Genomic DNA, 253,363 nt, shown 5'->3' with positions numbered 1-253,363 from the left:
TTAATGTATTAAACTCTTCTTACCAGTAATTTTCTTGACATAAATACATTATATATATATGTCAGCTTAACTGTATTTCTTCCGAAATATAAATTTAATATAGAAGGAAGGGCCGGTGTTCTGTGTGCATGTATCAATCTGTCGTCTGCTGTAGCCGGGCACCCATCGCATGCGCTTTATAGGTCAATATTTTGAACTCTGGCACTCCCAAAGAAGACTGTCAATTTGGGAATCATAAATGATAATTTATCCAAATAAATAGTTACCGTTATGAACGGAAGTTCCCGAAGTCTTTTTATTTAAACATCCTTAGCAATTAGACGCCCTTTTAGATTTTACTTCATTTTCATAGGACAGTACGCTCATTCCAGTAGATGAATAAACCACGAACATTGCCATTTGCAGATTCATTGTGCGAAATTAAACAGCGGTATGAAGATACATCACTGGTTTTATTTAAAGAGCGACAAAATAAACCTCGCCCACTTAGTTATCTTAGCACTGGAGAAAGCCATAAGAGTTATGCTTATACATGTCATGGGGACTCTGCTGTTATTATACAGCAGATCGGGAATGACATAATCAAATCCGATGAAAAGGCTATCGAAAGTCAGATCTGCATAATTTTATAGCAGTAGTAAAATGCTTATTTTCATAAAAGTAATTCATTTTGTAACAATTCAAAAAAATACAAATACCCTGTTCTAGCTGCCTTTTTTTGGAGCCTTTAATATTAAATTCAATTGTTATATATGTATATACAGGAATATTTTTAACAGTATTCAGAACAGATGTTCCAGCATTTATTATTTTATAAAGTAAATTATTTTATAATAAAAGCCCCTTCTTTTTATTTTGAAAGTGTTTTGTATTCTAGTCGTTAACTAGTATTATGTGTGAATGTGTTTCTTTTGTCATTTAATTAACGTGAAAAAAATGGATACAGTTACTTTTGCCCACCTTTGTGATGCTCAGCCTCATAAATTTTATTTTGTTCCTCCTCTTCAAAATCAGCCAGCTTCTCTAGTTGGTCATGTATCTTTTTATGTTAAACCTGGGAACTTAGAAAGTTTGGGTAGACTATATGTTGTTGGAGGAGCTGAGCCTGCAGGTCCTTTTCAAGACATTTATTATTTGGATCTTCACGATACAAAATGGATTCATGTGCATCCTTCTGTATTTAATAGCCGATATGAACATGTTGCTTTTGTTTTACCAGATCATTCAGACGAAGTGTTTATCTTTGGAGGAGCTGATTCTAAAGGATGTCGTAATGATATTCAAAAGTTGGATGTAAATGCCGCAACATGCCAGACATCTAAGGTAATTTTTTTTTAACATTTATATGTATAAGCATTATGCTTTATAAGTTTGCTTTCTTGCATTGTTTGCTGCTACTAATCTTTCATATATATCTAGGTATGAAATTTATAGAATCGTGAAATAAATGCTGCATTTCTGATGGGAAAAGGACAGTTAGTGATATTCTCATATTTCATATATAGGGAAATTTTAATACTTAATAGCCGGGTGGGTAAAGTGCCTGCCTGGCAACCCAAAGGTCGCGGGTTCGAATCCCGCCTTGGGCTTGGATTAAACATATAATATTCCAATATTTTGGAATATAGTATTTCCAATTTGGAAATAAGCATACTAATACGTTTTGAGTGGTTTATTATCTTCAAATGACACAGCTTACCTATGCATCATGCCACTCAAGGAAAGGATTACATTTGAACTGACTATTTTTTTTCCAGCCATTTGATTTATGTAACAGGCATGTGAATTGTAATGTTTTTATAAGTAGAGTGATATTTCAGTCATATGTTCTTCAAAAAAATAAAGATTTAATTTTTGAGAACACTGAATCTTCCTTTTGAAAATTTGCGATAATTTTCCTCATGTTTTATTTGATCCCCTTTTGTTTTTTGTATTCTATATAGGACAGGGTGCCATCAAAATTTTTCTGAATTGTATTTATATATATATATGTATATAAAAAAAAGTCACTTGACAAGGTATTCTATGTGTCACCCTTGGATTAGTCCCATTGTGACTTGATTTGGAAAATTCAGCAATTTTGCCACTGATTAGTGTACATTTGAGTTCCAATTTTTTCAGCCCCATCATTGCTTCAAGTGATTTTTAACATATTTTTAAATTGTCAAGAAATATCTGCCATTTTCTAAAGAATATAAAGGGTGAGGGAACATGGACATGTTTCCCTTGTTCAGAAATTGTTGCACATTTCAAGCTGGCATGACCAGGGTGTACTTGAATGTCATCAGTTGTTTTAATTGTTTTTTGACATAAATCGGATCTTGCAGCAAGAATATGTACCACTGAGCCAAACTATTAATCCTGCTCAGATAGCAAACAAACTGAATGAGTATTTTGCATCTACATTCACACATGAGGAGTTATTAAGGTTTGAAAATGGCAGAAGGTTATCAAATTGTAGTACGGTGCTTAATGATTTTGTAATAACTGAGAGCAAGGTGAAGGAGAAATTGTTGAAGTTAAACATAAGAAAGGCATCTGGGGTGGATGGGATCTATCCAGTTATATTAAAGGAGGCGGCAAAGCAACTAAGCAAACCCTTAGCCATAATTACGAGAGCATCGTTGGACTCAGGGGAGGTTCCCACGGACTGGAGATGTGCAAATGTATCCCCAGTTCACAAAGGGGGATCGAAGGGTGACACGAGTAATTACAGGCCAGTTAGTTTAACTTCTGTTCCGGGTAAAATAATGGAGTCGGTGGTTAAAGATGCATTGCAGGATCATCTAGACAAGACTGCAGCAATAATTCAGACACAGCATGGGTTTGTTAAAGGAAAGTCTTGTCTGACAAATTTGATAGGATATTATGATGTGGTTACAAAGGAACTGGATGCAAAAAATAATTTTGATATCATATATTTGGATTTCAGGAAAGCTTTTGACACTGTTGCGCATGGAAGACTATTGTACAAATTGCAGCAGAATGGTATTAAGGGTAAGTTGCTACAATCGATAAAAGGATGGTTAAGTGCAAGAAGACAGAGGGTGGTAATCAATGGGTGCTGCTCTTCTTGGACTAATGTTATTAGTGGAGTCCCACAGGGTTCGGTGTTAGGTCCACTGTTGTTTTGTATATTTATCAATGATATTGATGAAAGTATATCAGGCTTAATGTCGAAGTTTGCAGATGATACAAAGTTGGCAGGGTTGTTAATGACAGTAATGGCAGTGTGCTACTGCAACAGGATCTAGATAATTTGGGCAGATGGGCTAAGAAGTGGCAACTGAAGTTTAACCTTGACAAATGCAAAGTACTGCATATGGGTAGAAGTAACCCCAGAGAAACGTACCAACTGTGTGGTACTACACTTAACGTGGTAGAAAATGAAAAAGACCTGGGAGTAATTGTGCAGTCAGATATGAAGTTCTCTGAGCAATGCAGACAGGCTGCCAGGGCAGGTCATGGGGTTTTGTCAATGATATATAGGAATTTTGCTAGCAGGGAAAAGGAGGTGATTATCCCTCTGTATAAGGCAATGGTCAGGCCACGCCTTGAGTACTGTGTACAGGTCTGGAGGCCTCATTTTAGAAAGGATGTGGATTTACTTGAGCGTGTACAGAGAAGAGTAACAAGATTGGTGAGGGGAATGAAGGGATCCTCTTACCAAGAGAGGCTTAAGTTCTGCAAATTGCAGTGGCTGGAGACTAGTCACCTGCATGGTGATCTGATTGAGGTATATAAGGCCTTGAATGGGTTGAGCACGCTGAATTCTGATGGGATCCTTCCACTTGTTCAGATTACGAACCTAAGGGGGCATAAATTCAAATTAAGAAAAGACAGATGTAGAATAGATGTGCGGAAATTTGCCTTTAGCCAGTGGGTGGTTAATTGCTGGAACAAACTTCCATCTGTCGTTGTGGAAGTTGATAGGTTGAATAAATTTAAGGAGGAACTGGACAGGCATTTGGAGGGAATGGTGTGATTTTTTTTTTTTTTTTTTTTGGCTGATGCTGCATAAGCTCATACATTTGCTTTCTTGCATCACATGCCACTACTACTACTACTACCACCACCACTACTACTACTACAGTATTTTTACAAAGAAGATTTAGTGGATACTAGGATATGTGCTGTGAAAATGCCTAAAAAATTTAATTTTGAAGGTTTTTGTCTGCACAGGCTGCCTTATTATGTGAGAAGCATGTACTGTGAAAATATTTTAGTAGAGAGCAGATTAGAATGGTTTATTTAAAAGGCATCTGGAATCTATCTCACTTATTTTTAAGTTATATTGTTGTTGGAACCTTTTCATTATATTTGGGCTAAAATTTTTGAAGTCGATGTTAAAATTGCACCAATTATGATTATTTGATTATAAAATTTATGTATTTAAATTTTGTCTAATCAGCTATTCTCTCATTATTTATTTTTTTCCATGGTCTTCCTTTGGTTGAAACAACAGGTGTACATCCTGAAATTAATGTAAATTAATTTTATTTAAATAAATAAAAAAAAAAGCAATGGTTGTAGCATAAGGATGTACAATGCATAATTAAGGAAACATTAAACCAGTGGTTTTCAACCGGGGTGCCGCAACAACATTCCAGGGGTGCCACGTAATTTGGGTTTAAGTTACTTAAACTTATTATTTTTTAATTTATATGTTTATTTCATTATAAAAAGGTGTACAGTATCTTTTTAATTTTGTGGTGATCTATAATTGATGTTTACTAGTACCTCTATATAAAGAATAAAATTATATACTGTATATATATGTATAATTTGTATTATGAAATATAATTTTTATAATTATATTATTGTAATAAATATCATGTAGCATATATATATTTTTTAATATTTTATATATATATATATTGAGAAAATTGAGTAGGGGTGCCGCAAAATAAAATAAATTACTTAGGGGTGCCGTTATTAAAAAAAGGTTGAAAACCACTGCATTAAACCATTGAAGTTAATTATGAGGGCATCTTTGGACTCAGGAGAATCCTTGGATTGGAGAAGTGTCAACGTATATCACTGGTACATAAACGCTGTTCTAAGAGTGAAGTTGGTAACTCCAGACCAGATAGTCTGACTTCATTGGTGGGAAAAATCTTAGAGGCAATGATTGAGTACAATCCAGGGATATTTAGAGAGATATGGCATTCAGAAGAACATGCAACATGACTTTGTTAAGAGAAAATCATGTTTAACTAACTTAGTAAGCTATTTTTACACAGTTACTCATGAACTGAATGTAGGGAACAATTTTAACATAATTTATTTGGATTTTTGCAAAGCATTTGGCTCAGTCCCTCATAAGATGTTACTGTATAACCTTCAACAGGTTAGTATTACTGGTATGATTCTAAGATGGATTTTTGGGTGGCTGCAGGGCAGAAGGTTGTCAAACATAGGAAAAGTTAATGGATATTCTTCAGATTGGTGTAATGTTAGGAGTGGGGTTCCTCAAGGGTGGTTCTTGGACCACTGTCGTTTCTCATTTTCATAAATGACATCGAAGGGATAGAAGGCATGATTTCAAAATTCGCAGATGACGTAAAGATTGGTAGGGTCATTAATGATCAGTGCCCCTTCAAGATGATTTGAACAGACTTCAAAAATGGTTAGAAATGTTTTAATTCAGCTAAATGTAAGGTTTACACTTGGGGTATAGCAGGCCCCAAATAAATTATACACTTGGGGTTGAATTAAAAACAGTGGAGGAGGAAAGGGATCTGGGAGTTACAATACAGGCAGATATCAAGTTTTCTGAACAGTGTAAACAGTTAGCCAGGAAAGCAAACGGTATCCTATTGATTATCGGTATCCTATTATTGAATGCTTTTCTGTAGAGATAGGGAGGTCATAATCCCACTGTATAAGGCAATTGTAAGACCACATTTAGAATACTGTGTTCAAGTATAGAGACCTCATCTGAAAAAAGATATTGAGCTCCTTGAAAGGATCCAAAGATGGACAACTCAAATGGTGAGATTGGCAAAGGGACGACCATACAAGAAAAGATTCTGATTATGTAGGCTACAGAGCTTGGCAACCAGGAACCTCAGAGGTGACCTTATTGAGGTTTATAAGACTCTGAGAGGGATTAGTAAAATGAATGAAGGTGGAATTCGTTATAAAGAACTCCCAGAACTAGGGGCCATAAATTCAAATTGCACATAAGTTGAGCTTTAGATTAGATTATAGGAAGTTTTCTTTTAGCCAGTGAGTCGTTGATTAGTGGAACCAGTTTTCTCACAGGTAGTGACAGTTTGAATAAATTCAAAGGTCAACTGGATAGTTACTTGTGTGAGGAGGGAAGCATATAATTTGTGTTTTCTTATCTGCTTGGTGTTTTTTTTTGCCAGTGTAGCAAAAGCCTGTTTCTTCCTTGCCATATATGGCAAACGCTATTGCTATTAATCACATACAGTTAACTTTTCTGTACAACTGAAGAGTAAACATGGCATACAGCTTTTTTTTTTTTTTTTTAATTCAGATAAAATTCATTTCAAAAGGGATATGGAACAATGTCCCCCACTGAGAAAAAATCAGTTGATTCAGCAGAATTCAAATTAAGAAATTATAAATTAAATTAAGAATTTAAATTCAAAAATTTCATTTCACATATGCTAAAAAAAAGTCCAAATAACAAAAAGTCTAAACCTAAACACAAGTGCTTACTATAGACACTAGTGTTTTTAATTAGATAGACACTAGTGCTTTCAATTAAAAAACCCTGTATATATAATAGAACACAGACATCTCTCGTAAGCATTCTTATATTATTTGGAATTAAATCTTATGAATTTTGAATAACATTTGAAGCTTGATGATCCTTGGATTATTTAGTATTAGTAGTGGCAAATTATGCAAGCAAGCAAGGTTATACAGCATCGGCCTAAAATCTTACCCACCTCATCTGTCCATCCCCTCTAATAATTAATCTAATTCTTCCTTAAATTTATTCAAACTACCAACGTCCGGAAAACCAGATAGAAATTTATTCCAATGGTAAAATACCCTATGGCTGCAAGCAAAATTTCACATATCTATACTGCAGCCATCATTTTTCAGTTATGTTCCCTTGTGTGTGTGTGTGTGTGTTGTCAAGAAAGAGCCTCAGTCCATTCAAAGCCTTAAACACTTCAATCAGGTCTCTTTACAAGTGTCTAGTTTCCAGCACTGCAATTTGCAGAACCAGTCTTTTGTGGTAAGAGTTACCCCTTTGTGTCCTTGACTAATCTGATTGCCCTTTTATGCACTCATTTCAACACATCTATGAGGCATCCAGACCTGTATCCTTGAGGTTGTCACAGACATTCTCTCAGATATGCCAGACAAGCTGTTCTTGCTACCTGGGAGTCTAAAACGCTGATGGAACTGATATTCGGGTGACACTCGAGTCAAGTGGACCCAATTTCGGCGAAGTCCGGACGGTCTATGACAGCCAAATCCTCTGCTTGCACCTTAACGATGGTGGGACTGTTAGTAATCCTGGGTATAACCTTCATGCACAAGTACATGGTGGGTGACCACCCAGGTGTCAACCAACGTAAGCAGGGGTCGAGGTGTGGCGCCCACACCACATGGAGGAACGCCGCCCCTCTATGTTACCAGGCAGTACTAGGTGGTAGATGACTCTCATCAACCGGTGAAATACCACCACTTTGCTTATTGGAGGTTTGAAGTGGTGGAACCCATGTTTAGTCTCTAGAGCTAAGTTCCGGCCAACCCTTCCCTATCTCTTCCATCATGCAGTATGATTGATGATTTTTGAGGTTATGATGAATGTCGTGGCGAGATCCAATATTCCTTACATTTCGAGGGTACAGCTCTAAAACGGTGTTTGCAGGCCGGCCGCTAGATAGTACACCGGACCAAACCTATTGGTAACTCTCTAGGAGGCTTCCGGATCAGCTAGTGTATAATCTTGCTACCTCTACTCTGCCAGATAGTGACTGGAGGGAGTCCGAGTAGTGTGTATGCGGGGAGCATTGTCGAGGCCACGTTATGTCAAGGATCTGGGTATATTCTTACCACATGTACGCCATATCCAAAAATTTCATTACTTCATACAGCATGTCCCACCCACTTTTTCTTACTATTGAATACACCATGAATTGTCAAAATAATAGAGCAAGCTTATCTGCGAAAAGATCTAAACCTCCAAAGGACTTCCTAATTCATTTCACAAATATACGTGGTCTCAATTCCAATCTCAACGATGTTCATTTCCACTTGCAGTCTTCCAAACCCCATGTACTTTTTCTGACTGAATCTCAGTTATCAGTTGATTCAACTACTGCTCATCTCAGATGTCCAAATTATTTGCTGTATGATTCCTTTCGCCTCAAAGGTGGTACTTGTGCATATGTCCGTTCTGATATTCCCTGTCAGAGACTTGGCAATTTGGAATCTCCTCTCTTTGATCTTCTCTGGCTTAAAATCTCTCTACCTCATTGTGTAAAATTCATCTGTTGTCTCTACCGTTCTCCCAACTCCACTAATCACTTGGAGCTCTTTGACTTCCTCTCTTTGCAACTTGACTTTCTCCAGTCCAACTTTCCCAACAGTGAGGTAATTTTCCTTGTTGATTTTAATGTTCACAACTCCAGCTGGCTTCCATTTTCTAGTCACACCGACCCAGCAGGTCGAGATGCTGAGGCTTTTGCAATTACTAATGACCTAGCACAGATTGTTCATTTACCTACAAGAATACCGGACAATCCTAATCATACAGCCAATACGCTTGATCTTTTTCTCACAAACAACCCTTCTAAGTACAAGGTTGAAGTGAGAGGTCCTTTAGGCACTTCAGATCACAACTTGGTGATTGTCTCTTCTCCAATGGAACCTTTATCTCATGGCTATTCCCAACCTCGTATTGTTTGGCATTACAAGAATGCAAAATGGGATGACCTGCGAGACTTCTTTTCTTCTTTTCCTTGGTCTGATTACTGTTTCAAAACTTCTGATGTCAACGTTTGCTCAGATCGTGTCAGTGAAATTATTCTTGCAGGAATGGAATCCTTTATCCCACACTCCACTTTAAAATCTCGTCCTCTATCTAAACCTTGGTTTTCCAATAAATGTGCTAAGGCTGCCCAAGAGAAGAATGTTGCATATCGTAATTGGCTTGTTTCTAATTCTTCAGTTTCATTTTCTGCCTACACCAAAGCCCGCAACAATTGTAAAGCAGTTATTAATCAGTCCAAACTAGAGTTTGAACAGGCTAAGAGTAGAAAACTTGCTTCTTGCCCTAATGGTGCAGTGATCACAGTGTGCTGAAGTGGGATTTACTCAAAGAGGTAACTACCATTAGGGGTAAAGGGAAGGGTTATTGCTTCCGTAAAGGCGACTACGATGGACTGAGACAGTATTTAAATTCTATACAGTGGGACCAACTGATGATGTTACCAACAGCAAATTCAAAATGGGAAGCATTCAAAGAATTAATCTTGGAAGCTACTAGGCTTTACATACCAACTAAGAAATATTGTTCAAGGTTTAGGCCAAAATGGATGTCAGATGAACTAATGAGGCATATGGCAGAGAAGAAAAATGCATGGGATACTTACAAATTAACACATGACACAGAAGCCTATGATAGATACAAGTTGATATGCAACCAAGTTACAAAGGAGGTTAGGCAGGCGAAGGCAGATTACGAGAAATCCTTGGCAAGGGATGCAAAGAAAAACAGCAAAGAGTTCTTTACTTATGTAAACTCTAGAAGGAAGGGGATGAATCAGATTGGTCCACTTGATATTGATGGGTCAACTGTTGATGATTCTACTCAGGTAGCTAACAAACTAAATGAATATTTTGCATCGACATTCACACATGAGGAGTTATTCAGCAAGGGGAATGCCAGAGGTGTATTCAACTCTAGCAGTAAGCTACAGAATCTTGAAATAACTGGAAGTAAAGTGGAGGAGAAACTGTTGAAGATAAACACAAGAAAGGCACCCGGGGTGGATGGGATCTATCCAGTTATATTAAAGGAGGCAGCAAAGGAAGTAAGCAAACCCTTAGCCATAATTATGAGAGCTTCCTTGGACTCAGGGGAGGTACCCATAGACTGGAAATGTGCAAATGTGACCCCAATTCACAAAGGAGGATCAAAGGCTGACACAAGTAATTATAGACCTGTGAGCTTAACTTCTGTTCCAGGAAAATTAATGGAGGCACTGGTTAAAGAAGCACTGCAGGATCATTTAGACAAGACTTCAGTTATAGCTCAGACACAGCATGGTTTTGTTAAGGGGAAGTCTTGCCTGACCAACTTGATTGGATACTATGATGCAGTCACAAAAGAACTGGATGCAGGGAATAACTTTGATATTATATACTTGGATCTTAGAAAGGCTTTTGATACTGTTGCACATGGAAGACTGCTACACAGTTGAGGGGGAGAAGACAGAGAGTGGTAATCAATGGACACTGCTCATCGTGGACTAATGTTATTAGTGGAGTCTCTCAGGGCTCAGTGTTGGGTCCATTATTGTTTTCTGTATTTATAAATGATATTGATGATGGTATATCAAGCTTAATGTCCAAGTTTGCAGACGATACAAAGGTTGGCAGGGTTGTCATGGACACTACTGACACTATGCTGCTGCAACAGGATCTGGAAAGGTTGAGCAGATGGGCTGAGAGGTGGCAAATGAAGTTTAACATTGACAAATGTAAAGTACTACACATGGGAAACAGCAACCCCAGAGCAACGTATCAACTCTGTGGTACTACACTGACAGTGGTAGAGAATGAAAGGGACTTGGGTGGTGGTTGTGCAGGCAGATATGAAGTTCTCTGAGCAGTGCAGACGGGCTGCAAGAGTAGCTCATGGAGTATTGTCAATGATATACAGGAATTTTTCCAGCAGGGATAAGGAGGTGATTATTCCATTGTATAAGGCAATGGTCAGGCCACACCTAGAGTACTGTATACAGGTCTGGAGGCCTCATTTCAAGAAGGATGTAGAGCTGCTGGAACGAGTACAGAGAAAGGCAACAATATTAGTGAATGGAACAAAGGGGTGCTCTTACGAAGAAAGGCTTAAGTTTTGCAAATTACAGTGTCTGGAGACTAGCCACCAGCGAGGTGATCTGATAGAGGTGTATAAAGCCTTGAATGGTTTAAGCATGCTCAATGCTGATGGGATTCTTCCTCTAGCTCAGAAAAATCACCTGAGAGGGCATAAATTCAAATTGAGGAAAGACAGATGTAGGATAGACGTGCGGAAATTTGCCTTTAGCCAGCGGGTGGTTGGTTGGTGGAACAGACTTCCATCCCTTGTGGTGGAGGTTGATAGCCTAAATAAGTTTAAGGCTCAGCTGGACAGGTATTTTGAACGAACAGAGGGGTGAAGTGGAAGTGGGTTTTTTTTTTTTTTTTTTGGCTGATGCTGCATAAGCTTGCTTTCTTGCATCAAATGCCTCTACTAATGCTAAATGCTAAATACTAATGGTATAAAAAGCATAGTTTCTTCCTTCTATAATTACTATCCTGAATTCTTCCATTTAAACTTTGCTGTTGTGAACATCATTAATTGGTCCCAATGCATAGAATTTCAGAACTGCCTGAGGCCTTTGTAGTCATATTTATGAAAGCAAAAGCCCTTCCCTTTGACCTTGACAATAGTTACATCTTCAAGTAAATCCCACATCAGTACATTGTGATTACTGCCACCTAGTGGTTCTTTTATTTGCAGATTCTTAATGAATGAAGCATTGCTGCTGATAATCAGATCAAGAGTATTGCTTTCTCTTGTTTCCTCTCTAACATGCTGGTGTAGAAAACAGTCATCAAATAAATCCACAAAAGTCTTACTACTGTGTGAATGACCAACTCACAAGTTCTAGTCAATATCTGGAAAGTTTAAAATCCCTTATTACAAGACATTCTGATTTACTGGCCTACTGTATTAGTTGTTCATTATACTCATCACAGTCATTTGGCTTATAACATTTTCATTCACATTTTCATTTTTGTTTTCTCAGTCACACCAAACTGACTCAACGTTGCACTGGCATCTATGTCAACTGGATGCATGCATTGCCTTAGATCTAAGGCACTGCATGGTTGAATTGTCTTAGATTTTAGGTGCTTCTTAATTAAGAGCATGGCTCCTCTTCTCCCTCTTGTTCTCTCTGTCCTTTCTGTACGTTGCGGAGTTGTTTTTGCTTTTATTAATCCTAACACAACCCATGTATTTACTTGTCCATGATGATGATGGTGCCTCCATAGCCAGGTGGGCAGGAGCAGAAGTGTGTAGCACACGCTTCTTGATTAGACCGGGGTTCGAGCCCGTGCCCACCAAATACGAAGGATGTGGAGAGGTCAGGGAATGACCACCGCATATCCCCGGAGCAATATGGCCTTAGTTGCTAATGCTCCTAAAAACCAAATAACAACAACTTGTCCATGATGACCCCCTGCAGGCTCCAACACCTCACTTTTCAAGCTACTGCATGTTCCAATAGAAGCAATGCAAGGATCGCTTACACCTCTACATGTGACTGCTATTAATCTATTATTATGTGTGTCCCCCTTCCCCCAGTTAGCAGTTTTCGTGACCCACTTTTCACTGCCTTGATATCATCAGCAAATATTCTCACCCTTCCTTCTGTTTAAGTGTAGCTCATCCCTGTAAATATGGTCTCTCCTGTTAACAAGCACAGACCGTGCTGAGAAAACTTCTACCCCACAAGTCTTACACAAGTCTCTCTAGGGCTGAATTTATTGACAAGGCTCTCATCATATACTCCCTTCTCTCATGTATGGGTAGAATTGCAGACACTTTCAAATTTAACCTAATTTGCAACTTTTCCTCAACGTTGTCTTGTACTTAATAAATACTGAGATCTACTCTTAATATCTTTAGTATCAGTTTGTACAATGGTATCACCCTTAAAAATGTGTGCCCTTAAAAAATTATGCTGCTCTTCAAAGTCATCAGCTTTTGCTTGTGGCAGTCATACCCTGGCCCTGTTCCACCTATCCTTTTTGCAAAATATATTTCCAGTTTCTCTGACAATATGCTGATCTCTGTGATTAGAACCTTAGAATTAAACAATATAATTACCACTATGGTGCACTGATTTACTAATTTTGAGAATACAGTATTTGCACTGAAATCATCAATAACAAAGTCTCATTGAATATTAAATTGTAATATTCAGAGCAAAATCCCTAGGTAAATTTAATAATAAGCTAAGAGACTTGACTAGGATTATTAAAACTATTTATTGAACATCATTTAGTATGTTAAGTAAAAAAAGGCCAATTTTTTCAAAAAAACTTATCCATTTCCAAGAATTCAGTATTCTTTTACTGCACTATTTGTAGATATGCAAAATGTTTTTTTTTTTTTTGTTTTTTTTCCAGAGTGATTGTTAAAACAAACTTTCATTTGGTGCTATATGGAAAGGGATTGTTTGAATAAATTGAAAGGAGGTTTGGACAAATTATTAGAAGGGATAAGCAAATTGAAATGGGCAGTTTTATTTAATTTTTGTCTGATGTTGCGATATTCCTTGCCATGGAATGTTGTTCCCATATCTGGGGGGGTAATGTATACCCCTGAAACATCTTTTAAACTCTTAGACCCTTCAAGTAGAGGACAGGCATGTTAATTAATGATCTCCTCCCTCTCATACATACACACACACACACAACAACAACTAGTCAATATCCATGTACAGTTTACCTACCTTTAAACCTGTTGGACTAACTTTTTCTCTTTCTCTTCTTTGGAACAGCTTTTCATTCTGTGTATTTCTTGAAAATTACAAACTATAGAAACTGAAGTCCAACATCAAGAACAATCCGTACACTGTGCCAGGATACAATAGGTTTCAGTATCTTTTTTGTGTTTGGGATCACCATAAAAAAAAAATTTCTGGTTTAGTATTTTTATAATGTCGATGTTAAGAACAAAGTGCCTAGATAATCAGTACCATCTTTTCAATTTAATAAAATTATAAAGTTGTTTTAACAGGTTAAGAAATTTTTAGTAACCAACTTTTTTTTGTTCTTCATTGTTTTGCTCATTTAGGTTAGTGGTAATGTACCAAGTCCCAGAACTCATCACTCCTCTGCGGTAATTGGAAATAATTTAATTATATTTGGAGGGGGATTCAATGAAAAAACACCAGTGGCAGATAGGTAAGGATAATGAAAGCAAACAGGTGAAGGATGTATAGCCATTTTGATATGTGAGCTATACTGTAAATGTAAAAATGGAATAATATAAAAAATGGGTTTTTCAAAAATATACCTTAATTCTGATAAAAATATAAAGTGGCCTTTACCATTTATTAAAATGAAGCATTTATGTTGCAGGGGTAAAGGCCATCCCTTATATTTTATCGGAATTAAGGTATATTTTTTTAAAATTCGTTTTTTATATTATTTTTTATTTTTATTATTTTTATGAATAGAAATTTATTATTTTATTATTTTTTATGATTGTAAATTATGCAAAAAGATTTTCACCAACAAAAAATCTTTACACAATGTAAGGATAGACAATAAAATCTTGCATGCTTTATATGTACAAATAATACATTTGTATGTATTAAAAAAAATGCTTTATATGTATGTATTACGTGCATACAACCATGTAAAGCAGGTAGCTGATATGAGGCATGTAATAGCTGCACAGTGGACCATGCAGTTGATTAGCTCAAATTTAATTGGAAACATTATTACTTCAAAAGAGATTGTTTACAAATTTACACCCTTCTAACCAGATAAGAAGTGGGGAAAAAGGTCCGAAATCCGGGTCAGGTATAAATTCATGTAGTCGATATATGACATTCAGTGGCTGCATGGTGCACCGCTTGATAGATTTAGCTCAAATTTTGATAGAATGCATTGTCACACGAATTAGGAATATTTACAAAGTTTCAGCCTTCTATCTCTATTAGAAGTGACTGAAAAAGCAATTGGCAGATTTGATGACAGAGGCAATGACTTAATATAAGGTATATAAAAAATGTAACTCTGCTTTAGCTGCAATTAAAGCTGTTGGTAGTTTTATGGTTAAACCAAAGCTAAAATACCTCAACAAAACTAAGCTAGATAAACTCATAATCAAGCTTTAAAAATTAATCCTTCCTGGTCTTTTTTTTTTTTTTTTTTTTGTGTCATATTGATATCTACAGAAACTTGTTGCTGATTCTCCTGTATTTCTATATCACATAAACTATTCTGGTTCAGTTTGGATTTGCTCATGTGCAGGGAGCCCTGGGCTAACGGTGTGCATTGGTTGCAATTTGTGTTCTCCTTCTTGCAAATAAGTCTTGTGCAAATTTGGTGAATGCACTAAACTCATTGAAGATGTCCAGGAGATGGTGTTCCTGGTCCTGAGATAAGTAAGTTAGTCTGGTGATTAGGATTCCATGTAGGTTGTCGTACAGCGGACATTGGTGCATCAAATGTTGCCAGCTCTCGCGTTCCCTGCATGGACAGTGTGGGTCCTCCACGTGCCCAAAGGCTGCAAGTTTTTCATTGAAAGGTCAGTGACCCATCAGGAGGTAAGTGGAGTGCATTCCTGGGTGGAGCCAAGTTGGTGATTTAGGGTAAACTTTGTGTCTCCGTAGCCGAGTGGTCAGGAGCTGGAGTGCAATAGCTCACGCTCTTTGAGTAGACCGGGGTTCAAGCCCCTGACTGCTGAATACGGTTGATCTGCCAACCCGCACTGGACCAGCGTGGCAGATTATGGTCCATTTCCCTCAGCATGAATTGTTGAGGAGGCTTCCATCCTGCAGTGGGTTGATAATGGCTGCACTTTACCTTTTTGTGTATGTCCGGAAGAAATTTCCTTGTCACTTCTCCTTTGATACTGTTTGTCTAACGGGTTTGCCATTCTTGCTTCATATGCTCCTTGAGGTTGTCACAGACATTCTCTCAGATATGGGTGCCTCCGTAGCCAGGTGGGCAGGACCGGCAGTGCGTAGCACACGCTTCTTGATTAGACCGCGGTTCGAGCCCGTGACCACCAAATACGGAGGATGTGGAAAGGTCAGGGAATGACCACTGCATATCCCCGGAGCAATATGGCTTTAGTTGCTAATGCTCCTAAAAACCAAATAACAACAACAACAACTCAAAGATATGCCAGACAAGCTGTACTTGCTACCTGGGAGTCTAAAATGCTGATGGAACTGATATTCGGGTGACACTCAAGTCAAGTGGACCCAATTTCGGTGAAGTCCAGACGGTCCATGACAGCCAAATCCTCTGCTTGCACCTTCACGATGGTAGGACTGTAGTAATCCTGGGTATAACATCCATGCACAAATACATGGTGGGTGACCACACAGGTGTGAACCAACATAAACAGGGATCGAGGTGTGGCACCCACACCACATGGAGCAATTCCGCCCCCTCTGTGTTACCAGGCAGTGCTAGGTGGTAGATGACTCTCATCAACCGGTGCAATACCACCACTTTGCTTATTGGAGGCTTGAAGTGGTGGAACCCATGTTTAGTCTCTAGAGCTAAGTTCCTGTCAACCCTTCGCTACCTCTTCCATCATGCAGTATGATTGATGACTTTTGAGGTTATGATGAACATCCTGGCAAGATCCAATATTCCTTACATTTCGCGGGTACAGCTCTAAAACGGTGTTCGCAGGCCGGCCGCTAGTTAGTACACCGGACTGAACCTATTGGTAACTCTCTAGGATGCTTCCAGATCAGCTAGTGTATAATCTTGCTATCTTTACTCTGCCAGATAGTGACTGGAGGGAGTCTGAGTAGTGTGTATGTGGGGAGCATTGTCGAGGCCACGTTATGTCAAGGTTTTGGGTATATTCTTACCATGTGTATGCCCTATCCAAAAATGTCATTACTTCATACAGCATGTCCCACCCACTTTTTTCTTACTATATAATACACCATGAATTGTCAAACTAATAGAGCAAGCTTATCTGCGAAAAGATCTAAACTCCCAAGCACTTCCTAATTCATTTCACAAATATACGGGTGCCTCCGTAGCCAGGTGGGAAGGAGCAGCAGTGCGTAGCACACGCTTCTTGATTAGACCAGGGTTCGAGCCCGTCACCACCAAATACGGAGGATGCGGAAAGGTCAGGAATGACCACCGCATATTCACAGAGCAATATGGCCTTAGTTGCTAATGCTCCTAAAAACCAAATAACAACAACATAACAACAACAAATATACATAGTCTCAATTCTAATCTCAACGAGGTCCATTTCAACTTGCAGTCTGCCAAACCTCATGTACTTTTTCTGACAGAATCTCAGTTATTGGTTGATTCAGCTACTGCTCATTTCAGATGCCCAAATTATTCGTTGTATGATTCCTTTCGCCTCAAAGGTGGTACTTGTGCATATGTCCGTTCTGACATTCCATGTCAGAGACTTGGCAATTTGGAATCTCCTCTCTTTAATCTTCTCTGGCTTAAAATCTCTCTACCTCATTGTGTCAAATTCATCTGTTGTCTCTACCGTTCTCCCAACTCCACTAATCACTTTCAGCTCTTTGACTTCCTCTCTTTGCAACTTGACTTTCTCCAGTCCTACTTTCTTAACAGTGAGGTAATTTTCCTTGGTGATTTTAATGTAAACAACTCCAGGTGGCTTCCATTTTCTAGGCACACCGACCCAGCTGGTCGAGATGCTGAGGCTTTTGCAATTATTAATGACCTTGCACAGATTGTTCATTTACCTACAAGAATATGGGACAATCCTAATCATACAGCCAACACGCTTGATCTTTTTCTCACAAACAACCCTTCTAAGTACACGGTCGAAGTGAGAGGTCCTTTAGGCACTTCAGATCACAACTTGGTGATTGTCTCTTCTCCAATGGAGCCTTTATCTCATGACTATTCCCAACCTCATGTTGTTTGGCATTACACAAATGCAAAATGGGATGACCTGCGAGGTTTCTTTTCTTCTTTTCCTTGGTCGGATTACTGTTTCAAAACTTCTGATGTCAACGTTTGCTCAGATCGTGTCAGTGAAATTATTCTTGCAGGAATGGAATCCTTTATTCCACGCTCCACTTTAAAATCTCATCCTTTATCTAAACCTTGGTTTTCCAATAAATGTGCTAAAGCTGTTCAAGGGAAGAACGTTGCATATCGTAATTGGCTTGTTTCTAATTCTTCAATTTCATTTTCTGCCTACACCAAAGCTCGCAACAATTGTAAAGCAGTTATTAATCAGTCCAAACTAGAGTTTGAACAGGCTAAGAGTAGAAAACTTGCTTCTTGCGCTAATGGTAGCCGAGCATTCTGGTCTCTTGCCAAAGCTATTGGCCGCAACTTTTGCCCATCTCTGCTCCCACCTCTGTCCAAACCAGATGGTTCTGTTGTCACTTCAGCCAAGGATAAAGCTGACCTGCTAGCATCCCATTTTTCTTCGAGCTCCTGTATTAATGATCTTGGTAAAACACCTCCCACCATTCCCAAAATGCTCCATTCAATGCCTCCTGTGGTCTTCCGTCAAAAGGATGTCAGAAGGATTTTGACGAATCTTGATGCTAAGAAAGCTCCAGGTCCCGATGGTATTTCTCCACTTGTTCTCAAAATCTGTGCTCCTGAACTTACTCCTATTCTTTGCCACCTTTTTTCACTTTCTTATTCCAAAGGTGTTTTTCCTTCTGCTTGGAAATTTGCTCATATCCAGCCAGTTCCTAAAAAGGGTGACAAATCCCTCCCATCCAATTATCGTCCCATTGCAATTACTTCTACTCTTTCTAAAGTAAAGGAGAAATCAATTAACCACCAACTCTTAAACTACCTAGAAACCTTCCGTCTGATCAACGATCGCCAGTATGGATTCCGTCAGTGTCGATCCACTGGTGATATTCTGGCTTATGTTACCCATTTGTGGACTAATTCAATGGAAAGGTTCGGTGAAACTCAAGTAGTTGCTCTTGACATCTCAAAAGCTTTCGATTGTGTTTGGCTTAAAGGTCTTCTAAACAAGTTTCCATCTTATGGTTTGCCAACTGTTTTTAATAGTTGGTTACCAAGTTTTCTCTCTGATTGCTCACTGAGGGTGATGGTAGATGGCTCTCTGTCTTCTAACTTCTCCACTAATGCCAGTGTCCCCCAAGGTTCAGTTCTTTCCCCCACTCTTTTCCTCTTGTATATCAATGACTTTCTTCCATTGACTGGAAATCCTATCCATAGTTTTGCTGATGATAGCACATTGCATTCCACTTTCCATTTCGAGAAACCTTGCCCTGCTCAATCAGCTTCAACTTCTCGAAAATCTGCTACCAATTCCTTAAATGTCGATCTTCGGTTAATTTTCCAGTAGGGCAAAGACAACTTAGTTGATTTCAACCCTTCTAAAACTCAGTCTTGCCTTATATCTCGAAAGAAGGATTCTTCTCCTATGCTTATCTTTAGTGACACTCCGATTTCTAGGCAAAATGATATATCTCTTTTGGGGATTAGCCTGATTTCTAATCTCTCTTGCACAAGCACATTACAAATATTGTTTCCTCTGCATCTAAAAAATTTGGTTTTCTCTTTCGCTCTCGGCATTACTTTTCTTCCAAACAGCTGCTCACTCTGTATAAATCGCAAATCCGCCCTGCCATGGAATATTGTTCCCACAACTGGGGTGGTGCCCCCAAAACCTCTCTCAGGCTTCTTGATTCCATTCAGAAGAGGCCAGTTAGGTTAATTAATGATTCATCTCTAACAGAATCTCTCCACTGCCTGTCTCATAGATGTACTGTTTCTGCTGCATGCATCTTCTACATATACTTCCATGGGCACTGTTCTTCTGAATTGGCTTCTATAATTCCCGCTCTCTCCTTCAAAATAATCCGAACACGTGCTGCCACCAGCCAACATCCATTTACTGTCCAACTTCAAACTCATAAAACCAACTTTTCATCTTCCTCATTTATTTATTCAACTGCCATTTTCTGGAACAACCTTCCTTCATATGTATTTCTTGAAAATTACAATCTACAGAAGTTCAAGTCCAATGTCAACAAATATCTTCTTTCGTTTTCTCAACCTCCAACCCAGCACAGTACTAAGTACTGTAGGTTCCAATACCTCTCGTATTTGGGGTTTACATAAAACAAAAAAAAAAAAAAAAAAGATGCCCCAATAATTGGGTCTTTTCGGTCTTTCTATCATTTGTAAGTTTGATGGTGTACTCCATTATTGTGACAGGCATCCCTTTAGATAGGTAGTATGACAGGCCACACCAGACAATCTCCAGATCCAGTGGGAAAAACCCTGCCAGCACCTAGAGTGCCTGCGTACTGACAGCCCTGTATGCGCGGGTTATTGTTAGAAGGATTGATCTCTGGATTGAATCAAGAATTCTTTTATTTACGGCCATGGCCATCTTGTGGAACCAGATTTCAGCAGCTTATGAGATTGCTGGGATAAATGTAGCCTTACAGTAGAGAGAGAGTGTTCGCTTTTTCAGGCCACAGTCACGCCTTGTAATACGAGCTACCATTGCAGAGTAGTTTCTAATTTTTATTCTTAGTTGCTTGAGGTGAGGTTGGAAGGAGAGATTGTTGTCAAGGGTGACACCTAGATATTTCATTTGGGTGGTATTTCAATTTTAATTTGCGGAGGCCTTCTGATATTTAATGATTCTTTGAGAAGGATCGATGTTTTTTTTGTCAGTTCAATTTGTAGGAAGTTTTTTTCCACCCATTGTTGTAGGATCTCTAGAGCATGGTTTGCCTGTATCTCCCGTTGGGCCCTGGAGTCTGCTGCCACCATCAGTGCAAGATCATCTGCGAAGGCTTAACACTTTACTTCCCCCAAGTTGGTGTCAAGGAAGTAGTCAAAAACTATATTCCAAAACAGGGGGCCAAGAACAGACCCCTGCGGGCATCCTCTATGGATATTTCTTGTTATTCTTTGGAAGGATGCTATGACTTCAATTCTTCTTTTGGACAGGTATGCTTTGATAGTATTGTAAAGGTTTATGGGAGCATGCACTTTGCGGAGTCAGCCAAGGATGTTCAGCCAGCAGAGGGAGTCAAATTCCCCAGCAAAATCCACAGCGACCACCAGAAAGTATTTATTTTGGCATGCACTGGCAGTATTTATAAGGTTCCTGATGGCTTTGATTGTTGACAGTCCCGGCCTGAAGCCATATTGGTTTTCTGTGGAGTAGTACTGTTGAATCCGCTTGTACAAAAGTCTTTCATAGAGCTTGCTCAAGACTGACAACAAAGCAATGGGCTGTCAGGAGGTCGGAAGAGTTGAGTTCCTGTTAGGATTTTTTAGGATTAATTTAATATTGGCAATTTTTCAGTCCTCGGGGAAGTACCCCTGTTTCAGACAACAGTTATAGAGTCGAAGTAGGAGTCCTGGTGTTAAATCCACAACCCGTTTTATGATTTCTGGTTCAAGCATATCCTTGACCGGGCATTTCCTAGTTTTTATCTGTGCTCTGAAGCTCTTCCTGAGTGAACAGCTGTTCCTTGTTGTCAGTGGTGTAGTCGTTGTTTTCTTTACAAAGCCTGCATTGTGCTTGGGACTGCAGGTAAACCTGTTCCTTGAAGATGGAGTTGAGGATGTTTTCAATCGACATCTCCTGCAGTGTTCTGGTAGTAGTAAGGACTTCCCCCCTGGGGAGTTTGTTGGTAGTAAGTTTATATACCACCAACAAACACAGACCCCCCAGGGGTCTGTGTTTCCCATGTTGGAGACGAATTGCCCCCAGAAGTTTCGTTTACTTCTTCTGATCGAGTCCGCATACAGGTTTCTGGCAGCCTTATAATACTGTCTCATGGCTTCTACTTCAGCTTCCGGCCAAGAGTGCTGGGCTCTTTGAAATTCTTTCCTGCACATGATTACCTCCTTCTGCAGTGACTGCAGATCCCGATTCCACCAAGGCACTGCCCCTGGGGATGGAATTTTCTTCTTATTGCTATCTTGCTAACTTTGGTGATGAGTTCCGTAATCTTTCGTTGAAGGAGGTCCGGGTCCTCTTCCAGCACCAGGTCCTGCTGTCCAGCATTTACTGCTGTGAGGAGCTTCTCAGCAAACAGATTCCAGTCTGCCTTGTTTATTGCATATCGGTTGCCCAGTTGTCTTGGGATCGGAGTTCTGGTTAGTGTCCTAGAGATTTTCAGCGTAATGACACGGTGATTGGAGGTTGTCCAGGAGTTTTCCACCCTCCAGTTGGAGACGTTGGTGGATGCAAGTGAGATGTCAATTGTTGCCTCCCACAGCGTATTGCAAAAGGTGGGGAGTTGGTGCAGCTGGTTGAGTATGGCTAGGGGTGACCTCGCAAGGAAGTTTTCCAAGAGCTGGTTGTCATTATTTGTTCTTCTCCTGTCTTCGGTTGCACTATGCCAGGCAGGCGAGCGGCAATTGACATCTGCCCCGATGATGATTTTCTGGTTTGGAAGGACATCCAAGAGATGTTAAAGATAGTTTATGGCAAAAGTGATTTCTACTCCCGGTCTATAATATAAGGAGACCACATAGAAGGATCCTACGGGTGTGATTACGTGGGCGCAAGCCAGCCAGATCGCACATAACTGCATCTTTGGTGGCTGTTATATTAGGATTCCTGATGAGCACCGCCACCCAGGGGGTGTCTTTATCACATTGAATGCTCTTGTAAGCCAAAGGGTACCCCTTTACCTGTTTTGCGTTGGAATGTGACTCTTGGACAATAATTATATTGACATTTTCCTCGTCAGCCATCACTCTGAGCTGGTCAGCTACTGCTCCGGCCCACTGTGCATTGTGCTGAAAAATTTTGATTTCCATGGTGTTGAACTGTTTTGGCCTAGTTCCCATAATCAGTCTTACTCTGGTACATACTCTTGGCTTTTGTATATGATGGGCACTTAGGATCTCTTATGGAGTGATTGCTATTCATTTTCGCTGCCTTGCAGTTTGCATAGACGGTTCTTTGGACTTGTTTGTGCAGTTATTAAAGTTGTGCCCTTTGTCGGAGCAGTGGCCGCATGTTGTTGTTTGAACACAGGTGTGTGAAGTGTGGCTGAACCTGCAGGATTTAAAGCATTTGGGAATGATCACATGTTCCTTGAAGTGGTGACAGCTACACTCGATGCATATTCTCATTTGGGTTTTTATCGCTCGCCAGGCTTCAGGGGAGAATTCCACAATCCAGTTATTGGTGTTTCTGTCTTTAGGCTTGGTCACATATTTTGGAATTACTAACTTTTGCGGGTTTTGGTCAGGGAGCAGATCCCGAAGGTTCCTTGTATAGATCTCCTCTGTTAGTTGTTGTGGGGTAATATCCTTTCCAACATCAAAAATAATGGCAGTTGGCCCCCTTCTCTTTGGCAGCTCTGCAGTTAAGCCTAAAGTCGCGATTTTTGGATTCCCTATTATTCCTTGTATTTCTTCTCTCATCTCAGTTTCTATCGCTATTCCCGTAATTCTTATCTTCCTTATTGACTTGATTCGTGTTGTCTTGAAGTTGGCTTTCATTGATTCCATTATTTTAGTTTTAGTTTCCTCACTGGTGGTTGCTGGTTCACTCTCCTTCGGTCTTAGGATGACTAAATTTGGTCACGCCACTCCCTCTCCCTTGGCAGATGTAGTACAAACAAAAAAGAAACCACAGGTGGTTTCTTTTTTGTTTATGCTACATCTGCCAAGGGAGAGGGAGTGGTGGGTGTCCTCAGTGCAGCAGAGTGAGAGAGAGAGAGAGAGAGAGAGAGCACTATGGCATTTGCTTTTCTCTCCCATCCATGAAGGCTTCAAGCTTAGCTTTCGTATTTTCTTGTTGAGGGTGTTCATTCATTAAGATGGTTTCTAGTTTGTTCCAAAAGATTACTATGCCTCCTCTGACGGCCATAGTGATCTTATTGTTGTTTGTCTTTCATTATATTTTCCAGCTTGGTTCAAAGTACCGAGACCTGATCCAACACAGCATTTTTGTCAGTAGTGGGAGCTGGAGTAGCAGGGGAGGCTTGAACATATTTGTCCAAGGATTCATTTGCTGCAGATGGCACACGCTGGACTGGAGTGGCAGTGTTTTAGCTAGAGGAGATAACTGCAGTAGCTGAGGGAGCTGGTGTTGTGGGTGGGGGCTGAAAAACTGGAGTTGATTCAGGTGGAGCATTAGCAAGGGACTCCAGGATGGAAGCAGCCACTGGTGTGGACACGATAAAGTCCAGTTCACCTGTGATGGACTGGTACGGTTGAGTAGCACAAGGGCTGCTGTTTCTCTGTCTTGTCAAGGGATTATTAGTAAGCTCTCCTAGGTTAGTAACATCTTCAGCTTGGCTTTGTTTATCAAACTGGGTGGAATACACCTAGCTGTCACTGACATGCCGCCTTCTACTACGCTGCAGTGGGCAAGGCGGCGTCAAGTGGGAGTCAAGCAGCAGTTTGGGAGGGGAACCCATGGCTGAGCAGGAAGGGCTCCCTTGCCCATTTGCCGGCTTTTTTCGGCAGCAGCATGCAATGAATTTCGCACCGGCTGCACTTGATAATTTTTTCAGGCTCATGTAGGAAAGGCCTGAGCAGCTCTGGCATTTGGAATATGCATTTGGAGCATTTAATGTATGCAGCTCCAAATGTGTACGGGACCTCCTGCTGTAGAGTGTTGCTGCAGGCAGGGAGGTGATATGAAACAGAGAGAGAGAGCAAGGGGAATTGTTATTGGTCAGTGAAGCTAGTGTCCACTAACTGCAATTATGCTATACAAGAATAACTATAAGCTAGCATCCATCTTGGTTTGAGAAGAGCATTGTCCCAAGCCAAAAGGAGAAATATACAAAATACTTAACTTTTGCTGGAGCAGCGCAGCTGAAACTTCATGAACGAGTAGACAGGCATTTACCAATGGCTACTGGATCACTTGAATGGTCGAGCATTTAGTATAATTCACTTAAGTTACTTTTGATTGAGAGCATTAAACCTGCTGCTCTGGATAACGGGATGGCTAAGTGGATGAAGACAGAGTGGTTGTAAATGAAGACTTCTCTTCGTGAACTAATGTTATTAGTGGAGTTCCACAGGCTTGGTACTGGGCCCATTGTTTTTTATATTTATTAAGGATATTGATGAAGGTATATCAGTCTGAATGTCTAAGTTTGCTGATGATAGAAAGGTTGGGATGGTGGTTAATGACAGTAATCAGAGTGAGCTACTGCAACAAGATCTAGAAAAATTATGCAGATGGGCTGAGAAATGGTGGCTGAAGTTTAACATTGACAAATGCAAAGTACTGCATATGGGTAGCAGTAATACAGTAATCCCAGATTAACATACCAGCTGTGTGGTACTACACTTGGGATAGAGGAAAATAGTAATAGTATTTGCAAGTATAGTGCAAGGAAGCCACAGGCTTTTGCTGCACTCGCAAAAAAAAACAAACCCAAGTTATAAGAAAATACAAATTATATGCTTTCCTCCTCACACAAACTATCCAGTTGACCTTTAAATTTATTCAAACTGTCGGCCACAACTACCTGCAAGGGCAACTTGTTCCAACAATCAACTAAAAGAAAATGAAAAAAAAACTGGATAAGTTTGCAGTCAGATATGAAGTTCTCTGATCAGTGCAGACAGGCTGCGAGAGTAGCTAATGGGGTCTTGTCAATGATATACAGGAATTTTGCTAGCAGGGATTGGTACAATGGGAGGTGATTATCCCATTGTACCATTCAGTGGTTAGGCCATTTTAGGAAGGATGTAGATCAGTTGGAACAAGTGCAGAGAAGGGAACAAAAGGCTTTGGTTCTGAAAATTGCACCAGCGAGGTGATCTGTTTGAGGTGTTTAAGGCTTTAAATGGATTGAGCAAGCTCAATTCTGATGGCATTTTTCATCTTGTGCAGACTACACATATGAGGGGACATAAATTCAAATTGAGGAAGAATGGTTGTATGATAGATATACAGATGTTTGCCTTCAGCCAGTGTGTGGTTGATTGTTGGAACACATTTCCATCTTTTTTTAGTGGAAGTGGGTAGTTTGAATGAATTCAAGGAAGAAGTACAGGCTAGCCTCGATTAAAGTGATTAATTTGTCTCGGGAGCGCATCGAGCAAAACGGAAATGCATTAATCAAATATAATAATCAATAGGGAAAAATTATAATTGGTCCTTGACCTTCTGGAATGTCCATAAAGAATTTTAAAAATACCTTTTAAATAACTTTTGAACTGTATACAATGTAAAAGATAATGAAAATAATTATGGAATTAAATGTTTATTGCATAAAACAGCGGTTCCCAAACTGTGCGCCGTGGAATATTTTAAATTTTCGAGGGAAACACAGCGATACTTGACATCTGTCGGACACCGCGCGAACTACTAGCTCGGGGTAGTTCACAGTTTCAGCATTTCTTATTAAGTTGTTTGGACCTAACTACTAAATGGAACTGTTAGGTATTTCTTTTGGTCTGGGTGCGCCTTGAAAAAATTACTGAGACACTAAGGGCGCTGTGAACCGAGAAAGTTTGGGAACCTCTGACATGAAATACACAATGAAGAAATTACTGTTGCGGAAATATTTGAACAGTGTTGACTTTCTCTTTTCATCAATCAATTTCCGATAGCCGACAACAATCTTCTCTGAGCCCTGGTGAAATAAATATCACAGAGAACATCGAACCTTTTGTTTGAGGTTCTATGCGATACAAAAGATTTCATCTAATTCTTTTACCGTTATCTCCTTCGTGGTAACATTTTCATCTGGCTCATTTAAAAATTTGAATTTTTAAATGCAAGTCTGCATTGACTTTATTAGCAGGAGACAAACACGTCTTCTTCCGATCGTTGATGGAACACACCGAGGCGGGCAGCAGGCAAACGTTTGTTTATTGCCTGTATGACTCGCGGTAAGCTTAACGCGCAATTCAAATCTTTTTCAACTATCGCATAAAAAAAAAAGGTCTCGTTAACTGGAAATTTGCATCATGTAAAGTTAAAAGTGGTATAATTTTTCAAATAGCGCTAACTAAAAATTGCGTTAATCAAACTCACGTTATGCGAGGCCTGGCTGTACACAAACTGTTTGTGGTTATGGAGTTGTGATGTGGGAAGTTTTTTTTAGGCTGCTGCATGCTTGCTTTCTTGCATCATTTGCCACTGTTAATACTAGATATCCCTGGATTGCACTCTTAATCATTGCCTCCAATATTTTCCCTACTACTGAGGTCAGACTAAGTCATCTGCATTTACTGATTTACTCTTAGAACTTCCTTTATGTATTGGTGATACACTGGCACTTCTCCATTCCAAATAAATTTCTCCCTAATTCATTGATAACCTCATAATTAATCTCAATGGTTCAGTGCACACTCTGGCTGCTTTCCTCAAAATTGCTGGGTGTATGTCATAAACTCCAGGAACCTTACTTGCCTTTAAGTTGAAAAGTTTTATCTAATAAATAATTTGAAATTTCAGTATCACTAATTTATGCTTTCAAGCTTCACTTGCACAGCCTCTCATAAAGGGCCATTTGTCAGTAAAGATTGATGTGAAGTACTTATTCAATTCATTGGAAACATCATATGGGCTGTCTATGAGATGCCCACATCCAAGTACACAAGATCTGATCTGGTTTGTTTTCTTCCTCTTCGCATTCACAAATGTGAAAACTTCCTTGTCCCCATTGTTTACTATTTTGGCCAGTGTTTTCTCATACTTGACCTTGGCTGCCCATTTCTTTGAAGTGGCATTATTACAGATCAGCTAGTAGCTATTGTGTAAGCTTCAATATTTTTTATTGCTTTTTACCTTTCCTGCCAACTTTTTCTGCTCTATTAGACTGGCCAGCTCCACATTCATCTTAGTGTCCTTCTTGTGCTATATTTTCTTAATGGTATACATGCATGGCTTCCGTGATTATTACTTTAAAGGTATCAGAATACCTTTAAAGTAATAATCACAGAAGCCATGCATGTATACCATTAAGAAAATATTCTGATATTCTAATATTCTAATTCTGATATATTTGCTCTGCAATCTGCCCAATTCATAGATGCCATGTAGCATATTAAACTCACATGGCTCCCTTTTATTTCAGAAAAACCCATGCCCTTACCTTTAACTACTGGATATTTCTTTATCTTCCAGCTAATTACTACCTACACGCTACTACAGCTAATCACAGCCTGCAATCACTACCTACTAATGGTGTAAGCCCTGTAATGTCATCTGATCAGAATTTCTTAATGTGCTGGTGCAAATAATAATCATCTAGTTTATTTGAAAATTTTGTTTCTCTGATACTGATATTGCTGGTTTTTTTTGTATTTTTTTAACTTAATTTTTTACTTTCTTTTACTTAATTAAATCATTTTTTAAACATTCGATTTTTTCATTGTTCTTATTTTAGTATTTATATAAAAAAAATTGTGAAATTTTAATGTCATGCATGTTTTGCTCATACTTCAGCATGACTGATGCTTATACACAATTTGTTTATACTTCAGCATACAAAATGTTGTTATAAAAATGACATTACAATTCAGTTGTGTTCATTGCTGGCTCAGAGAACCAGCAATGAACACAACTGAATGAAACAACAGCAATGAAACAAATGAACCAGCAATGAACACATACAGTACAGGTAATTGACAATGTGCTCATTGCTGGTTCAGAGAACCAGCAATGAGCACATTGTCAATTACCTGTACTCTCTAAGTCCAGCTTTGCCAGGAACTGATAATTCAAGATGTTTTCATGAAGTAGCAACTGAACTCTGAGTGCTTCGTTTATGACACAACTGAATCTTTCACAAAGTGTAACAACTGCTCTGACACTAGGGGACAAAGGAATTATGTGCTGCATCCCATCATCGCAACAGCAATATCAACAAGGTCTTCCAAAACTGGCAACTTTCTTCTGCTAGAATAAAAACAGGTAAAATTTCACAAAACTATCCTCAAACTTCTGTATCATGTTGCAAATCCATTTTTTGACAGTCCCACATCTCAGTCTTTTTTTATTGTTGGTATTTCTGAAATAAAGATAAAGAATTGTTATTGTTTTATTAATAGAACTCAACCAGCAGAGTTCAGTCCTTTAATAGAAGTCTTAAGGTGAATTTCTCTGTTCTGTTATTACCTATTCTTATAGCTTTTTCATGGCTATAAGATTAGGATATAATTTTCACAATTCTTATATGCAACAGCATTTACCACCTGACAACACTTTATAAAACTGTTTTTTTTCCCATGTCATTTCTTTTCACATTTCCTGATTACTGTCCATTTTTAATTTTTATATGAAACCCCCCAAACATGAAAAGTTATTATAACCTATGATAGTTAGTTGAAGACTGAGAAGACAGAAGATATTTGTTAACATTGAACTTAAATTTCTGTAGATATTAATTTTTGGGAAATACATAAGAAGTAAGATTGTTCTGGAAAAACAGAAGTAGAAGGGATAAATGAATAAGAGGAGAAGTTGGTTCTGCGAGTTTGAAGTTGGATGGACAGCAAATGGATGTTGAGTGGTTGAGGTACTTGTTCAGACTGGTTTTGAAAAGAGAGAGAGAGAGAGAGAAAAATTACAGATGACATTACTTGAAATGAAAGCACTTCACCCGTGTAGGGTTTAGAATCTATTTATTACTAATAGGTTGTAACAAATATGTTTCACTGATGTTTTTCCTTCTCTCTTTGTTGATTGTAATCCTGCAGTAGTGACAGGGTGGGTGCAGGATTACAGTCACTGAGAAAGCACAAAAAAAAAAAACAGCCTTGAAACATATGATTGTTAGATTTTACTAGTAATGAATAGATTCTAAACCCTACACAGGTGAAGTGCATTCATTTTAAGTGATTTGATCAAGATAAACTGCAACATTCACTTAAATATTATATTGGAATTACAAGTGCCAGTTCACAAGAACACTGTCCACGGAAATATTTATAGAAAAAGCATGCAGTGGAAACTGAACATCTATGAGATAGAAATACAGAGACTTTGTAAGAAATGCATCATTAATTAACACTATTATTTGCCTTCTTTTGAATGAAGTCAAGCAGCTTGAGAGACGTTTTGGGGATACTATTCCAAATGTGGGAACAATATTCCATGTTAGGACTGATTTCAGCTTTGAACAGAATGACAGTGTTTAGAAGAAAAGTAATGCAGAGGAAACAATTTTTGTGATGTGTTTATGCCATGAAAGAATAGAAGTCAGAGTAACCAAATGGTATTAAGGGCAAGTTGCTACAATGGATAAAAGGATGGTTAAGTGGGAGAAGACAGAGGGTGGTAATCAGTGGGTGCTGCTCTTAATGGACTAATGTTATTAGTGGAGTCCCACAGGGTTCAGTGTTGGGTCCACTTGTTTTGTATATTTATCAATGATATTGATGAAGGTATATCAGGCTTAGTGTCGAAGTTTGCAGATGATACAAAGGTTGGCAAGGTTGTTAATGACAGTAATGGCAGTGTGCTACTGCAACAGGATCTAGATAATTTGGGCAGATGAGCTAAGAAGTGGCAACTGAAGTTTAACCTTGACAAATGCAAAGTAGTGCATATGGGTAGAAGTAACCCGAGAGAAAAGTACCAATTGTGTGGTACCACACTTAAGGTGGTAGAAAATGAAAAAGACCTGGGAGTAATTGTGCAGTCAGATATGAAGTTTTCTGAGCAATGCAGACAGGCTGCCAGGGCAGGTCATGGGGTTTTGTCAATGATATATAGAATTTTTCTAGCAGGGAAAAGGAGGTGAGTGTCTCTCTGTATAAGGCAATGGTCAGGCCATGCCTTGAGTACTGCATACAGGTCCAGAGGCCTCATTTTAGGAAGGATGTAGATTTGCTTGAGCGTGTACAGAGAAGGGCAACAAGATTGGTGAGGGGAATGAAGGGATCCTCTTACTAAGGGAGGCTAAAGTCTGCAAATTGCAGTGGCTGGAGACTAGGCACGGTGATCTCATTGAGGTGTATAAGGCCTTGAATGGGTTGAGTATGCTGAATTCTGATGGGATCCTTCCACTTGTTCAGATTATGAACTTAAGGGGGCATAAATTCAAATTAAGAAAAGACAGATGTAGAATAGATGTGCGGAAATTTGCCTTTAGCCAGCGGGTGGTTAATTGCTGGAACAAACTTCCATCTGTCGTTGTGGAAGTTGATAGGTTGAATAAATTTAAGGAGGAACTGGACAGGAATTTGGAGGGAATGGTGTGATTTTTTTTTTTTGGCTGATGCTGCATAAGCTCATACACTTGCTTTCTTGCATCACATGCCACTACTACTACCACTACCCCAAAGATAGCATATTTCTAGAAAGATGAACACAGGAGCAATAGACTCTTTCTTGGGAGAAATAACACAGGACTGAGTTTTAAAAGAATGAAGTTAACTAAGTTTTTCTTCATTAGAGAATTAACCAGAGATCTGCATTTTAAGTTACCGATGTTGGATATTCGAGATATTGTGCCATGCAAGGTTTCTGAAACTGGGAGATGGATTGTAATTCATTGTCATCAGCAAGATGACAATGAACTACAAGATGGATAGAATTTCCAATCAATAAAGGGTTATATAACAAAGAGTGGGAGAAAGAACTAAACCTTGGAGAATCCCGGCATTAGTGAAGTTAGAAGACAGAGTACTGTCTAGCATTAGCCACAGTGAGTGGTCATAGAGAAAACTGGATACCCAATTATTGCACACCTTTAAAAAAAAAAACAGTTGGCAATCCATAAGATGGGAGCTTGTTTAGAAGACCTATATGCCAAGCATGATCAAAAGTTTGGTGATTTTCATCAAAGTTTGCCCTTGAATTTTTCTTAACAACCAGCGGGTGGTTGATTGTTAGAACAAACTTCCATCTGTTTTTGTGGAATTGGGGAATTTGAATTCAATGAAGAGCTAGACAAACTACTATTGGAGAGGATGAACAGGTGTGTGAAGTTTTTTTTTTTTTTTTTGGCTGCTGCTTTATTAGCTTGCTTTCTTGTACTAATACCAACATAAGCCAGTATATCACAGGTGTCAATATGGAAGATTGAGATAGTTTGTGTTGGTGGTCAATGGATTTCCCCCATTTCTTTGAAAAGAGTAGATGTAAGTGCAGTGGAGTGATAATTGGATAGGACGGATTTGTCACCTATTTTTAAGAACTAGCTGAATATGAAGAAATTTTCAAGCAGAAGGAAAGACACTAGTGGAATAAGAAAGTATAAAAATGTGACACAGAAGAGGAGCTAGCTCAGGAGCATAGGTTTTGAGAGAAAGTGAAGAAATTACCTGGAGGCTAACAGGACCTCTAGTTTTTTTGGAGCCAACCAGGCTAGCCAGGTGGGTAAAGTGCCTGCCCGGTAACCCAAAGGTCGCGGGTTCGAATCCGCCTCGGGCTTGGATCAAAGTACTGCAAAAACCTTGGGAGGTGCATTATGGCCACAGAAGCCGATGCACCAACAACTACCAAAAAAAAAAAGTTTTTTTGGAAATCATAGTTCAGAATTTTTTAACATTCTTCTTTTGGTAGGCACTGGTGTGCATTGGGTGTAGTAGGAGCTGGTTTGCCAAGATTGTTGATACAAGAGTTAGCAAAAAAAAAGTAGGTTGCTAGTAAGTCAGCTTTATCTTTAGCTGAGAATGCAATAAAATCATCAGATTATAACAGAGGTGGGAGTATTTACAGACAGACAGACAAGTAGCAATAGCTTTGGCAAGAGACCAGAATGGTTGACTACCATTTGGACAAGAAGCAAATTTCTACTCTTAGCCTGTTCACAATTGAGTTCAGATTAATAATTAACTGTTTTATAATTGTTGCAAGCTTTAGTGTAGGAGAAATTAAGCTGAAGATCTAGATAAATGCCAACAGCCTTAGTACATTTATTGGAAAACCAAGGCTTGGAGGGCTGAGATTTTAGGGTGGAATGTTAACTAAAGGAATCCCTACAAGAATAATTTCATAGACATGATCTGAACAAACATTTCAACCAGAAAATTTAAAACAGTAATCCAACTAAGGAAAAGAAGAATACAGATCTTGCAGATCATCTCAGTTTGTATTCCTTTAATGCCAAACAACACGAGACTTGAGAATGACCGTGAGAGAGCCACTAACATTGACCATGTACTTTGAAGGGTTTTGGTGAGAAAATGATTTAAGGATGTTGGATGTGTGGTTAGAATTGTCTGGTATTCTGGCAGGAAAATGAATATGCTGTGTAATTTCATTGTGATAATTGCAAAAGTCTCACATCTTTACCAGTTAGGCTCATTCAACCAAAAAATTTAAGTCAGCTACAGTTGTGAAGGTTAAAATCAGTGTAGACCTTGCTTAGGAAAGATAGACTGGAGAGAGTACAGTTTTAAATAAAAGAAGTCAGAGTTTCAAGTGATAGATAAGTGGAGTTGGGAGAAAAAGATGAGAGATTACAAATTAGGTTTCTGAAAAGGAATATCAGAGCAAACATGTGCACAAGTACTACCTTTGAAGCAAAAGGAATCATAGTGATATGAGTAGTGGTTCGAGGCAACCAATAATTGCAACTCTGTCAAAAAAAAAAAAAAAAAACTAAGTAGGGACTTGCAGATTTAAGGTGTAAAGACATCACTGAGGTCACTCTTATTGCATTTTCTTAATGAATGAAGGAGATTTAGATCTTTTCATAGATATGCTTGTGTTGGTTTGACTATTCATGATACATTAAATAAATAAGGAGGGGAGAGAACATGTATGAATTAATCAAATTTTTAGATATGGTGTAGACACAGCAAGATTATACCCATCTCTTCACATAATGTAGCGTCAACCGTGACACCCACGTACACACTACTTGGACTCCCTCCAATCATTACCTGGCAGAATAGAGGGAGTGAAATTGTGCACTAGCTGATCCAGATGCCTTCTAGAGAATGTTTCATTTTGCCATGGCACCCATCATAACCTCAAAAAACAGTAATAGTGCATGACGGAAGAGGTGGGGGGCTGCTGGAGCTTTGATCTGGAGACTAAACATTCTTCAAGCTCCAAAATGTATGGATTTTCCACTGTATGATGAGCATTATCTACCACATAGTATTTCCTGGTGACACAGAGGAGATGCATTCCTCTGTATGATGTGGACACTACATATTGAACTCTTACATTGGTTTCCACATGCATGGTCATTTTTCAGGGTAATTAATTAGCATTAGCATTAGTAGAGGCATTTGATGCAAGCTTATGCAGCATCAGCCAAAAAAAAAAAATAAATAAATAAAAAAATAACCACTTCCACTTCACCCCTCTGTTCGTTCGAAATACCTGTCCAGCTGAGCCTTAAACTTATTTAGGTTATCAACTTCCACGACAAGGGATGGAAGTCTATTCCACCAACCAACCACCCGCTGGCTAAAGGCAAATTTCCTCACGTCTATCCTACATCTGTCCTTTCTCAATTTGAATTTATGCTCTCTGAGGTGATTATTCTGAGCAAGAGGAAGAATCCCATCAGCATTGAGCATGCTCAAACCATTCAAGCCTTTATACACCTCTATCAGATCACCTCGCCGGTGCCTAGTCTCCAGACACTGTAATTTGCAAAACTTAAGCCTTTCTTCGTAAGAGCACCCCTTTGTTCCATTCACTAATCTTGTTGCCCTTCTCTGTACTCGTTTCAGCATCTCTACATCCTTCTTGAAATGCCTCCAGACCTGTATACAGTACTCTAGGTGTGGTCTGACCATTGCCTTATACAAGGGAATAATCACCTCCTTATCCCTGCTAGAAAAATTCCTATATATCATCGACAATACACCATGAGCTACTCTTGCAGCCCGTCTGCACTGCTCAGAAAACTTCATATCTGCCTGCACAACCACCCCCAGGTCCCTTTCATTCTCTACCACTGTCAGTGTAGTACCACAGAGTTGATACGTTGCTCTGGGGTTGCTGTTTCCCATATGCAATACTTTACATTTGTCAATGTTAAACTTCATTTGCCACCTCTCAGCCCATCTGCTCAACCTTTCCAGATCCTGTTGCAGTAGCATAGTGTCAGTAGTATCCTTGACAACCCTGCCAACCTTCGTATTGTCTGCAAACTTGGACATTAAGCTTGATATACCATCATCAATATCATTTATAAATACAGAAAACAGTAATGGACCCAATACTGAACCTTGAGGGACTAGGCATGGTGTTTCAGTCCTTTCATAATGCGAGGTAACCCTACATTAAAATGACCAAACTTCATTGAAAATTTCCACTTCACTTACAAATAGGACTTGAATGTCAGTTCCATCAGCATTTTAGACACTTTGGTAGTAAGCCCTAGCCTGTCATACATAAAGCATTAGTCTTTTTCTATCTACAAACCTTCAAAGTGATGCAGTTTAATTATCACCACTCTATAGATGATTTCAATTTTAATAATATTATTTTATATAAGTAACTGGGTTTCTATATATATCAAAATTTTGTTTGTTTGTTTGTTTTAGAGAAGTCCATATGTTCAACACAGAAGATAAGACTTGGAGCATATTTCCAACTTTGGGAAAGTCACCATCCTCAAGACATGGTCATGTAATGGTACCTATACAAAATTCTTTATATCTTCATGGTGGGATGGATGAAACAAGATTTTTTGATGATTTATTTATGCTCAATATGTCTAGTGCTGAGTGGATACACGTGTCACCAAAAAATGGGACAAATCCATCTGCACGTGCTCATCATGGAGCAGTTGCTGTGAGAGATGAACTTTATATTTTTGGAGGGCTAGATTCTTCAGGTGCACTTGATGAACTTTATAGTTTTGACACAGGTAAGATTTCAATAAACTGTTATTAACTAGTGCGTTTTAGTTTGGTTCGTCATAGATTTCCTGTGCAGTTCTGTTTCATTTGTTCCATATTTACGAGATTCCACTTCTAAGATAGTAGTGCCCTTGATACTGTAAGCGTTCCTGAAAATTAATTATTAAACCTAGTTTAATTGAATTGTATATTCATAAACTCCTCTGACCGTTTGGTCGTCCCGGAGTATAAACAGAAAATTTATTATTATTTATTTATATTCCATACTTGTATTAGTATTTAGTATTAGGCAATGGCCACATGGTGCAAGGAAGCCTATGGCTTATGCTGCACCAGCCAAAAAAATAAAATAATAAAATAAAATAATAAGAACATGTAAAAAAAATAAATAATTAATAAGAGAAAAGGAAATAGACCACCTATGTATTTCCCTCCTCCTAAAGGTAATTATCCAGCTGACTTTGAATTTCCCGAACTGTCAGCCTCTACCACCCATGTAGGTAACTTATTCCAGTAATTTATAACTCTCTAGCTAAAATAAAACTTCCTGCAATTCAATCTAAACATCTCCCCCCAATAACTTGAACTTATGGCCCCTTGTTCTAAAATCATTTATAACTGTAAAAATTTTGCTCTCATTCATTCAAGTCTCCTCTGAGGTGCCTAGTTTCCAGGCTCTGCATTCTGCATATTTGAAGTCTTTTTTCATATGGATGCCCTTTTGTCAATCTCACCAGGCGAGTTACCCTTCTTTGGACCCTTTCAAGAAGCACAATGGCTTTCTTTAGGTGCAGTTTCCATATATCCTTATCTCTTGTTTAACTCTTTCATGAGTATGTAAATCTACTTTTTTTACAGTAATTTTAAATACATTTCAAATAATTGTTGGTTTTTGTGTGAAAGTTTTTTTAAAATTTTTCCAGTACATACTGCCATCTCTTATGTTTCCAACTATTAGTAGACACAGTTTTAATAAATAACATACGTATAAATTATAAATCCAGTTTAATATAAAAATACAAATATATACTAACAGGCAGTAGCTTTCGAGACTGGCGTGTCTCTTCATCAACTGAAATTCAAATACAAAAATACAACGGATAAGTGCAATGAGCTGAGTGAGGCACGTTAATCATGTGCCATTGTTGTTGCACGGACGTGCGCTGCTTTTACTCCACTGATCATCTAGCATTAAAACAGTTGTCTCTAGGATGGGGTGTAGACGTATGCCTTTGTGGCGGTTTATTGCCTTTGGATTGTTTAATATGTTAAGTGACTCTAGCCATAGGTGGTGGCGAAAGTGTCGTGAGTGGTCTACTACTTCAAAGTCACGTTTGGGATCAAGATCGTGGTTGGTGGCCCAAAAATGTTCTGCGACTGCGGACTGGTCAGTTTCGGCAAGCCGGATAGCTCTGTCATGTTCCATAAAGCGATCTTGGAGACGCCTTGATGTTTCTCCTATGTAGCAACTGTCACAGTCTCTACAGGTGATGCGATATACTACATTGCTGCTTAAGACAGGTGTGACAGGGGTTTTCACACTGGAGACAAGTCAACGTAGGTTCCTGCAGGGTAACTGCACGCATTTGATGTTGTAATTTCTAAGGACCTTCGAGATCCGTCCTGACACGCCTGGATAATAGGGAATGTAGGCGGACGATATACCATCTTGGTTCGGTGGTCTTGGGTGGGATGTAAGTTCTTGTGCCTGTAATAGGCACCTGCCTATTATAGGCACAAGGACATGGGATGGATAACCACATTTGGTTAGGTCCGCCTTCACACGGGAGATCTCGTTACGCTTAATTGTATCAGTGCTGGAATGGCTCCAAGCCCTGGAGAATAGGGTGCGGGCAGTGCTATTGAGATGACTTGGTGCGTGGCTGGATCTGTAGTTAGTGAATTGACCACACCACATAGGTTTGCGGTATACTGAAGTCTCTAGATGTGGGCCTACGCGATGCACTAGGACATCCAGGAACGGGAGCGCATCGTTGACCTCTAACTCTATAGTAAACTTGATGAAATTAGATAGGGAGTTGAGGTATTCCAGTAGTGCTGTTTCAGAGCCACGTGGTATTACAGTAAAAATATCGTCAACGTATCTACACCATGTTGTAATAGGTGTAGGTGGGTTCCGGTGTGTCTGCTCCTCCAGATCTTCCATGGCGATGTTGGCTACTACGGAACTAACAGGGGCACCCATAGCAGTGCCATGTACCTGCTGATAGACTGAATCCTCAAAAGTGAAGATGCTGCTTGATAAGCATATGTTGAGGGCGGTACCATCATCAGTGGATAGTGATGTCCTGGATTGGAGGCTTAAGTCGTTCTCGAGGAGCCTTCTGGCGCAGTGCATGGCCTGTTGGACGGGAATTGAAGTGAATAAAGAAATCACATCAAATGATGCCATGACGGTGTTGTCAGGGATTGAAAGGTCCTTAATGAGGTGGATGAATTCACTGCTAATTTTAACGGTGTGTGAGGTATTTCCTACAAGAGGTGAGAGGAGGCACACGATATGCTTGGACAGTTCATACGTTGGGGCACTGCAGCACGACACTATTGGTCTGAGGGGAATACCCGGTTTGTGGATCTTTGGTAATCCATAGAATTGCGGTAGTTGGCAGCCAGTAGCACGTAGAAGACGCTGAGTTGTAGTCGAGATCTTCTTATCTTTAAACCATGTGTGAACGAGTTTATTGACATGTGTCTCTAGATGTTTCAAGACCTTAATGGTGGATCAGATAGAGGTTCATATACGTTTGGGTCTAGTAGTAGGGTCAGGGCTTTCTCTCGGTAGGTTGATCGGTCTAATACAACGGTCTGGCGCCCTTTATCAGCAGGAAGTACGACGATGGAGTTGTCTTTCCTTATAGATGATAGGGCGGCATGTTGACAATGGTTAAGGTTTAGATAAGTTTTTCGAGTGCTGCGGAGGATTGCGGCAGTCCTGAAACGGATCTCGTTGGCAGTTTCTTCTGGAAGGTTGGTAATACTGGCTTCTATACCCATAGGAAGCTGTGTGAATGTAGGTTTGGATGGTATGACGGCAAATTTCATGCCGTTGGATAAGACACTCAGCTGTTCAATGGATAGTTGTTTGCTGCTTAGGTTCAAGATGAAGGAAGTTGTATCACTTGAACGTGTGCTCGCCTTTAAGGAGTTAGCTTCTATGCTTAAGTTTATGAATTTGCACTGTTGGCGTAAACGGTAGGTATCAGAGATCTGATTAGCCCAATGACAGATGATATGTATAAGGTTCGTAAATATGATAGGCAAGACCTTACCTTGTAGATGTTGTAACAGTCTGGACTTGTTGTAGTCAGCGCTCTTGATTTCACGGTGGAGATGGGTTATCCACAATTTTAATGTGCGTAGACTGAAGTAAAACAGGCATGATCCATGTGAGACTTGTGGAACGGGGCTTTGTAGCGGAACCCTTTACGTATGATTCGATTGCTTTTGCATCTATGTGCAAAGCGTAGATGTTGTCTGTTGCGGGCTATTGAAAGTAAGGCCCAAAAGAATTTTCTCCAAGAGAGAAGGAGAGATTGGTGTTCTGTAAATTGCAGTCCCTGGAAACTATACGTCTGCATAGTGACCTAATTGAAGTGTATAAGACTTTAAAAGGGTTAATAAACTAAGTGCTGATATCATCTTTATCCTATCTGAGACGAAACACATAAGGGGTCATAAATGGAAAAGAAAAGTTGTAGAAGAGAAGCTACTAAGCTTTTCATACCAACTAAGAAATATTCTTTAAGGTTTAGGTCTAAATGGAGGTCAGAAGAAGTGAACAGAGAGAAGAAAAATGCATTGGATGTATATAAATTATCAGACAACACAGGAGCCTATGATAGATGTAAACTAGTCTGTTATCAAGTCACAAAAAAGGTTAGGCAAGGAAAGGCAGATTACGAGAAATCTTTGGCAAACATTGTAATCTATGTAAACATTGGAAGGAAGGGGACGAATCAAATTGGTCCACTTGATATTGGTAGTTCAACAGTTGATGATCCCGCTCGGGTAGCTGACATTCTGAATGAATATTTTACATCTACATTCACACAAGAGGAAGTGGATGCCAGAGATTTATCAATTTACACGAACAGAGAGCTAAATGATTTTGTAATAACAGAGTAAAGTGAAAGAGAAAAATTGTTCAAGTTAAACATAACAAGGCACCTGGGGTGGATGGGATCTCTCCAATTATATTAAGGGAGGCAATGAAGGAAGTAAGCAACCCTTAGCCATAATTATGAGAGCATCCTTGGATTTAGTGGAAGTCCTCATGGACTGGAGATATGCAAATGCTAATTCACAAAGGGGATCAAAGGGTGGCAAAAGTAATTACAGACCTATTAGTTTAACTTCTGTTCCAGGGAAAATAATGGAGTCACTGGTAAAAGAAGTAATGCCGGATCATATAGACAAGGCTGCAATTATACATAAGACACAGCATGGGTTTGTTAAGGGGAAATCTTATCTGACCAATTTGATTGGATACTACGATGTGGTCACAAAAGAATTGGGTGCAAAAAATCATTTTGATATCATATACTTGGATTTCAGGAAAGCTTTTGATATTGTTGTACATAAAAGACTGCTGTACAAAAAATTGGGAAAGTTGCTGCTGTGAATAAAGGGATGGTTCAGTAGAAACACAACTGGCTCCCACTAGCCTCGTCAGTAGATGAGGCTAGTTGGAGCCGGTCATATTCACAAGCTGCTGTCGACTTTTTTATTTATTGATTTTAAATTATTGTTTTTGTATAACTTTTGATTTAAATATATTAGTATAGTATTTTTTGTGATTTTCCGATTAATTTGGTGCATTTATTTGTTACTCGGCCTTGTAATTGCATAGAAAACCACAGTCAATTCTGCTGATATTGTATTGACAGTAGCAAGAAACCACTGCCATTGTTTTTTTTTTTTTTCTTTTATCAGTATAGCAGATACAGGGTTTCTGCCTAACTTGTAGCAGTGTTAAACTGTGTCAGCAGAGTATTATAAACTATAAATTATAACACTTCTTATGTGTTTTAATAATTTAACTTGTCACGTAGACGTAACGTACGACAATAATAATAGAGCTTTCAGAATCAGTTATTTGGCATAGATAGATGGTGTGAGAGTTCAAACCACGTGGGTGGTAATAGATAGTTAGATTTATTATTTATTATAAATACTTTGATTTTACAAACGTAACGTTTTAACTTAGTACATAAAACTTAAACGTGATATGAGGCACAAAATTAATATAGCGTAATTCGGAAGTAGATAAAACGTGATACTGAAATATATATATATTGGGATAGAAGTTTAATGTAATATTTTTAATTGTACTAAATTTATATTGAATTGTATTAAAATTGAATCGAAATCATGCCAAAGGCCAGAGCAGCAAAGCAAAAGGCTCAAAGTACTGGGAGTGCTGTGGCTCAGGGGCAAACTGAGGAGGGTGGTTGTCCTCTGAATCACAGCCTTTTGAAATGTACTGCTTGTTTGATGTTTTTGGAGTAATCAGAAACGAGACATGATATTACTAAGGGGAATGTCATGTCTCAAATATCATTCTTGGAACAACCAAGAATGTCTTTGTTTGTGCTCGATGTAAGGAGTGTGAAGAAATGAGGCACAAACTCAGCATTGTTATGGGCCTTTATGAGCTTGAAGGACTTAAATTGAGGGGGCCCATCAAGCTCTCAGCTGCCTGCATCAACACCAGAACTTGCACTTAAACATCAGGCAACACAGCGACAAGGCAGAATGCGCTGGTCCCACAGGAACTAGTTGTTGTTGTTGACTCTATTGTCAGGAAAACGGGGAATATATTGTGCAAAAAGGATAGGTGGAACAGGACTGGTATGGCATTGAGGGCAAAATGCTGCTACGGATAAAGGGATGGTTTGAGTGGGAGAAAACGGAGAGTGGTAATCAGTGGACACTAGTCTTCATGGACTAATGTTATTAGTGGAGTTCCCCAGGGTTCAGTGTGTTGTTTTCTGTATTTATTAAAGATATTGATGAAAGTATATCAAGCTTAATCTCTAAGTTTGCAGACGTTACAAAGGTTGGAAGGGTTGTTAATGACACTAATGACAGTACGCTACTGCAGGAGGATCTAGAAACAGTGAGCAGATGGGCTGAGAGATGGCAGCTGAAGTTTAACATTGACAAATGTAAAGTAATGCATATGGGCAGCAGTAACCCCAGAGTAACATATCAACTGTGTTGTACTACACTCAAGGTGGAAGAGAATGAAAAGGACCTGGGGGTAATTGTGCAGTCAGATATGAAGTTTTCTGAGCAGTGCAGACAGTCTGCTGGAGTAGCTCATGGTGTTTTATATATGATACACAGGAATTTTTCTAGCAGCGATAAGGAGGTGATTATCCCCTTCTATAAAGCAATTTTTCAGGCCACACCTCGAGTACTGTAAAGCTTTGCAAATTACAATGTCTGGTGACTAGGCATTTGCGAGGTGATCTGATTGAGGTGTATAAGGCCTTGAATGGTATGAGCAAGCTCAATGCTGATGGGATTCTGCCTCTTGCCCAGATTAATCACCTGAGGGAACATAAATTCAAATTGAGGTAAGACAGTTGCAGAATAGATGTGTGGAATTTGCCTTTAGCCAGTGCGTGGTTGATTGCTGGAACAAACTTCCATCTGTTGTTGTAGATGTTGACAGCTTAAATAAATTCAAGGCAGAACTAGACAAACATTTGGAGCAAATGGATGGGTGAAATCGGAAGGTCTTTTTTTTTTTTTTTTTTTGTGGCTGATGCTGTATAAGTCTGCTTTCTTGCATCATATGCTTCTACTAATGCTAATGCTAATGCTAAAAGGAGAAGACAGAGAGTGGTAATCAATGGATACTGCACTTCGTGGACTAATGTTATTAGTGGAGTCCCCCAGTTTAGTGTTGGGCGTATTGTTGTTTTCTGTATTTATTAATAATATCAATGAAGGCATATTAGGCTTAATGGCCAAGTTTATAGATGATACAAAGGTTGGGAGGGTGGTTAGTAATAGAAATAATGATATGCTATTGCAACAGTATCTAGAAAACTTAAGCAGATGGGCTGGGAAATTGTAATTGAAGTTTAACACTGATAAATGCAACTGCATATAGGTAACAGTAACCCCAGAATGACGTACCAACTGTGTGGTACTGTACTCATGGTAGTGTTTAATGAAAAAGACTGGGGTTAATTGTGCAGTTGGATTATGAAGTACTCTGAGTAATGCAGACAGGCTGCCAGTACAGCTCATGGGGTTTTGTGAGTGATATAAGGAATTTTTCTCTTGACATCTTGAGTACTGCATACTCATTTTAGGAAAGGTGTAGAAGTGCTGTAACGAGCACAGAGGAGGGCGAGATTGGTGAAGAGAACAAAGGAAGGCTTCAGTTCTGCAAATTGCAGCATCTGGAAACCAGGCATCTGCGAGGCGATCTGATTGAGGTGGTTAAGGCTTTGAATAGATTGAGCAAACTCAGTGTTGATGGGATTCTACCTCTTTCTTAGCCTACACACGAGGGAACACAAATTCAAATTGAAGAAGAATGATTGCAGTTAGATACGTGGAAGTTTTCCTTTAGAACAAACTTTCATATGTTGTTGTGGAAGGTGATAGATAAAGAAGTTCAGGAGAAACTCCACAAACTCTTGGAGGGAATAAATATGTGAAATAGGTGTCTTTTTTTTTTTTTTTTTTTTTTGGCTGATGCTGCATAAGCTTGCTTTCTTGCATCATTTGCCAGTGCTAATTCTAATAGATGTATAGAAACTAGTATCATCCAATGAGTAGTCAATTGTTTTAATAAACTTCCACTTAATATGTGGAGATGAATAGTTTGAATAAATTTGAGGAAGATTTGGGCAAATTATTGTAAGGAATGGGTCTTTTTTTTTTTCTTTTTTTTTTTTTTTTAATGCTGCTGTTTAAGGTTTGCTTCTGTGCATCATGTTTCCTATACAAATATGTGAGTATATACTGTGTACAGGAATAAGTAGTTTATTTTTATTGATTGTGCATGTTTTATCTGTGTTTTTAATACCTCACAGATTAAACTATTGATTGCAATACTAACACACGCACACACACATATATATATATATATATATATATATATATATATATATATACATACATACAGTTGATTCCGGTTATTTGGAACACATCGGGACTAGTGCATTTTGGCCCGATTAAGTGGCTGCCCCAATTATCCGAAGTTTCACGTAAATAATTAAAAATACAATGTACCCCCCCCTTTACAGTTGGTTCACTGTACAATCAAATCACGTTACGATGGAGTCACCATAGTAAAATACCATTCACTATACGATGTGCAGTAAGCGCCAGTCATTGTGATCACGTTTGTGAATTGAATTTTAATTCTATTAAACCACGATTCTAATTAGCAAAAATAGGAGGAATATTATCCACAGGCTATAAAAGCAAAGATATATTAAGCACAAATTTACCCTTTATTACCTTACCAATTAACAAAATTAAATGATACATGAAAATTGGAAGAATATACGTGATAATCGGAATAATTAATTCGTACTGTAATATGTACATACTAACTAAACTAGTTGGCATTTCTGTTCAATGTCATTTGTGGGTGGGAGTTAATATTTAAAACAGTAAAAAGATAAGCAATCAATAACAAAAAACACAGCACACGCAAATTGCAAGTAACACGATACGCGCAAGTGTGAACGGAGTAACAAATAACGAAGCTTTAAAAATAGGAATGAAGAGAAGATTCTGAAAATTATTTGTTTTTATATGATTGAAGATTCCATGGAAGTGTAAACTCATTTCACCATAATAACCCACAGAATTCCAGCTGTTAGTATTATCGCAAATTCAGTAAGATCAAGTTTACTGTCCATTTATGATAGATTTCACTAACAGAAAAGCCCAATAAACAGGTGACTGCTAATTGTTTTTATTGTTTTATGGTTATGACCTCCAGAATTTCGACTGAACCACGTGGTACCATCAGAGACAATCGTAGGGTAATCTTCAGTGCTGCGGTCTCCTGCCCCGATTAAATGGCATGCTGTCCCAATTAAGCGAAGTAAACCCTGGCTATTTTCTCGATTGGGTTGTTTTTTAGGATTTGCCCCAAATAAACGGCTGCCCCAATTAACCGGTGGCCCAAATAACCGGAATCCACTGTATATATATATATATTTTTTTTTCTTTTTAACTTTTCCACTTTCATTAAAGCTTAATTACTAAATAATATGTCAAGTTTGTATGTAATACAAACATGCTTTTACTTATTTCAGTGAATAAAATATGGAAGAAGCATGATACTAATAATATTGCACCTTCTCCACGATTTGATTTTGCAATGTGTGTAATAGAAATCAGTGAAAATGTTGCTACAATTAGTGGTCAGTCATCCTTAAGCTCATGTCCAGCCAAAGGTTTGTTAATTTCTGTGTGCTACTTTTTTTTTAATATATATATATAGTTTGGATCTAAATTTGAATATTTTTTGAAAATCATACTGAAAATATTACATGGGTAAATTTTATTAAATTTGTGTGAATTTGTGTAAATTCACACAAATTTATTTTCTCCTGTGAATAATTATTACCAATTTTTTTAATTGGGTTTTTTTCATATCAGTTATATATATGTAAATTAACTACTGAGCAGATAATGATCTGCTCATTAACTATTATGTATGTAATTGGATATGAAAAAAACACATGCACTTAACATATTGGCCTATTCTGTTGATTATGCACTTAACATATTTAAGTGCATAATTAACCATTGATTATGCACTTAACATATTGGCCATTGTAAATCTTGAATTGCATAGCTTCCAGATTTACAGTGCAGACAGTTTTTTGACCCATTCCCCTTCTTACCATACTGACAGTGTTTCCTCCATGTTTTTCACAAAAAAAAAAAAAAAAAAAACACAACCAATGGCTTTACGATTAAATTCAGAATTTTTTTAACAAACTTTGGTTTGTTCAAAAAATTTTACATTCAATTAAACTTAGTAATTCTGCTTGAAATTTCATTATTCCCCTCTAGTTGTAATTAGCTGTCTGATGATGCATGAAATGAATTGTTACATTTTATGATAGACATCATGTTAATCTTTTTTTTTTTTATGTATGGTGAAAAGATAAATATGATTTAAAAGTGTCCTTGAGTAATATGCCAAAGAAATACAATGTAGTATTTATGTTCCCAGACTGGTGCTGTTGCTGTCATGCTTGATGAATTTGAAAATAAACAGAAATGGTATGTTGTAGTTCAAACTTTCTCAAAAAGATGGTGGTGGTAGTACAGAGGTGGTCCAGTAGGCCGACAGGATTCATGTAACAATCAGTTTCATTAGTAGCGGTAAGGTTCTGTGTCATGATTTTGCAGTGGAGCAATAAACTTATCAGAATTTGCTTTAAACGGAAAACTGAGGCTGCTAGGGCAGCTCATGCGGTTTTGTAATGATATACAGGAATTTTGCTAGCAGCGACAAGGAGGTGATTATCCTATTGTATATGGCAATGGGTAAATTTTAAGGCCTCATTTTAAGAAGGATGTAGAACAGAAAATTGCAGCTGGGGGCACAAATTAAAATTGAGGAAGGATGGTTGCAGAAAAGATATGAGGAAGTTTGCTTGATGGAAGTTTGGTGGTTGATTCAATCTACCATCTGGAACAAACTTCCATCTGTTGTTGTGGAAGTTGATAGCTTGAATAAATTCAAGGAAGAACTAAACTATTGGAGGGGATGAATAGGTGAAATGAGAGGGGTCTTTTTTTTTTTTTTTGGCTGATGAGAAAGCTTGCTTTCTTACATCATTTGCTGCTACTAATTCTGAATTCTGCAACAGAAACATATGAAATGTTAAAAACTGTATAGTAATGAAACATTTGGTTATACTAGTGTGTTTGAATTTAATGGTATAAGAAGTTCAAAGATGGGCATGAGGATGTTTATGATGACCCAAGAAATGGTCATCTGTCAACCTCTGAAATTGAGGACCGAGTTAGTATTAGTATTAGTATTAGTAACGGCCGCATGATGCAAGAAAGCCTATGGCTTATGCTGCACCAGCCAAAAAAAAAAAATAATAAAAAAAATAAATAAATAATAAAAAAAAATAAAAAAAAAGAGTTGCAAAGGTTTGGGAAATTGTGGCAGGAGGTGGTTGTTTGACCCTAAGAATGATGGCTGATGAGGTGTATAAGGAGACAGTTTGTCAAATTCTACATGAAAATTTAAGGAAAAGGCAAGTCTATGCAAAATTTGTGCTTCACAGCCTCATGGATGAGCAGAAACAACAAAGTGTCATCATGCAAAGACTTGTTGAAACAATCCTAATTTTCTGGACTGTATGTCAGTGCAATTCAGAGACAAAGTGTCAAAGCATCATCAAGGCTCAAATTTTGTTTACAGAAGCAAAGTCCTGGATAAAGATAATGCTTTTAAACAAACAGGGCGTGATTCACAAGGAATTTGTACCTGGGGGGGGGGAGTCAGTGGTGCAATCCAATAATAGGTGCTTCAAAGACTATCGAATCACATTTCCCTGGTGAGGCTACTGTTTCAAGAGAAAGGCAGCTGATCCTTGTTGCACAACAATTTCCCCCACCCATTCTGCCCTTGTTATGAAGGGCACCACCACCAACCCTATTCTCGCAATTTAGCATCAGAAGACTTCTTTTCCAAGGTGAAAACTGTCCTCAATGGAAATATTTCAGAATGTTGAGAACATAAAAAGAAAAACTTCATTGCCAAACTGAACATCTTTTTAGATGCTTTTGCTGACTCTTTTCAAAAACTTTTAGAAATGGTGCTATATCTACATTCAATCTAGTAATTACCCTGAATAAAAATAAAACCATTTTTGAGCTCGTTCACTTTGTGTTCTTTTTATCACACCAGTCCAGGAGCTTTATTGCTACACCTAATATATACAAGTTTTTTTTCACATACTAAAAAAAATAAATAAATAACCATTTGCAAGCAAATAATCTTAAGAACAATATGCATTACATAGAAAGAAATGCAAAAATAGATTTTGCATTTCAAAGTGAAGATGATCACATCATATTAGTTGAAATTTTTGTTACTGATTATAGAACATATTCCTCTGAGTAGTGCTAATCATGTAGGTGCATTGTTCAGAAATATTTTAGTATTAGTGGTGGCAAATGATGTAGAAAGCAAGCTTATACAGGTGCAATATTGCCTAATTAGCCCTTGTGCTGAAAACACCCAATAACAACAAAAAGCTTTTACAGCATCATCTGGGGGGGGGGAACCTATTTCACCAATCCATCCAGACTATCCATGCAATCAACCACCCGTTGGCTGAAGGCAAATTTTACACATCTATTTTGCAACCATCTGTCAGTTTGAACTTATGTCCCGTCATGTGCATAGTCTGAACAAAAGGATCCATCAGTATTGAGTTTGCCAAGCCTTAAACACTTAAATCAGATCACTTTGCAGATACCTAGTCTCCAGAGACACTACAATTTGCAGAATTGAAGCCTATCTTGGTAAGAGCACTCCTTTCACCAACCTTGCCCTTCTCTGTGCCCATTTCAACAGCTCTACATCCTTCCTAAAATGAGGCCTGTTGTAGGCACCTCCGTAGCCAGGAGCAGCAGTGCGTAGCACACGCTTCTTGATTAGACTGGGGTTTGAGCCCGTGCCCACCAAATACAGAGGATGTGGAAAGGTCAGGGAATGACCGCATATCCCCGGAGCAATATGGCCTTAGTTGCTAATGCTCCTAAAAAAACCAAATAACGAGGCCTATTGTCTTAAAGAATGGGATAATCACCTCTTATCCTTGCTAGAAAAATTCAGAATTCCTGTATATCACTGACAAAACCCTGTGAGCTGGCCTGGCCTGGCAGCCTGCCCGCACTGCACAACGACCCCAGGTCCTTTTCATTTTCCACTACCCTGTAGTATATGGTTGTTTCATTACCGTGGGATTACTGCTCACATATGCAGTACCTTGCATTTGTCAATGTTAAACTTCAATTGCCATTTCTCAGACCATCCCTCTAATATTTCTAGATATTGCTGCAGCAGCATACCTTAATTATTGTCATTAACCACCATGGCAACCTTTGTATCATCTGCAAACTTAAGACATTAAGCCTGATATACCTTCATAAGGATTGTTAATAAATACAGACGGCAACAATGAGTCCAGCACAGAACCCTGTGGAACTCTGATAACATTAGTCCATAAAGATCAGTGTCCATTGAGAACTACTCTTTGTGTTTTCCCACTCAAAAATCCCTTTATGCAGAGCAGTAGCTTGTCTTTAATGCCACATCATGACTCAAATTTCTTACCTCCTTTGTCTTTTATGTGTGACTGTATTAAAGTTGTCCTGAAATCCAAGTACAGGAACGCCCCAACTTAACTTACGGAATTTGACTTTACGGTAGTTTTTGCCAGGTGGTGCAAACTTAAAAAAATCATGGAAGCGTATTTTGCATCCCGTAGGAATAAATGGGGGTATTGTGAAAATATTGCAATGTGAACCCAATACCACATTTTTTTTTTTCTTTTTTTTTTTTTAGCATTAGCATTAGTAGAGGCATATGTTGCAAGAAAGCAAGCTTATGCAGCATCAGCAAAAAAAAAAAAAAAAAACCCGCTCCTATTTCATCCCTCCATTAGTTCGAAGTACCTGTCCAGCTCAGCCTTAAATTTATTTAGGCTATCAACTTCCACAACAAAGGATGGAAGTCTGTTCCACCAACCAACTACCCGCCGACTAAAGACAAAAACTTCCGCACATCTATCCTACATCTGTCTTTTCTCAATTTGAATTTATGCCCTCTCAAATGATTATTTTGAGCAAGAGGAAGAATTCCATCAGCATTGAGCATGCTGAAACCATTCAAGGCTTTATACACCTCAATCAGATCACCTCGCAGGTGCCTAGTCTCCAGACACTGTAATTTGCAAAATTTAAGCCTTTCTTCGTAAGAGCAACCCTTTGTTCCATTCGCTAATCTTGTTGCCCTTCTCTGTACTCGTTCCAACAGCTCTACATCCTTCTTAAAATGAGGCCTCCAGACCTGCATACAGTACTCAAGGTGTGGCCTGACCATTGCCTTATACAAGGGAATCATCACCTCCTTATCCCTGCTAGAAAAATTCCTGTATATCATTGACAAGACACCATGAGCTAGCTACTCTTACAGACCATCTGCACTGCTCAGAAAACTTCATATCTGCCTACATAATTACCCCCAGATCCTTTTCGCTCTCTACCACTGTCAGTGTAGTACCACAGAGTTGATACATCACTCTGGGGTTGCTGCTTCCCATATGTAGTACTTTACATTTGTCAATGTTAACTTCTCGGCCCATTTGCTCAACTTTACTAGATCCTGTTGCCGCAGCATACTGTCATTAACCTTGCCAACCTTCGTATCATCTGCAAACTTGGACATTAAGCTTGATATACCATCATCAATATCATTTATAAATACAGAAAACAACAATGGACCAATACTGAACCTTGAGGGACTCCACTAATAACATTAGTCCATGATGAGTAGTGTCCATTGATTACCACTCTCTGTCTTCTCCCACTCAACCATCCCTTTATCCATAGCCACAATTTGCCTCCAATGCCACACTGCTCCAATTTGTGCAGCAGTCTTCCATGTGCAACAGTATCAAAAGCCTTTCTAAGATCCAAATATATATCAAAGTTATTCCCTGCATCCAGTTCCTTTGTGACCACATCATAGTATCCAATCAAATTGGTCAAGCACGACTTTCCCTTAACAAAACCATACTGTGTTCGAGCTATAACTAGTCTTGTCTAGATGATCCTGCAGTGCTTCTTTAACCAGTGCCTCCATTAATTTTCCTGGAACAGAAAAACTAACAGGTCTATAATTACTTGTGTTGCCCTTTGATCCTCCTTTGCGAATTGGGATCACATTTGCACATCTCCAGTCCATGGGTACCTCCCTTGAGTCCAAAAAGCTCTCATAATTATGGCTAAGGGTTTGCTTAATTCCTTTGCTGCCTTCTTTAATATAACTGGATAGATCCCGTCCATCCTGGGTGCCCTTTTTATGTTTATCTTCAACAATTTCTCCTCCGTTTTCCTCTGTTATTACAAAATCATCCAGCTCACTGCCAAAGTTTAACTCACCTCTGGCATTCCCCTCCATGAATAACTTCTCATGGGTGAATGTAGATGCAAAATACTCATTTAGTTTGTTAGCCACCTGAGCAGGATCATCAACAGTTGAACCATCAATATCCAGCGGAAAAATCTGATTAATCCCTTTCCTTCTAGAGTTACATAGGTAAAGAACTCTTTTTCTTTGCATCCTTTGCCAAGGATTTCTCATAAGCTGCCTTTGCCTGCCTAATCTCCTTTGTGACTTAGTTATGGACTAACTAGCTTATATCTATCATAGGCTTCCATATCACCCATTAATTTATATGTATCCCATGCATTATTCTTCTCTGCCACGTCTCAATTATTTCATCTGACATTTAGCATTTAGTGGCCGACCGGGCTAGCCGGGTGGGTAAAGTGCCTGCCTGGTAACCCAAAGGTCATGGGTTCAAATCCTGCCTCGGGCTTGGATCAAAGTACTGCAAAAACCTTGGGAGGTGCATTATGGCCCCAGAAGCCGATGCTCCAACTACCAAAAAAAAAAAAAAAAAAAAAATCCATTTAGGCCTAAACCTTGAACAATATTTCTTAGTTGGTATGTAAAGTTGGTATAAAAAATGGTAGTAGCTTCCAAGATAAATTCTTTGAATGCTTCCCATTTTGAATTTGCTGTTGGTAACATCATCAGTTGGTCCCACCATATAGAATTTAAATACCATCTCAGACCACCGTAGTCACCTTTACGAAAGCAAAAACCCTTCCCTTTACCCCTGATGGTAGTTACCTCTTTGAGTAAATCCCACTTCAGCACACTGTGATCACTGCCATCTAGTGGGTCCTTTATCTGCAGATTCTTAATGCATTAAGAATCACTACTGATAATCAGATCAAGAGTATTACTCCCTCTAGTTGCCTCCTGCACATGCTGATGTAGAAAACAATCATCCAATAAATCCACAAAAGCCTTGCTAGTGTGTGAGTGACCAACCCACAAGTTTTTTTTTTTTTTGGTTTTTTTTTTGGTAATTCGTTCCAAGACCTCAGAAGTTGAAATTTTGACTATATAACTAAGCTATTTATCTCTCTAAAAGGCCATTTTTATAATAGAAATTGCACTACCCTTTCATTGTTATCATATGTTCCGTTATAAGAATAAATTTTGAAGGCCATTGTGTTATTTTTCTAAAACACATTTCTGGAGGTCACTCTCATAAAACAATAAAAACGATTTGCACTTTCCGGTTTATTGGACTTTTCTGTTAGTGCATCTAATTATAAATTAGTAGTAAGTAAACTCGATCTTATTGCATTTGTAATAATCTTTATAACTGGAATTGTGTGGATTTTTACATTATTATGGTGAAATGTGTTCCCCTTTCACTGAAATCTTCAATCATATAAAAAAAATAAATAAATTTTCAGAATCTTCTCTTCATTCCTATTTACTTATTGAAGGGAAAGGGACCAACAGAAAGTGCAAGTGCTAGGAAACGAAACAAAATTGATTTAGAAATGAAGATGATTAATTAAGAAGTACGAAGCAGGACAAAGTTTGTCATCTATTGTATGGAATTAGTCTTGCTGCTTCAACAATGAATACTATTTTAAGGGACAGTGCACGTATAAAAGAACATGTTTAAGGACCAACATATTTCACACCAGGGCCAGTCTGCCCCCAACAGTGATCACAAAATAGTGTTCATCATAGTATCCAATCAAAGATGGAAAAGCTATTAATAATATGGATGGAAAATCAGATTCAGAAGCGAGTGCTCCTGAGACCACTGGCCATTCAAGCAAAAGAACAAGTATTTATGAAGATATTAATGATAGGTATGGCGAACCCCACTTCTGCAGCGGTGTGCTTATCAGCTGAAGAGTTAATCCTGGTAACGATGCTCGAAAGGTAAAACTTGCTGACATTATGCCTGTCTCCTCTCTTTTTGTAATTTTATAATTTTGAAATTTTTGTACTCTTGTAATTTTTCCTGCGTATGAGATAAAAAAAATTGTATAATTCTATTTACCTGTTCATCGAACATTTCTTTTTTGCTTTTATCATATTCAGCACACCTAGTTGCAAGTGCGGAATTTCCCTAAATGCTTATTTAGGGAAATTCCAACTTACGTAGCGTTCTGCTGAACGCAACCCTTACGTTAATCGGGGAGTGGCTGTATATGATATCAAAATTATTTTTTGCATCCAGTTCCTTTGTCACTTCATCATAGTATCCAATCAAATTGGTCAGACAGGATCTTTGCTTGATGAACCCATGCTGTAACTGAAGTATAACTGCACTCCTGTCTAGATAGTCCTGCATCACTTTAACCAGTGACTCCATTATTTTCCCCTGGAACAGAAGTTAAGCTAACAGGTCTGTAAACTTAACGCACTTTCTGAATTGGGGTTACATTCACACAACTGCAGTCCACAAGGAGCTCCACTGAATCCAAAGATGCTCTCATAATTATGACTAAGGGTTTTCTTACCGCCTTTGCTGCCTCTCTTAATATAATTGGATAGATCCTATCCATCCCCGGTGTCTTTTTTTTTTGGTTAACTTTAACATTCCTCTCAGTTATCACAAAATTGTTTAGCTACTTATTGGTTTGATAAACGTTTGGCATCCCCTCCCTAAAGAATTCCTCATGTGTGAATTTAAATGCAAAATACTTATTCCATTTGTTAGCAACTTGAGCAGGGTCATTAAAAGTTATGGCATCGATATCAAGTGGATCAATGTGATTCACCCCCCTTCCTTAAATAAGTAATGAAGTCTTTGCCAGAGATTTCTCATAATCTACCTTGGCTTGCCTAACCTCCTTTGTAACTTGATTGCAGACTAGTTTATATCTACTATTGGCTTCTTGTAGCACCTGATAATTTATATGCTTACCATGAATTTTTCTTTTCTGCCACATATCTCATCAGTTTTATCTGACACCTATTTACATGTGTCTTGAACAGTATTTCTTAGTTGATATGAAAAGCCTATTGATTTCTATGATTATTTCCCTGAATGCTTCCCACTTAGAATTTGTTGTTGGCAACATCATTAGTTGGGCCTATTAGGTAGAATTTAAAACTGTCTGAGACCACTGATAGTGAAATTGCGCTGATAGAGAAAGAAGAGCTAGTGATGGACTTGAAAAATTTTCAATTGCTACAGAACAGTAAACAAAGTTATTCTAAGTTATATCTGATTGTGGTAACCTTTACTAATAAAAGAAAATTGTAAAATCAAAAGCAGCTTGCTCTTAGTGCTAGCATTGGAAGATGACTCTACAGGGTATGACGTTGGATATTTAAATTTTGTTTGAGCAGATGGTGCTTAGAGCTAATGTAGATATATTAAAACAAGGAATAAAGTATAAACTATGTGAAATTTAAATATGTTTATTTCTAATTGAAAATTATACACAGATGGAAATTGGATGTTTCTAGTTGCCACTTCGTCAATATTGGAAAAGACAGCAAATGAATAGAAATTAATTTATATATATATATTATGAAGAAAGTGTAAAGAAGGTTTTGTTTAATCATATCGAATCTATGGTATACACCAGAAGTGAATTCTACGAAATGGATAAAGCGTATAGTGATATATGGTAGGATAACCAGGTAAGAGACGAAAAAGGAACAGATAGTTGGTAAGAAATTAAAATAAGAAATGAAAAGGCGACCAGAAAGATTACATTGCAGTGTTTTTCACAATTTCAGTGTCTTTGTCAGAGGCCATCCATCGAAATTATGAGAATGACGGCAATGCTCTTACTTCTGTTTCCGACATGTTCTGTATGCTACGGAGCCGAGTGCAGTATACACATGTTAAGAAAGAAATTTGAAATTTTGCGGTAAGAATAAGGCCAAATAAAGTCTAATAAATGTAATACATACAGACCATGGATGACCTTACAGAAGCAAGTAAAAAGAATTGTAAAAATGAAGTCTGAATAGGTACAAGGAGAGGAACAGCCGCGGTTGCAACCTTACATAGTAATCGAAAGTTCCTTTCCTTGTACCTATTCAAATTTCATTGGTTCACACCTGGTGGTCACATCCGGTGCACTATTGAAGGACTTGCACACAGGGGCTATACCTAGGGCTACTAACAGTTCCACCAGTATGAAGATACAAGCAGAGGGTTTGGTTGTTGCAGAAAACCTGAATTCTATCAGCATTTTAGACTCCCAGGGAGAAAGCCCTAGCTTGTCATGTCTGTAACAAGCATCAAGAACTATGGATTATATTCTTAATATTATCCCAAAAAGCTTGTACTAAAATATTACTAGTTACTGAATAATTTAGAAACTATATATGTTTAATTTTTCTCTTCCTCTGATTTAGGTTCTGCAGAAATAGATACTGGAAACAGTTGTGAGGAATGCAACTTACAGAGTAGATTTTTTATTTTCATTCACGGTGGAATGAATACGGAATGTGAAATATTTGGTGATACTTATGTATATGCTGTTTAATACTTTAAAAGGAACAAGTTGTAATTCCCATTGTAAATTTTTTGTTTTTCAGTGTAGAATTCCTTATATTTATTTCCTTATTATATAGAGTAAAGTAAAAAGCACTTACTTCAGGCAATTTAAAAAATACTTGATATTTAAGAGACACTTAAATTGAATGTTAAGCTGTGTGGTTTGTTCTCTGTTTTTATGTTCAGGTTTCTTTTAAATGAGTTTTAAAATTTAATGCAAGTAATTCTTTTATTATTGTCACATTATAAAATAATAGAAACTTGATTTTACTGAACGAAAGGAGCAGAACAATCATTTGAAAAAAGCTGGTATATCATTTACCTAAAATATATTTACTAAATGTATATATGTGAGGTGATATAGCATGTAGAACACTTCCATTCAATAACAGTTTTAAAAAATGAATTAGATAGTATGAACCAAAGTTGTACTGCTCAATACGTTCTACGTTAATATCAATATTTGTAAAAATAATATTCTACATTGAGGTAAATCTCTCTTATTATTTTTACAAATATTGATATCAACGTAGAATGTATTGAGCATTACAGCTCTGATTCATAATATATGAGGTGAATACAGTGGCATATATCAAATGAATTATCAGTATATCCTTTCAGCTTTAAATAGTCTCAGGATAAGCTGAATTATTGTTTACTTATTCATGTACTGAAATGTATCGCAATGTTTGTGATACGTGCAAAAATATTTCAAGTAAAATTATCCCCTCGATCTCCAAATAGTGAGATCTTTGCATAGCTGTTATCACGTCTTCGTTTGTCATTAAGGAGGTGCATGCTTCTATTCTGATTCTCTCCGATGATTACATACTGTAAATCACAAAATTGATTCATACTGCATTGCACAAGATTGGGTGAATATCTTTTAAATGAGACATTTTCTTTGTGGGTGTTACAGTCCAGAAATAAACTATTCACACATGCTGTACACCAAGATAAATAATTTTAATAAACAAATATTATGTTACAAACCCTTTTACCAATTTCTTGTTCACATTTACGAGCCAGAATAAGGATTGCAAAATTTTCCTTTCTGTAACTGCTGACATCATATATGAGGCATCTCCAATCCAGTGTCCTCACAACTGCCTCATGTTTCCCAGCATATACTCCATACTTTAATTTTATTGTTGAAAAGCTCATTCCACAGTTCCCCTTGTTTTTGTTTAAAGTTGTCCCGGCTAAATTTCTTAAATGTAAAAAGGTTTCTTTTATTTTTATTTTTTGGAAAGCCTCTTTCCCCACCTATTGTTGTAAAGTTCATCACTGAGTGCCTGAATGCATTCCAATGCAATATCAGATGAAAATTTCAAATGCAACAAATATTGTAGTCAAAGGAACAGTAAAATAAGTAGGGACTAATGGAGCGTGGTTGGTTGGGGGGGGGGAGTGTTGGGAAACGTGAGAACACACTGGATTGGAGGTGCCTCATACAATATGAAGTCAGCAATTAAAGAAAGACCAATTTGTAATCCTTGTTTATTAAAATTATTTATCATGGTATGCAGAGTGTATGAATAGCTTATTTATGGATGGAGTGCATAGCTGTAAATGAAAATATAGTGTAGCATGATTGTTAAAAAAATATGCTTTCAAATACTGCATACCAAATAACTAATAGTTATAGATTTACTGAGAATTATTATGGAGAAACCAGATGCTGTATAAATTATTTTACAAATTGAATATTCTGCCGAACAATTAGATCTTTATTATATATGAAAATGAGTTTTTCTGGGTTTTTTTTTTTTTTTTTTAAATTCAGAATAGGATGTTAAAAAAAAAACCAAACAACTTGTTTAATTGGCATTTAAATAATTTAAAATCAAAGCTGTGTTCATTACTAGTTATGATGATCAGAAATTTTCTCTTGTTAAAGTGAACACATCCTCTTATTATAATACAAGAGTGATATCAAAAGGTAATATACACATTTGTTATAGTAAAACAAACTCGGTGTAAGCTGGACATTTCCTATTACTTTTGTACAAAATAGTCGTAACTATTTGTATATTTCTGCCAGTGGTGTCTAAGCTTTAAAAATTCTGCTGGGTAAAAGTCATTCAAGTTTCTGGACTGCCTTGCCATTCTTCACTCTCTAATGATCCATTCAGGGGCTATTTAGTCCTTTGATAGTCTCTCACTATCCATCAAGGGCCTGAGCCGGTGATAATAGTCTGGGGAGAACAAGTCTGGACTTGTTCTCTCCGAATTATAATATGAAAGAAAGAGAAATACTTTTTCTGTGATTGTTGTAGTAGTAGCATGTGATGCAAGAAAGCAAGTGTATAAGCTTATGCAGCATCAGCCAAAAAAAAAAAAAAAAAAACACACCATTCCCTCCAAATGCCGGTCCAGTTCCTCCTTAAATTTATTCAACCTATCAACTTCCACAACGACAGATGGAAGTTGGTTCCAGCAATTAACCACCCGCTGGCTAAAGGCAAATTTCCGCACATCTATTCTACATCTGTCCTTTCTTAATTTGAATTTATGTCCCCTTAGGTTCGTAATCTGAACAAGTGGAAGGATCCCATCAGAATTCAGCTTGCTCAACCCATTCAAGGCCATTTAAGATTTTGGTAAAAGGATCCCTTCATTCCCCTCACCAATCTTGTTGCCCTTCTCTGTACATGCTCAAGCAAATCTACATCCTTCCTAAAATGAGGCCTCCAGACCTGTACGCAGTACTCAAGGCGTGACCTGACCATTGCCTTATACAGAGGGACAGTCACCTCCTTTTCCCTGCTAGCAGAATTCCTATATATCAAAATTCCTATAATATTGTTCTGGGATGATGAGGAATGAATAATACTCAATTTCTTGACCAAAGGAAGAACCATGACATGACTTACTACATTCGTATTCTGAAGAAACTGCAAATGTGCACCTTGTGAAAAGTGCAAAATGAAAAAGATATAGAAAAGTGGTGGAACATGTCCCGTTACTATTGGCAATATTTGTTTGTATACTGCTTACCTTTATTTTATTATACAATAAATGTGTTCATTACTTGTAATATATCTCTAATAGTCTATCTCAATTCCTACTGCCACAGTACAACCTCAAAATAATGCTTATGTTAGGAGAAGAGAATAACACCTACATTACGTCAAGCATTAAGAACTATAAAGTGTTGCTGAACTTTTCCCTAATTACGATATAGCTTCAGTTGCCACATTAGAGAAGCACAACATAAATTTGGTTTCTCCATAAGGTGTCTGGTATCTTCGTAGGAATTCATTTAAAAGGGAGTTGTTTATTTATAGTAAATAAATTAAGGAATATATTTTTATATGTGCTAAGTACAATCTGACTTGATCTTTGAGGCTTATGTGGTTCACTTTGGTTGTGCACCTCTTGTAGAAACTTGCACCTAAGTTTTATAATGATAGTTTGCATTGCTTTATAGAATATTTCTACTTGGATGACCAACAAAAAAAAGAATAAAAAAAAAAACTTCATGTGTAAATTTAGCTATTTATAATGCATTTTTTCTTTTCTTTTTTCAGTTCAACTGGAACTAGCTGTATCTGATTTACATGATTTTAAACATCACTTTTTGCAAAGTTATATTTATGCAACTCCTTCATTGCAGTGCTTTGTGTTAGTATGTATCCAATTTAGCCATGCCAGTCTAGTCAAAATGTTTCAGTAAAGTTATTTATTGCATGTGGTATTTCAGCACTATAACCCATTTTTTTGTAATTTGTATACTGTTAGTGAACAAGTATGATGCCCACAATATATGAAGCAATACTGTTTTATGCTTGCCAGTATTGATGTATGTACATTTCTATTTTAATAAAACAAAATTTTTTTATTAAAAGCTTTCACGGCCTTTGCTGAACATGTTTATATATCATTATATATGTATATCTTTCGAGTGCCTTATCAAATCCTTTAAATGCAATAGCTTTGCTCATCTTTTCTGTAAGGGTTTAAAAATTATAAGTGGAAAAATTGCCAGCCTTTGACTACTTTAAAAGATTACTTGAGAAGTGGCATTCCTGAGAAAATCGTATAAGGGAAAGAAATGCTTACGTAAGGGCCACTAACAATGTTTAGTTATCCACACAAACAGATTACATTACAGAGAAAGAAAAATAGATAAATATAATGATGTTGCATTGCATATTATGAATCTCTCTCTCTCTCCCCCTCCATCATAATGACATCAAATCCTAAGCTTTCAGATTGTTACTAATCAGCAATGTCCACTGCATGTAAGCTACTACATAACAAATCTATGATGTTGCTCAAGTTTTAGTGTAGGAATTATTATTTTTTTTAAATTTTATTTTTATAATTTATTTTATTTTTGTAATCTTGAATTAAATTGTATGTAGCATGAATGGATTTTAAATAAACTGGCTTAAAGGTTGATTAATTAAATTTTTTATAACTGACAATTCCCATGAATATTTTAAGATTGTGTCAGATAATTGAATGATTTGTATAATTTCTTAAGATACCGATTTAGATTGACTCAAGTTGATAGCGTAGCTTAATTTTACTGATTGTGTCAGAATAATAAAATTATTATGAAATGCTCACTGAGCATTATAGAATAATTGATATGGAAGCTTGCATTCCTGTATAGTGCAGCTCATACTACTATAACATGCAATCATACAATGTGTACTTAAGTTCAGTTACATGCATAAAACTCACATGCTGCCATTTTACTCTTTCTTGGCAGCATTATTTCAGTTTCTGTGAGTGCACTTGCATATTTCTATATTTTGCTTTATACAATCATTTAATCGTTTAATTTGCAGACCCGTGCAAGATATCTTAATTATCATCTGAATCTTTTGTGGATTTCTTTGCACCGTTTGTTGTACCCACACATTATATGCTTCTTACAAGCCATTTTTCAAGACTGCAAAGTGTTTCCGTTGTGGCTCTGCAAGCATCATTGTGTCTGATGTGAAATGCTTGCCTCTCAGAGCTTTCTTCAAACAAGGAAACAGGAAGAAATCACATGGGGCAAAGTCTGGTGAATAAGAGGGATGTGGCAGAACCTTAGCACCTATGCCAGTGATCACTGCCTGCACAATACGAGCAGCTGCACGGCACCTGGCTTTGTCTTGGTGGAGAAACCACTTCACACTGGAATGTGACCATCCTACCAAGACACTCATTACCATATGCTTCATTCATCTCTTTCCAGTGCATTTAAGCCCTGTCCAACATGATACTTGCTTAAAAATGATTGTCAGTGACATGCAGCTAAAAAAACTTCATGCAACATTATCTCTACAAGTACTGGCATGTGCACACAGTCTGCCAAGTAGCAATCAGGGAGAGTGCTTGAAGCGGCAGTTATGGAAAGTTCACACAGTAAATATAAAATCTTGCACAATCCACAAATTAAATAATCACCCATTGTATATCACAATGTAATTTTTTAATGAACACCACAAACACAAAACAGATTAGAACCTATAGTACTCAGTACTGAGTGGGGGAAAGTTGAGAAGAAGAAAGAAAATAGTTGTTGACATTACACTTGAAGTTCTGTAGATTGTAATTTTCAGGAAAAATGTGTGATTGGAACAAACTCCGATAAATAAGGGGAAAAAAAAAAAAAAAATTGGTTCTGTGAATTTGGACTGTAAAAGAATGCTGACTGGTTGGGGCATGTGTTTGAAAGGTGAATTATAGACATCAATTCAGAAGAACAGTTAAATATCTCTGGAAAAGGCATGCAGCAGAAACAGAACATCTCTGAGACAGAGTGGAGAGACTAAGAGACCAGTCATTAACAATCTAATTGCCCAATTTTGAATGGAATCTAGAAGCCTAAGAGGTTATGGGACACACCAAGATAAGGGAAGGGAACAGTATCCATGGTAGGGCTGTTTCAGATTTGCAGAGAGCGATAGCTGTTTAAAGAAAAGTAATGCTGAGAGTGAAAGAGAAATTCAGGTTTTTTAGAAGCGGAAGAAGAAATATTTGTGATGTGCTTATGCCAAGAGATTTGATCTTGTCTGGAAATCTGAGTGTCACCGAAAATAAGCATAGGACAGAAGAATAATTTTTGTGAAATATAAGACGACTGTGTTTTAGAAGGATTGAAATTAAGTTACGTGTATTGATTTTGTCAGTGACCTCAGTATGACCAATGTGTACTATGCATTATATAAATTTCTGTTACATTTTATATAATCCTAAATTCTATTATTTGTTATATAACAAATTGATTTTGGCATAGTACATACTGATCACTGCAGAACCCCCTGTATTATTGTTTTCACTTTCAATTTGGGTGGTCGACCCCAGAAGAAGTCATCCAAATTATAAGTATACAGCAATAAGTTTTTGTATATTAACCTATATATCTGCGTAACATACTTTACCCTCATGTTTTCTCCACAGAATTATCTATACTATCTAAACAAATAATACTATATATATATAGTGAAAAAATGTTTTCCGTACATGGTCTTAAATTTCAAATGAGTATATATTTCTTAAATAAAAAGACTGAAATATTAATATTGGTGGCTGGATTTCTCCAGTCCTTTTTATTTCCTAATACTCATTTTAAATAAATATACTGTAACAAATGTATGCAAAGATCAGATATTTTGCATACTACTTATCATCCTACCAAGTCCTGTACATCATTAAAAGTAATAATAAAATAACGGCTGTGAAATATGAAACCTCTATGGTTGATGAGGCATTTATTTTGCACAATAATTTGGCAAGCATGATTTATGAGATGAGTTTTACAAAGATCAACTTATGAGGTAATGCAATCACTGTGAACCTCCATATATAGTATAAAGGAAGAAACAATAGGAGTAATCTGAGGCTGTCTCTCTGATTTTTTTTCTAGTTTCACCTCTAGAATTAAGTACACAATACACTTTAAGCCATCCGATCAAGGCACCCATCTCCCCGAAGCTAATCTTCAGCTTGGCATCTGAGCAAGTACCTCACATCTTGACAAACTTCTGGCAGTTAAGATTTATTAATCATCAAACTAGCTCCAACACCTAAAACAAAAGTAAGTGTTATAATTGGTATAACACTTTATGAATTTTCTACATTATATTTGCTTTGAATTAAAAAGATATGTTCTACCTTGAATTTTATTGAAGTATGACATTCCTAGACCCAGCAACCCTGAGGCAGCCAAAATCAATACTAGTTTATAAAACCTTAGATATTATCTTTAAGTCAAAAAGTGAAGAAAATTAATTTGTATACAGTAAAGTCTAAGTGATTTTCCAAAAAAAAAAAAAAATTTTTTATTTCTGGATATCAAGAAATTGCTTTTTTAATTTTTCTTTAAGAATCCATGCTCAAAATATGCTAGCAGGACTATTTTGTCCTTAATTTTTATTTATTTCAACAAATTAAAAATGCACAGCAGAAAAACCTTGCCTTTGCAATCTTACTACTGCACTACTTAAAAAAAAAAAGTCTCTCCAAAAGGTTAACAACCATTTTAAAGGAAGAGGAATTTTTGAAAGGAAGTACAACCAGCCTGTTTCAGAACTAAATAATCCCTCATCAGACAACACAAGTTGTTCAATGTGAGATTTCATGTGGTATACAAAATCAGAGTAGTCAGTCCTCGTATAGCACGATAGTTATGTTCCTAGAAACCCTCGTGCAATGCAAAATCGTGCAATATAAACAACAGGGAAAAATAGGGTTAGGTGCCGACCACCCAAGATTGAACACACATTTGTAACCAAAACATTACCAAACACAATAAATAATCGTAATAAAATACGTAAGTATTGTATTACGACTATTACGTAATAAAATATTGCTAATGCTTTTGCTTCTATAGTAAGCAAACTTGTTTTTTGTTTGGTTTTCTATCCAAACAGATGACAGCCGTTCCATCTCTTCCAATTCTTTGTGTCTTAATCTAATGGATTTTAATTACACTTTGAGTTGTTCCTGCTATGAAAGTTTTTATTTTCTCTGCATTCTTTGTAATTCTCGGCGTTGCCTCATTTAGGTCTGTAGCACGTGCAATATCATACGGTCTTTCATTTCGCTCAAAGCGTTTCACAATTTCATATTTTTTCTCCATCGACAGAGGCGGACTGGCCATAAGCCTTACCGGGGAAACCCCGGTGGGCCGCCGGAGGCCGGTGTGATTTTGGCCATAAACCATAGTATGAGGCCATTACAAATTTTCCCGGGTAAGAATTTTTGACCCAGTCCGCCTCCGTTTATCAATATTGCTTTTCTTTTTCTCTCCGAATCTGCAGTGTCTTCACACCAGGACGCTTCCTTTTCACACCTTTTAAGTATTTTACTCATTTTTAGGGAATAAAGCACAATTGCAAAACGAGGAGGCACACTTGATACACATAAACAAAGCTGCATGCGTGTAGAAACTGAATAAACAACACCGTAAAGGCAGAGAAACACTATTAATACCTCACATTTTACTAAAGCATTTCTAGGGGTTACTACCATAAAACAATTTCTAGTTGCATTTCTGCTAGTGGAATCTGTTATAAACTGGTAGTAAACTAGATCTAATTGCATTTGCGATTATACCAATAGCTGGAATTGTGTTGGTTTTTACGTTATTATGGTGAAATGTGTTTCCCCTTCATTGATATAAAAAACAAATACATTTTCAGAATCTTCTCTTCATTCCTATCGTGTTGCGTTCATTTGGGGTGATTCCGCGTTCGACTGCCATTTCTTGTAAACACAAAGGCAAATCGTGCATAAGCGAATTCGGTTCGTGTTATATAAGATATCGTTCCCCTATTTATAAATCGTGTATGATCGAATTCGTGTAGTGTAAACACGTGTTATACGAGGACTGACTGTATTCAAAGTTTTAATAGTACAAACCAGAGCTGTAATGCTCAATAAGTTCTACGTTGATATCAATATTTGTAAAATAATAAGAGAAGTTTACTTCATAAGTACAACACTTCCATATGATACCCTCCAGAAATTAAAACAAAAAAAATCTAAAGTCTTACATTAGAGTAACAAATAATTAAAAATAAGAAAATTAAAAGAATTTAACAAAAAAATTAACCATCATTTTGCAATTTTTTCGTTAAATTCTTTTAATTTTCTTATTTTTGTGTTAAACTGATTTTTAATTATTTGTTACTCTAATGTAAGATTTTCGATTTTTTTCATTTTTGAAAAATCAAAAGAGTATCATATGGAAGTGTTCTATGTACTATATTGAGGTAAACTTCTCTTATTTTTCAAAGTTTTAATATAAATAAAGCTATCTGTTGAAAGTAGTACAATACCAGGTAACATGCAAAGCCAAGTTTGGTCTGCCGTGGGAGTTAAGACCATTGCATTATCCATGCAGTTTAAATCCTGGTGGCAAAAATTGAAGAACAGACAAAAGACAAGTCATTATAAATGTGTACAGACAGATAAGTGTTCAGTTGTGTGTGCTTAATATTTATTGAGATGTGTTCCTCAAAAACTACTCAACCACTACATAAACTTCCTAAAACCTGAAAGATTTTAAAATCCAGCTCCTCTAAGATGTTGGATTTTAAACAATTTACTATATTATAAAAGTTAATGATGTTTATAGTACATCATGTTTTTAAAGAGTGCAGGTGAGTGGTCAGGAGCATGAGTGCAATAGCACGTGCTCTTTGAATGGACCAGGGTTCAAGCCAGTGATTATTGAATATAATTAACATTTGTACTGATGATTTATTGTAAACTCTAATGATCAGGAGTGCGAGTGCTGTGGCACATGCTCTTTGAGTGGACCATGGTTCAACCCCGTGACTGCTAAATGCAGTTAACGTTTGTATTGATTGATTTATTGTGAACTCCACTGACCTGGTGGTTGTGCCGGAGTATAAACAAGAACATTTTTAACCTCTGGCATGGTGCTGTGAAGGGTATTGTAGAGTCATGGTACCTGTGTGTACCGGTGAACCTTACAATAAAGATCTTATTTATTTCAAACAAGTAGGACCAATATCAAATCACCTAAAGTTGAAGTTTGTATTTTTTTTTTTTTTAGTATTTGCTATTTGATGCCAGGTACAACATGTTAACATTTGGACACATGCAGATATGTGATACTGAAGTGCTGGTTAAAACATCAAATGTGGACACTGTTGGGGTAATCAGAGACATGTGTCACTCAGATATGAGGGATGCAGAATTTGAATAAGGGGAGTGCAGTGCATACAGAAAGGAGAGAGAGAGAAGATAGGGGAGGAGGCTATGCACTTTGTTAATAAGCACATAAATCTAACAGGAAGCTATACGATTTTGTAATAACTGAGAGGAGGAAAGTTGAAGAGAAACTGAAGTTACACCTAAGGAAGGCACCTCAGGTGGATGGGATCTATCCAATTATATTAAAGGAGTAAGCAAACCATTAGTCATAATTATGAGAGCACTGGACTCAGGGGAGGTCCCCACACAAATGGAGAAGTGCAAATGCATCCCCAATTCGCAAATAGGGATCAAAGGGTAATGAGTAATTACAGACCTGTTTGTTTAACTTCTGCTCCAGGGAAAAGTAATAGTCGTTATTTTCTCTGGAAGTTAATGCCCCTTCAGAACCAGTTATGAAGAACTTAAAGAAGAGGATATAAAGATCATGTTTTTACTACTGAATGTAACATCCCTGATCCATCCTATGGATCAAGGAGTTCTAGAATGTTTAAAGAAATGACATAAGCAAAAGGTTTCAAGTTCAATTTTGGAAAAAACAAAAAGACACAAATATAGGTTCAACATTCACTACTTTAGCCAATTAATGTCCAGTCCTGATCACACTGGATAAGAGGACTCCTATAATAATGAACAGACCTACAAATTCAAGCCAACTCTGTGAATATCACTACTATGGAGGTCAAGCTTGGAAGGACAACAGAGTAGCACAGAAGAGAAAACAAGCATCGAATTTCACTAATACCTCTTGTTTCTTTGTTCCCTTTGACATGCAGTGTGTGACAAAATACAAATGAAATGCCAAGTACGGCTGCTTTTTCTGGTTACTATGACATTAAAGACCACTGATGATATGTGCTGAATGGCATGATAACACAAAATCTGTTTTTCAGATAATATATGGAAATCAGATAAAATGAAATGAAAACAATCTCTCTCTCTCTCTCTCTCTCTCAGAAATTCCTATTAGTTTACAATGGATAATTGTAACATGATACTCCAGTCGAAAACTAACAGGAATTTCTAACATTGGGGTATTATTTGTCGTGAGACTGTTTCTTATACTCACAATATTATTTTATATCATTTTATTATTACTTATATATAAAATTCTTTTATATCATTACTCACTAGATAATTACCAAATGACATTTATAATATACCCATTCAACCATAATTATTAATCAAATACTATTTTCTCTATTACTAATTGTTTTATGTACTTACCTTTATAGTTCCTTGACTATTTGCAGCTACTACAACATTGGAGCCCTAGAAGAATTAAATTTTATTCAAATTAACAAAAATCTGATTAACTGCATAAAGTTCCTGTATACAGATTGTATCATCAAATACTGGAAATCAAAAATTTTTAATATTATTTATTAACATCAGAATTGGGTGTCCTTTTGGTACCAAAATTTTTCCCCATCTAATTTTAAATGGAAAATACGATGAAAGGAAAAATGACTATTTTATTTTAATTTGTGCAAAATATTTTTCATCTACTGGTTAATGGAATGTAGTATTCAGATGGGGAAGGGGGGGGGTTATAAAGAATTATAAAGAATTTGTGTACAAACCATGTATTCTTTAATTAAAGAATACATGGTTTGTACACAAGCCCAACATTTGGAACAGTGTTGGAAAACAAATGACCCTGCACATGAAAATATATTAGCATGCAGCCACATCTAGCAGTAAAAAGTGTAATTAATTGTGAGTGGGCGGATCCTACATGAACTTTGGAAAGTAGAAGACTATAAAAGTCTTAAAAAACCAAATCTTCAAGTATTGTCATACCTTTTCCCATATTGAAGATGCTCTTGTTTGAGGAAAGCACCTCAGATAGATGCTTTTGATCTAATTAAGTGGTCCAAAGTGGACCTGTTTCTTCAGAAGCCACACTGCGTGTTGGAAATGAGGTTGTTTCTAAATAAATACCATATAAGATAAGCATTGACCATTCTCTCCAAAATTCTGCACAAACATCTAGCCAGAGCAATAGGGCAATAGTTAGCTAGGAACTTTAGGATCCTTCCCTGACTTAGGAAAGGCAAGAACTGTTGTCTTGCACCAAGAGTCTGAAAACTTCTCTTTAATAAAGATTCTGTTATACAGAATGAGAATATGATTCACAGATTTTGGTGGAAGGTGTTTAATCACAGCATACCAGATATCATCTGTTTCAACAGCTGTTTTTTAAGTACTGTATAATCCTGTGTGTCTTTCAAAGTACAGTACTCAACTGTGAACAGAATTTTTTGTATTTCGATCTGGATTAGTGAGGGTTTACTATATAATTGCAATTGCAGTTGCATGGACAAAATTTCTGATAGCCTCCAGACTAACTGCAGTGATGTCAAACTCTGCCAAATGTTGGAAGGCATTCCACTCAGCCTGATCTAAAAACTAAATAACAACAACCACCAATTAAGAGAAATGGATCGGATAGAAAGATCAATGGAAAAATTGTAGAAAACACCTGGATAAGCATATGGAAAAAATTGTTAGCCCATACTTATTTTCAGTGAACATAGGTTCTATCACATGTCCCCTTCCATTAATGTCACAATAAAGGTCTCCGTAGCCGAGTGGAAGTGCAGTAGCATCTTTGAGTAGGCTGGAGTTCGAGCCCCTGACTGCCCAATACGGTCAATCTGCCAACCTGCACTGGACCAGCGTGGCAGATTATGGTCCAGTTCCCTCAACATGAATTGCTGAGGAGGCATCCATCCTGCAGTTTACCTTTTTTTTTTTTTTTGCCTCAATGTGTTATGGTCGCTGAAATACCAAAGAAGTAAGATGTAAAATCCCAGAGATGCCAGTCCCAGGTGGCAAACAGATGGAGCAGACTGTTGCCCCTACTGCCTCCATGTTGGCTGTAAGTAGCAAAATCTGAAATGGGGTCTTGCTGCCCACAAGGACAGTAACTCCTCAATGAGTGGGACCATCCCCATGTCTTTTGTGGGGATGGTCATTTGCCTTCAGATATATCTATCTTCTGCAAGTAAAAGCAAACTGTTCATGCCTTTGCAGGAGTGCTTTGATGTCTTCAGTATTTCACTGGAATTCGCAATTCCACTGTAGAAATTTAGCCACTATTTGGGGTTGGCAGATCCATCAGTCAGCTTCCAGTGCTGAGGATTTATTTTTCCCAGTCTTGGTTTTATCTTTTTTTTTTTGGGGGGGGGGGGGGGTATGGATACTGTCCTGTGTCCATTTCTTCCTCTACAAACACAAGTGTAAACTTGTTTTTTTTTTTTTTTTACACTTGGTTTTGCTGCACTTATTTTACTGCTTGATTTCTGCAATGATGGAGCACTAGGAAGTACAGAGGATCCCCAATATCTGAGTATTCATTATCCAAGTCCCTGCAGTTACGAGGTTGCAAATAACACATAAAAAAATATAATACAGTACACCCTTGTTATAACGCAGTTCACTCTACACTAAATCGCTATAATGCTGTTCTTATAATATACCCATATCTAACGCTGTCACAACTCACTATAACAAATTAAATTAAATCTGTAATCACTATACAGATTAAATTTTTGGCATGTTTAACGAAAACGTTTCATCTGATGTAGTCGACAGCTTGAAAATGAATAGCAAAACAGCATTAAAAAGTTTCCCATGCCGACTTGTGAAACTTTCTTCCACGCTAATTTAATTGCAGTACAGTGGCTTGTTACATAGTTCCGAGATCAACATTTTAAAAAATGATAAAATATATTGCTTGTAATATTTGCGTTATATGCATTTATCCGAAGTCTAGTCATCACTCAGTACAGTGTTAGGTAATGGACAGTTTACTCGAACATTGTATAATTCCACGCAGTTACATTTTTGAAGATGAATAAGAGTGGATAACAATTAAAAAGCAACATCTGGACGCGGTAGGAAACACTGAATTTGAAAATTAAATTATACATTTTGAAGCAAATCGATTCCGTTCAATGACAAGTGGATGTGTGAAATCATTTAAGACTGGCAGATTCAACTGTAAGAACAATTATAAAAAATTAAAGAATTAATGTTAGCAGTGGGAAAGACAGCTGTTCCACTGCAAGCAACTAAATTGGTTATGGCTAGGCTGGCTATTATAATTGAAAAGGAGAGACTTCTAAATAATTTTATTGAAGATATTATATTCCATTAAGTTAAATATTATTAAATAAACAGTGATTAGCCTATATGATGATCTGAAGAAAACTCACCTTAAAAAAAAAAAAAAAAAAAATATGGAACCATTTAAAGCTAGTAAGGGCTGGTTCCATAGATTTAAAATTCAGGGAGAAACCGTTAAGTGCAGATAGGGAGAAACCGTTAAGTGCAGATTAAGGAGCCAAAACTTTCAAAAAAGAACTTAAAATTATTGAAGAGAGGTGTTATACTTCTCAACAAGTTTTAACAGATGAAACAGGACTTTTCTGGAAATGAATGCCTAAAAGAAGTTTCATATCGAAAGAATAAAAAAACATGTCAGACTTCAAAGTGGCGAAAGATCGGTTGACTTTATTGTTGAGTGGCAACACTGCGGGGGATTTTAAAGTAAAACCCCTTTTAGTTTACTAGGAAGAGGACCAAAGCACAACCCAAAATTGACCAAAAATATGAAAACTCGATAGCCCAGGGCCATCAGATTAATAGATTCATGATTTTAATTGGCATTTTAAGTTTAATTTTGATACGTAATGTAGTTACTTACCATATAATTATATACGTATGTAACGGAGAATATTTTATTTGTACAGATTTTTAATATTAAATATTTTGACCGACATTTGGCATCTTCTCACTGCTGTTTTATTATTTGTGAGTTGCGGTGGTACAGACCACAATACATATGTTACATTACGGGAATACGGCACTCGTTTAGCAGTGATTCACTTAGTATGCTGTTTTTCCGGAACGAATTATCAGCGTTAAGTGGGGGTCACCTGTAGTATCTATTTACTTTGTTTTGACTTATGTTGAAGCACCCCAATACACACTTGACTATTTCTGTCCTGTTCTTCCCGCATGCATCCTGTTGATTCAACTTCCCTCTACCTATGGTCAGTTTTTCATTTACTATTGCTTGTAGTAGATGCACCTGATTTTTTGGTAATTTTTACATTAGGTGAATTAGTTTCTTATTTTTATTAACCATGTGTTCAAAGCGAAGTGCTGATGATAAAATATCATGGGGAAAGAAAAAAAAAAAAAAAGCCCACAAAAGTTGTGGTTTAGATGTTAAATTAAAAGTTATATGTCATAAAAGAAGTGGAGAATGAGTAATTGATGTTACATGTTCCCTTGGGATATCAGAAACAACAATTCACACCATCCTAAATAATGAAGGAGATAGCAAAAGCAGAGCAAAGAATACGATTCGGCATTCTGAGGTTAAATCAATGACAAAAAGGAGTAGTGTACTATTAGAGATTATAGAAAGATGACTAGTGACCCGGATAGAAGACCTTTATCAACAAGACACCCCTGTAAACTTAGCACTCTTATAAGAAAAGGTCTTAAGCTTATGCAAGGATATATGGAAAGAAATGCAGCTGAAAATCTCAAAAACTATGTAGCATCTAAGGGTTGGTTTCGTCGATTCTAAAAGTGGTACGGATTGAAAAAATTCAAGGAGTAGCTGCAAGCACAGATTTAAAAGCTGCAGAATCCTATCCTTTCGAATTTAAAAGATATTGAGGAGGGAAAATATAGTCCTACACAAATTTTTAATGTTGATGAAGCCAGATTAAATTGGAAGCGAATGCCATCGAGGACGTACATATCAAATAAAAAGGCAACACTTGCGAAACCAGGTGCTGGTTTCATAGCCAAAAAATCACATAACAAGGCATAAAAAAAAAAATCACATAACTTTTTTTTTCTGCACAATTGCAGAAATGCAAATGGCAACAAAAAACTAGTCTTTACTTGTCTACAGGAGTGATAATCTGAGAGCTTTAAAAACACACCAAAAATTATGCTACCAGTGATATGGAAGTCCCAACAAGAAGCATGGATTACAAAAGAAATATTCCATGACTGGTTTATTAATTTTTTTGTACCTGAAGTGAAAAAATATTGCAAGGATTCAAATATAGAGTTCAAAGTCCTTCTTATTGTAGACAATGCCACAGCTCATAACATTGACTCGTGCCCTAATGTTAAGAATATATTTTTACCAAGGAGTTATTGCTGTTTTGAAGGCTTATTACCTTCGACTTACATTTAGAAAATTAATTTCTGAAACCGATACAAGCAATGAAAATAACATGGAGAATTTCTGGAAAAGTTTTAATATTCTGCACAGCATAAAAATGATTGGAGAAGCCTGGAAAGAAATTGTGTAGATTAATGAAAAGCTCATGGAAAAAGTTATACCCTGATGCTGTTCGCGAATACGAAAAATTCAATGTGGTCGGGTTACAAAATAAAATTTTAAGTCTTGCAAAAGAAACGGAATTCCATGAAGTTTATGGGGATATTGCACAATTGCTTGAATAAAGTGCAAAACCACTTACAAATGAGGAGCTAGCAGAATTAAACCAACTACCCTCAGAAAAAGAGGAAGCCAAAAATGATGATGCGATGGAATCACCAAAGGATAACTGTTTAAAAATTAAAGGAAACCCTTGAGAAAATTGACCAAGCACTTTAATATTTTTGTGAGAATAACACTCTTCATGATTGAGCAGCAAATGTTAAGTGCAAAGTTAAAGACATAAATAAATGCTAAGACACAATTTTTTCTGAAAAAATACACAAAAAAAAAAAAAAATCAGTTCTGGATTGATTCTTTATTTGTAAAACTAAAAAATGTGTAACTTCAATAAAATAATTGTCTCCTTTTTCAGTTCCTTCGATCCATTTTTTTACTACGTACAAGTCAATAATTTGATAGTGTGAACCAGAGCAGTAATGCTCAATATGTTCTACACTAATATCAATATTTGTAAAATAATTAGAGAAGTTTACCTCAATATAATACGTAGAACACTTCCGTATGATACTATCAAGCAATTAAAATGAAAAAATTGAAAATCTTACATTACAATAAAATAGTACTTTTTTTTTTTTTTTTTTTTATTTACTGTAATGTAAGATTTTTGTTTTAATTGCTGGAGAGTATCATACGGAAGTGTTCTACATATTATATTGATGTAAACTTCTCTTATTATTTTACAAGTACATAATACACATTACGAAAATTTGGTCCCTGTTTTAAGTGGAATTTCTGGAACCAATTATTCTCAGGTAACAACATACGGTCTTCTTGAACGGTCCAAAGACTACCAATATTTGGGTGGCAGCTGAGTTTTCTGTGCGGGTTTATAAAAATCAGGCCATAATGACACTTTCAGTGGTATAGTCATTTCTGTTTGAATCCTGATAGAGCATTTCTTTGCAACTTTTCCAGCATATGTTGCTTATTGCTATTTACTGGTTTCACTGCTTTTCTTGCCTTGCCGGATGTAAAATGTCCAGCTCTGCCTAAGTCTTCACATTTCTTTCCACCTCTGGCACAATCATGAGTATGAAGGGTACTGTCCTTCGCAATCAATACACTGAACACAATGTAATTTCATGGTCCTTTACACCCGACTGAGCACATTCAAGGAACACCATGGTAGGCCATGGTGTTCCTTGGTTTCCATATTTTTTACACTTAAAGAATTTAGGATATATGGTTGTACTGGGCAGTACAAGTATTCTGCAGTGATAGAATTAGGAGATGCTGGTGTATCTGAAAGTAAGGATGAAGTTTCTTGTTGCGATTAGATTACCATCTCCACATACAAACATTTGTTTTGTACATGAATAATGACCGCGTCTTCAGGGGAGATCCGATGCTGCTTCTCCCTAAAATGCTCTGCCACAGACCTCGCATAAATACTCAGAAATTCTTCTCCCTGCATTTCTGGGAGAAGCAGCATCGGATCTCCCCTGAAGACGTGGTCATTACGGACCGTGCCCATGGATTTTGGGAACGTAAGTGGCTCGAGAGCTTGTGAATCGGTTCATCCAGTCGTAATACTATTAACAGGGACAGGGGGATACGTTTACACCCCCTGTTTGAGGCGGTTGTCCTCAGACGGGATGACCGGTTCTGTTTGACACGCTCCCGAGCCACTTCCATTTCCGATGCGCAGGTGGGGAATGCCGACCACGTGTCTGATGGACCACGTGCATGAGTGCCATGGGCTTGCTACTTAAGGATGTGTCATTGTAGTAATAATACACTGTTGAAGAAGGAGACAGCAGTCTCTGAAAGCTTCAGGTTTTATCGCTTTTAATCCAGTTTATTTTAGATAATTTTATTGCTTCGGTATATTTTTAACCATTTTTTTAACGTTTTATCGTAGTTTATTTTATTGTAATTTATTGTAATATTTTAGTCTTCCAATAGTGTATCACAGTATTTCATTATATTATGTATATTTTATTTTTATAGTAAAAATTTTTAATTCCTTGACTGGTTTGTTGTTTGTTATTTTGGTTTTTAGGAGCATTAGCAACTAAGGCCATATTGCTCCGGGATATGCGGTGGTCATTCTCCGACCTGCCCGCATCCTCCATATTTTGTGGTCCTTGACTGGTGTTGGTCTAATTATTGCAGTATGGAATTTCCCAGCCCCATAGGCCTGTTTGAAGATGTCCAAAGAGCTCTCATAATTATGGCTTAGGGTTTGCTTACTTCCTTTGCTGCCTCCTTTAATATAATTGGATAGATCCAATCTACCCGGGTGCCTTTTTTATGTTTATCTTCAACAATTTCTCCTCCACTTTCCCTCTCAGTTATTACAAAATCATCTAGCTCACTGCCAGAGTTTAACTCACCTCTGGCATTCCCCTCCCTGAATATCTCCTCATGTGTGAATGTAGATGCAAATACTCATTTAGTTTGTTAGCCACCTGAGCAGGATCATCAACAGTTGAACCAGCAATATCCAGTGAACCAATCTGATTCATCCCTTTCCTTCTAGAGTTTACATATTTAAAGAGCGCTTTGCTGTTTTTCTTTGCATCCTTTGCCAAAGATTTCTCATAATCTGCCTTTGCCTGCCTAATCTCCTTTGTGACTTGGTTACAGACCAGCTTATATCTATCATAGGTTTCCATTTCACCCATTAATTTATATGTATCCCATTCATTTTTCTTCTCTGCCATATGTCTCATTAGTTCATCTGACATCCATTTAGGCCTAAACCTTGAGCAATATTTCTTAGTTGTTATGTAAAGCCTAGTAGCTTCCAAGATAAATTCTTTGAATGCTTCCCATTTTGAATTTGCTGTTGGTAACATCATCAGTTGGTCCCACCGTATAGAATTTAAATACTGTCTCAGACCATCGTAGTCGCCTTTACGAAAGCAATAACCCTTCCCTTTACCCCTAATGGTAGTTACCTCTTTGAGTAAATCCCACTTCAGCACACTGTGATCACTGCCACCTAGTGGTTCATTTATCTGCAGATTCTTAATGCATGAAGAATCACTGCTGATAATCAAATCAAGAGTATTCCTCCCTCTAGTTGCTTCCCGAACATGCTGATGTAGAAAACAATCATCCATTAAATCCACTAAAGCCTTGCTAGTGTGCGAGTGACCAACCCACAAATTCCAGTCAATATCTGGAAAATTAAAATCCCCCATTATAAGACTCTCTGATTTAACGGCCTACTCTATTTCCCTGTACAGTTTCTTATTATACTCATCAGAGTCATTAGGCCTATAACACACTTCTACTCTCAATTTTGATCTCCCAATGCTTATGTCACACCAAACTGACTCAACACTGCACTGCACTGTCCAGCCATGTCGACTGGCTTCACTTCCTTGGATTTTATGTGTTTCTTAGCTAATAGCATAACCACTTCTCCCTTCCTATCCTGTCTATCCTTCCTGTACACACTGTACTCCCCAAATTCCAGTTCTGCATTCCTTATATCTGTATGACACCATGTCTCTGATATTCCAACAATATCTGCCTTTGATATTTTGAGCAATACCTCAAATTCATCAAATTTATTTACCACAATCCTAGCATTGGTGTACACGCAAGTATACATGCACCTGTTCCTATTCTTAGCTACCCTAACACAACCCATGTGTTTACTTGTACCGCTGTGACTCCCACAGTCTCTGAAATACCCTGCATCTTGTTTTCCAGGCTGCTGCTAATTCCAATAGAAGCAGTGCAAGAACCACTTTCACCTCTGCCAGTGGCTACTGTTAATCTATTAGTCCTTGTATTTACCCCCCCCCCCCCACAAGTGCCAATATCGTTGGCACTTCGTCATAGGAAGTTCTATGGGTGAAGTTAGTAACTATAGATCAATACTTCAGTGGTAGGGAAAAATTTTAGAAGCAATTACTGAGTGCAACCAGGGATTTTTAGATAGATATGCACTCTGAATAACACACAATACATGGATTTGTTAAGGGAAAACCATGTTTAACTAACTTAATAAGCTATTTTGACAGTTACTAATGAGCTGGATGTGGGGAACAATTTCAACGTAGCCTATTTGGAGTTTAGTAAGGCATTAGACTCAGTCACTCATGACAGGTTATTGTATAAGCTGGAACATGTTGGGGTTACTGGAAAAAATTCTAAGATGGATTGCTGGGTGGCTGCAGGGCAGAGGGTTGTGATTAATGATATTCTTCAGATTGGTGTAAAGTCAGAGGTGGGTCGCCCAAGGATCAGTACTTGGAACATTGTCATTTCTGATTTTCATAAATGATACCAATTATGGGATAGAAGGCTTGATGTCAAAATTTTCAGAAGACAAAGTTTGGTAGAGCAGCTAATGAGTATCCTAAGCAGCACTACTTCAGGATGACTTTAATAGGCTACAAGAATGGTTAGAAAAGTGGCAGCTATGTTTTTATGCAGCATAATGCAAGGTGTTACAATTGGGGGAACAGCAACCCAAAATAAATTATACACTTGGTGGGGTTGAATTAAAAACAGCAGAGGAAGAAAGGGATCTGGGAGTTATAATACAGGCAGATTATGTAAACAGGCAGTCAGGAAAGCTCTTGGTGTCCTATCAATGATTTATTGAACATTATCCTGTAAAGATATGGAGATCATTGTTCCACTGTATAAGGCAATTGCAAGACCATATCTGGGATACTTTCAAGTATGGAGACCTCATCTGAAAAAAGACAGTTTCTTGAAACAGCCCAAAGACAAGCAACTCATGTGGTGAGATCGGCAAAAGGGCAACAGCAGTCTTTTCCCATATGTGGGCTACACCCGCTTGCAACCAGGCACCTCAGAGGTGACCTGATTGAGGTTTATAAGGCTCTGAGAGGGGTTAGTAAAATGAATGAAGCTGGAATTTTCACTGTTATAGAGATTTAGACTAGATTGTAGCAAGTTTTCTTTTGGAGATCACTGATTGCTGGAACAGGTTGCCTTCACAGGTGGTTAAGGCTGACAGTTTGAATAAATTCAAAGGTTAACTGGATAGTTACCTGTGTAAGGAGGGAAGACAAGCAACTTGTGTGATGAAATCAGCAAAAGGGCAACAGCAGTCTTTCCCCATATGTGGGCTACACAGCTTGGCAACAAAGCACCTCAGAGATGAAAATAATTTGTATTTTCTTATCTAATCGTTTTTCTTTTCTTTGGCCAGTGCATCAAAAGCCCATGGCTTCCTTGCACTATATGGCTATGATTGTTACTATATCAGTGTCATTATTTTCTGTTAGGGATGGTGTTGGGGGTCCCAGAAAAAAAGTTTAGATTATCAGGATTAATATTAGTTTTTAATTTGGTTTAGTTCATATTTGGGAGTGGGACGCCAGTCGAGTCAGACACCACACCTGCACTGCCACTAGCCTGAATCCTGTCCCTTGGACCATGAGGGTAGGGGCATGGTATGGACAGGGTTGACAAAGAAGCAATTCAGTCTTTTTCTATATGAGAGTATCCTTGGAGCAAGTGTAAGTGCCTAGAGTCTCAAAATTTTCATAGGGAAAATTCATGTTTCAAAAGAAAAGATCTTGCTATTGTTTCCCAAATTGTAACAGTATTTCAAGATACCTTCCTTTGCTTGTTGTTAATACCATAATTCTAGTTTGGGACAATAAGTACTCCATTTCTGGATACCCCCCCCCCACCTCTCATTAGTAGCTGATGTGCAAAGCAAGCAATGGTCTGCCAGTAATGGCGAAAACCTACCACAGTAATCTCAAACCTATATTTCCTATAACCCAATAGCAAATTTTCAACTTTGAAGTGTATTTATTTACTTATAATCTCTGTATATATTAATGAACTAAAGTTATTACTAAATAAACATACCATCCTCCAGCAGACAGCACTGACAAATTCATTAGTATCCTCTTCTCTTTTATCTTTTTCCTGAAAGATGAATGGAATTATAATTTGATATCAGTAGTCTTTTTAACATTATAGACATTACAAAGGGATATTTGATATTAAATTTCCACTAAAATTAATACTTACCAAGACACTTCGAACTGTGTCAAACCGAAAAGTAAGCACCTGTTTTGATAACCCTTTGTAGTAAACATAAAGACCATTATTTTCACTGCCTATAATGAGAAAAAAAAGAAATTTCTATAAGTTGATCATTTAATAGCTTTCTAATTCACTTCCAGAACAAGATTTAGGTACAACGTTAGCAAAACTAAGGGTGAATACCAACATGAGATAGTAGGAAAGTTGGAGAATGTTTTTTGAAGACACAAGATATTTGATCCATTTGGAAATATACTTGCATACTGTGAATTTAAGTTTTCCTACTTAAAAAGTTCAAACTGGTCCTGAGAAATGCTAAATGAGCATAAAGTATTTCCCCACCTCCTCATTTAAAATAAAAGGATTTCCTGCTTAAGAACTTCATTTTAGTCATGAAGATTCTATGCCAATAAAATATTTTAACCAATATTTTATTGGCATAGTTTTCATAAAATGGCAAATCTGCAGTGAAGGAAAGATAATAATTTAAAGTTAAAATTGGAGTGAAGCAGGACTACACATTATCACTTCTTTTTATAATTTTCATGGACCATTTAAGACATTTGTGACAAAGTTTGGCAGAGGAAATATAAATATAAGGTCATAAAGTCACACAGAGAAGTATGGACTCTAAGGCTTCTGATATTATGCTGTTAATCCTTTACATGATAAAAGTGTAACAGTGTATGCTGTTAATCCTGGCATGATAAAAGTGTAACATCAGCAGACAAAATGGCTGACTTTTTTTCAGCACTGTTATGCTTAGAATTTAGACATTAAATAATTCACATTTGTTCACTTTTTTGAAACCACCTTTATTTTCAATCTATTATGAATGCAAATGTGAAAAATCCATTTTTCATATTGAAAACATATATTTTAAATTAATTTTTTAAAATCCCCCCCCCCAAAACAGGCTTTGCATTTTGTAAATTTTTTAATGCTTGCATTTGTGCCATCCTTGTTGGTGAGTGAAACTTGAAACAAAAACCTGCATGCCTCAGAAGTAAACAACCCCTAACACCAGCAAGTTTTTCCATTTGCTTATTTCAGACTGAATGTTACGCTATCTCTCGTCTTTTACTGGATACTACAGATGGCACTAATTTTAAATTCTTGCTTAAGAGTGTTTATACGTGCAAGAATAGTCTTCATGAAGTTTATCGAAAACTTATTTTTTAAGGCCAAACTTCTATAGCAAAAGAATTAATGATACTAATTGAAAGTCAAACCTTTTATTCCAATGGCATTTCTCCTTTCATGGCAATTTGTTCATATCTGGCCACTTTCTAAAACAGGTGATAAATCCCTCCCTTCCAATTATACATATCTATACTCTTTTCAAAGTAATAGAGAAATCCATCAACTACTAAGTCTTAACTTATCTCAAAATTTTCCATCTGATCAATGATCATCAATATGAATTTCACCAGTTCAATCCAGTGGTGATATACTACCTTACGTTAATCATCTTTGGACAAATTCAATGGAAAACACCATTTTTCAATGGTGTTTTCCATTGAATTTGTCCATAAATAAAAAAAACAAGAAAGTATGATGAAACTCAATGAGTTGCTCTTTCAAAAACTTTTGATCACATCTGGAAAAAAAATCTTTTAAACAAGCTACCATCTTACAGTCTGCCTTTGCACTTTGAACTGGGTAGCCAGTTTTCTCTCTAACCACTCACTACAGTCAAGGGTAGATGGGTCTCTCAAGCTAACTTCAACTAATTCTGGAATTCCAAAAGGTTCAGTTCTGTTTTTCCTACTCTTTTATGCTTGCATATTAACGATTTAGGAGTCTTCTTCCACTGACTGCAAATCATATCCAAGATTTTGAAAATGATAGTACGCTACATTTTACTTCCAGTTTGAGAAACCTTGCTCTGCACAAAGAGCTTCAAACCCACTATCCACTGCCAATTCCTTAAACACTGATATCCAGATAATTCTTCAGTGGGGCAAAGTAAACTTAGTTAACTTCAAATCTTTTAAAACTCACTCGTGGTTTATCTCGCAAAAAAAGAATATATCTTTTTTACCCTGATTCTAATTTTTCTTGGCATAAGCACATCACAAATACAGTCCAGCAAAAACATTATGACCACCTACCTAATAGCGGGTATATTCTCCCTTCTGCTGCTACACAGAGAAGCATGGATTCTAAAGCTTCTGAACGTTGCAGGAGGTATGGTGTGTCATGTTGCCAGATTGTGTCCCATAGATCAGCAATAGGCCATGGCAGAGGATCCAAACAAATTCTAGATCTGTGGATCTGTAAATCCATGTAATCCCAGAGATGTTCTATGTGGCTAATATCTGACGAATTTGGTGGCTGAAGTAGCACCTGGAAGTAACATTCATATTCAGTGAACCACTCTAACAATATTAGCAATATGGCAGGGCGAATTATCCTGCTGGAACACGCCTATATCATCCAGGAAGACAGTCACAATGAAGGGGCATACCTGATCGGCCACAATGGATAGGTAGTTTTTAACATTCAGAATGCAATCTAGGGATAAGAAGGCTCTAAGAGATTACAAGGAGAAGATCCCCTTACCAAAACATTGTCACATCTGCCTATTTCTGTTGGACCAGAACACTGGAGTGATTCCTCTTGGAAGTTTGTAACCCCCCCCCCCCCAATCTGACATCCACATGGTATAGCAGGAAATGTGATTCAACAGAAAGCAACTTTTTTCCAGTCATCAATGGTCCAACAACACTGTTCAGATGCAAGCTGTAAGCATTGTTGGCAATGGATGATCATAAACATAGATACCTACTCTTGGAGTCCATACAGAAGTGAATTCATTGGATTAATCATCAACTGGTGAAATACCACCACTTTGCTTATTGGAGGCTTGAAGTGGTGAAACCCATGTTTAGTCTCTAGAGCAAAGTTTCCGGCATTCCCCTCCCCCCATACTTCTCCTTCAACCCATGCACGGTACTAAGTACTATAGGTTTTGATACTTTTCATGTTTGGGGTTTTCATAAAAAAAAAAAAAAAAAAATCTTGGAAATACTGCTGGTTGTCTCCCCCCCCAGTTAAAGTCTACAGCCAGCCAGCCATTCCACCATTTTTTGTCTATTGGCTTCCATGGTTGTGGTGAACGTTGGCAGAGCAGCCTATATTCACACCATTGATAAAACGTGGGCAGCCACCATTGCCCAGCAACTGCTGCTGTCTACTATTCTTCCACTCTTAGACCACCTTAACTACAGCACTCTATTTCCATAATGCTGCCAAATTTCAACTAGCACCAGACAATCATTCCAGTTTCACAGTCCGCCAGATCATGTCCCTTGCCCATGTTGATCGAGTACTTTGTATGGATCACGCGCCACAAACCTGCAGTATAACATTTACCAGTTCTCAACACGACACAACTGTGCTAACAGCAGATTGCTAAAACATGGAGGTGGTGGGTGTCATAATGCTGTGACTGGACAGTATATAGCTTAGTACTGTGTAAAAAAAAGAAAAAAAAGGGTTTTCCACTACTCTTCTTCTAAACAACTACCGAGTCTGAATATATCTCAAACTAACCCCACCAATACTGTTCCTGCATCTGATGAGATGTTGCCCCAAAACCTTTCTCAAGCTCCTAGATTTAATTCAAGAGGGAAATCGGGTGAATTAATAACTGTGCTTGTAAATTCCCTCCACTCATACAAACGTTCAGTTTCTGCTTCATGCCTCTTCTGTAGATATTTCCACAGGCAATGTTCTTCCAAACTTGAATCTGCAATTCCATCACTTTTTCCAGATTAGTCTAAACACATGCCTCAAGTAGTCAACACCCGTTCACTATCCAAGTACAAATTCACAGAACTAACTTTTCTTCTTCCTCATTTATCCCTTCTACTTCTGTTCTTCGAAACAACTTTCCTTTGCACATACTGGAGTGGTCACTTTATTAGGCACACCTACTCTTTTTATGAAATAGAGGACTCCTTCAGTGACAGCATTGAGTTCATAACATTATTATTATTATTAGCTGTATGGTGCAAGGAAGCCTGAGGCTTATGCTGCACCAGCCAAAAAAAAAAAAAAAAAAAAATTCCCGAGTTACCCTGATAAGAGAGAGAGAGAGAGGTGAGGTAGAAGGGAATCACCAGGAAAGAGAAGAATGATGATATCCAGCTCAGGACCCTGGGTGTGCCAAAGCCCATACTCACCAGATATGAGCCCCATGCGAGAAACCTGGTGAGCAGATATGTACAGATGCTGTATGTGTGAAATTCAGTGCATAAATGGGCAAGACAAAAGATTTAAGTGACTTTCAATATGGTGTGGGAGTTGGCACTAAACATACCAGTATATAAGCATATTGAAAATGCAAACTCTGCTGGGTTTTCAGGTCAAGAATAGTCAAATGAGTTAAGAATAGTCAAATAGCCAGTGGAAGCTAATGAGACTTGTGCAAGGTAACAAAAGCTATAGTCAATCAAATAGCAACCCAAATAACAGTGATAACTAAAGAGGCATTTTGGCATGCAAAACTCATTTTACCTTGTCACGGATAGGGTACAGCAGCTCACATCAAACCAGGTTCAACTCCTGTCATCAAAAAAACAAGTATGGTTATAGTGAGCTCAGGAATACCAACACCAGATGGTGGAGAACTGAAAAAATATTTCCTGATCTAACAAACCTCATTCCTGTTGTTTCAAGCTGATGGAGTGCCAGAAAACAGCACAAGTGTATAGATTCATTCTGCCAGTGTCAACGATACAAGATTCCAAGCTGTTGTTGGTGGTGTAATGGTGCAGGAAATGTTTTCATGATGCATATTGGGCTCCTGGTTTTTTCCAGTGAAGCAACATATGGATGGCACAGGTTATGTGTAAACTGCTTTCAGCCAGGCACACCCATTCGTAGCTGCAGCGTATCCATCTGTAAATGGGTACTTCCAAGGCAATGTGCTATGTCACAAGGCCAGAATTGCACAGAATTAGTTCCTGGAACATGAGAGTGAATTCAGCCTATGGTGGCTTTCCAAGTCGCCAAATTTTAATCTAACTGAGCACCTATGAGATGAGGTGGAATAATTAATGGCAGAAACCCTACTCTCTCTGCTTGAGATGCTAACTACAGCCTCACTTTAAGAGAACTTTAGGAATTGCTCTGTGGATGTGAATTGAACCCAGACTTCCCCAAGTGAGTGACAAGTGGTGAAATAACTATACTGTCATGGAGGACAATAATATATAAGTTATAAAAATATGCATTTCTGTGTAATGGATTGAGAGGGAACAGGCTACTTTAGTGGCATGTAAGGAATTATATAGTAACTAATTATAATATACATTTAAGGGTTGACTATAGATTCTCCTTTAAAATTTAATAACAGTTACAGTTTTAATTTTAAGTGATTATATTCATTGCGAAATTTACATACCACAAGCTATATAATCTCCATCAGTAGCTAATCCCACAAAATTCTTTTCATTAAGATGACCCTTGAACGAACGAACACAATGGGATTTACTAACATTCCAAAGTTTTAACTGGCTATCTGTAGATCTATATATATAAAAAAATAAATAAATAAATAAAAAATAAAATAAAAACAGAATGTATAATATATCTGTGTATTTCATTCATTCACAGAAATATATACTAAAAGCAGATATGTTTTATATATATATCAATGGTTCCCAAGTTGGTATATATAAATAGTGCAAAAGAAGCAATTTAAAAAGATTTTTTTAAAAATTGGAAAACCTCATAAGACAGGGCAGATATTAAGCCATTTCTGATTATATTCCACAAATAAATAATTGCTTCATAATTCTTATACAGTCAGTAAAGAAAATCTGACTCACCCAAAGAAGAAAAGACTAAGAAATTATCAAAATGGCAGGACAAAAATATCTTTATTCAATATAGAAAATCAGTATACATCAATATACAATCATGACCACCCACCAGTGATGCAAGCTGTTATGTATAAAAAAATTCAGATGCTATGAACCTGAATTTTTTTTTTATTTATTGAGGTTTTTTTTATTTTTTTTGAAATTTGCTCTGTGTAGTTACAGGGAGAGCAAATTTGGTGTGTAAGTACTTGATTACATGCAGTAATCAAGTACTTACACACCAAACAAAAGAATAAAATCTTTTCACTTTTTTAGATTCTTTCATGGCAGCAAAGTTGTCTATGATTGTCAGAAGCCTGCTTCTGATTTAGTCTGAAGTTTCAAAAATCAAGTTTCAAAAGGAAGTAAATTTTTAGCAACTGTTGATCTGCAAGCCCTCCTCATAGTGGTTATAATCACCATCCTCTTACGCCATGTGGAAAAGACCTGGGTTTAAATCCTATCAATGATGCAAGGAACTTTTATGCCCCCCACCCCAAGATATTTGGTTTTTTGTCCAGAAAAACAGGAAAGCCAACCAGAGAATACGCACTTTACAGACATGAGTCACATGCTTGGAGTAACCCAAAATGAAAAATGTTTGTTGGTGTTGCAGATTTACACACTGCATTCTTCAGCACACTGAAAATTAATAAAATCTGTAAATGGACACTTAAAAACTTAATTACCAAAACAGACTAAATCAGAAGTGTGATTCTGACAATCATAGACAACTTTGCTGCCAAGAAAGAATCTAAAAAAGCAAAAAGATTCTTTGGTACTTTATTGTACTAAAGAATCTTTAAAGTACTTTACTGCTGCATGTAACTTTTCTTTTCCTTTTTATTTTTTTTTGTTAGTTGGCACATCAGCTTCTGTGGCCATAATGCACCTCCCAAAGTTTTTGCATTTTACTCTGATCCAAGCCCGAGACGGGATTCAAACCTGTGACCTTTGGGTTGCCAGGCAGGCACTTTACCCACCTGGCTAGCCCGGTCGGCAATGTAAGTAACTACTGAAATTTGCTCTCCATGTAACTACATGGGGAACAAATCTCATTAATTAGTAGTGCATTATTTTCAAATCTGAAATTTTTGTGGACAAGTTTCCAGTACTTCTCATTACCACTAATGACGTGGAAAGTTGGTTATAGATGTTTTGAAGAATTAATTCTGTCTATTTCAGTGTGAAAACCTACCAGAAGCTATTACGAGACAAGTTATTTATTGTAAGCAGTAGCCTAATAATTCACAAATAATAATTCCAGGTGCATTAGCAAATAGTAATAATTCACAATTTATAACAAAAAAATCAGCAAAAAGCAACAACCTTATGTGTAAACTGAGAACATTTCATTATGTGATACCTTATGTGATATGTATAAAAAAAAATTAAAGAAAGAAAGAAATAATAACTGCCAGATTTCTACTGGTCTGATTTTAATAAAATTTAGGAAGCCTTGATAATTGTTCTAAAATAGTTGAATATAAAATTTCGTGAGAATCCATACACAGAGTCAAGTTATTACATGCAGATGAACAGATGAAGAAATAATAACTGCCGAATTTCTATTGGTCTGATTTTAATGAAATCTGGATGACTCGACAAATCTTTCTACAAGAGCCAAAAATAAAATTTAATGTAAATCCATCCAGTAGGAGTCAAATTATTACATGTGGATGGATATGGCCAAAAGGTGCTTGATGCATATATGCTAACATGCCTAAAAAGAAAGAAGTGTGCAGTGGTCCATTGTTGGGGAACTGACAAGAGCAAAAGGATTCTTGAAATAAATAAATTTATTGGTCAACATTACCAACTAATCCTGGAAGGCCCATACATCAGAAGGATTTACATTATAGAGCTAAAAAGTACATACTAGATAGGATTAAAGAGTTCATGATCAACTAATATTGAGAAATGAAGTTAACCGGCTATTTCGATGTATCTATTTCAAATTAGTTTCTCCTGACATTATAAAACAATTCAACATTTCGGCAACTTCTGGAAGTATTCTTAATAGGCTTCTTTTGGAATTGCTTATAGTTCCTCTGTTGAAATCTGAATTTCCTCACTCATTGCAAATCTGTGACCTTTTCGGGCAGGTGGGAGAAATCAAAAGGAGCCAAGTCAGATGATTACAGAGGATGTGGAATTACAGTAATGGACTGTTCACAAAAATTCTCATATAGAGAATGCCGAGTGTGCAGCGGCACTGTCATGTGCAAGTGCAAATTCTCCAAAGTTCACTTTTCCAAATGTTTTCTCCAAACAGCATCGCAGTGTTGTAGAACTGTGATGCTTAGAATTTCAGTATTGTGGCACTGTTGCAAACTCACTGCTCAATAAATTCACTAATCTTAAAAAATTAGATGAAACACATTAAAACACCTTATTCAATATGCACTAATTCAGACTGACTATAGATAAATCAGTTATTCATGCAATACTGTCTAGCTGAGTCACTGAACATGTTGGAATGAGTCATAACTCACTATTCTGAGATACAAAATAAGCCTCTGAACATTTCAATTATACCACATACATAGAGAAAAATAGCAAACTAATCAATCGTATAAAGAAACATAAGCAAACCAACATCTCAAAGGAAATAATAATAACAAAAGTACATTTAACTTAAAGATAATACAGTTGAAAAATTATAATTCAGGAAAGTAGATAAACATATTGTGATTTTAAATTTTTCTCAAGCAAGTGGCTCAAGAGTTTGAGGATTAATTCGACAGAGAACATCAATAGAGACAAAGGTTTGTAGATTCATCCCCTCTTTGAGGCTACGATCCTCAGAAGGGATGAACGTTTTCATATGACGCACTCCCGAGCCGCTTCCGGTCCCAGTACACAGGAGAACAGAACACATGACAATGAAACACGTGATTTAGACCATTAACCTGCTGGTACTTAAGATGCACCGCAGTACAAGGAAGCTACCGCTGAAGAAGAAGGCAGGAGCCTTTGAAAGCTACGGTCGGTTTTATCGCTCTTAACCCGGTATTTTAATCTATTTTATTCGATGTATATATATATTTTATGTATTTTATCCTTTTTAGTTGTAAAGTTATTTTAATTGTAAATATATAGTAGTAAACACACAGTTTTTAAAATTCCAGTTTCCGTGTCTTATTTTAATACGTGGTTGGTGAGAAACATTTAAAATCACAATATGAATTTACCCAACCCCAGAGGCCTGTTTGAAGAAATAGATAAACAATTAATTTTTAGAAAGACAAGAGAAGCTTTATTATTATTCTTATAATTCTTTTGAGACACACATAAATATATGTCAATTTAGCTTATTTATGAGAATAATAAAAGAATAAAGGAAGAATCTATCCAAGAAAATCTGAATTCTGTTATTTAACAGAATTAATTTTGGTTTGCTATTGTATTACGTGGAGGAGAGAATATGCCATGCAATTTTGTTCCAGAGTAAAGGGAGGTTTCTAGTTTAGCTGTATAATTTAATAAAAGATTCCTTTACTCTATCTTGACAGAGCTTGTTTACAGAAGCAGTTGAACTTTTCCAAAAAAATGTGCATTATGGTGCAGCTGTTTGCATTCAAATGGAGATTTCACAGTAACCCACTTAATAAATATACAGTATTCTACTGGAAGATGCCATTACAATTAGTATTAACAGCAGTCCAAATCAGCACCATATAAGATATAATTTCAAGTCATGCTTGGTATTTTAACAATTTCTCATTGTAATGCTGAGTGTGAAAGGTACCCCTCCTAGGTGGGGGTGGGAGTCATTAGGTCTCTTTCTTGTAAAACTCGGGAAATGCTCTTCACAGACAAATCTAGACTCAACATTTTTGAAGAGGGCAAAATCGACAATGGTATTTTCTTGAAGAAATCAGTTGGTGTCTAACACACAATCCAAACAAAAAGTATGACTATCATAACATCATAACATTTACTTTATTTTGGAAAGCATCAATTAAAAGATGTGAAATATTCCAGAAAAAGAATGACTATTTTTTAATTCTTCATCCCTCTCCCCAACCTCATCACAAAAATAGCAATCAACAACAGTGGTAGCACGGCAAAATTTCCAAGTCAAAAAAACATCGCTAAAATACCCAACAAAAAGTTTTATATTATTAAAATAAGCAATATACTTACGCTGAAACTACTTCATTAGGACTTAAAAATTTTACATATGATACAGCTTTTTTGTGTCCCTTAAATACTCCTAATGGCTGTTTAGGATTCCGTAAATCATAATAATGAACACAATGATCTGAAAATATAAATGAACAAATCAATTTCATTCAATAATTGTTTTTAATTTACAAGATATGGATATATTTAAAAATAAAAAGAAAAATTTCCAAAAGTCAACAAAAAAATTTTTTATAATGGCAAGCAGCAAATACTGAAATGTATGTCAGCAACTACTACTTCTGAAATTACAAACTGGTGATTTGTGTAATTAAAAACAGTGACCTTAGTATAAGTTTTTGAAACAGTAATTAATGGTTAGTGTACCTTATAAATATTGACTAAACCCATCTTTTAACAGGTCTGTTTCGAGATGGAGTTTAATCAACAGCACTATATTTGCAGTGTTTCTATCTACATATAAAAAGGCTGCAGAAGTTTCACCAAAGTGGTTCCACTGAATCAAACCTACTGGTTGGTAACTCTCTAGGGAGCATGATAATCTCACTGTCACTACTCTGTCAACTGGCAACTCGTTGCCATATTATGTCAAAGAGCATGGTATATTCTTGCTGTGGGCATACCATATATCCAAAAATTTTATTAATTTATACACGTCCCCCTCCCTCTACTTTTACCATGTCTATGGAACACATCATGAATAACACTACACTGCATGGTTTTCGATGTTTGTAAACTAATAGCTGTTTTTTAAGCTGATTTCAGAAATGTTATTCATTTTTTTTTTCTATCATGTACCGCTTTTTCACAAATCATTACTTAAGATGTCATGAGTTGTATTATTGAATATATTAAGCTAGGAATAAATGCTGGGAATTTGTAAATTAAATCTTCACATGTTGGCAACACTGCCTTCGGTCATTTGTTTCTTGACCTTGAGAGATCCATACAGAAGTTTTATTAGTGTGAGCTCAGTTTATTTTTGAGGTCACTGTGTCAACCTTGTGCTGAAAAGTGAGCAAAATGTCTTCAAGCAAGTGTTTGAACAATCAGAACTTATTTTGTTATATTTGTGGAAGTTATGTAGCCCTCAAGCAAGGACAAGACATTACAGAATTTGTAAACAATGTGTAAACAAGATAAACAATGTGCTCCACACAAAGTTTGCCAAACCTGTATTGAACCATTGAGATTGTGGAAAAATTGTAAAAAGGAGGGTATGATATTTGCAATCCCCATGATTTGGCAGGAGCCTACAAACCACTGCGACAGCTTATTTTTGCTTAGTTAATATAGAGAGATACAATGCAAGAAGGGCATTGTGTAGCCTAATATTACATCTGCCATTAGACCAGTCCCACATGCAGATAACCCACCAATTCCGTGCTTTCCATTTATACTGGAGACTATAGCAGCAGAGTGCTGAAAGTGAAGCATCTGAAAATGAAACTGAAGCCTACATGCCTGGTGACATTGAGTCCAGCCCTCAACTGTTTTCGCATGTTTCAGCATGAATTCAATGATCTGGTAAGAGATTTAAATTTACCAAAGGAATCTGCAGAACTCCTTGGTTCTAGACTTAAGTCAAAAAATCTTCTAGCACATGGAATGTTTTTCTTATAGTGCAGACACAAGAACTAGTCCCCTACTTTTCTGAGGATGATTCTATGGATTTTTGCAGTTAATATAAATGACTTAATGAAATATTTAGGAATTAGTTATAATCCTATACAGTGGCAATTTTTTTTTTTTTTTTTTTTTACTGACTCATCAAAGAAGAGTTGATGTGTTGATCCACAATGGAAATAAATATGGGTCAATTCCAATAGCTCACTCTGTGCATTTTAAAGAAACATAATAAAAATTTCAAGAAGAAGCTGTTGACAAATATTAAGTATGAGGAACATGATTGGTTGATCTGTGCTGACTATAAAGTGATAGGCATGTTACTTGGACAGCATTCTGGCTACACAAAAATTACTTGTGTAGATTTACACATGATTTGCAGAGTAACGTTAGGAGCACTGTTAATAAAATGGATTAATTTAGGCTACTGGTTATGTCTACAGATGTTGATATAATAGGGAAAGACAATGCTACCTTGATACAGGGGATGAGTTCATTTTGGAAATATACTATGTGTATAGGTAGGATAGAGAAGAACAGAAGGGAGGGGAAGTTATGATATGGTTAAATAGCTGTCTGAATGCAATATGAGTGTAACCACAATTCAGAGAAGCATAGATTGTGTGTTTGGTTTGGTTTTTTTTTTTTTTTTTTTTTTTTTTTAGGAGCATTAGCAACTAAGGCCATATTGCTCCGGGAATATGCTTATAGATTGTGTGTGTGTGTGTGTGTGTGTGTGTGTGTGTGTGTGTGTGTGTGTGTGTGTGTGTGTGTGTGTGTGTGCGCGCGCGCGTGTGTGTGCGTGTGTGTGCGTGTGTGCGCGCGCGCGCGCGCGTGTGTGTGCGTGCGTTCTACAAAAAACTTAAGCTGATGATTTGCAACAAGATGAAGGGAGAAGGAATGCAGGTGAAGTCAGAGTATCAGGAAAGCATTTGTCAAGAGAGCCAAGAAAATAGTGACAAGGAGTTTTATTCATATGCAAACATGAAGTGGAAAAAAATATTAGCCAGAGAGGCTTTTGCTTACCTTCATGTAAACAACAAAACTGTAAACACTTTGTATTGACTTTCACAGCAAAATAGTTCCTTTTTGGCAAAAAAAAAAAAAAACAAGTGAGCATGAAAATGGGTAAGGCCCCACATACAGATGGTATTTACTCTATCATACTGGAAGAGGTTGCAAAGTAAAAATTTGAATAAAGGTCCTGTTGCAGTACTGTAAATGAGGAAAGAGAATATGTTACAACATTGACATTGATTGCATTTGTATTTATTTAATTGAATGTACTTGCACATAAGAAATTCTCTTTTCTTCCTCTGGATATCAATCAATAAACCATTTAACTTGAAAATATACATTGAATCTGTGCGATTTTTACCTTTTTAAATTTAATTATTAAAGGTCCTGTTGCAGTACTGTAAATGAGGAAAGAGATTATGTTACAACATTGACATTGATTGCATTTGTATTTATTTAATTGAATGTACTTTCACGTAAGAAATTCTCTTTTCTTCCTCTGGATATCAATCAATAAACCATTTAACTTGAAAATATACATTGAATCTGTGCGATTTTTACCTTTTTAAATTTAATTATTAATTTCTATGTAATACCTTTCACAGAATATATACATAAAGAAATCCCTGCTGTTTTTCTTTTCATTCTTTGACTTCTCACAGTCTGCCTTATCATGCCTGACCACCTTTAGCAACTTTGGTTGTACACTAGTTTATACTTACTGTAGACTTCTGTATCACCTGATGATTTCTAATCATCCAGTGCTTTTTTCCTCTGCCACTGCTCTCATCGATTCATCTGACATCGATTTGGACCTAAACCCTGAATGAATATCTTTTAAAAAACGTAACTTAGCAAAAAAAATACATCCCTGACCATTTGCAGTTGTTAAAACATTAGATTTTTCTACTGAAAAGAATTTAAAAACTGTCTAAAACTATTGTAATCACCTATGCAGAAGTAAAAAATCCCATCACTTTAATTTTGCTAGTAGTTATCTTTAAATAAAACCCACACAATACACTGTCGTCGCTGCTACCTTTTACCCTAGTTCCAAAGGTACAGTAAATCACTGGCAAAGCACTGCTTCTTCCTGACCATCAGCTTATATTGCATTCTAACATAATCTCTTTCCTCATTTACACTACTGCAACAGGATCTGGAAAAGTTAAGCAGATGGGCTGAGGGATGGGAACTGAAGTACATTCTCACGAGAAGCTATTATTCTATAGAAGTCACTGGGCTCTTATTATGAGACAGGATGTAAACAAAATCTCAGATTTAGTGTGAAAACATAACAATGTTTGAATTCATATCTTCATTCAAATAAATAATAAAATAAAATAATTGTTAATACACTTACCAGCTGAGCCAAAAGTGAGATGGTATCTACTTTCTGGATTAAATTTTACACAACAGACATTAGCCTTAGCCTCTAAACTAGTTATGGAATGGTCATTGGATGTAGACCACAGTTTTACTAAAAGAAAAAATTTTAAATGATAAACCTATAAACAAAGAGGGTTCTTAATTTTCAACCTTAACATGCCACAAAGTGCATTAATTTTTTAAATACTAATGGGTATATGAGGATTTTAGCTATCCTTCAAATTTAAAGTTATAGTAAACATAATAATAATCATATTTATTTATAAATAATAAAAAATAAATAAATGAAGTTTTTATTAAATAAATAATATAAAAAACAGCGGTGATACAAAAGTACAGATGAAATAACATAAACATTCATACTACAGTTATCCCACTATTAACTTGAAGGACTTTGCAGTCACAAGTTTTAATTTTATGGGCCAAATGGCTCATCAAATTAACACACACACACAATACAGGGTGTCTCAAAAATATTGGTACAAACGTTTAGGGGAAGTAGATAACATCTAAAGAAATGTGAATCGCATAGGAACCCATAACCAGAAACATCACGGGAAAGTAGTAGCAGAGGCACAAGAAGTAGAAATGACACAAGACAGTAATTAGTGGCAAACATTTATTTGACATAATATTAACAATGGAGTACGAGATGGATGCATTTCATGATGTTACAACAGATGCTCGAAGGTTCCACCATGAGACGCCATGCATGCGTGACACCAACGCAGCGTGGATTGGCGGACACAGTCAAACACACATGGAGTTTCTTTGACAGTAGCAGCAGTGCAGACGAGTCTCGCCACGAGATCCATTTCCATCTCCACAGGCGATTCATACATGATAGATTTGAGGGCCCCCCCACAGAAAGAAATCAAGGTGCGATAAATCAGGTGAGCATGCGGGTCAGGCAACGGGTCCACCATGGCCAATCCATCGATGCCCAAAACGCCCATTCAAATGGTCACGAACCCTGTCATGTTGAAACCAAATGTTGCATCTCACATTTGCTGGGACATCGTCAAGTAACCCTGGTAGAACTTGTTCAAGAAAGATCCGATATTTAGCGGAGTTCATGTGAGATGATAACAGGTATGGGCCGACTTAGCAGTCACCGACCATACCTGCCCACACATGAGCAGATTGAATAAGCCTTCCCGAGTGAAATAAGCCTCATCCATGACCAAAACATAGGCTGGAAAATTCAAGTCTTTAACACTTTCTTGGAGAAACCACTGCGCAAAAGTCACACATGCAGGATGATCTTGGGGAGCAGTAACTGAACCCTTTGGAGATGAAAGGGGTGTAAGGAATCGTCGTGCCAGACACGCTGTACACTGCAACGAGACAATCCTAAGGCAGAGGCAATGGCACGTGTTCTGGTAGTAGGATTATTCTGGACGGCATGGCAGGTTTGCGTCGAACGTGGTCTGCCCGCACTACTCCTGTTACCTCTAAATGACCCATAATTGCACAAATTTTGATGCAAACGTGCAAACAAACGGTGGTCTGGTACATATCTGTCTGGGAAGCATTCTCCATAAATTCGTTGAGTGGCTCGTCCATTGCTCTCTGCTAATCCATACACTAGTTGCATGTCTGCCAGCTCACAGTTCGTATAGCGAAGCATGCTCTTCGTGCAGTGACTACTGCTTAAATAAGTAAACCAGAAATTTTCCCTCTCGGGAACTGACGAACAGCGCCCGTCTACCGACTTATGGTGACGTTTCCAGTTATGGGTTCCTATGCGATTCACATTCCTTTAGATGTTACCTATCTCCCCTAAACGTTTGTACCAATATTTTTGAGACACCCTGTATATGTATATATATACAGTAGATTCTTGATTTTCCGGGATAGATGGTAAAAAAGAAATCCCGGATAATCGATTTCCAGGTTAATCCAAAAATACAGAAGTCCCCGACATACATAAGAGATATGTTCCAGGACTTCTTACTTCGTAGAGTTTTGCGTAACTTGGGAATGACTAATAACATATTGCTACTATATTATTATTGACAAATCTGAATTCGGCACGATACTTGATTATTAGTTTAATTTTCTGATCCAAATCGATCGTTTTTCTTTTCTTGGTAGATTTACCAGTACCGTTGTCACTTATTCTCTTAGTTGGCACCATGATAACGGTCAAAATGAATTTTCTGTAAAGAACTTCACAGGGTTAAGGCAAAAACTCACTATTATCAACCCCGTGCAAGCTCACATTTTATTAAAGCACATTTCTGGAGGTCACTACCAAAAAACAATAAAAATAATTTGCACTTTCCGTGTTATTGGGCTTTTCTGTTTGTGCATCTAATTATAAACGGTAGTAAACTTATCTTATTGCATTTACGAAAATACCGATAACTGCAGTTCTGTGTATTTTTACGTTTTTGTGGTGAAATGTGTCCCCCCCTCCTCTTTTGTTGTTGTTGTTGTTATTTGGTTTTTAGGAGCATTAGCAACTAAGGCCACAATGCTCCGGGATATGCGGTGGTCATTCCCTGACCTTTCCGCATCCTCCGTATTTGGTGGTGACGGGCTTGAACCCCGGTCTAATCAAGAAGTGTGTGCTGCGCACTGCTGCTCCTGGCTACGGAGGTGCCCCTATGTGTCCCCTTCACTGAAATCTTCAGTCATATATAAAAAAAAAACAAATAGATTGTAAGAATCTTCGCTTCTTTCCTATTTTTTTGGTTGTTACTCTGTATTTCACTTGTGGAATTTGTGCGTGCCATGATCATCATTATTGATTGCTTATTTTATTTATTTATTTTTTTTGTTTTAAATTTTACAATCCTAAAAAAAAAAAAAAAAGTTAAAAAAAAATTTAAATTAAGTCCGAAGTTGCATGTCGGGGACTTACTGTATTGAAAACTGTTCAGCAACCTACGTAAAAAATGTGCCGATAGATAAACAACGAAAAAACTTACCTTGTACTACTCGCCCGTTCAGTACTATACTTCCCTTTATTTTTTGCGATGTCGATATTAAATCTAATAGCATCCCTTTATTTTTTACGATGTTGCGTATAGTTTGGTCACCAACATTATAAGGGTTCATCATTAAAGATTTAACGGATGCACTGTTTTCAAACTTTTCAATAATTTCAAGTTTTTGTTTAACTGAAAGCGCAACTCCTTTGCGTTTGCCCATAATTTTTGCGATTTCTAAAAAAAAAAAACATTTACTATAAAAAAAATTGAGATCCCTCAGATAAATAACGAAACAAAATTTGTCTTTTTGCGGTGGAACAGAACACAACAATCGACGCGATGCACTAAATAAAACTAAACATTTGTCTCTTTTTTTTTCTTTTTCTTTTTTTTTTGAGCGGCGGTTGTGAAGACAGCAGAGGTTGCAAGGTAATAGGGACATTAATCTCCCAATGACGACTTATAATGCCGCTTCTTGTCGCTTATTTACAACTTGAAAAACATCTGTTTGCACCTATTCTTGTTATTACTTGAATTAACCGAGTGTCTCGGTTAATCTGAACCCGGTAAATCGAGAGTCTGCTATATATATATCTTCAAAGGGATTATTTGCTTAAGTAATTTTTTAAAAATAAAAATATATTTGTTCGAAAATACTTGCCTATCTTGTGCTGGCTGCAAAGATAGAGCTAGTAAGTATATATTTTGTACTGATTTATCTAAATGTATGTTGTTTCCATAAGCAGTCCATGTCTGGCTATACAGCTAATGGGAGGTCAAGTTAGGAAAGTACTTAGGATAGCAACAGACATTCCTGCCCTCGTATTGCACTAATAGCTCAGAGTGTTGAAGATTTTTAGGGGAAGGACAGTGAAAAGAATATGATTGAAGAAAATACAGTTGGTGCTCAGGTAATCCAGGGGGGTACAAGTTCCAGTCCGTATTAGTAATGGCACTGGATTGGGTAGGTTTTTGCAATTTGGAAGGAGATGTCTTGGTATCTCTGTATATCCGAAATGTTATGTTAATGTCTACTCTAATGCTTAAATTAACTCCAAAGCTATTAACTATTATAATTAGAAATATATAAACCAACTAACAATAAGAACTCAAAATTAAAATTTTTTTTAAACATATTATTTAAAAATTAAAATTTAGAAGGTAACTGGGCAGATATATGTGAAATGGTATCCCTTCAGGATGCCACACCGTTTCACTATTTCAGTAAATTGTACCAAAATAGTCCATATATGCTGCCATTAACATTTCAATAGGTTCGTGTACATATAATTTTGTGTTGGGGGCCAAAAAGTTTTTTTAAAAGAAAGGAATTTATCTAATGTACAGGAAACTGTAGCATATACATTAAGTTACCTAAACTTTTAAGCTGTTGACGATTACTGCTAGTTAGATTTTAACAATATATAAAATATATATATATATATATATATATATATATATATATATTATATAAAGTTGCTGCTAGGACTTACCCACACGTAGCAGCCAGAATCAAAAAGTGAGAACGATTGTTTAAATTTGCCACCCTAGTCATGGGCATAGGTGGCGACCTCTTACGGTCCAAGATAAACCAATGTGATGAGGGCATACTACTGTCTTCATCACATTGGTTCTTGGCTCATGGAAAAAAAACTAGCTAACGTAGCTAAAATAATACTAAGACAAAACTAAATTATACTAAGATATAAGCCAATCATAAAGCTGCCCACCCGTATTACACACTACAGGTAGTCTTTACACACTACAGGGAGTGAACAGCCCATGTAGGCAAAAATTAAATTTATTTACAAAAATATATACAAACTATATACAAAATGGTTCTGTCGATGTTTGCCATTCTTCCTCTATCATATAATTTTTTGATTCATTTTTTATTACCTTACTTAAGTATTTATCGATGAATCTGTCCGGAATTTTATTCTTAGTAAGCTTGTCTTTTAATGTCCCAAGTGCTTCAAATTTAAGATTACTGTTATTGCATATTCTTATTGCTTGTGAAGTTATTAGGTTTCTTTGTATTTTAATTGGTATGTTTGAACTCCAAATGGCTAAGGTGTATTATTTCAAAATTATACTCTTCTCTTTTATCGTAAATTCCTATTTCTATTTGATTAATCATCTTGATATTTATATTTAGGTCTAGAAACATTACCTTTGTGCTGACTCTGTTTGTTTTTGTTAAGGTTAGATCATTGGGATAGATATCCTTTTTGACCTCTTCTAAGTTGCTGTCAAAGGAAATCGTGTCGTAGATATATCTATATGTTTTAATTTGGTTTTTATTCTTTTTGTTGCATTCCTTTTCGTAGTAATGTAGGAAAAGGTTCGCTGCCAGTACTGAGAATTTGGATCCCACTGGCACGCCTAACACTTGTTTATATATGTATTTTCCGTCGTATATGTAGTTGTTGAATAGGCAAAAATCTGTATACACTGCCCATTGGCTATCATTTATTATTAATTTTTCTTCATGATCTCTGAAGTATGTGTCCAGTATTACTTTGAGTTTTTCTTATGGTATGGCAGTGAATAGGTTGGAGAAGTCATGTGTTTCTATTTGGTTGTATTATGATGTTCTTTGATATATTGTATCACTTCGGCATTACTATTTATTGTCCAAGTTTCTTCTACGTTCACGTATATTTGTTTTAGTATTTTTTCGAACTTATTGGCTATGACACTGGTGTAGCAATTTCTTCTGCTGGTAATAAATCTGAAACTAACTGGTGTTTTATGGAATTTGGGTATCATATATAAGAACGGTAAATTAGTATTGTCAATTCTTGCTTTTAATTTTTTGTGTACTGCCAGTATTTTGTTCATTGTGCTTCTCATGTTGTTACTGATTTTCTTGTATGTGTTGCTTTTAGTAATTTCATCTTCCAGTGTCTCAGCATAGAATTTTTTACATATAAAGGCAGCAAAGTTATTGGTGGCTTTATCTATGCTCGTAATTATGAATTTATTTTGTAATTCTTTAATCTGCCTATTTATGTTTGCATAATTAACTATTGCCGTTTGTTCAATGTTTTTGATATGGTTTGTGCTGTCATCCAGTACACCTCTATTCCAACCGTTGAATTCTTCGATTGGTATTTCATATTTAACATATTCTTACTTGATTCCAATTATTCTAGTAGTTGGGCCTAAATTTAAAACCCTGTTTCATAAGGTTCCTTAAATCTTTATCTTCTATTATTTCTAAATTGCCTGTAAGAACATGTTGATGGTCTGTATTTATAAACCTTTTGTACTTGGTTTGGTTGCAGTAACAGTTTTGTGCTGTATCTAAATCTTTCGCTATGGCTTTATAATTACAAATTCTTAATCCAATGGGAGGGTGGAGGCTATATCTAGGAATAATGGCTATACTCGACTTTAGTGGTGGTAATAATCTTTAGTATTTTTGTAAAATATTTATCCATCTTACTTGGTCAGATCTTTTGTATACAAATTTAATTCTACAGTATTCTGTGTTTTCCTATATCCATAATGAGGCCGGTTAGATGTAGATTCTTCACTTTAACTGTGTTGGTAAATCTAATTAGGGCTTTTAATTTACTGTGTTTTAGGCTAAATACTTGTAATTTTATTGATCTGATGTGAATCGCTTCTTGGTCCAGTCTGATAACATTTTTCTAAGATCCACAAATCTGTTTTTAGTTTTCCCATTGCCTCTTGTTTTTCTCTGAGATTGGTTCTGTGCTTTCTTTAATATGTCCACACTGTTAAAGATATTTGCAATACATCTGGGTGTAGTCATGTGGTCACTAGTCACTAAATGTGTGTTGTGGAACCGGTTATTCAGTCCATATGGATAAAGGGTTTTTTTGTGTTATACTGTGTTATATGAATATTTCTTGTAATGTTTCTCTTTGCAAGGCTGATTCGATGATTGCTAAAATCTTTATGCTCACATTGTCAAATCCGTGCTTGTTGAAATGTATGAGCTCTATGTCTGTTTCATATTTTTTACTGTTGTTGCAATGTAATCTACATCCATTCATTCTTAAGTGTAATGGATTCTGTGTTTGTCCAACGTATTGCACCTCACACACACATTGCATGTTAATAGACATATTGTTAATTAATAAGTTTCATTCTGTTTTGCAGAATGGAATATATTCATGGCTGTCTTCCGTTTTTGCTGGCTCATTGGCCATAGCTGGACACATCATGCATCTTTTATTGGTACATTTATTAATTTTAAATCCTTCATCAATATGTGGCAAAGGTTAGGGATATTACAATATTCCTAGCATGCAAATTACAACAGAGACTGTAGGATTATTGAAAATCCAATACTCTCTTGTACTGGATTTTCTACAGCCCCCCCCCCCCACCCAAATGGAGTGTACGGTTCTTTTTATCCTGCATGAAGACCGATGCAGTATTTGCTCCCTGTTGTCTACCATATATCATGTAAATCCAAAGCGTGCAGTTACACTAGGTTTCCTCAACCACAATGGAAGGCCTTGGAATTTAAATATATAGGGTTTTTTTTTTTTTTTTTAATGTACCCAAACACGAGAGGTATTAGAACCTATACTACTTAGTACCGTGCTTGGGTTGGAGGTTGAGAAGATGAAAGAAGATATTTGTTGATATTGGACTTGAACTTCTGTAGACCGTAATTTATAGGAAATGCATACGAAGGAGGGCTGTTCCAGAAAATGGCAGTTGAATGAATAAACGAGGAAGATGAAAAGTTGGTTCTGTGAGTTTGAAATTGGACAGTAAATGGATGTTGGCTGGTGGCTGCACGTGTTCGGACTGTTTTGAAAGAGAGAGCAGGAATTATAGCAGCCAATTCAGAAGAACAGTGCCCACAGAAATATCTGTAGAAGAGGCATGCAGCAGAACGTCTATGAGACAGACAGACAGTGGAGAGACTCTGTTAGAGATGAATCATTAATTAATCTAACTGCCCTCTTCTGAATGGAATCAAGAAGCCTGAGAGAGGTTTTGGGGACACCACCCCAGATGTGGGAACAATATTCCATGGTAGGGCGGATTTGCAATTTGTACAGAGTGAACAGTTGTTTGGAAGAAAAGAAATGCCAAAAGCGAAAGAGAAAACCAAGTTTTTTAGATGCAGAGGAAGCAATATTTGTAATGTGCTTGTGCCAAGAGAGATTAGAAGTCAGAGTAATCCCCAAAACAGATATCATTTTGCCTAGAAATCGGAGTGTCACCAAAGATAAATAGGAGCAGAAGAATCCTTTTTGCAAAATATAAGACAAGACTGAGTTTTAGAAGGATTGAAATCAACTAAGTTGTCTTTGCTCCACTAGAGAATTACCTGAAGATCCGCATTTAAGGAATTGGCAGCAGATTTTCGAGAAGTTTAAGCTGATTGGGCAGGACAAGGTTTCTCAAAATGGAAAGTGGAATGCAATGTGCTATCATCGGCAAAACTATGGATAGGATTTCCAGTCAATGGAAGAAGGTCATTAATATACAAGAGGAAAAGAGTGGGGGAAAGAACTGAACCTTGGGGGGGGGGGACACTGGCATTAGTGGAGAAGTTAGAAGACAGAGAGCCATCTACCATCACCCTCAGTGAGCGATCAGAGAGAAAACTGGATAACCAATTACAAAAAACAGATGGCAAACCATAAGATGAAAGTTTGTATAGAAGACTTTATGCCAAACATGATCGAAAAGCCTTGGAGATATCAAGAACAACTACTTGGGTTTCACCGAACCTTTCCATTGAATTAGTCCATAAATGGGTAACATAAGCCAGAATATCACCAGTGGATCGACACTGACGGAATCAATACTGGCGATCGTTGATCAGACAGGTTTCTAGGTAGTTTAAGAGTTGGCGGTTAATTGATTTCTCCATTATTTTAGAAAGAGTAGAAGTAATTGCAATGGGACAATAATTGGATGGGAGGGATTTGTCACCCTTTTTAGGAACTGGCTGGATATGAGCAAATTTCCAAGCAGAAGGAAAAATACCTTTGGAATAAGAAAGTGAAAAAAGGCGACAAAGAATAGGAGTAAGTTCAGGTGCACAGGTTTTGAGAAGAAGTAGAGAAATACCATCGAGACCTGGGGCTTTCTTAGCATCAAGATTCATCAAAACCCTTCTGACATCCTTTTGACAAAAGACCAGAGGAGGCATTGAATGGAGTGTGTTGGGAATGGAGGGAGGTGTTTTACCAAGATCATTAATACATCAGTTGAAAGAAAAATGGAATGCTAGCAGGTCAGCTTTATCCTTGGCTGAAGTGACAACAGAACCATCTGGTTTGGACAGAGGTGGATGCAGAGATGGGCAAAAGTTGCAGCCAATAGCTTTGGCAAGAGGCCAGAATGCTCGGCTGCCATTAGGGCAAGAAGCAAGTTTTCTACTCTTAGCCTGTTCAAACTCTAGTTTGGACTGATTAATAACTGCTTTACAATTGTTGCGAACTTTGGTGTAGGCAGAAAATCAAACTGAAGAATTAAAAACAAGCCAATGACGATATGCAACATTCTTCTCTTGAACAGCCTTAGCACATTTATTGGAAAACCAAGGTTTAGATAAAAGGACGAAATTTTAAAGTGGAGTGTGGGATAAAGGATTCCATTCCTGCAAGAATAATTTCACTGACATGATCTGAGCAAACCATTGACATCAGAAGTTTTGAAACAGTAATCCGACAAGGAAAAGAAGAAAAGAAATCTCGCAGGTCATCCCATTTTGCATTCTTGTAATGCCAAACGAGGTTGGGAATAGCCATGACATAAAGGCTCCATTGGAGAAGAGAATCACCAAGTTGTGATCTGACGTGCCTAAAGGATCTCTCACTTTGACAGTGTACTTAGAAAGGTTGTTTGTGAGAAAAAGATCAAGCGTGTTGGCTGTATGATTAGGATTGTCCCATATTCTAGTAGGTAAATGAACAATCTGTGCAAGGTCATTAGTAATTGCAAAAGCCTCAGCATCTTGACCAGCTGGGTCGGTGTGACTAGAAAACGGAAGCCAGCTGGAGTTGTGAACATTAAAATCACTAAGGAAAATTTGGTCACTGTTAGGAAAGTTGGATTGGAGAGAGTCAAGTTGCAAAGAGAGGAAGTCAAAGAGCTCCAAGTGATTAGTGGAGTTGGGAGAACGGTAGAGACAACAGATGAATTTGACACAATGAGGTAGAGAGATTTTAAGACAGAGAAGATCAAAGAGAGGAGATTCCAAAATACCAAGTCTCTGACAGGGAATATCAGAACGGACATATTCACAAGTACCACCTTTGAGGCGAAAGGAATCATACAGCGAATAATGTTGTTATTTGGTTTTTAGGAGCATTAGCAACGAAGGCCATATTGCTCAGGGATATGCGGTGGTCATTCCTTGACCTTTCCGCATACTCCGTATTTGGTGGTGATGGGCTCGAACCCCGGTCTAATCAAGAAGCATGTGCTACGCACTGCTGCTCCTTCCCACCTGGCTACAGAGGCGCACACACACAGCGAATAATTTGGGCATCTGAGATGAGCAGTAGTTGAATCAACCGATAACTGAGATTCTGTCAGAAAAAGTATATGGGGTTTGGCAGACTGTAAGTGGAAATGGACATCGTTGAGATTAGAATTGAGACCACGTATATTTGTGAAATGAATTAGGAAGTGTTTGGGAGGTTTAGATCTTTTCGCAGATAAGCTTGCTCTATTAGTTTGACAATTCATGGTGTATTCAATAGAAAGAAAAAGTGAGTGGGACAGGTTGTATGAAGTAATTAAATTTTTGGATATGGCATACACATGGTAAGAATATACCCAGATCCTTGACATAACGTGGCCTCGACAATGCCCCGCATACACACTACTCTGATTCCCTCCAGTCACTATCTGGCGGAGTAGAGGTAGCAGGATTATACACTAGCTGATCCGGAAGCCTCCTAGAGAGCTACCAATAGGTTCGGTCTGGTGTACTAACTAGCGGCTAGCCTGCGAACATCGTTTTAGAGCTGTACCCTCGAAATGTAAGGAATAATGGATCTCGCCACAAAGTTCATCATAACCTCAAAAGTCATCAATCATACTGCATGATGGAAGAGATGGGGAAGGAGTGATCGGAACTTAGCTCTAGAGACTAAAGATGGGTTCCACCACTTCAAGCCTCCAATAAGCAAAGTGGTGGTATTGCACTGGTTGATGAGAGTCATCTATCACCTAGTACTGCCTGGTAACATAGAGGGGCAGCATTCTGCCACACCTCAACCACTGTTTACGTTGGTTCACACCTGGTGGTCACCCACCATGCACTTGTGCACGGAGGTTATACCCAGGATTACTAACAGTTCCAACATCGTGAAGTTGCAAGCAGAGGATTTGGCTGTCACAGACCGTTCGGACTTCGCCAAAATTGGGTCCAGTTGACTTGAGCGTCACCCAAATATTAGTTCCATCAGCGTAGACTACCAAGTAGCAAGTACAGCTTGTCTGGCATATCTGAGAGAATGTCTGTGACAACCTCAAGGACCAGATGTTGTTTCCATAAGCAGTCCATGTCTGGCTATACAGCTAATGGGAGGCAAAATGTATGTTGTTTTATATAGTATATTTTTTTTTTACTATCCCAAGTAACCTGTGCTAGTTGCTCCTACTACTGGCTAATATAATGTTAGGAGTGTCTATTGCTATCCTAAGTACTTTCCTAACTTTGCCTCCCATTAACTGTATAGCCAGACATGGACTGCTTATGGAAACAACATACATTTAGATAAATCAATACAAAAAAAAAAAAAAAATATATATATATATATATATGTATATATGCAAACTATTATTCATGTCCATTATCAAAATGTATTTTATTTCTGGTGCATTTCACAGCACATGAAATTTTAAATTATATATGCTGCCTTCCCACAAAGTAGTGACCATCATGAGAGAATATCAGGTTTTGTGTTCTCACCTTTACTGTGGGAAAATAAATCATCTTTCAAATACAACTGTAGATGTTTACTTAAATAGTGGGAGAGCAAAAATAACCTGAAGCTATAAAGAATCATGTAATTCAAAACTTCATGGCAGACTCTTGCACCCAATTACTCTGTAATAACCATAAAAAAATCACTTCAGAGATGACTTGAAGTAAAAGTTAGACTATATTTAAGAAGGTAGAAAAAATTTCCGATTTTTAATTGGTAATCAATGGCTAACAACACATGATAGTTATTTTCAAGGGTCACCTGTCAGGTGACCTGCCAACAACACAATCACTAGGATAATATCCTTTTATTAAAGAGATGCTCAGTTTTCATCTATTTTATAGATCATGTAAACATATATTATGAATATGTTACACCATTTGCTAAACTCATTATTAAAAATTACTTCTTACATTTCAATCAGCTGCTTCCAGATGAAACTCACAATAACTTTCAGGAATGGTCCATTCTAAGGTTTATTAAAAATCAGACTAATATAAGAATTGAAACTACAAATGAAGTTTTGGTGTCAAATTAAATATAAGATTATTTGAAACCATTTACAGCCACTCCCAAACTTATGTAAGGGTTGCATTCTGTGGAACTCTATGTAAGTCGGAAAACTGATTGAAGTCACTCACAAATTTGATTGAAGCAAAAAAGAAATGTTCGACGAACATGTAAATAGAATTATTTATTCAATTTTTTTATCTCATGCACAGGAAAAATTACAAAAGTGTACAAAATCATAAAATTACAAAACGAGAGAGGAGACAGGAATAATGTCAGCAAGTTTTACCTTTAGAGCATCGTTGCCAGAATTAACTCTCCAGCTGATAAGCACACCGCTGCAGAAGTTGAGGGCTGTGGAAATTTAGAAGGGTTTTCTCCAACACATCTCAAAATTTCTCTGCAGCTGCAGAATCGGCACTGGCAACTTCACCACATACTTTAATGTTTTGGAAACCAGAGCGATGCTTGAGCCTATTAAACCACACTTTGCTTGCCACGAACTTGGCTTGGGGTTCACCACACGTATCCTTAATGTCTTCACGAATACTTCTTGCTTTTGCTTGAATGGCCATTAGACTCGGGGGCACTTGCTTCTAAATCTGATTTTCCATCTTCGATATAGCACCTGAACACTGTTGATCTTAAATGCATTGATCCGATAACATGTTCTTTTATATGGGAACTGTCCCTTAAAATAGTATTCACTGTTAAAGCAGTGAGACCTAACCCGTGCAATAGATGACAAACTTTTCCTGCTTCGTACTTCTTAATTAATAATCGTCATTTCTAAATCAATTTTGTTTCATTTCCATGCCATGCTTGCTCTTTTTCTTCACCATTGTAATAAGTAAATAGGAATGAAGAGAAGATTCTGAAAATTTATTTGTTTTTTACATGACTGAAGATTTCAATGAAAGGGACTCATTTCATCATAATACAATAATGTAAAAATCCACAGAATTCCAGTTATCAGTATTATCACAAACGCAATAAGATCAACTTGACTACCTGTTTATAACAGGTTGCACTAACAGAAAAGCCCAATCAACTGGAAAGTGAAAAAATTGTTTTTATTGTTTTATGATAATGACCTCCAGAAATGTGTTTTTGAAAAATATCACAAAGGCATTCAAATTGATTCTTATAATAGAACATATGATAACAATGAACGTGTAGTGTAATTTCCATCATAAAAATGACCTTTTAGAGAGATAACTTAGTTATATAGCAAAAATTAACTCCAAGATCTTGAAACGAATTATCAAAAAAAAAAACAAAAAAAAAACAATGTGTGTTATTGGGTTTACATTATGATATTTTGATGATACCTCCATTTATTCCTACGGGATGCAAAATACGTTTCCATGATTTTTTTAAGTTTGCACTGGCCGGCAAAAATTTACATAAAGTCGAATTTCCGTAAGTTGGGGAGTGGCTGTAATTTGAATCTAATTACATTCTGGCCCCTTGTCTTGAATTAACAAAGCTTTCTTGGAAAGAGTCAACACTGTTCTCTCTCCCTCCATTTCCTGATTCAATTGGGTTTCAATTACTTACACTGTTATTAAATACACTTAAGGTGGCAAATGCATTAGCATAAGAAAACAGTGTTCTTACCTTTGGCATCATCTGAACCAGATGCTATTAACTTTGTATCTACTCGATTGAAATCCACACTCCAACATCTCTTTTCATGTTCCTATAAGCATTGAACAAAAATATATTTTACTATATAATCTTCTAAGAAATTCTAAAGATGTATCAACAAAATTAGTTTTTGAATAACTACAAGTCTACAGAGCAATTCTGATACAAAACTGATATATCAGTTTCAACTATCAGAGTAGAATGATTCTTTTTACTATACAAATGGATAAGCTAAAGAGGTTTACACCAGAGTCTGCTGTTTTTTCATCATAATGGTTGGGGACCAGGAGTTAAGTGATTTGTGCAGATACTTTGGGTGTTGCATCTCTGCCCACCAATAAAGGTGTAGACAAAAGGAATTCATAGTTGGGATCTAAATTAAAAAATACTGTTTATCTGAATGAAAAATTCTGCTAGCATTTTGTTGTAGGCAGAAATGTTGATTATATGAAAGTACTATTGGTTTCAGGAGTACAATTTCATTCAAATTCTATAAACCTTAAAAGCTAACAAAGTGGGGGCCATGTATTTGTTTTAGCCGAACCAGAAATAGGTTATGTGTCAGCTATTGTGCCATATTTTGAAAAGAATACTACTGACAACATAAGACCAGACCTGACTTTCATTTTTAAGGATTATGCTTCATCTCACCCAAAAGCTGCTTCAAAGTATTGAAGATAGTGGATTTCATTTATTCACTGATCAATTTTACATTAGTATTCAACTAGCAGCAGAACTTTATAAACTAAATATACAAAAAATAATCCTTTCCTGTTTTCCATAACAGTGCCTGTTCATGGAAACAGGAAAGGATCGGTATAATAAATGAAGACTACAAAGAAAAACACAAAAATCATTGGTTTTCGAAAAGAGATAAAGTTCAAGTGTTTGCATGGAAAGGCAAAATAACTGAACTTATGCTTTCTACAATAACAAAAACTGAGGTGACAAAAAAAAGTAAAAGGAGGGAAAACTTTTGAACTGAAAAGCCAGTCACTATATGTGAATACAAAAGAAATATGGGTGAGAAATACAGGGCTGGTCAATACTGTGCCAGTAATTCACTCAGAAATCAATGAAATGGTGAGAATGTTGTTTTTCTGGCTTTTAGGAATCTCAATTGTGAACAAAACACGGATTGCAACCTGGTGAATGTTTCAAGAAATACCACACACTAAAATCATATGAATAATTAATATTTAAAATGTTCTATCATGCAGATTTATATATCAGCTCATCCCAAAAATAAATAATTTTGAACAGCACATTTTCAGTAGTAATTTTCATGGTAGGGCGGATTTGTCATTTGTACAGAGTGAACAGCTGTTTGAAAGAAAAGTAACGCTGAGAGAGAAAGAGAAAACCCAGTTTTTTAGATGCAGAGGAAAAAAGTAGGCAAACAGTATTATATCACACTGTTGGCAAATATACCTAGGGAACCAAAAGATGTGAATTAAGAGAAGACGCCAAATACAACTGTAAAAGTTAATAATGACTGGTAACATAGGAAATGAAACAATCAAGAAACGTAAATACAATATCCAAGCCAAGGCACAAAAGGACAAGACTGTGGGGTTTACACAAGAATAAGCACAATGGGACATATATGAAAAACGTGGTAACAAACTTGGAGACAGAATCAATATAATTAGCCCAAAGAAAATACTTTCTACCTGCAATGACTTGTGGTTCAGAAACATAGATATTAACCAAAATATGCAGATGGACAAGTTTTTAGTAATTCAGAGAAAAACAGAAAGCTAGAAAAAATATAATGCTAAGGATCACCACTAAACATAAGTGGATGCCGAGAGAGAGAGAGAGAGAGAGAGAGAGAGAGAGAGAGAGAGAGAGAATAAAGACATTTATACCTGTATGTTTGAACCAAAAGAAGAATGGAACTCTCGAATGGATGGATGGATGAGAAAGAAGCAAAACAGAGCATACTGGAGAGGTCTAAATCCTGAAGTGTATACAAACAGCTGTTGATGACAATGAAATAAAATCTTCAATAAAATTTTTAAGACAATCTTCAATAAAATTTAAGGAAACAATATTCAGATAGTATTAGTATTGGCAACATGATGCAAGGAAGCAAAACTTATCCAGCACGAGCCAAAATTAAAAAAAAAAAATAAAAAACCACTTAATTTGATTGTTCCTGCCAACAATTTGTTCTGACCTTTAAATTTTTTAAAACTAACTTCTAAAATACTAGCAAGTTTATTCCAACAATCAATTACTCTTTGACTGAATGCAAATTTCGATACATCTATTCTGAAATCATCTTTTTCCAATTTAAATTTATGTCCACTTGTGAGTGCATGTGCGTGTTATCTGAGAATGAGTAGAGATGCCATCAGCATTTAGTTTGCTTACCCTTTTAATGCCTTATGCATTTCAGTTAGGTCGTTATGCAGAGTCCTAGTTTCCAGAGCCTGCAATTTATAGAACTAGTAAAAAAATATCCTTTTGTGCCCCAACTAATCTTGTTGCTCTTCTCTGCACCCTTTCCAAGAGATCCTTCATAAAATGAGGTTGTCAAACCTATATGCAGTATTCCAGATATGGTCTAACCATTAAATCTGTATTACATCTTCCTCTCTATTCTTGTAATAGTCTGTACAGGTGTGGAAACCTCAATTTTAGGAAAGACATCGTTGCAGCCAGTCAAATGATTGTGACACACGTTGCTCAGATTAGAAAAAGAAAATTACTGAACAGAGTTGGGAAAATAAAAGGACCACATCCAAAAAAGCCATGGATATGTACAGTTTTCATGGTTACTTTTTTTTATCTTGTTTTATCATATCTAACTTCTGAACGCTCATCATTTCATCTTATAACATATAATCTAAAAATTAATGATTTCGAGTTGTAATTACTTCTGATTAATTGTCTATTAATTTATTTCACTTAGTTGTTACATGTTTTATTACCCCACTTCCCATAGCATCTATAGTTTGATGATGAGGTTTGGTAAAAATCCTGAAACATCACCTACAAACAATCTAGTGTAGAAATTGAACTTGTATTCTATATGAGTTTAATAAAACCTATTTTCACACGTTACAATAATATCATGTTATTAGTATTATATATACAGTGATGGACAAAAAAATAAACTGCATCACTTGTGAATTTGAAAATAATGTGTTTTGAGCTGCATTGTGGGCTGCAGAAATGTTCGAAATGCATTTGTTAGATGGGATATATATCTCTGCGAATGAAATCAATAAAAGGACTCCACCTGATATATCTAACTGCCATAAATATCTTCCCAAAGGGTAAAATATGTAATTAACGGAAATATGAGAAATCATGAAAATGGCAATCATGACAACCAAACATACATTTTACTGCATTTACAGGTACAAACTGAAATGACAAGTTAACGTAATAGTATTATGTACTGTAAATCAGCAAAATAAGTCCTCAATATTTTGTTGTTCCTCCTCGAGCTGCAATTACACCCTTGCAATGAACTGGCATAAAGTAATCAACTTCTGGTATACGGTTGCCCAACTGAGCAACCATATGTGAAGAGAATGATGAGTGAAGAGTATGTGAAAACCTGGAACCATAAAGGGTGTGGTACCACCACACCCTTACAATGCTCTCCTGCAGCTGAATCTTACTTGTTGGCTTCTGAGCAATTTTAGACAACATAATGTACCAGCAATTTTCAATAGGGTTCAAATGTGGACTGTTGCCGGGCCAGTCCAACACTGTAATGCCAGCATTTCAGAGGTATAGCATTAGCATTAATAGAGGCATACAATGCAAGAAAGCAAGCTTATAGAGCATCAGCCAAAAAAAAAAAAAAAAAACCCTCCCATTTCACCCCTCCATTCGTTTCAAATGCCTGTCCAACTCAGCCTTAAATTTATTTAGGCTATTAACTTCCAAAACAAAAGATGGAAGTCTGTTCCACCAATCAACCACCCGCTGTCTAAAGGCAAATTTCCACACATCTATTCAACAACTGTCTTTCAAATTGAGGAAAGACAGTTGTAGAATAGATGTGCAGAAATTTGCCTTTAGATAAAAACAAGAGAAAACATTTGTGTATGTTTTAAGCCTTGTGACACAAGAACAACAAAACACATCATTAAATCTAAACAGCATAAAACCTACCAATTTTGCTGTGTGGCAAGGTGCTGAGTCCTGTTGATAAATGCAGTTTTGGACATCTGTGTGGTGATCCCTAATAATGGGTTTCAGGCACTCCTCCAAGATAGCAGTGTAGGTTTCTGCATTCACTGTTCTGTTAATAAACTTAATTCACCCCATCCCTTTGCTTGTTATGCATTCCCAAACCATCTGACTGGCGGGGAACTTTACAGTCAGTGTTACGCAGCCAAGATGGTATGCCTCCAATTTTCGTCTTCTAATATACTTCTTTATATGACACTGTCATATAAAGATGATGGTGTCTCAGACCACATTCCAAAAGCCATCTTTGGGATAGTTCATGCACTTGTTTCAACACCAGAGGCCATCTCAAAGTCCAGTTTTAGATCAGGAGCACTAGCATGGCAATTACAAAGGCATAGCTGTTTCAAATATCGATCTTGGGAAGGCATAATCACTCTCTTATGGTCTGATCCAGGTCTTCTCTTCACATCACCGGTTTCATGCTTTAATTTATCAGCGATAGCATGCAATTACTTGCTTAATTAAAAACCTGGGACAGAGCAACAGCTACACTTTTTTTTCTTGGTTTCAACTGAAAATATAGAGCCATGCTTACACCTCTGCAAAGCAGGATACTAATCAGCGTGTATACTCTTCCAATGCCGTATTTATAGAAAAGGCTGATGCAGTACCGTGCAGTTACTGTCTGATGCAACAGAAGTGTTATCTGAAGCAATATCTTTGCTTTGCGACAAACAGTGGTAGATGACTTTCATCAACCAGTGAAATACCACCACTTTGCTTATTGGAGGCTTGAAGTGGTGAAACCCATGTTTAGTCTCTAGAGCAAAGTTTCCAGCATCCCCCTCCCCCCATACTTCTCCTTCAACCCATGCACGGTACTAAGTACTATAGGTTTTGATACCTTTCGTGTTTGGGGTTTTCATAAAAAAAAAAAAATGACTGTAATCAAACAATATACGTTAAGTTACAAACGTTACTTTTTTAAGGTGATGTAGTTGTTTTTTTGTCTGCCACTGTATATATTATTATATATACAGTAAGACCCCTGTATCCACGGGGGATACATTCCAAGACCTACCGTGGATGGCTGAAACCACGGATATAAGCAACACCTGCTGACCCTGTACATAACGTTATTTTCTTGTAGATACATACGTATAATAAAGTTTAGTTGATAAATTAAACACACGGTAAGACATTACCAACATTAAATACGGTAATAATAAAGTATAGCAGGCTCTCTATTTACTGGGATTGGATTAACTGGGACACTTCAAGACTCCAAATTAAAAAAAAAAAAAAAAATCAGAAATCATAAAATTCAAGTATTAACTAGAATAGATATAAACAGATATTTTGCAAGTCGTAAATAAGCGACAAGAACCGGCATTATAAGTCATCATTGGGAGATTAATGTACCTATTATCTTGAACCCCCACTTACCGCTCAAAACAAACAAACAAACAAACAAAAAAAACGAATGTTTAGTTTGATTTAGTGTATCGCGTTGATCGTTGTGTTCCACCACATCACAAAAGGACAAATTTTGTTTTGTTATTTATGTCAGGGATGTTGGAATTTTTTTTTTTTTTTTGTTTAGAAATCATGAAAATGATGGGCAAATGCAAGGGTTGTGCTTTCAAATTAAACAAAAACTTTAAATTATTCAAAAGTTTGAAAACGATGCATCTGTTAAATCTCTAAAGAACCATTATAATGTTTGTGACCAAACCATACACAACGTTGTTGCGTATGGTTTTTATTTGGTTTTTAGGAGCATTAGCAACTAAGGCCATATTCCTCTGGGGATATGCGGTGGTCATTTCCTGACCCTTCCACGTCCTCCATATTTGGTGGTTCACGGGCTTGAACCCTGGGCTAATCAAGAAGAATGTGCTACGCACTGCTGCTCCTGCCCACTCGGCTATGGAGGCACCACACGGCATTGTAAAAAATAAAGGGAAGCATCGTGTTGGACACACGAGTAGTAAGTGTTAAGTTTTTTCGTTTTTCTTTTTTTTTCGTGGTTAACTGCGGGTAGCTGAATCAACGGATACAGGTGACACAACTGTAGTATATAATTTATTGAATGAAAATTATTGAAATTATTGCAGGATCCCAAATTTCTGGTATTTTCAATGCTATGAAATTTTACTGACATTTGTCTATGAAAAGCCTCAATTTTGATGGAGAAACACATAACTGATAAAAATTAAAATCTATTTTTATTAGAAAACAGGCAAACCTCAGAATCTTCAAATAAATGGAAGCAAAGCCTGCTCTCTGTAAAGTATATTAATATTAACACAAGAAAACTTTGTAAGTAATGCGATTTTTACACAGCTGTTCAATCAACTAAATAAAAAGAAACAACTTGTTTTTTGAATGGATATTTGGCATATATTACTAGGATAATGGTGTGTCAGTTCACATGGTATGCTAGTCTTGTAGGTTTAGCAGATGTAATATCTCCACAAGTGCATGCTCACTGATTTAAATGCTTGTTGTGTGGGCCAAAAAACACAGACTAACTTGTGGGGGAGGAATTTCACTTGATTCATCTGAGATTGGCTAACTATAGTCCAGAGTGCAGTAAAATGCAAAAAAATTTTATCACAGAAAACTTTGTTACAAATGTAAACTCACTAGAGTTAAAAATAAATTACCGCTCTTAACAAAACTTGATGATATTACCTTGGAATAAAGTTTATAACAGGAAAGCCACCAAGTGTTTTCTTAAAGCTGATTTCCCAATAAGGAATTCAGATGAAGCAGATTGTGATCACTGAGACCACTACCTTGCCTTGGCCTTTTGTCATATGATGCTACAAGCAAACCAGAAATTGAGTTAGTTGTCTACAGGGAACTAGAACAGTATCCCACAACCTAAGTTCTACCATGATCTCCCAGGTGTGATAAAACAGTTATTAATGAGAGGGAGATTTAGGTACCTCCTCCATAAAACTCACAATATACAATGTACTTTGAAATACTTGACAATGTATGCACTGTACTACAAACTTAAAAAAAAAAAAAAAAGGTTGCAGAATGCGGAATTACAAGGTAAGTCACATCAGATGTCCTAGAGTGTAAAAGCATCTCAAATGAAATGGTAAGTGACTGTGAATCACAAAACTTCACAAGCTTTAAGCAAATGTAGAAATATAAAATCCATATCTAATCATAACAGCTTATGCACATTTCACCTATAACAAATACATTAGCAGAACAACACAAATTATTAAAAACAAAGCAAATATGCTTTTAATGATTTTTTTAAAAAATAAGCTTAATATCAATTAAGTATTAAATGAGTGAAAAATGCATCCAGTATTATCACTGTGCAGTATAGCATTGTTATCTTGACCCACTGGCATAATGGGCATCGAAGTTGCAGAGCTTCCATTGTAGTTGTACTTAATGATTTTTTTAATAATATAATAATAATGGGGAATTTTTTAAATCAACTTCTTAGAATTAATGGAAAATAACTCTTTAACAAAATGATGGATACAAAAATAAAAAACTTTGTTAAGATCTAATAAAATAAAAATAATAAAAGCAACAAATATACACAAGTTCCAAGATAAAAATAAATAAAATTAGTTAAGGTTAGATAAAATAAAAATAATAAAAATTACAAAAACACAAGCTGTGCCTTTTTATCAATTTTACAGAGTGGCACAGATCAGCTTAATTAGCACTGGTACCATGTGTTAAATGGAAGTGGGGAGAAAAGAAAATAGAAAAGGAAAGAGAAGAACCAGACAGTAGGAGATGACATTTATTAGAAACAATGTATGCTGTCTCCTGCTGCACTGGTGCTTCTTATATCACAGGATTGCAGACTTCATTATGGGATGATATTTGATTTTTTTTTTAGGAGCATTAGCAACTAAGGCCATATTGCTCCGGGAAATGCGATGGTCATTCCCTGACCTTTCCGCACCCTCCGTATTTGGTGGTGACAGGCTCGAACCCCGGTCTAATCAAGAAGCGTGTGCTACGCACTGCTGCTCCTTCCCACCTGGCTACAGAGGCGCCTTTATGGATGCACGTAAGTCCTTTATTACTTAATATTAAGGCCCAAAACAAAAAAACAAGTAGCATCTCAAGCTATGTGCATAGGCAGAAATTGTGTGAATGGTGAATGGCTCGACACTATTATAATTATGAGGGTTAAGTTTATCAGGGGACAAAATGAGTGACACTGGTAGTACTAATATCCCACCCCCCAATGCAATGTGATATGGTCTTCCAGTCTCCTTGCCCACATGAGAGCATCCAGGCACACCTTGTACGATAAACAAAACCACCCGGCATTAGTATAGGTGTCTTCATGTTAGCAATAAGGAACTGCTGCTGCTGCAAGGTTCCATAAAACCCCGGCAAGGCACTCAGAAACATCCAAATAGTGAGAGATAGGTAGTGGACAAAAACCTAAGGCTCTAGCCTATCCAGAATATGAACAGTATTTTAAACTACAATACAGCACCAGAAATCTGAACATCAATAATCTGAATGAGTCAGTATTTATTTATTTTTTTATGCTGGTGCCCTAAAATAACTGCAGTAAGTGCCAGTTATTGTGATCACATTTGTGAATTGAATTTTTTATTCTATTAAACAGCAATTGTAATAAGCAAAAATTGAAGGAATATTCTCAAGAGGCTATAAAAATGAAGATGTAAAGCACAGATTTTTACTTTTATTTTACCTTACCAATTAACAAAATTAAACGATACATTAAAATCAGAAGAATCCACAGGTTAGCAAAATAAAAATATATTTACGCTTACGTACATAGCTTAATTAATATATATATACAGTACTGACTAAACATTAACACTTTGTAATCTGATATTTCTGTTCGCTGCCTTTTTTTTTTTTTTTTTTTTTTTTTTGGGTTCTAAAATCTAAAAAATTAAAAAAAAAAAAAAAAAAAAAAAAGATAAGCATCAATTGATAAAGAACACGGCATTCAGAAATTTCAACTGACATGATAAATGCAAGTGAGATACGGACTAAAATGTTTACGAAGTTTAGATATAGGAATGGCGAGATTCTGAACATTTACAGTTTTATTTTACCGTACTTAAGTTATGGTCATCTTCTTTCAAAAGGAAGCAGAAATTTTAAACAATTAAATCGAAGATGGAGGAGATTTTAAACAGACTTTAAAAGGGGAAAGAGGGTCTTTGTTAACTAGATATTAAGAGGTTGGAAAGTTAACCACAATAAAAATTAAAAACAAGGAAAAAATTTTAAAGTTCCATTGAAACTTTAAAAAAAAAAAAAAAAGAAAAGAAAAGAAAAGAAAAGAACTATGAGAACAGCTAATGACCCATTCCCAAAAGATATGGTTTGCTGTTGATGTAATGCGTTCTAGGAGCATCAGCAACTAAGGGTATAAATTGCATCTGTAAATTACGTGTGTTCTGATGTGGATTTCCTGTTTCCTGGATGAAAAATCAGAGTTTTGGGGAGCAAATCATGCTACCCTCACCTGAGACCGACTAATTCAGCCATGTTGTGAAAAAGGCCTATAAAAATTCCTCCCATCATTGACAGGACTCGAACTCAAGTGGGGAGGATGGTGATTCTACCAAGTGAGGGATAGGTACGAGCAACAAGTTGAATACTGTCCAACTCAACTACTCTTACTGAAAAGCGTGAGAGATCTGGCAACAAAGAAATGAAGTTCGAAAATGGTGCAGCAAATGCACATATTTATAGTCCTTTAATGAAAATAATTATTTTCATTAAAGGACTATAAATATGTGCTATTGTGGCCAAAAGTTCCATTTGTTTTGTTACCTCTGAATAAAAATAAGTAAGTACAGCAATACCTCGTTTAGCATGGCTTCAAACAGCACAGGTTTCACTATAATGCACACTAAACAGCACAGGTTTCACTATAATGCACACTAAACAGCACAGGTTTCACTATAATGCACACTAAACAGCAAAGGTTTCACGGTTTTCAATTAAGTTTAAGTCGAAAATTTATTGTACATATTAAAACTCATTCAATAGCCTAGACAGGTACTATACATATATGCTGTGGTGCCAACTCTAATGTCTACCATGCACATGGTACTTTAAGCTCCCTTCAGGCAGTCAGCTGCAACGTGCAACAGTGTTCAGTATTCTTAATTCCATCCTGACAAGACGACATGATGGTTTTTCAAACTTTTCATTTCAAAATTTATTTTTTACCCCTTTAAATACAACCGAAAATATATCTGCATCTTGGCTAGAAATCACTGCCAACAACATGCATTCTGTTTGGCAGCATGTTTTGCCCCATTTGGTAAATAATTTCACTGGTTTTGAATCGCAAGTTCAGATAATTTCCGAAGATGTTGTGAAGGTCGGAAAAGACTTGGGATTTGAAACTTTCGACACTGCCAATGTACGTGACTGCATTGAGTCACATGCAAATGAATTAGATGATGTAACTGTCCTTGAAATTGACGAGCAAACTGCATATGCAGAAGAGGAAAATGATTCTGAAGTGGATAGCAGTGAAGTGCCATCAAAACAATTTTCAGCAGAAGAACTGAAGAAAGTTTTTTTTTTTGGGGGGGGGGGGGTTGACATGGCTTGCGAGGCGATTAAGAATGGAGATCCAAATGTTGAACGTAGCATCGAGATATGGCAAATTTTACAAGACAGGATTCGATGCTACAAAGACGTGAAAAAGAAGAGACAGCTTCACCAGACTTCATTATTGAAATACCTAAATAAACAATAAAGCTTTTTTCTCATCTCTCATGTGTTACCTTTTCATTAATAAAATTTTTGCAATATGTTTTTAAATTTCAAATCCTTTTAATTGGCTATCAAGTGCAAATTGTTTATAGATTTATTATAATTTGTTTGTAAGCTGTTTCTCTGGTATGCATTCAGTTAAAACCCATTATAATTATACCTCAATCAGCACGGTTTCACATAACACGGAATAGTTTTGGTACCAATTATCAGTGCTATGTGGGGTACTGCTGTACAACTTAAGTGTTTTTATTTCTAAACTTACTAAACCTTTTTTTTTTTTAGTGTCCAGAACTGTATTTTTGATAAGTTTGAACAAAATGAAGTCTGAATTATCCCCGGTCTCAATTAGTTCGGATTATCGACGCTTTACTGTATGTTACATTTAACCTTGCCCAAGAAACCCTCCTATTCTCTCTCTCTCTCTAAGCATTATACTACTTCAGCCACTTTTGTCGTGTGATACCAATGCTATTAAATCTGATGTTCTGCTCACTGTAGAACCCATAAAGATGCACAAGGCTTGGAAGCTGCACAGAACCTTGTATTTTCATTGCTTTTATTATTTTTATCTCACCAATCCTTATTTATTTTTAGCTGTGTGCTTTTATCACTTTTATTTTTATCAGCTCAACTGACTTTATATATTTTTATTTTTGTATCCATCACATATTAGTTATTTAACATTTATGTCAGTTTTCACAAGAAATCTTCACTGATATGATTACCAACATTCAAGGCCATTTTTATAAAAAACAGCCACTCTGTACATTATATTAAGTGGCTACTTGAATAGTTCAACTACCTAATAGGAAGTAGGGGAGACCTCCACAACACTTAGAACAGCTTGGATTTGTTGTGGCATGAATTCAACGAAGTTTCAAAAGTCAGGAATGCTAGTCCATGCTAAGCCAACATGCACTAACATGTTTACAAATTTGGTGATTTCAGATCTATAATTCTATCACATCCCACACATGCTCTGAGATCGTGGATTGAGATCTGGTGAATGGAGAAACCACTACAATAAGTCAAATTCACTCATATTCCAGGAACCAGTTCTGGTCTTGTGATATGGTGTTTTATTCTGTTAGGACTCATTTGCAGATGGAGATAGATTGCAGCCACGAAAGGATGCACCTGGTCAGAAGCAATTTCCAGATAACTGACATAAATGACTCTTCAAGAGGACCCCCGATATGCACCACAAAAATTACACCACTACACCACCACTTACTTGCACTGTTGACAACTAACAGGATGTGTCCATGGGCTCATGCTTACAACAGGAACCAAGATTCACCAGATCAGGCAACATTTTTCCAGTCTTCCACTGTCTAGTGCTCATGTTCCTGAGCCCACTGTAACTGTACCTTCTAGTTTTTTGCTGATGAAAGGAGTGGAACCTGGTTCAACTGTTGGACTCAATACCCCCATCCATAACAAGGTAGTGTATTCTTTATTTACCACTGTTGTATTGGATTGTTACTTGACTGACTGTAGCCTTTTGTTGACTCAGTACAAATCTTGTCAGCATTTTGTATCAATAAGCTATTTCTGACTAGTTATTGATTATTGGACTAATCTTGATACACCCAAGACATAGTTATACATGGAAACCTATTAAGATACTCATGATGGTGCATTAGTGCTGACTACCACAACACATTCAGTCACTTAAATCTTTCATCTTGCCCATTCTCACGCTGAATTGCACATGTGCATGTGTGCACTTGCGCACATACACACACAACCCAACATACAGTATCTGTCCAACTATTTTAGGTCATACGTTGTGAACATGTGATGCTGTTATTGAAGGAGTTCTCCATTTCATGAAAAGGGAAGATGAACCTATTAAAGTGGCCACTCAGTATATAATATAACATGTTAATACTGCTTATCCATACCTGATAAACCTTGATTTTTTGGCTTGTGAAAGCATCCCAGACCGTAACAGTACCTTCATAGTCACTACTGGCTAGCATACCTTTAAAATAGGAACTCCAGCTGATACAGCTAAAACAAAAAACACCAAATAATACCAAAAGATTCTTAGCCAATCAGAAATAGGCTCAGAATCTTATAGCAGATATTCATTATGTCTTATAAAATACTTATTACATTTCATAAAATATATATTTAAATTTGCACAGCAATTTTCATTCTCTTTACATATTAAGTGAATACTAGTAATAGCTGGGCATTTGCATTTCACAATGCTAATATTTAAGGCCTGTAGGAGGAAGAAGATTATCCTCAGTCAAATTTTAATTTTGTTATTCCCACCTATTTGTCTGGGATAGACGTGAATGGCACTTTATTTTGCTCCAAAGATTAAACATCTAAATAATAAACCCAGAAAGTTCAAGCCATCATCCTTTGGAACTAACAACCAACACAGGAGTTGGTTGGTCACATGTACCAAACAGGATACCCTTTGCAGAGTGAACAGCAGGACTGACCAGGTCATTTATGGTACATGATTCTGAACCAAAAATCTTATATTTGCATTATATAATGACTGAACCTGCAATATGCAAGAACTCCTAAAACTACAGTTTGCAAGGGCCCCCCCGCCCAAGCTGTGAAATTGAAAGGGTTACTTCTTGAACTGATAAAACTGACACATATACAACATTAATAATAATCAAGCAATCACAAAAAGAAACCATAAAAAAATTTAAAGCTCAATTAAAGAATTATTTATGAAATGAAAACAGAAATGAAGTATCCAAAGCATACAAAGCACTACATATATCCCCACCCCTATTTAAAACTTTGCCAAAACTGAATTTTTAAAAAAATATATATTTAACAAACTAAGTTGAGCATTTTTCTGCCTTTAAAATTTAATATTTAATTATTTCATTCCTTATACAAGATACAAAATTTACATTTTTCAAAGATTATCAATACTGGATAGAATAATAATGATAAAACCAAGCATCTTAAAAGCAAAACATGGTAACTGAAAACTATAATATTGTTCATTTGGTTCAAAAAGCTAGAATACAGTTTTAATTTCATGAAAGCTTCATTTTTTTTCCCCCTTCAAGGAACAAAACACCCAAGTTATTGTTTTCTCCTCTAGTTCATCCATGAAAGATTTATTAACCAAAGGTTTATTAACATGCAAAAAAACACAAAAATTCCTAATTCTTGTAACGAATTCCAGTTCAAAACCAATACAATATACAGAATCCACCAAGGGGGTCACGTAAAATTGGATGTAATACTTGGTGCATGACAGTTTAGTGTATGAGACAATTTGGTGGATGACATTATGCTGTATGTGACAGATTTGGTAGCCACAGCAATTTGGTGTATGACAATTCAGTGAATCCCACTTACAGACCAGAAATTAAGAAAATAAATGAAGTAAAAGGTTTTGGAAATCAATTGAAATTTATAAAATAAAAGAAAACGAAAAGAATATTTTTTTCAATCAATTTATTTTGTGTTAAAAGTATTCAGCCTGATCAGACTCATAGGCAGGTTGGAAAGTTAGAATGTGCCTATTATCTTTGGCACAACTGTCTATCTATATTGTAACAACTCTAAATATGAGTAGATAGTAAAACCGAAGATAATACATATGTGCATACCCAACCAATCCCTGTTGCTATTCAAGGACTGTGTAATGCTATCTGGGGGCCTAGGTGCATGGATGGTTTGGGGGAGGTGCAGATTTCTATCTGTCCGATTTTTACTGAAATTTGGGAGTCATGACAAATCTTTTTAAATGACCCAAATATAAAATTTCATGAAAATCCATCCACATAATATGTGGATCAATAGACAAAGAAATAATTTGCTGGATTTCTATTGCTCCAATTTTAACAAAATTTATAAGGGTCCGACAAACCTTTCTGAAAGAGTCAAATAGGAGTCAAGTTATTACATGCAGATAGACAGACAGATATGAAGGCAATAGGTGCTTTATGCATATATGTTCTTCTAGTCACATAGCTCCCTGAGGGGCTGTTGTGGCCACCAACAAATTCCTCCAAACTGCATCGATTGTGTGCTATACGAGCAGCATTGCAAAGTGTCATGCCCAGAAGTTCACTGATCATATCCTTCTACCCAGTTGCAGGTCTTCCTCTGCACCTCTTCCTCTCGGTTTTTCCTTTCATTATATTCTTCAACAGAAAGTTTTCCCTTCTTACTATATGACCAAAAAACTTGAGTTTTCTTTTGTTGATGCCATGAAGAAGAATTTTAGGCCTGCCAATTTTATTCAATGCCCAATCATTTGTTCTTCAATCCAAGTAAGAAATACACAGTATTCTCCTGTAACACCACATTTCAAATGTCTCAATTTTCTTCCTGTCAACTCTTTTCAGATTCCATCCTTCACATCCCTAAGTGGCAACTGGAAAAATTAATGAATCCATGATTCTCAGTTTCGTCTTTAGGGGCAAATCATGATCTCTCCATATATCAGATCAGTGACCAACGTTTTAGCAATTGCCTGTCGTTTCTTTACATCGTTTGCACAGTCACTATTTTTTTTTTTTTTTTATTCTTGACCCTAAGTAATCAAATTCATCAACTTCTTTGATATCTTGCCCATTAACCTTCACTTTACTGAAACCGAGATTATCACCAATCACCATAATTTTAGTTTTACACCCATTCAGAAACAATCCTTTTTTCTTAGTTGCTTCACATACTCTCCTGAGTTTCTTTAAGATGATCCTTAAAATTGCAAATTAGCACAGTATCATCTGCTTAACAAAGGTTGTTTATCTTCAGTCCTCCAATTTTGATGCCAGTCTCTAAAACTTCCAAAGCTTCATGCATGATATCTTCGGCATAAAGATTAAAAAGGTGAGGTGACAAAATACAGCCCTGCCTGACACCATTACCTATTGTGAAAAAGTCAGTGTTTCCCGTGTTCGTTCTCACAGTTCCTTCCTATTCCTGGTACAGTAGCTTAATCAGCTGAATTATGTCGATTGGGAAACCCATAATAGTCATCATTTCCTATAGTTTCTCGTGTTAAACACAATCAAATGCTTTTGCATAATCTACAAAACACAAAACGACTGGAACATTGAATTGTCTGCATTTTTCAATAATCAGTCATAGGCTTAAGATCTGATCTCTGGTTCCTCTACCCCTTCTGAAACCTGCTTGTTCTTCTGGCATTTCTTCTTCAAGTTTTCTTGAGATTCTGTTCAATATGATTTTAAGAAGAATCTTGCTAGTGTGGGAAATTAGGCTAATAGTCCTGTAATTTGAGCAAATTTTCAGATTTTTTTTGGTAAGGGGATGAAAATTGATTTCTTCCAATCTGATGGCCACCATCCCATTTCCCAAATTTTTACAATCGTTTTATGAAAAAACTCTGCGCCCTTCACACCTGTAGCTTTAATCACACCTGTGGCTTTTTTAGACTTCTTCCTTCAGTGGAACTGGTTCATGATCACACCTATGAAAAGGGGGTGGCAGATCATTAGTGCCAGCAAGTGCTCGGAAGAGCTGCCGACAGTATTCTTTCCACCTTCCTTTGATTGTGTTCTCCTCTGTTAAAATTTCCCCTTTGGAGTCCTTAATTACATTAAGTTTTGGTCGGAACTTTTGTCTTAAGGACTTAATTACATCATACATATTTTTAGTGTTGTTTAGTTTGTTGTGGTATTCGATTTCTTTACACTTTTGATTGATATAATTCTGTTTGTCCTAGCTTAAACAGTGCTTGATGACTTTGCTTAGTTCCTGATACTCTTCGTTTCCTTGTACACCCTGAACTTTTGCAGTTCTCTGTTCAATAAGTTTAAAAGTGGCTTCTGTAATCCAAGGATTCCTAATCTTTGACCTTTTTTCTAATTTGTCTATTTGCTGATTCCTTAATAATGCTTTTTGTATTTTCCCACATTTCCTCAGGCAGCATATCGTCACCTAGTTCTAAAAGAGCTTGAAAATGATTGCCTGTTTCAAGCATATAATTGTTTGGAATATTTTCTACCTCCAATCATCTAGGGAAAACCTTATTCATGATCTTTTTCAGCTTCAGCTTGAGAACGATGTGGAGTAGCTGATGATCACTGCCACAATCTGCTCCAGGAAGTGTTTGTGCTGTGATTACATTGGAATGCCACCTTTGCTGCATAAGGATATAATCAATCTGATTCCTTGTTTTATGATCAGGTGATTTCCATGTGTAAAGCCTTCTCGGGTGCTGATGAAAGCAGGTGTTACATATGACAAGACTGGTCAGATGACAAAATTCAATTAAACTTTCACCCCGCTCATATATGTTAACATGCTAAAAACAAAGATGGCATTGGTGCACTCTATCAAAACTTCGTACTGTGATGTTAACAGTTTGCATTTTCAGTCTTTCTTTATCATATAACACACAGAATTCAGTGAATTGTCATACTCACCAAATTGTAGTCCCCAATATATTAACAACAAAAATACAACTATAATGCAGAACAATGCACTAAACTCCACTTTGATCGTTACATGGGTTATGTGGTAAAAGACGAAGAGTAATTATAATTAGCTACTGTTCTTCATGAATTAAAAAGCAGAATATCAGAGGTTTCAGTGTTAACCCTCTTTATTGTTTTTAAGATTTATTATTCTGATACAGGAATTTAAAGTTTGATGTATAAGTTTGCTGATGATACAAAAATAAAGTAAACTTAAAGTAGCATACCTTGGTGGTACCCACCAAGGTATGCTACTTTAAGAAGATCTAAATAAACTAGATGGGCTGAAAAATGGCAATCAAGGTTTAACATTGATAAATGCAAGGTATTGCATTTGGATAGAAGGATTCCTAGAGTAACATACCAGTTGATAATACCAAACTCAAGATAGTTGATAAGGTAAAAGACCCTAGGAATAGTCAGACATGAAGTTCTCTGAGCAGTGTATCAAGGCTATTAGTAACAGCTTATGGAAAGGTTCTGGACATTTCTGAAACTATGCTAGCAGGGACAAAGAAGTAATCACCTAGTTGTATAAGGCAATGATTAGGACACACACTGCATACAGATTTGGCAACCTAATTTTAAGGAGGACACATATTTGTTGAAAAGGGTACAGAAAAGAGCAATAAGATTAGTTTCGCAAAAGGATATTTTTGGCATTTGTTTATGATCTCCTCCTGCCAGTAGTTAAGCCATCACCACTCTAGTGATGCATCCTTTGTCAGCATTAAACTTATGTACAATCATAAAAGGTAAATATACATAAATTTATATGACTAGGAGATAGTTAAGTACTGTATCATGGTGGGAGGATAACAGACAAATACCAGATACTGTTAACAAGAAAGACTAGTGGGGTTCTGTAAATTTCATTTGAAAACTAGGCATCTGCATGGTGACCTAACTAATGCATATAAGACTTTAAAAGAGTTAAGTAAACTAAATGCTGATAGCATTATTACTTTCTCAGGCAAAACACACACACTGGAACATAAAGTTAACTGAGAAAGATAGCTATAGAATGTATAGAAATGTATAGATGTATAGAAATCTGTATTCAGCCAGAGAGCAACTGACTGTTGAAACAAATGTTCACCTAGCATTGTGGAAGTGGGTAGTTTCAATAAATTTAAAAAGGTTTAGACAAATTATTATAAGGAATGGTCAATAAAGTGGGTTAAAGGCTTTTTTTTTGCTTGTACCATCTATCATTATTAATAATACTAACACAAACTATCTAATAATCAGTAATGTAATGATGTACTAAACTGTGTTGCCAATAAAAAAAATAAAATAAAAGCACTGAAATAGTATAATATATTTGCAGAAAACTAAACTCAATTATTGGAACACATCTCATAATCAGGTGCCTTTTAGTTTTCACTTAATTTAGTTTTCTTCCAATTCTTCACACTAAATCAGAAGCACGTTCTTCTGATTTAGTGTTCTTCATTCTCAAGACAAGAAGTAATTATTTTCTAAAATGAAAAATGGAAAATTGAAAGATTTTCCATTTTTCATTTTAGGAATGTTTTTCCATTTTTCATTTTAGAAACTAAGTCATGTATAGTCACATGACTTAGTTTCATTTTATCCTCTGTGTGCTACACAGAGAATAAAATGTTATATTATAAATGAAAAGAATATAGTAATATTGAAAAATTAAAAAAAAAAAAAAAAAAATTATGTACCAGGTACATAATAGCTGCTGTCACTTTACTTTGAGACTGACAGTGTCACTGATAATGTCACAGTGGCAGCCGTTAAAAACGGCTTTACTGCAGGAACTCATTATGAAAATGGTACAGTAATATAAATAAAAAAAGTACTGCTGCATTATTTTAACTCCCGAGTGAATACCCCATCGACTGTTGTTCCATTACGTGTAGTATTTACTAAGGTATTTGACTTAATATCTAAATTGAAGCAATATCTTTCATAAATTTACAAAACTTCTTTCCAGCGTCAGAATTTAATTCTAGATTTAAATCACTAGTGAGAACTATAGGTATATGATCCAGTGGCTCTTCCAATAATTTTGCACCTTCAATGGAATACAGCATTAAATTCTTGTTTATGAATTTTTTAATTATATCTAACGACATCCCTGGAGTGATGTATATGGCAACAACGAAAATAGATTCACTACTGAATTTGTACAAAGATCCACAAATGTCTCCAATTTCATCTGATGCCGCTGTTGCATTGCTGCTATTACATTGTGCAAAGATAGGGTGTACTGATGACAGTTGAACCTTCATGTGATATATCACAACACCACCACTACGAACATCTGACCTTTTAAATTGAATCACACACATTGCAATGGTTTAAGTAATATATGTTCATCATTATCGAAACAAGTTTCACTTAATATCAATATTTTGGATTGCTGTAAGATTGTGTCCGTTTCGACATCTCGAACATGGGCCCGTAAACTTTGTATGTTCATTGACAATATAGATATACTACTTTGTATAAAATCTTGCAGTTCATCCTGTAGAGACGGTAGCTTATTATTTTTCAAGCGATATAGTTCAGCACGAAGTTCTATATTACTAGTAGCTTTGGCGTGGTGAAATGTGAACTCGTTGTGGGGATTTGTAATATATAAACCTTGCAATGAGGTCACTCAAGATAACACCACGTTGCTGTTGATGATCTTTCTCATAATTAAACAACCTTGTCGAAGTCCCTCCTTGAGATTTATGTATAGTCAAAGCACAAGCACATACTAAAGGAAATTGTGTACATCTACATGTTAATTTCTTATTGTTCTTGAATGGAATCACAGCTGATCGTTTTATAATAGGTAAATAGGTACGAATTGATTAGGTAAATGTTTATCTTTCACATGTTGTTTATAACGAGATTGAAGGTTATCTCCTATTTTTGACTCAGGAAATTTCATCCATACTCATTTAACTGTTTCATCGTCCTCCAATTCGAAATATACTAAAGTACCGATTGCACCATTTACCAATCCATCGATCACATCTATATTTGTAGTAATCATGTATGGTTTTCCTTTCAATAATGGTAGAATGTATGGAAGTCCTGCAGTTTCAGTCACTGGCATTTTATGAATTTTATTTCGAATACCATGCGGACATAAATTAGTAGCATCTTTGGTAACAAATTTCGATTCTATAAGTTCATCTGGTAATAACGCTTCTCCATTGCCTAGTTTTGTAAGAATTTTATAAAATGTACTATCAGACTGTTGAACACTTGTACTAAATTCATGAAATTGTAGTGAATGCTATAATTTTGGAGCAATCTCTAATGACTTGTTTATAAATTCTTTCGATTCCAATATAGAATGAGTAACGTTAACTGTTATTCCTACTGATTTAAATGTAATTTGCAAATTTTCTGTGGTATGCATTCACATAATTTTCGTTGCCATATATAGCAAATGTTGGGGAGTTACCCCACGACGATCAGATCTACGAATTTCACTCAATGCCATCATAAAGGGAGTAATTTTCAATCCATTTTTAAATTTTCGTGCATGCCCCAAATATATAGCTGGAAAAGAAAGTTCTTCTGCATGTATATCAAATATGAAACTTGTTGGAGATGATTTCTGACCCAGTGCTATACATAAATATTTATCTTCAGACCATAATAATGTTTCTTGTTGAATTAACAATAGTTCATCATCATTGTTGGCAGGTTCCACAATTTCATCTGAATGTTCCTGTTCACTATCATTATTTGTTGTTTGTTGTTTGTTATTTGGTTTTTAGGAGCATTAGCAACTAAGGCCATATTGCTCCGGGAATATGCGGTGGTCATTCCCTGACCTTTCCGCATCCTCCGTATTTGGTGGTGACGGGCTCGAACCCCGGTCTATCAAGAAGCGTGTGCTACACACTGCTGCTCCTTCCCACCTGGCATCATTATTTGTCCCCAAGAAATCGTCACTCACTTTTATGCCATAGAATTTATGCAAAGGTGAATTTATCAAATACCGTAACCATATTTTCACTATTTTCTTCTGCACATATTCTTGTAGATATGATTTCTGTATGAGTCTTCATTTTATATGTACATTTATGGCATAATCGTCATCTAATTCTCTAGGTGAACCATCATATGAACCATATGAACTGATGAACCATCATATTTATGTTAACTGGTACATTTATTACTTGTCCAATAATCCCATATTGTTCATGTTCATAATGTAAATGAAGAATCTGCATAAAGAGTAATCGTGACGATATCAAACGCTCATTACAACACCCAGTGGAGGCAAATGAGTAGGATACGTTGGATATATAAATCCATTTGATGTGGCAATAGTTGGTATCCGTCCCTCTTTTAATGAAGTATGACATGTATTAAACATCATGGAAGTACTCACTTCTTGTAAATGAAATTCATTTTGAAGTAATTCATATGAAGTTGTTGGAAATGGTTTCAAATCTAATTGAAACCATAAACGATCACAAACATTACAACTAAATCCAAATGGGTTTTTGTACACTAGTTTTCAAACTCACTGTCAGCTCATGTAGACACTATAGGGATGTAATCAGGAATCTCATTATTAGCCATTTCTAATTTCGCTTTTTTTCATGCATATTCCTTCATTCGTTCTGCTGGAGTTTTAGATTCCTGATAAGTATCAGGCATAGTAGAATTCTGTGGTTGAATTTCATTATTATTTGGAATAGCTGGAATTTCTATTTCTTTTGTTTCCGTTCACGATATTCCTTCACTATTTCGGCTCGAGGTTTTTTTGGGTGCAGTTTGAGAACTCCCAGGCATAACGAAAAAGTTGAATTTTATCTGGATTCATGTTTCTGTCCAACTTCCCTTTCTTTCTTTCATGATATTCCTTCGAACGCTGGGCTGTAGATTTTGGTACAGTCACTCGTGTATTAATCATTATGCTGATATAACGGTATAACGTAGCGCATCACTGCTCAATTGCACTTGTTGTGTCGCTGCAATTGTTACAACTGAGTTTTCTTGGGTGCATGCGTTGTACTTGTTGCACCACTGCAGCAACAAGTACAATGCATGCGCATCGGGTTTCGTGACGATTACTTGGTAACATAACATTTTTTTTCCAAATAATGCCAGTAAAAACATTTTTAACGTCAAAATAACGTAAAAAAAAATTAAACCTGAGACATAAAGACAGAAAAAAGCCAATGACCAAACTTCCTTCTTCATCAGGGAGAGAGAGAGGGGGAGGAATTGATCAGTGATATTAAAGGGTTGTTAATAGAACCTATCACATTTTATAATGTACACAGTATGTATCAGCATCCAAAACAATGCATACCAAAATCATCTTTGAATTTTCTTTATACAAAGTAATTGGAAATGGTCTGGCCAAAATGTGCTACTATTTTTAGTGGTTATCCCACAGAGCACTGTTGTAGCAGCAGCTTCCACATCACAGATTGCTTTATCAGTGTGTGATAAAGGTGTCGACATTTATTGTCAAACATGCTTGAAATTACCAGGAATATTCTCAATGAAGCAATGTAGAAAGTCTTCACTGCTGACCATGACTGACAACTTTAACTTTCAACTTTCAACTGTCTCCACACATAAAAATCCAGGGATTCAAATATGGTAATTGTGTAGGCCGACTGTGCAGCCTACACATTCACCAGATGTGTAGGTGAGGGTATAAGGCAACAACACACTCACCTACATAAAACAGGTGCTTGATACTTGCAAGTGATCAGCTGAACTGTGGGGAGAAGCCCAGACATGCATAAATACCAGTAATTTTGTTTGTAATCATCATCTTCAAGCAATGCAGATAGATAATTTTCCAAAATATCTCTGTAAATGTTGCCATACCTGAGGCTCATTAAGAGAGTTACCAATGATGCCTAAACTGAAAGATCCCACGAGGATTTTCCTCTGCATACAGGTAATGATTATGAAAATTGATAATACCATTTCTGGTAAATTGCACCTCATCTATAGATGAGGTGCAATTTACCAGGTTAAAATGTATTTCATTAAAACCTGTACAGTAAATTAAAATATGCTGAATGGATAAGTGTCAACAGGACTCACACATAGGAAATCATTGGCCCTCAAAAAAAAAAAAAAGTGTTTATAACTGTGTCCTATGTGAAGCAGAGCAAGAACAACTTCCTCTTTATAATTCCTGTGCACACTAGCCTGCCATAGTTTGATTACAGGCTTTAATTTAAGTCTGTCCATTCCATGAATGGCTCATTGGGAGAATTCATGGAATGGACAGACTTGTGTATCATTTGCCTGTAGTCTGTATAGGGGACTGACAGGCCATGGTGATCACTATAAATTGCTGATTTGGCTGTAGTACACCATATCATTTCCCATAATACCAATGTGGCTAGGAATCCAGCAGAGATTGATATACAAATTATGTTTATAGACAGAATAAATCTTCCACTGAACCCAAGACAACTGGATCAGAACTGTTATCTCAATGCCAATAAAGCCTATAATAATACACTCAGAGAATTGAAATAGATAATAAACTATTAGTATTGGCTAGTCCTGACATAATCCAAGGCTAACGCTATAGAATGCAGTTCTGCAATGTATATGCTGCATTCAGGAATAATCTGCTGGAATATAGTAGTATCTGGAAAGGCAACTGCAGCTCCTACATGATTCTGACTTCAAGCCATCTGTGTAAACTGGCAAGAAATTGGAATGTTCAGCTGAGTGTGCTGAACAGAGCTTCAAGGAAACATATGATGGAGTATTGGACTTTACTCAGCTCTTAAGGGAAAAGTCACATGCTGGAACGTGAGCATGCCAAGGTGGAAGGGTTTGTCTACCTTGTCTACCATGAGTGTTTCTCACCAACCATTGAAGTAAAAACGAAAGACGAAAAACAAAATTCTTAAAATTTTAATATTTACAATAAATTTATTTACAAACAAAACAAAAGACCATATTACTGATGATAGCAATTTTAAAATAAGACAACTGTGATATACAGTAAATATACAAGGTGATAATACAGATACCGAATTTAAAATACAATAAAATATACTAGGTTAAAAGCGCTAAAATACTAACTGAAGCTTTCAAAGGCTTCTGCCTTCTTTCTCAACAGTGTACTTCTATTCTGCGGTGCATCATTAAATACCAGCAGGTTCACGGTGCATCTCACGTAAACGTATACTGTTCCCGTCGGAACCGGAATTTACATTAAATAAATTTATTGTAAATATTAAAATTTTAAGAATTTGGTTTTTCGTCTTACGTTTTTACTTCAATGGTTGGTGAGAAACACTAAAAAATCATAGTATGAATATACCCAACCCCAGAGGCCTATTTGAAGAAATGATATCCAAATCTTGGAGTAACACTTAGACATGAATACTGAAAGGATGATTGGTAGCCTGACTGGCATTATACAAATTTTCTCTTCATGCTCAACAATGGATGTCCATGGAGGATGGTTTGGCAGGGATTTGAGATTTAAAACATACTTGAGAGACAACTGTTTAGTGGTGAAGCAATAATGTTGGTTCATTTGTTTCCACATATAAGCTCTGGACAGGAGATGTTTGCAATGATCCAATAGCAACATGGTTTGTTTGTTTGTTATTTGGTTTTTAGGAGCATTAGCAACTAAGGCCATATTGCTCCGGGGATATGCAGTGGTCATTCCCTGACCTTTCTGCATCCTCTGTATTTAGTGGTGACGGGCTCGAACCCCGGTCTAATCAAGAAGTGTGTGCTACGCACTGCTGCTCCTTCCCACCTGGCTACGGAGACGCTGTAGCAACATGGACAGTCTCATGATGGATGGGATCCAGCCATTGAAGTACACTGTTTCTGGCATAAGCAAATACTTGGAACCCATAATGTAGTTGAGATAGCATAAGCACATAGTAAATGCACAGTAAAGTGCATTGGTTCACACCACAAGAAGTAGAGGAGAGAGCACGGAGAATATTCAGTCCTCTCATGCACTTTATAAGGAGTTGACAGATATGTTCTAGAAAGGTCAACTTTTTACAAAATACGAGTCACAGGAATTAATGTCTAAAACTACTGGAATAGCATTTTTTCCAAACCTCAATTCAGGTTCAGGAAGAAGAAGAGACAAAAATGTACACAATAGTATTTTGTGACAAGAACCTGAATCCATTAGCCAGTGGCTAGGAGTTAAAGCGATCAATGGCTTGTCGCAGTTGTCTTTCAATAACCCTCATGTTGCATGACAGAGAAAATATGCTGAAGTCATCAATGTAGAGGGCACTACAGTTGGAGAAAGTTGTTCCATAATTTACTTTGATGAATGTTTCAGTCTAATTAAATGGTCCAGAGTGAACTTGGTTTTTTTTTTTTTTGGAAGCCGCATTGTGTGCTGGAGAGAATTAATTTGATTCTATTAGATGAGCATTGCCCATTCTCTCCAGGATTCTGCACAAACAGTGAGAGCAGTAGGTCAGCACTTTGTAGGAATTTTAGAATCCTTCCCGGGCTTAGTAAAAAAGAATGGTTTCCTTCACAAGGCATCCAGAAACTGTTTTTCAATAAACATTCTGTTATACAGAAAGAACAAGTGATTTTCAGATTTTTGAGAAAAGTGTTTAATCATTTCATAATGAATGCCATCCGGTCCAACAGCACTTGCCTTAGAAAGGGTTAGAGCTCTTTTTAGCTCCTGTATGGTGAATGGCTCATTGTAGGGAAAAAGGCACTTTCATGTGAAATTAAATGCTGCTTTTCAATTTTATGTTTCAGGACAAAAAACTTTGGGGAGTAGGACAATATTGCAGATCACTGAAAATTGTTTCTCCAAGAGCAGCAGTTGCAGTCAGCTCTACAACAGTGCATCCATTATACTCTAGAATGAACATTATCCAGAGTTACCAGGAGTTTTGGACTGATGCCTGATTCTGCTTGTGAAGAAATATTCCCAAAGCTACCCAATTTCCCCCCCCCACCACACACAATCAGAACAAGTACGAAGGATCCATTTTTGTCTTCCTGTTGGAACACTCATCCTGGGAAAGATTATTAGTATTAGTATTAGTATTTTAGTATTAGTAACGGCCGCATGGTGCAAGAAAGCCCACGGCTTATGCTGCACCAGCCAAAAAAAAAAAAAAAAATCCGAACAAAACAATGATAAAAACAAAAAAAAAATAATAATAATAAATAAATAACTAAATAATAATAATTAATAAATAAAAAAATAAAATAAAAAGGAAATTAAACCTATAATCCTATGTGCTTCCCTTACCCGAAAGTACTATCCAGATGACCTTTGAATTTCCCCAAACTGTCGGCCTCTACCACCCATGAAGGCAACTTATTCCAGTAATTTATAACTCGCTGGCTAAAATAGAACTTCCTGCAATCCAATCTAAACATTTCCCCCCGTAACTTGAATTTATGTCCCCTAGTTCTAGCATCATCTATAATCTTGAAAATTTTGTCCTCATTCATTTTACTGATGCCTCTCAGAGCCTTAAACACCTCAATCAAATCTCCTCTAAGGTGTCTAGTTTCCAAACTCTGCAACCCACATATTCGAAGTCTTTCTTCATAAGGACGCCCTTTTGCCGATCTCACCAGGCGAGTTACCCTTCTTTGCACCCTTTCAAGAAGCTCGATGTCTTTCTTCAGGTGCGGTCTCCATACTTGAACACAGTATTCCAAGTGTGGTCTAACATAAGCCTTATATAATGGGATTATCACGTCCCTATCCCTACTTGCAAAAGTTCGATAGATCATCGATAGGACACCATGGGCCTTCCTTGCAACCTGTTTACAATGCTCAGAGAATTTCATGTCTGACCGTATCGTAACACCCAAGTCCCTTTCCTCCAGTACTGGCTTTAGTTGAACTCCACCAAGTGAATAAGTTTTTTTGGGATTACTGTTTCCCAGGTGTAATACCTTACACTTTGTTGGATTAAAGCACAGCTGCCATTTTTCTGACCATTCCTGAAGTCTATCTAGGTCTCTCTGAAGAAGCTCAGCTTGACAGTGATCATTAACTACTCTCCCAATTTTAACATCATCTGCAAATTTAGACATCACGCCCTCTATCCCTTCATCAATGTCGTTTATGAAAATTAAAAACAACAGTGGTCCTAATACTGATCCTTGGGGAACCCCACTTCTTACATCAACCCAATCTGAGGAATAGCCATTTATCACAACCCTCTGCCTCCTGCCCTGAAGCCATCCTTCTATCCATCTAAGGATTTTCCCAGTGATTCCAACCTGTTCCAGCTTATAAAGCAACCGCTCATGTGGGACTGAGTCAAAAGCTTTGCTGAAATCTAAATAAACAATGTCGAAATTATTCCCTAAATCCAGCTCGTGAGTGACCCTTTCGAAATAGTGAACCAGATTTGTTAAACATGATTTTCCCTTTACGAAACCATGCTGAGTATCCTCGAGAATTTCAATTCGATCCAAATGATCCTGAATTCCACCCTTGATCATTGCCTCCATGATTTTCCCTACTACTGAAGTCAGACTGACAGGTCAATAATTTCCAACTTCACTTTTAGAGCCACCCTTATGTATGGGAGATACATTTGCACTTTTCCAATCCAAGGGAATTTCCCCAGAGTCTAGTGATGCTCGCATAATTAGCCTCAATGGTTCAATGCACTCGCTTGCTGCCTCTCTTAAGATTATAGGGTATATTCCATCAACTCCAGGAGCCTTACTGGTCTGTAGGCTCGAAAGTTTTTTCATTAAATAATCTTGCGAAATTTCAATATCATTAATTACATATTTTTTAACTTCGCTCCCACAATTTCCCTTTGCCACAAAAGGCTTTTCATTTGTAAATATTGATGCAAAATAACTGTTGAGTTCATCTGCAACGGCAGCTGGTGTATTTATTACTATCCCCTTTCCCTTACATAAAGGACCGATCTGGTTTGTCCTGCTCTTCTTGGCATTTATATATGTGAAGAATTCTTTATCCCCCCCTCTTTGCTCTGTTTGCTAGTGATTTCTCATAAACTGCCTTTGCCTGTCGAACCTTTTCTGTGGCTCTATTACACATCACCTTGTAGCTGTTATAGGCTTCAGTACTTTTTATTGTTCTGTAACCTTTCCATGCCACCTTTTTCTGCTCAAGTAATGCGGCAACTTCACTAGTCATCCAACTTGGAACCCTCCTCGTGGAGATACCTGGCTTCCTTGCCATTACCATTTGCATGGCTACACATTAAATGCACATATACCATTTCAACATTTAAATAACAATTCATGTACACAAGAATATGATCAGTTGAATAGTACTGCTGACAATATATCACTACTAGGAGTAGCAACATGGCTATATCTCAGCAAGGACGGATTTTCAGATCTAGGTTCATATGAACTTTTCATCATCATTTTGGTGAGTGAATAGAACTTACTCCCCAACTCGGGCCAGAGCTTCAGAATACACTGTATATGTGACAATTTCCTTTAGTTATCAACTCAGTAAACTCTACTCATGATTCTTACACTGATATGGAGCATATCATAATATCCTGGACTTAAAATTATTAAGTCCAGGATAATATCCTGGACTTAATAATAATGTTTCATCCTGCCTGACTTTCATTGCACATATCTGAAAATGAAGTGGTTCAGAAACATTCTTATACCATATGCTAATGCAAATTAAGGTCATACTTGGAAAGGCGCAAATATTGCTGCCCCAAGCTCCCTAAAATTAAAATAAAATTACAAAAAAGAAGGTGATCAAAAACAATCATAAATACCAACATCTACCACTAGTTTTGAGAACACAACACCCTGCCCAAGAAGACGCATCCTCATTAACAACAGAGAAATATCAGCACTCCAATGAAAGAGTTAAATTAACATAAAAGAAAAATAATGAAATCAAATAAAGACATGGAACCTACAAGGATAATCCCCTTAGGTATATAATCTGAATAGAGAAAAGAAACTAAACTCAGGAGGCATAAACTATATGCCATAGCCCTTACCCTCTGCAGTTAAAATAGACATACAGCAAAATGCAAATCCTGACACAGACTACATGCAATCAACAAATTTAAACTAAACACAAATATGAAAATCAGTCATATAACAAATCATAAACAGAATTAACATAAATTAACTGATTGTAATGAAACTTATTAAGACAGATAAATTAAGTCAAAGTATAAAATAAAATATTTTATTTCATTTTATACTGTCAGTTTATCTAGCCATTTTACCTGAACATTACTTTATGTTGGTCAAGAAGACTAAGTAATTAGATGATAATAGTTCAGGTTTTGCCATTCTTAAATAAACCAATGACTGTAGCTTTCTACTGGCAGTCAGATAATGGTACCCACCATGTGTCCAGTTCTACAATTCAAATAGCAGGGGTAGGCAGTTAGTGTTAAAATGTACCCACTGGCTGCAACACTATGAAGTTGTTGATAACCAAGTGACAGAAAGTAAATAACAACAAAAAATATATGCTTAAAATATTTACCTGATTTTGGAATTGCACAACATTTCATTTACAGGATAATGAATGTCAACAGTATCTCTTATCACAGTTCCATATTCAAAAACCTATGAAGAATACGAAGAAAAATAAGAATAAAAAATTTGTCATAATGTAAACAAAACAGAGTATATTCCATTTACTTATATTTCATAACTTTAAGAATGGTAATATAAAATATTACCTAACTATACGTCATAATTTTTTTACAGCTTGTCAACTGCGCAAGGGCAGAGGGAAAACAGGCTGTCTGGGCTTAAAAAAAAAAAAAAAAAAACACGGCAGGGGGCAGAGACTTATGTCATTGTTAACATATACTGCACAGTTGTGGGAAACCACAGGTGGCACCTCATCCCCAAAACACTATGTTATTATATACTTCCAATGTGTAAAGCCGTTCAGTTTGCAAAATATTTAATACTAGTTTACAGTACAGTATAGTACTTAATAGTACAGTAGTATTTATTTAGTTTTTAAGTCGATTCAATTGCTGAAATCATATCACAGTATTTGTACCTCATACTAAAAAAATATTACGCAATCCCAACACCCATATCGTAGGCTGCATTTAAACATGCAACCTTTATTTCTTTGACAAGCATGTTATCCTAGACCAATGCAGTATGGATTAACTGGCTTGATGCTGGTGGCTATCATTCCATGGGGATTAAAGAGATCAGAGCTATTGTATTATCTAATAAAAATAACAAAATACCTCAGAATACTTAGGCTATGGGCATAACCTTCAAAAAACTAGAATTTCCAGAGAATGCAAGATATATTAGGTTCTACTGTATTATACTAACATGACGAATTTATTATATACTTAATACACTTTGGGCCATGAGAGGCAATACTGTGGAAATTAAAAAAATAAATAAATAAAAAAATGTAAACCCTAATCATTACAAATTAACTCATATAAATTCAAGTGGAGAGATGATCATATCAAGTTATTATTTCCACTATGGACTAAGAGGAAAACTCATGACATATGACAGTGCAGACGGGCTGCAAGAGTAGCTCATGGTGTCTTGTCAATGATATACAGGAATTTTTCTAGCAGGGATAAGGAGGTGATTATTCCCTTGTATAAGGCAATGGTCAGGCCACACCTTTGAGTACTGTATACAGGTCTGGAGGCCTCATTTAAAGAAGGATGTAGAGCTGCTGGAACGAGTACAGAGAAGGGCAAAAAGATTAGTGAATGGAACAAAGGGTTGCTCCATTCACTTAAGGCTTAAGTTTTGCAAATTACAGTGTCTGGAGACTAGGCACTGGCGAGGTGATCTGATAGAGGTGTATAAAGCCTTGAATGGTTTCAGCATGCTCAATGCCGATGGGATTCTTCCTCTTGCTCAGAATAATCACCTGAGAGGGCATAAATTCAAATTGAGGAAAGACAGATGTAGGATAGATGTGCGGAAATTGCCTTTAGCCAGCGGGTAGTTGATTGGTGGAACAGACTTCCATCCTTTGTTGTGGAAATTGATAGCCTAAATAAATTTAAGGCTCAGCTAGACAGGTATTTTGAACGAACGGAGGGATGAAATGGGAGGGGATTTTTTTTTTTTTTTTTTGCTGATGCTGCATAAGCTTGCTTTCTTGCATCATATGCCTATACTAATGCTAATATGTAAGCCTTATAAAAATAAGTTAAATCACATATTTTCATTGGCTTACTGACAGTTGTTATTCACAATACTTGTCTAATTTTTAATTAGTAAATTCTCTACTACATAAAGCTTCTTCAGAGAATAATTCACTAATTCCAATGTAATTCTGAACTTTTTTTACAAGGGATTAGGTATGAGTAACATGTCTCATTTGTAACCATGAAATACATTCCCTGTAACATGTCTCATTTGGAAGCATGAAATAGTTATAAGGAATTGACAATTTACAGGAATAATAGATGCAGAATTAAAGTGCAATCAGCTTTATCACCTGAATTCCACACTTAAAAAGGCTTATTGCAAGGCTGTTGCACGTCACCAACACTTTTCAAAATTTATATTGACATCTGCCTAAGATAATGGTAAAAAAAAAATAGGATTGTGGATCAATAAGAACATCTATATTCACAATTTACTTTTTTTTTTTTGCAGATGTTCAGGTGGTGATAGTAAAAGACTCGGAAGATGCAGACTATGCATGTCGTAAATTGTTTGAGGAATATAAACGATAGGGTCTAAAAATCAATTTTAGCAAAACTGAAAAAGACTGTCTTCAGGATTAGGACACATTCTAAATACTGAAGGTTTTAAAATCAAACAAGTCAATAAATTCAAATATTTGGGATCAATCTTATTGATCTCTGCTTGATCATCCCAAGCAGAGATCAATAAAAGAATTGCAGATGGCAGAAAAGTTAACGTGCTAAATTCTGTTCTATGGAGCAGAAATATGCTAAATAAAGCAAAGAAACTTATATTTCAAATGATTGTACAGTCTTTTATTGTATGGAGTGGAAACTTGGACGTTGAACAGGCGAAGGGAAAACAAATTGCTCTCCACAGAAATGGATTTTTGGAGTCGTTCAGCAAGAACTTCTAGAAGAGACAGAAAACGGAATGAAGACATAAGAGAGAAAATGGAAGTGAAAAAGAATATTATTGATACTATCGAAGAAAAGCATTTAACGTGGTACGAACATAGAAAAAATGGATGCAAGAAACCAGATACCCAAAGGCTATCCTGGAATGGATACCTCCAGGAAGAAGAGGAAGACCTAGGAGGACATGGATGGAGGGAGTACGGGAGTGCATGACAAGTGCATGCCCGAGTTTTAACCAACAAAAGACATCCTGAACCGCACTTTATGGCGAAAAAAAATTCCTACCAAAAAGTAACTTGTAGGTTGAGGAAACCCATTGTAAATAGAAACATTCCTCTTGAAGAAGAAGATATGAAGAATTCCTATTTAACAGTATTATTTTAAAATACAGTAATGTTCTAAAACCTACAGTAATGGTGCTTTTGCCATTTAAAATGTTTTACCCATTTCAAAACTGAGGGCAAAACTAAAAGGGAAGGAAGAGGGAAAATTTACTTTCATAATAGGTTATCTTTTAGTCACTGTGTATTCATATTAGAAATTGTTTGTAAAACACTGGATAAGTTTTATTTTCGGCTATAGTCAAAATGCTTTGCATATAATGCAGGTTTTAAAGTCGTCCCACTATAGCAACATTATATCAAAATGGTTCCAACAAATCACCAGGGAATACTCTAGGTTTCCCTGGTCTCAATAGTGGGCTCATTCATGTGAAACATGGTCTTGGATGAGTGGCTGAGTAGCACCTCCACAGGACCTTGTTCTCACATGCTAACAATCTGGTCCTCCTGTTCGAAGCCTCCCTGGAACATCAGGCAAACAGAGTTCTCTCTTTATGACCTACTAGGCTGCTGTGCTCATAGTTCTTTCCCTATGTTAACCATATTGACTCCTTTTCCTCAAAAAGTAGAATTCTCTTGTTTAACACTGATCCTACTTCACATCTGAGTTGCCACCCAGCTTGACTCATGCATTTGCTCTTAGTAACTTTATCTGTCCAATACTCGCACTTCTTTAGAGTTTTCTCCTACTTTAGGATTCTTGCCTTGCCTTGGGGATGCCTTTTCTAAAATTCCCCCTTTGCCTTCACGTTTTCTTCCAAACTCTCCTTCTAGTCCCTCCCTTCATCTCCATATGGGCTGTCTGCACTCACTACACAAGAGTGTAGGGTCATATCCATATGTTTTGGGAGCAAAAAAATCATGGGTATCACAATGGTTTGTGGCCCTCAAGTTCAACCCTACCTGACGACATCTTATTCCTTAATATTTAATTTGTCTCATTGGGTTTTCTTTTCTCCTTGAGACAACTGATTTTTAACATATAGGTATACACCGATAAGCCAAAACATTATGACCACCTACCTAATATGATGTTGGTCCTCCATCTGCAGCCAAAACAACTCATACCCGGCGAGGCAGGGACACTATAAAATTTTTAAATGTGTCCTGTGGTATCTGGTACTAACAAATAACCAGCAGATCCTTTAACTCCTGTAAGATCCATGGTTCAGATGCCACAGATCGGAGTTGCTGTTCCAACACAAACCAAAGATGCTTGATGGGATTGATGTCTGTGGAATTTGGAGGCCAGGGCAATACCTGGAAGTCTTCCTCATGTTCTGCAAACCAGTCTCGAACAATCCGGGTGGTGTGGCATGGTGCATTATTCTGCTGAAAGACGGCACCGCCAGAGGGGAAGACCGTTGGCATGAAAGGGTGTACCTGGTCAGCAATGATGTTTAAGTAGGTGGTAGACGTCAGAGTGCCTGGCACATGGATGACTGGACCCAGGATATCCCAGCAGAACATCACCCAAAACATGACACTGTCGGCACCGGCTTGTTTTTGTCCCACGGTGCATCCAGGTGCCATCACTTCCCCAGTTAAACGAGGCACACTTACTCAGCGATCCACATGGTACAACAGGAAAAGTGATTCATCGGACCAGACGACCTTCTTCAAATCACTCAAAGTCCAGTTTCTATGCTTGCGTGCCCATTGTAGGCCCTGTCACTGGTGAACCGTGGTTAGCATGGACACTCGGAGCAGCCTGCAGCTGCGCAGCCCCATTTTCAGAAGAGTTCGATCTACTGTGTGCTGCGGCACATTACTCCTGTCACCGGCATTCCAATTACTGGCAAGTTGCACCACAGTCGCTCTTCTGTTGTCACGTATCATCTGGGAGAGCCTTCACTCACCTCGAGCATCGGTGAGCCGTGGTCGTCCAACACCTTGCTGGCAGTTCATGAGTTCCCCCTTCTTGGACCACTTTCGGTAGATACTAACAACGGCTGACCGTGAGCATCCCACCAGCCATGCTGTTTCGGATATGCTCTGACCCAGTCGTCTGATCATTACAATTTGGCCTTTATCAAACTCGCTTAAGTCCGCTGCCTTTTCCATCTGAAGAACAAGAGTAACACTGATTAACGGAACTCGGTATCAGGTGTTTTTTATACCATGTCCCGACCCGCACACGTGCCGTAGCTCACTTGCAGTTACTTCAATTTGCATAATGACTCGCTGGTCAATGTTTTGGCTTATCGGTGTATTATATTAGGAGTGAGTGAGGAATTTTGATAAAAAGAAGATAGTGGGCTTGATTTAATTCAACCACCTTTACTCTTTGCTTTTCATAGGCATTAAATTCCTAATTGCTTTCAGAGGTAACGTCTCCGAAATTCTTGCTGTCTGCACCATTCCGACAGCTGCGACCTTGGCAGTGGCATAGTGGGTGTGATTTATTTATTTACTCTTTTATTTCATTGGTCAATATATGAGGTATGGCTGGGATGAGGAAGTGTTTGAGTCTATTCTTTTACTTTCTAAGCGATAATTAGTATTGATTTATTGTTTCCTTGTAGAAGTTGTTTATTTTTGATCCACAGTGCTTTTGTGAGTGAAATGGGCTATGAGAGCTAAATAAAAATTGTTTATATTTTATTATTTAATTCTTTATAGTTATTCAACCCATCATCAATCACATCAAGCACTGGAAAGAAAAAGTGTCAACAGTATCTGGATGAATATCTAGCTTATGGTTTTATTGAAAGCCCATTCAACTCAAGACAGTCTATGCATCTTATGTATAATAGCTCTTTTTCAAATGAGGCTATGAAACGATAAAGTCTTTTAGATCACTTAAAAAAGAAACATCCTAATATAATTGGTAAACATATCGAATATTTTAAAATTTTAAAACAGAACTTTGAGCAACGTAACACTGTTACTTCCTTATTTAAGAAGAACAAACAAACAAATGACGATGGAATGATTGTCTTATAAAATTGCAGAAATCATTGCAAAAACTAGTAGTGCTCATACAGTTTCTGAGACTGTTATACAACCAGTATTAGAGACTGTAATTGAAACAGTGATGCATCAAAATCCTTCCAGTATTTTAGAAGCATTGCCATTGCACAACAATTCAGTTCAAAGACTAATCGATGAGATGTCAGTTAACATTGAAGAGCAGCGAATTGACAAACTAAAAACGAGAAAAATTTTTATTCAGATTGATGAATCCAGTTACTGATAATAAGGCCCTTCTAATGGCATATGTTTGTTATTTTGATGATTGTAAATTGCAAGAAAAGATGTTTGTAAAATCTATAGAAACTGACTGTACTGCAGCATCAATTTTTGCTTCTGTATAAACACGGTTTGACGAAAAACAAGTTCCATTGGAAAATTTGATATCCTGTTCCACTGACGGTGCTACCTCCATGGTTGAACGACATAAAGGTTTTATAGCCCACCTAAAGGAAGTATGTCCCGAAGTTCTTACAATACACTGCACTGTGCACTGACATAATCTGGTTGCAAAAAATATTAGTTCAGTTCTTTATCAATCTCTCAATATAGTTTAAAAAACCATCAATAAAATGAAGTCACATAGCAAATATGATCCCCTTTTCAGAAAAATTTGTGTTGATAATGAACAGTATGTGAGGCTTCTTTTACATACAGAAGTCAGATGGCTTTATAAAGGAAACTGTCTAACAAGATTTGTAAACCTTTTTGATACGATAATTAGTTTTTTAGAAAGCTAAGAAGACACAGATTTAGCAAAGGTGATCACCAAACACAAAAACAACTTATACTATATGGCTTGGATTTTTCAAAAACTTAATGAAGTATCACTTCAACTTCAGGGGAAATTAATTACGCTGATAGACTGCAAATGCATATTAAAAGCCTTCACTGAAAATATTTGAAAGCAATTTAATGAGAAAACAATTTCATGGTATGCAAGAGTTAGCTGAAGTCAATGAATCTCTCACGGAGAATGAGCTTAAGAATTATTCAGATCATTTGTGTTCTTTAAAAGGGGAAATGAAAAATAGATTTTCAGCTTTATTTTCTTTTGAAGTGAAGCCATGAACGTTAGATTCAAATGGATGTGATTTTGGGTCTGCTAGTGAAGAAATTCAAGAATAACTCATTGAATTAAAATGTAACGAAAAATGCAAATATAAATTCGAAAAAGGTGGAATGACTCAGTTGTGGGGATCAAAAACAACTAAACTTCTTTATCCAACAAGGTGGTGTTAGTTCAGTAAATAAAATATTAACAAAGGAAAGTAACAGAATTGATATGTGTTCAAGAGGAGACAGAATTAAAATTACTAACATCATACCAAACATTGAACTTTTAGCAAAGAAACATCAAGCTCAGGGATCCCATTGAATAAAAGAAGCATAAAGTATTTTCTTGTTTAATATTTCATGGGGGGAGGTGATTAGGAAAAAAATTGTCTAAAAAAGCCCTTTAGGAGGGCAATAATTAAAAAAAAGGTTGAGAAACACTGCTCTAAGTCATAACATCATTCTGAAAGAATGAATTACTGTCACTGATTACCTTTGATGTTCTAAGTGACCAGGTTCATCCTATGGTGCAAACATTGTTTCCCACAAATGATGCCATGTTTCAAGATAACAATGCTCCAATACACACAGTCAGATGTGCCCAATCTTGGTTTGAAGAGCATGGAACTAAGGTTAAGCATCTTCCATAGCTTGCACAATCACCAGACAAACATTACTGAGCCATTGCGGGCATATTTTGAGAGGAAAGTGAGAAGCAGATTTCCTCCACCTTCATGACTCAAAAGCCTTGAAATGCAATTTATTTATTTAATCAGGTAAAGAAAAGTTACATTCATCCATAGACAGCAATCAAATGCTAGGAGGGTACATGTAACTATAAAAAATTAATACAATATTAATATTGGGTAAAATAAAGTATACAGAGATCAAGTCAATAATTAATTAAAGTTAAGACAGATTATGTTCAACATAATACTCTAAATACATTCAGCATCTCTCCAAGAAGAGTGTGGGGATGCTGGCAAGATGCTGCAGGCTGTCCGGAACAGGAGGAGCACATATGATCCTCTAATATAGAAGCCACATAAAGCAATGGTGAAACAAAAGATCTAAAACTGCAAGATTATGTAGGTATCAGCAAAACTTTTGATCTGTAGGCTTTGTCCAAATTGTTTCAGGGTTGATATTTAAGTTGCTGAGGGGTCCAATCATTTTTGCTGGGAACATATGGCTGAGTGAACTGGGTAAGATTTATCCAAATCTATTCCACGTAAATACAAGTTTTTTTAAAAGCAAAGGGTGTCCCAACACCATATTAGTGTATACCTGTAACTCTTATCACAGGTGTTTCCATTATTTTAACCACCCCTTGTACATCCAACAAATGTTTCTATCCTGCAACCACCACTTTAGCACAAAGAGTGCTACAGGATCAGTAGTAAGTGATTATGTTCAATGTGTATATTTTTGGTAATAGTCATTGATAAATCTGATCCTTAATGAAGCCTCAGAGGAAATAATCCAATGGCATGATATTAGCATTAGCAGAGGCATATGATGCAAGAAGGCAAGCATATATAGCATCAGCCAAAAAAAAAAAAAAAAAAAAAAAAACACCTTCCCATTTCACCTACCCATCCATTCACTCCAAATGGTTGTCTAGTTAAGGCTTGAACTTAAAGTTGTTGAACTCAACTACAACGGCTCCAACTATCAACCACATGCTGGCTAAAGGCAAATTTCCGCACATCTATTCTACAATTGTCTTTCCTCAATTTGAATTTATGTCAACTCAGGTGAGTAATCTGAACAAGAGGAAGAATCCCATCAGAATTGAGCATGCTCAAACCATTCAAGGCCTTATACACCTCAATTAGATCACCTTGAAGGTGCCTAGTCTCCAGCCAATGCAATTTGCAGAACTTAAGCCTTTCTTGGTAACAGCAACACTGTACCATTCACCAACTTTGTAACCCAAGCACAGTACTAAGTACTATAGGTTCTAATACCTCCCGTGTTTGGGGGTTCACATAAAAAAAAAAAAAAAAAACACCAATCTCGTTGCCCTTCTCTGCACTCTTTGCAGCAGCTCTACATCTTTTCTAAAATGAGGCCTCCAGACCTGTATGAAGTACTCAAGGTGTGGCCTGACCATTGCCTTATACAAGAGGACAATCACCTCGTTATCCCTGCTAACAAAATTCCTGTATATCATTGACAAGACACCATGAGCTACTCTTGCAGCCTGTCTGCACTGCTCAGAAAACTTCATATTTGACTGCACAATTATCTATATCTATGGATTATGCTGGCAGGATAACTGGATTACCTTGTTTCACCCACCGATTTGAAAATTCACATCAGAAAATCCTGGGAATGCAAGTTTGTTGTTCATTGGGCTGATGAGCTTGGTCATCTCCAGTGATATGTATGGAAGAAGGTGGTCTGGCACATCAAGATACCAACTCCAGTGACTGTTTTTCTCATGGAGCCAAATGGATGAAAAAGCTTCCTGTAAATGAGAGAAGAAAATACACTCACTTTGGGCTGTCACCCTACATAAGCATGTGGTTTCTCACTTCCTCAGATTCTAACATTTTGTTTATTCATTAGTTTATTCATATAAAAAGTGCACTCATCACTGATGAAGAAACAAAATAAGAGTTGCTACTGATCACATGACAACTTACATATTAGCATGGACGTTGAATAAAAATGACTTTCACTGGGATGTACACTCAATGATCACTGAATTATGCCCACCTACCTAATACTGTTCAAACGAGCTATTCAGCCACCATTTGCCTAGGTAGTGACTCCATAGATATCTGAAGATGTCTTAGGGACTTGCAGCCATGCTGCCTGCAAAGCTTTCCAGTGTTGGAATGGATGATGGTTAAGTGTCCATATGCCTCACTTCCCTTTCCAAAACATCCCATAGTTGTTCAATTGGACTGAGGTCAGGCGAATTTGAGGCCAAACAAGATGGATGATATCTGCACTGTGCGTCTCGAACCACTTGTGCACAGTGTGAGCCCCATGCCATGGTGTATTATTGTCTAGAAAGATCCATTTCTGTCTGGGAAAATATGTCACATAGCAGGGTGCACAAGGTCTCCTAAGAGCTGCCAGTAGCTTTTGGCAGTGAAACACTGGTCCATACACAATGGGGGGGGGGGGGGTCTTAGTTCTTGCCAGCAAAACATGCCTCATATTAAGTAACCATTGCCACTTGCCTGGATAGTGGGCCCCATGCATGATAGGTCCACGGACTCGTGTTGTTTTGTGTGAGTCGCCACACAAAGTCATCCATCGCCATGTTGCACCAGATATTTTGATTCATCCATGAGCACATTTGTACCCAGTCCTCCAGTGTTCAACCTACATGTTGCTAACACCATGGCATTCACCATCGATGTTGATCAGTGGTGAGGAGAGAGTGTCTCTTGTGGAGTCCCATATGTCTGAGTGTGCAGTGCATTGTCATTTGGGATATTGTTCTTTCATTCCCCATATTGTGTTGCGATGTCAACTGTTGCACAGTGACCTGCCTTTGAGCATGTACAATGCGCTGCACCCTTTGCTCACCATGAACATCCACCTTGCATAATCCTTTACAGTTTTACACCTTAGTCACAGTGGGCCACGAGCAACCAATAAGACGTGCCATTTCCAATATAGAAACAGATGCACAGGTTCCCACAACCATTTCAACCTTTTGAAACTCTGATATGTTTACTATGTCCCACAACTGCTAGTTCACTTTGACATGCACGACAGATGCAAATTACCTAATGTACAAAGCTGTTCGGATTTTTTATACTGCGAGCAATTCAATCTTATACCATACGTTATGAAACTAGAAGGTGTGGCACATACCATCACAGAGGAATACAAATGACAGGAATATCACCATTCCCCAAAATATTCATAGTGGGAGCTGCACTGTCAAGTATTTTCAGCTAGTATTTTTGCCTATTTGTAATAAAACTGTGTCAGCACAAAGGAATGGAAATTGTGACCTTCACTGGCGTGCAAGGAGCACACACTTTTTGTGGAGGATGTCTTGGATAGTAGCACAGTCAAATAATAGCAATTTCAGGTCCAGTGCAGAGTTTCAGCTTTATCCTCATTTACCTGACCATGTCAGGTGAATAGGGATAAAGTGGTAGAGTGGTATCATTTCACGATAACACGGGCATCGTGGTGAACGCAAACATCACATCCCTTCTGGATATTCAATCTCATAAACAATATTCATCTATCATCTACCACTCTGTAGTATCCTGATTATTCTATTGTTCCATATTTAGACAGCAACCTTAGTGTTGATAGATACTCTAAATTATCCAGAGTGGACTACTCCTGCATAATATTATTTCAACATCATAATGGGTGAAGGCTATGTTACTACTATGGTCTCTATGCAGATTCCTATACATGGCTTTTTCTTGTTTTTGAAAATATTCCTAGATGTTTATAATGTTTTAATGTTGTTACACTATCAAGGGCAACTAAGTAGTATAAAATATTTCTTACCTTTATTTTTTTTGTCACTCCTGCAATGGCAAAAAATTCGTTGTCTTTGTCAAACTCAATGCTAAACAAATTTTAGAGAAAAAAAAATTCTTAAGAACACAACACAAATGAATGATACTATAAAAAATATTCTAGTTAAGCTTATTAAATTCTTTACCCAGATGTAATACTGAAGTCATTATTTTACCATTTAATTATTAACTTTAAAATAAACCAAATGCAACAAAGATTCAATATATGAAGAGGATAACACATTATGATTCTTCGTTATAATGTAACCATTATAATGAAGCATTAAGCCAGCCACCGGTGGGGGCAAGCCAGCCTCAGTAGGTGCCGGTCCCAAGCCCGGATAAATGGTGAGGGTTGGCGTCAGGAAGGGCACCGGTCGTAAAAAACTATGCCAAAACAAAAGAAAATGATAGAATGATGGAAAATAGATGCGGAATGGCAAGCGCGTACCCCATAAGCGATGTGCAGTCATGTCGCCCGGAAACTGTGAGAAAAGGGGTCAGGGCTACTGAACAAAGGACGGGTTCAGTTAAAGAAGTTAGTCCAGCTAGAGAAGAAGAAGAAGAAGAGGATGAAAAGTGTTAGAATAGGAACATTGAACATTGGGACGATGAATGGAAAGAGTAGCAAGATTGTGGATTTGATGCAAAGAAGAGTGAAGATCCTATGCCTACAAGAGACAAAGTGGAAAGGAAATAAAGCAAAAGAGCTTGGGGAAAGGGTACAAGTTGTTCTTTAGGGGAGCGGATGAGAGAGGAAGAAATGGAGTAGGTATTGTAGTCGATAAGGAGTTAAAATATGGAGTGTGTGAGGGAGTGATGGGATTATGAGCATCAAACTGGAAGTGGATGGACACTTGACCACAATAGTATGTGCATATGCCCCGCAAGTAGGATGCGGGGAAGAAGAAAAGGACAGTTTCTGGATGGAAATGGATCAAGTGGTCATGGCAATACCTGAGAAAGAGAGGTTGATTGTTAGGGGAAATTTAAATGGACATTTAGGAAGAAGCAAGAGAGAGGAAGGAAGAGTGTATGGAAAGTGGAGTATTGGGGAAAGAAATAGAGAAGGGGAGAGAATAGTAGAACAGTGGCATTCAACCTGCGATAGTTAACACCTACTTCGAAAAGAAAGAAAGCCAATTGATAACATACAAGAGTGGGGAAAGGACAGATTGACTATATCATGTGCTGTAGGAGGCATCTAAAGGAAATGAGGAACAGCAAGCTGATAAATGGAGAAAGTGTGTCTGCACAACATAGATTGCTTGTGGTCGATTGGGAAGTTGCAGTGGACAAAAGTAGGAAATATTCAAGACAGAGGGAGAAAAGGATAAAATGGTGGAGATTGAAAGAGAGGGTTTGAGGAAGGAGTTTAGGAAAAAGGTGCTAAAAGGAATAAAGTTACCGGAAGACGTGCAAGAGTGGTGGAAATTAAATAGTTGTATATCATAAGGAAAGTTGGAGAAGTTGTTGGGGAAACATCAGGAAAGGGGGTTCCGGAGGCTTGGTGGCAGAATGAAGTGCAATCAGTGATAAAACAAAAGAAGGAGATGAAGAAAAGATGGGATTTAACAGGTAGCCAGGAAGATAAAGAAGCATATAAATTAGCAAACAAGGAGGCAAAAAGGGCTGTGGTGATAGCAAAGGCGAGGGCAATGGATAAGGCCTATGGGGAACTGGAAAGGAAAGATGGAGATAGGCAATTGATGAGAATAGCCAAAACGAGAGACAAGGCATCAAAGGACTTCTCATCAATAAAACAGATAAAAGATGAGAGGGGAGTGGTTATACAGGACCAAGAGAAGGTTAAGGAAAGGTGGAAAGACTATTTTAAGAAGTTATTAAATGAGGAAAACCCAAGAGCATTATGCGAGGATGGAGTGCCAAATGAAAGAGTAGTGGAAGGCATAAGCAGGAAAGAAGTGGAAAGCGCACTCAGAAAAATGAAGAGGGGGAAAGCAGTAGGTGGCGATCAGATACCAGTATAGGTATGGAGAAGAACAGATCGATATCCTATGGGACTTTATGGAAAAACTGTGGCAGCAGGAGAGGATATCCGATGAATGGAGGGAAAGTATACTTGTGCCAATCTATAAAGGAAGGGTGATGTGCAGGAATATGGGGACTACAGGGGAATAAAGTTAATGTCTCAGTCGATGAAGATCTGGGAAAGAATTGTGGAAGGAAGGATAAGGCAGGAGACGGAAATAGGAGAGGAACAGTTTGGTTTCATGCCGGGAAGAGGAACAACAGATGCGGTCTTTGCTTTAAGACAGGTGATGGAAAGATACAGAGAGATGCAAGTAGAGTTGCACATGGTGTTCATAGACCTGGAAAAAGCATATGATAGAGTGCCCAGACAAGAGGTATGGAGATGCATGAGGGAGAAGGGTGCATCAGAAAAGTACATAAGGCTTGTGAAAGAAATGTACGAGGGAGCGGTGACTCAGGTTAAGAGTAGTGTAGGTATGATTGAGGGGTTCTCTGTAGAAGTTGGACTGCACCAAGGATCAGTTCTTAGCCCATATCTGTTTGATCTGGTAATGGATGTGTTGGTGAGAGAAGTGAAGAGTAGAGCACCATGGAGCATGCTGTTCTTTTTTTTTTTTTTTTTTTGATTTGGTAGTTGTTGGCGCATCGGCTTCTGTGGCCATATTGCACCTCCCAAGGTTTTTGCAGTACTTTGATCCAAGCCCGAGGCGGGAATCGAACCCGCGACCTTTGGGTTGCCGGGCAGGTACTTTACCCACTCGGCTAGCCCGGTCGGCAGCATGCTGTTCGCGGATGATATTGTACTGTGTGAACCATCCCAAGGAAAGGTAGAGAAGAAATTGGAGGAATGGAGGAAAGCGTCGGAAGAGAGAGGCATGAGAATAAGTAGAACAAAGACAATATATATGGTATTGAATGGAGAAGATGGGAGTTCTATAAAACTGCAGGAGGAAAAGCTACCATCAGTTTCGAAATTTAAGTATCTGGGATCGAACGTTGAGAGGGACGGAGGATTGAGTGCAGAAATACAGCATAGAGTGCAATGTGGATGGTTGAACTGGAGAAAGATTAGTGGGGTGCTGTGTGATAAGAAAGTAAATTGTAGAATGAAGGGAAGAATGTATAAAACCGTGGTTAGACCCGCATTGATGTATGGTGCGGAGACATGGGCGATTACAAGGGCTCAGTAAAAGAAGATGGAAGTGGCTTGTTTGTTTGTTATTTGGTTTTTAGGAGCATTAGCAACTAAGGCCATATTGCTCTGGGATATGCGGTGGTCATTCCCTGACCTTTCCCCATCCTCCGTATTTGGTGGTGACGGGCTCGAACCCCGGTTGAATCAAGAAGCACGTGGTACGCACTGCTGCTCCTTCCCACCTGGCTATGGAGGCGCCTGATGGAAGTGGCGGAGATGAGGATACTAAGATGGATGTGTGGTGTGACGAGGAAGGACAGGATAAGAAATGACTACATTAGAGGTACGGTCAAGGTGGGGCCTCTGAGTAAAAAAATGCAGGAATCTAGGTTGAGGTGGCTTGGACATGTGGAATGAAGAAGTGAGGAGTATGTGGGGAAGAGGTGTGAAAAGTTGGAGGTTACAGGGAAGAGGGGGAGACCTAAGCTGAGATGGAAGGACAGGGTGGCAGAGGATTTAAAAGAGAGAGGATGGAGGAGAGAGGAAGCCCAGGATAGGGAGGAATGGAGGAAAAGAATTAAGGACGGAAATGCCGACCCCACATAAACGTGGGAAGAAGGCGAAGATAAAGAAAAAGATAATGAAGCATTATGGCTACAGTAGTATAATACAGCCAGTTTAAACTGGTTGTTTCATGCCATTCAAAGAGAAAACCTTAAAAATATATAAAACAGGCCATATTCACAGCAGGTGCTTATTCTCATATTTTGATCTCTATCTAGAAAGTAACGTTAGCAAAAAATACTTAGTAGTCTAATTACAACCAGAACTGGCATACGTTTTTCAACATATATTAAGTCTTTACATATGCTGTTATGCAGCTATGCCAATTTTTCATTTTGTCTTCTACACAGATCTAAAGATCTCTAAAGTTGCAAGAATGACATGATTGACATTATTAATATTATTTATTTATTTTTTTTATATGAAAACCTTTCAAGCACAAAAAGTATTATATCAGAACCTATAGTACTTAATACAGTGTTTGGGTTGAAGGTTAAGATGAAAGAAGATTAGTTGAAACCAGACTTAAATTTCTGTAGATAGTAATTATCAGGAAATACATATGAAGGGAGATTTTTCCAGAAAACAGAAATCAAAAAAAAAAATAAATGAGGAAGAAGAAAAATTGGTTCTGTGAATTTGAAGTTAGACAGGGAATGAAAGAAGCCAATTCAGAAGAATAGTGCCCATGGAAGTATTTATAGAAAAGGCATGCAGCAGATACAGAACATCTATGAGACAGAGAGTAGAGTGGAGAGACTTTGTTAGAGATGGATCATTAATTAATTTTACTGCCCTCTTTTGAATGGAGTCTAGAAGCATGAGAGAGGTTTTAAAGGCACCACCCCAGATGTGGGAACAATATTCCATACAGGGTGAATTTGATATTGGTACAGGGTGAATAACTGTTTGGAAGAAAAGTAATGCCAAGAGAAAAAGAGAAAAACCCAATTTTTTAGATGTAGAGGAAGCGATATTTGTGATCAAGATTTGATTTTTGCCAAGAGAGATTAGAAACCAGTGTGATCCCGAAAAGAGATATGTGATCTTGCCTAGGAATTTGAGTGTCATCAAAGATAAACATAGGAGTAAAAGAATCCTTTTTGTGAGATAAGACAGGACTGAGTTTTAGAAGGATTGAAATCAACTAGGTTATCTTTGTTCCCCACAGGAGAATTACCTGAAGATCAGCATTTAAGGAATTGGTAGCAGATATTTGAGAAACTGAAGCTGTTTGTGTAGGGCACCGGTCTCAAAAATATGTTATTATCAGGAAAACTATGGATAGGATTTCTGGTTAATGGAAGAAGGTGATTAATATACAAGATAAAAAGAGTGGGAGAAAGCTTGAACCTTGAGGAACATCAGCATTAGTAAACAAGTAAGAAGATAGAACAGCCATCTACCATCACCTGCCGGAAGGCATCAGAGAGAAAAATGGATAGCCAATTACAAAAGCAGTTGGAAAACCATAAGATCGAAGATTATATAGAAAATCTTTTTATGCCAAACAATCACAAGTTTTTGAAATGTCAAGAGCAAATGCTTGAGTTTCACTAAACTTTTCCATAGATGGTAACATGAGCCTGATGGATCGACACTGACAGAATCCATACTGGCAATCATTGATCAGATGGAAGGTTTCTAGATAGTTCAGGAGCTGGCAGTTGATGGATTTCTCCATTACTTTAGAAAGAGTAGAAGTGCAATGGGATGACAGCTGGATGGAAGGGATTTGTCACCTTTTCTTTTAGGAACTGACTGATTATGAGCAAATTTCCAAGCAGAAAAGAAAACAACCAGTGGAATAAGAAAGTATAGAAAGGCAACACAGAACAAGAGTAAGCTCTGAAGCACAGGTTTTGAGAACAAGTGGAGAACTACCATCAGGACCTGGAACTTTCTTGGCATAAAGTCCTGGTATATACATATCAAGCAGATTCACGATTTTACCTTCGGGTTGAAGCATAGCAAACTCAGAGCACTCACCAAAATCAACTCTACATATAAGCATAATAATATACACCTCAACCACCTACTTAAGGATATTTTTAAATTTATGTTAAATAATAAAACTATGGTTACTAATGAATACATTAATATTAAATTCAGCAACGCTATATTGGATCATATATGCTTAGATAAGATTATCAATATATAAAAACATGAATTACCTATTACAAATGCACACATCTACACCATTACTTTAGAAAGTTACTACACCATTACTTTATAATAAACCATTTGGACTTACAGTCTGTAATTACAAAAAACTGCAAGCAACCTAGTCAATAGTAATATTGAGACTAAATGCTATTTCCATCTACCTCAATATCAGGACTATGTGGACAAACACCATAAACATATCATCACCGGAGATCTGAGTATCACAGACTACCTTGATCTGCGCGAAATCCTTTCTTTTGGTTTTAAATTTCATCCAAAAACTAATATCAATACCAAAACGATTATCAAACAACTACACTTAGATCTAATGCAGTTCTGCCTAAAACTATCATACAAACACAACATACCTTTAGAAGCTTTCCACATTTGGCTTACACTTACATACTAGGCTATCAAAAAGCAGATAAGGTTCATATACAACAAATTACCACCCACTAAGGTTTTCAATCTAGCCAACATTAAACAGAATCTTAAAAAGATACAAAACAGGTTTATTATTACTACTATTGACAAAGCCTCTAATAATTACAGCATAATATGTAAAAAATTTTACACTACTATACTATTAAATGAACTAAACAATAGTCCTACATACAAATTAGTAACCGACAAATGCAACTCCATTACTAAGAAAATACTGGCCCTGCATAAAAAGTTAAAGTTAACTAACCATAACACAATGTATCCTTACATATACTGCATACCTAAATTTCATAAAACACCCACTGGTTTTAGATTTATCACTTCGTGTAGAGACAGCTACGCCAAGATTCCGCATCATAAGCTCGTTCACCGAATATTATACTCAATAATAGCCTGATATTAAATTACCTAAATACTAATAAAGACAATAATACTATAGAACATATTAATACGTACGACTTTAATAACTTGTTTACCAGTATCCCTCATAACAGCCTAAAAACCGTGTTTAGCGATTATTACAACAAATATAAAAATATATTACCATGTTAGAAATACTACTGGGACGACCTCATTAACCTTTGTATTTTCAACAACTACATATTTAGACAACACATAGGCATTGCTATGGGAATCTGTAGCTCTTGCCTAGTAGCCAACTTATACCTTCACCATTTTGAAAATAGCTTTAAACAGGACATTATTCTATACAGATACATAGATGATTTGATTGTTATTAACATGCCTAACTTCCTCAGAGAAGCTATTAAACACTACCCACCTGAATTAATATTAGAATGTACTAACACAAACAGTTCTAAATCAGCTACCTTCCTAGACTTAGACATACACATAGTTAATAATACTATACACACCAAACTGTATGACAAATGTAAAGAATTTCAATTTAATTCCATAGACCTCACCAATTGGAACTCTAACATCTCCAAATGGATTCATAGAAATATAATAGTCGCACAAGGTATCAGAAGAACATGCGTATGTAACAAGGTAGATTACATTATAGATACGCTTATAGATTTCAGATCTAAGTTAACAAAAAACGGATTCCTACACCATATTATTGCACGATGCCTACATAAAGCTATTTTGATAGCTATTAACAAAAGGCACAATAACCTTAACCCACATCTTATTATGGATAAAATCTTGAGCCGCACTTATACAGCATAGAATATGTAGGTGTATTTTGTTGAAGTTACTGCTGGCATAGGTAGCTTTTGGCTGGATATGTATATATGTACATAGTAGGCACTGCCCATGGAGTAAGCTATATATAGCTTACACTCATTGAAAAAGTCGTACCTATATTTACTCTATGAGTAGGAACCAATTCTATTATCCTCTACGATGTCTCCTAGAACTATCTATTTGTTAAAATTACCATATGCTAGTTCCATATTTATATACAAAATTGCAGAGGGCACTATAGATTTTAGAATTAATTTTGGCTATTTAGTGAAATTAACTACAGTTACCAGGAGGAGATTCGATCGGTTAGGTACGCATATATGCTACACGTGCAGACTTATTCTGTCTTTCTTACATTTTCTTTGCAGTGGTAAGCATTTTATATATAAATTTATCTTATACTTATTGACTCTTATTGTTATATCTAATAACCAGGATCCCTTACTATAAGGGACGGGAAGTTACGCTCCCGGTTTTATCCTAAGTAAAATTATGCTTCACCTTTTCTATGCTTTTTACCTTTTACTGTAATAATTCTACTTTTTATACCTCATGAACTATTAGAGTAATTCGAGGGGGATTGAGGCACTATATCTATACTTTACTCTGCTTATGCTACTATTGCTTCATGTTACTTTTAGCGTATGCTACTAATACTTATGCTACCTATACGATATATAATATACCACATATGTATATGTTTAACAAAGGATGGATCTCTTTCTATTAGCTACGTATTATTATCTTTTTGTAAATTAGCTATCCGTCGGACTAACAGTCATCTAGCCAGCTAACTACTAAATTGGGATATATTAATTTTAGTTAACTGTAATATATTTTGGTTTTGTGATCTAATACTACATTTCCTTCATTTGGTATTGCTATCTCATACTACATAGCTATATTCTGGACACCGTTAAGCTGGACGATGACTACAAAAACGGATAGGCTGTTAATTATGGTTGATACATTAAGAGGGTTAGCACTCGAAAAAGTCCCTTTCAATGTATCTATATACCTATAATTAACATAATTTTATTTTATAATATAATTTTGATATGTAAGATTTTGCCTTATGTTATATTGCATATATATATATTTTTTCCCAGGTTGCCGTAGGCACGTACATAGGTTCTTGTTTCTTGGGCCATTATATTACCGGTTTGTTTCTCGGTATACACTATAACCTGCTAAATTTTGATTATAAATACAACATTAGACTCAACCACTAAAACTACTATCTTAAATAATAATAATATATATATATACACACACATACAGGGTGTCTCAAAAATATTGGTACAAACATTTAGGGGAGGTAGGTAACATGTAAAGGAATGTGAATCGCATAGGAACCCATAACCGGAAACATCACTGTAAGTCGGTACACGGCGCTGTTCATCAGTTCGCAAGAGGGAAAATTTCTGGTTTACTCATTCAAGCAGTAGTCGCCACACGAAGAGCATGCATCGATATACTAACTGTGAGCTGGCAGACATGCACCTAGTGTATGTCTGCCAGCTTCCCAGAAAGACATGTACCGTACCACCGTTTGATTGTGCGTGTGCATCAAAATTTGTGCGATTATGGGTCATTTAGGTGGTGCCGTTGTGTTAGGTGGTGATTAGGATTATGGGTGCCGTTGCCTCTGCCTTAGGAGTGTCTCATTGCAGTGTACAGCATCTGGCACGACGATTCCCTACACCCATTTCATCTCCAAAGGGTTCAGTTACTGCTCCCCCACGATCATCCTGCCCGTGGCTTTTGCACAGTGGTTTTTCCAAGATTGAATTTTCCAGCCTATCTTTTGGTCATGGATGAGGCTTATTTCACTCGGAGAGGCTTATTCAATCAGCACAATGCTCATGTGTGGGCTCATGACAACCCACACGGTGTATGCTCCCCCCATGCGACACAACATCGCTTTGCAATAAATGTGTGGGCAGGTATGGTCTGTGACAGCTTAATCGGCCCATACCTGTTACCATCGCGCACAAACTCCGCTAAATATCAGATATTTCTTGAAGAAGTTCTACCAGGGTTACTTGACGATGTTCCAGCAAATGTGAGACGCAACATTTGGTTTCAACATGACGGGGCGCCTGCCCATTATGGAAGGTGTGTTCGTGACCATTTGAACAGGCATTTTGGGCGTCAATGGATTGACCGTGGTGGACCCGTTGATTGGCCACCAGGCTCACCTGATTTATCCAGCCTTGATTTCTTTCTGTAGGGGGCCCTCAAATCTATCGTGTATGAATCGCCTGGAGATGGAAATGGATCTCGTGGTGAGACTCGTCTGCGCTGCTGCTACTGTCAAAAAACTCCAGGTGTGTTCGACTGTGTCCGCCAATCCATGCTGTGTCGGTGTCAAGCATGCATCGCGTCTCATGGTGGAACCTTCAAGCATCTGTGTAACATCACGAAATGCATCCATCTCATACTCCATTGTTAATATTATGTCAAATAAATGTTTGGCACTAATCACTATCTTGTGTCATTTCTGCTTCTTGTGCCTCTGCTGCTACTACTTTCTCGGGATGTTTCTGGTTATTTGTTCCAATGCGATTCACATTCCTTTAGATGTTACCTACCTCCCCTAAACGTTTGTACCAATATTTTTGAGACACCCTGTATATATAGTAAGCTGTACACAGACACAGCATGGGTTTGTTAAGGGAAAGTCTTGTCTGATAAATTTGATAGGATATTATGATGTGGTTACAAAGGAACTGGATGCAAAAAATAATTTTGATATCATATATTTGGATTTCAGGAAAGCTTTTGACACTGTTGCGCATGGAAGACTATTGTACAAATTGAAGCAGAATGGTATTAAGGGTAAGTTGCTACAATGGATAAAAGGATGGTTAAGTGGGAGAAGACAGAGGGTGGTAATCAATGAGTGCTGCTCTTCGTGGACTAATGTTATTAGTGGAGTTCCACAGGGTTCGGTGTTGGGTCCACTGTTGTTTTGTATATTTATCAAATGATATTGATGAAGGTATATCAGGCTTAATGTTGAAGTTTGCAGATGATACAAAGGTTGGCAGGGTTATTAATGACAGTAATGGCTGTGTGCTACTGCAACAGGATCTAGATAATTTGGGCAGTTGGGCTAAGAAGTGGCAACTGAAGTTTAATCTTGACAAATGCAAAGTACTGCATATGGGTAGAAGTAACCCCAGAGAAACGTACCAACTGTGTGGTACTACACTTAAGGTGGTAGAAGATGAAAAAGACCTGGGAGTAATTGTGCAGTCAGATATGAAGTTTTCTGAGAAATGCAGACAGGCTGCCAGGGCAGGTCATGGGGTTTTGTCAATGATATATAGGAATTTTCCTAGCAGGGAGAAGGGGGTGGTTGTCCCTCTGTATAAGGCAATGGTCAGGCCGCGCCTTGAGTACTGCGTACAGGTCTGGAGGCTTAATTTTAGGAAGGATGAAGATTTGCTTGAGCGTGTACAGAGAAGGGCAACAAAATTGGTGAGGAGAATGAAGGGACCCTCTTACCAAGAGAGGCTTAAGTTCTGCAAATTGCAATGGCTGGAGACTAGGCACCTGTGCGGTGATCTGATTGAGGTGTATAAGGCCTTGAATGGGTTGAGTACGTTGAATTCTGATGGATCCTTCCACTTGTTCAGATTACAAACCTAAGGGGGCATAAATTCAAATTAAGAAAAGACAGATGCAGAATAGATGTGCGGAAATTTGTCTTTAGTCAGCGGGTGGTTAATTGCTGGAACAAACTTCCATCTGTCATTGTGGAAGTTGATAGGTTAAATAAATTTAAGGAGGAACTGGACAGGCATTTTGAGGAGTGGTGTGATTTTTTTTTTTTTTTCTTTTGTTGTGTTCATATACATGTTCAGCATCTGTATAGTACTTATTGTGCTTTTACTATAATAACTATATATATATATATATAGTAGTAATATACAACTGTTAAGAAGCAAAATAAGTAGGGAAAGGAAAATAACAAAAGTAATTGTATGTCTAATGCTCCAAAACTTGCAGAGCAGCAGTAAGGTAGCAAAGGATATAAATAATGTGTGGTTTGTAAAATATATCAAGTGTCTGTCAAAATGGAAATGAAAAGTACACAAGGTGCCTGAACTAAGAGAAGTTTAAGGGATAGTCGAAAGTGGAAGTGAAGTAGTGGTTAAACAGGTGAAAGAATTTGAAAAACCTAGAACAAATATGAACTGGGACTAAGGAAAAAAAAGAAAACTAATAATAAATAACACTATATTCAGATATGGAAGGGCAATTTTAGTAAGTGGTCGAATCAGGGGATGGCAAATATGCAAAATCTGAATATAGTAGATGAAAAAATGATATATAGTAAGGAAATTCATCAGGGGACTACTCCTGAACATGTACCAGGCACTGCATTTCCAAACTTATCTGTAATAGTAATCGTGGCATGTGATGCATGAAAGCAAGCGTGTGAGCTTACGTAGCATCAGTCAAAAAAAAAAAAAAAATTCGCACAACCATTCCCTTTAAATGTTTGTCCAGTTCCTCCTTAAATTTATTTAACTTATCAACTTCCACAACGACAGATGGAAGTTTGTTCCAACAATTAACCACCCACTGGCTAAAGGCAAATTTCCGCAAATCTATTCTACAGCTGTTATTTGTTATTAATATTTGGTTTTTTTTAGGAGCATTAGCAACTAAGGCCATATTGCTCCGTGAATATGCGGTGGTCATTCCTGACCTTTCCGCATCCTCCGTATTTGGTGGTGATGGGTTTGAACCCCGGTCTAATCAAGAAGCGTGTGCTATGCACTGCTGCTCCTTCCCACCTGCCTATGGAGGCGCATTCTACAGCTGTCTTTCCTCAATTTGAATTTCATCATCATCATCATCAGCCATTTTCAATCCACTGCAGGATGAAGGCCTCTCCAGCAACTTTCCAGTTGCTTCTGTTTTGAGCACTGGACATCCATTTACTACCCACAAACTCATGAATTTCATCTATCCATCTCCGCCTTTGTCTTCCAGGTTTTCTTCTAGCTCCTCTTGGATACCATTCTGTTATTTTCTTAGTCCATCTGTCATCATGTCTTCGAGCTATGTGTCCTGCCCAAGACCATTTTAGTTCTTTAGTTTTGATAAGAATGTCCTTTACTTGAGTTTGTTGCCTAATCCATGTGTTTCTCTTCTTATCTAACAGTCTTATTCCCAATATGATTCGTTCCATTCTTCGCTGTGTGGTTCTCAGCTTCTCTTCCATTCTTTTGGTGAGTGCCCAAGTTTCACTTCCATAAGTCATGGTGGGGAGTATACATTGGTCCATTATTTTACGTTTCAGACAAACTGGGATATTGCTCTTCAGTATGTGACTATATTTCCTGAATACTATCCATCCAAAATTTATTCTTCTCTTGACTTCCAGCCATTTATCATTATTACAGCTAATAACTTGTCCCAGATAAGTATATGACTCCACCTTTTCAATTACTGCTCCTTCAATCATTATGTCTCTTTCTGTGGCATACTTGTTCATCATTACTTTTGTTTTAGCCATATTCATCTTTAGTCCAAAATCCTTACTAACTGTGCATAACTGATTAAGATTTTCCTCTAATTCTTTGGGATCATGGCTTATGACCACAATGTCATCTGCAAATCGCAAATGGTTTAGGTACTCTCCGTTCACATTGACTCCTTTCTGCGACCAGTCTAATCTTCTGAAAGCTTCCTCAAGGGCAGCAGTAAACAGCTTAGGAGATATTGTGTCTCCTTGTCGAACTCCTTTCTCAATTTTAAATTTCCAACTGTCTTTGTCTAGTCTAATAAAGGAGGTAGCACTCTCGTATATTTTCTTCAAAATCATAATATATGGGGTATCAATGCCTTGTCTTTCCAGTGCCCGAAACATTGCCTTATGCTGTATGGAGTCAAATGCCTTTTCATAATCCACAAATGCCAGGCATAATGGTGTTTTATATTCATTTGCTTTCTCCATTAGCTGTGATATTACATGAAGGTGATCCATAGTTGAGAATCCTGTCCTAAAGCCAGCTTGCTCTTTCGGTTGATTCTCATCCAGTATTCTTTCTAATCTGTTAGTAATGACCCTTGTGAACAACTTGTAGATGTGGGATAACAAGCTAATTGGTCTATAATTTCCAATTTCTGATTTATCTCCTTTCTTATGCAGCAAAACTATGATTGCATTATTCCACCGCTTAGGCGTCACACCTTTTCTAATGCACTTTGTGAAGAGCCTTGCCAGTTTTTGTGTTATGTCTCTTCCTCCCAATTTTAACAACTCTACAGTAACTTCATCTTCCCCCGGGGCTTTCTGATTCTTCATTTTCTTCAATGCATGTTCTACCTCATCAGGAAGAATATTGGGTATGTCGTATGTGTTGCTACTTTGCAATCCATCTTCCCCACTGCTGGCATCATTCCCCTGCTCTTTGTATAATTCTCTATAGTAGTCTTCTGCTATTTGAATTATGCCTTCTCTGCTGTTTATAAGTACACCATCGCTATTCTTCAGTTTCAGTATCATTTGTCTTTCTGTATTACTGCTCATGGCTGCTGATTTAAATCCTTTGTTTTCCCTTAATGCTTGTTCTACTTTTCTTGTGTTAAATCTTCTTATGTCCTCTCTGAGTCTCTTTCTAATGGCTTTGCATAACTCAGTATACCCAATTTTCTCCCTGTCAGTGTTTTTCTTGATTTTCATTTGTCGTCTTCGGTTCATCATGACAAGTGTTTCTTGACTAATTTTTTCTTCTTTGGATTTCTTTTTCCCTATAGGTTTCTTGGGCTTTATCACTTTCAAAAAGTTGTAATATTCCTCGTTGATATCTTGGTCCTCAGCAGTCTGCAGAAGCTCATACTTGTTCTTAAGTTCCAGTACATACTGCTTTTTCTCCTCTTCTGTTATCTCAAAGACCTTTGTATTATTTACTCGAGTCAGTTTTTTCCTTTCCTTTCCTACATCTATATCAAGTGTACATCTTACCATTCTGTGATCACTTCCAACATTTACCTTATTTAGGACGGTGACATCATTCACAATATATCTTCTATTAGTGAGGATGAAGTCGATTTCATTAGTAGTTAATCCATTTGGACTCTTCCATGTCCACTTTCTGTTCACCCTTTTCTTGAAAAAAGTGTTCATTACTGACAGTCCTTGAGATTCTGCAAATTCCACAAGTCTTTCACCTCTTTCATTTCTTTCACCAATTCCAAAATTTCCTATAGTTCTCCTTTCTGTGCTGTTTTGTCTCTTTCCAACCTTAGCATTGAAGTCTCCCATAATAATAGTGTAGTGGGTTTTCTGCTCATCTAGAAGACTCTCAATTTCAGTGTACATTTCTTCAACCTCTTCATCATCATGGCTCGATGTTGGTGCATAAATCATTATAATCTTTAGCTTGTATCTCTTAGAAATCTTTAGTATTAGTCTTGACACTCGTGGTGATGTACTTTTGAATTCCAAAATGTTGTTTTTAAAATCTTTATGGACCAGAAACCCAATTCCACCTTCACTCCTTTCACTCTTTCCATTGGTGTACAGCAGATTTCCACTTGATAAACTTATAAGTGATTCATTTCTTCTTCTTGTTTCAGCCAAACCGATGATATTCCAATTCACATTTTCTAATTCCTTTTCCAGCTCTAATATCCTGTCTTCACCGATGAGTGTTCTTACGTTATAACAGGCCAAGTTCAGTTTCCGTGCATGGCAGCCTGGTCGTACCCAGAGATTCTTAGCACCCTCTGCTTCCACTCTAATCCTCTCGCTGCCGTAAGAGGGAGAGTGAAAGCTGCTGGGGACTGAGGGCCATTTGTTTCGTCGTGCTTTCATATTGCTGGAGGGGTTGGTCTTTTCCTCTTCATGCTGACCAGGCATCTTGAAGAGAACCACTCTACACGTTCGTTGCCACCTAAGTGACGTAACAGGGCTTACCATCGAGAAGGTGTGCATGAGTGGATTTTAGGGAGGCAGGCCAACCGGACTTCTCCTAAATCTTCTGTAATAGAGAGATATTGGATCCATCAGTGTTTTAGGCTGAGTGTCTGATAACACACAGGATACCTGTTCCCCTCTAATTTGAATTTATGCCCCCTTAAGTCCGTAATCTGAACAAGTGGAAGAATCCCATCAGAATTCAGCATGCTCAACCCATTCAAGGCCTTAACACCACAATCAGATCACCTGTGAGGTGATCTGATTGTGGTGGATCGATAGCCAGATCCGCTCAAAGTCCCAGATGAAGTAGCGGGTAGATGACCAGGTAAAAGAATGTTAATTGACATTGATTTGATGTTTATTTAATGTTTGTTTGAAATATATATAATATTAACTTCATTTATTATTATTATTATCATTACATGTACAGATCCTCCAGGAAGAAGTTAGACTACACATGCTAACTGGTTTCCCTATTCCCTACACACCTAAATACCTATATAGATAATAAATAAATACCAGAAAATAGATTAAATAGACCAAATTGAAGCAATTTATTCAATTAACCAGTAATATATCAAGCACGTATAATGTCAAATTGCCACATGACAATAGCATTAACGTAGCAAGTGATAAAGAAGAAATAATCACATAGGCTTTAATAATAAAAAACACAATACACACACACACACACACACACACACACACACACACACACACACACACACACACACACACACACATGTGACAGTACCATTTTCCATGTATACTCAAGATTTGACATCTGAGTGATGTCAAAATAAAATAAAAATAATGCTTACCTAGAAACAATACTACTTGAACCACTAAACATGTCAGTGGCATAACTAAGAGTAGCTAAAGCTCTCATTCCATTGAACCTAGTAAATTTTGATAAACTTTCAGTAAACTCATCTAATCCTTCTTTGGACACATCTGTAATGGAAACACAGAAATAATAAAATGATATACCCAGCACATATTAAGTATTATGTATAATAAGTTAAAAGAATGTAAGACAAATAAACAGAATGATTTTAAACTTAAGAAGTGGGTGAAAAGCATATTAGTAAGAGTAAAATAAAGACTAATTTGTAGAAACCACCTGACAGAAAAGCAATTAAGTTTTATTGAGATCTAGACACATTTTGCATATTTTAATGAATTAAAAAGAAAACTAAATTATGTAAGTTAATAACAAGATACCCAATTACTCAACAATCCTTCCAACTTCTGATGCTTTGATTCCTCTCTGAGAATAATTTCAAGTCTAGGAGACTGGAGACTTGATAACAATTCCCAAAGAGCAACTGAAACATCATCAGAAGTTAAATAATTCTGATTTATTTTAAATTTGTAAAATATATCTAACTTCAAGAGTTAATAATTTTGATATTGCATAGTATGTCTTTAATTTAACCTAATTTAATAATTAGTGCATATTATCATTTTTGTACTTAGCCATACAAATAATCAAAATAAAGTTTGCATTATATTACACCTCAAATGAATCATAACAACTGCCCTATTCTTAAACTTAAAATAAGTGACCCTTTTCCTAGGAGAAATATATTGCCACTTATTCTCAGTGAAGTGATATCCCTCAGTGGCACCATTATTACACATTGCAACAGTCTACACCAGTGGTCTCCGAAGGTGGGTGTGCACAAGATGATCTATCAGGTGCACGAAATAATCCACAATAAATCAACATTTATTAATTATGAAAACTTTAGTTTTTCGAAATGTAATTGAAAATAAAAATTATAAATAAATGTTTTTTAATACTTCACTATGCGGATTTGTTTGATCGCGCAGCTTTATATGATCATGCCATAGGTTTCGCCCATATCCGAAACGATACAACCACGTGCTCGCTTCGAGCTCAAAGTATATCTTCCATCCTTGTTTAATTTAACTGAATGTAGATTAAGAAAGGATGGATTGTGCTTGCGGCTATCATTGAGCTGTACCGAATTTTTGCATCGAATTAGATTGTGATCTTTTCAAATTATGATTCTAGATATAATGCCTTCCATGTGAATGATTTATAAATTAAAAAAAATATATATATATATATATATATTAAACTTATATATTTAATTTTTTATTCTGGAGTGTGCAACCAAAAAAGTTTGGAGATCACTGGTCTACACCTTTTAATATATCTCATGTTGCCAGTTCTTGGGGAGTAACAAAGGGCTGATCTCGTTAAGTTTACCTTCAAACTATGTGTTATAGATCACTACAACAAATTACCTGCCATGGTGGACAAAGCGGAGGTTTGAAAAAGTTTAAAAGTGGAATTGGATAGCCACTTTGTGATGGGAAAAGTATGAATGAGCGGAGAAATTTTTTCTTTTTTGATAAATCTGCTTTCCTGCATCATTTACCCATTATAATAATAACAGAAGTTATAGAATAATATTAATTACAGAAAACTTAAGTAAATAATTAGACTTAATTTGAATGCACAATATTATTATTTAAGAAGCCAAATTAATTTTATGTAGTTGTGTAAAATTCATTAAACTGAGCTTTCACAATGTAAATTCATTAAAATGATATAAATATATTATTTATATATTTACATTTATATAGTAATAACCAGATTATTACTATATAACCCTTTGGAGTGCAGCATTAGTTGCACAGTCTTCCTCATGCAGTCCACTCTACTCCCATCATAAAAAAAAAAAAAAAAAGAGTCGAAATGTGATTTTCAAAAATTATTAATTTTTTGGTAGTTAACATGAGCTAATACATAAAACAGACTGGCAAAACAGTTTAAAACTTCTAAAGCAATATTTCTTCTTGGAGGAAAATACTCCAAAACTTTCCACCCATATAATAGAAAATAGTGTTTTTATTAGAGCACCTACTTTTAATTCTTTTTGTTTGTCCTTTTGTGGGTGGGGAGAGATGCAATCTTAAAAAGAGTAATAGTATTCACCATATAGTGCAAGGAAGCCACAGGCTTTTGCTGCAAGTGCGCAATCCACAGGGATTGCACTCTTAATTACTGCCTCTAAGATTTTTCCTACCACTGAAGCCAGACTAACCAGTCTGTAGTTACCATCTTCACTCTTAGATTTTATGTATTGGCGATAACATCGGCACTTCTCCAATCCAAAGGAATCCCCGAGTTCAAAGATGCCCTCTTAATTAACCTCAATGGTTTTATACACTCCAGAATATCTGCAGAAATCCTTTCCTGCTAGATACATTCTCGAAAAACAGAATTCTGCCTGGCCATTCCTCAGACCAATATTAATTAATTAATTATTTAAATTTTACTCTAATGTAAGTTGTCGATTTTTTCATTTTAATTTCTGGAGAGTATCATACGGAAGTGTTCTACATACAATATTGAGGTAAACTCCTCTTATTATTTTACAAAAATGATTACTCTTATGAAAACCATAAAAAATCACTTTAAAAACTATTGCAGTAAAAGTTTGATTATAATTAGGAAGCTAGAAAAAACTTCATATTTTTAATTATTGATTAACTATTAACATGGGATTGTTACTTTGGAAAGGTAACTGTCAGGTTCCCCATCACCACCACTGGATTAATACTAATTATACTAAAATGCTAATACAATTTTTTTTTAGATAGAACCACTTCTATATATATATACACACAGTGGATTCTGGTTATTTGGGCCACCGGTTAATCGGGACAGCCATTTATTTGGGGCAAATCTTAAAAAACAGAACCCAATCAAGAAAATAGCCAGGGTTTACTTCACTTAATTGGGACAACATGCCATTTAATCAGGGCAGGAGACCGAAGAACTGGAGATTACCCTACGATTGTCTCCGACCGTACCACGTGGTTCAGTTGGATTTCTGGAGGTCAAAACCATAAAACAATTAGCAGTCACCTGTTTATTGGGCTTTTCTGTTAGTGCAATCTATCATAAACGGATAGCAAACTTGATGTTATTGAATTTGTGATAATACCGACAGCTGGAATTCTGTGGGTTATGGTGAAATGTGTTCACACTTCCATGGAATCTTCAATCATATAAAAAAAATAAATTTTCAGAATCTTCTCTTCATTCCAATTTTTAAAGCTTCGTAACTTGTTACTCTGTTCTCACTTGCGCGTAACAAGCTTCGTAACTTGTTACTCTGTTTTCACTTGCGCGTACTGTGTTACTTGCACTTTGTGTGTGTATGCCATGTTCTTTGTTAGTGATTGCTTATCTTTTTACTGTTTTAAATTTTAACTCCCACCCACAAACGTCAGTGAACAGAAATGTCAACTAGTAAGTATGTACATATTACAGTACGTATTAATTATTCCGATTATCACGTATATTCTTCCGATTTTCATGTATCATTTAATTTTTTAATTGGTAATAAAGGGTAAATTTGTGCTTAATATACCTTTACTTTTATAGCCTGTGGTAATATTCCTCCTATTTTCGCTAATTAGAATCGCTGTTTAATAGAATTAAAATTCAATTCACAAACATGATCACAATGACTGATGCTTACTACACATTATATAATGAACGGTACTTTACTATGGTGAGTCCATCGTAACGTGATTTGATTGTGTACAGTGAACCAATTGTAAAGTGGGGATTCATTGTATTTTTAACTATTTACGTGAAATTTCAGATAAGTGGGGCAGCCGCTTAATCGGGCCAAAATGCACTAGTCCCAATGTGTCCCAAATAACCGGAATCGACTGTGTATACATATACACAAATATTAATTATTTTTTATTTCAAACGTTATAGCTTAAGATAGAGGTGAATAACCATAATCTACAAAGGACCCTAACAGTCTATATATATAGCGAAGTCTTACCAAATCCAATAATTCAATATTTACAAAAAACCAAATCCAATAATTCAATATTTACAAAAAACCAAATCCAATAATTCAATATTTACAAAAAACCAAATCCAATAATTCAATATTTACATAAAACCAAATCAAAAGTACCATAATGTCATTACTGAATAAGGCTTACATCGAAAGGCACGTCGACATATATACTTATAAATACTTAAAGCTTAGTAAAGATGGTTTCCCTCTTAAATTTATATTTAAGTATTTATGTAGAGTGAAAATATTTGCCCTCAAAGTATTGTTAGGAAGTTGGGAATATACTAATGAGATGTCTTATTTTGAGTTTATGTATATAAATACATATTAGGCACTTCCCATAGAGCTGTTGATCTGTGTCTTACGCTCTGAAAAAGTTGTACCCATAGTTGTTCTATGGGAAGGAATAAATTTTTTCCCCCCACATTTGATCTTGTTCAGAGGTCGCTTATGTCCACAACACTTTTAATCAGTGGATACGTTATCCGCAATCATATCTGACAGTAGAGAGAGCTTTGAACTTTCTTTCACTTCAAGCAGAAGCTTGGGTCTATCCATGTTTTTTTGTAAGCTCTGATGTATCGGTAAATTTTGCTTTGTTCTTTAAGATTGTCTTGCTGTACTTGATACAAGCATTTTCACTTATTATGGCTGTTAATTTTAACCTTAATTCTATATTTAAGGCTTTAAATCTTAGTTATATTAGTACAAGCTTCTTTACACAATGAATTACCAGGAACCCTGCTAAGGGATGGGGATTTACACTCCCGGTAATTTTCCCGAAGTTGTTTGCTGTCTTTGTTTTTATCTATATGCTATCTGACTCTTACATCTTATGCCTCAAAATCTATTAGAGCAATTCAAGGGGAGATTGAGGTGCTATTTCTATACTTGTTGCCTATTCCTTTCGCCTAGTTTTTGGGTCTATGCCTTTACTATGCTTTTCACTTGTGCATTTTGTTAAAGAAACAGAAACGCTTGAGTAAATATTCTAATAAGGTTTAAGTTTTTGGCTATCTGTAGGGGCTAGCAGTTATATTTTGCCAGTCTGCCATTGTTATTTTTATTTATTTTTTAATATAACATGTTTCATATTTTGCTCTATAAGCTAATTTAACTAATTTTATTTTAACATAAATTTAAACTTAAAGCTATTATGTATACTATATTTAGTATATAATAATATGGTGAGGCTGGCATATAACTAGCAGAAACAGATAGCGTATGTTGTTATTGATGGCATATTGAGAGGCACTAGCCCCTGTTGATGTGCCTTTCGATGTAAGTCTTATTCAGTAATGATATTATGGTACTTTTGATTGGGTTTTTTTGTAAATACTGAATTATTGGATTTGGTAAGACTTCACTATATACAGTGACTGTTAGGGTCCTTTGTAGATTATGGTTATTCACCTCTATCTTAAGCTATAATGTTTGAAATAAAAATTAATTAATATCTTGTATTTTCTCAGGTTATTTCTCAGGTTTATGTAATGTCCAATTATTTCTAATGGCATTAATTTGTCCTGACTTGTATTTTATCAGTTTTTTTAAAATATTTGGATATTAGTGAAATTACTGCCTTTCATATATACAACTTCCCTATAACGAATTCGATAAATCCAACGAAAAAATTTGTTATACAGAAATTTCGTTATACACAGAATATCTTTTTTATTAGAAATTGTTATTTAATTAGAAAATGAATCTACATTTATTTTTAATGTATTTTATTTCAAAAACACTTATTTAAATTACGTTCACACAATTTTCGCCGGTAAGTATCACAAATTTAAAAAATCTGTAATTTTCGTTTGCACAGTACAATTAAAAAATGTCTGATTCTCAAAGAAAACCTCACATTTGTTCAGAGCATTAAAAACATTATCAGGAACATTTTCACAAAACCGTAGACCCATACGAACCGTTTTAAAAGCGTTAATCATTTCTTCGCGAGTTGGCTTTTCTACGGGTTTTTCTGATGTGTCTTCAGCGTCATCGTTAATTTTTTCGTGATCATGGTCGTGTCTAACACTGTTCAGCAGTATTTCATCCTCATTTGGATGTTCTGTTGTAGTGAGATCTTGATCTATATAAACATAACTATCCAGTGTTATTTCATTTTTGATGTTTCCAGACAATTATAATAACGTCCAAACGTTTTTCAGTTGTGAAAGGGGCGGTTCGTCCAGTTGTTGTTCGACTTCTGCATTCAATGCAAATCCCGCTTTTGAAAAAAAATTTTGAATAGTGTATTCAGTGACATCGTTTGTCACTGAATACTTTTGCCAGTTCAGAGATGCAATCTCTAAGGTTAATTGTAACCTCCAAGTTTCTATTTTCTGATAATGCATTGACAATCTTCATTATTATTCTCTTTTGATAATGAAATTAAAATTTTTAATAATGCCTTGGTCCATTGGATGGAGTTTTGACGTCACATTTGGTGGTAAAAACAACAACTTTACATTTTTAAGTTTGGGATTCTCGATTTTTTAAAATCTTAGATAAACTGCTTGCAGGTATGCCATATTTCTCCGCAATATCTTTTTTCTTAAAACTTTGGTCAATATCATGAACAATCTTTACTTTATCATTAATACTTAAACACTTTCTCTTCGACATTGTTTCCACAACTGTAAAAATTACTGGACTGCAGCTCTTGCTGATACATACACCGCAAACTTCGCTGCATTGGCCATATAGTGAATTGTTAGTACCGCCTACTCAATGACATTCGCTTGCCAATTCAACAGTATCACGTGACCTTTCCTATCAATCACTTTGAAGAAACATACGACTTTGTGAATTTCTTTTATTCTGCTTTCATTCATATATACACGAAAGAAATTTTACGGTTAATGTATGCTGTATGTTACTTTTCAGGAAAAAAAAAAAAAAAAAAAAAAATACAAGAGCATATAGCTTATGTGATTGATGACAAATTGTTCTAAAAGAACGAAATAAAAAAAAAAAAAAATCATGAAAACCATCTACTGGGAGTCCAGTTAGATGAGAACGGACATATCATATAATGACTGACAGGAAGGTCACATGGTACAGTTGAGGTGAGAAGCAAATGTCACTCAGTAGGCGTTAATAAAAACCGGATATGGTAGCATTCTATGTATTGCCACTGCAGCATGCTAAAGGTTTACCACAGCGAATTTCGTTTTCCCCTGAGCCAACATCAATTTAGATGAGAACGGACATATCATATAATGACTGACAGGAAGTTTTATGAATCTACCCTATTTATTGTAAAAAATTTTACAAATCTACCCTATTTATTGTAAAGTTTGTGACCACTTTTAAGAAAGCCCATTTGGTTTTATAACTGTAACAAAAATGAAACAAAGACCCTCCTACGGGCATCAATGGCCACAAGTATTCACTAAAAGGATGATTAATTCCAGATGCTAATGCGCAATTTTGGAGGGAAGGAGGCCGTATATTTGAGCAGCTGTTTAGCAGTAAATGCTTGAAAATCTTCAAAAATGCTTTTACTAATTTTTTTTAAAATTTGTTATAGAGAGACTAACACTTCGCTATATGGGGTTAATTTTACATGTAATTTCATTTCAAGGTGCAATGTTTTGTGAAAAAATTCATAATATAGAGAAATTCATTAAATAGAAGTTCCACTGTACATATATATATATATATATATATATATATATATAAAATGTAGGGTAAAAATAATAAAATGTATGCCAGTAGAGTGGCCAACCAGTGAAGAGAAAAAGATTTTGACAAATAAAACAGCAATAAATACAAGAATAATGAGGAATAGAGTACTGTTGGAGAAACAATCCTAATTAATTTAAAAAAAAAAAAAAGGTTTCAATTAAAAGAAATTTAGTGGCGCCCACTCAGCAAGGCACCAGTTTCTGAATTACGTGAAATATCACTATATGCAATCGTAATCTGCCAACATTACAAACAGATAAGTAGAAAAAACTGAAAATAATATCGAATTGGACAGAAAAGACTGACAATTATGCCCCATCTTGTCGGAGGACCACGAGGTCATTAATAGTAAGGGAAACGCTGCATTTCGAACATTAAACAAATAAATGCAACAACAGAATGATGCCAGCATCAATCGCCAGCATTTATTTGTTTAGCGTTCAAAATGCAGTGTTTCCCTATTATGGCCTCGTGGTCCTCCAAGGAGATGGGGCATAATTGCCAGTCTTTTCTGTCCAATTCGATATTATTTTCAATTTTTTCTATTTATCTGTTTGCAATGTTGGCAGATTACGATTGCATATAGTGATATTTCATGTAATTCGGAAACTGGTGCCTTGCTGAATGGGCACCACTAAATTTCTTTTAATTGGAACCTTTTTTCTAAATTAATTAGGATTGTTTCTTCAACAGTACTCTATTCCTCATTATTCTTGTATTTATTGCTGTTTTATTCATCAAAATCTTTTTCTCTTCACTCGTCGACCACTCTACTGGCATACATTTCATTATTTTTACCCTACATTTTATAGTTAAATACTCGCAACATGTTGTGGTTTTTGCATGTTTGCTCTACTATTTTCTTTTTATTTACATTTCATTTTTACTGGCTATTTTTTGATTTAATTGGATTTAATTTGAATATATATATATATATCCTTAATTATAATCCTTTAAAAAAAGAAAACGACCTACTCACCAGATATAGTTGGCTCCAGACTTTTGGCACGAACAGTCAAGTAGCACTGTTCCAAATCATGGAAATGAATATACATTCTTTTTCTACGGCTGGCCAAAGTATTGTTAAGCCACTGCAGACGGCCACCCTTTTGATAAAAATAAATAAATAACAATAAAGCATTTGAATAGATCAACTCAGTTAGTTTAAAAGGGAGCTACTTTTTATATTTAGAAATGCAAAAAATAAATGGAAATACTTAAAAAAAATTTCAACACAAATATAAAACTTATTTAGTGCAGTAAATATTTCAGGCTATACTGTTACTTTTTTTTTCTTATATTTGATATGATATTATATTATATTATATACTTGGTAGAGAATTCAAATTTAAATAATTTAATCAAAACAAAATTAATTTAGAAATGCAGCTGAATTGCTTAACCTTATCAGTGCTTTAGTTGCTTTTGATTATTTCTTTTCACAATGGCAACAAAGGTTATATGTATAATGTATAAGAAATATTTCAGATGTCAGCTTATGAAATGAAATCCTCTTACATTACTGTATAAAGTTCAATCAGTTAATGTAAAAGATCAGTGATGTGCACTAAATTGGATTATTAATGACTAACCATAACTACAGTGATTATATAAATAAAGTGATTTAGAATTTAATGATGCATGCATGGCTAAGACCATATTGTATTAGTTTCTGAAAATTAGTAACCTCTAACAGTGGAAAAAGATTCGACCTTTAGAAGTGTTTCCCAATTTTTTTTTAGATATAGACCACTTTTTTCACATATATACATACATATATATATATATATACATACATATACAGGTAGCATTTTGGACTGGTCTGATTTGCAATAGCGGCATTTTTATTTTTATGCAATAGCGGCATTTTTATTTTTATTTTTATTTATTTATTTTTTTGCAATTTATTTATAAATTGAAAGTTTAAAATCGTCAGACAAAATTTATCGGCATCATATTGTGCTATGTATCATGCACTGTTCATGTGATTTAGGACAATCTGAGCCAATCAGCAATTAGCGCATCCGTATCAGAGACGAGAAAGATTCCCGCCCACTTGTGGATGCAGGTGGTAAAGGTCAACGAGGTGAAGCATTCGGTTGGTTGTTGTTTACACTATTTACACGTGTTGGAAATTTATTACACTAACATTTTTTTTATAATTGTGCTATTAATAAATTAAATAATAATAGTAATAGTCGTGTGCAGTTTTTGCCATCATGTTATAAAGTTTTTAATTTAATAGAATAAAGAGACGCCACGTCTGGTAAAAGTAGTTAACTGAATCCTAGTGCAATATTCGGAGGGTGGAATCTGAAAGCCGCCCTAATTTGTGTAGGACTATGAATATGCCCCCATCAACTATTACTACTTCTACGAAGAATGCTAATAAAATAAAACAATTGATGCAAAGTGGTAGGTAAAATTTTTGGTGTCCGGAACCTAACCCTGTGATTTCCGATTGATTCCATTATATAAAGGGTTCCATTTGCGCCACTCCCCCCAGGAACCTAACCCAGACGTAAATCAAGGGCTACCTGTATATATATTATTTTTATGAAACCCCCAAGCACAAAATGTATAAGAACAGACTAAGTACCATGCATAGGTTGAAGGTTGAGAGATGAAAGAAGATGCCTTTGACATTAGACTTGAATTTCTGTAAATTATAATTTTCAGAAAATACCTATGAAGGAAGGTTGTTCCAGAAAACAGGAGTTGAAGAAATAAATGAGGAAGAAGAAGAAAAGTTGTTTTTGTGAGTTTGAAGTTGGACAGTAAAAGGGTGCTAACTGGTTCGGACTGTTTCAAAGATTTGCACTTATTTGTCTACCATTTAGACATAGATAAGTGCAATGGGAAATTATAGAAGCCAATTTAGAAGGGAGTGATCATGGCACTGTCCTTCTGAATTGGACATCTAGTAACTATAAAAGGTAGTCACCAGAAACAAACATCTATGAGACAGAGAGTGGAGATACTTTGTAAGAGATTGGTCATTTATTAACCTAACTGCCCTCTTTTGAATGGAGTCTGAAAGAGGTTATGGGAGCACTGCTCCAATTGTGGGAATATTCCACAGTAGAGTGGATTTTAGATTTGTACAGAGTGAATAGCTGTTTGGAAGAAAAGTAATCCAAGAGTGAAAGAGAAAACCAGTTTTTTAGACATAGAGGAAGCAATATTTGTGATGTGCTTATGCCAAGATAGAATAGAAGTCAGGGTAATCCTTAGCAGAGATATATCATCTTGTCTAGAAATCTGAGTCTCATTGAATATAAGCATAGGAGCAGAAAAATCCTTTTTTTGCAAGATATAAGACAAGACTGAGTTTTAGAACGATCGAAATCAAATATGTTATCTTCGCCCTATTGAAGTATTATCTGGAGCTCAACATTCAAGGATTTGAAAGTGGATATTCAAGAAGTTGAAGCTGTTTGTGCAGGGCTCAAACCGGAAGGTGGAATGCAATGTACTATATCAGCAAAACTACGCATAGAACTTCCAACCAATGAAAGGAGGTCATTAATATACAACAGCAAAAGAATGGGAGAAAGAACTGAAACTTGAGGAATACCAGCATTAGTAAAGAAGTTAAAAAAAAAACAAAGAGCTGTCTACAATCACCTGCAGTGAGCAGTCAGAGAGAAAAACTGGATACCCACTTACAAAAAACAGTCGACCAACCATAAGATGGAAGCATATTTAGAAAACTTTTATGGCAAACATGATCAAAATCCATTGAAATGTCAAGAGCATCTGCTCGAGTTTCACCAAACTTTTCCACTGAATTTCTCCAGAGATTAGTAACATAATTCAGTATATTACCAGTGGACCGACACTGATGGAATCCATACTGACAATCACTGCTCAGGTTTCTAGATAGTTTAGGAATTGGTGGTTAATGGATTTCTCAATACTTTAGAAAGATTAGAAGTAAGTGCAACAGGACAATAACTGAATGGGAGTTTTTTTTTTTCATCTTTTTAGGAACTGGCTGAATATAATAAAATTTCCAAGCAGAATGGAAGACACCAGTTGAATAAGAAAACTGTAAAAAGGCAACAACAGTGGAATAAGAAGAGTGTAAAAAGGCAACAACAGAATAAGAGTAAGCTCAGGAGCCCAGGTTTTCAGAACAAGTGGAGATTTACCACCAGGACTTGGGTCTTGGCACCAAGACTGCTTAAAATTCTTCTGACAGAAGATCACAGGATGCACTGAATGGAATGTACTGAGAATTGTAGGAAAGTTTTGATAGAGGTGGGAACAGAGATGGGCAAAAGTTGTGGCTAATAACTTTGGCAGGAGACCAGAATGCTAGACTACCACTTAGACAAGAAGCAAGTTTTCTACTCTTAGCCTGTTCAAAAAACTAGTTTGGACCAATTAATAACTGTTTTACATTACAAGAGATTGTGAGCTTTGATGGGATGATGATTTAGGAATAAAATGATCCTGGAGATTTGGATGCAAGCCAATTGTGATATGCAACATTCTTTTAGGTGGAATATGGAATAAAGGATTTCATCCTTACAAGAATAATTTCATTGACAAGATCTGAGCAACATTGATATCAGAAGATTTAAAACAGTAATCCAACCAAGGAAAAGAAATCTTCCCAGACCATTCCATTTTGCATTCTTGTAATGCCAAGTAACGCAAGGTTGAGAATGGCTATAAGAGAAAGGCTGCATTGGAGAAGAGATCATCATCAAGTTGTGATCTGAGGTGCCTAGAGGATCACTCACCTCAACCATGTACTTGGAAGGATTGTTTGTGAGAAAAAGATCAAGAGCGTTAGCTGTGTAGTTAGGTTTGTCTCGTATTCTAGGAGGTAAATGAACAATTTTTGTGAGTTCATTATTAATTGCAAAAGCCTCAGCATTTCAACCAGCTGGGTCCGTGTGACTAGAAAACAAAAGCCAGCTGGAGTTGTGAACATTAAAATTGCCACGTTACCTCTCTTAGGAAAGCTGGACTGGAGAAAGCCAAGTTTCAAAGGGAGGAAGTCAAAGAGTTTGAAGTGATTAGTGGAGTTGGGAGAATGACACAGGCAACAGATGAACTTGAGAGAATGGGATGTTTTTACATGTAAATGGCAACGATATTGAACTCTACAATTATAATTTGTATTATAATCACATATTGATTATAATAAAATCTGTATGTGTGAGCCCTTGCATGTCAACTGGAGACAAAATTGCTTCCTGTGTGTAGACCGGGGTTCGAGCCCGTGCCCACCAAATACGGAAATGTCAGGGAATGACCACCGCATATCCCTTCCCCCCCCCCCGGAGCAATATGGCCTTAGTTGCTAATGCTTCTAAAAACCAAATAACAATAACAAGCTTCCTGTGTTAGAAGCGTTACTTGGGCAGCTTGTCAAATAAGAACGGAAGACAGCCTCTCAAGTGAGAATAACAATCAGTAGTTGTCAGGCAATCATAATTAATATTTTCATTATGATTTAATTTAATTAAATTAAAGAAGAAAGGATTATGCAACTTCAAGTTTTTAGCAGAGTCCAGATGGAAACAAGAATTTATTTGCGATTGTGACCAGAATTTCTATTTAAAAAAAGTGACAGGGGATGGAACATGCTGTAATTTTCATGATCAACAGACAAAATGCCACTCCTCTAAATCAAGTTGCCCATGGAAAAAGTTAGGATTGATAGATGTCTAATAATAAAGTTATGCTACAATTATTTTTTTACTTATAAAGATATAATTCATAAAAAGGAAGTCATACTATTAACAGGACTGTTAATATGTGCTCAAAAATAAACTGGGAGATGCATTCAAGAGAAATTTATCTGTGGACAAGGAAAAATTGGTAATTACTCCACTACAATACTCTTATTCTTTATGTACAATAATTTCTATATACCATACAAAACACTCAATCTTCCTCCTTATTCACTTGAATCACATAGTGATTTTTATTTTTCCCCCCTTTCCCAAACTTGTAAATGTGTAAATAGCCAAGGTCATTATTTTGAAAAATTCAATGTGTTAATTATCTGTGAATAATATATTTAGTGTAAACACCATTTCATATTTCCAGCATCTATATTTGTCACTGTGTATCGACTTTTTTTTTTTTTTTAATAAATAATAATTAACCAGATTAAATTAACATTTTTATATCTCATATGAAAATTGCTACTAAATGCACCAAGTTATGATCATGCTACCTACAACCAACTAAACAGGAGGAACATTCTACTGATTACAATTAAAACAAATAAAAACATGTAAAAAGTTTAAAAAAAAAAAAAAAAAAAGTACGTACATGTCTACTACCATTAAATCCATCCTGCATAGTCATGGGTGAAAAGGAGGTACCACCATTGCTACTTTGATCACTGCCACTACTGATAAATGATTGTTCAGAAGTTGGCCATACTCCTATTTGTCCATCAAATAAATTTGTCTAATACAGAAGAAAACATTGCACATTTTAAAAATTAAATATCACATAATCACTTCAACATGTCTTCAGCACCAGTCCAAACTGAATTGCACAATATTTAAATGATTACACATCAGTTACTAAATATTATATTTAAGAAGGCTGTCTAGATGAAAAGTTTTTAATTTATGGAATAATATGCAAATTATAAGAATAGTGATATATTTTTGAATGGCATTTTGCACAAGTTATCTTTGATCAAAGTACTAAAATAAGAAAGCGCATCAACAACGTAAATTTTAGACTCTATACACCATATGCTTTTTTTGGGGAAATTTATTCTCTAACCCCTTCTTCAGTGATTGTTATCTTGCTCCAACATTGCCAAAAATATAACAAAAGAGCAATCTAACAGTCATGATGAAATGTTACTTTTTTTTTGTTGTTGTAATTTTGTGATGGTTCAGCAAAAATAAACAATAAAGAGGTGCAAGAGAATAAACCCACTTGTATGATTACATTAAGAATAAAGAGAATCTCAAATTTAAATAGGTGCTTTCAAATTTCAAGGATTTGGAAACCTGAAATAATATGATCTGCTTATTTAAGGTATCCAAATCCTTGTTAAATCTTTCTATGATGTACATCTGTATAATCACTCAAATCCTTCTATAACGAACATCTGTATAACAAAATTCTCTCCATAGCAAAACATTTGATTTCAAAGAAATTTACATGTCATTTTCTTTCAATATAATGAAATGATATCTCTCTATAAAGAAGTTTTTAGTTGGAGGCTTGTTTAATGTTTTCTGTTTACTGCAGAAAACATTAAACATGTTTTATTAGTAATTTCCTTAATCTTTTCATTTCTATTCTTTCATTTGTTTTATTTTTGCTTTTGTACTTTCTGGCTGAGATGCATAAGCCATTATAGACGTTACTATAGTTTTATATATTTTAATTTTAGCATCCTGATTAATGTTTGGATTGTCCCAAATTGTATTATTTGATTGTTCTTTCACTTCTTGAATTATTCCTAAAAAATGTATTTCTAGATAATTTAAATGTTTAAAAGTATTAAAAAAGAAAGAAAAAAAAAATCTACTTACATTGCTAGTATCTGGATATGAGAGCCGATGATTTCTAATCATATCCTAAAAAAAGGCACAAATATTTATTAAAAAATGCATGGTTATTATGAAAATGATAGTTTATATTATCAAAAATTCCATTACACAAAATAAGCAAGCTTATGTTATTCTTTCATAGTATTCCCCTTTCCTCAAATGATTCTAAGTGAAGTTAGATTAGTATCAAATTTTATTCGATAGTAAAATTTGAAAATTATGTTAAGAATACAAGGAAAATTACATACAAGGGATGGTCAGAAAGTTCTGAGAACAGGATACTAAAATATTAAATAATTTATTAATACATTTTAATATTAAAATGTATTAATAAATTATAGAGTAGGTTACAGTTGAATTAAGTTATAATGAGACCAGATAGTTTTGCTAGATATAGCCATTATTCACAAAACTCATGAAAGTAAAAACATGAATGTATTAAGTATTGATGTAATAAGAAAAAGTAAGTAAATAAATATACATATATCATCAAAGTTTCTTGCGACATTCTAAAGCATATAGATATTTAACATAACAAGAAAAAATACATATAAATAAAAAAAACTTAAATAAGTAAATAAAACAGGTATTACAGATGCACATGAATCACTCCCTCTTTTACAAAGATAATTTAGAAATTGGCCTGCTTCACTGATTTCGATTTGAGATCTCTTACGTTTCTTTTTTGACACATTTTCAATTCCCTTAAAATGGAATTGAAAATGTGTCACTGTTTTCAAAAAGATCAACTACCTTCTTTGTTTAGTAGAGTACCACCATAAAGTACCAAACTATTCTCATGTGTGGTTACAGTAATATATACAATGAAAGGACAGAATTCATGGGATATCTGATTCCTGGGCAATGCAATGCTGTCACCCCCTCTTGCTAGTGGACAAACCCACCGCTTGGTAGGAATATAGGTACACTGCATTCATATAGACGGTAATTCGATGTCAGGATAGATAAACATCGTGAGTTAACCGACTTTGAAAGAGGGATGATAGTGGGTGCCCAATGCATAGGTCACTCTATCGCAGAGGTGGTAGAAAAATTGCCCTATCCCTGTTTGACAGTATCGGGAATACACCTTTTCTGACCAGATATGAGAAATAGTTTGTCAATTTGGTACTCTGGTTTTGTAACACTATAATACAAAGTTATCAAAAGTATTAATATCAATATCAATTTTAATTATATTATTACTTTTATTAATTTTGTTGATAACTTTGGTTAGATTAGTTTATATTAAAGATTAATTAAAAGTGAAAATAAAATTAAAAATTAAGGTAATTAAAAACCAAAAATGAATAGGTAAAATGCCTTATTTTAATTTTTTAGTTACTGAAGAAATGGAGAAGAAAATACTGGTAAAATGTACAATTAGCAGCTTCTGTTAGTAATAAATACATTCTAAACCCTAGAGGTGAAGTGCTTTATTTCAAGTAAATTGATTGAGATAAACTTTGCAACATGCCATTTAAACTTCATATAGTGGTACTAACTTGCATCACCACAAAGCACAATCAGGTGGAAAAGTTACTTCTATGAGTCTGAAGTAGGACTGTGAGGGGATGTTGACTGGTTGTGGGACAGGTCTGAACTGGCTTGAAAGACAGTGGAATTATAAAAGCCAGTTCAGAAGGACAGTGCCCATGGAAGTACTTACAGAAAAGGAATCTAGAAGAAACCAAAAGTTTAACAGAGAGAGAGAGAGAGAGAGAGAGAGAGAGAGAGAGAGAGAGAGAGAGAGAGAGAGAGAGAGAGAGAGAGGACTTTGTAAGAGACGGCTTAATGAGACGAATGAAGACAGACCTTCATTCTAAATAATGAAAAGCCTTAATGTCAAAAGCAACCTGAATTTTTTTTTGAGTTTGGTAAATCTCAAAAGGTTTGATTTTTTGTTTGTAACTGAATTTGCTCAAAGATGTAACACAAGTCAATATATCACCAGTTCTTGGACACTGACAGACTCCATATATACTGACAAAATATATTGATGGATTTCTTCATTATTTTGGATAATAGAACAGATACTAACTTTTAGACAGTAGTCGAAGTGAAATAGGATAAATGGAAGGAAAGGAGGATTTGTCACCCATTTTAGGAACTGGCTGGATATTTGCAAACTTGCAGTGACATTCTTTCCTTGCAAAAGGAAAAATGCCACTAGAATAAGATGTAAAAAAGGCAACACAGAACTAGGGAAAGCTCAGGAGAACATGTTTTGAGAAAAAGTCTCTTGCACAGTAGAATAAATTCTTTTTAAATTCCAAAATACAGCAGTTTTTGGCATTTTGGTTTTTTAGCATAAGATAGTAGTTTTCTAGTTAATGCAAAACAGTAACTTTTTTTTTTAATGAGAAACCCAAGCACAAGAGTTATTAGAACCTATAGTACCAAGTACTGTACATGGGTTGAGAAGTTGAAAGAAGATATTTGTTGACATTAGACTTGAACTTCTGTAGATTGTAATTTTCAGGAATATGTATGAAGAAAGGTTGATTCAGAAAATGGAAGTTGAATGAATAAATGAGGAAGGAGAACAGTTGGTTCTGCGAATTTCAAATTGGATAGTAAAAGGGTGTTGACTGGTTGCAGCACGTGTTCAGACTGCTTTGGAAGAGAGAGAGCAGGAATTATAGAAGCCAATTCAGAAGAACAGTGACCAAGGAACTATCTATAGAAAAGGCATGCGGCAGAAACAATGTTCTATGAGACAGAGTAGAGAGACTCTGTTAGAGAACTCATTAATTAGCCTAACTGCCCTCTTTTCAATGGAATCTAGAAGCTCGGGAGGTTTTGGGGGCAGCAGCCCAGATGCAGGAACAATATTCCATGGTAGGGCAGATTTGCGATTTGTACAGAGTGAACAGCTGTTTGGAAGAAAAGTAATGCTGAGAGCGAGAGAGAAAATAGTTTTTTAGATGCAGAGGAAGCAATATTTGTAACATGCTTATGCCAAGAGAGATTAGAAGTCAGGGTAATCCCCAATAGAGAAATATGATCTTGTCTAGAAATTGGAGTGTCACTGAAGATAAGCACAGGGGAAAAAGAATCCTTTTTGCAAGATATGACAGGACTGAGTTTTAGAAGGATTGAAATCAACTAAGTTACCTTTACCTCAGCGGAGAATTACCTGGAGAAGTTGAAGCTGTTTGAGTAGAGCAAGGTTTCTCAAACTGGAAGGTGGAATGTGCTATTGTCAGCAAAACTATAGATAGGATTTCCGGTCAATGGAAGAAGGTCAATATACAAGAGGAACAGAGTGGGAGAAAGAACTGAAACACCAGCATTAGTGACAAAGTTAGAAGATAGAGAACCATCAACCATCACCCACGGTGAGCAGTCAGAGAGAAAACTGGATACCCAATTACAAAAAACAGTTGGCAAACCACAAGATGGAAGCTTATTTAAAAGATCTTATTACCAAACATGACCAAAAGCCTTTGAAATGTCAAGGGCAACTGGTTCAGTTTCAACAAACTTTTCCATTGAATTTCTCTATAGATAGGTAACATAAGCCAGAATATCACCAGTGGATCGACACTGAAAGAATCCATATTGGCAATTGTTGATCAGAAGGAATGAAATCAACTTGGAAGGTTTCTAAATAGTTTAAGAGTTAGTGGTTAATTGATTTCTCCATAACTTTAAGAAGTAATTGCAAAGGGACGATAATTGGATGGAAGGGATTTGGCACCCTTTTTAAGAATTGGCTGGATATGTGCAAATTTCCAAGCAAAGGAAAAACACCTTTGGAATAAGGAAGTGAAAAAAGGTGGCAAAGAACAGAAGTAACTTCAGGAGCACAGGTTTTGAGAATAAGTGGAGAAATACCATCAGGACCTGGAGCTTTCTTAGCATCAAGATTCGTCAAAATCCTTCTGACGGAAGACCACAGGAGACATTGAATGGAGCATGTTGGGAATGGTGGGAGGTGTTTTACCAAGATCATTAATACGTGAGTTGGAAGAAAAATGGGATGCTAGCAAGTCAGCTTTATCCTTGGCTGAAGTGAAAACAGAACCATCTGGTTTTGACAGAGACGGGCAAAAGTTGCAGCCAATAGTTCTGGCAAAAGACCAGAATGCTCGACTACCATTAAGGTAAGAAGCAAGTTTTCTACTCTTAGCCTTTTAAAAATCTAGTTTGGACTGATTAATAACTGCTTTAGAATTGTTGCAAGCTTTGGTGTAGGCAGATAATGAAAGTGAAGAATTGGAAACAAGCCAATTACGATATGCAACATTCTTCTCTTGAACAGCCTTAGCATATTTATTGCAAAACCAAGGTTTAGATAAAGGACGAGATTTTAAAGTGGAGTGTGGAATAAAGAATTCCATTCCTACAAAAATAATTTCAGAACAGGATACAGAACAGGAGTAAGTTCAGGGGCACAGATTTTGAGAACAAGTGGGGAAATGCCACCAGGACCTGGAGCTTTCTTAGCATCAATATTCATTAAAATCCTTCTGACATCCTTTTGACAGAAGACTGCAGGAGGCATTCAATGGAGTGTCTGGGAATAGTGTGAGGTGATTTACCAAGATCATCAATACAAGAGTTGGAAGAAATATACTATGCTAGCAGGTCAGCTTTATCTTTGGCTGAAGTGGCAATTGAACCTTCTCGTTTTGACAAAGATGGGCAAAAGTTCCAGCCAATAGCTTTGGCAAGCAACCAGAATGCTAAGCTGCCATTTGGACAAATAGCAAATTTTCTACTCTTAGCCTGTTCAAAAACAGTAAATGATATAAAAGAAGAATAGAGTATGTGAAAGAATGAAATCTTTAGTTACTCTGAAGTTGGTTGATAGCAATCTACCAACACATACAGGGAGTGTTCAATGAATTATAACAACTTATCTAATACTGTGTTGGGCCACCATTCACATGGGTAGCAGCTACTATTAATGTAGGCATTGACTCCAACAGATGTCTGAATAAGTCCACAGGCATCTGCAGCCATGCTTTCCCCAGTGCTAGAATAGAGTTGTGTGTCCATTCACTTCACTTCATTTCACTTCCTGTTCCAAAACATTGAGGTCAGGCAGATTTAGAGGTCAATCAAGATGGGTAATACTTCGCTCACCACAATCACTGAGTTCCTCAAACCACTCGTGCACAGTGTGAGCCCAATGACACAGCACATTATCATCTTGGAAGATCCCATTTTTGTCTGGAAAAAAAAAAAAAAAAAACATGGTAGGATGCACATGGTCTCCTAAGAGCTGCCAGTGAGGTTCATTGGCCCATACACACCAGGATCCTAGTTCTTAGCAGGTGCACATAGTCCCCTAGGAGCTCCCGGTAAATCTCAGCAGTGAACCAGTCCATGTGCACCAAGGGTCCTAGTTCTTGACAGAAAAACATGCCCCATATTAAACAACTGTCACCAACCTGCCTGGATAATAGGCACTATGCACAATGGGTCCATGGACTCGTTGCTCGCACCACACATGAAAGCATCTGTCGGCATGTTACACAAGATATTTGGGCTCATCTGACCAGCACACTCATTTCCAGTCCTCCAGTGTCCAACCAGCATATTGATACCACAGCATTCGCCATCGACGATGATCAGCAGTGAGGAGAGGGTCATTTGCTGTGGAACCCAATATGTCTGAGTATGTGGTGCACTGCCATTTGGGATATTGTTCTTGCATTTCTCATATTGTATTGCGAGGTCAACTGTTACACGGTGACTTGCAGTTGAGCCTGTACAATGTGTTGCACTCTTCGCTCACCACAATCATCCATCTTGTGTAATCCTGTACACTTCTGTTGGGAGGTTTGACCCGTTTGACACCATCTTTGTACACCTTAACCACAGTGAGCTGTGAGCAACTGACAAGACATGCTGTTTCCAATATGGAAGCACCTAACGCATGAGCTTCCACAGTCATGCCCATTTGAAACTCCCTGATATCTTTACTATGTCTCATAACTGCTATTTACTTTGACTTGCACAACCAGATGCAAATTACCACTGCTCTAGCATACGAAGCAGTTCTGCTTTTTATACTGCGAGCTATGTGGCATAGTCCATTATGGATAGGGTGGTCATAATCATAGATTAGATTTGTTTATTAAATCAGATTTGCTGAATGAAATTAAACAGTTCTAGATTTGCAGTCATTTATAATCTGTTTAAGGAGGTACATTCTGATTATTAAATAAACACATAGTAATGTGGAATTTCTAAGAGATCAGGTAAGTGCGTAGAGGAAGACAGTCGTGTGAGGCAGTCTTTGGAAGTGCGTAGAGGAAGACAGTCGTGTGGCAGAGTCGTTGCTGAGTTTTGGGGAGATGGTTTAGTAATGGGAAGGAAATTTTCCTTGTGAGACATTTCGTAAGTCTAAAGTTGGGGAAAGAATGTGTCCATGTGGAAGAAAGAATATACTGCAGTAGCTAACGTATACAACAACAGTGTGAAAAGCCGATGCAATTCATAGTGAGGGAAGGAGAGAGCCCAAGGAAAATTCTAGAGAATGCCGTAAGAAAAGGATCCTTATTCAACTCAACAGAGCAGTGCCTATGGGAGAGCGCACCTCAAGTAAATTGATGCATTCCAAGGATGAACAACTGCCCGCCTCCTAGTCTACACCGCTACGCTGATGGTTATGGCACCCCTGAATAGGAAAATCACTTGGAAACTGAGTAAGTGATAGTTCAGTAAGAAAAAAAAAAACTTAAGTTTATAAAGGAAGGACTCTAGGAGAAATACCTAATCTATAAGAGAAAGTTAAATGTAATTGTAACCATACCCACAGAACTGTAGTGAAATACAGTCTCTCTATCGAAGACAACTTTAAAAATTCCTATAGTCACCAGACCTGCTCAAACAAGTTGTTATTGTTATTTTGGTTTTCAGGAGCATAAGCAACTAAGGCCATATTGCTCCGAGGATATGCGGTGGTCATTCCCTGACCTTTCCGCATCCTCCGTATTTGGTGGTCAAGGGTTTGAACCCCAGTCTAATCAAGAAGCGTCCAGCCCTTCATGACAATATAATGGTTTTGTTACTTGTCACTGCTGCTCCTGCCCAACTGGCTACGGAGACGCCTCTCAAACAAGTGACAAGTAACAAAACCATTATATTGTCATGAAGGGCTGGATGCTTTGGAGGAGATCTGAGTGAGATTTATAAGACTCGGAGAGGGTAGAGTACAATGAATAAAGGTGGAATTTCCACAGTATTAAATTCCATGGCACTACAACCAAAGGGTATAATATCTAACTAAGGAGTTAAGAGTTTCACATTAAATTCTAAAAATACTGATAATAAAATACTGAAAGATTTATCCTACAAATATTCTTTCAAGAAATAGCTGTGGATTAAAACTGAAAACTATCAATCTTAGCATACTAAGAATACCTATTCTCTCAAGATTTCATCCTACAAATATTCTCTCAAGAAATAGCTGTGGATTAAAACTGAATACAATCAATCCAAGCTCACCAAGAATAGCAGCAAATGTGGAGTATGAAAAGTTTTTGGCATCTCTTTGATTACATTGCTTTACAATGAAGTTTTTTTTCTCTCACACTGTAGTAACTATACTCCCAATATTCATAGATCCTTCACACTTTCCAGAGTATTTGTAATGGTCCAAAGCATAAAAAAAGAAAAAAAAAAGTATTTGCATATTACAAAATTTTTAAATGTTTAATTTCATCCGCTTACCTCAACTATTTTGGAGTCTTCATCAATAACACCAATCTCTTGGTTAAGTTTGTCTAGTTGCTGCAAAAGAAAAGAATTGTTAATATAAATTATATGTATTTGAAACTGCTATTGTGCAAACTAACAAACAAAGTTTAGAGATAACGAGAGTCTGATGTTACATGTCAATGCAATATTAATTACGAAGGAGATAAATAAAATCCTTACATTTAAATGTTTTAAGAAAATATCACAAAAACCCTATCAGATAGAGCACATTATTTAGAACTTAAAGCATTATAGTGTATCATGATAGAAATCTGGTTCGAATGATCTTATGTTTGCCCTAATGTATATTCATCAATCCCAAATCACTATCAAATTGAACAAGTTAAGTGATTATGCACTGTTATTTACAATTATCAAATTGAAAGAAGAGGAAAAAAACAAACCCTTCTGTACCATACTCAAATTGTTCCTAAATGTGCTAGGTAGCCTTTTGTGGGGGAAGTTGCAAAGGGAGATATGGGTTAACCTACTGGCATTATTAAAAAGTCCTGAAATTCTAACATGGACTGGAGCTGCTGTTCCAAACTAATTGCAATGAATGTTACTGTGTGTGTGTGTGTGTGTGTGTGTGTGTGTGTGTGTGTGTGCGCGCGCGCGCGCGCGCTGGGGGAGAAATTTTGTTCTGGACAAACAGCAACAACTTCAATTCTTCTAAAACTTAAGTTTTGTCCTATTTCTCGAGTCTGCTGCTCTCTTACACTTACCTTTGATGATACAGATTTCTAGACAAGATCAAATGGATTACTCTGATTTCTAATCTTTCTTGGCATACGCAAAACAAACTTATATGGGTACTGTTCTTCTAAATTGGCATCTAATTCCATCACTGTCTTATAAACCAGTCCAAATATGTGCTTCAAACATTCACTGTCCAACTCCAAATTCACAGCACTAACGTTTCATCTTCCTGATTTTTTATCCCTTCTACTTCTTGTACTCTTAAAAAAAAACTACCCCTAGACGTATTGCCCAAAAATTACAATTTACAGGAACTGAAGTCTAATGTGAACAGGTGTTTTCTGTCTTCCAAACCTTTAACTTGTGCACAGTACTAAGTACTATAGGTTCTAATATCTTTCATGTTTGGGGTTTTTATAGGAAAAAAATAAAAATCCTACTCCAAATAGCAGTTATCACTGATTACTGTTATCAACCACTTTTTTTACACATATAGTGACCCTTCTGCACATGAGTTCCTAAATGCTCGTGGGCCTGCAGTGGTCCGTTCTTGGAATGCATACAACTTGCAATAGTGAGTTTTTCAAATGTATGCATTTCTGATGGTGACAAGCTCTGTGAAGGGGGAGAAATTCTTTTGAGGAATTTTGAAGTTTTGTAAAAATAAATACTTTTAAATGTTGATTTTCTCTTATCAAATATTAGAGTGCAATTGCATTCTAATATTTGAGTGTGATTGTTTGCAATTTGAGTGTCGTATTGTTTTTTTAAATTCTGATTTCATTTTTGACAATAATTATTATCAAAAATGAAATCAGAAGTTAAAAAAAAAAACAATATGACAAAAAAATGTAAAAAAAAAACGAGCAAAAATAAAAAGCTGTTACTTTTTTTTTGGTGCAGTAATAATAATTTATGATTCAGTAATAGACTGCATCTATTTATGTATCACGTTATTATATTTCATCTATTTCTATATCAGAAATCCAGAGACTTCATTTAATTTTGCCTTATGCAAGCCTAAATCACAAAACTAAAGTTGGTGAAGGTTTCTTTTCCTATTTTCAAAGCTTTTTTTCAGACTGCCACCTTGTTGTTGTTGTTGTTATTTGGTTTTTAGGAGCATTAGCAACTAAGGCCATATTGCTCCGGGATATGCGGTGGTCATTTCCTGACCTTTCCGCATCCTCCGTATTTGGTGGTGACGGGCTCGAACCCCGGTCTAATCAAGAAACATGTGCTACGCACTGCTGCTCCTTCCCACCTGGCTACGGAGGCGCCTCCACCTTGTAAACTGTCTACTATTACTTGGAAGCTCAGATAAGATGTGACAGAACTTACTTATATAATTCTAGACAATTTGTACATAAACAAACACGTTTTGAAGCAAATAATAGATACTTCAAACAGGTCTGAAGTATCTATAAAGGTACAGAACATGTTAGTTTTAATTAATCAAGAGAAATTTCTAATACAACAAAATTTTCATAATTCTCATGTAAAATATTAATAGACTTTTAGTTGCACCGAGGACACATATTCACGAGATGATTAATATGTTAATTTAGTCATTACAAGAAAGGTAACAATTGCGCTGTGGAGAATTTCAATAAATTTCTCATGTGATAACAAGATTGCTAAGTTTTGGTTTTGCCACCATCACTAGCCACACAGTTCAATGTATTCAGCTATATGTTAATACAATAAAATAAGCATTACATTGTTTATTACTTGTTCTCTTCAGTGATGTTTGAAAAAACATTATTCTGAAAAAAATAATGATTAGAATCATTTATTTTTGCAGAAAGTTCAACAAGGAATCCAAAAAACAGATTTCCCAATATGTTCTGTTATTTTTTCTTTGTTGGTTAGCTTTTCACTTTCTCCTTAATTCTGGAAAAATTAATCTTCCCTTTAATTTATTTTTTAATGCTGGGTTTTTCCTATTGGGCAGTTAATCAAATTTCATTAACATGATAATGCACTCATATCAGACACAGGAAAGCGTGACTGACTTTCTGGATGAAAACCCACCTCTGATTAGAATGTCAGGCTAATGCACTGCTTAATTTTTCCCAACAGCACAAGGGAATAAAATTTTTTCCTCTGTACAGAGGAAAAAAGTTAAAAGCTTAAGTTTCCTCTTTTATCACTGGAAAAATTTGGCACTGTTAATTTAATCTCTTTGCTATTGCTGATCCAGAGGGAAGCAAATATTTGTAGTGAAATCTGGCCATAACACATGAGGAAGAACCAGCTCCAAGTATACCTGACTTTCACATATGAAATAGCTCCGATTGAAATTAAAGTTGCTGCGTGAAATTTTTTAACAACAGCCCAAATGGATATCCCACACAGACGAACAAAAAGTTAAACCTAAGGATCCTCTTATGTCATTGATAAAAAAGTGCGACACATCACTGCTGTTGCCACATGAACTGCAAAAAAATTATATGAAAAATAGCGTAACAAACATGGAAGACGAATCAGCTATGGTTGCAAGAATTTGTACAATGAACCTGGCAGTATGCTATTACAGATCATTGATGGAAACAGCAATTGAGGAGAATAAGCTGATGGCATATGAATTCAATTCCATTTGGTAATTTACACATTTATTGAATTAGCAAACTAGATTATAAAATTACATGAAATTATTGTTTATCACTCAACTATGATTTTATAGGTAGGTAGGTGGCCCTCATTGGAGGGCCACCTACCTACTGGGAAACTAAGTTATCATGTGTTTAGTAGAATCACATATTTGAATTTTACCAAATTTTTATCTTTTTTTCATTTAACCTGGCTTGCCAAAGTAGTATTGAATATGAGAGAAAACCTCCTCCTCATGGTTAATCTTTTCCTTAAATAGCAACTTAAAACTAGGTTTAATTTCCACACAATCAAGGTAGGTTAAAGATTCGCAAATGCATAACCGAATGAAGATTTTTACATCTGTATTCCACACACAACATTCTCTCTCTCTCTCTCTCTCATACTTCTCTAAAGTAGCATCAAACTGTTCACTAGTTCACATAAGCATCCAACGACAGTCCATGTAGCAGTAATTAGCAAGAATTACTGCTATATTATAAAGTTTATTGAATGAGTGGCAGCACCAGAAGAGAGAATGTCTTTTTTTTTTTTTTTTTTTGCCTGGATTACAGCAAATTAAACAGCAAATAACATCTCAAAATATATTTTTTCAATCTGGCTTCCGACACTACTACATTGCTAGACAAAATTAACAGAACAAAATGTTTTTCATGAATATTTTATTGTGAACAGCCTTGCCCAAGGCGAATATCTGATATAATGAGCATCCTGGTATGCAAATTCTGAGTATCCAATAGAAATCAATCCTATAGGCATGAATAATTTGCACATTACACAAATTATTGATGCCATAAAAAAACACAGATTGCGACCACATCACTTCATTCCTGTTTTTGGCTTGCTAAATGGGATAGCTTCATCTCCAGTACAGAATGCAAGTCACTGTCGTTTAAATGATTCTTTGAAATGACAGGTCATTGAACAATTTTAAACTAGGCAGTCACAGGCAGAGGTAGTATGTTGTCTTAATGTGTCATGCTGTATCATCCTGGCACTATGGAAGCAGTTTCTGGAGACAAAACATTACAAGAAGGGTTGGCCAAGGTCGTATGAGGGCTACATCAACTAGAACAGACGTAGCCCTCAAGACCCCTACAATGTATTGTCAACAACTGTCTCTTGAGGTTGCTGCAGCCACAAGTGAAAACATTTCCAAATGGACTGTGTTAAGAAGGTTCAATTCAAGTGGACTCTATGCAAGGAAGACAGTGGTTTGTATCCCATTAATCCTGTCTGTGCAGGTAGTTCAGTGGTATCATCATTGTCCTCCACACACTGGGTAGAAAAGGCATGGGTTCGAATCTCGTTGATGACGCAAGGAACTTTAATGGGTGTTTTTCACTCCATGGCTGAGTCAGTCAGTCTCAGGCATAGATAGTAAGATTTTTCTCCAGAAATTGGAGTTTTTCATCCAGCAAAACAGGCAAATTGACCAGAGAACACACACAATTTACAGACATAACACATATACAGGTATATGTAAGAAATTACAGGTGGGTGGCTCTAATATAATAATTTGTATTTTTGAATCCCATTAATCCCAAACCACCACAGAGTTCACTAAAACTGGTGCCTCCAAGTCACATTCATGTGACTTGGAGCCCTGACTTATGGGGTAGAGTTCTGTGCTCTGATGAGTCCCATTTTAGCTTACAGATAGATGGTATTTCATCTAGAGACAATGGGGAATGCAGTACCATCTCTTCAACATTAGAGAATCGGAAACTTACAGTGGAGATGGAAATGATCAACGGCTGCACCCCTCTTCATGTTTTCAATAGGAGTACCGTAACTGTGCAGGGATATCGAGAACAAATCCTCAAACTGTATGTTCAACTTTTTATGGGTACAGTTAGCCCAGATTTTCTTTTCATGCATGACAATGTCACTGCAAATAAGAGCTCAAATGGTGGAGGAATATCTTGAAACTGAAGATATCCAATGACTGCCACGGACAGCACAACCACCAAACTTAAATCCACTCGAACTTGTGTGGGATGCCCTTGGGTGTCACACTCCACACCAACAGTCAACTCCTTGGTCACTTTGTGAGCTAAGATCTACACTGGTGGAAGAATGGGATTTGCCACATAATCTTATAAACACCCTTATATCGAGCATGGTTCACTGTCAGGCTTGTTTAACCATTGGAGGGTATCATACGCCTTTTTATGTGACCATATTTTTGAGCATCTTATATCGACTTCTGTAATGTGACCTTTTGGTAATTCTTATAGAACTCTATAATGTCCCTTATACCTGTCTGAAGTTTCTCACTGTCTCCTCATTTTATTGTTCTATGGTACACCATCACACCAAATTTTGTCCTGCTTCAATCACAAACTGCATAAGTTACATCACATTTCCTATGTTCTGTTAATTTTGTCGAGCAATGTATATTGTAACGCTTGCATTAAACTGCATCTGAGGCTGCTGTGATCATACACGCCAAATTTGAGGTGATGGCAAATCTGATCTTTTTGCATATCCAACATCTTCAAGGTTGTGGACTGAAACTTTCAAATAGTTTGACAAGATCAGGCACTTTTCTTAACCCTTTTGCAAAAACAATTTGATTCTTTTTTATTTTTTTGCAGTTCGGCTATTAAATCTTTAATAAGATTTAATGGCCTAACTGCAGTTTTAAAATTCTACTAGAAAAAAAAAAAAAATGAAAATTTAAAAAAATGCAAATTACTTGCCCAAATTGCAAGGGTTTGTAAGCCTATAATTATACCAACAAATTTAAAAAATAAATTATAAATGCAAGCACATTACCTCTTGCTTATTCCTGCGCACCTGTTGAAGGAATTCTCGAAGAAGTTGAATTTCAGCTGCTTTACAACCCTGTTTAAATAATTCTTACTGTTATTATGAAATGCAATAAAGTTTTCAGAAACAAATATACAATTTTGTATAATATGGTATATGTAAACTTAAAATTCAAAAGAAAGTGCTTACATATACCATATTATAAAAAAATCGTATATCAAAACAATTAAAATCAGCGTATCATATGCCTTTAGCTTTTATGTTAATTACTTATTGGATTATTGCACAACTGAATAATTAGATGACATAAAAATATTTCAATTTACTATTATAATCCTAATAAAAAGCTCTTTAATATTTAAAATGAAGTAACCCAAAAATATATTTATCCCATTAATTCAATCTAAACCATAAAAGATAAGTATATTATCCAAAGTAAAATCTTAAATAATGATTTCAGATAGTCAACAAATTTACACATCCTATTCTTCCACATATCCAAGAGTAAGTAAGTGAGATGTAAATGGATATGAGACACATTTCATTGAAGATTTATGTTCAGATTTTCAAATATTGATATAACATTCACAAAGAATAAGAAAACCACTTTATTCAAGCCAGAAGTGACTTTCTATGTATGAAGATAACCTGCCTAGAATTATCAGCTTTCTTGGACTGTTTAAGACTCTTGTGCCAGAAGTTTACAATTCAGAAGTTCTTTTCCTTGAGACCTTCTTTTGGAATATGAACTGAATCTATACATGAGTCAGTGCTACTCACTAGCAACTACATGTCATACTTTTCAATTTGGTAACTTTGAAATGGCATGAATAGCTTATACAGCTTTTCATGCCACTTCTTTAAATACACTTGTCAAAAGCTGCCACTGTTCTACTAGTCTGGTTAAACATTTATTGAAAGACAGCCAGTGCACGCATACATACATGCTCCAAAATGTTAAGTGGCATGCATTAATTGAAATTGTTTCAATCTGTCTTTCCCTTGGACACTTCTTTCTAGATATTAGTAAATGTCTACCAAATACTCATTCATTATCCACAAGTGGAAGTGAAAACAGGCACAAGGTATTAAAAAAGGAAAGTAAGCACCATGTGCTCAATCTCCTCTTTTAATATGCTTCTTGTGCCTGTTTTCACTTTTAATATACTGTTTTTTCTTTTAATATCCTTGCTGTCTGTATGATTAGCACAGGTCAGAAGCTGAAGTATGATAAACAATGCCAACTGTTTTCACTTTTAATATATTGTTTTTTCTTTTAATATCCTTGCTGTCTATGATTAGCACAGGTCAGACGCTGAAGTATGATAAACAATGCAATTCAGCACATATGACATTATCATCTTCACTTTGAAATAGAAATTTATTTTTGCATTTCTCTCTGCTATTTATTTGCAAATGTCTGATTACATTTTGTTTCCCACCACTTGCAAGTGAAAAATCTTTTCTATGCAGATTACACAAAGCAAAGTGTTCATTTTTCCATATTTTATAGTACATAGAAAACCTTGTGAATATATGTTCTTAAATATTGTTGCATTTCTTTGTAATCTTATTGAAGGGCATTGAAAATTAACTTCTCACTGTGCAAAAAAAAAAAAAAAAAAAAACAGTAAATGCTAAACCTAACAAGTGTTTTGTGCATTACACATACTTTATACCACACATAAAAACAACCCTCAGCCAATTTTTTAATGAAAATAAGAAAAAAATTGAAGAATTTAAAATTTCTTCAAATGGCTTCATTGTTAAATTAAATTTTTATTTTAACAATGAAGCGTAGTGTCACATTTTTTTCAAAAAAGACAGAGGAAAAACTGTTATGATGGTAAGACAGAGAAGGCATTAAAAAAAGAATCAAAGACAGAGTCTCCATCATAAATCCAGGTAGTTGGCAGGCAGATTTTCTTTTTCATTTCTCTCTGCTATTGTAACAATGCTGATGTCAAATTTGAGTTTGCAAGTTATTCACCACCAGGTGGATTCTTACAATCAGGTAAAAAATGGATCACCATTACGTAAAAGTGGTAAATATATTTAACAAATATATTCTTGTAAAATACAGATATATACATACTGCTTCTAATTGCTGCTTCTTTTGATAGAGAATTTCCAGCATATAGTTAACATCAGCCAAACCCAAATTATCAGTTTCTTGAGCTAAAAATTCTTGCAGTTCTGATACACCTTGATTTTTCTGAAAATCATAAAAAAATAAAAATAATCTATCAATTAAGTAAGATTAAAAGATTATATAACCAACTCAAACAAATGATAAGAAATAAAAATAAAACATAATGCCACAATAATATAATTTTCATATAATCAAATTCAGCAGACTTACGTTACACAGTGACATGAGTAATTATAGACCTGTTAGTTTAACTTCTGTTCTGGGTAAAATAATGGAGTCACTGGTTAAAGAACCACTGCAGGTTCACCTAGACAAGACTGCAGTTATAGTTCAGACACAGCATGGGTTTGTTAAGGGGAAGTCTTGTCTGACCAATCTGATTGGATACTGTGATGTGGTCACAAAGGAATTGGATGTAAAAAATAATTTCGATATCATACTTGGATTTCAGAAATTCTTTTGATACTGTTGCACATGGAAGACTACTGTAAAGATTGGAGCAGTAGTATGGCATTAAGGGCAAGTTAGTGCCATGGATAAGGAGATGGGTGAGTGGGAGAAGACAGAGTGGTAATTAATGGACACTGCTCTTCGTGGACTAATGTTATTAGTGAAGTCCCCAAGGGTTCGATGTTGGGCCCATTGTTTTCTGCATTTATCAATAATACTGATGAAGGTATATCAAGCTTAATGTTGGTAGGGTTGTTAATGACAGTATGCTATTGCAACAGGCTCTAGAAAAGTTGAGCAGATGGGCTGAGAGATGGCAACTGAAGTTTAAGTACAAAGTACTGCATATAGGTAGCAATAACCGCAGAGTAATGTATCAACTGTGCGGTACTACACTCAGGTAGTGGAGAATGAAAAAGACCTGGGGGCAATTGGGCAGTCAGATATGAAGTTTTCTGAGCAGTGCAGAGGGGCTGCAAGAGTAGCTCATGGGGTCTTGTCAATGATATACAGGAACTTTGCTAGCAGAGATAAGTAGGTGATTATTCTCTTGTATAAGGCAATGTTCAGGCTACACCTTGAGTACTGCATACAGGTCTGGAGGCCTCATTTTAGGTAGGATGTAGAGCTGCTGGAATGAGTACAGAAAAGGACAAAGAGATTGGTGAGTGGAATAAAAGGTTGCTCTTGCCAAGTAAGGCTAAAGTTCTGCAAACTGCAGCACCTGGAGACTAGGCACTAGCAAGGTGATCCGACTGAGGTATAAGATTACACACATTAGACTGTCTTATCACAGGGATTTTTAACTTTTCAATTGGAACTTGTGGGCTTGCAGCTCACTCAGTAGAAAAACATCTCTTGACTTTTTAAGAAAAAAGTAACAAGGTTAAGTGAGGGAATATTATTGACATGGCTATCAGCAGTGACCACAACATATTGATGTAAGATTTATTCAATGCAATAACTACTGTCAAGGGTAAAGGCAAGGGAAGGGATTTTGTTTTCACAAAGGTGATTATAACAGACACGGACATTTTTTAAAATTCTTTTGAGATCAGCTGATTGTTGAAGAATATAAATGGGAAGTGCTCTGAAAAGTAATCATAGAGGCCACTAAGTATTTTATACCAACTAAGAGATATCATTTAAGGTTTAGACCAAAATGGACGTTTAGATGAACTGATGGGCTTAGTGGCAGAGAATGCATGGGGCGATTATAAATTGCCAGGGAACAGAGAGCTCTACAACAAGCACAAATCAGTGTGTAATCAAGTTATTCGGGAGATTAGGCGGGCTAAAGAAGATTATGAGAGGTCCTTGCTAAGAATGCAAAGGAAAGCAAGTAATTCTTTGCATATTTTAACACTAGAAGGAAAGGAATGAATTGCAGTCCACTAGATATGAACAGCACAACTACTGATGATCCTGTATAGATTGCTGATAAACTGAATAAATATTCTGCATCTATTTACACATGAAGCCATATTTAGAGATCAGGTTAGCAGAGGTCTATCTAATACTGATTGGGAGTTAAAGGATTTTACAATAACAAAAAATAAGGTGTAAGGGAACATCTGGGGATAATGGAATATATTAAAAGAAGCTATAAAAGAGGTAGTTAAGAGGTAGTTAAGCTTTGAACCATAGTAATGAGAGCATACTTACATTTAGGAGATGTACTTACAGATTGGAGATGTGCAAACATGTCTCCTATTTACTAGAGTGGTTCAAAGGGTGAAGTGGGTAACTACAGACCTGTAAATTAAACCTCTGTGCTAGGGAAAAATAATGGAATCTGTAGTTAAAGTAAAGTAATATATAAAGTATTATAAGGTAAGACCAGATTTCAGAAAGGTGTTATTATAGGAGTACATTTAGCAGGAGTCACAACTGAGAAAACAAAGGAAATCACTGGTGTGTCAAAAGCAACCATCTCAAAAGTATACAATATGGGAAGCTGGAAGAAGAAAGGAAAATGCAACTCTAAATGCAATAAGTTGGGCAGTAAGTTGGTATTTCAAGAAAGGAACCAGAGGAATTTAAAGAAATCTGTTCATCAGAATAGAAGATCCTGTGTGCATCAAATGACTGAAAAATTCAACCTAGGCAAAGAACAATCAATTTCTAATCAAACTGTGTGGTTGGAGTGAAGAATCTTGAGATTAGGTGGGCATGTGCATATATGAAAGATATACTTTATGTAAAAACCAAAAGGTTTGACTGGAGTAGTGCCACCAATGCCAAGACTGGATTTGGCATTGGAAAAAGATTATGTGGCCTGATGAGTCTCAATTTACACTATTTAAGTGGTAGGGTGAAAGTATGGCATGAGCCTCATGAAGTTATACATCCACTATCTCATATTCACTGCTCAAAAAAGCTGGAGGAGGTATGATGGTAAGAAGTATGTTCTGTTGGTAAGGGCTGGGTCTGCTTATACCATTAAAAGGTCATTTTACCTCCAATGAATACCTTTCTGTCAGTGTGGACCAACTTCACAATTGTGATGGATGCTTTCAAAATGACAATGTTACTATTCACTATGTAAATTTGTAATTGAGTGGATGAGGAACATTACCAAGGTTTTCAACATCTACACTGGTCACTTAATTCTCTATATCTCAATACAACTGAGAATGTCTGGGATATAATGATATGCTAGAAAGGACAGTTCAGCTTCACAGTTCTCAACTGACCTCAACAAAATATGGAGGCTAGACTCCCTCAGACACCTACTGCAATCCATGCCACAATGTGTGTGGGCTGTAATTCAGGCAAAAGGTGGAACTACTGGCACCGAATAAAGTTTCTAATTTTTTGGCCAAGGAGTAAATAAATTAAGAAAATGGGCTGTAAAATGGCAGCTGAGGTGTAACAGTGAGAAATGCAAGGTACTGCATTTGGGTAGCAGTAATTCCAGAATAACATGCCACTTAGATTTTACCAAAGTCAATGGTAGTGGGATATGAAAAAGATCTATGGGTAACTGTACAGTGTAACATGAAATTGAGCAGTGCAGACCAGCTGTTACAACAGCTCATGGGGGTTCTGCTAATGATATAGAGAAATTTTCCAATAAAAACAAAGAGGTGATCATCCTGAAGTGTTAGGTACATCTGGAATACAATATATAGGCTTGGAAACTTCATTTTATGAAGGGTCTAGCTCTGCTGGAAAGGGTGCAAAGAAAAAAGTAACAAGGTTAAGTGGGGGCAAAAAAAGGGATATTCCTACCAAGAAAGAAAAGGAGCTCTTTCCTTCCTTGTAAATTGCAGTCTCTGGAAACAAGGTATTTGAATGGAGACTAATTGAAGTGTAAGGTTTTAAAAGAGTTAATTAAACTAAATATTAAGGCATCTTTACACTTTCTCAGCTGTAATCAATCACTGAAATAAACTTCCACCTAATGTTGTGGAGGTTGGTATTTGAATAAATTTAATGAAGATTTGGAATAGGCAATTGAAGTTTTTTTTTTCTTTTTTTTGCTGGTTCTATACAAGGTTTGCTTCCTTGCATTATTCTGCCAATGCTAATACTAAAAATGGTGGAATATAACATACACTGTTTAAGCGGTGGAATATTTTAACTGAAGGAGGATAAGAGATGAGAACAAAGATAATTATACAAAAAGATCTTTATTGTATATAAATAATTTTTATATGCCCACTCATTTACATGTTATTAATAAATTGGAATTTTACAGAATGGCAAAGATGTTTTTCAATAGACATGAAAAAAGTACTCTCATATAAAAATATACAAGCATGCCACTACTATATTTTCAATTCTGTTTATAAGCAAATTATAATTTCATATTAATCATACATTAAGTTTTACTATACTCACAATGTGATCCATCTTAACTTTCTTTTCTTGGTGATGCTTTGTAATCAACTCATTTACTAAGGGAAAATATATAAACACAAATTAACTGATGATTAAAACAAGTAATATATAATATGAATTAATCATATTGGGTGTTTATATAAGTGGTACACATGAAGGTTGAGGAAAAAGTAGGCATTTACAATAAAGTACAATTTATTATCACATTCTTAAATCTAGCAATCTTCAGAAATGGGAAAATGGAAAATTTTTAATATGGATACTATTTCAGCCGAAGGAAATCAGAATGTTCAAAAGAGTTCATTTTAATTTTAATACAATTTAGGCCTAATCATCAGATTGTATTAACCAGTTGGCAGTCACATAAAATCATATACAAAATAACGCTAAGTTTATAATCCATTTTCACCCTGTTCAATAGATACTTCTCAAAGCATTAATAAAAAAAAAAAAAAAACATTACTTTGGAAAGCACTGTGAGTTAGTCTTCCTCTGACTTCCACCCAGAGATCATCGGAAGTCAAAGTGGGAAAGGGAAGTGATTCCCATGTGAATATCAGTGGATTAATTATAATGATAAAAAAATTAAAACAATTAAAATATAGACAATTTAACTGCTGCTACTTATCTATATTATTTAAATAAATTCAAACTTAATTTTATAAAATATGGTAATGCTAATATTAATATTACTATGGCTTATACCATACCCAAAAAAAAAAAAAAAAAAACTACAATGTACACACACTTCAATTTAATACAGACATATTTGACAAATCAAGTGAGACTTCTAGGAAACATTTCTGAATTTTAGAAAAAGAATATCAGCAGATTATATATGTCCCTCCCCTGCAACCTGACCAAATCCTGAGAAAAGAAGAAATTGTGTTATCACACAAAAAAAATCACGACTACTATTAAATATCACTATCATTTTACAAATTGGTGAACTAATCGAAATAACTAACTTTCTAACAATAAAGAAATCTCAGTGTATTTAAAATAAATTCCTATCCATCAACTAAGTTAGGGAGTGCTGGATAGCACTACCTAGGCATAGGACTCATTTCAAAGGAAACTATAATATTAAAAATCTATTTTACTTTAGCACAGAGTATGCACAACCATCATCATCATCAGCCATTTTCAATCCACTGCAGGATGAAGGCCTCTCCAGCAACTTTCCAGTTCCTTCTGTTTTGAGCACTGGCCATCCATTTACTACCCACAAACTCATGAATTTCATCTATCCAACTCCGACTTTGTCTTCCAGGTTTTCTTCTAGCTCCCCTTGGGTACCATTCTGTTATTTTCTTAGTCCATCTGTCATCATGTCTCCGAGCTATGTGTCCTGCCCAAAACCATTTTAGTTCTTTAGTTTTGATAAGAATGTCCTTTACTTGAGTTTGCTGCCTAATCCATGTGTTTCTCTTCTTATCTAACAGTCTGATACCCAATATAATTTGTTCCATTCTTCGCTGTGTAGTTCTCAGCTTCTCTTCCATTCTTTTGGTGAGTGCCCAAGTTTCACTTCCATAAGTCATGGTGGGGAGTATACATTGGTTCATTATTTTACGTTTCAGACAAACTGGGATATTGCTCTTCAGTATGTGACTATATTTCCTGAATGCTATCCATCCAAAATTTATTCTTCTCTTGACTTCCAGCCATTTATCATTATTACAGCTAATAACTTGTCCCAGAAAGTATATGACTCTACCTTTTCAATTACTGCTCCTTCAAGCATTATTTCCCTTTCTGTGGCATACTTGTTCATCATTACTTTTGTTTTAGTCATATTCATCTTTAGTCCAAAATCCTTAATAACTGTGTATAACTGATTAAGATTTTCCTCTAATTCTTTGGGATCGTGGCTTATGACCACAATGTCATCTGCAAATCGTAAATGGTTTAGGTACTCTCCGTTCACATTGACTCCTTTCTGCGACCAGTCTAATCTTCTGAAAGCTTCCTCAAGGGCAGCAGCAAACAGCTTCGGAGATATTGTGTCTCTTTGTTGAACTCCTTTCTCGATTTTAAATTTCCAATTGTCTTTGTCTAGTCTAATAAAGGAGGTAGCACTCTCATATATTTTCTTCAAAATCATAATATATGGGGTATCTATGCCTTGTCTTTCCAGTGCCCGAAACATTGCCTTATGCTGTATGGAGTCAAATGCCTTTTCATAATCCACAAATGCCAGGCATAATGGTGTTTTATATTCATTTGCTTTCTCCATTAGCTGTGATATTACGTGAAGGTGATCCATAGTTGAGAATCCTGTCCTAAAGCCAGCTTGCTCTTTCGGTTGATTCTCATCAAGTATTCTTTCTAATCTGTTAGTAATGACCCTTGTGAACAACTTGTAGATGTGGGATAACAAGCTAATTGGTCTATAATTTCCAATTTCTGATTTATCTCCTTTCTTATGCAGCAAAACTATGATTGCATTATTCCACTGCTTAGGGGTCACACCTTTTCTAATGCACTTTGTGAAGAGCCTTGCCAGTTTTTGTGTTGTCTCTTCCTCCCAATTTTAACAACTCTACAGTAACTTCATCTTCCCCCGGGGCTTTCTGATTCTTCATTTTCTTCAATGCATGTTCTACCTCATCAGGAAGAATATCGGGTATGTTGTATCTGTTGCTACTTTGCAATCCATCTTCCCCACTGCTGGCATCATTCCCCTGCTCCTTGTATAATTCTCTATAGTAGTCTTCTGCTATTTGAATTATGCCTTCTCTGCTGTTTATAAGTACACCATCGCTATTCTTCAGTTTCAGTATCATTTGTCTTTCTGTATTACTGCTCATGGCTACTGATTTAAATCCTTTGTTTTCCCTTAATGCTTGTTCTACTTTTCTTGTGTTAAATCTTCTTATGTCCTCTCTGAGTCTCTTTCTAATGGCTTTGCATAACTCAGTATACTCAATTTTCTCCCTGTCAGTGTTTTTCTTGCTTTTCATTTGTCGTCTTCAGTTCATCATGACAAGTGTTTCTTGACTAATTTTTTCTTCTTTGGATTTCATTTTCCCTATAGGTCTCTTGGGCTTTATCACTTTCAGAAAGTTGTAATATTCCTTGTCGATATGTTGGTCCTGAGCAGTCTGCAGAAGCTCAAACTTGTTCTTAAGTTCCAGTACATACTGCTTTTTCTCCTCTTCTGTTATCTCAAAGACCTTTGTATTATTTACTTGAGTCAGTTTTTTCCCTTCCTTTCCTACATCTATATCAAGCATACATCTTACCATTCTGTGATCACTTCCAACATTTACCTTATTCAGGACGGTAACATCATTCACAATATATCTTCTGTTAGTGAGGATGAAGTCGATTTCATTAGTAGTTAATCCATTTGGACTCTTCCATATCCACTTTCTGTTCACCCTTTTCTGGAAAAAAAGTGTTCATTACTGACAGTCCTTGAGATTCTGCAAATTCCACAAGTCTTTCACCTCTTTCATTTCTTTCACCAATTCCAAAATTTCCTATAGTTCTCCTTTCTGCGCTGTTTTGTCTTTTTCCAACCTTAGCATTGAAGTCCCCTATAATAATAGTGTAGTGGGTTTTTTGCTCATCTAGAAGACTCTCAATTTCGGTGTACATTTCTTCAACCTCTTCATCATCATGGCTCGATGTTGGTGCATAAATCATTATAATCTTTAGCTTGTACCTCTTAGAAATCTTGAGTATTAGTCTTGACACCCTTGGTGATGTATTTTTGAATTCCAAAAATGTTGTTTTTAAAATCTTTATGGACCAGAAACCCAACTCCACCTTCACTCCTTTCACTGTTTCCATTGGTGCACAACCGTATAACACTTTAAAAATACTTCCATATAAACATTTACACATGTAAATGTTTATATGGAATGTGTGAAGAGCAGTATAAAATGATGCAGGTGCAGAAATGGTTTAAAAGAAAACACGACTAGAGAATTGGGTGAGAATTTTTATTATTAAAAACTAAGGATTTTACACCAAATATGACTTAGGAAAGGAGTGGGAGATTGTAAATAATCTGATGCTTTGGCAGCTACTGTGCTCCCTTCTTCTGAGACTTGAAGAAACTCTGGGGGGGGGGGCCTACCAGCCGGGAATGACTGCTGAAGTGTGTGGGTGTAGGTGTGTGTGTGTGTGTGTGTGTGTGTGTGTGTGTGTGTGTGTGCGTGTGTGTGTGTGTGTGCATGCTAAAGTAAGAGACTAAAATAAGACTGGCACACACACTTCAGTGGACACTCTTAGCCAGTAGGCCTCCTCCTAAACAAAGTATTATTGACAATCTCCCCTTCCCCAATCATTTCGTATAAACATCTTGGTAATTTTAATGTTCACAACTCCAGCTAGCTTCAAATTTTCTAGCTGCACAGTTCTGGGTGAGAGAGGTACTGAAACTTTTGCTATTATTATTAACCTTACACACTGTTCATTTATCCTCTAAAATACCAAGCAAGCAATCCTAACAACATATCTAACACTTGATATTTTCCTTGTACATGGCCATTTTAAATATTTAACCTACTGGAAAGAATGAATAGGTGGAATGGGATTTTTTTTTTTTTTTTTTCACTGATGAGCTTGCTACCATGCATCATTTTCCACTATTAATACTTACGAGTATACTAATTTTAAGAGTGTCAAATGGGATGACCTGTATTTCTATTACTTTTTTTTTTTGGTTGGACTAATGTTTTAAATATTCTGATCTCGTCAGTGCAATTATTCTTTAAGGAATCAAATCCTTTATTTCTCATTCCAACCTAAACTCTCAACCTTTATCTAAATCCTGGGTTTTCCAATAAATGTTCCTCGCTGGGTGCTAGGTTAGCCTGTGCGGACGCAGTTCCTAGAAGCTCTTGGAACAGAGAAGTTTTTCCTGATTTATTTTCTGATTTATTATCTTAAATTGTCATAGTAACTTATTTTCTAGAGTAGCTTTATATTCCTAGTTACGATACTTAGTTTAAAGTTTAACTTAGACAGAGATTTTGTAGATATTACTTAGTATCGATAACGGTACAAAATCCACGTGTTACAAATTGAACGAGAGGTCTTTTTTTTTAACCAAATTTAGTCGATTTATTAACCAATTGTTATATAAAATTATCTTCTATAAGTAGATTATAGACCTAGTCAGGATCCTTAGTTTATTCTAAATTGAGATAGCGAGATTTGGAAGCTAATCAATACTTACGAGTCCGTAGAAGTACCGTTCGAGAATTCCCGCCATTTTTACACGATAGCATAAGCTTAGTGTAGTATAGTGCATAATATAATATTGTCAATTAATCAGTAAATCTATTAATCTTGATAAACTTTATTGTCATTTAAATTGTATTTTTAACTCTATATATATATAACGACTTAATCGTAACAAATAATTAATACATAACTATAGTGGTACACGTGATACGGAAGTTGTATAAAGGGAACAAGTAGAAAACACTAGATACCGAAAAAAAAAAAATATAACATAAGTGTTTTGGGATATAACTTAAGGATTTAATTTTTGTTTTGAAATTTTATTGAATTAAATCAGAATCATGACTCTGACCAGAGCAGCGAAGCAAAAGGCTCAAGCTAATGGGAATGCTGTGGTTCAGGGGAGAACTGAGGGGGGCAGTTGCCCTCTGAATCACAGTCTTTTAAAATGCACTGTTTGCTTGATGTTTGCGGAGCAGTCGGGTACGGGACATGATACTGCCAAGGGGGATGTCTCTGTGTGTGCACGATGTAAGGAGTGCAAGGAAATCAGGCGACAACTCAGCATTGTTATGAGCCTTTATGAGAGCTTGAAGGACAGGGTGGATGCCCTCGAAGGAAATAAATTGAGGGACCCATCAAGCTCTCAGCTGCCCACATCAACGCCAGAGCTTGCACTTGGTCATCAGGCAACACAGAGGCAGCCCCCTAGGCAGAATGCGCTGGTCCCACAGGAACTAGTAGTTGCTGGTGACTCTATTGTCAGGGAAACGGGGGCGCCTCCGTAGCCAGGTGGGAAGGAGCAGCAGTGCGCAGCACACGCTTCTTGATTAGACCGGGGTTCGAGCCTGTCACCACCAAATACGGAGGATGCGGAAAGGTCAAAGAATGACCACCGCATATCCCGGAGTAATATGGCCTCAGTTGCTAATGCTCCTAAAAACCAACAAAACAAACAAACAAACATCAAGGAAACGGGGAACATGCTATGTAAAAAGGATAGGTGGAATAGGACCAGGGTATGTCTGCCAGGGGCAAAGGTTGATGACGTTGTAGAGCGGATATCATCTTTTAAGGGCACAAAAGGTGATATAGTTGTACACGTTGGCACTAATGATATTAAGAGTAGGAGACAGGCGGAATTACTTAGCAAGTACAGGTCACTGTTGAAAAAAAGCCGTGACTTAGGGTTGAATTTGAAAGTGTCTGCAATTCTGCCCAGACACGATAGGAGGGAGTATATGATGAGAGCCTTGTCGATCAATTCGGCCCTGGAGGGATCGTGCAAGGCTCAAGGGGTAGAATTTTTTTCAGCCTGGACTGTACTTGTTAACAGGAGAGATTGCTTCTACAGGGATGGGATACACTTAAATAGAAAGGGTGCAAGAATTTTTGCTGATGCTGTCGAGGCAGTGTTAGGTGGGTCGGAAAACTGCTAGTTGGGGGGGGATACAAGGACTAATAGATTAACAGTAGCCACTGGCAGAGGTGGAAGTGATTCTTGCACTGCTTCTATTGAAATGAGCAGAAGCCTGAAAAACAAGATGCAGGATATTTCAGAGACTGCTGGGAGTCATTGCGGTACAAGTAAACACATGGGTTGTGTTAGGGTAGCTAAGAATAGAAACAGGTGCATGTATACCTGCATGTACACAATGCTAGGAGTTTGGTAAATAAATTTGATGAATTTGAGGTATTGCTCAAAACATCAAAGGCAGATACTGTTGGGATATCAGAGACGTGGTGTCACACAGATATAAGTAAGGCGGAACTGGAATTTGGGGAATACAATGTGTATAGAAAGGATAGACAGGACAGGAGGGGAGGAGGGGTTATGCTATTAGTTAAGAAACACATAAAGTCCAAGAAAGTGAACCCAGTCGACATCGATGGACAGGGCAGTGTCGAGTCAGTTTGGTGTGACATAAGCATAGGGAAATCAAAATTGAGAGTAGGAGTGTGCTATAGGCCTAATGACTCTGATGAGTATAATAAGATATTGTACAGGGAAATAGGGTGGGCCAGTAAATCAGAGAGTCTTATAATGGGGGATTTTAATTTCCCAGATATTGACTGGAATTTGACTGTTGGTCACTCACACACTAGCAATGCTTTTGTGGATTTATTGGATGATTGTTTTCTACATCAGCATATTCGTGAGGCAACAAGAGGGGGCAATACTCTTGATCTGATTATCAGTAGTGATTCTTCATGCATTAAGAATCTGCAGATAAATGAACCACTAGGTGGCAGTGATCACAGTGTGTTGAAGTGGGATTTACTCAAGGAGGTAACTACCATCAGAGGTAAAGGGAAGGGTTTTTGTTTTCGTAAAGACGACTATGATGGTCTGAGACAGTATTTAAATTCTATACAGTGGGACCAGCTGATGATGTTACCAACAGCAAACTCAAAATGGGAAGCATTCAAGGAACTAATCTTGGAGGCTACCAGGCTTTACATACCAACTAAGAAATATTGTTCAAGGTTTAGGCCTAAATGGTTGTCAGATGAACTAATGAGACATGTTGCAGAGAAGAAAAATGCATGGGATACATACAAATTAATGGGTGACATGGAAGCCTATGATAGTCAACTTATATCTAATCTCCTTTGTGACTTGGTTAAACCAAGTCACAAAGGAGATTAGGCAGGCAAAGGCAGACTACGAAAAATCCTTGGCAAAGGATGCAAAGAAAAACAGAAAAGAGTTCTTTACATATTTAAACTCAAGAAGGAAAGGGATGAATCAGATTGGTCCACTGGATATTGATGGTTCAACAGTTGAGGATGCTGCTCAGGTGGCTAACAATCTAAACGAGTATTTTGCATCTACATTCACGCATGAGGAGTTATTCAGGAAGGAGAATGATGTAGGTAAAGTAAACGTTGGCAGTGAGCTGAATGATTTTGTAATAACTGAGAGGAAAGTGGAGGAGAGATTGTTGAGGATAAACATAAAAAAGGCACCTGGGGTGGATGGGATCTATCCAGTTATATTAAAGGAGGCAGTAAAGGAAGTAAGCAAACCCCCTAGCCATAATTATGAGAGCTTCTTTGGACTCAGGGGAGGTACCCATAGACTGGAGATGTGCAAATGTAACCCCAAATCACAAAGGAGGATCAAAGGCTGACACAAGTAATTATAGACCTGTTAGTTTAACTTCTGTTCCAGGTAAATTAATGGAGGCACTGGTTAAAGAAGCACTGCAGGATCATCTAGACAAGAATTCAGTTATAGCTCAGACGCAGCATGGTTTTGTTAAGGGCAGGTCTTGCCTGACCAATTTGATTGGATACTATGATGTAGTCACAAAAGAACTGGATGCAGGGAATAACTTTGATATTATATATTTGGATCTTAGAAAGGCTTTTGATACTGTTGCACATGGAAGACTGCTGCACAAATTGGAGCAGTGTGGCATTGGAGGCAAATTGCTGCTATGGATAAGGGGATGGTTGAGTGGCAGAAGACAGAGAGTGGTAATCAATGGACACTGCTCAACGTGGACTAATGTTATTAGTGGAGTTCCTCAGGATTCAGTGTTGGGTCCGTTGTTGTTTTCGGTGTTTATGAATGATATTGATGATGGGATATCAAGTTTAATGTCCAAGTTTGCAGATGATACAAAGGTTGGCAGGGTTGTTAAGGACACTACTGACGCTATGCTGCTGCAACAGGATCTGGAAACGTTGAACAGATGGGCTGAGAGGTGGCAAATGAAGTTTAACATTGACAAATGTAAAGTACTACATATGGGAAACAGTAACCCCAGAGCAACGTATCAACTCTGCGGTACTACACTGACAGTGGTGGAGAATGAAAAGGACCTGGGGGTAATTGTGCAGGCAGATATGAAGTTCTCTGAGCAGTGCAGACGAGCTGCAAGAGTAGCTCATGATGTCTTGTCAATGATATACAGGAATTTTTCTAGCAGGGATAAGGAGGTGATTATTCCCTTGTATAAGGCAATGGTTAGGCCACATCATGAGTATTGTATACAGGTCTGGAGGCCTCATTTCAAGAAGGATGTAGAGCTGCTGGAACGGGTACAGAGAAGGGCAACAAGATTAGTGAATGGAACAAACGGGTGCTCTTACGAAGAAAGGCTTAAGTTTTGCAAATTACAGAGTCTGGAGAGGGTATGAGGGTTTGAATGGTTTGAGCATGCTCAATGCCAATGGGATTCTTCATCTTGCTCAGAATAATCACCTCAGAGGGCATAAATTCAAATTGAGGAAGGACGGATCGGATAGATGTGTGGAAATTTGCCTTTGGCCAGCGGGTGGTTGGTTGGTGGAACCGACTTCCATCACTTGTTGTTGAAGTTGATAGCCTAAACAAATTTAAAGCTCAACTGGACAGGTATTTCGAACGAAAGGAGGGGTGAAATGGGAGTGGTGTGTGTTTTTTTTTTTTTTTTTTTTGGCTGATGCTGAATAAGCTTGCTTTCTTGCATCATATGCCTCTACTAATGCTAATGCTAATGTTCAAGTTAAAAACAGTACAGTGGACCCCTGCTTTACGATGGGTTCACTATACGATCAAATCACTTTACAATGGACTCCTCATAATAAAATACCTTTCACTATACGATATGCAGTAAGCGTGGGATATTGTCATCATGCTTGCGAATTGAATTTTAATTCTATTTTAATTAATTAATTCTATTAAATGGAGCTTAAAAAATAGGAATGAAGAGAAGATTCTGAAATTTTATTTTTGTTTTTTATATGATTTCAGTGAAGGGGAAACACATTTCGCTATAATACTGTAAGGTAAAACAGAATTCCAATTATCAGTATTATCGCAAATGCAATAAGATCGAGTTCACTACCCATTTATAATAGCTTGCACTAACAGAAAAGCCCATAAACTGGAAAGTGCAAATTGTTTTTATTGTTTTATGGTCGTGACCTCCAGAAACGCGCTTTAGAAAAATATCACAAAAGCGTTCAAAATTCATTCTTATAACAAAACAGCAATAAACGGTGAAAGTGTAGTGCATTTTAATGATTTGAGCCGCTGATTCTACTAACCAGTGATGATCACTGGTGCCTACTTATTTCGCTCTACAATTGCTTACGATTGTTCCCGACAGGACCACGTGGTCCTTTGTCTCAATAGCAGCATTTGTAAACGTGTTGGGCACATGTTTTGTTTTCGTATCCTTTAGTTCAAGTAATTTTTTTTTTTGTGCTTACTTTCCATAAATTTACTGTATTGAATTCTTGAACGTACAACATTGCATAATGTGGCCCCTAAAGAGTGCAGTAAGAAGAAAATTTCAATTAAAATTAAACAAGAAATAGAGAAAAAACATGATGATGGTGCTAAAATTAGTTCATTGGTGCGTGAATATGGTTTTTCACAGTCAGCCATTTCTACCATAGTGAAACAAAAAGAAAACCTTAAAAAAGTTAAAGTAAGTGATGAATCTAACACAGTCCAAAAAGGCAGAGAACTGATTGTAGAAATGGAAAGGTTTTTGTTGCTGTGGATAAAAGAAAAACAAATGAAGGGTGATACAGTTCCTGGACAATACATTTGTGAATGTGCAAAGCAGATTTTTGAGGACTTAAAGACTAAAATACCTTCAGCTAGTGATACGTGATATGGGGACTTTAAAGCCAGCAAAGGTTGGTTTTGACCGTTTTAGAAAAAAGGTCCGATATTAAAAGTGTCATAAGGCAATGGAGAGGCTTGCAGTGCTGATCAGGAAGCAGCTGAAAACTTTAAGGTGGAGTTTCAAGAGCTCGTTAAGGAGGGTTACCTTCCTCAAGAAGTCTTTAATACAGACAAAATAAGCCTCTTTTGGAAAAGGATGCCTAGGCAAACATACATCACAAAAGAAGAGGCCTCATTGCCTGGTCATAAGCCTATGAAGGCTTACTCTGCTATTAGGGTCCAATGGCTGTGGTGATTTTAAACTTAAGCCAATGTTGGTTTACCACTCAGAAACTCCTAGAGTGTTTAAACAGCAAAAGGTCATCAAAATAAGTTTGGGTGTCTTTTGGCAGTGTAACAAGAAGGCCTGGGTGACAAGACACCTCTTCAATGAATGGGTATTTGAAGTGTTTTGTCCTTCAGTCAAAGGTTACTTAGAAAAAAACAAACTTCCTTTAAAGGCACTGTTAATTTTGGATAATGCTTCAGGTCATGATCCCCAACTTGCCCGATCTCTGGAGGAGCAATTTAACTTCATTACTGTCAAATTTCTCCCACCAAATACCACCCCTCTGCTTCAGCCAATGGATCAGCAAGTGATTGCCAACTTTAAAAAAATTTACACAAAGAAGATGCTTGCGAAGTGTTTTGAAGAGACTTCAGGAGACAGAGCCATCACCTTAAAGGAATTCTGGAAGACCAAGTTTAACATCTTAGACTGTGTACAAATGATTGTCAGTTCTTGGAAAGAAGTTTCAGCTTGGTACCTCAATGCAGCCTGGAAGAACTTATGGCCTTCTGTCATCCATGGTTTTGAAGGATTTTAAGCTGAAGGTGTTCTAGAGCAGGAAATTATCACTCTTGGTGAGTCCTTGGCTCTAGAGATTGATGCGGCAGATGTGGAGGAGTTAATTACAGACCATGGAAGGGAGTTGGCAACAGAGGAGCTCCAGAAATTAGAGCAGATGGGCGAGCATGACAGTGGAGATGAGAAACATGAGGAGGATGACTGTGTAGCAACAACCCAAGAAATTAAGGACGTTTGCTGCGTGGGATATTGGGAAGAGGACAGTAAGAAAAAATCCAGATATTGAAACCACTGAATTGATGACCTGCAAATTTGAAGATCAGATGTTAAGTCATTTCAAGAACCTTCAGAGAAAGCGCCAAAAGCAAACCACTCTGGACAGTTTTTATACCATAGCAAGAGGCAGCGATCAGAAAGAACACCAGATCCTGAAGGTTGTTCTGATATCTTGATGGTAAAATATTCTCTTCCAGCTCCATCGCCACACCACCATTGACACAGCTTTTCCAATGTAAGTTAAATAAAAATTACGATTTTTGTTTTTTTAATGTTTATTAGCATTAGCATTAGCAGAGGCATATGATGCAAGAAAGCAAGCTTATTCAGCATCAGCCAAAAAAAAAAAAAAAAAAAAAAAACCCACTCCCATTTCACCCCTCCGTTCGTTCGAAATACCTGTCCAGTTGAGCTTTAAATTTGTTTAGGCTATCAACTTCAACAACAAGTGATGGAAGTCGGTTCCACCAACCAACCACCCGCTGGCCAAAGGCAAATTTCCGCACATCTATCCGACATCCGTCCTTCCTCAATTTGAATTTATGCCCTCTGAGGTGATTATTCTGAGAAAGATGAAGAATCCCATTGGCATTGAGCATGCTCAAACCATTCAAAGCCTTATACACCTCTATCAGATCACCTCGCCGGTGCCTAGTCTCCAGACTCTGTAATTTGCAAAACTTAAGCCTTTCTTCGTAAGAGCAACCCTTTGTTCCATTTACTAATCTTGTTGCCCTTCTCTGTACCCGTTCCAGCAGCTCTACATCCTTCTTGAAATGAGGCCTCCAGACCTGTATACAGTACTCAAGATGTGGCCTTACCATTGCCTTATACAAGGGAATAATCACCTCCTTATCCCTGCTAGAAAAATTCCTGTATATCATTGACAAGACACCATGAGCTACTCTTGCAGCTCGTCTGCACTGCTCAGAGAACTTCATATCTGCCTGCACAATTACCCCCAGGTCCTTTTCATTCTCCACCACTGTCAGTGTAGTACCGCAGAGTTGATACGTTGCTCTGGGGTTACTGTTTTCCATATGCAGCACTTTACATTTGTCGATGTTAAACCTCATTTGCCACCTCTCAGCCCATCTGTTCAACCTTTCCAGATCCTGTTGCAGCAGCATAGCATCAGTATTGTCCTTAACGACCCTGCCAACCTTTGTATCATCTGCAAACTTGGACATTAAACTTGATATCCCATCATCAATATCATTCATAAACACCGAAAACAACAACGGACCCAACACTGAACCTTGAGGAACTCCACTAATAACATTAGTCCACGTTGAGCAGTGTCCATTGATTACCACTCTCTGTCTTCTGCCACTCAACCATCCCCTTATCCATAGCAGCAATTTGCCTCCAATGCCACACTGCTCCAATTTGTGCAGCAGTCTTCCATGTGCAACAGTATCAAAAGCCTTTCTAAGATCCAAATATATAATATCAAAGTTATTCCCTGCATCCAGTTCTTTTGTGACTACATCATAGTATCCAATCAAATCAAACAAAATCAGCATGGTTTTGTTAAGGGCAAGACCTGCCCTTAACAAAACCATGCTGCGTCTGAGCTATAACTGAATTCTTGTCTAGATGATCCTGCAGTGCTTCTTTAACCAGTGCCTCCATTAATTTACCTGGAACAGAAGTTAAACTAACAGGTCTATAATTACTTGTGTCAGCCTTTGAACCTCCTTTGTGAATTGGGGTCACATTTGCACATCTCCAGTCCATAGGTACCTCCCCTGAGTCCAAGGAAGCTCTCATAATTATGGCTAAGGGTTTGCTTACTTCCTTTGCTGCCTCCTTTAATATAACTGGATAGATCCCATCCACCCCAGGTGCCTTTTTTATGTTTATCCTCAACAATCTCTCCTCCACTTTCCTCTCAGTTATTACAAAATCATCCAGCTCACTGCCAATGTTTACTTTACCTACATCATTCTCCTTCCTGAATAACTCCTCATGCGTGAATGTAGATGCAAAATACTCGTTTAGATTGTTAGCCACCTGAGCAGGATCCTCAACTGTTGAACCATCAATATCCAGTGGACCAATCTGATTCATCCCTTTCCTTTTCGAGTTCAGTATGTAAAGAACTCTTTTCTGTTTTTCTTTGCATCCTTTGCCAAGGATTTTTCATAGTCTGCCTTTGCCTGCCTGATCTCCTTTGTGACTTGGTTACAGACCAACTTATATCTATCGTAGGCTTCCATGTCACCCATTAATTTGTATGTATCCCATGCATTTTTCTTCTCTGCCACATGTCTCATTAGTTCACCTGACAACCATTTAGGCCTAAACCTTGAACAATATTTCTTAGTTGGTATGTAAAGCCTGGTAGCCTCCAAGATTAGTTCCTTGAATGCTTCCCATTTTGAGTTTGCTGTTGGTAACATCATCAGTTGGTCCCACTGTATAGAATTTAAATACTGTCTCAGACCATCATAGTCGCCTTTACGAAAACAAAAACCCTTCCCTTTACCTCTGATGGTAGTTACCTTATCAATTATCATTTTAAACAACATTTGGGGGGGGGGGGATAAGTAAAAATGTGTGGCACCATCAGCATTTTTTTTTTTTTTTTTTTAACTTGTATCATGCTCTACTGTTTATTCCGGTGTATAAGATGCACCACAATTTTAGGGCGAGATAAAAGGCGCATGGTATACACTGGAAAATATGGTATTCAGTATTCTATATAAAACTAATACAATTTCTGTTATAAAAATCACCTTTTACAGAGATAAATAGCTTAGTTATATAGCAAAAATTTCAACTTCCGAGGATTTAGAACGAATTATCAAAAAAACAGTGTGTTATTGGGTTCACGTTATGATATTTTATATTCTCAACATGATGGTAATATGATGGTGTCTGGAACAATATGATGGTGTCTCTGGAACGAATTAATGTCGTAAAGCGGGGGTCCACTGTATATCACAAATGGCTATATAAAAATATTCAGCTTCATTTTCTGTCTACACCAAAGCTTGAAAATAGTTGTAAAAAATGTTATTAGTATTTTGGTAATAGTAAGGCCAAATAATGCAAGGAAGTGGACTTTTAATTAAATAAATAAATAAAATAAAACAGAATGTTCATACTATTCCCATTCCAACAAAATAACCATCTAATTCCCATTTCAACGTATTCAGGCTCTCTGCCATATTTGGAGGCAGAGATTCTAAACTTATTCCAATGTTCAAAAAACTATTGCCCCACAGGTGAACTTCGTGAATCTGATCTTCAGTTATTCCCTGATATTTTATATTTGTCCCCCTATCTCACATATGAGGAAGAACAGACCTTCCTCATTCAATTTATTCAATCCCTTCAACACCTTATAATCACTCCTCAGATCACTCCTTAGATGCCTAGCTGTGGAACTTGTCAACACGCACAACTCTTAAGCCATTCATATGTGTATTGATATGCACTCATCACTGAATCCTTTCCAGAATTTCTACTTTTTTTTAGGGATAGTCTCCAGAAGTGAAGAAAATATTCTAAATTCAGTCTAACCACCATCTTAGTGGAAAAATAACATCTTTATCCCTACTGGAAAAGGTCCTATAAATCATACACAGATACCATGTGCCTTCCTAGCCTTACATTGCATGGAAAGTTCCACGTCGGATTAAATCATAACTTTTTTTTTTTGTCTGAACTGCTTTTAGCTCCTCTCTCTCTCTCTCTCTCTAGCTTATTCATAACTCCAAGATTTCTGTTTACCAAATGCATAACCTTCCATTTAGAAACTTTAGCTGCCATTTTTCAAACCATGTACACAACTGATCCAAGCATTTTTAAGGCCTGAGGGTGGGATGCATTTAGGGCTAAAGCCTCAAGCTGCGAGCAAATTTTAGCCCTAAATGCATCTTAGTCTAAATACATCATACACCATCAGGCATCTCTCATATTGTGGAGTTATACTTCATAACTGTTTTGTCATCATTGCATCACTTGGGTACCCACCCACCGACCGAAGGGCCAAATAGCCCTGAAACGGTGCCGTCTGGGTGGTGGTACCTATCTGAAAATAAGTAACTCCTTAGGTGAAGCGTTACTTATTCGAAGTAATGCAATATCATGGCAACTCGTTGTGAAGGTATTCACAATATGAGATATAACTTAAAACGATGCCACCTTATTAACGAACCTGATGGATCCCACTTTTTACAATGATCCACTCTGAAGACTGACCATTTCTGGCAACCCATTTGTCTCTTGCAGTCCAGAGCAAGATTTTATCAGTAAAACTTCTTTCAGTTTATATGGCAGCCCTCCATAACAAATGGTATCAAAGGCCTCACTAAAGTCTAGATACAATGTTAAGACTGTTACTTGCATCCAACTGTTTTAATGTCTACATCATAGCAGGCATGACCTCCCCTTAACAAACCTATGCTATAATCTATTTGATATTATTCTTGAGATGGTCTTCAGTTGCATCCTTAACCAGAGACTCCATGAATTTCCCTATCACAAAAGTCAAACTCACTTGCCTATAATTACTTAACTCCTCTTTAGCACAGACTGTGTACTGGGAGACATCAGTGCTTCCCAGTCCAAAGGGGATCATCAGCACTTCCTAGTCCAAAGGGGTTCATCTTCCCAGTGTCCAAAATTGCTCTCATTAACATTCCCAGTGGTTTTATACATTCACATGCAGCCTTCTTAATTATAACAAAATATATATTATCAACCCATAGAGCTTTGCTCACCTTTAATCTTTTCTAACAAACATTTATTTCAGATCACTATATCATTTATTTCGTAGCAATTCTGACTCCTTAACATTCCCCAAAGATTAGAGCTTATTTCTGACTGTTAACATCATTGAGAAGCATCTAAAGCCTAAAGTATTGAAAGCAGAAGTTTCTAAAGGCTTTCCACCACAAGTAGTCAAGGAACCTATTTGATTTCTCTTCTTTTTTGCATTCACATGTGAGAAGAATTTCTGATCCTTGATCTTAGCACTTTTTATTACTAGCCCCTTCAGAGACAGGAGTAATGCTACAAGTGGCCAAGTGGTGTTAAGTTACGTGAGTCAGTGAATAAGAAAAATAAAAAAGGAAAGATATCTTTCTTTCCCAACTCCACTTAATATTTGTAAGGCTGAAATTTGTTAAACTTTATAACTTAAATGAATAAAGTTTTAACCAAAAAGAAAAGATCATTCCTTTCTAGGAAAATGTTTTGGAAGACATGGAATGGACCACATTATTAAAGATCCTAATACTTTTGTGTTTGGGGTCACCATAAAAAAATATATATAAAAGTAAAAAAAAAATAATAATAATATTAAATAATGATGACAATAACATAAATCATTTAATATATTATTACACAAATGTAAATGCACGTATCTAACAGGATCACCTAACAGGAACATCTGAGACGTGCTTGACTGTTAATCCAGCCACATGTTTAATGTATTACAGCAGTAATTTTACATAATCTTTGTGATTTCCATGTAAAATTTGCAAAATGCAGTAACAGAATCATACTACACTCTGCTACTGTCAAGCCTCACTTTCTGGCAAGACATTAAGTGATATAATGCTATTTTGTTGTCTCATATGCTACTGTATCATCATCTCTTTGGTCAAAAAAAAAAAGTTTTCAAAGACACACTCAGATCACTTGACCATGGGATACCTCTCATCCAGGACCATATTTCTAAAGATTATAATAGCTTTTATGTTTGGAGTCAGCATAAAAAAAATAATAATAAAATAACATAAAATCATTTAATACATTATTATACAAAATGCAATATCTAACAGGATCACCTAACATCTGAGACTTGCAGGACCATTAATCTGAGCCACACATTTAATGTACGAGGAGCAGTATGAAAGTAATGCTTCCTATTTTTTACTCAGTAAATTTAATTCCTACAACTATGCCTATTAAAGCAATTAATCCTCAATCATTAATAAACACTTATTTTTCCACAAAGTCACCATCATTTTCTGTGCACTTCCACAATCTGTAAAAGTCTTACTGTTGCTCCGGAGGGCCTCACAAACACTGCTTGAGCTGGTCACCATCCACAAAATGGGTCCCACAGAGTGCCTCCTTCAGCGGGTCAAAGAGGTGATAGTCAGAAGGGGCAAGATGCAGGATATAAGAGGGGCAAGGAAGAATAGTGCACCCCAGTTTTGTAATGGCCTCAATTGTGTGCAGACTGGTGTAGGGTCATGCATTGTCATGGAGAAAAAGAACCTCATTGAGGTTTTTATTTAGTCAAACTCTACAGATACAGGCTTGCAACGTTATCAACATTTCCACATATCGATCTGAGTTGATTGTGGTGCCATGGTCCAAAAAGACCACAAGCAAGCCAATCTTTGTCCCAAAACACTGTTACCATGACTTTACCAACAGAAGGCTGTCTTTTTTGCAGTGAATTTTGGTGGATCTCTCTCTCTCTCTCCAACTGTCTCTTTGTTTCAGGGCCATAATGGCAGACACAGGTTTTGTTACCTGTGACTATGTGTGAAAGAAAAACCTCTCCCTCACTCTCATAGCACTGGAGAAGTTCTGTACAGATGACTTTCCAGGCTTCTTTTTGCTCATGTGTCAGCATTGTCGGGACCCATCGGGCGCAAACTTTGTTGCAGCCTAGTTCCTTTATGATGGTTATCACAGCAAGTGTTCCTATATCTACAACATCGCACAATTCGCATGTTGTGATGCAGCAGTCCTCTTTCATCAGTGCGTCGATCCGGTTATTGTTGTCTGTTGTCAATGATGTTACCAGCCGGCCACTTTGGGGCTTGTAAACAATGTAGGCACTTTCCCCAATCTTAATGTATCTACCCAACGTCCAACTGTACTCACATCTCCAGTATTGTAACCATAAACATTTTTGAGACACGTATGGATTTCAATAGGCATCAGTTCTTCCTTGGTAAGAAATTCAATCGCCACTCTTTGTTTGATACATATATCTGTAGCATCCATCATTTTGAACTATCCATATGCTGCACACACGAGACCAATCAAAGTGCCACTCAGTATAGTGAAACTAGAGACCTCTAGTGAGCACTCAATGACACACGAAATTGTCTGCGGCAACACATTTGAAAGCAAAAAATAAGGAGGCATTATTTTCATACCGGTCCTCGTAACATAGTGGTAAGTTTGCATAATCTTTTATATTTCCATGTAAAGTTTGCAAAATGCACTAAGACAATCATATTATGCTCTGCTACTGTCAAGCACCACTTGCTGGCATTTAGATGAAGACATACATACACACACATATCCAATCTGGCAAGACATCAAGTGATATAATACTATTTTGTTGTCTCATATGCTACTATATTAGTATACAGAAGATACCACTTATTGTAATCATTTTGAGACACTTAATAGATAACAATAACTGATGAAACAAGAATGCAGCTTTTCAGCGTTACTGATGGAAATCAGAAATGTGTACATAAAAAGATGGAAGTAGAAGAAAGAAAACATCAAAAACAAGCAATATAAAATACTTTAATTTGACTGTCCACTATTTATTTGAAAAAGTTAGCCTTCAATAAAAGTAAAACTGACACAATGTTTCTGAAAATCCACCCACACCATTAAAAACAAATAAAAACATATATCAAATCAAGAATGAGAAAAGGGTTAATGCTGGACCATAAAGCAGTTAGATTGGTAGAAGTACAGATATAGTACTGTCTTTCAGGAACACCAACAATCTGTCCAAAAAAAAAAAAAAAAAAACCCCAAAGTGCTGATTACGGTAAACATTGTTATTTCTATATATATATATATACAACTGATTGGGACTTCATAAAAGTGATATTACATGAATATAGTGATACTGGTATTACATGAATGATAACATTATCCATGATCACAAGTGGCATGCACTGCATTTTGCAATATGAACTGAAATATTATAAAAACATACAATACAGGATAATTGAGAGAGTGCATGCACTTCAGAATAAAAAAATGAAACTGGTGCCTTAACAAGGCAGTGAGGAGTACTAATAACACAGTTAATAAAAGGTCACAATGTAAATCGTGTAGACAACTATTAACATGAAATGTATCGTGTGTGTGTGTGTGTGTGTGTGTGTGTGTGTGTGTGTGTGTGTGTGTGTGTGTGTGTGTGTGTGTGTGTGTGTGTGTGTGTGTGTGTGGGTGTGGGTGTGTGTGTGTCACTCACAAATTAAAAGACAAATCCTGGATATGTTAACTTAAGAGATACTGTATTGCCAATAACATTCTAACTAATATATAAAAATTAGTGCTAAATATAAAATTTTTAAAGATTTGTTTATAAGGCAAAGGGATAACAACAACATACTTACAAAAAATGTTGGGAAATATACTGTCCTTTTTATCTACTACAAAATTGCATTTTGGACAGCGACTAGTTTGCTCAAGACTTGTTGTAATACATTTGTGACTAAAAAGAAAAAGGAGGAAACCTTATAAGAAAAAAATAAAGCATTTTAATAATAATAAAATATTAAATATTCTTTACCTAATATATATACTCTGTCTGTGTGTGTGTGTAGAATATATATATGGTGTTGAATGGGTTAAACCACCTCTCAGACAGAACTGTAAAAGGATTACTAAGATGGAGATTATTAGTGAGTGAGGAGTGTGGTGGCACTGAATGGCTTAGTGGCAGGTCACTGTGCGACAGTTGACATTGCAATACAATATACCCCAAATGATGATGTGCCGCACACTCAGATGGATGGGATTCCATGGCACAACCCAGGAGACACCCTTTCCTCATTGCTGATCATCATCAACAGCAAATGCTGTGGTATCAAGAACATGCTGGTTGGACACTGGAAATGAGTGCTGGTCAGTTGAGACCAAATACTTGACAGTTCTCCCCAGGTCATATCAAATGGGCACACTGCTCAGCTAAAATTTAAACGATTCTCGCGGTACCATATGGTATTGCTCACTGATCTCGATCAATATTAATTCGAACATACTATGCAATCGAGATCAATGCAACAGGAGCATCCGGACAGGTGGCAGTGGTTGCTTTATATGTCTAGTTCTTTCCGCAAAATGTGCTGGCAAGAACTAAGATCCCTGATGTGTATGAAAAACATTTCATTGGTAAGTCTGCTGGCTGCTCTTAGAAGACCATGTATACCCTGCCACATTTCATTTTTTCTCCGGACAGAAATGGGATCTTCAAAGATAATAAGGCACCATGCTATTGGACCCACATTATGCACATGTGGTTTGGGGAACTCAGTAAAGATATCACCCATTTTGACTGGCCTCCAAATTTGCCTAACTGCAATCCAACTGAATACTTATGGGATGTTTTGGAAAGGGGGTATGAAGGGTATGAACACTCAGCCATCATCTATTACAACACAAAACCTTGCAGGTAGCAGGGATGCAGATCCCTAAAGATGTTTTCAGGCATCTAGTGGAGTCAATGCCTAGGTACAGCAGCTGTTATTCATGTGAACAATGATCCAAGATGGTATTAGGTAGGCTTGGGTTTGGGTTTGGGTTTTATTGGCGCATCAGCAACTGAGGCTATGATGCGCCAGGTATTAGGTAGGCAGTCATAATTCAGTGATCACTGAGTGCATATGAGATGTAGTAACAAAGTTCCCAGACTGGTGCTGTTGCAGTCATGTTTGATGAGTTTGAAAATAAACAAACTAGTATATTATAGTTGAAACTTCCTCCAACAGATGGTGGTACAGAGATTTTCCAGTAGGCTGACAGGCTTAGAGTAAATTTGCAATACAGCAACAAATAAATAAATATCAAATTTTGCTTTAAACTAGGAAAATCTGGACCAGAAACAAATAAATATCAAAAACTTTTATGCATGTGTGAATGGTACAAAGGGTACTAGGAAAGTTTTGCAATACAGCTTTGTTTATTTAATTTTTTCAAAGTAATTTCCTCTACATTCAATACACCTCTCCATCCTCCGAAACCAATCTTTAAACCAGTTCTGCCAAGTTTCATTAGGGAGTAAAGCACACTCGTTGTCCCAAGCCCGTAGAAGGTCCTCATCACTGGAAAACCACCTCCCTTTTAGCTTCATTTTCACATGCGGGAACAGTGCAAAGTCGCAGGGAGCAAGGTCTGGACTGTAGGGAGGGTGCTCGAGAAGCTTCATTCCTGTCGTGGTCAAATATTCGGTGCAGGCTTTGGCGCGGTGAGCTGCAGCATTATCGTGATGGAGGTACCAGGTGTCCATTCTTGACTTTGGCCGCAGGTTCTTCATAGATCCAACGACTTTAGGCAGGCATTGTTCAGTATACCACTTAGCTGTGACTGTCTTCTGCGTGTCCAAAATGACACGTTCCACAATTCCACTCGATTTGAAAAATACAGCTATCATTTTCTTCTTTACAGATCGGGATTTTCTGACAATTACGGGTGTGTCGTCATCATCAAAGACCCAAACTTTGTTTTGAGCCTTGGTCGGCAGATCGTAATAGTACAGCCAAGTCTCGTCACCTGTCACGATGTTGTTCACATACCGAGATTGTCCCTTATCAAATTTTTTTAACATCTCCCGGCACCAAGTCACACGTCGTGTCATCTGCTCTTCAGTCAGTTGATGCGGCACCCAGAGAGAACAAAGTTTCTTCACGTGCAAATGATCTTTCAGAATCGAACGAATTGCTGGTGCATTTAGGCCCAAAGTATCCTCTATCTGTTGGTAGGTCACTCGCCTGTTTTCGTCAAGCATTTTCCTCACAGCAGTAACGTTTTCCTCCGTAACTGACGTTCGTGGCCTTCCCGGCCTCTCAGAATCCTCCAGAGTGAAATTTCCCCTTTGGAATTCTCTATACCACCTGAATATCATTGTACGATGTGGACAATCATCATCTAGTGCAAGAGTCATTTCTTCTAAGCACTGGTCTATGGTTAAACCACGCACAAAATTATACCGCAAAACTGTCCTTATCTCATTTCGTGACCACGATGCCATCGCAAGCACTTTACACTCTCACTACTAATGAATAACTGAGTCCATCGACTTGGCGTGGCGGCTACTATGCACGTATGAACATGTCTCAACATGCAGCAACAAGCAGCTTCCTGTGATTCATTGTTGCGTCATATTGCAAAACTTTCCTAGTACCCTTTGTATAAGCAGTTCAAAGACCACATGAGGATGTTCAAGGTTTAGGGAAAAGGAAAGTCTGAAAATTTGTGCTGCACAGCCACACAAATGAGACTAAGCAAGAAGCATGTCATCATGCAAAAACATCATCCAGACTTGTCAAGACAATCCTAATTTCTTTGACTGTATTTAACACTAGAGAGAAACGTAGGAAGTTCTGGTATAACCCAGAGATCAAGCATCAGAGCATATAGTACACTTCAAAATCATTACGAAGGCTAGTAAAGCTTTGTTTACAGAAGTCCAGGATCGAGATATGTCGACCGTATTTTTCAACAGAGTGTGATTTATAAGAAATTTGTACCTGAAGGGAGGGAGGGGGTGGAGAGAGAGAGTCAGTGCTTGGTTCTATGTACAGATACTTCAGTCTATTGATTCACATTTCCTGGGTGAGGATGCGATTTTGAGAGAAAGGCAGCTGGTTCTTGTTAACAACAACAATGTCCCTGCCATTCAGCACTTTTTATGAAGACATTTCTGATGAAAAAAAGACATTTCTGATGAAAAAATGGCATTGCACAGATTAACCATCCAGCCTACTCTCCCAATGGCTCCAGCAAAATTCTTCCTCTTTCCCAAGGTGAAAACTGCCCTTAAAGGAAAGATTTCGGGATGTTGAGAATATAAAAAAAAAAACATAACTGCCAAACTGAACACCACTCTTTGCTGACTCTTTTCAGTAACTTTTAGAACAGTGAAATTAGAGCAATCAATCAGGTAGTGATTACTTTGAATAAAAATAAAACCATTTTTGAGCTCCTTCACTTTGTGTTCTTTTTTTTTCAGTCAGTCCAGGAACTTTATTGCATACTTTGTGCGCATGTGCACACACACTATAAAGTTGTAGTTGACAATAAAGTTGAGAATAATTCATTTAAAACTTTTATTTTGAAAATTATACAGATGTGAGGCCATCACCTTCAAAGCAGTCCCCTTCAGACTGTACACACACACACACACACACACACACACACTCCAGCGTAGGATCCATTGATCGTAACATTTCTGGCACTCACTTTCTGGTATCTGTTTTAATACCCGCATTACATTACTCTGAATTTCAGAAAATGCATTCCTTTAATGACTCCTTTTAGTGGAGAAAATAAATAGAAGTCACAAGGTGACAAATCAGGCGAATACAGAGGGTGCTGCAACGTTCTGATCGATTTTGAAGTTAAAAACTTTTTCACTACAATAGCAGAATGTGCAGGAGCATTGTCATAATGCAAAATCCACAACAAAGCAATTTCAAGTTGAACCCAGTTGACTCGCTTGCAAAGCCTTTCCAAAACTTGAAGGTAAAATTGTCAATTGACAGTTTCATTAGGTGAAACAAACGATTCCTTTTCAATCAAAAAAGCAAATTAACATGGTTTTCACTTTTGACTTTGACATTCTCGCTTTTTTTGGGTCTTGGCGAGGAAGCTCCCTTCCATTGTTGACTTTGCCTTTTTGTTTCGGATCATAAACAAATACCCAGCTTTCATCCCCTGTAATCAAGCGAGAAAGCAAATCTGGAACATCTTTCAATGCTTTCCAACATCTCCTGAGAATGTCACAACCGAATTTCTTTTTGCTCACGAGAAAGGTTTTTCGGTACCAGCTTTGCACACACTTTCTTCATCAACAAATTTTCAGTCAAAATTAATCTAACACGTTCCCGATTAATGTTTAGTTTTTTGGCAGTCATTCTTGTGGTTAACCGCCTATCACTTTGAAGAAGATCATGCACGCGAACAATGTTTTCGTCATGTTAAGTCGTGGAAGGATGCCCTAAACGCTCAGCATTTTCGAGATTCATGTGGTTCTTGATATTTTTTTTTGCCCAATTGAAAACGCGTGGTTTCAACATGGTATCATTTCCACAAACTGGTCAACTTTTCATAAATATCCATTGACGATTCACCACTTTTCACCAAAAATTTTATCACAACCAACTCTTTGCTCTAAATTGGGTTCCATTTTTCATGTAACACGTCTTTACCTGAACCAACTTGTACAATGACTGAAACGACTGATGACATTTACCCTTTGCATGCAGGTGGGGGGGTCAGGCTACACAGCGGGAGGATGCAACGGTTTACAGTGTGGCCACTTTGACGGAAAAACAAAATTATTCTTGAAACTTTCTTTATTGTCACACCTCGTGTGTGTGTGTGTGTGGGGGGGGGCACCTTCGTAGCCAGGTGGGCAGGAGCAGCAGTGCGTAGCACACGCTTCTCGATTAGACCGGGGTTCGAGCACGTGAGCTACCAAATAGGAGGATGCGGAAAGGTCAGGGAATGAGCACCGCATGTTCCTGGAGCAATATGGTCTTAGCTGCTAATGCTCCTAAAAACCAAATAACAACAACAACAACATATATACAGGATGTCTAAAAAATACAGGGCATAACTTCAGGAATGAGTTCCTCATATGTAGACAATAAAAATATTTTATATCAACATAGTTCCAGAAATGCTTGGTTCCCAAGTTATTAACCGGAATGTCTTATCTCCCGCAGGTGATTTCCTTCATCACAAGGTACTGACAGAATCTGGTGGTTTTCCATTCCGACCATGTACTCAAATCAGGAGCAAGCAGATATGCACTTTATGTACGGTTTGGCAGACAGCAATGCTCTGGAGGCTCGTCGTTTGTACCACGAAAGGTTCCCAGAACGAAGATGTCCAGACAGAAAAACGTTTGAAGGTATCCAACACCGCCTTTGTGAACACGGGACCTTTACACCTCATGCTGCCAACAGAGGATGACCAAGATCTACAACTCCTGAAGTAGAGGAGGAGATTTTGGATGTTGTGCATGCCACTCCTGGAATCAGCACACGCAGAATAGCAATGCAACTGGCCGTTCAACGTTCTGCTTTTTGGAGAGTGTTGCGAGAACACCAACTGTATCCTTACCATCTGCAATGGGTACAGGCCTTGTCACCAGCAGATTACCCTGCACAAGCAATGTTCTGCCAGTAGTTCTTGCAGCAGTGTGGTACAACTCCTCACTTTCCTGCCTTAGTGATATTCACAGATGAAGCACAGTTCACACGAGACGGAATCCAAAACTTTCACAACCAGTATGTATGGGCTGAGGAAAACCCACATGCAATTCTTCCATCACATCACCAACAGCAGTTCAGCCTCAACATCTGGGCGGGTGTTTTTGGTGATAAGTTATTTGGGCCCCATGTACTTCCAAAACAAACTCACAGGGCAGGCATACAGAAACTTTCTGGAAAACAACTTGCCGATTTCTTGGACGACAGACACGCCACTAATCATTCGTCAACAAGCACACTTCACGCACAATGGTGTTCCCGCACATTTCAGCCACCTAGCCCGCAATTAACTGAATCAAAGGTTTCCTGGTCGGTGTTTAGGTAGAGGTGGACCAACTGCCTGGCCTCCATGCTCACTGATTTAAACCCACTAGATTTCTTCTTGTGGGGCCATTTAAAGTCATTGGTGTATTCGACTCCGGTATCTGATGTGGAAACTCTCTGCAATCGAATTGTGGCAGGTTGTGAGACAATACGAAACATGCCAGGAATTTGGAATCGTCTTTGCAAGCCCATGAGACGTCAATGTGAAGTCTGTATTCAGGCAGAAGGTGGACATTGAACAATTACTATAAGGCGATGTGAACAGTTAAGTGTCATAGGCAGACCTTCAAAACTCGGAAACCAAGCATTTCCGGAACTATGTTGATATAAAATATTTTTATTATCTACATATGAGGAACTCATTCCTGAAGTTGTGCCATGTATTTTTGAGACACCCTGTATATATATATATATATAAAAATGATAAAGATGCAATAAAATTGCTGAAAGTATTAGTAAACAGGAATGAGAAATTAAAATATATAAAATATATATATAAGACTGAGTTATGGACCCGGGGTACTAAGGTAAATGTAGAAAGCAACCATAATGAAAAATAGACAAAAAGGTAATTATCAGTGTATTTGTGTACTTGGTAGAGGAGTTGAGATATCAGGTGTAATAACCATGGAAGAACTGAGAGAACTTGTATGCTAAAAAACAAATTACCTGAAATAAAATGCAATTAATATAAGCATAATTAGCTGTGGGTCCTAGGACTTTTAACTACTTTGTCTGGGGGTCGGCAGCAAAAATCGTAGGAGCCACCATAATAAGCCAGATCTCTGTTTCTGTTATGATGTACAGAACATGCAAAAAGTATACATATACATCATAGCCGACCCAACAGAGACCAGAAGGAAGAATAAAAGAATAAATAAACTTTAAAAAATAAAAATAAATAATAATAATAATAAATAAATAAGTTCATGCTGATAGAATCCTGTGGAGAAAGAATTAAATATAAAATCAAAGAAATCTAAGAGAGGGGGCAAAACAAGAAAACTTACTGTCTGTATGGACCGGAAGACATTCCATACAGACAGTAAGTCAATGGGGACCAAATGAGAGAGCCGAATGTTCACATGTGGTGTATATACGTCAGCAGAAGTGGCCCCGTGTGGGGAGGGGAAGGGTGTGAATTCATAAATAGGAACTGTAACCATGGAAGTGAGCAATTAAACAGATGAGGCAAAAAGCCAGCAGAGGGAGAAACAAAAACTAACAAAGTAGTGTGGAAAAAACACAACTTTGTAATAGAAGAAACAAGTAGCAATAGTAAAGAAATAGCATCTCGATATTGCTTTCGGCCAGCCTAATTGCTCATGAGAAATGAAATGTAGTAAAAAAGAACAGCAGAAAGTAATTGGAATGGAGGTGAATAAAGTAGTGCTCAGGCTGTCCAGGGTTGCAAACCGTACCACAGTTGGTCCCTGGACGGATGACTGAACAATTGCCTCATGTTTAAGTCAATAATGGCAATGTTAATGAAATTAAAATCAAAATATTATTTTTAAGATAAAAAATAAAATGTACATCATAACAGAAACAGAGACCTGGCTTATTGCAGTAGCTCCTACGATTTTCACTGCCGACCCCCAGACGAAGTAATTAAATCCTAGGACCCGCAGCTTTAGGTATTTACAATAATTATGCTCATATTAATTGCATTTTATTTCAGGTAATTTGTTTTTTAGCATACAGGTTGTCTCAATTCTTCCATGTTTATTACACTTGATAGCTCAACTCCCCTACCAAATACACAAATAATTACCACGGTGTAAATTGAGGGCTACCTATATATATATAGGTAGCCCTCAATTTACACCGTGGTTAGGTTCCTGGAGGGACAGGCACAAATGGAACCCTTTATATAATGGAGTCAATCGGAAATCACAGGGTTAGGTTCCGGGCACCAAAAATTTCACTTACCACTTTGCATTGATCGTTTTATTTTATTAGCATTCTTCATAGTGGTAGTAATTGTCAATGGAGGCATATTCATAGCCCTACACACATTAGGGCGGCTTTCGCCAGCTTCCATCTTGCATATAACCCCCATCTTATTTTCCAATGTGATAGATTGACGTGCCTTTTTCACGCTTTCATTTGCACTAGGATTCAATTCACACAGCTATCACTATTATTAATTATTATTTAATTTATTAATAGCACAATTAATAAAAATGTTAGCATAATAAATTTCCAACACGTGTAAATGGCATAAACAACAACCAACTGAATGCTTCACAGCAGACCTTTACCACCCACATCCACAAGTGGCTACTTTGAGGGTGAGAATCTTTCTCATCTCTGATTGTGCATGATACATTGTACAGTACGATGCCGATAAATTTTGCCCAGCGATTTTACACTTTCAATTTATAAAAAAAAATGCAAAAAAAAAATGTGTGTGTGTGTGTGTGTGTATCATCGTCATCAGCCATTTTCAATCCACTGCAGGATGAATGCCTCTCCAGCAACTTTCCAGTTCCTTGTTTTGTGCAACGGCCATCCATTTACTATCCACAACCTCATGAATTTCATCTGTCCATCTCCGTTGTTGTCTTCCAGGTTTTCTTTTGGCTCCTCTTGGGTACCATTTTGTTATTTTCTTAGTCCATCTATCATCATGTCTTCGAGCTATGTGTCCTGCCCAAGACCATTTTTGTTCTTTAGTTTTGATGATATATATATATATATATATATCTGAACTTATATATATGTAAGTTCAGAAATATATATAAGTAATAGAGCAAAAAGATATAGAAAAAGAGTAAAGAAATATATAAAAAGGAGTAAAGAAACAAAATAAATCACAGTATATAAAATTTTTTTTTTTACATATGAAATGTACAGCCCTGATTTTGTTATCAAGTGTCAACCACCAAAACTGTAGAAAGAGACAAGAATATATTCTTTCTGATGCCAGGAAATAATGATAAAACAAAGGATTAAGAAATTATTGAATTTAGAATAAATTTAATGAAATTAAAATTTATGAGGTTAACCTTCCGATGACCAGGTGGGGTCACATAGTGACCCCAACTGTAAAAAAAGTAGCGTTGGGGTCACTATGTGACACTAACACTACTTTTTTTACAATATTTTTCTCAATTAATGTCTTAGAGGCTTCATTATTTTTTTAGCCAAGCTTTTCACCTTTTTCCAGATCTCTATGGATATAAAAAGGATATAAAAGTATATATTTAAGCTAGAAATAATAAGAGTGTGAAAAATTGCAAACAGATATAATTGTAAAAAACCCAAGGTACCAAAACTAGTAGGAAAAGGATAGTAGAAAAGAGAAAAAATTAAGGGGGAAGATAGGAAAAAAATGTGAATGTGAAGAACCTAAAAGATGCATTGAATTATCCAAAACTAAAGGCAAAATTAATAAGCCAATTAAAAGGAACAAAGCTATAAGGGGGAAAAAAAATTTTTTTTTTTTACATTAATAAATTGCAAAGAAATAGTGAGCATCAAATAGAAGGTGGAAAAATAATATTTGATGTTATAAAAATCTAAAAACAAGGAAGAGAAAAATAAAGGTTAAAATATTTTAAGCAATCTATAAAAGACTGATATATAATACAGGTAAATAAGCTGCATTTCTATTCATAAGTATAGTTATGGAAGAATATTAAATGGAAACTCTAAAAAGAGTGCATGAAAAAAAAAAAAATTGTTTACTAAAAAGAAAGGTGAAAGAATAGAATAGAATAGAATCTTTAATTGCAGCAATGATAGACATACAATTAGTCCCGTCACGGCATGGTGGTGCCAGGGGTTAACAAAACATATTTACAAAAGAGATACACATGAGAAAAAAGATAAATCAGATTATTAACAAGGCACAGTTTTACATTTTCAGTTCGACGAGGATACCCTTCCTGTATTTTTTATTATTGACCACTTCTTGGAGGTCCCCGTCGATGGCTTGCAGTGAGGGCAGCATTTGCTTTGGCAGGAATCTGTCGGTTAGTACTAGCCGGTTACGGTTTGCTAGCAGCTGTGCTGACGACCGGAGATAAGGGGGAGGAATGCGCCAAGAGCAGTGATCCCAGAAGTTCGGCTCTGTAATTTTACCGGTGGCCATCTTGATGGTGAACAGCAGCCTTCTTTCTGCGATGTAGGACCGGAGCCTGCGTAGTTGAAGAGCTTCTGCTAACTGCGTTGATCTGAGAGCTGGGGGAAGGTGGAGTTTGCTGTTGGCCCATTTTAGAAGCCAGAATTCGGCAGAGAATATTCTTTTGATGTTGGATTCGGTGGCCGAGGCCCATATCTCTGAAGCATACAGTATTGTCGGGTAAAGGATTGATACGATGTATCTTTTTACCAGTTGTGGGTCGGTGGTGTGGAGCAGCTGTTGTTTGGCGACCCAGCGTAGTGAGTTCAGCCTCGACTGTATGAGGTTTATGTGATCGTTGAAAGATAGTTTGGAGTCGAAGACGACTCCCAGATCTTTGTGTGTTTGAACACTTGGAACTGAGGAGCCGTTAAGCACAGGCTCCAACGTTGTTGGGCTGCCCTTTAGAGAGTAAGTTATTTGTGCTGATTTTAGGGGGTTGATTTGGAGGTTGAAGGTATTGAGGTAGTCAGCCATGTCCTGCAGTTTGCTAGTGATTTGCTGAGTGATTTCGGCTGCCGAGTTGGATGGCAATATTTTAGTAAGGAGCTTGACATTGTCAGCATATGTGATCCAATTGCACTTATTGGTCACAAATGGCACCATGATTGCTGAGAAGAGAATGCCAGACAGGACCCCCCCTTGAGGTACACCGGCAGTTATGTGGCGCGTGAAGGTCTTTGTTCCGATCTTTAGAACAAGGGTCCTCTTCGATAGGAGAGATTCTAGGAACCAGAGAACATCGCCGCGAAAATTGAAGTAGTTTTCTAAGAGACCATAAAAATAAGTACAGTAGCCCCAATGCAGTGTTCAAAATTAAATTAAGGTAATTAAATAAGAGATAAGATAAATATAAATAAAAGTGAGTACAGTAACATGAAGTAGTAGTAGGCCCTATTGCAATTTTTCTCAATCTTCATTACTTCTAGCTTAAATACATGCACACACTACTTATATTGTCTAAAATTTGGCCACAATTTTTTCTCAAGCAAATTGCATCAGATGAATAACAGAATGACCTCTATTTTTTAAGTTTCATTTTGTATTTTAATATAAATTTCTATAAAATTTCAGAAATTTATATAAACAATTGGAAAGGGAATAAGGCATGTGGATATTCAACTCAATTCAATTATGTACAATAGTGTATGTATGTAATGTATGGTATAGTTCTATACCATATAGGATGGAGCCTGAATGTATAAGTAATTTTTTTTCAAGGTCACCAAGCAAAGATTGAATATATATTTCTATTATATAAAAATAAAGAAAATCTCTAACTTCAGTTGACAAAAATTAATTAAAAGCTCACCAAAACGTATGCCCACACTTCGTCATATGTGCTTCCTCAATAATCTCAAAACAAATTGGGCTAAAAAGAAATTAATACATTAGATTTTCTTTAATATATGTATAAGATAAAATTAACAAGTATATGTATCAGAAATTAGTTTAGAAAACAGTATACTGCAAAAATGTGCATTTCAGTTTTTTTCTTTAAACAAAATGTTACAAGCATGTAAATATTCAGTTTAATAGGGAATATTCTGACATAGTCTCAAAATTTTAATAGAGAAATCAAGGAAACTGAACTGGATATAACAAAGTAAAAATAGTGGCTTTACATGCAAAGAGATGTGGTTGGGGTAGAGACAACCATACGACTATCAGTATAGTAACGATAATTTAATAGTTCTACCATATAACACTCTTCTCAATAACAAAATGAGAAATAAAACTATATTTCTGATAAGTTTATGTTTTTCATTTTGTATTTTTATATAAATTTCTGTACAATTCCATAGCACTCAATTATGTACAAAGGCTTCATGGACTTCAGGTGTAACAGAGTTGAGTAATGCTAAGTTTCCCTTTACTATATCATAAATAGAACAATATGCTCAATGGATAATTTAGTACCACTGCACTGTCATGCAATTGCAAAGATATTCTCTAGAAATGGAAATAAAGTCCCAACAACACCTAAATAGTTACAGTCCATCAAAAATGCAATAAATAATTAGGGTATATACAAATGCACCTATTCTAGGATTACATCCACTTGCACTGGCCAAGCTTGTCAGCAGCTGTTGTTGTTTTCGGAAATTTTGACACTGACTACTTTGGTCATAAATCAGTTCATATAGTTAACCATCTATTATGTCTACAAATGTGCTGGTGCACTGCGGCAACAAAATCAGCATTCTACAACTATCAATCATTTGAAGAGGTCTAGATTCAACACCCATCAATGACAGGAGGAATTTCTAAAGTCCTTTACAATTAAGGCTGTGGTTAGCTGATCTCAAGTGGAGGAAGTATTGCCCCCTCCAAGAGTTATTCGGGCTCTATAAATCAATATAAAAAAAAAAAAAAAAAATTTAAATGACGTGAAATTTGGCATGAATAATGGGATGGAACAGAAAAAGGACAACACACTTATTTTTATCAAAGATGTAAAATGTGCTCATAATTCTAACCAAATGGAAGCACTTTAATATCCGTTCAAGGGCTCAGATTCATGTTAAGCCATTGGCTTGACCAAAATAATCATTATCTTTGTGGACAGAGACCAGAATGCATACAATGCTGACTTGCCCATATTATGCTGATCCCAGAGCCTATGTGGAACAGTAACCTTGTGTACTAAAGGATGGAACCTTTCAGTGCTGTTTGCAGACAATATTCTTTAATGAATTCAGTCATTACGTTAAAAATTTATTTCATAAGAACAGTACGACAGATGAATAATGCTAAACAGAAGAGCCCATCTCCCCAAGGTAGGAATGATAACTCTCCATGGGTTCAAATCTAAGTCTGATCTCACAAAAGAAGCTATGGTAGACTGCTCAAAATAATGGCACTCCAAATAACAGAACATTTGAACTAACAGCACATTGAGAACAGATGATTACATACAGTGCCGATGCCTTGCAGTGCCAAAAAATGAAAACAGCAAGTCGCGTGATTACTGCATTTGCTTACGTTCACCATTTTAAAAGTGAATTCTGTACTGATATAGTAATAGATGCATGTGATGCAAGAAAGCAAGTGTATGAGCTTATGTAGCATCAGCCAAAAAAAAAAAAAAAAAAACTTCACATAATCATTCCCTTTAAAAGTTCCACCTTGAATTTATTTAAGCTATCACTTCTACAGCGACAGATGGAAATTTGTTCCAGCAATTAACCACCCACTATCTAAAAGCAAATTCCTGCACATCTATTCTACAGCTGTCGTTCCTCAATTTTAATTTATGCCCCCTTAGGTTTGTAATCTGAGCAAGCAGAAGAATGCCATCAGAATTCAGCATGTTGAACCCATTCAAAGCCTTATATACCTCAATCAGATCACCTCACAGGTGCCTAGCTCCAGCCGCTACAAATTGCAGAACTTAAGCCTTCGTTCCCCTCACCAATCTTATTGCCCTTCTCTGAACAAGCTCAAGCAAATCTACATCCTTCCTAAAATGAGGCCTCCAGACCTGTACGCAGAACTCAAGGCTTGGCCTGACCACTGCCTTATACAAAGGGATAATCACCTCCTTTTCCCTGCTAGCAAAATTCCTATATATCATTGACAAAACCCCAAGACCTGCCCTGGCAGCCTGTCTGCATTGCTCAGAAAACTTCATATCAGATTGTACAATTACTCCTAGGTCTTTTTCATTTTCTATCACCCTAAGTGTAGTACCACACAGTTGGTATGTTCCTCTGGGGTTACTTGTACCCAAATGCAGTACTTTGCATTTGTCGATGTTAAACTTCAGTTACCACTTCTCAGCCCATCTGCCCAAATTTTCTAGATCCTGTTGCAGTAGCACACCACAATTACTGTCATTAACAACCCTGCCAACCTTTGTATCATCTGCAAACTTTGACACTAAGCCTGATATACCTTCATCAATATCATTGATAAATATAGAAAACAATAGTGGGCCCAACACTGAACCCTGTGGGACTCCACTAATAACATTAACCCACAAGAGCAGCGTCCACTTATTACCACTCTGTCTTCTCCCACTCAACCACCCTTTTATCCATTGTAGCAACTTACCCTTAATACCATTCTGCTCCAATTTGTACGGTAGTCTTCCATGCGCAACAGTGTCAAAAGCTTTCCTGAAATCCAAGTATATGATATCAAAATTATTTTTTTGCATCCAGTTCCTTTGTAACCACATCACAGTATCTAATCAAACTGGATACTATGATGTATCACAGATTATACTACTGTTTTACATTTATTTTTAATTAAAAACCCCTCACTATGGCTCCTAAAGTTAATAAACATCATACAGATAAGAAAAGAAGAACATTAAAGCTTAGTGACAAACTTGATATAATCAAAACTATTATATTTGGGTCACCTGGAAAGTTAATTCATATACCTATGTAGATTGTGTTTGTAAATTGCATGAGTTCTCTGGTCGATTTGCCTGTTTTGCTGGGCGAAAAACCCTTGCTATCTACACCAGAGACCGACTAACCCAGCCAATAGAGTGAAAAAAGTCCATAAAAGTTCCTTGTGTCATTGACGGGATTCGAAACTGGGCCTTTTCCACCCGGTGGAAAACACAGACTAAACTTGATATAATAAATAAAATAGAAAGGAGCATAAGCAGGAGTGTATTAATGGCAGAATATATCATTGGATCATCAATATGTTTATGTTTTTTATGCACAGTTAATAAAATTGCATTCTTAGTCTCTTTATTTCTTATTTAGCCTCATTATTTCTACATTAAATAAATTAAAAATAAAACTTTCTAGATAACGGAAAAATCGAAATAATGATACATTGAATCCCTGAAGGTGTCATTATTCTGAAAGTCTACCGTAAGTGGCTAGAGTTGCATTCCGCGAAATTGTAAAAGTATTGTACTGCTTTAGAATTATTTCATTATTTTGAAGATTGTTATTTTAAATTCTATTCTACTGAATTTTACTAGTTATACATTAAAATTAGAAGTTATAAGTTGAGTAGTTCCAAGTTAGTGAATGAGATGCAAGTGGACACTTTCAAATAAGCCTTGGTGCCATCTTCAAATAAGTGCATGCTATAAATGCAATGTAAAATGTACAAATGTGCTTTTACAGGATGATTTGCACATTGTGAAGTTTAAAAAATCCAAAATAACTCACAGGGAAAACTGAATTCTTCTACCTGAAGTGACTTTACATCAGGCTGTCGGCATATTTCTATATTATAGCAATATCTTCTGTAATACTGGATATATCAATTCTCAATGTTTCAAAGGTAATACAAGGTGTCGCTATTAAGTAATGAGACTGCACATGCAGCCACTACAAGCCAAGCAACACCTGGAAAACAAAGGCACAGCACTTAACCTTGAACTTTTCCCTAGTTGTCTACCAAGTCATGTTACAATATGCTCATTTGCTTTGCAGTGAGATTTTTACTAATCTTGTATTTCTGCAGTTTGCTGGAAAAAGTGACAGACAAAAGAATCAACCTCAAATTTTTAACAAAACTAAAGAAAACGCCTACTGAAAGTTATCAGTTACAATAAGTTTATGGAGAAAATACTATGTCAAGGGCTCATGCGGTTGAATGGCATAAAAGATTTTTTGAAGGAGGAGGAGGAGAGAATGTGGAAGACAATAAAATGACCAGGCTGTCTGGCCATGAAAATTGATGAAAATGTGGCCCAAATATGAACACTGATCAATATGATTATCATTTAAGCATTAGGATGGATGAATCACAACTCAATATGGACAAACAGATAGATATATTTTAAATGAAAATTTAGGCATTAAAAATTTTGAATGAAGATCAAAGAATGAGAAGACTCCAAGTTTGTGATGTTTGATAAAAATTGTATATCCAGACTTTCTAAATACAGGCACTCCCAGACTTATGTAAGGGTTGCGTTCCGCAGAACTCTACGTAAGTCGAGTTTTATGTAAGTCGGAATTTCCCTAACTGTTTATACAGCACATGCAACTATTCGCACTGAATTTGACTGAAGCAAAAAAGAAATGTCTGACAAACATGTAAATAGAATTAATTTTTATTTTATTTTTTTTATCTCATGCGTAGGTAAAATTACAAAACTGTGCAAGTACAAAAATTTCAAAATTATAAAATTACAAAAAAAGGGAGCGGACATGCATAACATCAGCAAGTTTTACCTTTTGAGCATCGTTGCCAGAATCAGTCTCCAGCTGATAAGTACGCCGCTGCAGAGGTTGAGGGCTGTGGAAATTAAGAAGGGATTTTTTCCAGCACATCACAAAATTTCTCTGCTGCTGCAGAATCGGCACTGGCAACTTCACTGCATACTTTGACATTGTGGAAACCTCACGCAATTAAACCACCAGTTGCATGCCACGAACTTGACTTTGGGTTCACCAAACTTATCTTTAATATCTTCATAAATACTTGTTGCTTTTGCTTGAATGGCCATTAGACTCGGGGGCACTCACATCTGAAGCTGATTTTCCATCCATGCTATTAATAGCTGTTCCATCTTTGATGTTGATCACAGTTGATCTTAAATGCATTGATCCTTTAACATGTTCTTTTATATGCACAGTCCTTTAAAATGGTATTCACTGCTGAAGCAGCGAGACATAATTCCTGTGCAATAGATGACAAATTTTGTCCTGCTTCGTACTTCTTAATCATTTCCACCTTCGTTTCTAAATCAATTTTGTTTTGTATCCTAGCACTGCCCCACCATTTGCACTTTCCGTTGGTCACTTTCCCTTCATCATTGTAATAAATAAATAGGAATGGAGAGAAGATTCTGAAAATTTATTTATGTTTTTTACATGATTGAAGATTTCAGTGAAAGGGACTCATTTCACCATAATACTCACAGAATTCCAGTTATCAGGATTATTGCAAATGCAATAAGATCAAGTTTACTACCTGTTTATAATAGACTGCACTAACAGAAAAGCCCAATAAACTGGAAAGTGCAAAATGTTTTATGGTCATGACCTCCAGAAATGTTCTTTAGAAAAGTATCAACAAAAGCATTCAAAATTAATTCTTACAAAAACATGATAACGATGAAAGGGTAGCTCCATTAAAATGACCTTTTAGAGAGTTAAATAGCTTCGTTATATAGAGAAAATTTCAACTTCAGAAGCCTTGGAACGAATTACAAAAAACGTTATTGGGTTCGCATTGCGATGTTTTCACAATACCTCCAGAAATGTTCTTTAGAAAAATATCAACAAAAGCATTCAAAATTAATTCTTACAACGAAACATATGATAACGATGAAAGGGTAGTGCTCCATTAAAATGACCTTTTAGAGGGTTAAATAGCTTCGTTATATAGAGAAAATTCCAACTTCAGAAGTCTTGGAACAAATTACAAAAAAAAAAAAAAAAAAAAACACAATGCGTTATTGGGTTCACAATACTTCCATTTATTACTGCAGGATGCAAAATACATTTCCACAATTTTTTTTTTTTTAAGTTTACACCAGCCAGCAAAAACTTACGTAAAGTCGAATTTATGGAAGTCGAGTATTACGTAGGTCAGGGAGTGCTTGTACTATTATTATTTGCAACAAAAGTTAGCTGTTCCAGTATGACCCAGAAACTAAAAGACAATCAATGCAATGGAAGACTGTGCTAATTTGTAATTCTAAGGATTATCTTAAAGAAACTCTGAGGACAGTATGTGAAGCAAGTAAGAAAAACGGATTGTTTCTGAATGTGTGTAAAACTAAAATTATGGTGGTTGGTGATAGTCTCAATTCCACTAAAGTGAAGGTTAATGGGCAAGATATTGAAGAAGTTGATGAATTTGATTACTTAGGGTCAAGAATAAATAAAAATAGTGACTGCTCAAACGATGTAAAGAGACGACAGGCAATTGCTAAAACGCTGGTCACTGATCTGACAAAATTATGGAGAGACCAAGATCTGCCCCTAAAGACAAAACTGAGGATCATTGATTCGTTAATTTTTCCAGTTGCCACTTATGGATGTGAAGGATGGAATCTGAAAAGAGTTGACAGGAAGAAAATTGAGGCATTTAAAATGTGGTGTTACAGGAGAATACTGTGTATTTCTTACGTGGATTGAAGAACAATTGATTGGGTATTGAATAAAATTGGCAGGCCTAAAATTCTTCTTCGTAGCATCAACAAAAGAAAACTCAAGTTTTTTGGTCATATAGTAAGAAGGGAAAACTTTCTGTTGAAGAATATAATGGAAGGAAAAACCGAGGGGAAGAGGTGCAGAGGAAGACCTGCAATTAGGTGGAAGGATGGGATCAGTGAACTTCTGAGCATGTCACTTTGCAATGCTGCTCGTCTTTCTCTTCTTGGCTCACTTATCTGCACAACTTTCAACGTGCATGTTTTCCACTCTTCCACACGATCAATGCAGTTGGAGGAATTTGTTGGTGGCCACAACAGCTCCTCGGGGAGCTATGTGACTAGAAGAAGAAGCAATGGAAGACAAAAAAATCCCACAGACGAAAATTCCAAGGATGTCAAAATTGAAAATGAAAGTCATGCATCTTGTTTTCTTCATTATTAAAGGAATTATTATGGCTAAATACATCCCACCAAATCAGACTGTCAATCAAACATACTACACTGAAGTTCTGACAAAGATGTGCGAAAAAAATTAACAGACCTAATTGTGAAAAGATGATTGGAAGCTCCATCGCACAACATGCTCTCTGGCCGAACGGGCTAGCCAGGTGGATAAAGTGCCTGCCTGGCAACCCAAAGGTCGCGGGTCCAAATCCCGCCTTGGACTTGGATCAGAGTAAAATGCAAAAACTTTGGGAGGTGCATTATGGCCACAAAAGCCGATGCGTCAACAACTAACAAAAAAAAAAAAAAAAAAAAAATGCTCTCTGTTTGTCAGTTTCTGGCCAAAAAACAACTCCCTGTGTGTGAACATGCAACAGACACAACCCCGTGTGACTTTTTGTCTACCCTAAACTGAAAATTATACTTAAGGGACCACAGATTCAGTCCACTGAAGACATTCTGAAAAAAAAAAAAAAAAAAACAAAACAAAGTGTTAAAAGAGCTTACAGAAGATGACTTCCAGAAATGTTTCTGTGCTTGGAAGAAACATATGGAATAATGTGTGATAAAGTTATAAGGTGTGGCTATAAAATAAATATAATTAAATATGTTTAAGTTATCCCCCTTCAAAATAATTAAAAATTGGGCTATTTGGTTTTTTTTTTTTTTTTTTTTTTTAGGAGCATTAGCAACTAAAGCCATATTGCTCCGGGGGTATGTGGTGGTCATTTCTTGACCTTTCCGCATCCTCCGTATTTGGTGGGCATGGGCTCGAACCCCGGTCTAATCAAGAAGCATGTGCTAAGCACTGCTGCTCCTGCCCACGGAGGCGCCTCTATAATTGGGCTTAAATGACTATTTAATCAGTCAGTAGATGTGCCAAAACTCTTGGCTCTATAAGATTTATTTTGATTCTTTCAATGAAGAATTCCAAACGATTTATTACAGAAACTGTGGAGTGGGGAGAACTTTTTCTATAAAAATATTGTAAGTTACAGATAGCGTGCCAATTCAGTTACAGATAGCTTGCAAATGTGTATCTTGTCTTGAGGAAAAACATTCTGGTAAGATTACAACTCAACCTTTCAAAAAAAAAAAAAAAAAAAGGTTTAAGAAATTATCATTAAAATAATCGTATAATCAAATAAAATAATCATTTCAGGGTGTCTCTATAAATGTAATAAAATGGCATATGTGACAGTAATTCAATTTAATTTGAAACAAATTAAAAGGTTTAACAACATGTGTAAACACAATGTGAAATCATACAAATGCTCTAGAATGTATTAGTCATTTAAGTAGGAAAGGCGGCTAGCAGCCTATATGCTTATGGTAGGATTTTGGCTGCCCAGTGTCAAGGAAGAATAAGAAAATTTTAGTTTATGAATCAATGCTGAACTCAAAAACAACAAAAACCTGCTTATAATGTGTCAAAGGTATAACATAAAATTTATTATATGTAAGTAGTGAGAAACTTATGAGAGCACAGCTATCCACCAAGGGAGTTTTTGGTGGATACCTTCACTCCCATAAGTTTAAGGACATTAATTCACAAGATTTCCTGATCTCCACATACTTTGTCGTCATCATCGTCATGAACTTGGTCCGGCTTAGGTCTTTTAAGACCTGTTCCGTTGTAGCTCTTGGAGATGGTCTTGATCTCGCCATTGTTGTCTTGGTCAAACAACATCTCTCTTGCCTGTAGGTTTATAATTAAAGGTTAATTTTGAGATATCCGGTCTGGGTTCATTCTTTCTATGTGGCTGATCCATTTTTCCTGATACCATTTTATGTCATTTACTATGTTATCTACTTTTAATTTCTCGCAGATATCTAAATTTCTTTGGTGGACTAGTCTTGTAAAGCCTAATAATGGTCTTAAAAATCTCATTTGGGCTGCTTCTAGTTTGTGTGCATCTTTCTTATTTATGACACAAGTCTCACAGCTGTAGAAGAGGGCTGGTTTTGAAGTGATGTTGTGCAGTCGTAATTTTGTTTCAGTTGTCATTTGTTTTCCGAAGCTGCGTTTAATCATTCCATTCATTTTATTATATTTTTGTAGTTTAGTGTAGATGTCTTTCCCTTCATTTGATATTAAATTTCCCAAATAGGTGAAGTCAGATATTTGTTCTATTATTTTATCATCAATAACAATTTTGACTCTTTGTATGTTTTTTCCACATAATCCCATTGATTTTGTTTTTGAGGTGGAGATTTTCATCTTGTACTTTTTACCTATTTTATTAAGTTCATTTGCTGCTATCTGTAGTTCATCTTCGGATTTTGCAATTATAACTTGATCATCAGCATATAATATAGTTTGGATTTTATTCCTGTTGTTCAACCGTATTCTGTTGTTAATTGTTTGTTTCCATTCTTTAAGAATTTTATTGATGTAGATATTAAATAAATTTGGTGATAGTCCACATCTTTGTTTGACTCCTTTATTGGTGTTAATTGGGTCTGATAGTTGGCCATTAGAATATTTTATACAGACTTTTGAGTTTTTATATAGGCTTTGCATTGCTTTCCGGAGTTGGGTTGGGATACTTTCTTCACGTAGAATCTGAAAGTTTTTCCCGGTTTACACTGTCATATGCTTTTTCATAATCAATAAAGAGCAGAAATGTTGATAGATTGAATTCTCTTCTTTTCTCCAAAATTTGTTGTAGTGAGAAATTGGTATCTATTGTGCTTCTCCCTTTTCTGAATCCACATTGGTCTTCTTCTAAGAATTGTTCACTTATTTATTAAGTTTATTCTTTGGTATATTAGAATATAGCTTTGCAGCAGTTGACAGCAGTGTTATCCCTCTGTAGTTGTTAGGGTTATTTCTGGAGCATTTTTTGTGTAAATTGATTACTATTTCTGTTTCCCAATCTTTGGGTATCTGTTGCTTATGCCATATGATGTTAAATAATTTTAGTAGTGTGTTTTTCAGTTAGATGCCCCCATACTTAAATAGTTCTACATTCAAATTGTCTATGCCTAGGCTTTTTCGGTTTTTTAATTTTTGTAATATTAACTCTAGTTCTTCCATTGTTATATTTTCTTCATCTTTGGTTACCACAGATTCATCTTCCAATTCCCTAGTGCCTGGGTTATACCATAGTTTGGAATAGTGTTGCTTCCATTCTGCTTGGGAGATGGAGTTGGTTTTTATTTGATCATTTTTGTCTAGTTGTAATTTCTTAAAAATTTTAAAACCTCTTCTCTGTGGGCCCGTGATATCACGTTCTAAAGATTTAACAAATTTATCCCAGTCATCTCGTTAGATTCTTCTGGTTGGTTTTCTGACTTCTGCTCTAAGCTTTTTATATTTTATGTGTAGATGTAGGTCTTTAGTTTGTAGAAACAGTTTATAGGTATTTTTTTTTTCTCGTTGATTGTTTGTTTCAATTCTTCATTCCAAGTTCTTAGCCAGTTTTTATTTTTTATAGGTTTATAGCCAAGACTTTCTTCAGCAGCTCCCAGAATTTATTTTTTCATGTTTGACCAGATTTCCTCAACACAATCAACATACTTTGTATTTGGTTTAATTTTAGGTTTGCATGGGTTAACAAGCCTGAAAATCCTTTTGAACTAAGGAAACAGAAAAAGCTGACTTAGGAGACATCTCAATTCTTTTTATTCCCATTTTAAACAAATACTAAAGAAATAAAATTTGCCTGAAAAATCCTGGAAAGAGGAAGTGCTTAGTTTCTTAACTACTTAAAATTAAATCAACCTACACACCATGCCATTCAAAGAAATTATCACATAACCTGCTTGATCAAATACAGATCTGTATATTCATGTTTTCTTTCACTGTTTATATATGGTAGAGTTCCTAATCATCCAGGATGGTTGAGAAATAAATTTCTGTGAATAATCTTCAAAATGAAAAATTTTTTTCATTTCATTTTTAATTTTTTTTGTCACAAATGTGACAAAAATTAACTATACACATAATTGTGTTCATATTTATAAAAAAGTATACTATAATATGAGAAGATTACATAAAATTTAATATATAATTTTTGAAAAAGGAAAAACAATGAAGTTTTGAATTTTTCTGTTAAGTGTTACATTTTGAGTGCTATATAAATTTCAATAAAATATTTTGAAATCATCTTGTGAAGAAAGAACAGCATGTCCTTGTTCCATATGGTCAAGTAGTAAAGAAAGTACAGTAGTAGAGAATGTTGACACTTGAGCAGAAATTTTCATGTTATCAATGAGTAAAATTTTTGTCTAATAGAAAGAGCAATCTTTGCCATTTCAACAACCTATATACTCACAAAAATAATAAAATAAAAGAAACTGAACATCACAAGAAACGTAAACAAACATAACCTGTGGCATTTATTTCTTTTCATTATCCAAATTGTTTGTTGTTTGTTTGTTTGTTATTTGGTTTTTAGGAGCATTAGCAACTAAGGCCATATTGCTCCAGGATATGCGGTGGTTATTCCCTGACCTTTCCGCATCCTCGGTATTTGGTGGTGACGGGCTCGAGCCCTGGTCTAATCAAGAAGCGTGTGCTACGCACTGCTGCTCCTTCCCACCTGGCTATGGAGGTGCCTTATCCAAATTAAAACTGACTTTGATTTCCATGGGCCATAGAGACCCCAGATAATCAAGTCTATTGCATAAGCATATTTTCAAAAACATAATTTATGATTCTTTTTCTAATTTGTATATATATATATATATAATACAAATAGGTTATCTATTCCTTATTCCTCTTGATTCTTTCCTGTTGCATTTCATCATAAAGGAGTGGCAAGGCAAAAGAATAATATATCTAAATAAAAAAAATATACCTTTTATTCCAAAGGAGTGATAAAAGTATAAGACAAAAAACATAAGTACACAGATATATATAAAAACATTATGAGCACATTTAAAAAATCAAAGTACTTTCCAATGTCACAATGAAAGGCAACAGCAATTACTTTTCATATCAGTAAGGTATGAAACCATTTCAACCAACTAACCAGTGGTAGCTCGTAAGAAAGGAGTGGCTGAAACTTGCATTTGATTTGAAACTTTATTTTTTGTGAATTATGTAATAACACGCAATGAAAAATAAAACATATTTCTGTTGAAACCTTAAACAAAAAAATTTTTTTTGCGAAGTTTATTGTCAATTTGAAAATAACTTACTTATTAAAATTTGGTATATTAGCATTAGTAGAGGCATATGATGCAAGAAAGCAAGCTTATACAGCATCAGCGAAAAAAAAAAAAAAAACACCTTCCCATTTTACCCATCCATTCGATTATTACTTATATATCCAAAAGTAATTCTCCTCCTACAGGAAAGCATAGCTGACTTAAAAGCCTTTCCTGGTTCATTGCATTTCTTATCTAAATATATATCCATTATGTTTATATACTGTAATAAACCTAAACTCACTATCTAACTTTGCTGATATTTTAGATTGCGAAAAAACGTAGTGGATGCAAATCAGTTTTTATAAAAGGTACCAGAGTCTAGTATTTTTTTTAATATGATTATTAAGTGATTTACACCACATTTTCCACAGATTCCCTCCAAATAACAAAGAGGAGAAAGCAATATGATGAATGGACGCTGTTCTTCTGAATGGGCACAGTTATTCTAAATTCGCATCTGTAATTCCACCAACTCTCTTCAAAACCATTCTGAACACATGCCTTTTATGTCACTGTTACACAACTATTTGCATGGTTTACATTCCCTTGTAAAATAAAGATTCTTGTAAATTCCCTATTTTAACATTTAACAGTTTATACATTCAAGTATGAAACTCAATAATTTTGAATTTGTGGAATACATTAAAAAGACTTTGCTAGTTCAATAAACTAGCTACTGAATTCATCCTTACTTCAGATAAACATCAAAGGCGGATAATGTTGGGATAGCAGAGACGTGGTGTCACACAGATATAAGGAATGCAGAACTGGAATTTGGAGAGTACAATGTGTACAGAAAGGATAGGAAGGGAGGAGGTGTTATGCTGTTAATTAAGAAAAAAAAAAAAAAATCAAAAGAACTGCATCCAGTTGATGAAACTGGATCAAGTGGATCCAGTTGATTTCATCAACTGGATGCAGTTGATGAAAGTGCACTGCTGAGTCAGTTTGGTTTTACATAGGCATTCGGGATCAAAATTGAGAGTAGGAGTGTGTTATAGGCCTAATGACTCGAATGAGTACAATGAACAATTGTACAGAGAAATAGAGTGGGCTAGTAAATCAGAATGTCTTATAATGGGGGATTTTAACTTCCCAGATATAGACTGGAACTTATGGGTTGGTCACTTGCACACTAGTAAGTTTTTTTTGTGGATTTGTTGGATGATTGTTTTCTGCAGCAGCATGTTCGAGAGGCAACCAGAGAGGGTAATACTCTTGATCTGGTTATCAGCAGTGATCATTTGTGTATTAAGAATTTGCAGATAAAGGAACCATTATGTGGCAGTGATCACAGTGCACTGATGTGGGATTTACTTAAAGATATAATTACCATCAGGAAGGGGTTTTTGCTTCCGTAAAGGTGACTATAGTGGTCTCAGACAGTTTTTAAATTCTGTACAATGGGACCAACTGATGATGTTACCAACAGCAAATTCTAAGTGGGAAGCATTCAAGGAATTAATAGTGGAAGCTACTAAACATTTCATACCTATTAAGAAATGTTGTTCAAGGTTTAGACCTAAATGGTTGTCAAATGAACTAATGAGACTGGTGGCAGAGAAGAAAAATGCATGGTATGCATATAAATTATCAGGCGACACAGAAGCCTATGATATATATATATATAAGCTAGTCTGTAATCAAGTCACAAAGGAGGTTAGGCAGGCGAAGGCAGATTACGAGAAATCTTTGGCAAAGGATGCTAAAAAAAACAGCAAGTTCTTTACTAATATAAACTCTAAAAGGAAGGGAATGAATCTGATTGGTCCACTTGATATCGATGGTTCGACTGTTGATGATCCTGCTCAGATAGCAAACAAACTGAATGAATATTTTGCATCTACATTCACACATGAGGAGTTATTAAGGTTTGAAAATGCCACAAGGTTATCAAATTATAACAGGGTGCTTAATGATTTTGTAATAACTGAGAACAAAGTGGAGGAGAAATTGTTGAAGTTAAACATAAGAAAGGCACCTGGGGTGGATGGGATCTATCCAGTTATATTAAAGGAGGCGGCAAAGGAAGTAAGCAAACCCTTAGCCATAATTATGAGAGCATCCTTGGACTCGGGGAAGGTCCCCATGGACTGGAGATGTGCAAATGTGTCCCCAATTCACAAAGAGGGATCGAAGGGTGACGAGTAATTACAGACCAGTTAGTTTAACTTCTGTTCCGGGTAAAATAATGGAGTCACTGGTTAAAGATGCATTGCAGGATCATCTAGACAAGACTGCAGCAATAATTCAGACACAGCACGGATTTGTTAAGGGAAAGTCTGACAAATTTGATTGGTTATTATGATGTGGTTACAAAGGAACTGGATGCAAACATTAATTTTGATATCATATACTTGGATTTCAGGAAAGCTTTTGACACTGTTGCGCATGGAAGACTACTGTACAAATTGGAGCAGAATGGTATTAAGGGTAAGTTGCTACAATGGATAAAAGGATGGTTGAGTGGGAGAAGACAGAGGGTGATAATCAATGGGTGCTGCTCTTCGTGGACTAATGTTATTAGTGGAGTCCCACAGGGTTCGGTGTTGGGTCCACTTTTGTTTTGTATATTTATCAATGATATTGATGAAGGTATATCAGGCTTAGTATCAAAGTTTGGAGATAATACAAAGGTTGGAAGGATTGTTAGTGACAGTAATGGCAGTGTGTTACTGCAACAGGATCTAGAAAATTTGGGCAGAAGGGCTGAGAAGTGGCAACTGAAATTTAACATTGAAAAATGCAAAGTACTGCATATGGGTAGAAGTAACCCCAGAGAAATATACCAACTGTGTGGTACTACGCTTAAGGAGATAGAAAATGAAAAAGACCTGGGAGTAATTATGCAGTCAGATATGAAGTTTTCTGAGCAATGTAGACAGGCTGCCAGGGAAGGTCATGGGGTGTTGTCAATGATATACAGGAATTTTGTTAGCATGGAAAAGGAGGTGATTGTCCCTCTGTATAAGGCAACAGTCAGGCCACGCCTTGAGTACTGTCTGCATGTCTGGAGGCCTCATTTTAGGAAGGATGTAGATTTGCTTGAGCAAATCTACAGAGAAGGGCAACAAGATTGGTGAGGGGAATGAAGGGATCCTCTTACCAGGAGAGGCTTAAGTTCTGCAAATTGCAGCAGCTGGAGACTAGACACCTGCGAGGTGATCTGATTGAGGTGTATAAGGCCTTGAATGGGTTGAGCACGCTGAATTCTGATGGGATTCTTCCACTTGTTCAGATTACAAACCTAAGGGGGCATAAATTGAAATTGAGGAAGGACAGAGGTAGAATATCTCTAAATCGGCCTACAAGGCTGGGATAATTCATATTGAACAATTAGACTTTACACCAGCCGGTATTCAAATAAACAAATTCCAATCCTGCAACTAAAACACTTTATTTTAAATAAAATAAAATACGAGCGTATAAAATGAAATTAAATGAAATATATAGTAGTCTAAAACTGATGTGATTTAATTTACAATAAAATATAAAAATATAAAATATGATGATAAAAGCGATAAAAAACAATTAATAAAATACCGTAACAACTGTAGCTTTCGGAGATAGCGATCTCCTTTCTCAACAGCATATTTCTGCTGTGTGGCACATCCTTAAATAGCAGATCCACGGCACTCGTCATATGGTTCCTCAAGAGTAAGGCCGGAATTTCCCATTTATGCACCGGCACCAGAAATGGCTCGGGAGCACGCTAGCTGAAACCGTTCATCTCATCCAAACACCACGGTTTCAAAGAGGGGATGGAAGCATACACCCTTGTCTCTATTAATGGAATTGCTAGCTGCCCCAATATGTAAACTCTCAAGCCATTTACGGTCCCAGAACCCCTGGGCATGATCCGTGATGACAGCATCCTCCGGGGAGATTTAATGTTGCTTCTCCAAAAAATGTTTTGCCACGGCCAAGGAGAGAGATGTGGATGACCAAGGACAGCACATGAAAGCATTGAATCAGTTCGAGAAACATTCGAAAAGGACCAAAATTTATCAGTTTTTTTTTGTTAGTGGTTGGCGCATCGGCTTCTGTGGCCATAATGGGCCTCCCAAAGTTTTTGCACTACTCTGATCCAAGCCAAAAGTGGGATTCAAACCTGCAACCTTTGGGTTGCCAGGCAGGTACTTTACCCACCCGGCTAGCCCAGTTAGCCAATTTATCAGTTGAGTAGGGATCTTGAAGGCTGAACATATCCAAGACATCAGATACAGATTTTGTGTTCGACACTGATGAAAAAGCCCTACACATGACCTACAGGAAGAACTTTTCCACATCAAGCAGCAGTGTGTGCAGAACTTGTTGATCAAATCCAAAATAACAGTTTAATTGGCCACATCTTATTCAGTGATGAGGTGACTTTTCATACCTGTGTTAAAATCAATCGCCACACTTTTTGTATCTGGGCTTCCCAGAAAACCATCTGAGTTCACAGAATGGCAAAGAGACGCCCTTACAGTAAATGTGTGGCTTGGAATGACAAAGTCAAAAATTTATGGACCTTACTGTTTTGTAGAAGCCAGAGCCGTGCCGAGAGTGAAGCGATCGAGGCTCTTGCCTCAGGTTAAAAGCTGAAAGGGGTGCCAAAAGAAAGATTAAATAATTGCCAACATTTACAATTTTATGTTTTATTCCAATCCATTTATGATCTTGCTTTTGCAAGATGAAAATCTTGACAATGTTGAAAATTATATGAATTATTTGAAAAATTAAATGAATATGAACTGTTAGAATCGTTTTCCAATCTGGAAGTGGCATTAAGAAGATATTTAACGAGTCCAGTGATGGTTGCATCATGTGAAAGAGGTATCAGCAAGCTGAAATTCATTAAAAACTATTTACGGTTAACATTAAGCCAAGAAAAATTATCTGATATGGCCATTTTATCAATTGAGAGGTTCATATATAATCAAATAAATTTCGACAAAATTATTGATAACTTTTCGTCACAAAGCTCACAAAATAAAATTGTAATCTATACATATAAAAGCAGTGTGTCTGTCTGTAATATATTATTGTTAATTTATCAAAGAAATATTGTTTATTTATAATTAAAATTATTTTAATTTGTGATATTTTTGAAATGAATGATGCATAAATAAATCTGTTAATATATTTATAATAAATACTGCTAATGACAATAAAAATCACTAAACAACTTTTATTTTATTTTTTTGTCATCCTTTTATATTTATTAAAAAGTGTATCAGAAATGTATTTTAAATAAGTCATTTTTTTTAATTAATTTTTTTTTAATATTTGAGGGGTGGGCACAATTTTTCATTCTTGCCTAGGCTTTAAAACAGCTCGGCACGGCTCTGGCAGAAGCAACAGTCACAGGAACTGTGTACCTTGATACGTTTCAGCAGTTTCTTGAACCCCAACTTCTTGAGTGTTTCAAGAAGTGTTTATTGAACCCCAACAGTGTAGTGTTTCAGCAGGATAGGGCACCATGTCATTACACTTGAAATGTCCAGGAATACCTAAACAGGCACTTTCTGAATCGGTGGATTGGGCATGGAGGACCTAGACCTTGGGCAGTGCATTCTCCGGATTTTTTTTGCTTGGGGTTTCATGAAATCAAAGGTTTATCGCTAGAAGAGTAAAGATTTATCTGATCTTAGAAAATGCATTCGGGAGGCAGTACAGGAAATTACCCCTGAAATGCTTGCAGATGTGTTCTGCAATGCGGCTGAGTGATTTGAAACATGTGGAAAGCAATAATGTAATCATGTTTTTTTTTTCTGTTTCAAACTTGGATATTGTATAAAAATAAACTTGTAATCATGCTATTAAATTATTTATCTCAAATTCACCAGATTTCATCAAAATACGCAGTGACTTTTGGGACACCCTGTATAGAAAACTAATATGGAAATACGACCCATTAAATAAACAAATTAGACTGGCATCCACTGAAATCACCAAAGCAAAATAATATGAGATACTACAAATTTAAAAATTGAAACAAACCACAGAAAAAAAAAAAAAACACACACAATAAGTGAAATAACTAAAAATTAAAAAAGGTTATAGATATATATAATTCAAACAGTTGCTCTTGATCAAAAGTCTTAGAAACATCATGTCTGGCAAAAAAGGTCTTCTAAACAAGCACTCCATAACTGCATTTTGAGGCAGTTTTATCGCACAGTATTGGGAGGTAAAACTGTAATATGTGATACCGATGATTCCCCCCCCCCTCTCTCTCTCAGGGTAACTTGAATTTTTTTGGCTGGTGCAGCATAAGCTTCAGGCTTCCTTGCACCATATGGCTAATAATAATAACCTTAAGGATTGCCAACTCTTTTTGCAACTGGTATCCAGTTTTCTCTCTGAGTGCTCACTGAAAGTAATGGTAGATAGCAGTCTTCAAACGTCAACACTAATGGTGGTGTTCCCCAAGGTTCAGTTCTTTCTTTCACTCTTGTATATTAATAACCTTCTTTTCACTGACTATCCAGTATATAAAATTACTGTTTACTCCAGAGAAACAGAAACAAATAAGCATAGATAGAATGCTTTAATAAGGTAAAGCAAAGCAAAAACAAACAAATTTTGTTTGTTTTTGCTTTGCTTAATCTTATTAAAGCATTCTACCTACGCTTATTTGTTTGTTTCTCCGGAGCAAACAGTAATTTTATATACTATCATGAAACTGGAGTCCGAGGGCTCTTTAACCTTAATCCTATCCACGGTTTTGCTGATGACGGCACACTCCATTTCACCTTCTAATTTGAGAAACATGTCCTGCACAAAAAGCTTCATTCATCTTCTTGAATATCCTCCACTAAGCCCTTATGTGCTTATCTCCAGGTTATTCTCCAATGGCATGAAGTTGGTTAACTTAATCCCTTTAAAATTTAGCCCTATCTTATTTCTCACAAAGCAAGTCTACTGCTCCTTTGATCAGTGTCGATGACACTCAGATTTCTAGAAAAAAAAATCACACTACTCTAATCGGAATTACCTTAACTTCTATTCTCTCTCTCTTTCTGTCCGGGGATAAGCAAATCACAAATATTGCACCCTCTTCACTCTCAGCACTACTTTTCTTCTAAGCAGCTGCTAACCCTGCAAATCTCAAATCCATCCCAATATGAAATATTGTTCCCACATCTGGGGTGGTGCCCCTCAAAACATCTCTCAAACTTCTATACTTCATTCAAAAGAGGGCAGTCTGATTAATTAATCACATCATAGTCATTAATTAATCTGACTGCTCAATCTGTGTTATAAACATTCAGTTTCTGCTGCATGCCTTTTCTGTAGATAGTTCCATGGAATTGTTCTTCTCAAATGGCATCTGTAATTCCTCACTGTTTTCCAAACCAGTTTAAACACCACAACTAGTCAGCATCCATTCACTGTCCCAGAAACAACTTTTCCTAAATATATATTATTTTTTTTCGAAATATATTATTTATATATTTACTTTTATTTTCTGGAACAGCCTTCTATCACATGTATTTCCTGAAAATGCCAATCTACTGAAATTCAGGTCTGATGTTCAACAAGTATCTTCTGTGTCTTCAACCTACAACCAATACACAGCAGTAAGTACTATGGGTTCTAATAACTTTTGTGTTTGGGATTTCATAAAAGAAAAGAAATATATATAACTGGTGCAATACAAGCAACCTGGCCAAAAGTGGTAACTGCAACTGATTGAGGCAATTATGAGAAAGAGGGCATTTAAACCTCAGGAAATACGGAGCATACCACTGGTGACAAGATCTTATTGCTTTAATCAAAATACAAATAGTGAGAAATGCAAAATTTTTGTTGAAAAGGCTTCTGATACAACTTTATCCAATTAAAATAAAACCCCATTTGCAACACAATAACTTTTTTATAAAAATATAATTTAATTAATACTATTACAGAATGTGCTTCTAGATGAAAAGAATTATTCAAATTTTATTTGGTACTAGCTAGTTTGGATATTCACTGCAGAATTAACCCCAAAGACTCACACCTGGTGAGTATGGGCTTGGCACACCCAGAGTCCTGAGGCTGGATATCATCATTCTTCTCTTTCTTGATGATTCCCTTCTACTTCTGTGTGTGTGTGTTCCTTTCTCTCTCTCTCTCTCTGTGTGTGTAACTTGGGCGCCTCCATAGACAGGTGGGCAGGAACGGCAGTGTGTCGCACACGCTTCTTGATTAGACTGGGGTTCAAGTCCGTGACCACCAAATACGGAGGATGCGGAAAGGTCAGGGAATGACCACCGCATATCCCCGGAGCAATATGGCCTTAGTTGCTAATGCTCCTAAAAACCAAATAACAACAACAACAGTGTAACTCAGGAAATTTTTTTTTTAACTGGTGCAGCATAAGCCTCAGGCTTCCTTGCACTATCTGGCTAGTGATAATATCTCTTGGTATTGAACACGTGTTGAATGAATGGTAATGTCCTAAAATAAACATGTTCTGTTTTATATATCTAAGGTGAAACATACAAAGCCACATAAAAATAATAATAATAAAACCTGCAATCCTGACAACCTAGCTGTGATGTCTGCCTCATTCAATATACTTTTTAAATAATTGAAAACCGTACATGTGCATCTGATATTCCACAATAAGTCTTCAGTGCTGCCTAACATTAAGGGAAGAAAATAAACTGATCACTTTTGTCAGTCCTAATCTAAACAAAAAATCATCCACAATGCCCATATACATATATATAAGAATATGGACACAATTATAAATAATTCATTATTACGATTTTGCATAATTCTACTTACCACAAAAAATCACAATTTTTATCTTCGTACGTATTTGGAATTCCATTAAACACTGGCGGTAGTTGCCTTTTGCGCCATCGTCTCACTGCTTCCGATGCCGAACTAGAATGCGTCAGTCTTGGGGTGTTTGTGGATGCCATGGACGGTCACAGTAACATATATGTATATAGTATATATATATAAATATATACATACATACATATACATATATATATATATATATATTTATATATTTATTTATATACGACGTGCACACAACCTAAAACACTAAATATTATTGAACCCAGTCGGAGAGTTTGGCCTACGATTATTTAATAATCATAGGCTTCTATATACATATACATAACATCTCTTATATACTTATGAATTAAATGCATTTTGAGACATTAAGTGAAATACTTTTTTCCTCTTGAAGAGCACACGGTTTTAGACATTTTGTTTGCAATTGTGTATATGTACACAAGCTATGAAACGAAAGAAAAACTAAAATACCTACACATTTCGCGCAACGGTAAACTCGCGCACATCTATGTAACACACCTGAACAAAATTTCACCTTAATCGCACTAAGCCTAAAACTCAAAAGGTGCTCAAACACCCACATAAACAAACTAACGATTCTAACACGTGACATTTATTCCGCAGGCCACCTCCCATGCAAACAATGACAAATATGTTCTTCCCATATGCGACCACAGTGTAAATTGTTCTTCAACCTCCACCTCATGACGAAATATATGTTCAAACACCCGACAAATTTCAAACCAAACGATTGACCACCTTGCTATTACAAGCGTTTTTCATCCCATAATCCACTGCAAATTAGTTACCACTAGAGGTCAGGAGAGTATCGGTGAAAAATTAAATAAAGTATAACGTTCCATTTTTTCCCCCCGGTTCGATCTCCAACACGCGGGCCGTGTGCGGCCAGCCACAATATAGCCAGCCTTCAGGCGTTGTGCATTACATGAGGTGAAAACTAGCA

The 253,363-nt window shown here is 36.5% G+C and overlaps 2 protein-coding genes across 2 annotated transcripts; one reads left to right on the top strand and one right to left on the bottom strand.

The window, feature by feature from the left end:
• Positions 1 to 936: 936 nt before the first annotated feature.
• Positions 937 to 55,371, top strand: LOC150087658 (rab9 effector protein with kelch motifs-like). Its single transcript, XM_090369850.1, has 5 exons — positions 937 to 1,323; positions 14,069 to 14,178; positions 35,395 to 35,720; positions 45,030 to 45,170; positions 55,241 to 55,371. Exons 1-5 carry the CDS (start codon positions 937 to 939, stop codon positions 55,369 to 55,371), a joined length of 1,095 nt encoding a protein of 364 aa, XP_090225976.1.
• A 6,699-nt stretch (positions 55,372 to 62,070) lies between these two features.
• Positions 62,071 to 253,157, bottom strand: LOC150087657 (E3 ubiquitin-protein ligase COP1-like). The gene is made up of 22 exons (XM_090369904.1): positions 252,379 to 253,157; positions 231,235 to 231,294; positions 219,590 to 219,687; positions 199,288 to 199,343; positions 194,935 to 195,054; positions 192,846 to 192,914; positions 186,726 to 186,785; positions 179,019 to 179,063; positions 177,787 to 177,927; positions 172,469 to 172,595; positions 163,756 to 163,888; positions 147,463 to 147,523; positions 136,021 to 136,103; positions 119,013 to 119,121; positions 106,138 to 106,219; positions 92,098 to 92,214; positions 88,092 to 88,209; positions 83,483 to 83,607; positions 78,055 to 78,143; positions 77,890 to 77,949; positions 66,801 to 66,845; positions 62,071 to 62,413 (listed from the first exon to the last, which is right to left on the bottom strand). The coding sequence occupies exons 1-22, from the start codon at positions 252,516 to 252,518 to the stop codon at positions 62,396 to 62,398; spliced, it is 1,956 nt and encodes a 651-aa protein (XP_090226030.1). The 5' UTR covers positions 252,519 to 253,157; the 3' UTR covers positions 62,071 to 62,395.
• Between the last annotated feature and the right edge of the window lie 206 nt (positions 253,158 to 253,363).

This window comes from Mastigoproctus giganteus, chromosome 3, assembly GCF_048544385.1.
Source record: "Mastigoproctus giganteus isolate SK-2022 chromosome 3, ASM4854438v1, whole genome shotgun sequence".
In the NCBI taxonomy this organism is placed as follows: Eukaryota; Metazoa; Arthropoda; class Arachnida; order Uropygi; family Thelyphonidae; genus Mastigoproctus; species Mastigoproctus giganteus.
Note: the sequence above shows the minus strand (reverse complement) of the source record. Positions and strands in the feature narration are given on the sequence as shown.

Excerpts from the sequence above, each read along its gene's own strand:
- LOC150087657 (XM_090369904.1), bottom strand. The coding sequence starts at position 252,518 with ATGGCATCCACAAACACCCCAAGACTGACGCATTCTAGTTCGGCATCG. Across the intron at positions 195,055-199,287 it reads AAGTTAAGATGGATCACATT|AAAAATCAAGGTGTATCAGA; the intron begins GTGAGTATAGTA and ends TATGATTTTCAG. Across the intron at positions 179,064-186,725 it reads AAGACTCCAAAATAGTTGAG|GATATGATTAGAAATCATCG; the intron begins GTAAGCGGATGA and ends GCCTTTTTTTAG.
- LOC150087658 (XM_090369850.1), top strand. The coding sequence starts at position 937 with ATGGATACAGTTACTTTTGCCCACCTTTGTGATGCTCAGCCTCATAAA. Across the intron at positions 1,324-14,068 it reads CAACATGCCAGACATCTAAG|GTTAGTGGTAATGTACCAAG; the intron begins GTAATTTTTTTT and ends TTGCTCATTTAG. Across the intron at positions 45,171-55,240 it reads AAGCTCATGTCCAGCCAAAG|GTTCTGCAGAAATAGATACT; the intron begins GTTTGTTAATTT and ends CCTCTGATTTAG.